Below are 288,358 nucleotides of genomic sequence, written 5' to 3'. Positions count from 1 at the left end.
CAAGGCATTCATGAAGCTGGTGATATAACAAAGAGAAAAAAAATATGAATATGTAGAAATAATATTTCAACAGCTTTACTGGACAGGTTCTACCCTGAAATATAGCATGAAGGAAGCATCACTGAACTTTATTAAAGGCAGACAATTTAAAGACGTGCCTGGGGCTCATGATAATTTTCACTATTGTCATTATAATCATAATTGATCCAATATCTTCATGCCCTGATATGTTTTTAGCTCTGCAACCTTTGCCTCCGTAGGCTGGAAATGTGAAAAGTCCCATACTTGCAACAAAAGACTGGAATAAATTTCACTACCTTTGCCCTTTACTGTGCTTTGCCATTTGATTATCTGTCATTCTTTGATTCCCCTGTACAGACCCAACAACTTTGGGGAAGGAGGAGCAATGCCTACTAGAATGCCTCATCAGTCACAATGCTAAGTCTGTAAAAGGTTAAAGAAGACTGGCATTCGGATGTCTTCATGGGCATGGGTAGCTATTCATACTTTCACGTTTTTCTCTTGTGACAGCATCTGCAAGGAGAATATCAACTGCTACAACATGATTCTGTTCTCATGACAGAAGCTGTAACAAAAAAGGAAATAATACAAGCGAGTCATTCTAGACTTGCCATTTTTAGACGGTAATCACTCCACCCTTCCTGGATTTTGTAGTCAAGAACTGCCTGGCCTGCTCTCTTAGAGAGAATTCATGCCCTATCTTTAAAACAAAATGAACAGTTAAATCTGTTCTCTCAGTATTCGAGGTTTCATCAAATCTGGTCTATAAAAGGTGACTGTTTTCTAAAAGAAAAAAGTACAATGCAAGGCTTTCAATATACATTTTTCTTGTCTTACCCTGAAGACAATGATAACAGTAGTTGTACAAAACAGAAAGGAACCAAATTTACAATTCACATTTTCAGTTACCATTACTGAGTAAGTATTGCTCTGGAGAAGACTAAGTAGACAATGTAGTAGAGTATACAGCATATAATAAAACAATACTTTTAATGACAAAGGAAAAAACTTAATAATTTTAAAGAATGCAGTGCTCTTTTAAGCTGTGAAGCTTCTGTGCTTTTGGATTCTTTTAAGATAGACCCTCAATCTGCATGGTAAAGTTTCAGACATCTTTAGGTCTGGACAGTGCATGTCTCTTATATTGATTTTCATTAATGGTATCCATATATTCCCAGTAGTGCCTTTTGCAATGTGACTAATGTGAAAGTGACAATGTGACATTTGTGAAAGTTACTTAATCTCTCTCTTGTATTATTCTCTAACAGCGTGTTTTACAGATGGATTTTAGAGACCGTGTTTTAGCAAGAGCAAGGGACTTTAATAGTCTGTTGTTAGTAAGATTCAAATTTTGACAAGTTTGTTTTAAGCAAACTTTGTTTGTTTGAAAGCAAAGCAGAGAATTTAACTTAAATTTGATATTCAGACAGTCCATCTTTGGAAATCCAATGCCTAAGGTCTAGTCAAAGGTATAAAACATTATTTATTTATATATAAAATCAGGATTATTGGGTATTATAAAGACAGTACTGTCTGCATGTACTTTGTGTAGCATAACTAATTGTACAAAGTACAAAGCAAGGGACAGCTACACCACGGGCAACCTAGTTATAGTGGTAATCTACCACGGGGAGCAGCACTGAGGACACAAGGAGAACTATGCTTCCAAGGCTTTTTGTATATCCATTATGGTGACATGATAAAGAAAGAACTAAAAAAAAACAAGAAACAAACAACAGAAGTGAAATGGAACTGAGTAATGTCTAGATCAGATAAGTTAGTGCAATATTTATCAGGTTTGATTGGATAATAGTAATAAGATGTAGCCCTGAGAAAGTTGCAGTAAACAAGAGCATAGTAAATGAAGGAATACATGGCCTGAAGTAATTTTATCAGTATTATTTTAAAGAAATTATTTGTCTTACTAGACCTAACTTTTTGTCTGCATACAAATTCAAGCAGGCAACATAAACAAATTTTTTATCATATTAGAAGAAAAAGAAGCATGGCAAAACAGTTGCAGATATAACAAATCAACAAGCATTTTTGAGAGGAAATCATTATGTCACAAATTGTTGGTGAATTTACAAAACAAGCAAAGATGTATTGTTAAATTATTCATGGATACACAGAGTTTAAGGCCAGACAGTCAATTGTACCAGTAGCTTGACCTCATACGTAACATGGGCAATCAAATTTCATACTTACACCAAAGTGAACTCAAAAGCTTGTGTTTGTGTGAAAACATTCCTCTCAGAAAGACACCTAGTTTTGATTTATAAAGGCTTCAGAATTGGAAGTACTTAAAATATTCCTTGATAGTTTCTTCCAATATTTAGCTATTTTTCCTATTAAAATAGAGTGAAATGGGTTTTTTTTTTTCCCTGAATTTGCATATATTTAAGAACTACCAACTGGCTTTTATTATGTTGGGTCTTTTCTGTCCCAGATTTAAGAGCCTTTAGTATCAGTTATTCTTCCTCATGTAGATACTTGCACATCATAATCAAATCACTTCTTGATCTTCTTTCTGATCGTCGAAGCAAGTTGAACATCATAAATATTATACTGCAACACATTTTCAACTTGCAATCATTTTAGAATACCCTCTCAGCAGTTATAGGAACCTTATGTATGACTGGGTAAAAAATTCTGAACTATTTTACTTCAAATAAGGGAAATAGGATTTGGGCAATTCAATCTGTTGACTTAGGACAATTTCAACTGTGCAATTTAAAATAGGATGAGAACATGTCATGCTGAATACATTGACACAGAATTACATCTCTATTCTAAAATATATTCTGCGCGTATATTATTATAATGTTAAATTTCACAAGTCACACATGTAACTCTGAAAATTACATTACAAGCAGACCTTTAAAAAGAATAAAATTCACAGTGTGACAAAGAAGGAGACAACAGCTGACTGTGCAAGGTAACAGCTAACCTGTAAGTGCTAGCTGTTTTGCGCTGTCTAATTCCAAGGGGAATTTTTAGACAAGGAAATAGATCCAAATGTTTCTAATTTGGGATCATTTCCATACAGTCTGTTCCAGGATAATTGAAGCAGGTGGTCTGTTGCACATTCTCATCAAACACAGGGGTTTTTTGTGAGCTGTTAGAAACAAATAGTTATCAGGCAGGTACAGTAGTTTCAAGTGGCTTTGCAAACTCCAAGACTAATGCCTGATTAATAAAAGCATTCTCCTCACTTGTTGGTGGCTACTGCGCTTCCATACTCACACAAGTCAGTCAGAAGAAAAGAGGCACCTGAAGGCAAGGGCCCTACAGCTGTAAAGTGGAGAAGCATAACAAAAGTGTCTCCTTTTGTTTTTTTCTCTAGTATTATTTTTCTCCTTAAAAGTGTCCTCTTCATTAATGATAGAGATTTGAAATTTTCCCATCAGTCATTGGGATGCCAGAAGAAAGTGCCTGTGTATTCAGCTAAAAGAATGCTAACTAAAAAAGTTTGCTGATGGTGTAATTCTGATTTGAGAAGAATCACAAAGGATCAAGAAAGAATCTATTTTTAAAGCTGGAGGAGCTGTGCCACTAAAATTGTCAATGCCCTAAATAATGTAATACTGAATTTATAAATACAATTCCACTACAGATGTGGAAGAATGTCTAAGGAAAATTTCCAGACAAAGTGGTGGGAAAAAATTGCAAATCAATTGTCCACCATCCATTCACTAGAAGTAAATTATTTCAATATGCAAACACAGCTTAGTCTTTTGGTGGTTACTCTACATTCTTGTTTTTTTCTCCTATTTTGTCTCACAGGATTATTGAACAAAAAGCTGTTCTTGAGAATCGTCTTATAAGAGTATAAGAATTGTATAATTTTAACAGTGTTTAGGAACAAAGGACTACAACAAAAAAAAAAAGATGAGGATCAGTCAGTCATATACTCAGAAATTAAATCCAGTCTGCTCATTTTTCCTTAAAATTTAGTTTATTGCCCCCAACAATGATTCCTCCAATAGACTTTCATTTTAAATGGCCATGCATATGTCAGAGCAGAACATAACCTAGTAGGATACCTTCCACTTAAATTTACTGTCATTTTCCAAATTTCTTAAAAATTAGTAATATCAATAAAAGACAGATTTAACAAAGGGATTTTGGAGATTATACCTACTTCAAGATACAAACAATAAACATTTTAACAACATTTGTTAACTTCCAAGAGGAAAATATCCTATGCTACATATCCTATCATAAAGGAAAGAAAAAAAAAAAAAAAAACCCTGAACAATAAAAAAAGACTTCTGTACTATGATAAATTAAGGCAGCTATTGTAAAAGCACTGTTAAGAGGTACTTCCTGCCTCTCTCACTAAGCACAATCAACTTCAGGGGTTTCTGGATAATATCTTGGTTTTAGGACAAGTAGATTCTTAGTCCATTATTTACTGTCACTATTATTGGCAGAAAATTATTTCAGTCCCCACTGGTGAAAAGGAGGCAGAGATTACCAAGAAAATATCCCACCATACAAGTTCTTTTTCTTTTTCTTAAACTAATGATATAAGTGATACTTATGACATTTGAAGTAAATAACTTGAGTGCCTCTTACCTGAAAGGTAACATTTCATAAGTGAAAAGATACTTTATGTTCTTTGGGGGTACATATTAGATGGTACTTTGATACCTGTTGGTATTTACAAGGGAGCCCCCCTTCTCATTGAAGTGAAATATTTGAGTGGGGTTGTTTAAGAAGCAGTTGCACTTGATTAAGAGTTATCAGGGTGATCAGATATGAAGTGGAAACATGAAGATATTAGGTGGAAACTCTCCTTTATAACAAAAACATGTGGAACCATGGTGGCTCTAGAGTTGCAAGGGTAATTATTGGAAAGATGACCTAACTGGACAGAAAAGTGCCCAAAACATATATTGAGTGTAATATTCTAGTTCCCCTGTAATCTGTTTCATAAATAATGAGTCACTGGAGCACACACAACGTAGACAACCCGGAGGAGACTGCAGAACTCAGCAGGGGTAAGTCAGGTTTCAGAAGATATCTTTTTAGGCCACATGGTAGAAGAAATACTAAATAGCTCAGAGAAGAGAAATACAAGCAGAATTGTTCATGCACAAGTAGACTCCCTGAAGACACTCAAAAGCTTGTCACCACCAGGTCTTTTTTTCTGGCTAACATTGTAAGATATAATAATTTCTTGCTGGCATAACTTGCAATGCATATTCTTCACAATAAATAATTTGCCCTGAGGCGGTACCCAAGACTCCAAAAAGCTAACTGAACACCAGAGTGGTGAAATCTGTTGATACAAAGAGTGTTTATTATTATATTTCATTTATTGTGTTTAATTATGTCAAAATATTTCATGGCACAGTAGTGCTTTCAAATGTTTTTAAGTTTATTAAAAGAAATTAATATATAGTAATTAAAATATAGTTCCTTATATTTGCATGAAGTATTTGAGGATTTGCTAAACATGTCCTCAGGATACCTACCTACATAAATACATAGGTATACATTCAGTATATAGTTTATTTCATATATTGAGAAATAAGCTACAGCTTAACACTTTTCTTAGATTCCTCTGAATCTCAGAAAGACAGTAATATTATTTTTCCTAGAAGGTTGTCATAGCCAAGAAAAAGAGAACTATCCTGTGGATTTGTTTCAACTTATTTTCTCAAAAGGGGAGTCCAAAGGATGGCAATGAGGATGGTGAAGGGCCTTGAGGGGAAGCCATATAAGGAAGACCTGGTCTGTTCAGCCTGGAAAAGAGACTGAGGGGAGTCCTCATCACAGTCTACAGCTTGTAAGGAGAAGAGGGGAGCAGACACTGATCTGTGGTGATCAGTGACATGACCTGAGGGAATGGCCTGAAGTTGTGTCAGAGGAGGTTTAGGTTGGATATTAGGGAAAGGTTCTTCTGCCAGAGGGTGGTTGGGCACTGGAACAGGCTCCCCAGGGAAGTGGTCGCAGCCCCAAGACTCACAGAATTCAAGGAGTATTTGGGCAATGCTCTCTTGGGGATGGTGATGTGCAGGGCCAGGAGTTGTCTTGATGACCCTTGTGGGTCCCTTCCAACAGATGCTTTGGTCTGAAATGAAACTTTCCTGGGTTTGCCTTTCCTGATTCTTTGCTATGTCATTCTTAAAAACATAATTGTAAGTAAAAGAATTATTACACTCCTAGTAGGCACAAGTAGACTTCTTAAAGCAATTATAGCAGTGGAAAACAATTTGGTTTTGCTCATAAGTTGCACTGAACTTCATCCTTATGAATAACTTGTCTTAAAAATGGGAATCATATTCCAAAACCTAATTGATACAAAGCATATTTGTGTTGGCTATGTTCAAAGTAACCTACCTCAGTAAGTTAACACTGGAATAACAAAACATTCAGCCAATGCAAAAAAGTCTCAAATTTCAGGAGAGGTCTCTTGTAGGGATATAATATTCACCCCCTCCCCCCACCTGATATTTTCTGAAAAATCAAAACAGACTAAAAGAGATTAAAAAAGCTAGAGTCCATTGCCAAAGCTGCAATTCTTTTTTCCTACAGGACTAAGATGGTGCTGCTATGAAAGGTGTTGATTACACAAAGGTATCAGCACTTGTGCATCAGTTTACCATACACAAAAACCAGGACAGTCCCTCAGAAAGTTATTTCAACTCCTTTATGTCACAACTATCAACAGATGTTCCTCAAAATGATTCAGGGAACAAACCTAGAAAATGTACTTGCATTTTTTCTGTACGCTTAGCCATGAAAACAAGGTATGCAAAACAAGAAGTAGCATTCTAAGTTTAACTTATTTTTTATTTGTACATGAGAATTATCCTGAGAGAAATAGACTGAGCATGTGGAGGTTTTTTCTCCCAAAAGGTCAAGCAGTCTATGAATGGAAACAGTGCAGAAACAATCTCATATGACTTTCAAGAAGGTTTGGTAAGTAGTTTTTTTCCACTGTTGATCTAAACCAGGTATGGCACTAGCATATGGTATGTTTTTCCCAAAAAGCTTTCAATAGATTTTCCTAGTAGGACTGTGCAGAACATGAAATAAAACACAAGCAGTGCAAAAAGCCCTGTTAAGTCTGTAAACTTTTCCACGATGCATTTATTCTTCTCACAGAAAATCATTCACCATTTTTTGTACTTAAGTTGTCTTTCCTATTGTAGATTCAACTGCTCTCATCTACCTCTTACATGAATATCTCTCATGATGTTTGTCACAGCTTGTTTTTTGTTTGAAATCAATGGTATCATTACTGCTACAGAAAAAAAAAAAGAAAAGAAAAAAGTAACATCACTTTCATGAAATGTCCCCTCTGGATACTTTTCACTTCTCTGACTAACATTTGTAAATTACACTTTGCTCACATCTGCTGAAGTAATTTTTTACCACTTTTTCAGCTTGGCTGCATTTTCCCACCTTCTCTCATTCAAATATCATTGGCTGGTTTGCCTTCCACAGATAAAGCTTCCAACAGCTAAATTCCTATGTCACCAGCTGAGAAGCCTGCTGATTTGATTTTTCATGAACACATGGCAGATACTCATTTGTATTGAGTGCAAATTAAATACATTCTTATGCACACTGGTAAGACTTCAGTTTCAATTCAAAAAGACTGTCACTGTCAGTGTAAGATTATAGCTTTAAATATAAATATGTCTCCTTAAAAAACAGAGGATTTGGCCTTACCTCTTCAACTAGTATATTAACAACTAACAATTATCCAAGTGTTGTCATGCCTTACCCAAATATGTCTTTTTTTTTAAGCACTCCCAATTTAGACTTTGAAATGCCAATTTCTTTTAGGGATACATTTTTTTTTTTTTTAAATTGCAAATCCAACAGAAAAAAAGCCAAGGGATATCAGCAATGTTACACTTAATGGTAGCTAATAATCTTGATTTCCTAATTTTACTGAGCTTCCTCCAGTTTCAGAACTGCTCTATGAGGTGGCTTTACAGCCCTTTTGCATATCTCACCTTGAAGTAGAAGTGACTAGCAGTCATTTAATCTCATTTTCTAAAGTACAGCAGCCCTGCATTCTTCCTTTACTACTTCAAACCATTCACTCACCTAATAAATTACCTTAGCAAGCTTAGGTCTCCCTGTGCTGGTTTTGTCTGTGATGGAGCTAATTTTGTTCATAGTGTCTGGTGTGGGGCTGTGTTTTGGATTTGATTTGAAAACAGTGTTGTTAATTCAGAGATGTTTTTGGTTTTGCTGAGCAGAGCTTACCCAGAGCCAAAATCTTTTCTACTTTTCGTGCTGCCACACTGGTGCGCAGACTGGCGGTGCACAAGGAGTTGGGAGAGGGCACAGCTGGGACAGCTGACCCCAACTGAACAAAGGGATATTCCACACCATATGGTATGTTTTCTCCCTTCATGAAGGCATTTAAAACAGCGGTCTTCAAACATTCCCTGATTCTTCCAAAAAGTTTTGTGGAAAAGCATCTTGATGCCCACCCTCTTCAGGATATCATCTACCGTAGTCTAGCTCAAAACATTTCTTTTTAAATATTTATTGGGATATCTGATGTGGAAACCTTAACATGAGGCAGACCATGTGTACATTACAACGTCAAACATATCAAAAGGGCTGAGAATTACTATCGCTCCTCTTTAAAAATGAAATAAGAATAAGAATTCAGTATGCACCTTCACAATTTCATACAGCTTTGCAGTCCTTAGTTTCACTTTCATTGGTTAAGAAGGTTGAGTTATTTTTATTTCTTGAGGCTTTCCAGCTTCTTACATAGATGAGAATTTACTGCTGTACATCAACCAAAATGTTTTTCATTAGACATGTTAGACTGCTTATTCTAAAATAGAAGCTTCCATAATTTTCTTTTAAAAAATGGGTCTAAGGCTTCTACATAGGTCATCATTTGTTTTAGTCATACTTGCTAAGATTCGGTATTGTAGAATCATTTTTTAATCTTTCTTCCTGAGATTTCTTTATTGGCAAGTCACAACAAACTGTAAAATTTGCTACATTTACCATGAACAGCTTGTGAAACATGTCAACTTTCTCTATAATTTTCACAGGGCTTTAATTATGAATCAATGTGATGTTATGAATAGGGGTATTCATAGTTAATGCTTTCAACATGCAGTAAGCAATATTTCTATTAGTTAAACATTGCTCATATCCACAGGCACTACATTCTGGATTGCTTCTTTTGTGAATACCCAGGCATATGCATTTTACTAAATCTGATGGTCAGGTTAAAAAGGAAATGATGCATTTTCCTTGGAATTTTACATTGCAAATAAGGATGAATTTTCTAACTGGAGAGTTGCAATTCCCTTGGGACAGTTTGTGACTGACATTATATTTTATCTGCACATTGAAACAACACACTTATCAAATGGAAAAGAAGAAGAAAAATTACAAGAGATTTGATCTTCTTTACAGCTTCTAATAGTAAAATACACTCTATGATTAATGAACCTGTCAACTGTAATGGGAAGAATATGTAACAAGTAACTGTGCATTACTTGTTTGTGATTTTTATCTTTTATAAATGCAGCCATGTGTAGGATGATAAGATTAACTCTTTGTGCTTTTAAGTGAACATTATATGCAAGAATAATACAACCTCTGCTGTTTCTTGTTTTTCCATCAGTTTTCAGTCTTTAGAACTGGAGCTTTCCCTAATTCCAAAACAACCATATTATTATTTCATTTGGCATGTCTACACATCTACTGCTGGATATATTATTCAGAGGGATGAAAGACAAAAAAGCCCACACAGCCTACCTGTCTCTTTCCATTTAGCTTCTTATGCTTTGTACCCTGCAGCTTTTCTTTGTCAAACAAAAATACTTTAATAATTACTTCAGGATTTCTAAAGGGCCTACAAGGGGAGAGTCCTGGATGCACATTGCAACCTGCCTGGCATTGAGACAGCATGACATAAGGGATATATGTCCTACAGGTCTACATTATTTTTGAGATGCCTACTATGTAATTTTGTATCCTTATGTCTTATACTCCAGGAATAACATGAAGAAAAAATATCTTTCACGTCCCACTAACTCAAAACTTGAGGAGTCCTCATATTGTTTAAGTGTATTGCAGAGGTACGGCCTTGAGATGGGAAAAAACATCAGGGATATCTGGCAATTTTCTCACCAGCTATCAGGAGGGAAAAGGAAGGGCAGGGCTTTTGCACCTAAGACTCAGAAACTTCATCAAATGATAGTAGTCAGATATCTTTAAGGAGGACATTAAAAAAAGAAGTTTATGAAATTTCCATGTTATCAGAACGTCATCATTAAATATCCAATGACATTAAAATAAGAGGAAGTTATTTATTGCCCTAACTTCATATTTATTTTTTGACTTTCAACTATCTCATTGTCTTTAATTGCCTTGGGTAACTTGTACCACTGAAAGTAATACTCATATGTTCCAGATGTATAGAAATTCTGAGCTAGGAATATGGGAAGTGTTTGCAATTTTAATCAAATCTCAGTCTGTCACTTTGTTGTTCACAAAAAAAAAAAAATTTGAGCTGAAAAAAAAAATACGTTTTAATGCACTTTAAAATGGGGACACAGTATAAGAATATAGTCCATTTACAATTTAAGAAAATAGTCCATTTCATTAAGAATTTGACAATTTGAAGTTTTATGTTTCAAAAGAAAGTTCAAAACTGAAGTACATTTTGAAATCAGCCCTGGGCATAGAGAAAAGTGTTTGGTGTATTGTGAAAATTGGGAAAATTACCCGTCATTTAGTTGAATGCTATTATGAAAATAATTTGTCACAATATACATCATTTATTGCAAGACATTATGTATTGTAATATCATTCCATCAAGTTAGCCTACTAACATTAACAGTGCAGTATGATCATATCAACTATATAAAAAATCTTTAATATCAGTTCTTATTTTTGTGCTGTCTTTACATTGGTATTGGGAAAACAAAAGTCCTATCAAATGAATTTCATGTTCAAGGTCCAGCAATAGATTGTAGAGAGGAAAGGTGAAAGTTGTCATCAGTATCACAATATGTCCATTATATATCCTAAGAAAACCTTCTGCAGTACAAACTAATTACACTAATTTTTATAGCTATCCCATCTCTCTAAATTCTGGCAAAATGTTAAACAGAAATGAATCATCAAATATGATTTCTCCTGGGTCTCCTTTCACACACTTTTGCATCTCCAATGAGATTTTAAAGTCAGCTAGAAGTCAAAGAAAGACAGAGGCAAATCAGGTCCATTTGTTAATAAAAAATTAACCCTACAAAGAAGTGCAGACTGTACTATCCAGTGCCATTTTGCCTAAACAAGAGGTTAAATATGAAAAGATACCCAACAAAACATCAACAAAAGAAAAGGTATCAGGACAGATAAGGAAAATAGTAGACTAAAACCAGAAAAGTTAAGGTTAAGTAAATGCACTGAAGTTCTATACTTAGAATACTAGAATTATCAAGAAAAACCAAAACAAGTATTAGAGATACAGAATGATTCCACATGGGAGAAAGTGTGCTCAGTAAAATAAAGTACTCAACTTGCAAAGGGAATGAAAGCAGTTTTAGGGTGTTGCATGTGAGATAAACTAATGTCTACAGCTGTTAGTACACCTACAACAACCATTGTTGCTGTCATTATTCTTACACAATCCACCCAAAAATAAAGTGTTGAAAGGATAAGTTGACAAGAAACACAGATTTTGAGGAAGTACCATGTCAAGCCTGTGTAATTTTCTTCTGTGAGAGAAAAATTGCTCTTTTTGTTGGTGGAAAGTAATAGATCTAAATTAGTTTGGTATTAGTAAAGCTTTTAAAACTGTATAAAAAATGCATTAATAAACACACAAGGAAAAATATAACCCAGATGAAAAGACTACAAGACTGAATGTAATAAAAATTGGACTCAACAAATTAAACTGGGAGGACAGACCAAGCATAATTTGGTAATCTCATCACCCATTAGAAAAGAAAATTAATAAAATATGAATCCAGCAACCAAGAATTATAAAAGAAGTAGAAAGTATAGCATAAAGAAAAGTTAAAAGAAAAATGATTGCTTAGCCTGAAAAGTGACATTTCTCTTAATAAATATAAAGAAGACAGTGATCAACTTTCTACAGATCCAGTCAGAGTAGTAGAAATAATAATCTTTGTAACATGAGACATCTATGGTGGCTCTTAGGAGATAAAAAAAATTGTACCATCTAGTATTAAAATAGTTGACCAGCCTTTAGCAGTGAAACACAGTGATTTTAAGAGACCCTCTGTTTCTTAAAAATAGTTTCAGTAAGCATCTGTCAGCAATGGTCTACATGTGCATCCCCAACCTAGCAGGAGGAGAAGGAAAAAGGTAACTCGCCTTCAGAGTTTTTTACATTCTCTCTAACTCCAGATTTATCAATACCAAAAGAGTGAGCATACACCCTCTCTTATGAATTAGGAGAGTCTTGGACAACCTTGAGTAATACCTACCCTGTGGTACCCGTACACCAAAGAAGGCAAAGGAGCTTAATTCTTTCCAGAACAAAGAACGGCAATGGGATATTGTAACTGACCTCTACCAGTCTACTTTTATGCTCACTTCTTAATTCAGAGCAAATTTTGAAGGGCTCATCCAGTTTTTAATGCAGGAGGTTTCATTTATATGCCATTCCAAGCCCGTGCAGTGACCTCTTATACAGTACCAACTGTATCAGCAGCAAAGGTATTATATGTGATAGAATCACTCAAAAGCAGTCCCCATTGCCTAACATAAGATGCAAATATCTGAATCTCTGCCCCACAGTCTGGGTCAACAGGCAGCAGCTCCACAGACTGCTCTCAGCTTCCTCTTCTTTCATCAGCACATACTGACACCGGTTGCCTTCACAGGATGTTAAACTTGACAAGATATCACTGACATGATTTGTCTGCTGCAAATGTCCTGTAGCCAAACTGTCCTCTTCTGTGTAAACGCTTACTGAAAGAAATGTCTTAAACTCTAGACTAAGTGCTGATGTAGCACTTCAGAGGCTGTAGGAATCAGACATTTACCAAGTTGTCTGAGTTGGTAAGTAGCAGTTTATTTTTAGTGCTTTCAGAAGTGGCGTGAAATGCCTTCCCTGGTTAATATCCCTGCTCTGACTATATGAGCAGTCAGTTAATATGTTAACATATTACACTTGCCAAAATAAAACTCCTAAACCGCACCCACTGACATTAATGATAGGCTGTGGAAAGGTTATTAATAATCTGAGTTCAAGTTTTGCTACCAACTGTCATATAAAGTGTTATGCTACTGAATTCATAATACAACACTGGAGTGAGGGAATTCTCTAAATTTAAAAGATTTATTATTGTAACTATATTAGTTTTCCTTTGTGTATTTTATGTCAAACAGCAAAAAGTCCTATTTTCATTTGTACTATTATTTACTGTTCTATCTATTATCCCTGGAAGAAAAAAAAAAAAAAAAGGACTATGAACAACATCTAGTTAATCTTTTGGCTTTAACACTTCATTATGTAAGGAAATTTTTTTTCCTAGTGTCCTCAATTGACATGACCATTTTTCAAGCAGTAGCATGTTTAGACATGTTTTCTTTTTTCTTGTGTGTCTTCATAACAAAGTTTGCCCCTTTACTCCCAAATAAAACTGGCTGCAATTTGGCTTGGTGTTTTTTTGTTTGTTTGTTTTGTTTCGTTCGTGGTGGTGGTGGTAGTGTTTTTTTAATGAATGGTATCTAGCTGGAAAATGTGCTTTTATGCAAAATGAAGCACAAGTGGTGAAATGCACCAGTTACCAAACATTTAGTTGGGAACTTCTGCAATGGAATGCTTGGCTTCTTAGCTTGGTCACTGATACATGAATTTGAATTTTCCATCTGCACCACCAGTCATCAGATATTAGCTTGTTTTTAAGCTGATACTTAATTCTTGTCCAGTACTCCTCCACTCTGGAGGCCACAGACCAAAGTGATTGTCATTGCAATTCAGGAGTCACTATGGCACTAAAAGTTGGACTTCATAGTTTGGTTTTCAACACACCAACTCTTTCATCTTTGGGTTTAAGCACACAACCACTATCCTGTTTGGAACTGTTTATCCTTTTGACTATCTGACAGGGTCAGTAAATGGTTTTATTTCTAGTTAGCAAAAGGGCTTAAGTATTCTTATGATTTTCTATACTCCTCTGGGAATAAAGCATGAGGTTTAGAGAAAGAACGAGCCATTTTTCAAGTTAGAGGAAGAGTACAGAAAGTATTTTAAGACTCTGTTGCATCAAAAACTTGCTTACTGTATTTTTTCTTGTTTTATAGAAGTTGCAGTTAATTAATTGACTAAAAGCATCTTCTTTGTTTTTCACTGCAATTTACAGCTTTTGACTCTGAGAAAATCCTTTGAGGAAATGACAGTAGACCCTTGTTGCAACTCTAGATACTGAGGTAATTCCAAAACATTTTTCTTATAAATACTAATGGAAAATCCACCGCTACCTGATTCCAACACTGTCTTGGGTTTATTTCTTACACAAAACAAAACCAAGCTCCCTACCCCATCTCCACAGCACCTGGGGGCCTGTCAGCTAAAAGAAGTCTGTGGAGATATTTGTAAATCAGAAAAAAAAAATAACAGAACATTAGCTAGAACACTGAGGATTCAAAGTACTTCAATTTTACAAAATTTGTCACTACTAAGTCACTTTCAGTAGTGCAGGAGAAATTTCTGCAGGGAAATGTCAAGGTTGGAATTGCAGAGGACGACCATCATTTAAAAATCTGCCACAGCATTCCTCACCTACTGCACTATAGACGTGGTTAGTACTTGTGGATATTGGCAATTGTTATATGCAATTACTCATATTACTTTATAAAGTGCTCTGTAACTGCACTGTAGTGATTCTGACAGTGTTTTTGTGTCCTTTGGCTGTTTCAGTGTCTTATTGTATAACCTCATGCTGTTGTTTTTGGACCAAGCTGTATAACTGCAAAATGCAGAAATGTTCATGTACTTAAGGTGACTCTGATGAGTTTGTTTAACTTTCAACACATCCCTTTGAATACAAAACTCAGGTCTCAGTGCTGAATACTCATCCACAGCTGTAATAAATTTATTTACTCTCCTGATGATGGTCAAGGCTGCAAATTAAAATATCAGAGAAACAAGTTATTCAATAATTTTTAAGCTGCATTTAACCCCTCATTGTCATTTTAGTTTGATCTTTATAAAAACATGGGATAGAACATATACAACTTTGTAACATTCGAGAGCAGAGCATTGGCATTAAAAGGCCAAAAATGATACCATTGGTAATAAATAAACATATTGTTAATATAGAACAAGTACTGCTTTCACACCTTTGAAAGGTTATAAACATAAAATGTGGATTTAAACAAATGGGCAATAAAACACTTCTGGAAAAATGCATATATAGGCTACATTTATTGCATATGATGAAGAGATGAGAGCACTCTGGCGGATGAAAATGTCCAGGTGTTTCCTAATTCTCCAAGTGGGCATTTTCTGAGCTTAAGAATTTCACACTTGACAGATGCAACTTCCTGAACCTTCTGGTAACACTGTAGATATACTAGGGAACCCCAAGAGGCAACGCTGGCTTTTTTTTTCTCTGCACTCCATGCAGGGTCCTTCAGGTCAGCTGCCTGCTAAGTGCCTCCTCCAGACAGCCTACCAGGTCCGATGTTGTGTACACACAAAATGCAAAAGCTATCTGGGGGTGGAAAACACTGTGTAAAATTGTAAAGGATTATTATAGTTTCATAGACACCAACTATGAGTGCCAGGCTTTTGGTACAAAATACTGATTAGCTTCATGTCAGCGGCTGCTGACAATTGCTACCTAATTAAAACAGCATTATCATAATTTTTTGCTGTGCTATGAACATGCACTTTTCTGGAGATTTGATGTTCCACGAATGGGTCTCTTTGTAAACCTTAGTAAGTGAAAATAAGGATCATCACTGATATACAGTCCACCTAGTAGAAGCTCTTGTAAGCTCTTCTTTACTCCACCAAGGCTGCTATTCTTTCCTCCTAATAGAAATAGATCATTTATAGAAAATAAATCTCTTAATTTTTTTGGACTTCAGTTGTACTGGTACAGCAACAAGACATACATCTTTATGCTTATATTAAGATTTATTTTGCTCGCAAATTTGCCCCTCAGGGGCACAGACATCAGGAAATCAACAGGAGAGTAATTTTTCTGTACTCTTAGGTTAGACAGTTTATGGTCCCTAATAAAACATAAGCAGAGCCCCTACTCTCCTACTCTCCTTGGCCTGTGAAGCCAAGATGAGCATGCATTCCAGATTTGTCACTTTGGAACATTATTTCACCTATTTTTTTCCAACTTTGTCATCTTCTCCTTTGCTTGTATGGATCCATGTCCTCTCCTCCAGTCAGTCATTTCCCTTGGTTGGTTTGCTTTTTTTCTGGGGGGTGGGTTGTTGGTCAGAATTAACTTAGTTTTTTCAGTCATAAAGACATAATGTTGCCAAATCTGTGCTTGGGGATATTGAATTTGCTCAGATTCTGTAGGAGCTATAGCAAGCAGAGGGCAGCATTTTTGTGATTGTCACCCTAATTTCATCCTAGCAATAGCTCAAACCCAGAAAACTGCTGCCTGAGTACACCAAAAATAAAACTCCCTTATACTACCGCACACTGTTAATAATTTAAATAGAAACAGTGGCAGAATAATAAAACTTGATGGCATACCCTCTTCATGTCCGAAAGTTTTACACATGGCAGCTGCATTAGAAAATCAGGGAGTATGCAGTAAGATATCTACCCCTTTTAATGTATATGTCTTTTTAAAGAAAGGTGTGATTACATTCTGAATAGGTCAGTCTCTGCATCTGGCATTTCTTCTCTTTTTCCTATGACCTTTTACTAAACAAGTGGGATATTTGCAATCTTTTTGGAACTGTCCATCCATTTGAGGCAGTGAATACAAGAGGCACAGTTTGACTATATCAGAATTATTGCAGTGGGTTATTACAAGGGCAGAAACCACCTACTGAGGGTGGAAATGTTTCTTCCATAACAGCATGTCTCCAATTCAGGTTTAACTTTACTTTGTCTTCTGTTTCTTCATCCACATTTCTAAAGATTTAAATAAATGTGCAGTCACATTTGTTCATGGAAAGTAGCAAATGAATAAAACTGCACTGGACAGATTTGAGTTTCACAATGTATGCTGAAACAGATGTCTTCTTTTCAATGGCTCTGGAAAGAATTATTAATATGGACCTTCCTTGGTTATGAAAGAGACAATTAGGAGCTTTAATCCAATCTCTAATAGTTCAAAAATGTTATTTTTTATTAGATTTCAGCAGCAAAGAATACCATTTAGATAGATCACCAGAGTAATAAGCAACATGATGCTGGGTTCCACCCCATCTGTGATATTTTAAAAATACAGTCTACTGGTGCCAAACTTCAGATTTCCCATGGGAACATCTATAAGAAAACAAAGCTCAATAGGCAGCACTGATGCTGTATTAAGGATTTGTGTCGTTTCCACTACAGAATAAACATGTGCTATAAAGGGGCATGTAGGATTTTATTAGTAGAGAACTGAAGTTTGACTTACATGAAGGATTTGATTCTGTTCAGTGCAGCACAGAGCTATCACATTTTCAGAATTTTTTCTGCTGTACCAAAACAAGGGCATGGCGAACATTTAAATCTTTTGTTAATGAACCCGATTTTAACCCATGGAGAAATAGTTTTAAATATGGTTTATAATCTGTTCAATTAATATGTTAGCTTTAGCTTGGTCCCTACTGGATACTTTTCCTTATTTCAAAACTCACTCTGCTTCCCAAATTTGGCACAGTAGCAATTTTTGGTGATACAAAGCCAAGAACTGAAATTCTAGGGTGTTGGAGATTGGGTTTACGGACTATTGGAGAAGCTGTGAAGAGGAGAATATACAAGGTCTGTCACAGCCATCTGTCCCCACCCAAACAATTTAAGGAGCAGAAATGCTAAGTGATTTGCTCAAAATGAGCAGGCCTATTCAGGCTGCCATAGGGGGATTCCAGAACTAATCCTGATCTGAGAATGTGCACTCATATAATCCAGGGTAGGACCACACTTAAAGCATCATTATTCCAGATACACAAGGTTTAATGCTCATTCTTTCATCAATAAGGCCAAATGCTTAAACAGTCAGTTCTTCATGGACATGTATCAAACAGCTACAGTTAAGCCAAGGTTAGGGAGAGTTGGGCTCTTCAAGAGTTAGATTGAAATTGTAATCCTCAAAGCCACAACTCTAACTGCCAGCAGAGTGAAACACTTAAATTCTGTGTCTCCTTTGGATCAACGAGTATTAAAAAATCCTACAGCTCGGTCTATGGTGAAGAGAGTGCCAAATACAATGTGGTGTGTGGACAAATCCTAAGAAATCTTCATTTCTAGAATAAGTGCTGCTCCTGATGGGAAATATCAGTACCTATCAATACCTTTGGCTTGCTCATGGGACTAGGATGCAATGACAAGGGTTTGACAGAGCAGAGATTACAGTCACTTGGTTGAATCACAGTGACAAAAATGGGCCTTAACTAAATTCTAGCTCTTAACAGCTGGCTCCAGCTCTCATCCTAGTTTCTTGTCTCCTGAATGCAAGGAAATAAATCTCTTGTTTTCTTGAAAGGTGAACCTAGCACAACTACAGACAATGATCCATACATAACTCTCATTTGGCCACAGGTCATGAGCAAGGGCCCCCTATCAGTCGGGTTTCATGTTCAGAATATCAGACATCAGTGACTTTGGGTGACTTGTGGATGGATGGTCTGAGACTGGGGCCATGGTTAGTTTTCCGAAGACAAGAGATGAAAGATCTGGATCTGCCATTAGGTTTTTAAAATACCAAAAGCTTGAATGCAGACAAGAATCACTTGACAAAAAGGTTTCTTGATGAGAGCTTTGAGAGATGTGGCTTTGCCCAGTTAAGTAGTTACATTAAGTGAGGGATTTTGGCAATTTGGATAGAAAAATTGACTTTATAGTTTGACTCTCTTAATAGAGCTACAAATATTTTTGATGAGGACTGAGGAAATTATATTCCTGCAATACCTGCAGCAGGGAGGATTGTTGAGATCAAAGTAGAATTTAATTAGGACACCCAAAAAATTGAAATCCTTTGTTTTTCTAGGTTTTTCTAGATCGCTTGTTGACTAGGAAGCAGGCTGAGCTTAGTAAGGCTGAATAGCATCTAAAACAGAGCAAGTGTCATGCAGTATAAGACTAGGAGTAGGCTGGGGGTCAGGCAGGTGCCAAATAGTTCTGAAATATGTCACTGGATCTTGAAAACAAGCTATATTTAAGGTGGTTATTCTTAACAGACAATAAAGATCATTAATTCTAAGAGGCATTTAGATCACAGGACTACACTTTTACTTAGGACAAGTTGATATCAGGATGTGTGTTTGGGACACCATGTGAGAAGAACTATATTTATTGATAGAAATGGATGTGAAATATGTAAAAATTCACTCAGAAGGAAATGCTTACAAAGAGGTATAAAATATAATTTTCCTAGATCACTGATAATGCACCTTTGTCTTAACTACCCAATTTGGTATCACAAGTGCTCTAAACTTGCCACAGTTGGTCAGAACTGCTCCTCTCCTTTGCTACTTGTATTGATTGGTCACTGCTACCTCCATATATGTAGACAAAGAAATTTGCCAGTATTGACAGTACCTTCCTGGAACAGAAACAATAGCATATTACACCATATAATCTAGAAAAATATCCCCATGGGTTAGATTGGGTCTGTCCTTCCCTCCTCAAATGACATAAGGTTATACCTTTCACCCTTAAAAGCTTCACCTCATTAAGGTTGCAACAAAATTATATAAGGTTAAGAAAAGTAATCTGCCACCATGCACCATTATGCAGATAAAAACTTCTCACATGTATCTGACCTGCTATATTAGACAAGTTTCCATTGCCAGAAATCCCATATTTGCAAGCTTTTTTTCTCAATGCACAGTAGAAAACTGGCTGTATGTGCTGGGCTCATAAAGCAATTTTCTGTGTATTTAGGACAACTGTATTTTAAGTCTGACTGCCTGTTGCTTCTCTTCTTGTTTCTATTTAGTCTACAGCCAGATTTACTGTTTTTCTTCACATGAAAATTACAGTGCTTTCTGTGCACTGCTGAATGTGTAATGTCCTACAGGTTGGCAGGCACAGTAAAAGCATTTCCCTGGAACAGGTCTGACAAAACAGCTGGGGATATTTGTAACAGGGAAGGGTTTAAAGGCCATGGTCAGAACCATGGTGGGTTTGGCTCTCTGCAACTGTACCGTATCCCACACTGAACACAAAGGGAGCCAAACTCTCTTTCCTAAAGCCCATTTAAGTATTTGTGGAAAATATTAGACACAGGAGAATTAGTAGAGTTGAAAAACCTCCAAAATGTGAATTTTTGTCAGGACTGATCTGTGGCAATGTTCATCAGTCCTCCTGACCCTACCAGTCACTTGCCAAAGCTCACAAATGTACTAGAGTCATGTGATGTATTTAAAATATCTCAAAAGTCAAGAGAAGAGCGGGAACTAGTACCAGCCTCAGGCTGCCCTGTGCAGGGGAAAATTTTGCTGCACAGACACCTCTACACAAGGAGGTCTGCATCATGTGCATAATACACAGTTTAAGTCTGGGAAATGCACTTGGACTGGGTCACATGCACTTCACAAAAAGTGACCACAGCTACTAGGGCAGAACAGTGTACAACAGTGCTTGCTAGGAAAAAGAAACTAGAGGTTAGAATGAAACTATTTCTCTTTTAAATCTCATTTTACCAAGGGTCTGGCTCCCCTGAGCATGGTGAACTATGTGTGACTGTGTGCATTGATGAACAAAAAACACATTGAGAAACACACAAGAATCACTTATAACTGCCAAGACGCACTTAAAATTAAACACATGCAGTGGATCAGTAACATTAGATTAAGGTTTTTCTCTGTCCTCCATTTCAAACCATATACACAGTATATGGTTTAGGAATACAGAGTATAAGCAGTTTCTTTTATGTATTTTGCAGGTACTAAATGGTTCCAAGAACAAAATTGATTTATATTGGAATACTAGATGCAGCTCCTGCTGAAGCTTATACATATAATCTGCTAGTGAAATATTAATTTTATATATATATACATATATAATTAATCTTTATATATGTGTATATATAAAACTTCTTGGATTTGTGTCTAAAAGTTTTGCAGAGGAGTACATTATACCCAAGACTTTACACCAAACCTTTAATGTGAAAGCAAATTCATTACTTTCAAAAGTAAAGTAAGCCTCATGAACATTTTTTTAACAGTTGAAAGTTGCTTCTTGAAAAATTCTGGACTATGTAACTAATTTTTCTCCTAATCATCATTTACCCTTCACTGATGCTTGACTCAGAAGGGATTTGTGAATGTTTGGTTTTCCAGGAAAGAGCAACTGACAGGCTCTTGACTTTCGTAGCAAGAAAACAAAATTGAATGAACTATTTTTGAAGTACCTGAATGCTTTTAAAGTGCCAATCTGTAGGAAAAAATCCCATATATATTACAGAATGAGTGTTGTGTTTATTTCAATGCTATGCATACATTTTGGATGACCTTAATCTACCAGCAATGTAAGTTCTTCGGAGTGACTCTCTTTTTCAGAGTCAGGCTACTCAAACTTTTCAAAGCAGGCCCAGTAAAGCAAACAAAGCAGAAGAGGTATTAAAGGATATCATTGAAACTTATGTTGAAGTGATTTCCTGAATAGAATTAACCTGAAGACATGCTCGAGGTCTTTCTTGAAAAAGGGCTTACATAACACTATGCAATCATGGAATCATAGTAAAAGGATAGAGATACGCAAAGAGAGACAGATAAATTTCTACATTATTTCTATTAATGTAATAGCCATATCAGTGCTTTAGAAGTATTGAACATCTCACCAAGTTTCATACTTTCAGTCCATGAGTTTCATTTCTAAGCATATAATTGCATTTCTTACTGAATGCCCATCACCTTATAAAAATTCAATGCCTTTATGAATTTAAAAAAGAAAGTAATGCACTGAAAGGAAGAAGAAATATGCTAAATTCCATACTGAACCTTATATATTTTCTACAATAAAACAAAAGCTTTATGGTAAACTGAAAGGAAAAGAAAGTGAATATAGTGGGGAACATATAGGCGTTCCCAATGTGAAGAGTGGAGCAAACCAGGGATGATAAGGAGATCACCAGACAGATCCACAGGGCTGAGGCAGGTCCACAGTGGAGCCAGGAAGTCATTGGCAGTAGATCCTGGGTTCAGAGATCTGTGGCCAGGCAGAGGCATGGCCACAGCACAGCTCAGGTGAGTACCATAGTCTGGGGCCCGAGCTAAAATGCAGTTGAAATGCAGTTCCTGAGCAAAGCAGGGGAGGGCCTGAGGAGGTTTTTGAAGGCTGCTTCACAGCAGGCTGATGCCAGTCACAAGTCCAGGAGTGGGAGCTGGTCCTCACACTGGCAAGCCAGAACTCCTGCCTGCAGAACAGGCTGCTGAGCTTGTGGTGAATTCAAGTTGCTTTCTGGATAGATAAGGATGGTTTGGTGCCAAGGGATGGGATTCACCTACTTACCCCAGATGCCTCATCTCATCAAAAGGAAATGCCAGTGACTAGATGAGTGAGTCTGAAATCTTGCAGAGTAGGCATCTCTCAGAAATTCTGAACTAAGCCTGGTGTATAAAATTGAAACTCATAGTGAGCCCCACACCTTATTTTCCTGGAAGGACTCACTTATGTAACTTCATAGCATGGTGGCAATGGTGCAGTCTCTCTCATATCAAATTCTGCAGCACATGCTGATATTTCTTACTTCATCTGCTTAAAATGTACACTATATCCCAATGATGCCTTTACTGCTGGTTTAGCAGCACATTCCCACTGCAGTCTAACTGGATTCTCAGATCTTGAAATTCCTCATGAAACTCCTCAATTTTGGTTGTAAAGTCTTCCATTTGGACTGAAGACGGATAGTAAACCATTTTTTCACCTCTACTGCCTTCTTGATGGCCCAGGAAATAGCGTAAGTTTTGAATTCCTGCAGGACAACTTTCTAAGGGAGGGGCAAGGATAAATAAACTCCATCATCTCCCTTTCTAAAGCAAGGACTGGAAGCACAAAGCAGCTGTGTAAAAGGTAGTCACCACTGACCCAGTGGCTTCCCTTCAAGCACAAATCTGTCACACAACTTTTAGACTTTATTTCTTTGTGAGAAGAGTGAAAAAGAAAACTCTTCATGTTACAAACAACTCCTAGGACAAAAAAAAAAAAAAAAAAAAAAAAAAAAAAAAAAAAAAAAAAAAACACCACCAAAAAGTGTTTGATAATAAATGATTCATGACAAAGTCAATCTAATAAATGTGTGAGTGCATGGAAAAGAAACTAGGACACTGACAGAAAGGCTTTGGTAGACCACGTAAAATGAAAGACAATACATTTCTGAATGCAGGAGTTCACTGGAGACCATCTGAGATGGGCAAAACTACTGCTTGTCAAAAAAGCAGAACAAAAGGAGTCAGGCACAGCTGGTGGAAATACACAGTAAAATTTCTTGAGGATAATTTTTAATTATATTATGACGGTCACAAGAGAGAGGCTGAACTCCTGTCCTGATGGAAATTGATTACCCTCCACAAGGTGTCCCTAAGAGAGCCTCCAAACAGAGCCAATGTTTCAAAAGACAGTCTGGCTTCTAGTCATAGCAGGTTAGCAATGTCCTGTCCTTCTAGCAGTGTAAAAGCCAATCTAATCAGGTGTGAAGTATTTGATGTATGGAAAAATTAACCAGCATCTAGAGAGAGAATCTGGCACAAGATGAAGAAACCTGGCAGCTGAGACAATAGACCTGGCAAAATCTACAGGAGTTTCATTCCAGTTTTGTTGAAGTTAATTCTTTTCTGCTTTCTATTCTATGTAGATTTTCTTTCATTTTCATTCTAGGCTGTAAATCCAAATAAGTAAGCAAGCTATTCTGCTGTGTGCCAAGCAGAAAAGCACAAAAAGAACTTTCCATTTATTTATCTCTAAATTCTTTGTTTCAAAACATGGCTCTAAAATGAATTTTACAAGCATCTTTTTATGGAGTGCAAATAATATGAGTTAGAATATCTGAAGATATATTAATAATAAAGTAAAAGCAAAGTAAAGTCTTACTAAATTCAGTAAATGTTCTCGCAAGCCAATGTAAAATAGTGTTAATTTTTAATAAGCACTTAGCTAAAATCAGTGTCTTGCATATTGGGGAATTGCTAAGGAAGTCAGGCAGCTCTTTCATATAATTATTTGTCTACCCAAAGAATATGTGCAATATTTTGTTTCAAACAAAACCAAAACCAAGTGCCCACACTTCAGATTATCTCGTGTTTTACCCAAAGATTCTCTCTTTAGCTCTTTTTGAAGATCACCTCTTTCTGTCTGTCCTTGGATTTCTTCCACCTTCTTCCTTGAAATGTCTGGGGTTTTTTGTTGTTGTGTTTTGTTGTTTTTTTTTTTTTTCCCCTCTATGCACAATACTCCTTCAGAAAAAAGAAAAGAAATTACACCCATATCTTTCATCCCAAACTCTCCTCATATATTTCACCTTCCTGAGCATAGCCAGAGTTTTGGGAAAGGGTTTCTATTGTATTGTCTACTTCCCACTCCCAAAAAAAATTAATTGCATTTTTCCTGACTGACTAGTCGCTCTACCATAGCTTGGCCTTACTGGGATATTCATATAAATAAGAAGATATATTTATATACTTATTTATATTTATTCATATAAATAAGAAGACATATTTAGAAAAAATAACACTTTCTTCATTGCAAAGCTTACCTCGACCAAAGTGCTCAGTGAAAAGTAGTTTAGTTTTAGTGTTTTCCTCCTAAAACAATGACCAACTTGCACTGGTAATTAACATCTTTAACAGGATGATTAGAGCATCATTTTTTCACACTCTGCTCTAGAAGAAGCTGATGTCCTTTCTACAAAAGCAATAATATAAACTCCAAACTTACTTTTCTCAGATACTGCTCTCACCAAAAGAGAACTGTGTTGTACTGTATTGATCCTACACTGGCAGTAATTACAGGAGCTGGCACATCTGGTCCTGCACATGGTAGACGTGCATCCACGTGTGCACCTCATCATCTTCTGTTACAGAGGAAGTGTGCTGCGGTATTTACTTACATCTATTGAGGATACAGAGTCAGGGCCTTCTCCCTGGGGGTGTTCCTGAGTATTCCACTATCATTGGACACCTGTATAAGAATGCCACAGCCTGGATCCATCTTGGAGCAAAAGTGCATGGGAGCAGACAAATAGGTGGAAAATGCTGAGAAATCTGAGTATATTGCAATCTTTGCTTTTTCTCTATTCATATGCTAAGAGAAGGTTGTGGCAGGACAATTAAAAGCATGATGATATCATAATATCATTTTGACTAATAAACAGTAATAGGAAATGCTTCCAAAACTGCTGTGAGACAATTTTAATGAAGTTGTGTGAACAGCTGCCTCTGACCCTCTGCCATACAGGCACATGAATACTCGAGAATATGTCCACCTACTCACAAGCTAGGGACTGCTGATACCTGAAAGCAAGCTCTTCCAAATCACTACAAGGCGGCAGCTGACAAATTCTATACTGACAATGAAACTGTCAATACTGAGATAACAGAAGCTAGAAGATAGAAGACAATTGTTGATGTGATTTAATTTTGAATGCTGACTTTAGCTTACTTTCTCCAAATTTAAAAAAAAAAAAAATAAAAAGAAAGCAACCATCCCATTTCTGCCTGAGGCCCTCCCACCATTGCTCACGGTAGGTTCAAGGCAGAAAATAAGAATTATGTACATTTCCTTTAATTATGTACATTTCCTTTAATGAATCCAGTCATGGGCATGGAGATGTGTGATGTTACAAAGGGGCAAAATGATGCTTTGCTGTTTTATCATTAGACTATGTGTCTGAAATTATTTGCAGAAGAAGCTCTTTTAAATGTACAGGTTTTCAATGACATCATGGAATTATAGACTGGTTTGGATAGATTATTTAGTTCCAACCCCCCTGTCGTGGACAAGGAGACTTTTCACTAGACCAGGTTGCTCAAAGCCCCTTCCAATCTGGCCTTGAAAACTTCAAAGCATTTCTTCTTAATATCTAATCTAAACCTGCCCTCTGTCACTTTAAAGCCATTGTCCCTTGTCCTGTCATTACATGTCCTTGTAAAAATTCCCTCTCCAGCTTTCCTGTAGCCCCTTTAGGTACTGGAAAATTCTCTAAGGTCTCCCTAGAGACTTCTCTTTTCCAGGCTAAATAACCCAAATCCTCTCATCCTGTCTTCATAGGAGAGGTACTCCATCCCTTTGTGTCCTCCTCTGGACTTTGTCCAACAGACTCATGTCCTCCTTATGCTGGGGAATCGTAGATGTGATTGCAGTACTCTGGCTGGAGACCCAAGAGGATTAGAGGGGGGACAATCCTTTTCTTCTGCTTTTTCTGCTGCTCACTCTGGTACATAGATCTATGATGGGAACTTCATTCAAGTCACAGAATATTTTTGTGACTCTTTCATTTCTTTCTGTGTGGATTGCTATTGCTTTACATTATAGGCTGGGACAGAATGTCCTACTAAAGGTACAGTCATTTCTTCCACAGAAGAAAAAATTCCCTCCCTGACATCTTGACAAAGGCTGACGTTGATACTTTTTTCATTTCGTGTGCCTCTATTTCATCCCTTACAACTTCTCAGATACTACTCTTACAAGCATGGTAGATGCAATTAATTTAAAAGAGGCTGGGACCTGCTGCATTTGGGGGCAATGGATATCAGGACAATGAGCCTCACTGTGTTCCACTGGTTATATTTAGTTATTTCAGGCTTGAGATGCTCCTTGAAATGTTACATAAGCTGGAGAACCTTGGGCAGGTCAGGCAGCAGTTTCCAAGGCCTTCAATTATACAGACACTCTGTGAATGAACAACTGGAAAAAAACAGCTCTAGGAACAGTGGTAGGGAGTCAGCAAGAATCTCTGAAATCTAGAATCTAACCTGTAGAAAAATCCTGAGATTTGACAGCCAGGAGAACAGATATTTTGTGGTGAAAAGAAATACGGTATCGAACCAGCACAGGGAAGTTGTGGATAATAATACCTTCTCTGTTGCTTGGGCTCCATATCCTGGACAATGTCATGAAATACAGTTATTGTGCTACCAACAGAAAGTGCCAAGAGGCCCTAGAGGGACCTTTTCACTTGATACTACCACTGGGATTTATAAGTCAGACCCTTATCCCACCTGCACAAGCAAACCCAAATTCCAAGCACAGATAACCCCAGTTTTAGGAGCTTGTAGCTGACCGGTACAATCTAAGGAAGATTCCAAAAGACGCATGAAAGTAAGTTATAACTGAACAAAACTTCCTTTCTTTCAAATTTCAACTTGGAATACACTTTTTAAACTTGTATTTTCCTTGCTTAACCATTTCTCTGCTTGTATTGTCCTTTCTGTTCCTTCTTCTCTTAAGACTAGCTGGGAAACCAGAGCACAGCTCAACAAAAGACGGTAAAATTAGATCATATTTAAGCTTGGTGTGAAAGTGTTTTAAAACTCTATGCACATCTATGGGAATACTTAATTAAAATAAATTATACTTTATTGCTTATTACAATATCTATAAAAATGTAGTAACAATAAGGTTGTGATATCTTCACAACTGCATTTATGTGAAGATTATTATTAGGTATACTACACACAGTGAAGCTTACCAACAAGGGAGAGAAGTGTCAGTCAATACCTTTCATGTAAGAAGTAAAAAGAAGCAAATGCAAAGATAAAGGATTATGTTTTGTTTTATTTTACTTAATTTTTCTGGGAAGTCAGTTTCAGGGTGAAAACTGGCATTCAAAGATTCACTTTCAGAACATTGGAAGTGTTATTGAGGTAAAATGAAATTTTACAGCTCCATGAAGGCCTAAATGTGTCTGTCTGTAAACTGAGCATTGCTATGTCCTTGATGGGGAGGACTGCTGAATAGCACATCCACTCCCCAGTGCTTTGGGTGCTGTGTACAGCTATGTGGGCAGGGTATGGAAAGAAGAATGTGCTGCTCCCTTTCTTGGTTTTTCACCCAGATTGTTTAGATTTGAAGATGTCCTTTGAGCATATGACATGCTCAATCTTTTTTCAGACAGACACAGTTCTTTCAGACACTTGCAGAGGCCCAGAATAAACCTGGATCAATTCAGAGCCCCTATATTTGCCACACTCCTGCAACAAGGGTACACCAGGGTGGGCCAAAGAGAAGCATGCAGCCCCACAGAGCTGAAGAATTATGTGTAAGGAAGCTTGGGCTTGCATTGGGTTTATGTTCTTCAGTCTCCTGCTGTGTGAGCTCCAGAGTGATTTTTAAGGGCTGCTTCATGGGAATTGTGTTGTCATGGCTGGAGTCAAGGTATGCAGCACTCATCCGTTTGAAGAAACAATGAGGGAGAAATCTCTAGTAGATGAAGCCCTTGAGAGAGTTTCTTTTGACACTTTCTAGGCTTTTTAGAACTGAGAAATCAACCTTAATTGGAATTTAAAGACATGATATGCTAGGAATGACCGATGACACTTGATAGTTGAACCAGAATCAAACTTATAAAACAAATATTTATAGGAAATATTTCAAAACAGGGTACTTCAATATGTTTAAATATTTTCTCTTAACCCCTCAGCTTTTTAGATCATTATTCATAGTTCATAAATAATAGTTTTATGCCACTAAAATACATATCACAAAATGTACTTTCCCATAGGGCTGCAAAACCTAATGTATTTTTACATCTAGGTATATTGCTAGAGTAAATCAAATGTTGTAAAATGCCATTTAGTTTAATTGCACGTATAAACATACAGATCAAAAGAGAAAACAACTGAGTTTACTCATTATCTTTATCATGACAGCTATGGGCAAAAAGATCATACTAGTCTAAGGGTAGTCTTTCTTGATCCTTACTAGTTTAATTTTACATGTCAAAACTAACTTTTAAACTACAAAAAAGTAACTTAGTAATAATAACTATACTCTTTTTAAAAAAATCTATTTTTGTTTTAAGCCAGCTAGTCAATTTCTGACAGGTGGTATAAACAGAGAAAACTGTTTTGTAAACTGAGAAATAGCCACCCTAATAGAGTACAGTCATCATCTACAACTTGTATCAGACTACATCTGGCAAAACTCACTTTCAAAAGACTTAAGCAATCATTATAACCTCGATGAGGTACTGACAACAAGGTAAATAAAAACACAAAAAAATATTTCCACTGCGGATTACTTTATAAATTCTGTCAGTCCACTATGTATTGTATGTTCTTCAGAGATTATGACTGATCCATGACATTTCTGAGACAGCCCATTGCAGTTGCAGTATTATGGCTTTAAATGTAATATCGGACATCACCATGAGAAAAGAATACCCCCAGGAGTCGAGGACAGAAGGTAATACAGTGGCTCTTTCAGTGGTGTGGGAGACATGGCAAACTGCTGCATAGCTGAACAGTTCCCCTTTGTTCTCTGTTCAGCTATGGATCCGATTTCTCTGAATTGGGCTTATTACAATAAATATAGATGCACAACATGATTATTTATGGGAAGAAAACAGACAAAAGAGGTTGAGTTGCTGGTACCTAAAACCTCATTTTCTGAGCTTCTCCCCTTGAGGCCCTTTTCATTTGTTGCACCATTGTATTCTCGTTGTTGCTCAATGATACAAGCCTAAGCTGTTCACCAATTTACCCACTCCCCCAGTCTCTTTTTCTCTCATGTATGCTTCCTCTCTCTTCCCATGTTAATAGTTCCCCTGAAATCCTATCACTTTGCTGGAGGATTGATGTAAGTCTCCAGCAATTAACATAATTACAAGCCTGATTATCTTCTAATTGCATTATGAGTATTTGGTTATTCACTACACAAATTAGAGAAAATTAAAGAGGAGCAAGATCCTGTGGTGTGGGCGGTATGCTTTCCAAACTGTTGTGATCATCTGAATGCTGTGAGATAACAAGAAGGTGAACACGTCTTATATTCCTATTGGCTCACAGTTCTTGTCATTGTGTAATTTCTTCTTCTTCTTTCAACTGTATTTCCTGGCACTGAAAGATGCAGTCCTACTTCATTTGTTCGGGAGAGTTTACTGACAACATACAGTAAACTACAGTAAATGCCATGTTTTTTTTCTATATATATTTGGCAGAATAAAATGATAGAAATTCAAATAAAAGGCACTCAGATGATATGGCTCTCTGCAACTGAGAAGAATCAATAATTCAGATACATAATTAAGGGATACTCTTTGTGGTGACAGGGGAATATAAAAATAAAAACCATCAAGAATTGCACATTCTTGTGTGTCTCTTCTTGAGTTTTTGAGGTTATGGACTTATTAGTTAAATAATCAGGGATAAATTCAAATCGTGAGTAATTGCTAGAGGGCAGTTTTAAGCCTGAATTAGAATTTGATGCAGCATAACCAATATAGGACAAAAGTCACTTTACTGTCAGCAAGGCCAGCAATGAAAAGTGTTCTTGAAATAAACAGAATGGAATTTCATGGAGGGAAGATTAAGTAACTGGATATATTTTAAAATTATATTTTAAAAAGAAAATAATTGGAGTTTGACCAAAACACAGAGAGAAAAACTTATGACAGGGAAAGGGAGGAGGCTTCCAGAAAACATTGTCACTTTTGCTGTTGTTTGGGTTGAAGTCTGTGAATGCTGCTGGAAAAACAGCCATTTCATGTCTCATGCAGGACTAACCACCCTGTTGCACACAAAAAACCCAGTGATGTAGGATCTAAACCAGCTGAACTCCCCTGAGCAGTGCTTTGAGCATCATGTGCTGACTTCCACCCTAAGTAACTGCCAACTCTTCTTGTGTTTTGGGATAACTCGGTACCTGTCTGGTTATGAGCCAAATCCTGCTAATGTTCTTCATTTACAGATGTGTTGTCAATATAAATTAACTTGGCAGTGATCAAAACTGATGTCCCTGAATGAATTTACAGGATAATTTATATATTAGTGATCTAATATCAGGGAATATAACTTTGTCTTCTGTATCAAGGTGACGTGGACCAAGGGACCTGTAGTTCACAGCATTCCCAGATGCAAATGGCAGCCAGACACAAGAGAATAAATTGATGGCATTTGCTTATTTCAAAAGGGTCATTTCAGTCTTTGGTCAGTAATTTTGCCTTCTTATCTGGGAACCACATAGCGTGGAATTCAAATGTATGACCTAAGGCTTTGTAGCTGTGAAGTGTTCACTATGAAAACATATTTCTATTCACATATTTTCCTTGAATGTACCTAGTGCATTCAACTGCATTCCCCTCTGGGTTTGGCTGGAGAGTTAGGACCTAATGAACATAACTTTCTCAGCCAAGCAAAATGTATACTGCAAAACTCACTCCTATTTGCATGCAAACGGGGAATTTTAGCTTTGATCTCTTCCCTGTATCTCCTTACATATCACCATGTGATTTGCTGTCCTGACTATTCACAAAGACCTTCCATCAAAAAAATTACTAATAACACTCCCTGTCTGCAAACATCTCCTATTGCTTAGACAGAAGTTGCAAAACTAGAAGTGTGGATCCGCACACTAAATAGGGCCGCAACCCTGCAAGCAGGTCTCACTGACTTATTTGATCTGTCTTATTCTAACTTCTCCATTCATACCTCCTTAGGATGGGCAGGAAAAGAATGCCATTTTTCCACATCCTTTAGGACATAAAAATATGTCTTTCTTTGTAGAGCTCTTAAAGTCCTTAACTTCTGGACATTTACTGATGAAAGAAGCTCGCCATTATTATAACATCAATCTAAGACAAATTTAAAGGAGAAAAGAGAACAATCTAAATTATCTATAACTCTATGATGGTCATTAAAAAAATCTCACAACAACAGAAGAATTTTTGTATAAACAGATGTATGCATATTGTCATGTGATGCTGCCAAGTGTATACAGACAACTCTGGGAACCAATCACCATGTGTTTCATCTGATCCATCCAGACAGAAAATAAAGAGAGAAGCCACACACCATATGAATCCTTAACAGGATAATTTAAAAGTATTTTTCAAGTTGGTTTAAAATAGATTCAACATTATACTGAATTTTTTCAAGTACATTAAATTTCATGTAACTTTTTAAATCTCTATAACTTTAATAGCTGTAGACAGTGGGCCAAATTCAGCTTTAATGTAAAACACGCTGAATTTAATGAAAAGCTTCATTGAATTTACTGGCAATTTGCCCAGTTGCCACAGAATTCAGTTTTGCACAGTCTTTCACATTCCTCCCACTGCTTCTCAAAGCTGTCATATGTATGTAGTCTAGAAGTTTTCAGAAGTCCAGGACTGGTAGTGAAAGTGGATTTAATAGTCTAATATCAAAGGGCCCATGGAGAAAAGCCACCCTGCAATTTTGCCAGGGAAAGTAAACAACAGATCACCATTTTCACTGCTGCCTTTATAAAAGGCCATTTTAAAAATTCTACAAATACTTTGCTCTGAATGGCATCCCTGAAATTTAAACTGAAGCCTGGACTTCCAAGTGAAACAATGAATTAGAAGGAAATAAATGAGGATTTTTTGTTCCTTTTGCACTTGACAGTCCCACTTTTACAAGAAATTCTGAGCATCTGATTATGGACAGAAGACACAAGCATTTCCTTGAAGAAATCCTGACTAGTACATATAAAAAATTTCCATAACAGAGTGAAACTGAGACCCTAATAAATTGTCCATATGTGTTTTTTACATATGATGCAAGCACTTTCTAGGAGGCAATACTCATGACAGGATAGTCTAGAGCCATTTCAGATTTTTTTAAAACAGAAAGCAAGACTTAGAAGGCAGACGGTAATACCACGCCACAGCTATCCTCAAATTTGAAGTGTTATCTTCCTTTTTGATGTAAAACTCCTCAACCACAGTGAAAAGAAAACAAAATATTGTTTCCTTGCTTCATTACTTTAGTAAGAAGGATTGACGACATGCTTAGCTGGCAGGAAAAAATAATTTATTTCACTATCACCTTATTTGTTCACCTGCTGAAAGGTAAATAAAAGCTAAGTCACTTTTTATTTATTTAGCTTTTGCAAGACACCCATACTGAAATAGCTGGCATTATCTATTATATACAACCATTCTATTATACTGATCACAGAAAATAAAAACAGTGTGAGACCATCTGTAACTCTTAACTTCACCCTTAATACTTGGTGAATGCCTTTTTTTTTTCACTCACCACTTTTCCAATTTATAATGTGTTTTAAAAATAACAGCAATTTCACTTTATTTCATGTTTAAAATGTTCCAGGAAAGTAAATGGTCCACATGTAGCACTTTCCAGTGTCTGGCTTTTATCTGTTATCACAGACCTATTGGTATTTAGTAAAATCTCTTTGTCATAACACTACAAAAAAAATTTACTAATAAATATATTTGAAAATGCATTAAGAGCCAATTCCCATGTTAATTTCTCAGAGAAATTTCCCACTAGGGCGTGGCTGAAAGCAGAGAAAGTGAGTTGGGATTGTACAGAGATTACTATGCATTAGCGTAAAGAGTATCTTTTCCTGTGAAGTGAAGAATGGTATAAGCTTCGCACTCAAAATGAGAGTATAAATTTGACTCAACAAAGCAGCCTGCTTGCTGGAACTTGCTTCACTCTCTCATTTCATAGCACAAATAAAATGCTTTTTTATCCTGCCTTTGCAAATAGAGTCAAACATTTTAAATAAAGTAAAATATTCTATCAAGGGGACAAGCAAAGAAATTGTTTCAGGAGATTGCCTGATACTGAAAAAAAAGGAGACGAAAAAGGTAATATGGCAAATTCATACAAGGCCACAGAAGTAAATACATTTTTTTCTCTTTCATATTGTCTTCAGACCATGCAGCCCTGAACTCTTCATTGTCACTTTGGTGGATTAGCAATTGGCTTTGACCTTGCAATTGGCATGGGTGGACCTGCCAGAGCTGGCATAGTGGGGTGTGCTTTTCCAGAAGTTTGTAGAAAGAATTGAATTCATACTCTTCTTAGCCATAACAATAAGTTATCACTGTCTCCAAAGATTACAAACATGGGCAACATTTCTCCCTCTGCCATGCAAATTCTGGTATGCACTGCTACTTCATTTACAGTAAATAACAAGGTTGCTTACTGTTGCAGTGTTTACCTATTGAAATACTGCTATTTCAAGAATGCATGAATGTCTTTCAAATTTCCTTTTTTTTTATTTTTTTTTTTACTTTCAAATCCTTGTTACTTTTGAATTTGTCAGAACTCAGATTTTGGAAATATGCAAAAGTTTTCTGAGAACATGAACATCATTTCCTCCCCTTGAGTTCCCCTGTTGCTATGCTAGAACAGGTCTGAGGCTCCACCTTTCAAATGGTCACATATTTAAAATTATGGGAGCACATTTGGTGGGGGAAACTGAAACTACCAGCAAGAGGGAGGGCATTCACCTAAGTGGAAAATCCAGGTTCAAGCCTCTTATGTAAAAAAGACAGAAGAACAAACTGACCTTTATTCCCTCTTGGTTCACAGACATCTATTGGCTGGTTGTCTGTGTTAGGTTTTATTCAAGCTTAACCAGAAAATCCTTTTTGAAACTGAAGTTTTGCTGAAATTGGTATATTTCTGGTAAAAGAAAAAAGCATTCTCATTTCAGCTAAGCAACATTTTCACTGAGAGAGTCTGACACAGTTCTCATGCTAAAAAGGTATTTTTAAATTTTTATTATGATTCAGTAGCGCTATATTTATGTACAGTACATTACATTCTGTGTTTACTTAATCTCAGAAGATATAACAGTAATATATGGAACAGTTATGCACAGTGGGAAGACTTTATGTATACATTTGATATATTAATCTGCTATTGTTGTGTGTTTATGGAACAGCAGTGTAAAAATATAAACTACTATAACACTTGATCTTTGATGGCATTATTATGCTTATAGATCACATTTTTTGTCTTCTGAAGAGATTTTTCCTTTCCGCTGTAAAAAATCACCACCTCCCATTATTTTTTCAATATTGTTTTATACGCATTTACCAATAGCAAATTCTTCATTTTCCATAAAATTCTGGGGCCAAAAAGGCAAGATATGTTCTGTGGCAGACTTGACATCATCCTAGACTAGTGTGCACTGTGAAAAAATATAAGCATCCTCAGCTTCTACCAGCCATTTTTGAATGCTGGTTTTGCTATATTTTGCAGCTCTGGACCAGCAGCCATGACTTTGGTCTATGCTCTCAAGCTAAACCAAAAACATAGAAAGCTGTCTCCAATGTTTCTATTGGATAATTATGTAAGCTTGTTTTCAATAGTTTTTGAGAAACACTGGATTTTATTATACCATAGTTCTGGACTTGCTGTGGTCTTTCGGGCTAACAGTAAAGGACAAAAATAGACAAATTAAAGAGCTAGTTGAAAATAATTTGGCAGGAGTTCCTTGCACAGGAGACCAGGGACTAAAAGCGAGAATTTGATGTTTTTCATACATTCATAATGTCTTTTTTTGTCAACAGCTGAAAATCTGGTTAGTTGTCTCCAGAGCAGCTCTCTTGGAGCACATTTACAGAAACCACCAATGAGCTAATAACAGCTGGGAAATAATATCCTGGCACCCACATTTTATCTCAGGACTGCAGCAGGTGGCAGTCACTGTTGTGCCATAATTTTCTTCTGTTTTCTAGAAAGGTTGTTTCTCCAGCAATCTGTAAAGAATTCAACTTTAGCATCAGTAGTTCTGAGTTGAAATTAATTTTTCTCTGTTCACTGCTATTACCAAGAAATTTCCTATAGACTCAAAAATGCGTCTTGTATTAATGTTTATTCTAACCACTTCAGGCTTCTTATTTGTCTGCATTTTCCTCATCTCCAGCATCTGGTTGAAGTGCAAGAGAAAGCCTGGGCAAAGAACTAAGAACACCTCTAAGTTTTTTTTTTCTTTAATTTTAGTTATTTTAACATAAAGGATGGCTGCAACTTTTTTTCATAAGTTTATTTTTTCTGCCTTTGTTTGTTTTCATGCTGCTTACAGTCTCTTTTTGGGTACTTTTGTTGATTTTTGTCACCTTAGTTGAGGATGTTTAGAGCTGGTGAAACCCTGCAGGAAAGGCTTATATAACCATGGTTGACTCTTTACAGCTTGGTGAAGGAAGCATAAATATTTCTCACTTGTGAGAATGTGTGTTTCCATTCCACCACTTCAGTGGACAAACTTTCTTGCTGTGACACACTTATACATGTTGCAAGAGATTAGATGAGGCTCATGGAGACTAGGTCTACGACAAGCAACTGCCAAGCGTATGTGGGCATATCAAATGAAAGACCATGCTGTACTCACACTGTTTGCTGGAATCTACTTCTACCCTCCATGGGTTATTTTCAGAGACAAGGGGAAGTGTGCTTCAGTACAGGAATTCTTAAAAACTAAATTTAAAATCCAGAAATTTCTTTTCTGTATTTTGAAATTAGCCATCAAACTTTCTGTCTTAGTAACTAGACCAGTATTTTTCTAAATGGCATCAATTTGCTTCACTTTCAAATTTACTTATGGAGAATTACCTAGTGCAACTGCTCCAGTACATTTAGGTCCCTGTTCACTATATTTTCTTTCAAGTTATTTTGATAAATGGACATACTGGCATTTCCCAATCACAGTAGATGATTTTACAGAACATCTTTGAGGTACAGACCAACAATTTTCACATATGCTAAAGTTCAAGTGAAAAACACTGCATATAATTAATTTATCCTTTGGAGAACACAATTTAGTGGAACTCTGGGCTATAAAAATACAATTTTATTTGGAAAAACAAGTCACTAGCCCAACTTTACTCCACTGTGGTAAAACAGATCCTTCTAACAAGAACAAAAACATCATGCATTTAGGATTACTGACAAAAGCCAGTGCTAATGACTTCCATGTATTTCTTTTTTTTTCCCCTCTAAATCTCAAGACAATTTTAAAACTGTATTACTGCTTTCTTCTAGATACTGAGTCCTAAGGGAAACTTTAATAATATAATTGAAAAAAAAAATAGAAAGGTGAAATGTACCCTCCACCATCATTTTTTATGTCTTTCCTCCTGCTTTAAGTCAATTTTCATCATACTGACGAAATTCACTTGAGTCCATATTTCACTCAGATATCTTTAGAGCATCTCTCTTTTCTCCTCTCCCCCAAAATTCAGTTTGTCACTATAATGTTTGTCACAGGTCTTTATTTTTAAACCCCATCATTTACCATAGTAATATGCCTGAAAAGAATCACACTAATATTTTAATAATTATTAATAAATTAATCATATTATTATACTATCACTGCTGATCATCCACTTTAACTTGTCTGAAAAAGAACTGCTGTAATGAAATAGTGACTAAGAACAAAGCTTTATGACATGGCATAGTCACTAATTTGTCCAGAAGAAGTGGCATTGGACAGCATCTTGTGTCTTTCCCATTTCATTTGAAATAACCATGATGATTTTGTTAACACAAGACCTTAGAGTCTTTAAATGGCTGCTGGTCCATTACATTTGGAAGCACTTCCCTAAATATTATATATTCTTTTTTTACAGAGACATTAATGGGGAGCAAACAATGACAGCTGAACTTAATGCTACATTTAAATTTAGCTGAGGAATTTCTGTCCTAAATTCAGAAAATATCTTCTTAAAGATAAACACTGAAATATATTGAAGATGCATATTATACATGAACTATTTTATTATTAACTTTGTCTGACATCTAGTAAATACTTCAGGAAAGCTCTTTTGGTCCCTACTTCATTGATTTTAATGGAAACCAGAGACCTATTCTATAAAGTACATATAGAAGGCCATATACCACAATGCAAGTAATTTGGCATACATCCATAAGTCTTGAAAGGAGAGGCACTTAGAAGTGTGAATGTGAATTGCTTTGCAATCTGCAGTGTGGTAATATAGCTGTCAACCATATTTCATGTTGTGCAGGACTATGGATAGAAAGCATCTCTGAAAGACATGATTTTTAACTAGCAGAGACTCAATGACTGACATCCAAATGCTTTTTTTTTTCCTACTGGTGTCTAAAAAGCTCTGTGAAGAAGTGCCATAAAGAAGACTACCTTTCACAGAATGTGAGGAACTTACCTAAAATTTGGTTGAAAAATGAAAAAATTCTTCTATGGAGTGTGCATACAATATTAAAGAAAAAGAAGATCAATGTACTTGCATACAGCCAGAAATGTGAAAGTTGGTGGTTTTGGAATGGGGGGTCTGTGACTCCCTAAAAGGTTTCAATTCCTTCTGAGTTTGCACACTTGATTTTTACTTTGGGTTATGCGGTGAAAAAAATTATACTCAAAACAATACCTATCAAGCTACTAAGATGCTCCTTTCTTCAAGATGAAATCATTAACAACCACCAAGTCTTGGCACCATTTCTACCTGAAATTATCTGTTCTATAAGATTCTCTTGCTATTTGGCTTCACTGAAAAGTCTACACATTTTGGCACATCTCATCTGAGTTCTACATTTTTACCAGATCATGAACACATGAAAATCTCTACTTGCTTCTGCTTTCATTATGAAAGTTTCCCCACTATTTATACATGACCATCTACATCAGACTGTAGTGCTGAATTAATGCATTACAGTAATCTGTAATGTGTTAATTCATTTGCAATGTACCTACATTCATCTAAAAAAGACAAATTTGACTTCTGTAGCAAAATAACATGATTTATGTTAAAACCTTTATTCTCTTGAACAACTGGTTATCTCACTTTCAACTACTCTTTGATGTGTTACATGTTTTGAGCAAGCCATCAGATTTCTCTACGGTGCAGTTTCTTCCTATTCTGGAATATCAGGATAGCATTTACTTACCTCTGTAAAGATGCACAGACAATTTAGGACAAATTACTTAAATACAATTATAACTTTGTTCTAACCACTGTATAAACCATATATAGGAAAAAGGGTACAGCATTCACAAACAGGCATTTTAAAATGAAACAGGTTTTAAGCATTCAAATTCTGAAATGAGGGGAGGTTTTGAGTTATATACACAGTAATATTGCACTGTATGCAATATTGCTGCATAGATGGAAGTAATCTTTCAAAGACCTCTTCACCTCTAGAAGCCTTAGAATTTCATAACCAGTTCAAATTAGACAAATTTAGGATGTAATCCAAATAATTTTCCTGAAGAAATTATAAAGAACATACTCCTGCAGGTTTGGTGTCCTGTAGCTTCTACCACACACTCAGTATATGTTTCATTTTATACCTCCCCGCTTTTCAGAACTCAATTATAATTTTAAAAAAAAAAAAAAAAAGTTTCAAATTGCTCAGAAGGAACCCAATGCATTTGATAGTGAATAAAGCCAGGGTCAATGTCTGATTCACTGGCGCTTTCCCAGGCACGAGACACGTTTTCCCCTGGGGTCATCAGGTCCAGGCAAGCTGCATTCTTTCTGCCAGGCACTTTGTAATGTGCAATGAACAGTGTCATTTATTTTCATTTCCTCATACTTAATTGCATGCTTCTTGCTTCCAATATTAAGTCAGAAGGCAGGTGGTTGAAGCAGTAAACTAAACTACTACTAGCTGTCAGAGTTACAGACCATGCTACTCTCCTTTTGAAACAACCTGATTGTTTACAATTCAGCAGAAACTGCTGAACTGGAAAAAAATTTGCTTTCATTGCACATTCAATAGAGATTTTTTCTTTTATTCTGAAAAAAAGAAACAAAAAAAATGCTCAGAAAACACACGCTACTTAAATTTATCAACACTTTATCACAGTAGTAGGAAAAATATATAAAATTAGTGTTTTTTGTAAATGTATCAAAAATATTTTTAACGTGTTGATGGATGCCTGCTTTAGCCAAGTAACATGTCAGTAATGACACTTCTGGAATTAATCAATTCAGTAGTAAGCTAGTAAAAAATTTAATGATCATGTCTGAATATAGAAAGAAGACATTAATTAGGTATGCAAAATTTACAGTTATTGTATTTGGAATTAAATTATTTAATTTATTGCAGAAGCTAGCATTTATTTAATTTTCACTTCTTAAAATTAACAAAATAAAGTTTTATCAAAGACCTCACTACAGTACTTAACTTCACCTTCATGATGCACCTGGACTTTATTTCTGATGTTTTTACAGATTTCACCTAAATTTAGGGTGATTTAGATCAAGTCAGATATACTGGCATATTTATGTCACTTATTGCATTCATAAGTAGCACTATATAAGGTACAAGAACTTTTTCAAGTAGTAACTTCTGCAACAGATTTGTGTTATTGTTGAAATATTCTGCTGAAACAGATACTGAAATCACTCCATATTGCTGTTAAAAATGACATAGGGGAAAAACTAGAGTAACAATAAATATATGTATGAGCCTTAAAAATTATATTATTATTTTTATTTGTTATTATTTATATTTATTTTATTTATTAATTATATTATTTATTATACTCAAAATCCTTTTAAAAATGTATCACTCCAGTGACTACACTAGTGTATTTATAAGAAAGGAGGTGCCAGCTACTCCTTCAGAAATTTTCTAATAATGCTAAATCATAAATACAGGATTTCCACAAATATTTGCTTATTTGCATAATGATCCAAATGGTAGTAACATAACCAGAAAAAATGCACTATATCAGAACATGCTCTCCATTTTAGTTTATAAGTTTTTTATTTACATGTCCTTCTACGTTAATTAATAACTCCAACAGTATACCATTTCCTGTTTATCATAAACATAATGCTGTTCACTTTCTGTAATACCCTACTAAGATATTACTGATGCTGTTATCACAGGATAGCATATTTCAGCTGCAACAAATACAAATACAGCCAAGTTCAGGCTCAACCCTGCTAAATTTTTCATGCAAGGTTCTACATGGAAGAGTTTACACCTTGGCATTATACCCTCTTGAAGTCAGCGGAGCTCTGAACTAATGAAGGATTGCCTTGCTTGGCCAATAAAATGGAATTGTGGAGCTTCATATCACGAGGAATGAGATATCCCATTTAGAAATAGCAGCAACATCACAGCAGGCACACTTTATTAAAGCAAAATCCATTCCTAATCTCTCGCGTCTGAAAAAAAAATATAAGCAGGTGAGCAAAAATTAAGTTACATTTTTAACTTTTCCCACTACCAACAAATCTTGACTGAATTTGTTTATTTTTATAAAAAATCTTTTTCTTCATAGAATCTTATGGTGCATCCAGACCATCCTAAACAAACTGAAGATCCAATTAACTAGGAAATGAGTGGGCAAAAGTTTAATATTTTGAAAGCTACTGAACTGTCTAAAACATCAAATTTTGATTTTCTTGTATGATGTAGCTTTTAATATATTTAATTTTATTTATTTTCAGTGAAACTCAGGTTTGCAGACATAGTTTCTCAAGGTACTCAGAAACCTCATTAGGTTCCAAAGTATCCATATAGTCCCATTTGAAATCAGTGGAAGTTAAATGTCTTCTGAAAATCCTAATCAGTCTTTTTTCTTTCCAGTCTTTAGCATTAAAACATCATAGGAAATATGATCTTTAAGGACCAAGTTTTAACCTTATTAAAATATCTATTTCCTAAGTGGCAAGTTAATTTGTTCTGCCTTATAATCAGTGGTGAAGGACAGAGAAAACTTGAGGTGGGGTGAGCAATTTGGAGTTGACCACCACTTTCCATATCCAATTGGAAATATTCAGGGTGACCCCCTTTTTGCCCCTTACCAGAGGCACCTGAAATTAGGTGAAATTAATCAGACCTTACAGACCAAAAAATAATTTCTTTTGGATGCACCTTCAAAAAATGGAAGATCTTTTCCCCATCACTCTGGCCAATGTTTTTTGCTCTACCTCCCAGCTCCTCTCTTGTGATCCACACTTTAAGACAAATTAAAGACAAAACCAGAAAAAAAAAAAAAAAAGGGGGAATCCCAACTGAATATAAGGAAAGCTTTTAAATTCTGAAGAAAAAGGGTTTAAGATGTTTCTCTGCCCTCAGGATTCTCTGTTGCCAAGTTCTTGATAACAGTAGTTTTGAATAATTTTGCATTACCAAAGTACACCCACATATTGAAGAATGAGCATAAGTAGCAATTTCAGTCTTTCCCTACTCCAGTAATGCACTATATAATAATAACTTTTAGAATATAAAACCATTCCTTTTTTTAGTGGGGGGTGGGGTGGGCAGGGAGTGAGGGAGAGGGGAGGAGAAGGGACAGGACAATTTACCGCTTAATAGAATTCCAGTCATCCAGCTTAGCTAGCAAAATTTCTTAACAAGTCCTGGGGAGACCTAGGAATGGCACACGACAGAAATGACCTAGGAAAGTCTGTGCACTCAGGAGAAACTGGAAATATCAAAGGGAAGGGACTATTAAAAGTCTTTAATCTACACAGTTATGTTGCATTTAGCATGCATAGGGGAACAGACCTCTGTCCACTAGAGGATCACAACATATGGTCTTATTATAAGCACTGTTTTCATAATCCAAAGGGGAATGAGTCTTTCCTCACACCTCACACTTCACACAGTCTTTCCTCCCAAAGACAGCCAGATGCAGAAGTATTTTCCAGCTCTTGTCCTGCCAAAAAATTTCATTAGGAGAGATGGAGAATGTAAGATGGTAGCAAGATGAGTAATGTGGATTACAACCTGCAGCAGGAGAGACCTGGGAGTGATTTTTTTAATCACTTGATTAAAAAAATAAAAAAAGTAAATTTTCAAAATTTGCATTATACCCAAAAGACAACTAAGCCTCCCTTTCTTTAAGAGAAGGCCATAGTTACTAAGCCCTTAGTAGTCCCTTATCCCTGCATACTCAGGAAACCATTAGTTTCTGAAGTGGGAATGTTGGAGGGCAAAATTTCCACACATATAATTGATAGACCACTAACAGCTACCAGTTAAGTTATATAGGTTAGTTGGGGAAAAGAATGCTTACTTTGAGAATTCCAGTAGGGCTTGAATGTAAAAGACTATGCTGCTCTGCATGGTTAATGCATGGTTAATGCATTTGCATTTCTCCTGGTACTATCCAAAAAAGACATGTCTCTGTACTGCAGACATTGATAACTCAGGATGAAAATGCTCCTGGCCTTATCCTGCAGCTGATCTAGGGTATTTTGAAATTAGGCAAGATAAGTACTCACAGTACTAAGCATAAAAGTCTGTCTGTAGAGTCCAACCTGACATGTTTTTGGAAATTAAGGGTCTTTCCCAAAAGACTACACTGTTTGTATTTTTAAAGTCAATCAAAAGCATTGATTTTTGCAGACTCAAGACCAAAGTCCTCACTGAAAAAATCATACCATTTAGAAAAATTATGATCCTCCAAAGATATACTTATTGGACTTTAGCCATGAAGACTGCTGAACATAACTACGACACTAGCAGTGACAAGTTGGCCTGCCTGCAACACAGATTACTTAGGGCTAATAGAACCAAACAATTAAAAAAAAAAATCAAAAGTGCAAAATCCACTTCCTATACATTTGTGGACTCACTCCACATTTTTTGACTGCCATTGCAGTACTGCATTTGGAAGCATCCAGAAGCGTTTGAGGGCTGGCTGTAACTAAAAGTATTTCAAACTTTAAAAGATACATTAATGCACAGAAATACCTTTCATGTTTCCATTTAAAGAACATTCAGTTTGTAATCTTGCAGATCACTCATTTACAGGTCATGTATATGTATCTACAAATTTCCAAACTGCAGTGTTTGTTTTTCGTCTATCCAGATGAATACCCCAAAAAATACCACTTACCCTTTGACATGATAAATGACTCTGTGGGGATTTTATTGCTGAGATGCAAAACTCTGGAGAGTCATGCAATCATGCAATCTAATTAGTCTTTTAAATGGTGAAACATCATTCAGGGGAGAGATACTTTACAAATAATATTATCAGGATTGTCTTTTCCCTACCTCTTCTCTAAATTGTCTCCACAGACCTAGATGTACACAAATACACTATCCAAATGACTGTCCTGGATAAGATCATTTCTGCTTAGACAGACCATTGTTTTTTGCTGAATTTCATTTAGAAAGGCTTTTTGAATTGCAGACAGAATCTTCACATAGTACATTGATGAGTACATGTTGAAAATGCAGTGAAAAATATTTTTAAGTTCTGTCATTCCCTATACTCCATTTCAATTTCATTTTTTATGAAGACATTTGAAAGCAGTGGAGAATCTAATTTGAACCTTTATTTTTATTTTAGTTTTCTCATGTCTAAATTAGAAAAGGCAGATCCCAATTCTTTGGGTACCGCAATTTAATTTACCTCCAAAGATGCATTTTTTTCTACTTTTTGCTGTATAGTTGCTCACAGCTGAAATTGTTAAGTCATAATGAAAACACACTTACTGCATCCCAAATGCTCACACAAGTATGCATTTGGGGAATAGTTTCCTTTTATTTAAAGTTATCTGCAAGGTAAAGTATTGGTAAAATATACCATTCTTGAGAGAGTTTTCAGAAAAAGTTAAGCAGAGTTTAAGAAAATATATGCCAGGTGACTATTCTATTGAACTCAAATTTGTGTAACTCCAGTGTAATGCTGATGTCTAATTTTTCTATCATTTCTGCTCAGGATGTCCCCCTCCTCTCTTATGGAAGGTTACAAGAGTACCATGAAGCTTCATAAGAGGGCTGGATATGTTAACTCATCCCTAAATTTCTTACCCTTGCCCCTAGCAAAAGGATTGCAAATTAGATAAAGTAACTACTTTTTTCAGACTGTGATACAGAATATGTTTCAAGCCATTCACTTATTAGAAAAGAGTACGACTTTCTTGAGCTGCATTATCAGAGCCAAATGTTTCATAAACTACAAAAGGACATGTTTATTCTGTTTGGGTACTTAATTCTTAAATTTGCTCATTCATTCATGCCTAACAGAAAAACTAGGTTATTGCCTGCTCAGAAGAAAAATAATTACACTATAGCAAAGGCACAAAATTCTTAAACCTTGATGCACCTTCCAAAAAGTTACCATGAATTTCTCAATTTTATTTTTTCTTTATCCCCTCTAAACCCTTTTCTCAGTATTGAAAGTTCATTTACTAGCAAAATATGTGTGCTGAATAGAAGCAACCACTTATTCTTTATCAACACCTTTGCAGCTAAATTATACTGAGGATAAGTATACTTATTAAAACACATCTACTGAATGTGGTAAGTACATTTCTGAACAAAATTTGGATTAAGTACTTTTCTGTAATCTTTAAAGTTATATAACTACAAAAGATAATGTTAGCAAATGAAACATATACTTGGCTAATTAATGCATGCAATTAAAAGTATATAATTGTCTTTTCATTCCTATTTAGGTTCCTATTCAAAAAAGCACTTAAGAATATACTGCTCTTTAATGTGCCTACCATACTCCTTTAGGCATATGACAAACCAAAAATTTAAGGATGCACTTAGGCATGTGTTTAAGAGGTCTGCTGCAACCAGATGTTAGTGCAGAAGAGCATGCAAAAGAGAGCACTCATCCCCCTTGGATTGAAGAAACTATTAAAAATGCTTCTGAATAAAAAAGAAGCACAGTAAAACACAGTAAATGTTCATCCCAACTGAAAGGAAAAGCAGGAAATGCTCTCAGAGGCTGACAAAACATGCTGTTTCTATCACCAAGTCCAAAGAAGTAAATCAAAGTAAGGAGCAAATACAGAAATTCACAGCATTTGCTCCACAACCCTCTTCAGAGTTTTTTGAAATCAGTGATTAAGATCTTCCTAAGTGAAGAGGACAGAAAAAGCTGTCATTACACTAGCTGGTATCACAACTAACCTCTACATAATTAAAGCCTTTTTTCATATTCACTTTGTTACTTATAAGACTGTCTGCTTAGTAAACTCATAATGTAGCATAGACTGTTTGTTCATAGTTTTGCTTTTATCACTACCACAACACCATAGCAACCCAAACACCAAATATTTATTTTCTTTCTCAAACACTGCAAGTTATTTTATGAAAAATTTTATGTAAATTGGGCAATACTTGACGCATTCTGTTTGTCTCTCTTGCATGTAGCTCTAAGGCATCTATCACCATGGTGCCTAAATGTTGTGGCACCATAGTATTTGCCAGCCTTCTTCTATCTTGTATCATAAGCGGCATCATCATTTTTGTCCACTTTCATATAGCCTTTTTATATAAACTCTAAGAAAGTATCATCTAGGACAGAACAGTCATGGATTAAATGCAAAGAGATGCTTTCTGTAGCAATAAACAGAAATCAGTAGTAAAATTAATCATCCTATTTCCTTCAGTCTTCATTTACCCTGAAAATACAGTCACTACTAGTAGGAGGTGGTCTTTTAATAAAAGCTTCTCTGATTTCAAAAATCCTGGACTCTACTTAAAATCACTTGCATTCCACCTCCAAACCAGCTCTTATAACCCACTGCTGCCCACACAACACTACACTGTCCTAACAATTTTTGTAGTATTTATTTCCCTCCTTAGAACTCATTCAGAGTGCATCATCCTCTAAAACATACTGTAATAATTTTAGCTCCAGACCAATGTCATCCTATAAACAAGTTATGCTATTGTGAGACCCAGGCTGTGTAGACAACCCTGCAGAGCTTCCATGCTACTGCAAAGCAGATGAGGGATGAGAAACAGTGACAGTTGTAAAGATACACCTTCTGCTGATGGCAAAAGTTAAGACTTTTCCCCTCCTCCTCCTTTAATAGCAATCAAATGGAGAGCACAGGAAACTGCAAATAAACTTTATATTTGAAAAAAAACTAACATGGACCAAAATATTGTGATGGTGTATTTGGCTCAACTTAAAATAGAATGATTTTTCTCCCAAAATATTAAATGGAAAAAGTATAACAAGGAATAAGTGAAATGGAAAATTGCTAAAGCTGAAGAACATTACGCAGAAAAAAAAAAGCAGCATTTTTTCTAACAGCTCTGAGATTATATGAGAAAGAGAGAAAGGATGCAGAGGAGGGGGAGAGGGATGGAGAGGTAAGACAAGGGAACATGAAGCAGACTGAAAACAGAATAGAAATAACTGTTATGGAAACTGTTATGGAACTGTTATTAAGAGAGAGCACAAAATCAACAGAGGCACATTCGAGACTTTAAATATTCTGTCGAGTAGGTTTTCCATAAAAAACTTAAATGTAATTGGACTGTTTATCATTTATAAAACTGGATTTTTTGTAGTTCATCTTGCCACGGGCAAGACTGCTTCCACTTCTCTTACCTACAGCATGTTTTACTCTGCTAAGTTTATCTTACTCTCTGCAATTCTACATCATAAGATATAATTTTTAGCCAATGTTTTAATTTAAAACCTTTTTTTTTAAACTATTGATAAGATAGGGTTATTACTGGAAGGCAAGCCTTCCAAACAGAAAAATGCCTCACTTTTTATTTGTTCTCAAGGATGGCAACAAAGTTTGACAGCTGACATTTGGGGAAGCAAAAAGAGCTTGAAATACTACACTAATAAAGCATATTTTGTCTTTCTTAATGGAATATATACAGGGACATTGTAAAAATAAAATACTCTCCTCTAACTTTAATATTCAGATTCTTCATTGATCGTGATGCTTTATCACCAATGAAATGTACTGCATTTTTAGCACATCCAAACTCATATGAAAGTGATGATTTATAGATATATACAGCACCTTACATCTTCAAAGAGTTTGTAAATAGCAACACCTTCATTCTCATCCTATTTTACTAATACAAAATGTAAGACTTGACATCAGAAATATGTAAAACAAGAAAATTTAGATTTTTTCAAAGTCCAACTGATATTAGAGAGATCTAAAATTTCCACTGATATATGAGAAACTCTGCCTAGATAAAAACTAGGTCTCTGTGAATTTCCACTCTGTGGAGGTGGGCTCAGGCATGAAACCTCTTCCTTTGCAGAAAACAAATGAACACCACCATTTCTTTTTAGTATTACAAAATTTTTTGTTGACTGAATGTTCACAACCTCTGCCTTCCAAGGTATCAAATAATATCACTGATGAGATATAAATGAATCAGTCAAACCTGTTCAGCTTATAACCGACCCTTTTCCTATGTTCTAGAAAAAGTGGTTTTATTTCTGTATAGCCCATGGCTGTACATATAGCCATATTGCTAAGGCATTGCTTAAAATCCTGCCACATCATATAGTTTTATATGACTGCATATGCTATATTTCAATACATTTTTGATATTACTTAACTTGATGTATCTTCTTGCAGTTGGCGTTCTGAATTTCAAGATTAGCTAGCACAGCCAGTTGCTATCAGAGTTCAACCTTTTTTTACAAATGACTGATAACTCTGTGACTGCTGTTAAATTCCTGGACAGATTAAATGAAGCTCACCTCCCCCTAGATCTGAAATCTCTTCAAGTTGCTTTTTTAAAGCCACATAACAAGTGTTTTGTCCTTACATTACCGTTCTACTTTTTCTTCCCTGTCTTAAAGGAATTTTCTTTCTTCTATTTCTCATGGGAAATTGTGTTAAAATTCAGAAACCTGACCTTAGGTTGCATTGAATATTCCCATTGACTTCAGACCATAAAAAAGGAAAACTGTGAAAAAGAGTTATATTCTGTCAGGAAGAATATGGCTTCAAATGTTGGAATCATCCTGACAGCTCTATTTCAGAAGTTAGCCAAGGAGAAAGAAGAGGCCAGATATCTTGAAAATTACATACACATACCTCACACACGTGTATACACATACAAAGCATAAAGAAGAATAGAAAAGAGAACCTGGGAAGAAACCCTGCCAATTTATCAAGTGGCAGATGAATTATCCCCAAGACTTTCATAGAAGCAGCAGCCACCCTGTTTTAAGGTGAAATTTTATTTCAATCTTAGCTGAAGGATAATCTCAGATCCATCCATCCATCCATGTTTCCCCCACTCCCCCTCCTTTCCCCTCACAGTCCTCCTGCTCCTTTCCCAACTCACATGTTGAGTAACTTTGAGGCATCATTTCCTCTCCAGTACCACAGTTTTCGTGGGCCTGTCTAGGTAGGAATTGCAGGAAGAAGAATTGGATTGATTAAAGAAAAAAACAAGTTAGTAACAAATTTACTTCAATAAGTAAGGTGCTTATGAATTGTGTGTACCTTTTTGATAATTTTTGGTGTGTTTCAGAGTATTTTCAACATTCTCCCCACAAAAGAACATTCCAGGGAAAACTAGTGGAGTTATATGGAAAAAAAATGGAAAACTGGATCTATGTGAAGTGTCTAGCTCTTACTATTGTTTCCACTCAATATCTATTATTTATTTTTCCTGCATGATGGCTCTGCTTCAAGCTCTCTGGAAATTACACTACACAGAAAGTTAAAAAAAAAAAAAAGCATTGGAATTTTCCAGTGTTTGGTCTTCCCTAATACCAGAAGCACATTTCACCTCTGAATTTAGCAAGTAGACTCTTAGGTGCTGTTTCATTATTGGCTTAAGCCACCCTAAGTATGGAGTGTACCAAGAGGCAGGCCCACTCACCACCCTCCTCCCCCTCCTCTCCTCAGACCTAGGTAAATACTCTTCTCCTTTCATCATCAGTTCTCATGCTGCCTCAGAGTCAGCCAGATCAAAAATACCAAAATTATCCACCTGAGATCTCAGCCACACACTAATTTTCAGATGGTTCCTGACACAGCTGACCTTGAAGCCAGAAGTATGCTCATTCTCCCTAGGGAGACAGCAGAATATGCATCTGGAGCAGGAAGGAAAAGAGAGCTGTACCACCATCTTCAGCAGCAGCATAGATTTAAACTTGCTGAAGCCTACTGCAAAACCACAGCTTTGTTATGTTAGGAACAACTCCCAGATGAACCAAACTGTACAAAAGAAAAAAGCAGACCTTGACCCTTGATTTTAGTGTTCAAGGAAGACAAAAAAATACAGATATTCTCCTGAATCAGAAATGCCAGATGGCAGAGAGGCACACGAGTATGTTTTCAAAGCAGAGCCTGTAATAACACCCTACACCTGGATGCTGTGCCTGCACTAACTCCTGACTTACAAGCAGTGCTAGTAACTGTGGGAGCACATCCCTTAAGCTGTGTGTGAAAACCTGTGTACCTCAACAAATTTCTTTCCAATAGGTTAAGGGAGAAATTGTCTGGCCTTTTCGGGTATGCATGGAGAGCACTTTGAGAAGCTGCTGGAAGACACATGGGCTGTAGTCCCAGTTTACAGCGGTAGTGATCCCATGAGACTGATTGTATTAACACTGCTGGTTTATACTTTTTGATGCCCAGTCAGCTTAAGTTTACTGCACTCCAATGTTTGAGTTGGAATGTTAGGAAACTGCCTCTATTAACAATTTGAATAACCACCACAGCACATTGAAATGTAAGAAATGCCTTTATACCAGCTAAGACAGGCAAAAGGCTAGGGAAGCAGGGCAAACACAAGTCTGGTCCAGCCTGATTTTGTTGCCTTAAATGGTGCCAGTGGGCTGTTTTGCTTCTGGGGCAGGACAAAAGCAGTTAACTGCCCTTGTGCAATTCAATGCCACAAGAATACCTTAGTTTGATGCACAACTATCCAGAGAACCTGAAATGCTGCAGAAATACTTCCATTTTTAACAGCTGACAGCAGCAACTCTAAGTATTCCATTTATATTTCTGCTATGATACTTCAGAAGATCTTATTCTGGAACACTTGTGTCGGGTGACTAATTACATAAAAATTGTTCATTTTTGTCCTTTCTACCACAGGAGTATGTTCACAAAGTTAGTCCTTTCTCTGTGACGCACTTCTGAAAGAGAAAAACAAAAAAAGACAGAGAGGTCTGGGGATTTGATTAGTTTCTTCCAAGATATTTAGTAGCTATTAGAGCCAGAAATATGTAATACACTATAATACAATTTTCTTTTTGAGAGTAAAACTTGGGTTAAATACTAGCACAAATTCCACATGATAGCAAAGTAATCTCAGGAGTTTTAAAAAACAGAACATGGCAAGCTAGACTTCCACTGGTTATTTGTGGTTCGCATTATAAATTTTGGGCACAGAATCAAACTTTAACATTCTACATAGAAAGCCAGAATCTTTCTAAAAAATCTTTTACAAATCAGCAAGACTGGAAACAATTTGATAGAAGACTTACTGTGCATGCTCTTTCAGCCATTTCACTAAAAACTTATTTTAGCTTTCTCTGAGGTAGAGATAAACCACAGCTAAGAGACAGTTATTAAATCTACTTTATACATTCTGTATGAAATGCATTAAACTACAAAAATACTATATTCAAATAAAGTTAAGGGTCTGACTTAAGCCCACAAAGACATGGAAATTCAGAAATATTGTGTCTTCCTACCCTTTACTCTCTTCAGTGTGGTTATACATTGTAGCAAAAATGACTTGCGCTCAGGTTCCTTAAACCTCTTCTTTATGGTACATTTCTCCTTAAAGGTACTTTCTATTTTAAGGTTATTTTAAGGTTCTATTTTAAGGTTATTTCAGTTTGCATACTCTTTGTGGGTTGAATTCTGCCCTGGACAGTCTGAGGGGTTTTATTGTTTGTTTGTTTTATTTTTTTAATATTTTCATTTTTTAAAATGATTATAGAAACATGGAAGTGAAAAATGAAGCAAAAGTATGTATGTATTAGTCTTGGCAACAAGATATTCTTACTTTTATTTTTCAACGCTCACAAGAGACAGGCAGGCAGATGTAGGACATGCATGACTCTCAGCAAGTGCAAGCACATGCTTCAGCTCTCTCCCTGCCCCCTGTGCAGCTCCACTTAAACATATGTAAATACCTATTACATATTTCTCCAGTGAACAAAATAGGAACCTTGCGTTGACACTGCAAGACTTTGTGCCACAAAATACCTTGGGGCCTTCTTCCATGATGGACTTTTTCTCCCTTTTCCTGAATACAACAACGACCAGTGGAGGTCACACTTTATTCAAAAGAAAGTAAGATGCTTGCAGATCCTCCTTCCAGGGGGCTGTCAGCCTTGAAACCACCTCCTACACTGTGGCACAGTAGTTTGGACCTGCTAACCTCTTGGGCAAATTGCAAATTGTGTCTTCTCAAGATAACTTCAAAGCAGGGAAATTCCACTGCGAGAAGGGGAAGGGTATGTTAGGAGGATGGTGGGGGGTTTTTTCCTAGATTCTACAACTGTAAATGAGTCTGAGTGTCTTTTCATTCTCTTTTATTTCAAATTATTCTTTGTTTTTACTTAATTATTATCAGTGTATTATGCAATCAGGCAACTGTGTCCACACAGATATTATAAACCTATATGCATTCAACAAATTGCTAGAAACTTCATAATTTCAAATGTGGCCTGGGAGTTCCCCTCCATGTGTTTCATAGCATCTGATAAAAATGTATATTTAATTCTGTTATACTTACACATGCTATTGAAGAGTCCATTTTTAAAGACGAACAGCTAACACAGACTATTCATTCCCTCCAACTGGTACTTCTGCCAACTGCTAAAAAAATAGGACAATGGCCATTCCAACAAGAAAACAGTGTTGATTACTCTGGGTGCCAGAGTAAAGGGAGATGATTTGGAGGACATCCACAAACATTAATCTTTGCAGCTTGACTGTGATAAAAGTAAACCATTCAAAATCCTCAAACAAATAATCCTCAACAAAATAGTGTAAGACTGTAAAATAATACCAGTGATGTAGATTTATCTTAAGATACTGTAGAACAAGACAGAGGGGATTGAGAGAAATTCCTTCAACAGATAATACTTGACAGTAGTAGACAATCTCTGTTAAAGAGTAAGAGAAACAGAAAGCAGTAGCCTTGACCCAGAAAAGGTATTTCTGCTTTATACAGCACAAAAGACAGACATTCAAGAAAAGCTCATCCATGAGAAATGGTGATCTCCTGTTGCTGCCAAGGTCAGTCAGACCTGTTGTGATATGTTCTGTAAATGCTGACTCTATCACTTACAGTTTTCCAAGGACTTCCTTAACACCCAGAGCTTTTTTATTTTTATTGTGGAACAAAGTTATGACATGAAACTGTCAAAGTAGAAAGCCCAGAAAAGGAAGACAGAGAGTTTTTTATTAGACTTGAAAGTGACAGCTCTATTGAGAAAAAAAAAAAAAAAAAACAAACCCATAACAGTTATAAGGAAGGGGATCTGAAGTTCCTAGAGATCCACCAGAATAATGCCAAAATCTCAGCAAGGAAGGAAATTTTGCTCTTAAGTCAGCAGTCCCAACAGTTTATCATGCCCCTTAAAAACTGTGTATCTATTTCAGCCTATCAGGTGTGAATGGGATGGGATTTATTTGCTACCACAGGAAGCTCTAATGGAAACTCCTAACATACTTTTACTATACCTCAGTCACAACCTTTTGCACTTGAAATGACAACTGTGCCCATTGTGTGGTGCTTTTCTGACAGCAATCATAAATCCCAAAGGGATTTTACTTTCATTTTACTTTCTCTAGTTAAAAAATAAAATGAGATAATAGATAAACTGTAATACCTTCTAGCCCTAAAAATATTTTTTTTACTCTGTGAACTTTACTACACTTATATGTATTCAGAGAGAATAGAGTTTGGACCTCTCTCTCTATTAACATTTATAATTCTGACCTTGAAGTACTCATTAAACTCATGTAAAAGAATGTACTTAGACTACATTTTTACCCCACTGCTTTGGGGTGGGAGCCTCCTGTTGAAACACCTACCTTGCTTGGAGATTTAAGGAACATCCCTCTCTTCACAGAGACCTTGTGAATATAAACGAAAATGAAAATTTTCTCTAACAAAAGACATCTGAAACAGAAAAGAAGAGGTTTTAAGTAAGCTTGTAATGATCCCCTCATGTCAGGGGAGCTCATGCAGGGGCAATTCAGCTCTGTTTGGGGGTTTATCAAATAGGACAATAATGACATCATTGTTCTGAATTGAAAACTGATTGATCACCTGCTTGGCATCTGTCTTGCAGATGAGAATTCCCTGTTGAATGCTATGCATAAACTGGTGATACAGACTATTCCTTCCTCTGCTTGTGACCAGTCCTCTGTTCAGTCTTTTCTTTCTCCTGACTATTCAGCTGACATATTCATATGTACATTTGCAAAATACCTGCAAATACAGATGGGTATTTTTAATGGTATCAACTATTAATACAGATTTGTTCTCAAGACATCTGTATATGATGCAGTCTCCAGATAACATTTATACAACTTATATGAATCCTCAATTGGAGAAGAAATCAAAATGCCTTTAGACAGCCTTTTAAACTGTAAAATAAATTGTTGAAAATATAAGTTTCCTTTAAAAAAATCTATGTTTCTGAAGTCCCAGTAGAGGCCTCCAGTACACTTCAGAAAAAAACAGCATGAAACCAAAAATTCCTGATTCCTTATACTTCTGGATGTTTCATGATTGATTTAACAAGATAAGTGGAAGAGTGGAAAATTGGCAACCTTAGCAGTTGAGTATATCTTGCAATTGAGAACTAGCATACATCACACTGTGATGTATTTTTGAGCCTTTCTTCATACCATGTGGACAGTGTAGCTCATATAAAAACCTTGATAGGATAGAAAATTCAGGAAGAGAATAAAAGGAACTTCATGTTTCCCTCTGTTTCTCTGACCATGAGAAATAATCTAAAGCCCAGTAAAATGTTTTCTTTTGAGACTGGCCTACCTTCCCCATGTCTGCAAGGCCATATTTAATTTGGTAACTTGAACTGAACCAGCTGGCAGTGTCTTTGAAACATATGGGAATGGATCAAAGCTGCAAATATGCAAGGTGAATTTTACATTTTTATATTTCTTTCATGGTAATTTAAGTTCTTGATTCTCTGAGATATTTTGTGCTTAATTCCTACTGTGGGCAATGGCAGATGAGTTGTAAGAATCTTTTCTGAGATGCAAAACACAGTTCAGCTTCAATCCATGTGTCAATTCCTCCGCTAGTGTTAAATTGGCTGTGTATCATTTTTTTTTGGTCTACGAAGATATGGCAATACTCAGGTTTTCTCTCTGCTTTGTAGCACAGGGAAGTCAGGGGCTTTCTTTAACTTTTAGAAGTGATTTGTACTTCCTTATAGAGAACAATTTATTTTCATACAAGCGTCATAATTTTAGGCCCATCATTTTCACCACAAACAAATTAAATAGGACAGGAGCAATAGTTAAAATAATAAAATAGCTTGCTCTTTCATTACACATTTGATAACACTTTGTTTGACATACTATCAGGTAGCCTTACAAACGGTTTAAATACTATGAAATATATATTACACCTATTAAGTTTTTATACTGTATTGAGGATCTCTTTTTTTCACATTGATTTATGCTCACTTATAAATGCACACACAGAATGTCGACACTTAAAATGAATCAATTTCTTAAAGGATTTGAAATCATTCTGATGAAACAACCAGATTAATTACATTGTTTAAAATATTCTGCAATCTTAATATCATTATCGTTTGCATCTTCCCAAATCCAAGTGTATATTCAGTTTAAGAACATGAAACAGGACATTCACACAAAAGCAACAGACCCTTCGTCCTATTATTATTTAATTAACTGCTATCTAGAAATGGATGAGCTCTGACCTTTGTTATGAAAGGCAAAGAGTCCTGTGAGTTAGTTAGTAAATCAAAAATTTCAACAGGAGAGATTTTCCTAGCAAAATCTCACTGGCTCCCTTTTAGCTTATCTCTTCCTCCTGGCTACCAAAGTACAGCACACAAAGCAAGAAGCAAAATGATTTTCCAACCAAACTCTTTTTAAAGATATGAAGGAGAAAACTTTTCTTTAAAGAAGAGCTAGCCTCATGAAGAGATTCTTGTGGTGCCTAGCCTATGTATAATAAATACTAAGCCATCATCACAGTCTCAAATTTCCTACTTTCTAGGAAAATCAGGAGGTCTGCTCTTTGTAATAGAGGATCAGATATCTAGTGCTCCCAAATAAAACTGTGTATATATGTGTGAGATTTAAACAAAAAGATGTTGGACTATTCTTTTGTAAACTAAAATAATTTATTTCTCTTTGACTGAGAACATGAGTTAAGTCTGCTGATGGTCCCCCGACATACTAGACAGACCAGCTCGGTCAGACAATAGGATACACAAGAAAATAACCTGTCATATCAGACACAGTTACTTGTTCCATTTAATTCTGTTCACCTGACCACTGCAGAGAGAATGAGAATGTGCCAATGGCCGGACTGGTTCAGAACCAGGGTGTGCCCTACCAGTACTCTGCCTCCAATGATGGCTCTCGATGTGACAGCCCGAACTGAGGGCAAACGTGTCCAATACTTACATGCTGCCATTCCCTACTCCCATGTCTCTACCTCCAGCTATTTTCAGCCCAGAGGAGCTACTGATCCATTTATGGTTTGTCTATCTAATGACCTTCTTAGGTCTCCAGTCTGCTGTGTAAACCTCTTGCATCCACAGTGCTGTTTGGCAAGGAATGCCATAAGAGTTCTCTGTTGCATGGAGAGTATTTACACAGTCTAACTCCAGCAGACAGCATTTAAAAGAATAACTTTTTTACTATTGGCAGATAAAGATCATGTTCCTCAAGGCATTTGTTCCTATTTATACGAGAAAGGCAATAACACTCTTCTCATATGCTAGTATAGCAACCTCTTTCAAGACTATTTTGGAGACATTCACTTGAATGTTGAATGGCTTTAAAAACTCAGTGCCCTTCTGAACAAATGTTCCTTCCTTTTGAGCTTCTAAAAATTGATTCATTCTTTTAAATCCGTTTCAACTTTTTTTTTTCTTTTTCTGGAAAATGCACTTCCATGAGCTAAAGTGGCCAAGTTTGATATGAATTATCCTGCAAAGGCCCTTGCTTTCTCAGTCCATAGAGGCAAAACCTACAATATTATTAACAATTTCAGTTCTGGTCTCCACAAACACATTATTCTGAAAACTCCAGAGACCATGTTCCCTATAAAACAAAAGAATGTTTAGCAGATTAATATATATAGCTCTTTAATTTTTACCAACTGTACAGATAACTGCCACAAATCTCAGGTGTTTTAACATCTTGGTGATTAAATCATCTCTGTAAGTAGCAGCAAAAATTTTATAACTCTCAGGGCCTGCATCATTAAGTACTGAAAATAACTTGAAGTGCTGTGCAAAGCAAACGGTACAGTTGTAAACTCTTACAGACTCTGAGGAACCCGAAGCCCTTCCTAAGGCAGTAGTCAGTAATATTTCACATAAATAAAAAGCCAATTCTCTGCTTTTTATTATTAGACATTCCAGTCATTCTGGTATTGACATCTCTAGCTCTGCATTAGCATTTCTGTACCTGCATACACTTGTATGCACCTGCACACACTGGTTGCCTAGAATGGCTCATCTCGAATTGCTGTATCTCTACCACCTCTCTCCACAACAGGCTGAAAACTAATCCACTGTCCATGAATAACAAGTTTCTCAACAGCAGCTTTTCAATACGGAGCTTGCAATCTGTCTCCCATTCACTTTGTCAAATTATGGTCCACATATCAGCCATTTGCAGCAGTGATATATCTGTCAGGCGTCAAGTACATCTTTTGCAAAGGAAAATCTTTTTTAGGATTTTTTAACTTTCAAAATGTCTAATCCCAAACATGTAAAATAATGAGTCAGATGCCAAAAGAATCATGAGGATTTGGGTTTTTTTGTGTTTTTTTTTTTTTTTTTTTTTTAATATGTTAATGTTTTTTCCTTTGCTTTCTGGAGCTTTTTCTAGGTCATGCTTTCAAGCTTTTCTCCAAGGCCAGAAGGGTTTTAAACATTATTAAAAAGAAAGCAACTGAGATCCTTTTGTAATTGCATGTTTAAGAAAAACATTTATTGCCATCAAACTTAAATTCTGTTGAACTGACAACCAAGTATCTTCAGAGATGATTTTGATCAAATAATCCTGAAATAGGAATATTGCTTCAAACCTGTTTTCTCTAGAGTTTCATTTGCATTACTTACGTATTTTTTTCAGATAATTAAGCTTTAATGAAAACAAGTTGTTAGACATAGAAGAAAGTCATAAAAACACTATCTTGAAGGACTCTACAATATCAAAATATCTGAGGTGCAGATTATATATCTGTGTGTATATATATATATATATATATATATATATATCCTCACACAAACTGATTTCTTCACCTGAAATTTGTGATTTGCTCCCCCTCAATACTGAGTCCCATTGAAATCTTTATAGTGGATTTTTTTTCTGTGATGAGAAAACAGTTTTGTGTGACAACATGCATTACAAATCTTCTTAGATTCTAACTGGTTTGTGATGGAAATGTTCATGAGTATTGATAAATGCAACCACTCCTGTTAACCATCATCATCTCAGCTTGTGTGTGTGGCACTCAGTAATTTGTTTTTATTTAAAGAGGGAAAAGCATTCATTTCTTTTCATAACACAATTCCTCTGTTGGGCATTATCTAAGCTCAGCATAGTGTCCTTCCTGTATTCTTTCTCTTCCATCCTTTCTGCCCTGATTAAGACTACTGGAGACTCAGCAGGAAACCCAGTGGGATTGCTCATGGTATCTTGAAGTCACCTTTTCTTTCATTGTTTTTGCCTGTTAAACCCTGTTATGCTCATCAATCCCTCTCCTGCATCCCGCTGGATTCCAAACTTTCCTTTGTCAGCACCCTTGCTTGCTCCTAATTGAGCTCCTCTTAATTTCCCCTACCCATTCGCTTGTCCTTCCTTCCTTCCTTCCTTCCTTCCTTCCTTCCTTCCTTCCTTCCTTCCTTCCTTCCTTCCTTCCTTCCTTCCTTCCTTCCTTCCTTCCTTCCCTCCTTCCCTCCTTCCCTCCTTCCCTCCTTCCCTCCTTCCCTCCTTCCTTCCTTCCTTCCTTCCTTCCTTCCTTCCTTCCTTCCTTCCTTCCTTCCTTCCTTCCTTCCTTCCTTCCTTCCTTCCTTCCTTCCTTCCTTCCTTCCTTCCTTCCTTCCTTCCTTCCTTCCTTCCTTCCTTCCTTCCTTCCTTCCTTCCTTCCTTCCTTCCTTCCTTCCTTCCTTCCTTCCTTCCTTCCTTCCTTCCTTCCTTCCTTCCTTCCTTCCTTCCTTCCCTCCCTCCCTCCCTCCCTCCCTCCCTCCCAGTTAGGCCATCTCCTCAAGTGTCCCTCCTGTGCCTGTGCGGCCAGGCCTGAGCATCACGGTTAATGGGGTAGACCGCAGATGACGAGGGATTTCAGGGGTGCGCTTTACTTTCAACTTGTTTCCTGTTTTCTGGGACATGCACATGGATCACAGCGTATGTGTGCCACCACCAAACGCTGGGCGATAGCTTCCACTCTGCCGGGACTGGAGACGACGGGCTCTGCTGACAGCTCGACCCACACCAGCCTCAGAGGGCTGCCAGGGCAGAGGGGTCGCCCGACCCCAACTTTGCCAAAGATCCACGGAAATGGGTCCGAGGGTCTCACAGAAGCATCTCAAGAGACCAGCCCGCGGCCACACCGGCAGCCGGAGCCCGACCCACCCCAGCCAGCGGACCGAGCCTCCCTCTCTGCCGCCCCTGCCACCTCTCCCTGCGGCCCGCCCCGGCCCCGCGGCGCGGAGGGGGTGCCATAGTAACGGGCGGGGGCCGGGCGGCGCCGGGGGCCGGGCGGAGGGCGCTGCGAGAGGGCGGAGACAGCGGCGGGATGGCGGGCGCGGGAGCGCCCCCTTTCCGCGGCTCCCGGCCCCGGCGGCCGCAAATGGCTCTTCCCTCGCCGGCCCCTTTGTGTGAGGCACACTCGGAGCCGCGGCTCCGCGGCGGAGCGTGGTGCGTCCCCTACCGCCGCCAGCCCAACCCAGCCCGGCCGGGCCGGGCCGAGCCGAGCCGAACAGAGCCGAGGCCAGAGAGCCGAGTGACTCGGGGCGGCCATTCCAGCGCCTGGGCGCCCCGCTCCCCCCGGGGGTGCGCGGGGGGCCCGGCTGCTGTCGCCACCTCCCCCTCAGCCCCCCCCAAGGCCCTCGCTGTGGTGGGCGACCAAAATACAACTCCACCAAACCAAAGCAAATAAGTAATAACAATATTAATAATAAAAAAAAAAGAGAGAGAAGAAAAAAAGAAAAGGAAAGAAAGAAAGAACGGGAAAAGAACAGAGAGAGCGAGCGAGAGGGAGGGAGGGAGAAGCGAACCAACTCTGAGACTCCCATAAAGAGCGGCACGCACGGAGCGAGCGCCCCGGTGCCGATGCGTGGGGGAAACAATAAGTACTCGAAGTTACCTGCCCTGCCGTAGAAGAAGGAGGGTTCGTGGGTTCTCTTGCAGACATCTGCAGACCGGTGCTTTTTTGGAAGAGATTTTTTTTTCCTCTCCTCTCTCTCTCTTTACAAACCACAAACGGATGTGAGGCAGGGAAGGTGTTTGACTACTGAAGTCAGGCACCTCTTTTTTTATTCTTCTCAGTCTTGTGTGTCCCCCCCCTTCCCTCTCTCTCACACACACACACGCACACACACACACACACACACTCTCACCCCCCTTTTTTGCACCTACATTAACGACCAAAAGAAAAGGAAAGGAGTTTGCTTGATGTTTTAGTGAAATGGACGTAAGATTTTATTCACCACCTCCTCAGCCTGCAGCCGCTCCTGATACGCCTTGTTTGGGACCTTCCCCCTGCCTGGACCCCTACTATTGCAACAAGGTGACTCGTGTTTTGTGTCGTCCGAGGTGTTTTATCTGTGCTGTCGGTGTGTGCTGTTGTCGCGGCGCGTTGCATGAGCGGGCGCTGCGCTCTGGCGAGCCGCGCACCAAGTTCCCCGGCGAGGCGGAGGGAGGGCAGCGGCACTTGCCGGGGTTTGGGGTTTGGGGAGCGCAGTGCCGCCCGCCGCGGAGCGGTGCCGCCGGGACACACACCGGCTCCCCCTCAGGCACCCCAAATTAAACCCCCGGAGTAGTCTGGGGGCGGGCGGCTGGAGCGGGGGGGGTGGGTGGGGGAGGCATTTTCCATAACATCTTTTCGGAGAAACGGCGTGGTCGGGGATGTTGGTGCGGGGGACTTGAATTTCCAGGGCTCTTGTTAATGAGAAAGATCGCGTCCGCCACAAACCGGCAGAAACTCTGCCCCGCAGTTCATGTGTCAAAGAGCTGAAAAGCACGTTTGTGTGTGTGTATGACATGTGTGTGTGTATATATACACACACACACAGACATACACACAGACACACGCATACACATCTCTCTGTGTGCATAATAAGTCTGCATAGTGTTTACAAGTCGGTTCAGAACATCGGCTCCACTTTGTCCCGGCTGTGCAGCTGCCTTACCAATTTCTCTGTAACTTGATTAAACCTCTGCAAATAGGGAGGTCAGCTAAGTTTTAGGTCCCCGAGCCTTAGGGAAGGAGGAACCGCAGAGGATACATGCGCTAGCCCAAATCCTGAGTCCGGTTCCGAGAGTTTGATGATGCGATCCCGGAGCACTTTGCGTGACTTTTGCTGCCGAGGAAGGGGGCTGGGGTTCCTGCATTGTTACTGCCGCTGTAGCCTGAGCCAGCTGGTGCTTTATGTATGAGCTGCACTTTCTCTGCTGTTACGGAATGGGCTTTGCACGTGAATAAAACGCTGGCCGTAGGAAATGATCGGGAAATGCCAGTTACCCAGAGCACAGCCCGGCCAAGGGGAGCAAGCCGGGAGAGAGCGATGTGTTCAAAGCTGCGCGCTCGGGCGCTTGTTTAGAAGCCCGCCGTGGCAGCCCGTGGCGGGCTGCAGCAGCAGATGGCTTTTCGCAGCGCAAACCCCGCCGTGCGCAGGCTCTGCAGGGCCGGCGGCGGGTGCGGAGGGCGGCGGCGGGGCGCGGTGGCCGGTGGGGCTCTGCCGCGGAGGAGCAGCCCCTGGCCCGGCCCGGCCCGGCCCGGCCCGGCCCGACGGCCCGGTCCCGCGCCCGGCTATTGTCGTGACGGTCTCACGTGTCAGAGAGACGTTCCGAGCCGTCCCTTTCATCCCGGGCAGCTGCCTCGATTCAGAGATAAACAGCAAAATAGAGTGTGCTTGTGCTGAGGTGCGGAGGCTGCGGCGCCCGGGTGAAGCCCTCTCAGTTTTCAGGAAAGGTTTCCCACATGGTCGCATCTACCAATCACAACAGAAAGGACCAAATTCATCCTGGCTGCATTTCACATATACTCAATGGAGTTATAGAATCCAGGGATAAATCGGGCCCTTTGTGGTGGATGCCCCAGGATATTTCAAGAGAGATCCCAGAGGTATGACTGTTAGCGTTGTTTTAAGTAACTTTTGCAGCATCTGGCAAACGTGCGCTATATCGTGGAAGTTTGTGCCAGGAGTGAACTTGGTTCAGCAGGAAGAGTTCAAATGCAAAGGAGCATTTATGTGTCCATTAATTTTCTCTTAGTGCTCTGAGTAATCATGAGGCTACTGCTACTTTTCATCTGTGGTTTGCTGTTATTTTCTCTATTGTCGGTTTTGTAAATTGTAACAGTGAAATGTTGCCACGTGAAAAGCTTGGGCTGATATTAATGCCATTAGAACCAAAGTGTTTGAAGACCTGTTTGGCAGTGAAACTGGACAAACGTTATTAAACCTATCAATGATTTAAAGCTTCAGAAAGAAGGTAATGACTTGAATACACATTTCACTCATCATTCTTGAGATAGTGGCCAGATTTAATTTAAAAGTTAAATGCTTTGGAAAATCAGGAATTACTTTAATATATTAAATCATTTTCCAATTAAGTTCCTTAAATAATTTTTGGTGTGTTGCACTCCAAATCGAATAAATTAATTTAGAAAGTCGTTTTCAGAATTTCTTTACTAGCTGGTTGAAGCTTCTTTCAAGTCATGCCATGTATGAGGGAGCAAACTGTTCTTTTCAAATGCAAATGAGACACTCATTCTGTAGACAAGTTGCAACTTTTCTATTTCACTTTGCCTGAACTGATAATGTGCTTAAAAGTGCACAGTCATAAGACATATGTTTTATGCTTGGAAAAGACTTACCAGGAATGTTTCAATATAAGATATTGAGTACGGAACAATTGTCTTTCTCAGATGTCTTTACCACTGACCATTGATAACATTAAATGGACAGAGTAGATTTGCCAGGCCCCTTGGAGGCATACATTTAGTGAACATTTCATTTTTCACCCCTTCACTCTCTCCCTTTGCCCAGCATGATTAACATTGCTGTGAAAACTTATCTGACTTGTTCTAAACATGTCATCATGTTACAGTATTGCTCTGTCACTCATTTTCAGGCTGTGTGTATTTAGGGAGTTTGAAGGGCAGGAGGCCTGCAGAATTTTCTGTTCAGTATGTTTGTTGAGTGTTTGCTTTTAAACTCTCCCAGGAAAGGAGATGATGGCTGGAGTGTGATGGATCCTTGTTCTGGGCCAGAATGATGGTCTTCATTAGGAGTTTACCTGCAAAACTCATTCAAGATCCTCTGGGTTCTTGTTTCTTGTAAAGTTAGTTAAAACTTGCTTTTGGCACTTACTAGTGGATTTGGCCCTATTTTTCATATCTAGGTTTTGGTGGTGGTTTTCCTTTTACAAATTTGCCAGACTTTGATTCTTTATATTTGAAGTCTGCTTGAGCTGCTGGTAATTTAGAATGTATTCCACAAATACTTAGGCTTTTAAGTTTTCTAATTGTTCTGTTAGTATTAGTTGTTTTCCCTGATCAGATGGTTGTTTGTAGCATGCAAGTTCCCAGGCACATGCATGGGAGGTATTGACTGTGCATTTTTCTGTAACCAGAGGAAAATAATGTAGATTCAATCACCTCTTATCTTACAATTTTCAGTTGGCAGGCTTTGTTTCAGAAGACTGCTTAGATCTTTATTTTATAAACCTAAAATAGCATTCTAAGCATCTTAGCCAAATATTTCTCTATCTGCTGTGAAAGCTCATTATGCTCTGCATATATTGTTATGCAGGCTTTTCCTTGTTTCTCTTGCATTACCCATAGAGAGAGAAAAGTGAAGGAACAATGCAAACAATGTTGGTTATGACAACTGTGAGAGGTATCTCTTATACAAACAGACAGAATGGATGGTATGCTTTGGTATATAGGTCAGCTTTTGAAATAACATAGTGGAGCTCTCATGCTGGACAGATTTAGGGTTGGAGTTGTACTGTTCGCCCCTTGTAACTTGAAGCATAATTGCAGTTCAGATAATGTTCAGGCTAATGTGAGTAGTCTGTTCAGTTGAAGTTTATTTTAGGAAATGTCATGTTCTGTAATTGAGTTGAATGATATAAAAGAAATAACTTTGATAATCCAAGTGTCTTAATTTGATAGGATATGGCCAGTGATTTCAAGCTGCCCGAAGAAGTCGGATGATAAGTTTAAATGTTTTAGTAGAGAGAAATAAATAACAGCTTTGTAGCTTTCCCTGTTGAAGTGTCACCTGCAAAGACTACTTTGATCAGTACTGTAAGAAGGATAGGTATATTTTAATTTTCATATTTGCAACTTTACAGTGTTTTCTGATATCTGCTCACATAAAGTGCAGTTATATAATTGTAGTTTGACACAGCTAATGACAGGGATGCTGACCTGTGCCATCAGTAGGCAGAAAATAATGGTCTTTACTGCTCCCAATGGTTAGCCTTGCAGAATTATACACTGCATTCTTCTATGGTTTGCTATCTTGTTCAAAAATACAGGAGCCTACAACTCATCTTTCTTGTATTCACTGGTAGTTGTCAGTGCAGTGGAAAAATACAGCCAGACAGCAGAGGTAAAATGATAGACTGTAGTTGTTTTTAAAAAGAGGAATAAGGAGGAGAAAGGAGGGAGAGGGAAGCAAAACCTTTCAAATGAAAAAAAGCAGAGTGACATTGGGTAGAAGTGGATAAGGTGATATAATACAATGCTTTGTAAGCAGGTAACAATCCCGCTTGTAATCAGAATTCCATGGAGCAAAAGTGCATTTATTTATACTCAGCGTTTAGAGTAATTTATTGTGTAAACTTAACCCTACCATAGAGACTATTCTAAATAAAACATTCCATGGCTGTTTACAAAGTGTACATTATTTCCAGGGGTTTGTTTCCATGCAGTCTCTATCTCAAACTCAGAACTGTGGCAAGCAGGCTCTCTGAAGGACAGCTCTAAAGCTGAAATACTATGTTACTGTTTTGACAGTGTTTTAGATTATGCTCATATTGTTTATCCTAAACATATTCCCCCCCCCGCCCCCTTAAAAGATACCTTGTCCTCTACTGCATTAGAATCATACTTGAAATTTGTTACTGTTTCATAAGGGAAAGATTAAACAGTTGCATTAGGATGACTATTGATTTTCAAGCGTTAAGTCTCTTCGTTTCAAAAATACTACATATGAAGAACGGAAATGGTCTTTTCTTTCATACCTTAGTATGTAGTCTCAGATTTGTGGGCAAGTCTCAAGTGTGCCTCCTTAAATTCCAGTGTTTCAGAAAAGAAGTGGTCCCAATTTTAGTGGAACATAGAAAATGATTTATGTATGTGCTTTTGAGAAATCTTTCTCAAAGATTTCTATAAACCAAAGCATTTGCAGTAATTTATTTTTTTCTTTCTGCCAAATATCAGTACCTTGAGAGGAATTATGTTTTATTCTCATACCAGAACGATGTGTTTCATCTCTAGAGCATTACCCTCAATCAGCCTATCATGAGGTCTTATGAAAGAGAAGTGAAACCAGTAAATTATTAAGAATGCTGAATTAACTAAACACTACAGCACATGCAGTACCTTTGGTGTTTACATTAAACCAAAGAGGAGCTGGAGCTGATTTTGAAGAGCTGATACTGTGAAAGACTGGGCAGTTCCAGCTTCTGTTGAGTTTGTGATGTGTTGGGCATGATCACACTTTACCGTGAAGAACTGAACACCCTTTGGCCCTCAGAGTCCACATTAGCAGGACTTTCTTGTCTTGCTAAAAATGTACAGTAGCATTCAAAAAATAGACTCTGTCTAAAACACAATTTATATATAAGCAGAGAATTGTCCTAATCATGGTAGGATTTAGATTAATGTGCTTGGATATTTAAATCCCATATTGATGGTAGATATAAAAAAGCTTAGATGTTGGAAGTAAAAAGCTTCCTTTGACTGCACTCTCAGCACTGCTCAAGAATGACCTGAAAGCACCACTTCGCGTGGTGAGAGGGTAGTCTCTGGATCAGTGCAGACCTTGGCTTCTGGTACTGACAGCAGAGGCAATTAGTGGCAGCTTTGTTTATCTTTTTGAAGAGGACACATGCTCTTTGAATGTCTAGCATGGACTGCATACAATAAAGTACTTATTTTAAATATAACCTAAATTTAAATGTTTTGTTGTTGCTGTTGGACTGTGTGATTGTTGTAGATCCCTTCCAACTAAAATAGTCTATTCTGCTGTTTTAGCTACGCAACTACATACCAATTTTCTGCCCAAAGAATGATTTCTCATTAAAAACGTTGAGTTATAAACTGCTTCAAAACATGGTTCATAGCAGATTCACCAAATGACTCTTAATTATAGCAATGCTTCCAAAATACTTTCAGGCATGGAATTCACATCAGCCCAAATGAGATTTTCTTGATCATAATGCTTTTTCCTACAGTGTTCAGTTGGAATATGGCAGCGTTACATTATTCTATGGTTAGGCACAGATCATGTAGCCGTAGCAGCAGCAACAAATTCTGCCCATCCAAAGTGGTGAGTGCACGTAAGGAGCTCTTGTCCCTGCTTCTAATGGAGTATCTGCCATTTATGTTCATTGGTAGCAATCAGTTTTCAGTTAGCAAGTCATCAAATAAAACATTTAGCTCTTAATCTAGACCTTCAAACTTAAAATTGTTTTTCAGCAGGCATCTTGGTGCAACCCACATTTGTAATGTCTGTGGTTTTGTTTTGCTTCTTATGTTTGCAGCAATTTATTTTTAGCATTTAAATTTCATATGGCTCTAATAATATTTATATCTTATCTTTCAATTGCACATATGCTAACACTGTTCTTGAACTGTTCATTTAGTATTTCTCACTGGGCTGCAATTTGATTTGCTACAGACCCTTGTTGAATGGTTTCCTCCCAAGGAACATGCTGCTTTCTAAGTTGCAAAACACACTTGAATTACATGAGCATCTGACAAATCCAGGTTAGTGGAAATGTCAGAATGTTTTAGCATTCACATTCTTGACTGTTAAACCACTCTCTACCAATCAAAAGTGGCACGAGTGGGTTTTTTCAAAGGTACTGCTGGCTAAGCATGGAAATTGAGCTGCTGTGGTAGTACTTTTGTCTCCTGCTATTGTTGTTGATGATTATATGGTCTTAAATGTTAAATAGAAGTTACTGTAGCTGGTATGTATTTTTGTTATTTTAAGAAAATCTGCAGTGAGTTCCAGTTCTTATTCTATATGCAAGAATTCAGAACTCTGAAATCAGACAGTGATAACCTGTACTTAGGGAAATGGGTCAGTAAAGGAAGTATGAAGCCTGCAGTGTGAAGTAAGAGATTTATCTAGACAGTTCCTGCTAGAAGAGAAGATTATGTGAACATATTAATTTCTGTTGTATCTATGCTCTTCTGTAGGTATATACACACACATGTAGATTTCTGCTTCATTATATATATTGCTGACTTTGAAAGAAGTGAACTTACTCTAAGAATGCATAATTTCTATCCTGTACTATAAGTAATTGGCTTTGAAGTCATATTCTGGTCACAGTTGCCAAAAGTGGGTAGATTTGTGTTCACAAATAAGAGAAAACATTTGTTTCTCATATGATCATCATGTTTGCATCAATCTGAAATAATAATAAATAGTAAAAGGAAAAATAGTGGTGAAAAGGGATGATAACCTTTCAAAAACATATAATTGATCATTTGGCAGACAAAGTTGTGAACATTAGTCATAGAAACCTGCAGATAGTAGAGGCTTAATATCAAAGCTAATGATTTATTTTATGTTAATGACTTTCTGCTAGGGCATAAAAGACTGCTCATAATGGACTCTCAGTGCTGTGTTCAGTTGTGAAGGCTAATGGGATAATCTTACCCAAAACTAAGCTTTTTGAAGTAAATCATGGTGTTATTTTTTCAAGTTAACTTTTAAAATTGTATTATCAACTGATTCTTTAAGAACTGCTTGTAGTCTTTATAGGAAAATATACGGCAAGTTCTTTTTTCTTCACCAGCAGTTTTCTTAATTGTGTTGGAAATGTCTGTGGTTTTTTTACAGTTCTGAAAAATAATATTCAAGATATGGAAGTCATTCAGTCACTTCAGTGTTTTTATCATAGGGCAATAGGTTTTTGTGAGGCACAGTTGCTTTTACAGGTTGAACAAAAGAAAAGAAGTATTATTTTTTAGGTGGCTTAGCCACTTATTAGCTAAATGGCAGTAAAACTCTTAGTTTTGCATTGAGAAGTTTTTTAAATCATGTTTACAATTAGTTATAACCAACATTATATTTCAATAAGAGATAATTTGCCTACTAAAGTTCACATAATGTGCTAATCATGTGTAGTGGTTAATAAAGGCCTCCTATCTCACTCCCCTGATGGCTATAAAAGGCTATTATGTTCATGGCAGCAGTTCAGGTACAGCTGCTGTGTGTTAATAATGCATCATTGTCCCACTAATAAACACAGCAAAGGTCAGCAACCCTGAGCACCTAAAACACCCATTCTCTTTCCAAAATATTTATTAACACCTTAATGGTGTATCTATTCATTTTGGTTAGGATTATATCAGTTAATGACCCTCACAGAATACTGTGTGCTCAGGTTTTGCAAACTACATGCTGTTGTGGGCTGCTGCACTCATCTTTCCTCCTAAACACTTTTCATCACAACTATGTGTTGCTTTTTGAAGACTAGCGTGAAGACTAACACTTCATGCTCACCTTATGGTTAACTTGCTTTGTTACTTAGTTTGGCAGTTTTCTTTTTTTTTCCTCAGCTAATTTAAGATTCTGTATAGAGGCAGAATTTTCACGACTTAAGACACTTTGTAGAAATTCTATGTGCTAAAAAACTATGTGACTTTGTAACAGACATTGACGCATGCACAGAGACATGCATGTATACATGTGTGTACATGAGCACTAGTTCCTCTAGGTTCCATGCATAATTTTATACTAGTTACTTATGTTTTCCTTTTTAGCATAGATTGCTGTATTCATAAAGGTTTTAAAAATGCATTTTCTACAGACAAAGAACATACTCACATGGGATTTCCATTTTGCCAGGGAAACATGCAAATCAATAGGCCAGCACTTATCTACATTAAAATTAGGTACACTGTAATTTATGGGTGTAGTGATATTGTATTTGTCTTGCATAGCCTCAGATATTCTTTAATGTAGCCTGATTCTGTGTCTGTAGAGAAAAGCAAAAGTGTTAATTGAACAAAATCTCATTTTCTCATCTTGTAGTATTGTCTTTTGTTATCTGTTACTCATTTTGAAAACCGAATTTTTTTTTTCTTGTGCTGTGTGATTTACAAACAAATGTTTACAGGGCAGAAAAATACTAATACATTTCCATCAAGAGCAATGAAAAAGCTTAACTAGCTGAAGGGTTTCTTTTTGGTGTAGCACATAGCTTCAATGACACATTTGTCATGCTTTAAATATATAATACATACAATAAAATATGTACAGGCACAGTTGTGATATATGTAGTGTCTGGCTCCATTGCTATTGTTTGTAGTCTCTACGGTTGTCATACATTGTTCTTTGCACATCATACCATTACAGCAGAATTTGACACAATTTCTAGCTTTCAGTCCTGCACCATTTTCATTGCACAATATACATGAGTTTGACAGGGTGTGTTGAGGACAACTCTGGCAAGCAATTGATATTTTGAAGTGGCAAGCGTTTCAGCAGCTGCCTGCTTGTGAAAAAGGAATGATAAGGTATACTGTATTGTTAGTTTCAGGCAAAGCATTAAGGTTTAAGCTCTGTAAAAATGTACACATTATTCGTCAGTGGTGAAGCAAGCCTTTTATGTTTTTTAGAGCTTAGCTCTCTGGCTGATGTGAACTAGAATGACATTGGTTTAATGGTCAGTAAATGAATAGGAGTACTTTGAATTTGAACCGCTGCCAATTTTGCACCAACAGAGAGACTGACAAAAGAAAGATTTTATGTGAAAGCAAAGCACAAGCAATGTTTGGGAAGGTGGGGAGAGGGGCAGAGGAGCCCAACAGAAATATTCTCTAACGCAGCCTTGTAATGATTCTAAAATTGTTAAAACACATCCATTTTGCATGGCTCATCGGCTACGAACCTAAGCTGTTTCATCTAATGTTCTTTAAAACCTGTTGTATACACATAGTCTTTTAGAATATATTCATATGGAATTTACAGTGTATTTTTCTAAATACCACACTGTGCCCTGAAGGCCTGCTGGCAGAACATCAGAGTTGTCCACTGCTGGAGTTCCCAAGTCTCTCTCTATCTGGTAGTGGGAAATTGTAGTTTAATCAGTTATGGCACTTTCAGTGTGTAACATTCATTAGTAAGGCAATTTGTCATGACTGTTAATAGTCAGGATGCATCTGCTCTCTCTTCAGTTATGGAGTGTGATAAGCAAGAGGGCAAATATTTCAGTATTTAATAATATTAGCATGTTTGAAAACTGTAATTCAAGGTTAGTACTCAAAACAGAAACATCAGATTATTGACAATCTACGTATTTTTACTGGTTTTACCTTTACAGATTGGATTTGAAAGTACCCTAATGCTCTTATGAGTTGTGCGTTACGTGACTGGGTATTAGAAAGTAAATGTTAGCATCTTCAATGTTTATCAACGACTTTTCCTTTGTTTTCCTCTGTAAATTGAAAGGTGGGATATTTTCACGGAGTTGCAAATACCTATAATTATTTTGCAGTGTATCAGTAGTAAATAGTTCACAGTATCATTTTTGGCAGTAGCAAACCTTTTCCAGTGTTAGTTTTGTGTCTGGACAGCTTATAATGTCATGTTATAACAGATATTAGAAGCCTACCAAATAGGCAACATGCAATTAGAATAATGTTCTCTTCCCACTAAAAAACAGCTTGTAATCATTGTTCATTGTTCTAAATATGAAAGGATAAATTGTTTCCTACAGCCAAGAAAGGCTAGAGAGGGTTTTTTTTTTTCACATATATCTGATAACCCTCATGTATTACATAATATGATAGCTTCACACACAATAGCTTTGTGACACATTTTAATTTTTAATGAAAAGCCCCCAAAATTTTAACATAATTATTTCTTTAGAAACCGAGCCCAATCTTGGTAAAATCCGTTCTTGCTAGTAACAAAAGCTGTTACTGTTTAAGTTCCTGTTCAGCAGTTAGTTGGTACGCTTCACTGGATGTTGTCAAAAAGGCTTTTCTCTTGATTGACAACCCTGTAGGAATGTGAATGGAGATTTTAATTGCATATCATGTGTGCATATCAGAGTGAGTGGATTCACTGACTCTGCTTAGCTCTGTATCTCTACAGGTCAGCCATGCCAAAACACTTCTTTTTTTAATAAGCAATTGATATATTTTCCAATGGGAGAGAAAAAGGGCATGCAAGTGAAGAAGGCACTGTCAAACAAAAGGTTCCTGTAAATTTTGGAAGACAGATGTATGCAATAAATTTTTAACACAATTAAGAGGTGTTTTGATGATGTAAATTCATTTCAAGTCTACACTGACCTAGGACTGCTGGAAGTATGTTTATCTTTTTCTCTCTTTTTTTTTTTTTTTTAATTTTCAAGAGTATTTTGAACAAAATCAGTTTAAAAAAAAAAAAAAAAAAAAAAAGTAAAGTGAGTGGAAAAATTTACTGAGGCAAGCTGCCCTTGAATCTTGCCCCCTTATAGAGACAAGGGGAAATGATGGAAGTTTTTCTGTATATTGAGAGCTAGTGGGGTTTCTTTTCCATACTATATTTGATGCACACTTTTTGGGGCAACACTGTTAATTTAGGGGGAGAGTTATCTCAATAAGGACCTCAGTTTTAAGTCTGATACTAAAATCAAGTTCTGATATCAACTGTAATGCAACTTTAATATTTTTTTCCTTAAGAACAGTAAATGATACATCACTACAAAATAACTCTGATTATTAAACAGACCCCATTATTTTCCATAACCAAGAACATAAAAATATCAAAGCCAAATATTTGTTATTAAGAATAATAATTATATGTCGATATCTTAAATTAGATTCCAAGTTTCATTTTGCATCAAAAAACACAGCATTGATTGTATTCTTTTTAAAGCTCATAAAGCATCAGCAACTGAAATCATAGCTACAAGAAAGTTGTGAGGAGCATTCAGCTGAGTTTGTGTTTTGTTCCAGTACAGGGACATTAAAATCTAAAGGAAGATGACAGTTGCATTTTTCTGTGAGGACCCCTGGGAAGGAATTGTTACTTAGTAGCAAAGTTTCTTTCCTCTTTTCTCCTGGTTTGTTTTGAATGAAAAGCAATTTTTGCTCTTTCACCCTTTGTGTTAGGCTAACTCTGACTTTCAGGTTATATTTGTGTAAAAAGTGTAGGAGGAAAGGATGCTCACCACTTGTTGAAGGCACATCAAATGGTCTGACAACACACTGGCACCTTTATGGAGCCTGTTTGCTCCTGTGCTGGATTAAAGTGTATCTCACCCAACTGCATCTTGAACATCAGTAAACCCTCAAGAGTGCTTAAAGAAGTGAATACCTTAAGAAGAAAACCAATGAGATTTACTTTTATGAAGCAGATCACTTCTGACTTAATATATGACATGGATGTATGGTTGATCTACTAGAATCTGACACTGCTATGGGTTGTCAAGATTTGTGAGTAAAAAATAGAGCACCAGGTCCACAAGACTCAAGGGACAATTCCAGATTTTGAAATTTTAAACATGTATGAAATGAAGAATTTTAATTTTTTTTATCAATGTTGAGGAAAAATCTACTTAGATTTTGCAACATTAAATACCAGAGCCATTTTTGTAAATCACCATAGTAGCTTTTGAAATAAAGTTGAAAATTTGCAACATTGATGTCATGAAGACTTCATTTTTCAGGACTTGGTTAGGTTACAAAGTCAGACACTTTAAGCTGGGAATGGCAGATTTAAGGATGTCTTGATTTTGCTTTTTAGTATGTTATTATCAGCAGGAATTCGAGTGAAACAGAGGATGTGGAATGAATGATCATGCCATTGCAACCTTATCATTAATGCTGTTGCAAATTGCACCAGAGTAACACTTTTGGGCAGCCTCAGATTTGCATTTTTTACATTTTTAACCTAAATAATATTATTTCAAAAATAATTTTTTGTGTGTGTTCTTCTGATTCATTTGATCGTATCCATGTCATTCATTGCTATTGTCTCTTAGGAGTGTCTGAGTTTTTCAGCATTGCCACACAGATTTTTATGTTGCGGAGTTAACTCCTTTTTAGTAGCAGGGAGAATTTTGTCATGGTGAGTCAAGTGAGAGCCAAGTCTTGGTGTAGCTAGGAAGATCTTGGGCTCCCACTTACCAATCTTTTCCTTCTTATGCTTTGGTGCAGGCTGTCTTGACTCATGCATTACATTCTATGGGTTTTGGACTGAACATGAGAATAATTGTTTTATTATTTTGTCAGGATGCCCCCATTTTGGGCTGAGGAACTCGAAGATAAGTTAAGGCCTTAGTATTTTCTAAACTTTATCTCTGAACAAAAGGCACTTCTCTATCTCCATATCTTTTCTTCTCCTGAATTCGAAAGATGTCCTGCAGATAATGGAGCTGGTTGAGTTTCTTTAAGGCTAAAAATTCTCCAACTCTAAATACAGATATTGTGACCAAAATTGCAGTCATGTACTGTCGTTAAACCTACAATTGTAAGTAAGACTAAGCCTATTGTGAATGTATTTATTATCATATATAGTTACTGTGCTTATAGAACTAATTAAAGAGGTATCTGTTAAATATATGCTTATACTAAACTTTCTAAATTTGTATAAATTATTTCAGTTCTAGTAAAACCAGGGGATTTAGCTTAAAAATCCTTAGGGCTCGTCCTATAACATTCTTCTTTGGAGCTAGAGAGGAGTTCATGTATGTAATAATAAAAGCTCAGAGAAAAAATATTTTTGAAAGGAAAAACATGTTACTCAGCAGAATCCATTGCCCTTTTAAGAATGCTTCCTCAGACAGAGGACTTTCTCAAGCAGAACACTACAGTAGAAATACTAAAGTAGCATTCTCAAACTTGGCTGTGGTTTTATTAACTCTTTTCAGAAATTCAAAATTTAAATGTTAATATTTACTGCAGAGTAAAATAGTTCTGAATTTAGGAGGAATTTGAAGGTCTTGGTTAGAGCAGAGGACTGCAGACTTTCTAGGAGCAAGTTTATTACAACTGAGCCCTTAACCTGCTGCTTCCTACATGGTTGCCTGGGATTCTAGCAATGCTGGAAGCTCTTTGTTAGAGGTGTAAGTATATACTGGAGCAATGGGGCACACTGATGTACCAGCCCTGGAAGTTAATTTTGTACCATTTTCCACTCATCAGAATCTTTCCTTATTACTACTACTGAGCTTTTAATGGACCTGTACAAAGCTTAGTAGTTAAAAAAAAAAAAACAAAACCACAGAATCACAGGATATTCTGAATTGCAGAGTGTCATAATCTTCAGATCCTACTATCCTGGGTAAGGATGAAATGTTTTGAGGAAATATGAGCTTTTCACACACACTGGTAGTGAGTGTTCAGTCATGTGTGGGAGAGAAAAGCAGGGAAGGGGAGCACTGAGTGTTTAAGGAACTCATGTAAGCAAAAGAGATGGGTCTGTGGTCCTTCATGCTGGTTCAAGAATGTGTTTGTATTTCGCCATCACTGAATACCAGTTTCTGTTCTGCCAGGACCCTCCTTTCTCCCTTTATGTTTCAAGTATTCACCCTACAGAGAGGCTGAACCTTGAAAAGACAGGCAAATTGCAACTTTAGCCTATCTGTCACTCAGAGATTTAGGAATTTATACTAAAACAGAAGAAAATATGGAGATATTCTGTAGAAAGAAGATTTTCTGACTGGTCTTGGATAAAGCTGGATACCATTTCCACCAGTATGGACACCTAAACTATCTCCAGGGCAAAGCTGACCAGCTGACTCTTAGATGAGTAGAGACATCACCAGAAGGTCCTGAAGTACCTATACTGGCAGTGGAGAAGGGGTGTGTGGAGTGTGCCCCACTCAGACTAATTTTCACTCTGAGTTCTTTGGGGTGAATCAAAAATCTCAGGTTCGCAGACCTAGTGTGACAACATGCCTGCTTTAAGGAAAACAGCCAAATTCAGATTTAAATGACAGCAGAGCTATTAGGATCAGGACAGATCAACTGAAGTAGTGCTGTATGATGTTAAAAGTCATGTGAATGTGGGTTTGCAGAAGCCTTTGTGGTACGGATATTGCTTTTTCTGTGAACTTGCATGACTCTAGGCAATGTTTGCTGGCTCATGGGATAAACTCCCCATGCTGCAGGAGTTTCTTTGTGAAGTGCTTTTTGTCTTAGTCCATGAAACATCATGTTAGCTATTCCATTCGTGCATTCATCTGCTACTTTCCTCACTCATGTTTTGTAGAAAGTCCTGAAGTCCTGCAATAGAGATTGATTTACCATTTCCTACCCGGAACTTTCTTTTAAGAAGATAAAATCCAAAAAATCAGGAAATCCTTTTTTTGGACCATTATATAGATGAGATCTCGTAAGAGAAATGGGGAAATGTAGTATAACCAAAAATAGATCATGGTGAGAGAAAGTGCAGAAAGAGCAGCCTCCAAAAATGGATGTAGAGATTCTTCAACAGAAATTAAATTGTGGAGTAGAGCTAGAGAAACACTGTGAGATGCTATGTCATCTCCTTTCCCAGTCCCCGCACCCCTTCCTCCTCCATTTCTGAAAAAAATCACTCTTCTCCACATCACAATTTGTTATCTCGTAACTTGGATGAGAACCTTGTTCTTCCTCCACAGCAGATCTTATTTCAGTCCTTATCTGGTGGTTCAATAACTTATGCCTCTAGCCCTTAAAAAAAAAAAAAAAATCTGATGAGTTTGAAGTACAAGGAGCAGACTACTCAGATATGTGAATTCTTTTTCCTTCAAGGCCACTCCAAAGAACTCCATAAAGATAATTATAATATTTGGGTTTTAGTTTTACCTCTTCTTGGGGTTGACTGTTTATCTGAGAAACTGGCAAAAAAATTCCGCTACACAGAAATAGTTAAAAAGAATTAGCCTAAAATTATTAACCACACAAGTGCTGAAGGGCTTGAAAGGACTTGCTTATACCCATAAAAGTAGGGGAGAGAAAGGTAAAAATTAGAGCTGGAATTCCATATTTAGTTTGAAATTTCTAGTGATGGCAAAATAATTTGTATATAGGATTATTACTTTTTGGCAAGCCCTGCTACATTTAAACACTTTTGGGTGGGCTAAGGATGAAGTTTCAGTTTTACTCTTAACGTAAAGAATTTCCTTGCTTTGTGGTTTTAGACTTAGATTATATTAACATTTCATGAGCATCAATTTTTATGGTACAGTTCCTTTGTAGAAGATACTGTTTTTACACAGAAGTAGTGCTAAGTCTGTTGCATTAGATTTTACAAGGTAAACTTCATTATATTTGTCCTGGCAAAGATTTGTATCATCTAGGATACAGAACTGTGACAAGATGTTTGTGAAAGAATTAAACAAATTGTATTTTCTTACCATTTTTTTCCCATTATCCTAGGAAGTGATGCCACCACGTGAAAAACTTTACCCTCTTGGTGCTTTATTATATGGGCTGAAATACACTCATGAATATCTCATTACATTCTGTGTGCACCACTTATATGGGACTGCCAGTGTCTGTCACCAGTCCTGCCTTAATACAGTTTCCCATTCTTAGTATCTTGTGTTTAGACTCAGTGCAGCACAAGTACAAAGCTGCTGTCTTTTTAGTGTTGAATTTTTAATATGTTTCAGACTTTTTAATGATTTTGTTACTGAACAGAATTGGACTTTATTTTTGCAGATATCGCTGTATTTGAAAAGTCCCTATTCTTTCCTCCCTTGAAGTGTTTATAGTACATTGTGTACTTCTCTATATATCCAAGTCTCCAAATTAGTTCTCTGTGTATCTGAGTCTCCAAATTAGTTTGCATCACCTCTGTTATAAAACTCCTTTTCTTCCACCACTACTCTGAAATTGCCTTTCATACTCAGTGTAACCTATGAATTGGTCCTGCAAGGGAGTCATTCCAAGGTTGTTATTCTTCCCTTATAACTATATTTAATAGAAAATACTGTGCTCTATGTTATGTCCATCTTGTTCAGATAGAACACTCTGCTGAGCTGGAAAAGGAGAACGCAATATCAGAATACATTTAAATGTAATAACATCTCTGGAAAATTTCTTTTTATGGTACAGAAATAACAGCTCTTCTGTCATTATCACTGTTTTGGCTTTTAGAGCCTTGTGGTACCAGAGTATTTCAGTGACTGGCTTGGCCTTGCAGCTTTTACCCTAGGAAAAATGCCAGTGATGTCCAGAGGAGTTATGCATTTTCCGAGGACTGTGATTTGGCCTCTGGTGGGCTATATAACCCTGTCTTAGGAACCCTTTTTCCCTGCATAAAACATTAAATAAAATTTAGTGGTTTATCTATCCTGCACATTTCTTCTATTAACAAAATAATACACCTGGGGTTAATTTTCAAGATTATTGCATTTTATACTTATTGACCCTAACGAAATCTTACTGAGAACATTAAATTCATTTTCTACTGAGTGTTGTTTTTACTATAGGTATGTTAACCCAGTATTAGCTATCACGCTTACAACATCACATTTTATCTGGCCCTCCTGCAGTTGCAAAATTGTGAATGAAGTTCATTTGAGTTACTCTTTCCTCAAAAAGTAATCAGTTGTTTTCCCTGTGTAGTGGGTCAATTCAAAGGGAATTTCATTAGTAAGACAGAGGCCCACACAAGCTGTGCATCTGGGGTAAGAAGCAAATGCACAAACCCACAAATCTGCTGCCTCTCTGCAATGGTCTCTAGGATTTCCTCCAGGTCCTTTTCCTGTTAAGTAGGATAAAGGGTGTTGGTAGTTTTAAGGGAACTTGCACTTAACTTCAGCTGCAGAAAACTCATGCCAGAAATCTTGTTTTTGTTGTAAAATAATTACACATCTTTCCATCCACATGTTCTCACCGGATCTTTTGGAAACATGTGACTCACACGAAGCTCTCACAGCGTGATTCAGGCTGCTGCCTGCCTGGGACATCTCGAAGACCAACTGTTACTACTTGTAAAAATTTCCTTTTAATGTTTCCTTTAAATCCCTATTTCAAAATACAAAATCCTTGCATAAGTAGATACATGTAATTAAAGAATCAGTGTATTTTCCTGATACTGGGAATTTGTTCACTGCTCCTTTGATCTCTTTCTTGACCTTGTTCTATGTTACAGTTTTGTTGGTGTGATCTACAACAGACTGTGGGTATGGTTGAGTGCTGGGTAATGTGAATTTATGCTACTCTGTTGTAGAGTAGCATTCCATGCAGATACTTCCATGCCCACACAGGATGCCTTTGTGGAATGATACTCTGCTTTGAAAACAAACGGACATTACAGCTTTCTAATCTTTCTTACTAAGTTCTTGTTGTAACTGGTGATCTGCTCTGGTTTGTCATGTGTCTGCAGGAAAAGTACCAAGCAAAGAGGGGACAGAATTCACATTTAGTTACAATTTTAAATGGATTTTAGCCAGTTCTGAAACTGCACCCTAAAGTTACATGGGGATTTTTCAAAATGGAGGATGTGCTTCAAATTCATATGGGTGCTAATATGTTTGTGTGTGCAAATCCCATGTATATGCGTACCTTAGGTATATTTTGAAAATAACCTATAAATGCACTATTAATGCAAATAATTAAAGAATGAAGCATCCTAAAATTCACCAGTGGATGTGATTCCAATGACAAGCAGTTCTACTTAAAAAGTGAGATTGAATATGGTTCAGCGTTGGCAGGCTTGGCTAACTGGCGTGTAAAGCAACCATTCTAGTTTGCAGTAGTTCTAAGTCTGGCTTTAAAAGTGTTTCAGGAATCATTTTGAAGTAGGTATCTGAGAATATGAGATACACAGAAGGAAATGTTTCTGTCTGTCATGAAAAATCTGTATCTAGCTAGAGGCTGCAATGATTGTGAAGAATGATAGTATCTAAGATATGCAGTATGCATTTTTGACTGTCAAAATTTGCATGTATTTAATGCATTGAACTGTTTTAAAAACACTATTCTTAGAATACTTGTCAAAATATTTTCTATAATGGATGAATTTAAATCTAATTAACATATTCATGTTTTAAACTTATTGGCATTTTTTGTCCAAAGAAATGCATAATTTATACTCATATATAAATAACTTATACATACTATATTCAGAGGTAGTATATAGCTCAGGTTTAAATTGAACTTGTATGATGTTCAGTCATAATACATCTTACTCATCGATACAACTTTCTATAGTTGTTCATCAATGTTCTCTGAAAGAAGAGGATAAATGTTTTATACCTACAACCTATCTCTTATAGTTGGGGTTTTTAATGGTGGAATAAAAAAATTGAGGTAAAGCTGCCTCAGATACTTGTTTTGTGCAAAACTTGTTTTGTGTGTGCAACACTTAAAGGTGCAAGAGCAAATAGTTTAGATGTCAGGTAAGATGACATCTGTATAAGTTCTCTGCTGAGTTCTGAGTAATCTTTTGTTAGTTTCCCCAATAACTCAATCTAATCTAATACAGGGATGTAAGCGATATCATGTAATAGGTTTTTGGAATCAATAAATATGCCAAGGTTTTGAATTACTAGCAGTGTAGATGTGGCTGATAAGCTCAATTGTTGGAAAAGTGATCCCATAAAAGTGAAAAGTGAGATCTTTAAAAGAAAAAAATCAGATGAAAGCCAAATCTTTATGAAAGAGAAATAAAATGTGGCCAAATTTTACTTTGCACAAATTTGGGCAAATAACTAATCATATGATATAAAGAAATAGGCAAGTTTATCAGTGATATTGTTCAGGATCCAGGTTGTTAACAATGGATAAGCAAGAATTCTGGGTTAAAGACATGAGATATCAGTTTTCTCAATCTTCGGAACATCTTCAAAAAACTGCCTTGGTGTTAATATTTGAATTAGAGACTTAGATGTGATTGTGCCAAAGGTCTGTTTTCTAAAGCTTAAATACAGGCAAAGCTTTGGGATAGGAATCCTCCATAAAACTGGCATGGATGGTTTAGCAGTAGAGATAAGTAACATATGTTTCCTCAAAGTATCCTTTTCTTTGTTCATCTGGCTTGCCAGTGTGCCTTTAGTTTGTGACTGCCAAACATCTAAAATTAATGCAATATCTTATTAAAAAGAGGTCAAGTTTATGCATGGTATGCTAAGCTTGTGCATAACCACTGGTACATAAATTCCATGTTGAAGGCACCTATGTGTAGCAAAGATTTTTCTAATGTTGAACGCCTGGGATTTCTGGTGTGTGCTACTGGTCTTCCTTGGCTGAGGTTCCTGGTTGTAACATCCCGTTCTTTACTGGATATGGATTGAACTGTGGGGCTTTTGCCCCACTGTTCACCAATGAATTCACCATCTGTTCCATGGGTGCTGGTATTTCTGTGTTGGTGATTTTATTTGTACCAGTGCATGATGTGGAGGCTGACTGAGAGGGGAGCTGTTGGGATTGAGTGTGTTGTCAGTCCATTTGTTGTGGAGAATGGATAACAGTTCCTCCATGGTATATATTTTACTGGAAATTCTGTGTATAGTGGCATTTGTAGCACTGAGACATATTTAATGAAGATAATATATTTTGTAACTTTGGCCATTTTGGTTCGGTACTCATAATTTATTTATATGCTGGTAGCGTCCATATTTAGTGTTGTATAAATTAATAACATTATATTTAGTAAATATGAACTATAATCATTGTGCTATTTAATTTGTGTCTAATAAGTACTTGCCAGACTAATGTGTAGTCATGTAGTTGGGCAGATGTACAAAAATGTCATTAACTTGTTTTGATTTGCGGACAGTGATGTATGTGGCAATGTCTGTGAATACTCCTGCTTTTCTTACACCACAGCTACCTCATTTGCCAAATATGGCTATGATCCTTTGTCCATGTTAATTGAGAATGGCATCCTTATTCATCATGTGCAGGGTTTTTTTCAGCCATTAAAATGCTGTCCAAAGACTACTCAACTGAGGAAAACTACAGAATAATACAGAGTGCTTGTTTATCTGTTGTTGTAAGCCTTCTGTTTTATCCCATTGTAATGAATGAGAAAAGGAACTCTCACATGTGAATTCAATGCTGTTGCTAAAGAGCACAAATTCCTTTTGGAACATCAGCATTAATAATTGGACTGGGACTTGCCTGAAATATTTTCATCAGCCATGTGTCTGTTCAGTGTTTCTTCTTCTTTTCTTTGACCTTCTGATAAATAAGTGAAAAATGGATTAAGAAAATTTACATTAGTTGTCAAAAACTGTGTTTATTTCTTTGATAACAAAGGTTTCCGTTCCTTGATTAAATTTATGTTTATATTTGACATTTTCCAGGGATGCATAAATTCATATGACAGTTGAAGTCTGCATACTCACAGTACCTAGTGCCAGGTTGAGTTGAATTTGGACACTTCACATAAATAAAAGTGGTTTTATGTTTCACCTTCATCTGGTAGGTGAGCACTCCACCTTTTCTTGTGAAACATAATCGGTTTTGACATGGCAAAATTAGATCCTGGCTATTTATTATCTGCTGAAATCAAAAACCATAACTGGGAAAGCATGTGGTAAGTCCATTGGAACAGCTTGCATGCAGAGAAGAAAAGAGGAGGCATTCCAATTTTATAAGCTCAAGGTGATTTTCTCTAACACCTAAACCGTTTTAATTAATTACCCTGAAAGATTGAGTAAATTATTATTTGAATACTTTATGGCATTACATGTTAACATTTCAAGGACAAAGTGCTGTACTTTGCTTTTCAACAATGCTTCATCTGTCAGAATATATCTTCTGAATTTATGTAGTATACTGCAGTGTAAAGGGTAGTCAGAATTTGAGTACTATGAAATATTACAAGGAAATGAAATGGGAACCCTAATATTTATGGAGACCTGATAGGGACCTACAAATTGAGAAAACCAAGACTTAAGATTTTAAAAAATATTTTCCCTACTTTTTTTTTTTAATGTGAAAGTAATAACGGAACACTATTAAAATGTTGATAGTATTGTGGGTGTAGGCTTTGCTGCTAAGGGCATGTCCATGAAGTACAGCTCTGCATATTTGCTGTACTTGTCCTGCTTACACAATATGCAGAGCATCTATGTTTTCTCTTCCTTTATGACTTCCACTTTTGACACTTTTGCTTTAGAAAGAAGGTTTATCATATGAAACCAGTACCTTTGTGGTGGATATACCTACATGTTTGATACAACCTTTTTGAATCAGTGGAGTGTGTGAAATGTGATAGGTTGTTTAAATGGTGTTTGTAACCAAAACATCAGCTGTACTCCACAAATATAATCCTTCTTCCACTGAAAGAGCATACAACCTTTTAGTAACTTCAGCCTAGCATCAGTAGATTAGATCAAATCCCCATTTACTGCATTATATTAATATTTTCAATGGCACACTAATCCAAGAAATAAATGTGTCAGTTTCTATGGCTACCCTGTAATGGCCATGGCCATAAGACTGTGCCTTAAGGCCACATAAAAGACTTAATGTACAGATTGAATAGAAGCACATTATTTATTACTAAGCTATCAAGCTGAGAAAATTTAGTGATCTCATTTTTTAGATTTGCTCATTTGACCTGGGCCAATTTGCTTGGATGATAATACTGAGTATTTAAAACCACAATGTTTTCTCAGTTTTAAGGATAAAGTGATTCATACTAATCTTTCAGAACAATTTTGTGGAATTAATGATTTTTATGTTCCTATGATACTTACTGATCAAATCCTTGCATTTTTTGTGGTTTGAAAATTAGGCAAGACTCTTTCAGACTTTGAATGAATGCATTGGAATTCAAGTGTACTGCTATACAAAGTAAGGCAGATGCTTCTCCTCTCACATCTTCCCCCCAGTGCCATGATATGTTGACACATTTGAGCTTTAAATAACTTGAAGTAAGATGGGGTGACCAGCAAGAGTCACAGGGCTTCCCCTGACCCTAGAGAGTCTTTGCTCCTTCAAAGATGGAGCACTGGAACTGCAATGTGCCAGTGTATTTCCCTGCTTGGGGACCCACACATGCAGTTTAACTCCCTGAGATGTGTGATGCAAATCTTATCCCCCTCTGCCTGGGATGACTTTAATACATTGCTCATACAGTAAAAAAACCCAGTCACCTTTGGTGTACATTAATTCCCACCACAACTTGGCTTCCAGAAGCAGTGATGGTGTGCACAAGTGAAGAGTGAAGGTGCAGTCCAGGGCATTTCTGTGCTCATTCATACTAGTAGGATCAGAGTCCTTAGAGATGGATTACAGGACTAAAACACTCAGGAGACTCTTTGGCTGCAAATGAATATAAAATGGCCGGAGGGACTGTTATTAGAGAAGGTCTGGGGTCAGAGCCCTCAAATACTTACCTAGCAGGTGGGAGATGGTGGGAGAAAGGAGGCAGAGTATTGTGATAACGGTTTCCTTCTCAGAGTGTTACTCCCCCTAGCAATACTTTGGGAAGTGGTGATTGTATCTGCTTGAATGCAGACTACTGAGTCACCAAATAATATAACTTTGCTAAAAAATTGTTTCTTAAATATGATTTGAGGAATCTACAGTTTATTTTCTTTCCTGTGCAGAATTTGTGGTTATCACATCATTTCCAAAAGGTTTGTTGAAAGACAAAATTGTTCTTATAAAATACTCTTTTACACTTCCTAAGAGAACTACTAATAACACTTTTAGACTGTGACACTTGCCAAGAGCTGACATTTTCAGAATTTCAAATGTCAATAAAACTGCTTAAGACCTTGTAAGGAGGCTGAGTGAAGACAAGAGAGACTTAGCAGATCATATTAGTGGTTTTAGCACGTGTCTGCTTAAGCCTTAAAATTTATGTTCTGAAAAGGCCCATTTCTAGCAAGTCACAATAACCTTCACGACAGGTTTCATCAATATAAATGCTAAAGATGAGTGACAGATATGTATAGCATATAGTTTACAAGGAATGTAAATAAAAGCTTTAACCCATTGCAAAAAAACCAATAATGTGTTCATGAAGTAATATAGACCTAGAAAAGCAGAAGGTAACATTTTTGCCACCTCATAATGACTAGCATTTACAAGGGCTTTTTGGTGCATGTTTGCCATTACAAACACTACATTTTCTCTTAGGTATGTTTGTCCATTCAGGCACACCTAGCATAACTAACAAATGGTTATTACAAAGTCTCACTTGAGGTTAGAATATCTGATAGGAAAATATGTGGATCTATTTACACTGTAAATGTTAGAGGAGAGAAGAGATTCTGGGCCTGTATGCGTTGAGCAAAAACCTAGTAATGTTGGTAGTTTGTGTTATAAAACAGCCCCTGCACTGTGTGAGATATAGTGCTTCCAAACACTAAATTTACTAGAGACAAATGTTTTGTCCCTTCCATGCAGCACCTTTATGCAGTGTCTTCTCCACATGGAAAGCACCTGGTGTGCTGAGTAGGTCATTATGTTAGGGACAAAGGCTTATGCAGCAATGCAGTTTAAACTGCTGTCGTTTCTCAAATTTTGTTTGTTGTCTCAAGAGAAAAAAATATTCAAGATTTCATCAGCTGCCTGTAAAGAACTAGCCTTTACATTCAGTCCCAGTAAAGTGCTATTATCAGGGCAGCCTTTCTAAAAGAGTTCAGGGTACAGTACCAATCTTTGGTCACAGCCATTTTGGCAGTGCTTTTCACAATTAGTTCAAATGCTGTCTTGTACTTTCTAGTTTAGCAATGTTGGTAGAGAAATGAATGGCAAAGAAAACAATCCCAGTTAAGGCCTTCTGTTTGAAATAAATGTAATGCTGCTAGGAACAAAATTATTTACCATGTGGACTAAGTCATGTATTCTGTAAAATACTGTGTATAGCATTATTGTAAGCAAACGAGTCTTTCCAAGTAACAAGTGCCCTCTGATTAAACAAACAATTTTCTATGCAAAGGTTAAACCCTGAGATATTTTTCTTGTTCGAGTCATGCTCATGACTTTGGAAAGTCACCAAGCAAGTATGCTTAAAAAAGAAAATGTGAATGGAAAATTCTGAAGCATTTTGCCCTTTTGGTTCCTAAGAGTGAGCTATCGTTTCTCTCCATGGTGGTCATTAATAATGACAGATGTATGTGGTGCAGAGTTCACCTACATTATTGTCAGTAACAGGGATAGAGTGGGAATATTTATTACAGCAGAAGGAGGGAGGGGAAAGACATGATGTTGAACCAGAAGACAAGAGCAGAGTTCAGTGTTTTTCGTTTGGGTGGGGAAGAGGGTTACCAGAGAGCATGCGCAAAGGTTTCTTACAGACTGACACAGCTCTTATTAAAATCAGCTGAAATACTGCTACAGGCTGCTGTGAGAGGTGGATTGATTGAATCTTTAACATGTTGTGCTTTACAGTACTTCAGTAATACAGATTTATTTCACCTCAGCAAAAGCTGAGGTGAAATAAAATTGCTTTGGGTTTACAAACAAGTATGGCAACAACATATTATTTATTTATTTATTTATTTCTGTTAAACTGGTCAAGCATTAAATTGTGATCATAAACTGATAAAAGGACACTCTCAGCTTGACATCTATTAATTTTGAAAATATAAGGAAGTATAGTTTTGGGTTGTGCACCTGTTTTGTAGCACAACTTGCAAATTTTTTTGATTGTTATTACATTACCCCTTAAAGGAGGAAAAAAAAAAAAAAGATAATTTCTCTCTTATTTTGCTATGTGAAAAACAAACATGGCATCACCCAGACTGGTGGGGAGACTCATGAGCTGACAATATGTGGGTATCATTATATGCCCACTGGCCTACGTATCATGCCACCTGTCTTTTGTCATTCTTGTGTCTTCAAGAATACTTGGAAGTCAAGGAAGAGAGGTTGCATCTCCAAAGTGATAATTTAAATATTAGGAGCTTGAGTTGGTAACTGAACTTGGCTTGCAGGTTGGCATACAGTTTAAAAATGCATTGAGGAGACGGGCAATAAGTCCAAAAGTTCATTTGGTAGCAAATGATGTCTGGATAGAAAGTTTGAGAATATGAAAGCATGGTGTAATTTATTTATCACCTGAAAAATTATGTTCTACTTTAATTATTCACAGATGAACTTAATGTAGCATGAAATACAAATAGATGAAACTGGAATGTCTGACTTCTTGTAGAAGATTGGACCATTGTATCTCACCCTTTAAGGGATTTATAAATTGCCACTTTAAATACAGCCTTCAACTAGTCACTGTATCACAGAGTTTTCTTATAGTAAGTAGTAATATTAAGTTACATCAGGTCTGGTATTGTTTTAATATGCAGAAATAGAGTTTTGGACCCATGAAGGGGAAAAAAATCCTTAGGACCCATTTTCCTGATGGTAAGCTGTTACTCAATGTGTGAAAGTTTGAAGAGACCCACAGGGATGATGGAAGGCCAACTCCTGGGCCTTCATGAGACTACTCCAAGAATCACACCATGTGCATGAGAGCGTTGTCCAAACACTTCCTGAGCTCTGGCAGGATGGTTCTGTGACCATTTCCCTGGGAGGCTTTCTAGATGAAAAATCTTTAACAAATGCTGAATCTAGATTACCCCGGCACAGCTTCATGCCATTCGCTCAGGTCCTGTCAATGGTCACCAGAGAGATGAGGTCAGTGCCTGCCCCTCCTTTTCCTCTTATGAGGAAGTTGTAGATTGCAGTGAGTTCTCCCCTCAGTGTCTTCTTCTCCAGGCTGAACAAGCCGAGGGATCTCAGTCACTTTTGATATGGCTTCCTGTCTGTGCCCTTCACCATCTTCAAATCCCTCCTTTGGATGTTTTCTAATACCTTTACATCCTTCTTGTATTGTAGCATCCAAAACTGCACACAGGACTCAAGGGGAAGTCTCACCAGTGCAGAGTAAAGCAGGACAATCACCTCCCTCAACCAGTGGGCAGTGAGGTGCTTCAAGCACCCCAAGACATGTCTGACCCTCTTCTTAAACAACTTGTATTCAGGACTGGAAGGGATACTAAGCAAGTTTGCAGAGGATACAAAACTGGAAGTAGCTGCTGATTCCCTCAGATCTTGAGAAACCCTACAGAATGACCTTGACAAATTAGAGGGCTGGACAATCACCAGCTGTATGAAATTTAATAAGGACAAGTGTCAGAGACTGCACTGGAAATGGGACAACTCTTGATGTATGCACAGACTGAGAATAAGAGGCTGGAAAGCAGCACTGGGGGATTGGACCTAAGGGTCCTGGTCGATGGCAAGTTGAATGAGTCAGCAGTGCCCTGGCAGCCAGGAGGCCAGGTATTTAAACTATAACTTCTCAATCTTGTAAACAGGAGTCTGAGATCTACTTCAGACTACTTTTTCACTTTCTCTAGGAAAATAACTTCTATCCTAATGGCACTTTCCAATGCGAGACTGATGGTTGAGGTGAATTCTATGAATCAGTTCTCATTAATACAAGTACTTCACTTTGAGTATTTTTCAGACTATAGTAATACATAATTCCTGACAAAATGAATGAGTTTTGAATTTTCTAGTGACTATTTAATAGAGAATAACACAAGAAAAGAAAATGAAATAATTATAGTGCTTCATCTTTTATTAATGACAGTGTAAACAACATTATAATTGAAAGCATTCAGAATAAATACTAGAAAGAGGCTGCATGAAAAAAAAAAAGTAGGTCTGTTATGTAAGAATTCTCTAAAAGAATTTTGAACAATCATGAAATATTTCGTATACTTCATGCATTTGAAAGAACTGTGAGTAGTTCTAGAAGTTGAAGAAGAGCAAGAATCGAGGCATGCACTTCAAAAATTGAATTGTACTCTGGTTTGTAAGGAAGCAGTAAGAGTAGATCTTGCCTATAATAGAGATGACAATAGTTGGAGAGCTTGCATTAACCAGGGTAGATAGTTGAACACATCCTAAAACCTGGCCCTGACACTGCTGTAGACCTTCTTGTGAATATTCTTACTAAAAACAAGACTGGTGAGTGTGTGGGCTGGCAGACGGATTTGTCTTTTCATATTCTAACAGGGCCCCCATCAGGTCTGAGTAGTAAATGTGGCTCTGCTTCTCTCTGTTTCTATTTGACCTATGGCTCAAGAATGGACTTCTGAATTCAGTTCTCAACTTGGTGCCATATCAGCTCTATCTTCAGGTACCAGGGCAGCAATGGATACCTGTCTCCTTTTATCCCTTTTAGTTTGTGTTCAATGTGTGGTTGAGTCCACTTACTTTCATTTGTCTCAGTCATGTTTTGCAGTTCAAAATGTTTGCTTTTCTCTGCTGATGCTTGACAATCAAAGATTATTTCTTAAGCTGACTGAATAATGAAATACTGAGTTGAGAGTTATGGTGATGATACAAAAAAAGTTAGCAGAAGATCTACAGTCATTACAGAATCAGCTTTGATATACTAAGCTTTTCATTTACATAGTTCTGATAAATCTGGAAACACATGAATCGTAATTTATTTTAATTTTGGAGAAAGATCTAATGTAAAGATGTTATCTTCTTTATATTAAAAAGGCAGTACAGAGGTCAAGTAATTCTTCATCTCCATTAAGTGCGTACACGTTCTCATATTTTTCTGAAGTAAAAAGGCATTGTTTTCTTTCACTGTTAAGTGAAAACCTTCTCTAAGTTGTCCTGCTATGCTGTACTAACTTTGCTGGTAGTTCTAAAAGCCTATCATCACAGGGTTTTGCCAAGAATGGGCATAGTATGCATAGGGCAGAGCCAAATGACTAAGCAGATCTTGTTTTCGGGAATCTAAAAGATCAGAATAGATACAGAAGAGAAGGGAAGAGTTATCTGACCTTTTTTATGTTTTCTTGGTTAAATTTGTGTACTGACATATATTTACACTGCATTCAATGGGAAGCAACTCCAAAGTAATTTAATATACAGAAACTCATATAAACTGTAACCAAACAGTGTGTTACATTATGTCTAGAAGGGAAAGGTAGTGAGTTCCAATTCTGGAGGAGTCACCTTCTATTAGGGTTTCTTTCTATCCTTATTCTGTATGTCAGATGGATCGCTACATTTAATTAAGCAGTAACAATTGAGGTGCAGATTATTTCCTGGGGATTAATGACCAGCTGGACAGAGTTGATAGCCCAAGGTATTGGATAGATTATGCTGCATAGACTCATGGATTAAGTATGAGCTCTGTACTGTAGATGTAGTCATTTTGAACAGTGTAGGAGAAAGCATCACATTGAAGATAAAGTCTATATTTTTTAACTTTTATTCTTTCAGCACCAAGTAGACATATCCAGTTCTTGATTGTGCTTTTTTTTCTGAAATAACCTGTGTTTAAAATGACTCTTTTTTTTCAGCAATATAAACTACTGTTTTAGTTTCACATTGTCCTGTTGTGGCTAGAAGTGACTAAGGAAGTGACATAGAGGCTTGAAGAGAGAGATTCCATCCTTTTTCAAAACATCCGACAAGCTTTTTGGTGCAGAAGTGATTTTCCAAGTTTATTCCAGTTTGCAGGTGGTTTAGGAATAATTTTATCCTTGTTTTGCACTACAGAATAAATTTAAATTAAGTTTTGTAGATGTTATTTCAGTAATTTTTCTGTACATTTTGACATGGCTGTTATTTTCATAAGAATGTTGCAACTTGACTGAAACTATACACATCTATATGCCCTTTAATGGCCACCAGTGTTTGAGGGTGAAAATTTACACTGCATCCTTCCATTTTTGTTTGTGTTTTTAGTTTGCCTGGAGTTTGTGAGAGGGGTCATTCCGATCATATAAGCTGGAGAGCCAGTGGTAAAATCACTACAAGCTGTTTTGTGCCTCCACATGCTAAAGAAAAGAGAGCACATCTAAAGATGGCCCACAAAGACCTGGTTCATACTTTAGGGACCTGATGGAAGATCCACTCCCCTCTTTTCTGTAGATTTCCCTATGGGTTCATTCCATGAGCTCAGAGTTGGAGACACTCATCTGACTTTCTATCTTGAAGTCAGGACACGTTTGAGAGCCTGCACTGAGATGCACACTGGAACACACTTTCTTTTGGATTTTGTTGTACCCAGCAAAAATTGGCCTTCTGCTATTTGCAGTCGTACCCCAGATTAAACTGATCAGATCTGGGAGTTTCTTCTGGACTGTTTGTTCTCCATGATGGGCTCATTCATCATCACTTCTCTTGAAGTCCATAGTTAGGTATTTATTGTTGCTGTAGAGAGGTAGTTGAGTTGACAGGGTCACACATACCATAGTGCATGTAATTTTGTGTCTGCTTCCTTGGTACAATTAACAGAAATGGGGGATATAATAAAATGTCAGAATGTTGATAAAAGCAATTTTTCCATGAATACTTCCCTCTCATTCCTTTCATATTGCCGTTGTACTGCCAGTATGATGTCTAGGCTCAAAATGCAATATGTAAGAGAACCACATCAGCTGCTGTCTGTAAATTAATGATTTTCTTCACTCATTCCTTGATAGAAAATGAAAAATTAATAATGTCCTAAATATGCCATAAAATATTCGCAGCACTTTTTCTGACTTGAAAAAAGGAATATGGTTATGTAGTAGTTCTTGTCGGCTGGTGTCTGTCCTGATATCATTTATGTTATAGTGGTAGCAACAGTGTAGAGGCCTTAGATGGTCCAAGGCAGGATCAGTGGCTCCAGATCTGCCTCTTGCAATATGCCTGGGACACTTCACATCCAGGGGGCTCTGGAGTCACTGCTGTGGCCTTCTGCCAGCACATTGCCATGGAACAGGGAGTGCCTCATGCCCCATGATTCTCAGTCTCTGAGCACCCAAGAGCAGTTGAGACTACCCATTCTCAGGGCATAAGGCCATTTATCTTTTATTGTGCTTTCTGTAAAAAAGCACACTTGAGCCTATGTTATATCTGAGTAATTGGCTGCAAAGTGCAGGCTTCTGAATTGGGCAAACAGGAGAGCCTCCATCTTGCCAGGGATTGAATTGCAGACTGCCAGACCTGAAAACAAAATACTGCTGGAGTGAATCAGTCAGGATCTGATACCAAATACAGGCCAATGTTCAGAAAAAAAAGTTCATTAAAGAAAATACTTAAAAAATGAAAGGAAAAGGTTTTATGTGCTTTAATGATTTTCCCCTGTGCTGTTTTTTTTTTTTTTCCACATACAGTATATGAGCCACTTATTTTTTTCTTTAATACATGGTAATTTAATGAGCCAAAGTCTTCATTTTAGTTTGCTAAGTGCACACCTGTTAGGGAAAAACCACATTTTAAAAATTATTTCTGGTTGCTATATTAAATAAACATTGGACATTGCATTATTTACTTTAATATAGTGATAATTCAAATAAATAAATTAAGTGATTGAGTGCATTATTTCTCTGGATAGAAATGGAAGACAACTTGCTGTACAGAGAATCTGAAGTATGCTCATTCAGGCATTAAGAGACCTTATGTAATCATATTTAATTCTCTATGTGAATACGTGTAATTTTATTTTCTTTGTAGTTTATATTGTACATTTTAATATCCAAAACACATCAGACAAATATCAGATGGATATATTGGCTAATTAAAACATTCCTCTGTCTGAACATTTGAATTTTCAGGCATGTTATAGTTTAGCAGTGAATAAATTAAACATAGCATTCTGAAAAGTAAGGTCCAAAGGAATGAAAACTCCTAATTGTAAAACCTGTGAAAGAAAAGAGATGAGGAATGAAAGTGCATGGCAGTTCAGATGAGGATGTGAAGGTGTGATGAAAAAGAAAAAGGGAGAGAGTTAAGTTGCATGAGCATCCCCAGGTCTGCACATGTCTAATGGGCAAAAGTATCTGGAGGGACCCGATTTTCTGTCTGCAAAGAATGACCCCCCTAGCAAAGCAGAGGAAGAAATCTAATAATGGGGAAGAAATAAAACTAAGATAGGGACTTGGTGTACTGGAAATAAAGAAGAGAAATGAACAGTCAAAAGATAGCTGCTCTGCAGCAATTTTTTGATATACTATCTCTAGAAAGCAAGACTGAGATAATAGAGGGGCTAGGAGCCAGAAACAGCTAGAAATTGCACAAGATAGGAAACTGTAAGCTACAGACTGCTAGATGATCTCCACCAGCATCTGAGAAAGGCATAACATGCAGTTGGATGTTCCTTCTTGAAAAGAATCAATGAATTTGGCACCAGAGGAGCTAAAAACAATCTACAGACTAGGGTTCATTTTGAGACAGGTAATGCTGTTGTCTGCCATAGATCCGTGCCATGGTCTACGGAAAAAACTCAGAGAAGACAACATTTCAGTGGAACAGCAGTACTGACTGGATGATCATGGAGAGTCAAATTTAATTGAGAGATCAGAGAAAGAACACTTTTTTTCTTAAAGAAACTTTGGAAAACCCAGTGAACTAATGAAATTTTGCTGCAGAATGAGATTAACTACAAAGAAATGGCCTATTTTTGTGTATAAATAGTCGTCTGTATGTACACATACATACACCTTATGTACACTTATTTTCAATTCTTATTGCTGGATTTACTTTTTCCAATTTGGAAATGGGAAGATTGATAAGAAAAGAAATCAAACCATGGTTAGAGAACAATTACAGCCAGGAGTAATAAGGAAAATCCAGAGAAGCAGAAAGCAAAGCTCTATGTTGAACAGTTATAAGCTGGTAAATTGGATTGCTTGGCTTTTTTTTTCCTAAAGAAATAAATACTGTGTTGTTACAAGGATGTATTTGAATAAGAGAAGTATGTGTAGACAGGAGTTCTCATTTCCCATTTTGATAGGAGAAAGATAATATTTTGTAGTGTCTTTAAAACACATCTCAAAATAAAGAGCTGTGAATTGAAAAATTAAATTAAACAGAAACTGGGACATTTTTGCGACCACTTCCCTGGGGAACCTGTTCTCGTGCCCAGCCACCCTCTGGATAAAGAACCTTTTCCTGATGTACAGCCTAAACCTTCCCTGACACAATTTCAGGCCCTGTCACTGGCCATCACAGAGGAGAGATCAGTGTCTGCCCCTCCTCTTCCCCTCACAAGGAAGCTGTAGACTGCTATGAGGTCTCGCCTCAGTCTTCTCCAGACTGAACAGGACAAGTGACCTCAGCCACTCCTTTTATGGCTTTCACTCTAGGCCCTTCCCAAATAATCCCAAAAATGCCACTAGGAGAAGTAATAAGGATTGAAGTGTTGTTAGGGAGGAGAAAATGGTTAAAAAATAAAACGTATTAGACTTTGCAAATGATATGTAGACCAAGAGTCAAGGCTTTTCAACTTTATAAATGAAAACAGAACAAAGAAAGAAGTATAGCAGCTGTGCAGTGCAGATAGGTAGAGAGTAGAAATTGTTTATAATCATCTCAACACTTGAATAGAACATATTATATTCAGTCGAGAAAAATAATGTTGACTAATTAGGTAGAGGAGTATGGAAATACAGTGCTGTGCATAATAATCTTAAAGAGAGGTTAGGGTATCACAGTCAAGTCAATAGGATTCTGAAAGGACTGGTGAAAGAAATCACAGCACCTGTTGGATTGATTTTGAGATCTTATTTATTATTTTCTTATTGAATTCTATGATGAGTCATACAAATAAGAGTGCCTTAATTTTGCTAATAACCAGAAATGGAGAGGCAGCATTGCTACAAAAGTCACAACATACCAAGAAGAGGTGTGCAGCCCTAAAGGTTGGAGTGTCGGGGGTGCTGTGAAGAGTGGGTCCACAGAGTCGCTTGCACTCAGCTGAACAGCAGAGCTGGCTGTAGGGAGCAGGGAGAAGAGCAGGCCACCTGCTGAACAACATGAGCCATGACAATAATTACAGCAAATGTACACAGGTTTGTCTGGGGGAAGATTTCTGGTGGAGATGGGTAAGGTGCTACCCTAGACACTGGTGTGATCACCTGTATCTCATCACCTGTATTCAAGTGAGACAAGGTTTGAATTAAACAAGTGTAGGGAAGGTCTGTTAGGATGATCACGAGAAGGAACAGGGAGCAAACAATGTCTTTTTTTATGCTGACAGCCGTGTCTAACAAGGGTGCTTGTTAGACTATGGACTTAGCTATCCAACTATGGACATAAATAATCCAGTCCCCAAGAGCAGGGGACATGTCGTGGTTCCTGAGCAAGGCAGGAACCTTGCATAGAAAGTGGCTGAGGTGCTACCACATCTAGCACCTCAGCCTGACACTTGAGCTCATAGGGCATGCAGGAAACATCTCTGTTTAGTCTGCTGAAAAAGAAGGATGAGGGAGGAGATTATTTCACTCATAACTATCTGAGGGAGAAAAATTCTAGAGAGGGAAAATAGCAATTTAAGTGAAAGAGCAATATTGGTGTAGGGGCAAATGCTTATCAACTGCTGGTGAATTAATTTCCAGTCATCAGAACAAGAATACCTGACCAGCTTGCCTCAGCAGCCAGAGTAATGGTGAGCAAATTATCTAGATCTTTACAGATGAAACTGAAGACACAGGCTTCTGTGCCTCTGTTTCCTGAAGTTTTGCCATGCCTTCTCTTCCTTTCTGCAAGCAGTGAACTAGTTAAATTGCTGAGTAACTCTAGAAACAGTGCAAACAAGCAGCAGCTGCACTATTGTTTTCAAATAAATGTATATTTGAATGACCTGGTGAAGGATGAGATTGAAATGATAAAGCAGTTGGATGGTGAACATGTAAAATAGAAAGTGTTACTGTAGACTGTGTAATTTTTTCCATTCCAAAGGTTTCTTAATAAGTATTAAAACTAATCAATGACACATGCCTAAAACTGATCTGATATATTTTATCCCCATGATGAGGACCTCAGGAATGTAGGCATAGGTTTTAAACGAAGGTCGCTTGCCAGCACATGGATTGAATGATCATGACCATTTAATGGAAGGATAATTAGCTTTTTGTTCTGTTCTGTTTTTAGCTGCTTCTCTTATTTTAAATGTATGTCGTCACCCTCATGTTGACATGAAACCACTTCCCTGTTTCTGACCTCATTGCTACACAAAGTGCTAAGAGAAAAACTTCATAGACAGTCTTTGATTTCTGTGATGTAGTGGCCAGTGACAGGGGTCTTACGAGAAAGTGTCTTTCCCTTCATTCTCTTTACACTTTGGAGAGCAGAATGAAGTAATTTAAATCTTCTTTTCTTAAGTATAGTCCAGCACTTTTGTTGTTAGGTGGACATAAAGAAAAAGCATGCGTGATAGGAGCAAGAAATTTTATTTAGAAGAAAAAGATGCATCCAATACAACAAGAGTTGTAAACTGTGTACGAGTTACAATGATTTCCAAACAGAAGTTAATTTCTTTGAGTTACTGTGGCTGCACTGCATAGGCTTGCCCAGCATAAAAAACAAACTATCATTTTTCCCTGACTCATGTCCCATGTTAGTCAGACAGATTTATTCACACAATTACATGTTTTCTCCATATATTTTAGCTTGCTGTGCTTTTCATAGGTCTTTAAAATGAATTGGTTATTTTTTCTTAATTATGAAAATGTTATTGCACTAAATACAATTTAATTAAAATAAGAATTTCTGCCAACATGTTTAAATAAATACAGTATTCTTTTACAAGTATGAAAGGAGTTACTATTTGCTGTTTCATTTCCTCACTAATATGCTGGCATGTTTGGTTTGAACCTGAGCTTGTGGAAGTTTATTCTTAACCAAAGCAGTTCCTTTTTCATGTAAGTAGGTTAAATGTGAGTTGTAGAGCCCTAGGGCTCTTTTTGTTCAGTTTTAAAGCCCCTTCAAGTGGGCCTCTTTTAGAAACCTGGAATCATATGTTTGTAAGGTTGATCCAAATTACCATTAGAATAGCTCTTTTCAACTTTTTATTTATACAAAGAATCGTAAAAAATGCACCAAACTGACAAGGTATTAAATCAAACTGAATGAAGACAGTTAATTTTCTTTTTGCTCAACAACTTTTTTTTTTTTTTTTTTGTCTTTTAATGGAAACTCTCAAGTTGAAAAAATTGTCTGTACAGTATGTTAAGGTGCCATGCAGTATAATAAATTGCTATTACTGTCAAAAAGGTACATGATAAAGTGCATTTGCACAAAAGGCACATATTAATGTCAATCATTTTGATGTGATTTATATACTAACTGCAGTGTTTTAAGAAGATCAATATTCTTTGTTTTGACAACATTTCAGAGCCTTGTACTTTCCTGACAGTATTAATATTTCTACCATAGTATAACAGAATAATTTCAGTAGTTAGTGAGTGGTCAGTTTCGTGAAAGGTACACAGTAAGAGTGCATTTGAATATAACCAGGTAAAAAGCATAATACATTTTTGAGTAAGATAAACATGGTAATAATTCTAATTTTTAGTGGAATGTAATGTCATGTAACCAGTAAAACTTCCTAAAGTGATATTTTCCCATTCCCTTAAATACATCTTCTGTTTATGTAGAATAATAACTCCCATTGCAATAGTATCAGTATTACGGTAGTTTGACATGTAATTTTCTGATATAGTTCTCAGGGCTCAGAAATACTTCTAATGTTTTTCTTTATTTTCTTTCTTTTCCTCCTTTTCAGCTTCTTTTTTTTCCTCTTTTTATGTTTGTTTAACCCTCTTGTTTGTCATCCACGTTTTCCTTAAAGTTTTGTTGTTTTTTTTTTTAAGTAGAGTGGCTAAGCAAAAAAATATGCTCTTTCTTATCTCCTCTTGTGAAAAATTATTATCTTTCCCTTATACTTTTAAAAACCCATCACTCATTCTTACTTGTTTAAGAAGGTCCACAGCTCCTGGAGTGCTCTCAGAAAGTTGCCTCCACAAAAGAAGAAATCCTGAAGGTATTTTTAAAGACTTCTGAAGAGGTACTGAAGAATTGTGCTTTTACTACAATCTGCTTTCACCATTACTTACCTGTAAGGGCCTGGTTCAGCTGTCTTTCATATCATATACTCCTAATTTATGCAGGATGCTCAGTATCTGTACCACTAAGGCACTAACTTCAAAAATTGATAGCAGTAATTTTCAAGACTTTTCAAGACTTTTAGTCCTACTCTATTTTAAAAATAACTTGAGACACCATTTGGTAAGCATCTCCTGTACTACAGTTATTTTCTTATCTAAATAACTGAGGTAGAAGTGTAGCAGATAACTGCTGTCCAATGATTTGGTCTTCATGATAACAGCTGTAACAGCTTTGGAAAAGCCAGGTCTATGTTCTGTATGGCATAACCTAACATTCAATCATAACATTCTGGATATTTTGTAAATTTTTAGTAATAATACTAAAAATATTTCTAGTAATAAAACTCATTGTAAATTATAACAAAGGCTATGGAGTTAATTACACTGAGCAATTATGTGTTTCTCCCTCGAACATTTCCTCCTATTACAAATAATTGCAAAGTAGGTGTTATAAATTACAAAATGTACATACACAGGCTTTCATCACAGCCTTGATGGCCAGGCTTGGGTTGCCTGCCCTATGTGTCCTGATTCCTGAAGGACAGACTAACTTTTTTGTAGTTTGCAGTTGTATGGCAGCACATTAACAGGGAGACTGACAGCTGCATTTTAGGGCTTATATTCAGCATGCAAGTTCCCCCTAGGCTGGGTCAGAGTGGGTCTCAGTGCCTGTGCTGCAGCCACTGGGCCACAGTGCAAAACAGGGGGAGAAGAACCAGAGAGAGCAAAGGGTGTCTGTGCATTTGGGGAAGAAATTATCCTCTGTGTGCACAACATAAGTTCATGCTCCGCAGCAATTTGTGTATTCATCAGTGATTTGTGAAAGCAGCTTCTGCCTGTGGTGGAATCTTCATAGGTGGAGAATTCATAGAGAAGAGTAACCACTCGTAACATTTTAAATGTGAGCAAGGTTGTCTTTTCAGCCCTGAGAACATAGCACAGCATTTGTGAAGTGTGATGAATACTGTAGATTCCTATGATGAGCCACTGTATTAGGATGAGGACAACAAAGGCAGCAGAGTTTGTCTGGAGCATGATGCTGCATAGGAATTCCCATTGGTTGTACAATGTGTACCTAAATTGTGGTTGTGCTTAACAGCCTGATCTCACTCTACCATGTTTTATTGTTTTCTAAGGTTTTATTTCTCATCTTGGAGTAAGGAAAGTTGTAGGATAATCTCTTCATTTTTCATAGTGAGTTGTATAGTGCTCTATGCAATATGATGAACTGGTGATGGTAATTCAGGCTTTTAGAATGACTGGAGAAAAAAGAGAAAACATGAATTCCTTCAATTGGCAGCTAATGCCCTTTCTCAAATAATTGGCTTTTATGTTACAAAACTGGAAAAATATCATGAACCATTAAACAACTACATGCCTTTATAATTTTCCTTAAAATTCTGCTCATCAGCTTTCATATGCCTGTGAACAAATGAAAGTTGATGAGGGTATAAAACTAAGTTTACTGGATAATATTCTTTTAAAGCATTTTATCTGATAAGCAAAAATTCACTACATGGTAAAAGTCAATCACTGTAAATATGTCTTGTTAAAGTTAAAATCTCTATCTTACATTTAGTTCATTTATTTAGTCAAAGAAGATTAAAGGTTAAGTTTTAGACATTTTTATGACTGCATTCATGGAAGTTTTTCTTCTTTCTGTTTGCATTCTGGCAAACAGAGCACTTCTTCAAAGGTACTTTTCACAACCATGCACGTGTTCATTTGTATGATTAGGAAAAAAAGCTTAAATTAGCATTGAACTCTTTGGGAAGGTGTTTTCTTCCTAATTTAAGATTGTTGTCCTACATGTAGCAGTCGTATCACTTAAATTTTCATATCAGTTATAGTTGGCAAATTATTTTTCAGGGTTATCTGCTACTGTCTAGTACTGCCTATACCAGCCTATTCAGTAATTCCAGAAAATACTGTGATTTTATTGGATTCTGTAAAAAAAGCTTCCTGATCTCATTAGGATTGCTGGGAGCTAGAGCACATCCCGACCTTTCTAGTTAAGCTTGTATCTTCTGTGCTTGAGAAGTTCTCTTTAAGTCCTTTGCTAGAAATTGACTTTGTTGTGGTTTTTTTCTTCTAATAGAGGTATAGCTACAGTATTATCTATCTATTAATCTATCTATCTATCTATCTATCTATCTATCTATCTATCTATCTATCTAATTTTTATTTGGGTTGCAAGTCTTGGCTCTTTTCCTGTAGGGCTGATCATGATTTTATTCTGCAGTAAAGCCAGTGCTGATTGCTTGGTTAGCTCGACTTGGCTGATAAGATCAGCTGAAGTGAAGACAAAACTCACATGTTCTAGGGTACAATAGGGTTCTAGTCTAAAACAACATTTTACGTTCAGGCTTATGTGGGGAGCAAAACAGTTCCAGAAATTACCTGTTGGAATCATTGCACTACCCTTGAAATGTAGTTGTATTTTGTATGAGGTTGGTATTGTATAATAATCTCACCTAAAGTCATAGATGCAGTCATGCACATTTAAAGCCAACAGTTTGCAGTACCAAAGCTGAAATTTGTCTGCAGTAGTATGGACTGATTGCTTCACTAATATTATTCACATGAAGGAATCTGATTTAGCTCCTGGATTATGAGCTTTGTTAAGTCATACTTTGACGATATCAGTTTAACAGTGATGTTTCAGTGGTTTTCTTTGTTGAGCAGAAAATCATATCACAATGTCCTGGTGAATTTAGAAAAATGTATTCTGTCTTTCTAAAATGAACAAATGTCTTCAAGTGCAGATGAAATTCTTTTTCATATTCATATTTATGAAATTCATAGTCATATAAAAATTCATATGCATTCACATAATTCAAGCTCGACAAAACATGTAGAAGTCCAAGGATCTGCCGTAAGACTTGAAAAGCAGCTTCCCCAGATAACATCAAGCCCCCAGCTCCGTTTTATCTGCAGTTTACTTCATTTGCAGAAGCACTAGTTAGAACGATATTTGAAACCTGCTTGCAGAAGAGGTTGCAAGATTGAGGCCCCAAACAAATCACCTTCAGCTGTTAAAACTTATCACCAACTCAAGCAGCAGGGTCTTCATAATCCGCTACCCTGCCACCAGGGCAACCATCAATAAAGGACAATGCCTTGAACACAAATGAAAACTCACAACTTGAATCATTATTTCATGGAGCTCTGGCATTTTCCAGATTTTGCAAATTACAAAGGCTTGATTAGTCTGTATAATTTGAAAGTTAATGCTGAAAACGGTAAATGCACTGATTGGTTTCAAATTACTTGTTCATACTAGACTTTTTTTTAGAGTAAACTTTATCACAAACTAGCTGCCTGAAGAGATATGCAGGCACAGAAAAAATAAGTCATCAAAGACAAATGCCAGTCTGAAGCTGACCAGACCCAAGTCTCCATTATCAGGTTTAAAAGAGGCAGCAGACAATTAGAGAAAAAGTCCTTTGAAATGGAGCCCAGGTTTAGCCCATCCAGGACCACATTTAGATTTCCTGCATTTTCTTAAGCGCTCTAATTTGACATACACTTGGAGATGACATGAGGGCATGATTATGTGTAATTCAGCTTCTGTTTTCTCCCTCTGCTTAAGTTTCTAAAAATTTCTCACACTAATTTAATTCTATGTATCCTAAAGAGATCCTCACATATTTAGGTAATTAGTGAGTAGTTCTTATGTTTAATTTAATTTGAGGTGTTCTGTTTACATTTGTTGTTTTTTTTCCTGCTTTTTTGTTTACGTGATACTTCACTTTGGGATAGTTTACAGAGTGAAGGAGGATGTTTTTTGCTTGGGAGCAAATTGGGTTTGCTGCCAAGAAGAAAGAAATGCAGAGAATTCCCTCCCCTTTCTTGGCATGAGTGTTTATCCATTGCACAAGGTTGTATGTGAAAGCCATTGAAGTATGTGAAAGCAAGCTTCCAGGAGCCATTGTTTTTCCCCATCCTGTTGGAAGAAACTGGGGCTGCCCCATTGTGGGGAAGGAGAGCATAAAAAGTTCCAAGTCTGCCTCTCACTGATTTCTGTCCCACTCCTAAACTGTGGGAGAGGCAGAAAGGAGCTGCAATTCTTGAGTAAGCATTTATTTCCTGGGCATCTCACAGCTATGCACTACGCTTCACACACAGAAAGGGGCTGAGTTAATTTCTAGCCTTAATTTGAATTCAGTAATCATAAATAGGAGCAAATGTTAAATTCATAAAACATACTCAGTGAACTTGAAGAAAAATAATGTCTCTAGTGTGTATTCACATTTTGTAATGAACAGGGGTGTGTAATGTCTGTAGGTCTATTAATTCCTCTTACTACAATAATTATAGATATTTTTAAAAGTATTTTCCTTCCACTAAATACATACTAATTCCTTAAGGTGCTAGATCTCTTATGTATGGAATCACTAAATCTGGAAGGCTGGAGAAGACAATTATATAGGTGAAGTGTCATCAGTGCTTTGAAGTCTATGTAAAGACTCCTGACAAGTTCAGAATCCTATGCTTGGATTTTATAAGAGCACCTCTCCAGCCTTCTGTGCCAGCAAGTTGCCTGCTGCCAGTGGATAGAGATGGGTTAGTTGTTTTTTTTTTAGATACCACAGCTGGTAACAGTAAAATTTTCATGCTCATACTTAATATATAATATTGTATGTAACTCTTGTCATAGAAAGCAATGTCATGGATGTTATTGGTTTTTGAAATTTAAAGCCATTTATAGTGTTCAATACTAACAGAAAACATGAATTCCATATGTTTTTAGAACAAAATACAGTGTGAGTGAACAGTTTTTATAATGCCTTTCATTTGCTGTGCACTGTCCAATATTGCTCTTTTTCTTGTGCTGCCATTTTTAAAAAACTATATTTGGTCTTGTGGTCATAATGTTTCTTCCACTTTTAACTTGCTTCTCATACCACTTTTTTTTTAACTTCTTTGTTTCTTAGAAATTATTCTCTTCCTTCCCTCCCCCTCCTGAAAATATTACTGAGGTCTTTTACTGAAACTATAAGTCTTGTGGTGTCCTCCACTTAGCATAAAAGAGTTAATTAACTTTAGTTTTAGGCAATAAAACTTCGTAATAAATATGTTGATCTTATACTTGCCTGAGTTGCACTATGTAAACCAGAGAAACTTTGAAGTCAACAGAAATATTATCTGAGAAAGTTGTAGCTGGGCTTTTGGAGATAATTTGAGACTGAAAATAGCTCATAGTATATCAAAGCAGGAATTATATGAGCTATAACGATAAGATTGCTAGTTGGGAAGACTAAGTAAAATAGAAGGAATATCCTGATATCATTGTATTGGCTTTCATGAATTCTGGATGATATTGTGCATTTTGGTTTCAGAAGTTAAAAGTCTTGTTTGAGTGTATTTATAGACCAAAATTTGTAGTGGTTTTTATATGCTAATGAATTTCAATCTTTTATATGTTCATAAGAAATGTTTATAATTGAGTTAATTACATCTGAGATAATTTATTGCTATTATAATACAGCTATTCAATTAATTATTATAATAAGCTTTTTTAATAGTCACTTTAAAATAATACTGGCATATCTGTAGAAGTATTTTTGTCTACTTGTTTTTACACTTTTTTCAATACTTTGATCTGTAATCATGATATTACAAATATTCTAATAACCCAATGACTCTGGAAGTAGAGTTATCATTTTGTATAGTCCCATTTCAGAGGTTAAAGAAATAACATCTAAAGTAGGAGATAGAAGAATTAAATATTGGACTTGTCCTTTCAGGGTCCTCTGTGTAACTCTCATTAACTCTTAGAAAATGCTCAAAAGCAGTGATTGTTGGCTTATATCTCAGCCCCAGAACATTTATTACTCCATCTTTGTAAACATCCAGAAGTTCAGACTTGCAGAATTGCTTGTAGTACACGTGAGAGAAGAAGGCTGTATGTTTGGAACCTACATCATGCTATTAAAGGCTTGAGTTAGAGACGTCTCAGAGCAAACTTGATTAGGTGACGTTGTACTGTTACAGATTTTATCCTTCATGTAAACCATCATGCTGGGATTTTCTTTCAGTTGGTGGTTGTTGAGTTCCATATCTGAAAACTCCAAAGGTTAATCCACAACTACAAGCAATCATGTTCTTCTCTTATTACTACCTACAGATTGATCCTTGTGCTTCATATCATACTGCAGAAATGCTTGTTCGAACACAGTAATTCATTCTGTAACGCTGTTTGAGATACATGACAGTTAAAGAAAAATGGTCAAAAAATGCCAGTACAAACCAAACTATGTTATAAAGGCCGCATTGCCAGATATAAGCAAACTGAGTTATTGGTCAGTATAAAAGGAATGAAAACAACAGCTAAAATTATGGTTTATATTTTTTTCTAGTCAGGACAGGCCAATATATTTCCTTAGACAAACCTGCTGAAATTCTCCAGCCAGTGCAGTAAGGCTGAGAGAATGATTATTTTAGAGTGCATGCAAACCTATACCAAGTTCATAATTTTTTTGTCCTTTTTGTTAGCCTAATGACGAGAACTTTCAGAAAAAAGATTCCTTGTTATCTTTATTAATCAAACATAGTAAGAAATGAGAAGGAACAGGCAATTGCCCCAGTTTACACAGACATTATGTGACTTAATATTATGGTGTCTATATTTCAGCAGAACTAAAGTTACTCAGTGTGAGAGCATTATGTGTTTTAATTTAAACACCGGATAAATCCTCTTCAGTCTACAAAGCATTTTTCTTCAAGGCTTTTCTGGGTTGTTATTTTTAGGTTTTGTTTTTTTTTTTTTCCTTACCATCAATAGCAGCTATGTGTATGCAGCAAGAGCAAAACTTGTAGTATTAAAGTCCTGTTTGGTCTTTATGCAGAAAAATACTGATATTTATATAGAAATTCTGTATTTGTGCATCCAAATAGATTTATACATGTTCCTTACACATACATTTGTGCAGAAATATCTTACATAATACTCAGAGGAGGAAGCACTAGTAAAATATTCAATACAGTTAATTGAAAAGAAAAATGTTGGTTTTCACGGTGTTGTGTTTTATATGTATTTATGGGATATAAAACATATAAAAGAGTTCAGATAATATAGCAAAGATAGTAAGAAACATTTTAAGTCCTAGAGTTTCTCTGAAACTTTTTCTAGAGCTGTCCTTTTCTATTTCAGTGTAATCATGTAAAACCAAAATTTTATTTTCTGTTATGAGGAAATAAAAAGCCAACCAAGATAGAATATCAGTTGTTATGAGCTATATAGCATTTCATTTTAGATTTAAAGAGCTGATATATATTTTATTTTGGAAGGTTGACATCATTCTTGGAACAGGCTATGGAATGCTCACATCATACCAAAAAAAATATATAACCTTCAGATTCACTGAGGACTCCCTTTTACGTATATAATATTTTTTGTTATGACTGTATGCAGCGGAACTTGGGAAAGTTACAGTAAGTATCACTGCAAGTATGGGAAATTCTGAATACTGCTTTGGATTTTGTAAATATTTTCACAATTTATTAGTGAAAGAGGGGTAATTATTGCAAAGCAAACCAATTCTAAAATATTTTTAAATAAGTGTAAGGTTTAGATTATGTAATATAAGTTTCTTGATTTAATGAGCTACATCTCATTTTATAGTCAATTTAGTACACTTTTATGTGTGTGGTCTTGTGTGTGCATGTATGTGTAAAATTGAGGCAGTACAACACATTAATGACATGTTCATGACTAGGCAGATCAGTTGAGAATTTATGACAGGACATGAGGGTAAATGGAAATCATATTAGAAATACTTTTGGAATTCTTTTTAAGACTTGTTGTACATTACAGAAATGTACATCAGAAATGCTTTAACGTGATCTCTACAGTACTGTATAGTTTAAAGACGCTGATAAGTGGGTATGTTCCATTGCCTTGTTTGTTTTTTTTGTTTGTTTTTTTTTTGTGTGTGCATGTTTGTGGGTTGGTTGTTTTTTTTTTTTTTTTGTTTGTTTTTTTTTTTTTTTTGTTTGTTTGTTTGTTTTTTTCCCCAGTTGGCACCAGAATTGCTTGAATACCAGTCTGCTTTGATCACTTTAGACAGATTTTATCTATGCTAGGGTATAATGCCTAATAGAGGGGTTTGGTTTTAAGTCTAAACTGTACACATTGTCAAAGTCATGGAGTCCTCTATGAGGACTATAAGAGAAAGGAAAAATATATTCTTGAGCAGTACACTGAAGAGAAAATAGTTTTCAGTGAAGAAAACTCACTTTCAAAGAAGAGTTTTCACTTGTTATGTTTAGTTTTCCAAATGGACTGGTATTTTGGAGCTTTGTACACATTGAAAAGGTGCTTACATTGATCAACTACTTAATTACCATTGATTCTCAGTGTGAGTACATAATCTCGTGGCACAGCCTGAGTAACAATTGTTAACATTTGACTAATCAATTAATTATTTCAGTATTCATGAAGGCAACAGTTAAGACTGATTTTCTGTTGAAAGCTAGCACTGCAGGAGAAATGCAAGTTTTCATAATTTAGTAGTAAGCATTTAATTTTCTTTAGCTGAAATACAAGACATTTGGATTTTCTGTGTTCTGTATATAACCATATCAAATACTCTAATCCTCACAGGGAGTCTATGGTTCAGAGGAAATGTTAAACAGCACCATGTGCTTAGTGTCATCTTTCCACACTTGTAATATCTTCATTATTACACCCCCTGTTCAAATATTGCAAATGTTCAGCATTTCTGATGAGGTGCATTTAAGGCCTGTAGAAAATACTTGGTTGACCAAAACAGAAATTTAATCTCACTGCTTGGCTGCTAAATGTGCGACCATGGGCAAACCTAGACAAGAACATCAACACACTTCTTCCAGTGGTGTGTGTAGCTTAGGTGCAGTAGTCTATAAGTAATTTCCTTGGCCAACTGCTCCTTGACATGCATTTACAGCAGATGACAGATGATGCTCAAGAGTGTTTTGGTCACTTTGGTGTCTGCCTCTGCACAGACCTTTTCTGGACATTTCACACATCTGTTTCTACCCAGTGGAATGGAAAAAAAAGCTGTTTGAGGTCTACCTTGAGATGCTACAGTGATCCTGCTGGGTGGTCTGGTTCCACATTAATGGTGTGAGCCCAAGTGCTGGCTTTGATATGAGAGCTCATGCTGGCCAGCGCTAATGGGGGCAAAAGCCTCTTACTCCCCTGTCAATTCACAGTACAACTTCCCTTTCATCTGTTAGCCTTTCAGTACTAGTGACCTGGAGATGGCCATGCCTGCCATTTCTTACCGGGTTCTTTGTTCATTTAGTTTTTCTTGTTAACAAGTTCTGTACTCATGCATTGTGAAAATACTGCAATAATATTGCCTGTGATGAAAGAGTTGCTGGGAAATAGGATTTCAGTGAATTACTGAAAAATATTTTTCTGTTTAACATAACAATACCTTCACTTTGTAGTAAAGTGGAGATGTGGGGGAATTATCAGTGCATACAATTTTATCAGCTTACATACAGCTTGTTTTCCTGGATATGTTTTAAGAAGCTTTGCATTTCTGAAGTTAAAACTTCAACTGTTGTTTAGATTGCCTTGTATCCCCCAGTTACCTTTCTTTTAAACAGTTAACTTAAAACAAATCCAAACTAACATGCAACCAACAACACTACTGGAGAGAATCAGAATTCAATTTTTTTTCCTGAGCCGAATAAAATGTATTTTGTTGTTTTCACTAGCTAACTGCTCATTAATTTTCTTGATAAATACTGCACATAATGAGTTCATCTTCAATTTAATATTTAATTTAGTATGTTAAAGTTTATGGTCACATAAACATTTTCATATCAAATAGTGCCTGTGTGACTGAAGTCACTAAAACAAGGGTCCAGAGCTCCTTCACCGTTTTGTAAATCAGGGGAATTTTGTTCAGGTCAGTGGAATTAAAGTTGCATGAGATCGCAGTGAAGTCCAAGGATACTACTAGTGATCATTATGCTGAATATAGGCTGCAGAACTGGATCCATCTGTGCACAAAAGAGCCATATGCTGAGACTAATACTTGGAAGTGATGGATGGATTTTGCAGACTTTAACATGTAATAACTAGTACGTACTTAGATGTCAGTGGATGTAGCAGAATATGAGCGGGAGTGGCAGGCATAGCCAGCTGTTCCATATCCATGCTATATTTGGCCAAGTAGAATTATGCTTTCTTGTTCACTGGCATGTCTTCATTTACCTTCATCAAGTATGAGACACCTTGTTCCTGCTTTTACTCACTGGCTTCCTCTTCCTCCAAAAATGAAAAATTCCCGCAGGTGCCAAAATCCTTTCAAAGGTGATCTCATAGCTTGTGATAGGTGATCTCAAAGAAATAGCTTGTGAGGGTTGACATCCAAGCAAATCTAAGCATTTGCAAAAATTTTGCCCATCACAGTTTCTAATCCTAAACCAAATGATTTTAATAGTATTGGAAGTTTTGAAATGTAACATCCACAATATATCGACTACTTTCCACCTTAAACAAGGTTCTTTTCTAAGTCATTAGGTAGTAATATAGTATAAATTGAAGCTTTTTTGTAAAATGAAAGCTATGTTGAAGAACCAGCAATGGAAAAAAATACCAGCTATGGAAAAACACTACCAACAAAATATAAGGTTTATTTTTTTTCCCAAGAATACTAAATCTGATCTTGAACCACATTTTATTGTAATTCAAAGATCAAGTTCCTGGAGATGTTGGAAAAAAATGTTCATTATTTTCTTTTTGTTCTTCCTGTAGTGGATTTATCATGAAAGCTTTTTTAACAAAATACTTTTAGGCCTCCATTTTACATTGTATTTTCTGAAACTTTATAGCTGAAAATACTTCTAATGCATGATCTTGTAAATTTATTATTTTTTAACTGCATAGCAAAAATTACTGGAATACTTGTATCAGGCAACATTTCTGAAAATTAGCTCAAACAAATTCCTACAGTAAGAATACACTTTACCATAATACATGATTTTGAATTTGCTTTAGAGCTTAACCTGTTGGCAGTTCCTGAACTGGGCAAAGAAAAGGTGTCATCAATTTGTGTTATTTATTCAAAGTATTGCTGCAAGCACTTATATTTATTTTCTCCATGCTGTCAAGCTGTGATTTCTTTTAGCAATGACACTTTTATCTGTTTATTTTGGAATGATGAGGCTTGAAGTTACTAGTTCTTCAAAATTCTCAGTTTCACATTTTAAAATAATTTCTGTATCAATGTAGCTGCAGATGCAAAGCAAGTGTTTTTCCCATTCAGATTGTAAATCTGGGTGTCCAGCAATTCTTTCTAGGCATTATTGTTGTCCAGCAATGCAATATTTGTAAATATGAAGTAGAAAAAGGTTGTTATTTTGGGTGATTCAGCTACTATAAATAGAAATGAGAGTATGGTGAAAAAATAGAGTGGTACCTTTCATTTCTTCTTGTGTAGTGCATTTGAATGAGGAGTGGGACGTGGATGCAAAATGCTGCAAATGGCTCCAGCCAGGAGTTGTTCTGGTCTCATTCCCAGGGATGTGATAATGGGTCTCTTGCTGGCAGCGCTGTGCAATGGACTGGCAAATCCAGAACTGAGAAGCATATCCCAGGGTTGAACAGGGCAGTGTCTTCAATCTCTATTTTTTCAGTGGAAGCTAAGCCTTTGTAGAACTCACCCCCATCCCTCTGGTAATGAAGCATACATTTTTTTCAGTCTGCTTTTATCCTTCTGCTTATGGAGACAAAATAATTTGGTTTCTGATTCAATGTCTCTCTTCTGTAATTCAGAAATGAAGCTACAGGCTCAAGATAATGGAATTTGGTAGTTACCTCCACTTCATGTTTTTATTTGAGCTTTTGAGGTGGCACATGTTTCTTTCAAATGTTTTCAAATTGAGACAATGCCTAAATGGAGACTTGGCTACCCTTTGCATGGGTAGATTGATGAAGTATTGGTTAGGCTCCATTCACTGAGAAGTAGTGAGGTTCCAAATATTTAGTTAAGGAAATTGTCTATATTTTTGTTTCCCAAAAGGGAAGGTTCTCACTTGTGGTGCATATCCCCTCCAATGTGGTGACAGCAGTATCAATGTAATTAAGGGAAGGAAGGGAGATGGTATAACAAGCTCTCCTGGTTTTGGCTGAGATAATTTTCTTCCTAGTAGCTGGTTTAGTGCTGTGTTTTGGATGTAGAGTGAGTATAATGTTAATAACATGCTGATGATTTTGTTGTTGCTGAGCAGTGCTTACCCTGAGTCAAAGACTTTTCAGCTTCTCCTACTGTTCCACCAGCAAGGAGGCCAGGGGGACACAGGAAGCTGCAAGGAAATGCAGCTGGGATAGCTGACCCCACTGAGTAGTGGCATTGTGCATAAATTTTTTTACATACACGATTCTATTCTCATTTTTTTTTCCCACATCTATTTCTGTCCTATTAAACTATCTTTATCTCAACCCATTTTATGTGTTTTTTTCCCCAATTCTCTCCCCATCTCTCTGGGGGAGAGGAGTGAGTGAGCAGCTCTGTTGTGTGTAGCTGCCTGCCAGTTAGTCTTACAAAACTTTTAACAGGAATGTACATTATCCTGCTGCTCATATGGATGCCCTGACCTGCCCTTCATCCATGATATTAGCAGAGTTTAAAACTGATTTTTCTGGCCAAAATGGAACACTGAGTGAGGATGTAGTAGCCAGGTAACACATGCAACTGCCAAATATGTGGCTGCCACCTTTGCCAAATGTGTGCGATTGGCATAAGCTACTTATATTTTCAAATCTGTTAATTATTGACACTTCTGGCAGTGTTGATGGCTGCAGTCCATGTTTTTGATGAGCCTTATGTAAAAAGAGTGGATGTTTGCTTTCTGTACTCTAAGACTGTGCCATGGTATTTTTAATATGTTCAACTCACTATTTTTCATATAATCCCTTTGAAATTTGCACCAAAATAGTTAGATCTGTTTTATTTTCCCAACATGCTACTTATATATTTCCTTATGGTATAATTTTTTTTTTTGCTAGTGCTGTGTTGTGAGCAATTGAGTCATAGAAAATAGAAAAAGAAAGAAAAACTCTTCCCTCTTGTAAGAGGCAGTTTTTACTTACAAGATTTATGTGGAGTCAGGAAACAAAGGAGGAAGAAGAAGTATAATACACTCCCAAAACAACGTTGTGTTGTGTATACTATGGCTTACTCCAGCAGGTGTTAGGTCCCATGTTTAGCACAGGAGAAAGGAGGTAGGAATACAGGACTAAGGGCTGGAAATAACACATTGCTCTTTAAAAATTCACACAATTTCCAGCATGGGCATTTTGGTAAATGTAAAATGAGCACTCTTGAATTTGAAGCTTGCTCTAATAATTAAAATAATTGCATTTATTCCTGTTTTAGATTTTGTTGTAATGTTACAGTGGGGTTTTTTTCCTGTTTTTTTTTTTTTAATAATATATTTATTTTTCCATTTTAAATGTATTAGCATACATGTAAACCACAGTTCATACTTGAAAATAGAAATATGTTTAAAATTAAGTCAAACATACTCCACTTTTGACTGGCCCTACTGTTTTGTTACAGGTGTTTTATTGAATCTAAAATAAATGCAGACCTCTTTCTGCACATCCAGTTTTACTATTCCTTGAGATGTCTCAGCTAATAAGTGAAAGTGGAGTCAGGTCAGTTGTAGGAATTGGGTGGTAAAAGCTCTGTCCTATTACTGAACAAGTTCCAGATGGAACTTCTGGAGCAGCCATTAAATCTGGAACTGGAGATGCTATAGCCACTGTAATAAAAGATTTTAAAATTATCTGGGTAATAATTCTGATAAGTGGGCATATATACTCACAGGATAGTAAGGTTTCCTCTTGAGTTATCTCAGTCAGTTCTTCAGTCTTTTAGTTGAATGCATTCACCTTAGCTATATCATTCAATGGTGCAATTCATTGATCTGCTTTTATGATTTCTTTACAAAGTGAGAATTTTCTCATTATTCCTTCTGAAATATAGATCTATGATGATGAAGTTTCATGGACCCAGCAAAATTCTTGAGTGTCCAGTGATAGCAATAAATCTCACCCAAGCACAGACTCACCCCATGGACTATCTGATTAAACACTACAGTCTTCATTCCTCACAGCAGTGGCTGCCTGTCACCTCCTTTTTCTGAATGCCTCTATAGACAGGGATGAGTTGTGCCAGATGAAGCATGAAGGCAGAAAACAGCCAACTGAATGACACAAGACACACTTGGATGTCAACTACTAGGAGCCCAAGAAACTCTTTTGAGTCTGTTACATCTTTGATGTAACCCAGAAATCCTTTACTCTTTACAAGAGAAGCCACAGAATAATCAGTGATAATGTATCTTAAAAAGTTTTATGCAGGATAATTCCAAAGTAGAGAACTGGAATTATCTTAGCTGTAGGCTGCATCCAGGATAATTTTTTGATAAAACTTGACATTTTAGAACTCTTTTTTGACTAGTTCTGGTTAGACTATGGGAAAGGCACTAGCTATACAAAGTGGGGACTTAGTCATGTTCATGTTAAAGAGTTGATAGTCATTCTACCTAAGGAGCTTTCAGCTCTGAGAGAAATATATTATTTACTGGCTGTCTACCACACATGGTTGCTGTAGATCACAAATTGGCTTTGCCATCTCCTTTCAGAGAGATCTAGAATTATGAGAATTCACAACTACAAGTTATAATTCTACTGCCAAGTATTTTCTGACTGCCAAGTATTTTCTGATTCTTTAACAGTGACGAAAACAAACTGCAATAGTCCAGCATATCCAGTAATGCCTAGATAATGTGATCTGCAAGAGTCTCTTACCCTTTTGGATCAGATGTCCTTCTTAAGAAGGTATTATTGATATTACTGAGTCCAACATCAGAATTTGTTGTTGTTTATTTTTTTAATTTATATTAAAAAAATAGAAACTGATTTGAGAAGAAGGTTGCCAAAGTTCAGCCAGATAAAGGCAGTGGTGAATGAAAAGATAACTTTCAAGAATCTGCATAATTCTAGATTACTGGGAAATGGTTCCCCAGCTGAGAAGCTTCCTTACATAGTCTATAAAGTTAAATGCCTTGAAGTACTCAGATCCACACATCTAATTCAAGCAAATTGTGACCTGGATTACTGAAAAGTTGCTAAAATTAACTCCAAAAGAGAGTATAGAATAGAAGTAAATGTCTCATGATTTTTGCAAATAAACATCCTTCCTATGCTTGGACATAGTGTTTATTTAGGTTTAGTCAACCTTCCCATTCAGACCAAGGTTATATTCTACATACTTCCATATTTCTACCTTTACTTATTCATGAGTTCATAAAGAATATCACGTCTATCAACAGCAGACCTCAGGTAGGCTTTAACACATCTGCGGCCTTAAAAAAAATATAGAAAGAAACAAATGTATCACAGAAAAATCAATTCTGTAGTGTGCTTTTCAGGTAGGGAAAGTTTGAGCATAGGCATATGAAAGTTGGTTAAAATACCTTTGTTTCTGTGTATCCACATTGGAGAGTTACCTGGCTTAAGGTCAGTCCCCAGGGATGGCTACAATTCAATTTACATACAATACAAGTTTGTTTTGGCTCAACAGGGGCTCTAGAGATGGCACTACTTAGAAAAAGATTGCTAGAAAGCTGACTATTCTTCCTTTGCTGCCTTTAGGTTATATTCATGTCCTCCCAGATGTCCCCTCTAGCCTTGGGTGGGTAGAAAACCACCAGCAACAACACTTTGTTCATGCTTCTTTTTTGGGCAGTTTTTAGCAATGCTACTATACTTTATGGAGGCCCAATGAGCAAAGCTGTGGTTTTGATCCATTCTGAATTATGCATGGCTTTTAATTTTTCAAGTTGTCTGTCAGCCTAACAGTCTTTCCCAATAAGACTTAGCCTGTTCCAAACATAATGAAATCTCAAAATCATTAACTTACTACAAAGTTTTGTGAAAGTATACAGTGCTTTTGTGAAGAGGTTTGTTGGTAAATCTGCAGCTACTAAAAAATGCACTGATGAGGGCACAAATATACTTTTAGGTGCCTGAGAATCCACACAGAGCTGAGCTGCCAGAAATCATGTTTCAGAAGTTCAGAATTGCCGTAACTAAATTTTTTGGGTTTGTACCATGTACTTTTATAGTAAATTGTTGACATTTACAGAGTGATGACATTTCCTTTTTCATAGTCACATATTCAGGAGAGTATATTTACACAAGAAAAGCAAAATACCGAATCTTTAACAGGTCGCGTGTACTAATATTTTTGACTTTAGAAAGAGCAAGTTTTACAGCTCAGTCAATAATTAATCATGAACTTTTAAAATTTACAGGGGAGCAAAAATTAAGTAAGGGGTCTCTGTTTCATTGTTGTTTTTTCATACTAAGGACTTTTCTTTCATGATGAAGTCAGGATCTGATATCTCAGTCACATGGGTTTTGACTACAGGTTACCTAGGAACAGTAGAGCAATTCTAAACATAAGAAAGATGAACTTCGACCTTCTTTGTAGCAGATGGAACATTTTGTGAGCAACTGGTCATGTGTAAATGTTAACTTGTTTGCCTTTCTTAGTAACCAACAAATGAACAACATATGCCTTTATTTTGCAAAGGCTACAGCTCTTTTTTTTTTCCTTTTTTCTTTTTTTTTTGGGGGGGGGGGTGGTTTGTTGTGTTTTGTGCAGAAAATATTATGTTCCTTAGAACAGAGTAAAGTCTGACTGCTTCTGTATCAAATGCACAGCATGTTTGGAAAATTAACATTAACAAACATTACTTATATCTGAGTTTGTCAACGTTTAATTAAGAGGGCTGTCTACATTTTAGGAAGATATTGTTTGCATATATATTATAAAAGGTTCACATTTAAATACTGTACAATTAGTTTCTATGAAAAAAAAAATGACTTTTGCAGACCCCTACAATGGACAGTTTAAAGAAATAACTATTCTGTGTTTAAATTGTGCTCCTTAGTATTTTAAACAGATGGCAATGGCTTTCCTCTTGATTATAACTTTGAGGCATGCTTTACTAAATGGAATCAGCGGGGTTCATTAAGGTCCCATTTGATGTATCAGTATTATAAAAATACCATGTTAATTATCCTCAAACGTTGCAAGTTACCTCCATTTTCCTGCAATCAGAAGATGAGAGAAACCCTGTGAAGCAAATTAGTCCTAATTGAAAGAGGACTGATTAATATTTAAATAAGGCATTGTGTGAGGGATTCTGCCATGAGAAAAATAGGCTGAACATCTGAATTAATTGCATAGCAGGTTAAATTAAATTTCATATAATGGGTTGGAAGATGAGTTGGCACAGTGCTTTAGCAGGGAGCACAATGGCTGAAATACCAGTCTTTTCTTTCACTCTTGGCTGGATTCCACTGAGGTCCTTGTAGCCCTTACCTCTTTGTTGTCTTTCTTTCAATACAAACAAAGGTACTAACAGAAAATTGCAACTACATTTTAAAAAATGTTAATCCTTTTTGGGAGACAGCACCTGTCTACATTCGCTCAATTTTTCTTCCACCTTGGCTGCAAAAATTGGGAAACATTAGTATCTTTTTCCTTGCCAGATTTAATGAGAATTGATGTCATAAAATGCTAATGGCTGGAATATAGTTAGAACTGTGCTATTAGTGGGTTATCACTGTCTGACATTTTCACTGCACAGGAGCATACATGTGGAGCCTGTTTAAAGTGATTGGGTTACTTAAGGGTCCCTGTTAGGGATATTTAATCCAACATAAATTACTTATGCACTTTGTTAGTGTTCAAAGGAAGAGTGTCACGTTGTACATGTTGGCAGTTTTCCAGTCAAGAGCTGTTAATTACTGTACAGCTAGTGAATACATTTTGTGGCAATGGAAGCCAAAGGGGGAAAAAAACTATATCTATATTCCATCTAAGTGAAAATGAATAGATGGGAGTGCAGGGAAAAAAGTAGACTGAAGTCATTTTCACCCTTAGGAATTACAGTGCCATTTGTTTTCATTTTGAAAATAAAAACAAATGACAGTATGATTCCCTGAGGGGGAAGTACTTTAGCTATAAAAAATCCCTGCCAAAACCAAGCTATTATCTATTTGTATGCTGATAAGAAAAAAGCATGTTCTTCAAAGCTCTAATTCATCTACATCTCTGCAGAGTTCAAGGTTCACTAAGATACTCTTTGCTTATCATATTGAATGCACGTGATAACTAGGAAAATGGCTGATAACTACAGTACTCATTTCTTTTTGACATGCAGTTTAGTATAGTCAAATTACTTTATATTCCCACTCTTATATTAACAACTGCTGTTCTTGCCAAGGCTGGTGGGGTTTTAGTGGTGGAGAGACACAGTAAATAACAAGTATCTTTTGATATTATCATGTGGTTCAACTTTGGGAACTAGCCATAAGAAATAACTTTGAAGAGCTAAACACATTTTTTATTTGGAAGCTCGTGGATCATGTAACTGTGCTAGAGGAAAAATGCATAGTTCAGTTAGTAAAGTTATGTATGGTCTACAAATAAAGAGCCTGTTATACCCTTGATCTCTACAAATGGAAATAAGGTTTGAATATGGCCTAAAGTGCTATCTTTATTTCATTTTATTATCTAACTGCAGTGCTACTTATGAAGTTGTCCATATGAAGTTCATAACGAAGATAACTCCATTTTCTGTCTATATTATTGAAATTCCTAAAGGCACAATATATGCATGATTGTAGTTATGTAAACATTCCATTTCTCAAATACATCATTTATGAAGCTACAGGGGGAAAACAGAATATCATGCTTTTGCATAATAATACATCCTACCAAACTTTTTTTTTTTTTAAAGCTAAACGCTAAACCCAAAAGTTTTGCTTTCATATGTTCTGCTAATATTTTCAATATAAGCATTATGCATTTGACTAAACTTCTCTCTCCTCCTTGGACATCAATAGATCTTGAGTTTGTGAGCCCTATGTAGGTACTTAAATACTCCAATAACCTTGACTCTCACATTTTCCAGGTGAGGGCTGATACTCAGTGGTAGATCTGGAGACTGAAGTGTGTTTTGGGTTTGAGAAAATGCTCAAATCTCAAATGTTGCTCAAAAGAAAAAATATTGCTTTTTGTATGTTGGCCCTAAATGGTTTGTACGTATTTGATGCAGGTTATTATCACAATAAATCCTAGTTATGTACAAATAAGAACACATCATTATATATGCAGATAGTTTATGTAACAAATGGTTGTCACTAGTGCCCTTTGCTCTCCATCAACTCTTTTGATATTTTGCAACACCCACACTTGGTAGTTGGTCTTCATTGACAGTGCAGATTCTCAGGCCCAAGACTTTCTTCATTGTTTGCACCAGACTTCTAACTGAACTGCTTTGGCTTACTGGTAGGGGTTACTCAAGTAAAAATGCTAGATTATATGTTTTGTACCATGCTTGTCCTACAGTCATGCAGAGACTTAACTACATTTTTCATGAGGAATCCCTGAATTGCCACCCAGACACTTTGCATCTTTAGCATCTGAAAATGCACAGAGAGATGCTCCATCTTGTCCTATTTGTAGCCATAAGAGCAACTATTTCTGTGAAGAAAATCACATTGTTCCTACTTAAGATTGCTCAGCATTTGCAACCAAGCCATATCTTACCCATTAATTCAATTTTAACGATTTTAACATATTCCTGGCTGAAGGGACAGAGTCCAAGACTCCCTCCTGGTTAACAGCTGTAACCATTAGGAAACAGAACAGAAACTTTTGCATTCAGAATTATAATTTTGGGTGTCATATCCTGTTTTGCTTTGTACATCATGACTTCTGTTTTGGAAAGCGTTACTGTAGGGTATGATATAAAAAGCTGGCATAGCCATTAGTTTAAAAATACTCAGAAGAAAAAAATGGATGCCTGGCCACAGGTGCAACTTCTAAACTGTAGACAGGACTTCAAAAATTTTAATTTCTGCTTAATCTATCAACATGTTGGTTTTTTTCTATATTTTATCCTTGCATTCCTGACTTTCATAATTTTGGGGGCTGAATAGGCCCAGTTGAAACTTCAAGTTATACTGTAGGACCTTGTCTTGGGTTTGGCTGGGATAGAGTTCATTTTCTTCCTGGTAGCTGGTACAGTGCTGTGTTTTGGATTCAGTGTGAACAAGTGTATTGAGCACCATTTATTTTTCTTGAGTTTTATCCATCTCTTTTTATTATCTCTCTTTTCATTAAAATTACTGTTATTATTAGTAGTAGTATTATATTTTACTTTGTTTCAATTATTGAACTGTTCTTATCTCAACCCACAGGTTCTACCATTTCCAACTCTCCTCCCCATTCTACTGCGGGGGGAAGGGGGAGTGAACAAGTATCTGGGTGACACTTAGGTGCTAGCTGGAGTTAAACTACAACAGACCTGTATACCCATCTTTTTCAATGCTCACATTTCCTAAGCATAAATTTGAGAAGATTAAAGCTTAAAATAGATGCATTTAAAAATTAATAATTAGATAATGCATTTTTATTAGAAGCAGATTTTTTTGTTATATAGTTCTAATTTCCTTATTAAATTCAATCTTTGTAAACAAAATAAAATAATCTAATTAAATAAACATGACAATGTTCAATATCTGTACTAGTTAAAAAAAAATCATATGAATCACTCTTCCAAATCATTGATACAGATTATTTTCCTGGCTGTGAAAATTGAATAATGTTTTATACTCATGCCATTATTTAATTTGATTATCAAAATATTTTCCCAAACAAAGAACTGGAACATTAGTCTTGCTTCTTTAAATACAAAATTAATAGTAATTGTTATTATCTCAAAATCAAATACTTATTTTACAGGATTTATTGATATCTTTCTCAAATCAATAGTTACATAGAAGCAAATTATGTACTTTGGTTTTATAGTTCTTTCAAGTGATCTTTTATTTCAGGTGAAGATTTTTGGTACAGTGAAATGCTTAAAGTGAATAGCAGTTTTTCCTTACAGCCTGTCTTGCTGACAAATGCAGTCCTGTGCCTAATAATTTTCAGTTTAAGGAATTGTGTTAAGGTGGGCTTCATAGTTCAGTTTTGCTTTTCCAGAGCCTCTGTCTTATGTACATTTTCACGTGGCTCTCAGGGCTGTCTCTGGCAAGGAGGAAGCATTATGCATGGTGGTAGCCAGGTTGCTTTTGGACCTTGGATGTGAATAAGCTGTTTGAAACTTTGGCAAGACCCAGCCAAACCTGAACGGATGAAGGGTTCTGCAGCTTTCTTTCTCTATTCTACTGTTCATGCAACAGGTACATATAGGTACATATAGACAGAACCTGTGATATCCAGTGAAGTGTTTTGCTATTTAGGCTACTTCTGTTCTTTCAGAATGTGAGAGCAAGAATGAACTTGAGTCCAAATGACATGACAGGATGTTTTTAATTCTTGGTTGTGTGTAACTGACTAGTGTAGTAAGCTCAGCTCTCTTGTCTAATAAAAATGGCCATTAATGACTGTGTGCTATTAAACAAATAAGGAATGGCAACTTAGCAGTGTTTTTTTCTCATACAAAAATAAAGTTTGGCTTAATCCAGAAAAAAGTGAAGTGATGCAACATACTAAGCAGAGGAACTTATTGATTGTTCACTTTTTAGAATAACACATGAATTATCAGATAAGCTGTTCTCTTTATGAAACTTAAGAACCTCTGTTTGTATTCAAAGATGGAGTACTACACAACTGGGTATTATCAGAAAATAAATAGATGCCTAAACTCTCATTGTTAGACATGAACTGAGTAGACATTTTCTCAATGGCATCTCTGTTTTAAAACTTATGTAAGTATCATTTTATATACTTGATTCATGATGTTCCAGCTCTCTGAACATTTTTTCTCAGATTTTTTAAGCAGCAAAGTGGAGAGCTAGTCAAGGAAAATCTGAGAGGAAAGACCATACAATATCAAGATGAGGGTGAGGGTCTACGTGTGTGTTTTAGTATGTGGAAATTAATAAATCATCATGTCTCAGAAGGAATCTTTAGAAAGAAGTGCAGCTTTGACTGGGAGCAGGTGGATTATGTTTCTTTATAATTAAACAATGCTTTTTAAATTACCCCCAAATTTCAAGGTTAAATAAAGCTAAGAGTCAAAGCAAATGTTTCCTGCTGGACTTACGTGAGCTGCATGATCCTTGACATGTTTTTCCTGCCAACAAAATAAACCCAAGGTGCATGTAGCACAGTCCTTAACTATGGTCAGGCTATTGATCCTCAAAATCTCATTTCTCACTATATTTTTTTTCCACAGTTGACAATTACATCATTAAAATAGTATCTGAAGTTGATTTAAGGATAACATGTCAGTTAGACAATGCAATGTTAATATCTCATATTTCAAGAATATATATAGGACTCTTTTTGCCAAGGATGCTTGGATCTCCTGATGGCATTCAATCTTTTTCATGGATGATAGCACATCAAATTATAAAAAGGTTTTATATCTGCATTTTTAATCCCTGAAAACATGAAATCAGCTAAATATGTATGTTACATGAATCCTAAAAGAGTATTTACATTGTTGTGATTAGTGCATTTTAGAAGTGTTACTATGCAGTTTAAAATAAATTAACAATCTGCTCCAAAAAATTTTGTTATGTAGATCAGATGCTTCAATCTGTCATTCATATTGTATCTATACCCATATATACACACATATATTTACATATAGGCTTACATACCTTCAGCAACTTTTTGCTTTTGGAATTTGGGCTATAATTTGTCAAATTGTTTCTACTTTTTTTTTTTTTTAATTTCATAGTATCTTTTTATAGTGCTTTAATACTAGCACTCTCTTTACAAACTTCAGTTTTGAAGGCTCTTCTGCCAAATGTGTGAATCTCTCTCTCTGCAGGTTGTCCATGTTTGTTTCTGAGAAGCTCCAAATTGAATCAACTTGAAAGTGTATAGTAGCTGTCAAATCCTCAGAACAGGGTGCACATGATCTTATAACTGATTTAGCTTGCGCTGGGAGCCAGAGTAATACAACATAATTGGTTGTTCCACCCATTCATGTTTGATGGCTGGGAATCTGATCCTCAAAGACAGCGTCTCAACTGGAAGAGTCTAAACACTTCTGACTGACTCCCAGAGCTGCTTGTGTGCAGGGACTGGTCCCACCTCCATCTCAGAGCAAGTCTGGGGAGCTCAACCTTTTGTCTGGCACACTGCAGTCACACAGGAAGGGTAAGTGCACAGTCCACCTAAGTGACTGGCCTGAAAATTTGGTAAGCAAGGCAACAGTCTGAGATGAAGTGAACATCTGGGTTTCAGTTGCTGATTCTTGGCCTTACCTAGCTTGCTCTAAATATGCATGAGGTGCATGAGCTCTCTAGGATTAAGATTCGTCCATACAACCACTGTCTTCTTCCCCATCCTGGTTCAGCAAGTGAGGGAGAGAAGGGCTACTCACAGAGATCATTGGGCTGCCCTGGAGAAGATCCCTGGAGAAGAGGTGGCTGCAGACATGTCACTGCATGCTGCCTTAGTGAAGGAAAATGGAATCTGTCTCTTAATGAGCTCCATCTAGGCTGTATGGCATGTGACAGTCCTCCAGCCTAATTCTAGGCTCTGCTAAAACCAGTGAAGTTACATGTGGAGGTTCAGGCTTCACCTACACTTTTCATGATGAGTAGCTGTGTCCTGATTGTATTTGCTCTTGCAAACATAATGTTAAATGGTAAAAGGAAGCTAGACAGTTCATAGACAAATCAGGAAAACCTTACTAATTCTTGTCTGCTGTTGTGGTTTAACCCCAGCTATCAACCAAACCCCACACAGCCACTTGCTCAGTTCCCCACCAGCAGGATTGGAGAAAGAATCAGAATGGTAAAAACTAGAAAACTTGTGGGTTGAGATGAAGACAGTTTAATAGGGAAAGCAAAGGCCATACATACAAGCAAAGCAAAAGAAGGAATTAACTCACTGCTTCCCATGGGCAGGCAGATGTTCAGCCATCTCCGGGGGAGCAGGGCCCCATCACACGTAACAGTTACTTAGGAAAAATGCCATCAACCCAAACATGCCCCTTCTTTCTTCTTCCCTCAGCTTTAAATCCTGAATATGATGCCTTATAGTGTGGAATATCCCTTTGGTCAGTTGGGGTCGCCTGTCCCAGCTGTGTCTCCTCCCACCCTCCCAGGCACCTCCTGCCCCCTCACCAGCATGGCAGCACAAAAAGCAGGAAAGGCCTTGGCTCTGTGTAAGCCCTGCTCAGCAACAGCAAAAGCATCTCTGTATTATCAACTCTGTGTTCAGCACAAGACACTGTGGAGAAACCCACACCAGACACTGTGGAGAAAATTAACTCTATTCCAGTCAGAACCAGTTGTCTCTTAGTTTTGGGTGATGAATTATGAGCTGTGATAATTTTCTGAGGCATCAAAAAAATCAAACATTATCCATAATGAGTCTCAGCCTCTACTAGAACAAAGTAATACTCTATAGCAATTTATTTTGGTTTCTGATGCATCTGAGGCTCTCCTATCTAAAGAGGCATGTGGTTTGGGTAAGCAGGAGATGGTCTAACTGAAACTTAGTAAACTGTGGATGATTCATTGTGTGACAATGACTGTAGGCACACTGAGGCTTGCATCCTGCAAAGTGCAGGAAAAGGAAAGCGTAGAGAGGGCCAAGGACCCAGCGCACTGTCCTTTGTGGTGTGTTGACAGGTGGATGGTGCAGCCTGCAGTAAGCAGCTGTGTCTGGAGAAGGAGTATGGTATGGGAACCAGGTGTGAGTTCATTCCATGCTTTTGTGGAGCATACACCACCACTTTAAAATCCTTTTCCCTGGCAGGTGTTTGGCCTCATCAGGTTTGAACACAACATCCCTGAGTAGAGTAAGCTAAGTCTTTATTAACATGTAAATATTTGCCTTGTTGTTAATACATATCTGAAGACTGGACTGTCTTCCAAATAAAAACAATGTAGGAGCAGAGCAGAAATTCTGCTACTCTTGTACACTACAGAGAAATGTCTAAAACATTCAGCAAAGCATTTTCTTTGTTAAATCAAAGTGCACAGTGTTGACCCTTTGTAAGAACACTGTTATGCATTTTTAATGGGAATATTGTGAGGAGTTGAGAAGCTGCATAATGAATTTCATGCATTTCACTATGTGTTTGTTCTAGTTTGTGCCCTCACAGTCAAAAGTGGAGAATCACATACCTTGAAAATAATGTTCATAAGTAGTAAGAAGCTCTAGTATGCATACTGTATTCTAATTATACCTTGTATATTACGATTTAATTTCTGCTAAAGGGCTCACTCAGAATGAACCATAGAATTTTATGCTGAAAACTTGTTCTGACCACTAACATAAATTTAAACATCTCTGCAGAGAACATTAAGATTTTCAATATCACAATAAATAAAGATAATTTTGAGTTGTCATGTAGCTAGGTTAAATATAATGTTCATTTCCCATTCAGCATTTTTCTATCCTCTCCAAATAAGTAACTTATGCTACTTTTTTTTTTTTTTTTTTTTTTTTTTTTTTTTTTTTTTTGGCATTTCACAATAAATAGCAAACCACTCTCCCTCTCTTTTTCCTGCCAAGATGCAATGTGATTTTGTTACCTCTGGTATTTTCCTACTGGGACGGGCAGTTTATACCATGGCAGAAGCAAAATATGAACAGGCAGACTGTTGGGTGCATACCTTCCTTGGAATGCTGCTGCACAGCCAGTGCAGGCTGAAAGAGCCACAGCAGAATTGACAACCTGACCAGAAATTGCATAAGGACAAGAGAAGTTGTTATGGCTCTGGTGGCTAACAAATACAGCATTTCCTGAAACAGCAGGATACGGGCTGCTAGAGCACTAACCTTGCTCATAATGATCTTAAAAACCACTTCTTTTTTGGTAGAAAATAGCAGATTTTAATCTCTAGAAAACAGTAAGTGTTATCATTGAAACCTGTAATATATAGAAGTAGTTGAAATTATTTTGAAAAGTACTTTCCATATTCAAAAAATTCACTGAAGTCTAAGTGCTAAAACATATTGAACCAAGCAGGCTGGACTTTGAAACTGGCATTTGGCATAGACATAAACCCCCATAAGGAACTGCAACTTTACTTACTGTGCAGAGAAACAATAAAAAAATATCTCTGGCATGTTTGTTATCTCAACCTAGTAGAATTAGGAGAGCCTAATGAAGCCATTCCCTTTGCAAACTTATGTCACAATAAAAATTTCTTAATTCCAGCTATGACAATAATGTGGCATACTTTTTCTCTCCAGGAAAAGTAAAGGGAATGGCAGCTGTCCTGAAAATATTTCTTTGTCTCCTTTTATATATGAGATTGTTAGTATTTCTTCTCAACTGGAGGGAAAAGAAGGGAATGGATACTGCTATGCATGAAATGTGGAAGTTGTAAATAAAAGCTTGTAGTGTTTCTGAAGTGTTTTTACAATTGCATTATGCTGTGAAGTGTACTGTCTAATTTAGCCTTTCCCTCACAACAGCATTTACTCTCCCTATCTGTTGGAAAGATATTTCTATTATAATGACATCTAGAAGTCTGAGTTCTCTATACTGGGAGTTGCTTTCAATAGCTTTCAGCAGCAACCCACAATGCACAGTGTGGTTTGAGGCATAATTTACCTTTATCTCATTCACTTTTGTAAAAGACATTTTACAGATTTCCTTGTGGGGGTGAAGAAGGCTCACCATAGGTTTATGTGAAAGCATTGTTGAGGTTGTTTGATTAAAAAAAAAGCCAAACTAATTTTAGCCCATATAAGGGAAGACAGGAAAGGGGAAATATCTAGTTTATTTTAGGGTTGCATACTATCTTGTTTTTCCTGGAAGAAAGGAAGCATGAGGAACGTGGCTTCCTGTTCTGTAGACCAAAATCTCATTGTGTATTTTGCAGCATGTGGCAAGTAATTTGTACAAATCCTCCACATCCCCTCCATATTCAAGTACCCACAACAAGCTGTCTGAAGCTGTAACCACTACAGCTTCATCTAAATCAGCTCTACAGGAATCATAGACTGCTTTGGGTTGGAAGAGGTCTTTAAAAATTCTCTCATTCCAACTTCCTTGTCATTGGCAGGGAGCCTTCCACTAAACCATGCTGCTTGGAGCTCCATCCAACCTGGCCTTGAACACTGCCAAGGATGAGGCATTAACAGCTTCTCTGGGCAACCTGTTCCAGTGCCTCACTGCCCCCATAGTGAAGAGTCACTTCCTTATAACCAGTCCAAAGCTACCCTTCCTCTGTTCAAAACTGTTGCCCCTTCTAGCACCAGAAGTCCTGATAAAAACTCTCTCCATCACTTTTATAAGCCCCCCCTTATCACAGAATCACATAGAATCAATTAGGTTAGAAAAGACCTCAAGGCCAACCTATGGCTTAACACTACCATGTTCAACTAGACCACGACACTGAGTGCCACACATCCAGTCTTCCATTAAACACCTCCAGGGATGGTAACTCCCCCACCTCAGTGGGTAACCCATTCCAAAGACTCATCACTCCTTCTGGGAAGAAATGCTTCCTAATGTCCAACCTAAATTTCCCCTTCCACAGCTGAAGACTATGTTCTCTTGTCCTGTTGCTGGTTGCGTGGGGAAAGAGGCTGAACCCCACCTGGCTGCAACTTCCTTTCAGGGAGTTATAGAGAGTGATAAGATTTCCCCTGAAACTCCTTTTCTCCAGGCTGAGCAACCCCAGCTGCCTCAGCCACTCCTCAAAAGACCTGTGCTCCAGACCCTTCAGCAGCATCATTGCCCTTCTCTGGATATGCACCATCACCTAAAAGTCCTTGAATTGATGCGCCCAGAACTGGACACAGACTCGAGGTGCAGCCTCACCAGTGCCAAGTACAGGAGGACAATCACTGCCCTGGTCTTGCTGGCTGATACTGTTTCTGATCTAAGCCAGGATGGCCTTCTTGGCCACTTGAGCACACATTGGCTTCTGTCCATCTGGATATTGATCAATACTCCCAGGTTCTTTTCCACTCAGCCCTTTTCCAGGCACTCTGCCCCTGGCCTGTAGTGCTGCAGGGGTTATTGTTGCCAAAGTGTAGGACCCAGCACTTGGTCTTGTCAAAGCTCATGTAACTGGCCTTGGCCCATCTATCTAGCCTGTCCAGATCCCTCTACAGAGTCTTCCTACCCTCTAGCAGATTTGCACTCCAACCCAATTTGGTGTCTTCTGCTAATTTGCTGATGGGAGCCTTAATCCCCTCAATCTAGGTCATCAATAAAGATATTAAAGTTTTAATTAAACAATATATTATTATATTGAAAGGCTGAAAAATGTCTCCTCAGAGCCTGCTTGTCTCCAGCCTGAATAACCTCAGATTTCTCAGTCCATCCCGGGGTAGAGAAGTCACATTCTGCCTTCCAATCTACAGCAGCATTGTCCTTATTGCTTTGGCTTGTGACAAAGTTCCTCATTAAGTTTTGTACTCAAAACCAAACAAATTGTAAAGGAAATTCAAAAGTTAAGCTTGCTACAGGTTTGCCAACTTGGTCCTATACTTCTGCATGCTGTAGTTAGCTGCATAGCTGGTATTTTGCTCTCAGTGTGATATTTGAATATAGCTATGTGTTTTCATCTGATAACATTTTGAAAACTTCATTAATGTGTGGTTTAAATCGCTACTGAATATACTGTGGGCAAGATACAAAGTAGTTAAATGGCAAGATTCTTCTGATTTTAAGTGGGTATTTTCAAATAGATTTATTATTGACTTTTCAATGTTACAGGTTTGTTTTTTTTTTTAAGTGACAATTAGGCAATAGAAATAAATGAAAAAAATATTTACTTCTCAGGAATGCGGATTTTCATGTTAGTTTTATCCCACAGATTCCTAAAGTTTAGTAATATAGAAGAGATTTTGACTGTTTTTTGGTCAGTAATCATTTTTGTGTTGTCTTCTACTTCTGACAGTCGTTTGTATTCACTAAGTAAAAGGTAGGATGAATGGCCTATTTCTGTCTGTTTTCATTACTGTGCTCTTTCTGTGTGCTCCATCTTATTCTCTGTATATGCCTACTGGGACATTAAAGATTCTGTAATTATTTCAATAAGATCAGGGGTATAGATTTTTTATTCCACTTAGTTTTGTTCCATTAGTTGTTTGCTAATAAACCTGCCTCTGTGCTGAAGGCTAACAAATTTCTTATTTAATACTGTACTTTTTTTTACATGATATATTAGAGAACATTTTAAAAGGTCAAGATTGTGCAATTTACTCTTTTCCCTTGCTGTTGTAACAGTCTCAAGGTAGCTCCTTAACTGAAAATTTCAAAGTCATCATCATTCTTTTGAAAACATAAATATTAAAGCTGTTTTGTTTCTTATTTCAGAATCTCAAGGAAATTGAAATAGTTTGAGATATCACAGTGCTTAAACCCTAGAATGATTTTTGCTCTAGCAGGAAGTTTGTTTGTAGTATCACAAATAAGAATTTGTTAAGGGAGCAACAGAAACTGGATGAATTGGAGCAGTGCAATAATACATCCTTCAGATAAGTGCACAGGGGCTTCCCTGTTATCAAGTTCTTCGACATCTGTGGTGTAAACCAACATCTTTTACCCTTTTCACCACATGGTTTCAGCCTGGAGTAGGATGGAGGTCTGCACAGGATGAGTGCTGCACATACTCTTCCCTAACACTGCAGACCTGTGCCTGAAGCTGGGACCCAGCTTGACACTGCTGCCATTTTCAAATTTTTCCACATACTCTGGAAAATTAGTTACCTGGTGCCTAAAGTGATACTTATTCTTATATTCAGAAGGGCTCAGTTTTTACTAGTGTGGAGTAAACCATCGTCTTTCTCAGGCCTAAGTACTGTGAAATCATTCTTGGAAGAGAGCACCTTTTCCTGGTGCCACTGGTATTTTGAAGAAGGATCTCAGATATTGAATTCAGCTCTAGATTGATCAGAGGTGTTGATTGTCATGATTTTTCTGCAGTTGTGCAGCACTTATGTTAGGAGGCAATTGAAAGCTACTCAGTCTGTGCAAGTCTGATTTATTATTTATTTATTGCCTGCACAAAGCAAAACAATTAACATTAAATCTGTCAGTTGTACAGGGCTAAACCCTTTGTTTCTCAGGCTCTCTAACTGGACATTTTCTCTGATATTTTCGCCTGCTCACAGTGACAGCATAGCAATTACCTTCTTAAAAGATTTTTATCCTGTGTACCTATGTAAAAACTGTTCCCAATACTGGCCTTATAATTTTCCTGTGTGTATTTTTTACTTAAAGTTTGAATGAACAGAGGACCTTGTGAACTGGCCTTGTCAAACCTTTGGGAGATTTGTGGTGAGTTTAGCATGTATCGTATGCTTTATAGTGTAAGCTGTTATTAGTTCTACTCAACAGCTGAAGCAATTTAGCCAACTGCTCTACAGATAAATTGCTTCTTTGCACTCTGGTCTTTTCTGAGACCAGACGGAATTCTGGGACTTGACCTCGAAAGGAATATTTTTGCTACTTCTTGAGACCAGACTTCACATACCCTCGATCTTCAAATTATTAAGTGTCCAGTGCCAAGAGACTTCAGTAAATGTTAAGTTTCTTTTGAGGATTCGAGACTCCACATTTCTGTAATTCTTTAGGTATTTCCCATCAAAAACTGTGCAACTGTAGTTAGCAACTGTAGTTAGTACTGGAGTATAGGGAAGGATGAAGACAAATTTGACACAGTCCAGGAAAAAAAAAGCAAGAAGAATGAAAGATCTAGGTTATTAACTCATGAAGATGAGAGTTAATAACCACTCTCATCTTGTAAAAAGGATGACGATAAAATGCTGGAATAGGATACTTAGAAATATTGTGATAACTCCATCATTATGGGGCATTTTCTTTCAGAATAGGTTTGATGGTAATTAGTGGAGAACCATGTACTTAGCTCTGCTTCAGTGAAAGAGGTTGGAGATCATTTGAGACATGGATTGCCGTTACTTCTAAGCGAACAATTAAAGTACTGAGGCATTGTCATTGGTCATATATTTATCTACCCTGTGATGACATAGGTGTTTAAATCAGGCACTTACCAGACTCACTGAATTCGCCCCTACACATGTCACAGGGAAAAGGCAGATGTTAGAACTTTTTATGATCCATTGCTAAATAATAGCAGGGCTTTTATGTGCAGTCTCAAAGGATGCAAATTGCAACTTTTAACACTTGGCTTTCTAACCTTGGCTAAGGTTCTGTCTACCTGACAAAACTCTTGTCATCTTGAATTCGTTACGCTCAGCAGTACAGATGAGCTGCTACATATCACGCTGGATAATAGATCAGCTTTTGTTGGTAACTCTAATCTGTGGTTTAGGCATAGACTTTTAGAATTATAAGGTGCTGTTCTCATACATGGGCTGACCTCAAGCTCACACTGAGGCCAAGAAAACAACCACAATGGGAAACTTCTGCATCAGAACTTCTGCTTTGTACGTATAGTCTGAATTTAGAGGTTCTATTTATGGAAAATATTTCACTTTCCTAGATAAGTTTCTTCTGTGAGGTGTTATTCTCAATCAAATATGTGTGTTTTCTCTTTGGCATGAATTACCTGTTCCAAACATTCAAGTGTTTATCTTCCTCTGTTGATCGATAAAGAAATCAGTAGCACAGATTTCTTGAGTTGATATTTGCAGTTTGTATTGAAAGCATCTCATAATCTTATTTTAAGGTAAATTATTGAAAATTAGATTCATATAGTCTGACACTGCATTATTCTTTCGGCTCCCAATTGTTTCTTAATGCTTTTGGATATTATTTGAAGCATAGACATGTCAGAATTGAACATGGGATTCCCGTACTGGTCTTACTGGTGACTTGTTGCTGAGCTGCTAGCATTCTTTACTCCCTTTCTTACAGTAGACTATTTACTTGCTCCTGACTGCTTGGCTCTTACCTAAATTACTCTGGCAGTTCATGTGAAGGTGACTTTACATGTTAATAATTTTCCAGTCTGCCGTTGTTCATTTATGAGTGCAACATGTACAAAACTGTGTTCAAATGCAGTTCAAATGAGTGCACTGCTCAGATGCTTTTCTGTGGCTCATCTTCCCCATTTGGTATCTGTGACTTCATCAGCTCTTTACATTTCCTCCAGATTTTACTGGGTGAGAGATAGAGATAGTTCAGAGCATCAGGTTGAGAACTTCATGCCTTGAAGCATTTCTCACAATGATATTTCCACAACTGCAGTTATTTTTAGTGGTCTGTCAGTTAGCAGGGTTTTGCTGTATATTGTGGGTTATACTGAGTTTGTACACTATTTAAAAAAATGTGGACTGAAATCCAAATGATACAAGAAATACAACTACATTATGTCAATTTGTTCCTTTCTAGTCAGGCTTGTCGTGTAATAAAAAATGGATTTTCTGGGAAGACCCTTTTTCTGTAAAATAAAATTCAATGCCATTTTTTCACTTGCCATTTTACTATTTATTGTTGTATTATTTAATAGGGTCTAATGATTCCAGATTCAGGCTAACATGCATGTTATCTTATTTATGCTTCTGAAATGTTGGTGTATTATGGTTTGTGTCCCGAGTCCACTGGAACTTCTCCAGTGTTTAAAAATCTAGTCAAAAAATAAGTCAAGGGTGGGCTCAAGATCTCCTGAGCTGATCCTTTCTAAACCCTTGGGTGTAAGGTCTCTGATCCACTGTCGTTATATATATTACTTCACTTTACTTTAGTGTTTAGTATCCTACATAGTTAGAAAGGAAATCACAATTGTTTGGTTGTCACTGCAAATGACAAATGTATCACTTTTTGAAACATGTGCTACATTCACTTATCTTCTGTACCACAACAGTTAATCTCATTATCAACTTTTGGGACCAGAGCTGTGCTATTGCCCAGATTTCATTGGTTAATGACACTTTTTGACCATACCAGAAATTACTTTTCTTCTTCAGACTTCTGGCTTCCATTATTCATATTCTGTGTTTGTAAACTGATGATTTTCATTTACTTCTGTAAGATTTTACATTTTCACTTTTGCCTGTATATGAAAGAAAAAAATTGCTCTAACTGCTTTCCCTCTCAGCTGACATGGGTATTCAGCAAAAAAATTCCTACTTTCACCATTCAGAATTGCAAAGTTTTTATATTTTGATTTTTAGATTTTTATACAGTATAATAACTACTTTGGTCAGTTTCATTTGTAAATTTCTTTTAAATTATTTGGGAATACTGAGAAAGAAACCTTTGTCATAATTCCTGTGTGTTGTAGTTGAAATTCATTTATGAATGTTCTAACACAGGCAATCGCCATTTATAGACAATGATCATGTTATTTTTATCTATCACTCTGAGATCTAGCACAAAATGATTTTAAGTTGTCTGTTTTGCTTTTTATGTTTGAAATAGATGTATAATTTTTAGATATTTCAAAAATGCTTTATCAGTAGCTTCAAAAATATATCTTCAGAAAACTGTGTGAATTTCTACATATTAAATGCACTCAGAAGTACTTTTTAGAGGCTTGCTCCTTCTAGCTTGTCATCTGTGTTGGCAGCTAGAAACAAGACGATATTTTTGTCAATCACATAGAGCTATCCTGAATTAGCCTGTAGTTTTTAAGCATGTAAATAACACTTTTAATGTGGAGTCCCACATTCCTGCTCCTCCTGGCTGTCTTTCCTATTAGGTTTTACTGATAAGTTTCTGTCATGTGAATTGTCATACCAGGTTTCAGTCCTACCAAATCATGTCAAATTTTATTTCACAAACATATAACTGTAGGTTCTAATTTCTCTTTGTTTCTCACAGAGCAATAGATCTCCTTACTTTAATTTGTTTACAGTGTTTTTCCATTAGGTCTCCATCTTATGGCTATGTATTAAGGGGCCCTTTAGCATGTATTTTAGATGGTAATTTTAAATCCTTAAGTCTCTTGTTCTGAGGTGGAATTAGTTAGAAAAATTACAACTGTAGGAGTTCAATCCTGAAAACAAAACAGTATTTTATGATGTTGTTTTTTTGTTTTGTTTTGTTTTGTTTTGTAGCTTGTGGTTGTTATGTAATAAAGAATATATACAGGCTCTTTTTGCTGAAAACAGATTAAGGTAAACAGTTGAAGCAGAAGGAAACTAACTGTTTTTCCATTCATCTTACTATTGAGCTGTGGTTGAAAGAACTTCCTTTTTGTTACTATCAAAAAGATCTCGACTATAGCTTCAGTTGAACATGGAGAAGAAATAGATGCTTTCAGGGATGGGAAAATACATAGAGACACTTGCCTTTACCTAATGAAGTCTGAAAATTAACATGTTAGTTGTGATTTGATAGTTTTTCTGAATTACATTTTGGCATGGCAGAAGATAGAAATGTTTCTTTTTGTTCCTTAGCTTGATTTAATGTTGAAACTTTGAGCATACAAAATATTTTACATCATTGGTTATCACAGTTTGCAATTTTAGCAATAGTAGTTTAAAATAGAAATACTAAAGGAACTGAAAACTGGGTATTTTAGAAACACGAAGTGTGAAGCCCTGCCCTGTTCTAGTTTGAGAACAAAACTTCTGCTTACTTTATGAAGGCCAAAATTTTGCACAAACTTTACAACAAAATAAGAAAGTACAGCCAGCTGAGTATTTTTGGGTGGCTGTAACATGTTTTGGGAAGAATTATAAGGCATGAAACTAAAGGAGGCAATAATTTAACCACCTGAGAAATGCAATAATCACCCAGGGGTGGGAGGAGGGCAAAGCTGAGTTCAAATAAAAACCTGATCTTTTCACCCTAAAACAAATATCCATTTACTGACAAATGTGAAGAGAAAAAAACATCACATAAATCCTAGATTTGGGCTGGTGCTTGGAGTTCCTGGGTTGTTCCAGAGTACAAGAGACACTGAATAAAGTGAATTAAGAGGCGGGAGGCTGGGACCTGGGCCCCAATGAGATGCAGAGTTACCCTTTGGCAATCCATCTACGGCCTCATTTATCTTGGGGACGTTTTCTTTTTTTTTTTTTTTTTTTACACAGCTTAAGCAGTGAGGGAGGACAGTCCCTTGTCCTTTCTTCCCTTTTCCTCCCTTCATCCCCAGGAGCTAAGTAACAATTTCAGATGTCAGCTGCAAATTATTTCTTGCTATCAATCATGCCTTTTTTCACACATTTATTCAGACAGTAAGGTTAGGAGCTGAGGTGTCCTGATCCCCTTTTTCTTGGTGGATAAAGACATACCGTTTGTAGAGGAGCTGGTGTGGAGCCAGTAGTGCAAGGGGGGCCAGGTATCTTATGTTCGTTATAACAAAAATAGGCTTAAAACACCCACTTTCAATCTGACTGCAAAAGTTCACTTGTATAGAGAGCTGCCAGTATCAACGGGCTTTGGGGTGTGTGGAGAGCACGCAGTTAATCTGAGTTGGAGCATCCAAATGTAGTCATGGTTGCGTAATTTTCTTGTCAGGTTCAAGTGTTACATTTGTAGAACTTCTTCAGCAACCACTCACTTCATCATAAGGTTTTAAGAACCATATTCTCCATTATACTTTAAAATGTGAATAATCCTTTCATTATTGAGAAAAAAAAATGCCACATTGGTTCAGAAATAGGGGAAATAAGATGCTTAATTTTTGAGATGTGCTTGATTTAACATTACTCAGGAAAGCCTTACATAATATATGTAATATGCAGTGGTTAATATCCATAAGTACTTTCTTAAATAGAGGTGCTTACTTATTTCTTAACAATAACCACCTGCTTACACCTTTAGAAGTGTTTCATACATATATACATATTTACTCTATTGTTGTTCTGTGAATACTCTTGAGGGGTACATAAAGCTGTTTATAGGTTTAAAATCAAGCACATGCCTATGGAATTTTAGGTTTAGGGTTTAATTTGAAATATATAAATTTAAGTCTAAATTAAATAAAAGAAATGTATTCACACCATCTTAAGTGATTGGTATGTCTTTGCTACTAAGAATGTATCTGAAGCTGTAATTATAGTATTTTACACAAGCTTTTATCAACAATGATGCTAGCATGTTCATTTGCCACTTGGTGACCGCTGGTCAAAAAATGGTGCAAAAAATATGACAAAAGTAAAATCCAATGCATATTTTTAAGATATTCTCTACAAAAGAGGTTTTTTTCATTAATATTATTTTATATTCATTTGGGTTTTAGCATAGAAAGAAAACAGCTTTCCTGTTTACCAAAGAGCAGCCCAACTCCTGCATGTTTGATTGTTATGGTTATATTGTGTAAACTAAAACTATTCATAGAACTGCCTCAGTATTTCCATACAGATACCCTCTAATTTCTACTTTCCCTGTCATAGATAGTCATCTTGAGAAATTACCACTAACAAATCCCAAAATATATTTGCCTGGAATATTTGAGAGCGATGGCTGGTAAGTCCCAAGATGAAATGACACAAATTTGTCAACAGCTTCCACAAAACCCAGCATGGTTACTATATTATGGATATGGATGTAATTAATTAGTAGGTCATCAAAATGAAATGGTTTGGAAAAGACTATTGTAATTTTTGAAAAAAGCTATCACCAAGCTGAGAAATTGCAATTCTCAGCTGCAATCAGCATTTTTGGTATTGTCCTTAGCAGTAGCATTGAGCGTGTGGGGGCTGGTTAGAAGTTAAATGACTAAGCCCTTTAACCTCACCCTAGTTTTGGTCATGTTTCTGGTTTCTGGTAGTTGTCTTAGATCATACATTTTCTGCTCAGGTTACATTTTCAGATTATTTCATTTTAGGTGCCTCCCCAGTTTTTATGTTTCTACACATTCTCTACAATGCATTTTTATAATGTCTGTTTTTATTTAAGAGTTAGTTGTCCGTTTTCTTCATTAGTAAAGGGCAAGTGAAAGCTGTGGGTATAAAGCTGCCTTTCTTAAATCTATGCCTTTTGTTATAATTTTTTTTCTTTAGAGTGGTACATTTACATTTCATAATCATAAACATGAAATTGAAGAGGAAATCAGTTCTCTAAAGATTAATTCAGTCCTACTCACAGCTGCGAAGACTGTGGAAATAAATATCATTTTGCAGTAACATATTCCTGACAAAGGGCATAACAAAAGACTGATTTCTATTCAGAGATAGTGGGTATATTTATTTTGCATGTTGGGGGGAGGGGCTGTGGTTGACTGCTTGCAACCCTGACCTAGTTTTGTAGCTGCTTATTATTCAGCTATATGTTTGAGAAATCTCTGTAATTTAATTTGGCAACCTCTTCTGCATGTCTGCACGTAGCAGTAGGTGCTGTTAATATTAGTCGTGCCCCATGCTGAATCATATTTATTTAGAAAAAGGAAAATCCTAATGCACTCATAACTCAGAAAGAAACTGTTAATTGTTAGCAGAGAACTGCCTGATTACAGACTGGATGTCTCGTCCAGGGCCCTGCCATAATTAGTAACCACTGTTGACATTTAGATTTAAATTGAATTTTCTTCTAATTAAACCCAGAGGGGGTTGATCCTCTCAGATGTACAGGTTAATAAAATTAGTCAGAAACTGTTAAACAGTAAACTGAATTCTCCAAGAGAGCTTTCCCAGTGTATTGTTAGGAATTCTGTAATTAATATTCAAAGGATTCATTAGATTTGGAGTTGTCCTTTTTTGTTTTGGGTTGCATCTGGTTTTGTTACAGTTATTTCTTTAATTAGGTCTGTTTGCGTTTGATATCTACAGTAATACTAATTTCCATCATGTTTGTGCATGTGTAATTTTAAGTGCTGTAGCACCATTCATCCATACAGTGCAACTGTTACGTGTAATAACAAGCTGCCTTTTTCTGGTCATATTCAGCGAATAGTAAGCCTAAAAACTAAAAGCAGCGTAAAATAAATTTTAGGAATATAGCCTAGATTAACTGGTGTCTATTTCTCATCGTCATACAAATGTTATATCTGACACAAGGTCATTTACTTTTTTATTCACTGCTGATTTTTGCTGATCCTTACCAAGCTTTTTGTTTAAATAGGATTATTTTTCTGATGAAATCAAGATGTTTGTATTTTTCCTATTGCTTTTTCAAGTACCATCAGTTGGATTGAGATCTCAGCCTACTTGAAATTAATCAGTGGTTTTGCTTTCTTGTCCTGCTCAAAGATTAAGTTAAGAGTAGGAAAACTATTAAATATGTGTGCCAAGAAATCTCAAGAGTATCAGTGATATAAGAAAAAGAAGAGTCAGAAGTAACACAAGGAGATTTTTAAACATTAAACTTTGAGAATATCACAAATTTTGCAGAAGTGCTCTGTGGGAGTAAAGTTTCTCTAACAAATATTTCATAGCTGAACTCACTTAGGTTTTTTTAATAGGTTATATACAGAGGAAATCCTATAAAATATTGGTGGGCTCTGAGAACAATTTAGTACCTGTACTAAAAACTTAGTATCAGTTTTACAAACAAGAGTGAAGAATGTATTTTACCATTTAATGACCCTCGTGAAAGTTATGGGTTTGGCTTAAATCAATTTCTGCCCCCATGTAACTTAAAAAAAAAGAAAGAGAGTTTAGAGAAACACAAAATGATAAATGAAAATGTGTAAAGAATGCTTTCCTGGAAGATACCTTGAAAGCATAGAAGTTGTTCAATACTATTGAATTGAATTTACTCCCAAAAGGAATATCATTTCTATTCCTTTCTCCTTAATCATGTAAGCCAAACAAACACAAAAAAATCTAGATGACTTCATTTTTCTTGCTTAGTCTGACTAAATAAATTGGATTAGGTGAAGAATGCTTCTTACTCAGAATTGGCTTCAGATGGTATAAAAACACTAAAAATGCATGGAACAATTCATTGCACTGGTGCACGGGTAAATTCCTTTCTCCTGCAGGTTTATTTTGTAGAAATCACAAGACAGATCAAACCAGAAGTGGCTGATACTGTCAGGTCAAGAGTAAGAAATTTTATCCCATTTAAAAGTGTTGTTGATCTAAATGAGTCTTTAATAGGAAAAGTTTGTATGGATAACAGCTTCCGGATTCCAGTACAGTTCTCGAACATCTGAAATAATCTGAGTAAGAACAGTGAAATAGAAAACAAACTTCCTTAGCCCGCAGTCCAGACCTTATACTGAAAAGCGACTTAATATTGCTATTGATTTTACACAAAAGATGTCTACTATGATGATGGGCAGCAGTTCTGCTGAAATCAATAGGTAATTAAACCCCCAATGAGAATGCAGTCTTAAACTGAATTAAACTAAACTTTTGCAGGGGCCAAATCACATTACCCTGAAAATATACTCCAAAGTCTCAAAAATTATCTGTAATCCCATTAAGAGCCAGAAACTCAATCCTAAATTTGGCAATATAATTACCTTATTGCATGGAATCCGAGCGTTCATGTACAGATGAGAATATGCTGACCATGATCCTTTTATGAGACTGGGAGTGTCATTGAGACCCCCTAGTAAGTGACCGTAGATTTTTCCTCAGAATCATGTACAAGGCTAATCACTGGCTATTAATGTAATATAGATAAGAAACTTAAATTTGTTTCTTGTATGATTTTTAGATAATGAATTACGAAGAGCAGGTTTCTGATGTCTTGACAGCTAGGCAGAGCTGTTACAGCAAGTGAAAGCAGATGTGTTATCACCGTGCTTTTATTAAACTACATGCACCTCATTGGTGCCAGCAGGATTCCAACAGAGAAAGGAGAGAAAACAGCAGTTGCCAAAGAAGCCAACAGTGTGCCCGTGTAATTTGGCGTGAAATACTTCAGGTCAACCATCAGTAGTCAGGAAATGTAAAAATGTCCATGTTCCTTACTTTACAGATGGATGGAGCAAAATGCAGACTTGGTAAAGAGCAGAAGGTTTGGACTGTGTTAAAGACTTCTGCCACTGAGCAGGGAAGCTCCTTGCCCAGAAGCCTGGAACAGGCATCTTGTTTGGGGCACTACGAGCTGGCCTAGCTCAGTGTCTGACAGCCCTTTCAGAAATAGCTACAAGAGGAGCCAAGGGAAGTTTAACTGGGCTGGATGGTAAAAAAGCCTAGGTCTTTGCGCATGCAGTCACAGAACATGGCAGATTTCAAGGAGAGAAATACTCTGTGTGCATGGCCATATGTGATTTCATGAGGAGATGTGGTGAGACAATGCCAAGGCTTTTTGGAGTAAAATGGGCTAGAAATTGCGCAGGACAAATAGCTGAGGTTCTTTCAGGAGAGTCTGTCGCTGGAAACCATCATCTCCTATTGCTGCCGGGACATGTAAATTTTTGAGCCTCTTGCAGGAATATAAAGAAAAAAGAAACACTTTTCTTACTGTTATTTGTTCTTAGTGTCTCACAATATAACTTTTTACTTCTTTCACTTTTCCACATGGTTTTGACAGTGGATTAAGTATTCAGTGCTTAAACCTGTTAGGTGTAGGATGTAAGATTTTCTTTTTTCTTCAAGATATTTAGGACACTTAATTTCTGAAGGAGGAAGTATATTTCTGGAAAGCACACAACTACTGTCACATAAACATAAACTCCAAACCTTCTTCAGTTTATCTGTTTCAGTCAAAACCCCACATTCCAAGTCCCCTTGCCAAGCATTTTTATTGTGAAAAAATAACCAGTACCGACAGTATTCTGTATTATCCAAAAAAAGGGGTGAAGTCACAGAAACCCATTTTTAAATTGAGAATTATACATTCATAATGTTTCTTTTTGTACATAGTGCCTATGTTAATGCCTGTGTTGTGAATAGAAAAAAGAATAGTCATTATTTTGCATACCAACTCTTGTATTTTAGATGTGAGTTGTCTGTTCCCCCAGTGCTCCCAGTCAGCTATTTCCTATGTTAGGTAAAATATTTCCTCAGCTGCAGATTTTTGCGTACAGAGAAATGCATTCTCTGCTTACTCTTTGTGTAAAGCTTTCATTTGTGTCAGTGGGAGTTCAGTGTATAGCATTAGGATTATATAACTCCACGCACTTGTAAAGAAATCTCTCCCTTTATACACTAATAGATTTGTCACTAATAATTTTTCCAGTTATATGCTAGTTCTACCAATTCAGCAACAAAATGAAAATAATAAAGATAACATGTAATGCTGGATAAATTACATTGATATACCTTTTGCTTTTTATTGTCAATTTCCCATCACCTGTATGTGATGGCTCGCTCTTCAGCCTTTATTTTGTCATCGAACAAATCACTTGTGCAGGTAAGCCCGTTGGCCACAGTGACACAGTTTTTGTGGATAGGAGAGGGCTGCCCCGTGGGCCTTTTGTCACAAGGCGCCAAGTTCTCCTAATGAAGGTGGCAGGGAGGTTTTCCTCGATAATTGAGCTCCAAGAGTTCATGCAGGAGAAAAATTAGTGAGTCTGCTCATTCAGTATTTCTCCGTCACAATTGTCCCCTATCCTGCAAGTAAGTTTTTGTTGAAACTAGCTGCAAATAGAACAGCATATGGAAGAATTTCTCTTCCACTTTATGGGCAGGAGGATTTGTCTTGGAAGTTTGCAAGTGATGAGGGACTTGATAATGAAAGTACCTTTGCCTTACACTGTGAATGCAGTAATTTTTAGAATAGAGATAATTTTTAGCATTGCATATTAGGAAGCAACTATGGAAGCCAGTAACATTACAGGATTTATTTTTGTAGCCTAAGTAGGTGAATTCTTTGATGCTTTTGCATGTTCACAGATCCACTGTTAGGTGAAGATTTCCAAAATCACTGAGACATCTCAAGGACTGGTGTTTCTAAATTCATGCAGCCCCTATCAAAGATATATACCAGCCTTTTACAGCTTGAAGCAGCTAAATTTTGGGAACTCCTGGATATTTTTGGCAATTGGTGAAGCAGACGTATAAACTTTTTCAAAACTCATCTATCTAGGAAAACTTATTGGAACTACAAAATTGAAAAAACATAGATGCTTTACTTTGAAATGCCATTGGGACTGTCCCTCATGAGAGAGGGTTATTAATATGCATCACTGCCATCCAGTCAAATATAGAAACAAACATTCAAATATACAGTAATTTTTTCCAATGAAAGCAAAAGAAGTTTTACAATACTCCTACTAGTTCTGATAATGTTAAAGTTAACATTTTAATGTTTTTGAATATCCAGTTACAAATTATAAGACATCTCTTTATTCTTAGCATAGAGGCATGGTGTGCATGGGGGGATAATTTATGGTTTTGGAATGGACTACATAATTAGATTAGCTTTCAAAAAACAGACTATTCATCAGGTTAATAAATATTTTCAGGTGCAGACCTATCCAGTTCCACAACCATAAATTATACTGCTCTTTATCTTCCATGCAGTTATACATGCATCTGCGCCTCAGATATTTTGAAACTGTTGAGTGTCCCCATAGCTTTACTGAGTTTCAGTGAGAACTGAGAACACTTTGCATGTCGTCAAGTAGCATTCAGCTGAGGAACAGTTGGAAAGAAAAGAGACATTTCAGTGGATAGAGATAAGGTCTGCTTATCTGCTTTAATGTGCGTGCGTGTGCGCACACATGCGCCTTCATTTCCTCTACGTGTATGTGCTCACGCACATGACAAATCAAGATTTTACGTGGAAATGTGTGAAAAAATGTTGCCGTTCTAATCTTGCTATGAGCTAGACCATATGACTATGTTAGAGAGTTGGAAAGAACCACTGGTGCAAATGTCTGAAATCTGATTTAGCTTTCTAGGCTTCTTGGCTGACAGCAGACTATATTTTGGGAATGTGCAAGCAAGTATTTAGTAAGAACAAAACAGTAAATGGGATAAGTTCTGGACACCACTGCAGCCAAATCTCTGGAATCTGGTTTTGGAAGCTGGAATTTACAAAACCAATGTGCAATGGCTGTAGAATTTATAGACAGGTTAGGGAGACAAAATCAGCAGATGGTGTGTATGTGCACGATAGCACATGCACGTAGTAGTGCATATACGTTTACTATCAGGTTTCGATCACTAATGCAGTACAATATACCTTATAGACACCAATGTACGGTTTGTAGGATAGATAGTACATTTAGCCAGAAAACACAATAAGTTTCCCTGGGGTTAATTGCAGGCTGATTGAACAAAAGGGGTTAGCCCTGACAACAGGTCGAGGCAGGCAGTGCTGCTCACACTGTACTGGCTTTTGGGTGTTTTTTCAGGAGCACTCCTGAAGGAAACTGTTGAGGGCTGTGGTTCTGCAAGTTCACAGATGTGTGTATCTGACTTGTAATTATTAAATTTGAAACTTGGGGATGGCTTCCCCACTTCATTCATGTATACCTGTGTGGTGAATTAAGTGAGAAGTTATGCTAACATCTAAAAAAGAGCTTATGGAATCAAAGTTCAAGAAACAGTGCATTACACAGGAAAGGAAGATGATAAAATTCTCATAGTTTTCATACTTAAATTCACAACACATTTAGACTGTTTAAGAAGTAGTTGTACTACCTGTCAATGGAAAACTGTTCACTTACTAGTAAAACTATTTTTTGCATTAATGCTGTTGTTTGGGTGAAATTCTGTGTGAGAAGGATTCTTTGATACTTTGGGTGAGTGCATGCTTGTAGAAATAGATTCTGGGGGGGTGGCTGCCTGGTAGTTTAAAGGTGAGATTCTGGACATTGGTCTTCCAAGAAGGCTCATGTCCTTCCCAGAAAAGGAGGTGTGCCCAGAAAGCTAAGTCTCTAAGTACAATAAAATTGAAAGGAATGTGATTTTGTCTTTGTGTATGTTAGGAAGATTTTACAACCTGGAAATGGAAAAAGCTATTTCTGGCTCATCCTGGACTTCGGCTCTTTAATGTGCTGCTCTGTTGCTTTCTGCTTGCTGGCAGTTACCCATGTGTGGTGTATTGCAAGATCACTGTGTCACTAGTTGTGGTGATGGGTCTATTCTTTACATTTTCATTAGCCATATAAATGTTTTATTTCTGCTGTAAACACTAAGACTAAATACTTGTGGTTAAAGTAATTCACCTCCTTGGGCTTTCTCTTGTTCAAGAAATATTTGAATCCTAAATGCGTGTTGTGATCTCTTAGGTGCTAATAATAACAAAATTTGCCACTTGCAATAGTCATGTTCTCACTTCATAATTAAATGAAGTAAATCACTGAAGGTTTGAAAAAACTGTTTTAGTACTTTATGCAAATTGCATATTGGTTTGAATAATAATTAGGTTGACAGAGCAGCTATAGGAAGCAATTTAGCATTTCTTTCAGGGAAGGATCAAGAAACTTGATACTGTTTTATTTGGTGAGGAATGGTGCATGTTGGAAGTAGCTTGTACTGTGATCCCCGCTATCGGTGTTGAAAAATGCATACATACATGCTTCATTAGTGTGAACACAGATTGATGTAACACAAAAAGGATTTTACAAGTATTTGGAAACCTTTAAGTATAAGTTATGCATTTTTCTTGCACTTTTACACTTTAAAATGATGATTTGAAGTCCTCAGAGGCTCCACAAAACACTGCATGCAAAAGGGTGGGTTTGGGAGATCACTTAAAGTCAGTGCAGTGAGGGGTAAAAAAGATAAACCTGGAGAAAATTGCTGTTGACTGGAATCAAACTACACTAGTTGCTTACAATTGATTGTGTGTTGTTCAACCAGAAAGATAAATCAGAACATAGAATACTGCAGTAGAAAAGTGGTTTAGATGTCATAGAGACAGTATGACTATTTTTATCTCAGTTGTAAACCATAGCTTACAGTGGCTGAAATGACATTGAACTGTTTTTCTCTTTGATGATTTACAGCCTGTGTAGTGAGTTTGTAGGAGCAGATGTCACGTTTTATGTATTTGAAAGTGTCAACACGATGACTTATGTCTGAAGATTCTGTGCATGAATCAATAGAATGTAGTGATTTCCATTTCTTAAAAGAGTTTTTTCCGACATAATAAAAAACACATAGTGAATTTTGGTCATAATACTACTCTTGAACTCTCATTGCTTTTCCCTGTATTTTACACTACCGGGAGATCATTATTTTGCAAAATCCACTTTCCTTCCCACCCCATAAGCACAAAAATCTCCAAGTAAACCATCTTCTTTTTTACTTAACCTGGAAGGTATACAATGCATTTCATTTTCTTTTCAAAAATGAATGATGAAAAACTTGGGTGAATTGATAAGAGAAAATACACCAACATTATCTTACTAAGAATTATACCAAGCAAATTTAGACAGATCTCATACTGCCAACTTTCTCCCATATTTCAGAATGCTACTGAAAAATTTTGGAAAGAGTACTTATTCCATTAAAACCAAAAGTCAAATTTACATTTAAATGGAAAATCTATCAATAATTTAGTATCTACAAACCTGTAATTTTTATTTTATTATTAAAAAAATCCACATAGATTTTAGCTTGCATATTTGCAATATGTGTATATGTGGAGGGGTTCCTTTATGAAGTCATGCAGTCATAAAAGCATGTTGGAAAATATTAGCCTCCTTTAACATTTTTAATTCTCTGTGTGGAATGTCTATCTGTATAAATAAGATTTGGTGTGTAAACAAAGGACAGAAAAATGCTTTTTAGAATTTTAATAATACTTCTGTATTAAAACAGTGACACAGATTTGAGATGTGCAGGTGCTGGACAATCAAAATTTTGATTGGAAAATATACTTTTAAAATGACCTTTTTATACATCTTCCTAATTCCATATAACCCATCTAGAAAAGCCTAAGTTGAAGAGCAACAAAGCCTGAGATCTTAAAAGATCCTTGACTTTCTGCAGTAGGATTCTCAGTTTGCACATCATGTACTTCCATCCAAGCAATGTCTTCACACTGAGTGTAAGTTTCTTACTTCATACATGTGAGAAGGGCTATTATGGGCTTCAAGCTTTGGCTTTGACTGCTTTTGCTCAGCCAGTCCACTCTGCTGCCACATATGGGTTTGGAGAGCTCTAATGGATGATTCTGGAAAAGGCAGTATGCTTCTCCTCGTATACACAGAATGAAAGTCTGAATATAAATGATGCATTTCATGCCTAGATCTCATCTGGGGACTCCTATCTATATTAGTCCATCAAAGAGTTGTCTTGCATGAGGAAGAAATGGAGCAGGGAATTGTGATTTCAGTTAGAAGTGAAGGTGGTTAAATTGCACAACAAAAGATCTTGTGCTTTTTATTTTGGGAGCAAATGTTTTTGCTTTTCAGTCATAATATGCATGGAAGCTAAAAGTTTTCCTGGTGGGTGATTCCGTATGATGTCACATGTTAATTGTGTGAACATATTTTTTCATTCTTGACAGCAGCGGGGCCATAGATTATTGGTGTCAGAAGTGCTGCCTAGCACTGCAGGAGATCAGAAAAACTGATAGAGCATTTCCTCGCATTCCCCAAACCTCTCTACTGAATTCAATATAACATTATTATACTGACAGCCTTACAGAAATAAGAGGGTAAGGCTACTGAAACAGCTATGCCACAGTGTATTTAATAGCAATGGTAATTATTAGCTCAGAGCTCCTGTGTTGTGCTAAGTGTTTAACAGGCTCCTGCCCTGAGGAACTTGCAGCCTTCATGGTGCTCATGACAGACGGGCAGAAATGTGATTCAGCTTTACACTGAAAAGTGTCAAACCCCTACAAGCACAACATATAAATTGTTTCCTCTGCTATGCTAGGCCTTCCCCAGTCTGCCTAAGGTGTCTGTCATTAGCTGGGGCTTGATGCTGGCCAAGCTGAGCTTACACAGCAGCAAGCCCTGAAATAAGACCTAGCTGAAAATTTTTCTTCTGATTCCAGGTTTCAGCTGGGATGGAGTTAATTTTCTTCCTAACAGCTGATACATTGCTTTGTTTTCGATTTAGTAAGAGAATGGTGTTGATAACACTGAGGTTTTAGTTGTTGCTCAGTAGTGCTTACTGTAAAGGAGTGAATTTTTGGTTTCCCATGCACTGCCAGTGCGCAGGTGCATAAGAAGCTTGGGAGGGTAGGGTAACATGGACAGGGCACGTGATCCAAACTAGGCAAAATCATATTCCAAACCATAGAACATCATGCCCAGTGTGTGAACTGAGGGGAGCTGGCCAGAAGGGGCTGATCACTGCTTGGGGATGGGCTGGGCACCAGTCTTTGGGTGGTGAGCAACTGTACTGGGCATCACTTATCTGTCTTGGGATTTGTTCCTCTCTTCTTTCCATTACAACAACAACAGCAACAACAACAGCAACAACAACAGAACCAATGATAGCTATTGTTAGAATATTTTATTTTGCTTCAATTGTTAAAGAGTTCTTATGTCAAACCACAGGGTTTAATTTTTCTTTTCCAGTTGTCCCTACCCAGGAGGATGGGGGATGAGTGAGAAGCTGTTTGGTATTTAGTTGCCAGGTGGGGTTAAACCGTGACAGTGCCATAACACAGGAGGTCTTTCATGGTTTTATATTAGCCTTTATAAACATAACTAACTATGTATTCACATAATTTTCTTCAGCAAAAGCTTGTCCTATCTTATCAAAAATGTGTGCAAAAGAATAATATGGTGCTCTAGTGATATTTGAAAGTTAAAATTAATGAACTTTGAATCCGTCTTTTAATTTTTGCATTTGTCTTAGAATTCTGGAATCCAGAGTTATCATCATACACTTTCTGTTGTGTACCAACCTTGGCTCATATTGGAAGATGTCTTTCAGCTAAGATTGTCAGTTCTGTACCAGAGTTGCGAAACAGTATCTCTGGCAATTACTGTAGTGATTTTTTCAGTTTGCAATTTTTTCCTTTTTTTTTTTTTTTTTTTTTGATAGTGGTTCAAGTTTTTTAAAGGGAGAGGTCATAGGTCGGTCTGCAAGACAGCAGCCTCTGGCAAAACCTGGGGTACACCTGTCTCAAATGGGGGAAAGAGTCTTTGTACAGGAATTAGCAGGGCTCATTGAGAGAGTTTCAAACTAGATCGGAAGGGTGAAAGGGCTTAAACCTGTCTCATTAAAGCTAAATCTGGGGGCAATATGCCAAAGTTTGACAGACAGAGGGCTAGTGAGATCCTTTGGTCTGCTGTCTGGAGGTAGGGAATGGAAATCCACATGGCAGCAAAGAGGCAAGGATTACCTTATCACTCTAGAGCTACCTGAAAGGACATTGTAGTTAGGTGAGGGTCGGTCTCTTCTCCCAAGAAACAAGCAACAGGCCAAGAGGAAATGGCATCAAGTGGCACCAGGGGAGGTTTAGATTGTATATTAGGGTAAATTTCATCACTGACAGTGTAGCCAAGCATTGGAACTGGCTGCCCAGGGAAATGGTGGATTCACCATCCCTGGAGGTACTCCAAAGATGTCTTAATGGAGCATTTGCAGACACAATTTAGTGATGGACTTGGCAGTGTTCAGTTAATGACTGGACTTGGTCTTGAAGGTCTTTTCCAACCTAAACAAGTCCATGAGTCTATGATTCTATTGCTATTAAAAAAAATAGGCATTTTGGACAATTAATTATTTTCCCTAAGTATGTCTATGAAAAAATCTCACATGGTTTCACACAACCCCCAATAAAACCACTCAAAATATGATTAAAATATTTGAAAATAATTGTTTAATGAAGGGAGTGTTTAAGACTGAGTGGGACATGATTTTCTCTGATCCTGAATATTTATTTTTTACTGATCAGGCTCCATCCTTAGGAATCTGTTCCATATGGCAATTAAGCTGAAAGGGTACCATTTAGTCACAGACCAGACTATGCCAGAACTATAGCTTCACATTCAAACTTTGCGTGCTCTCTTCTTTTCCAAGGAGAAGGGAGACCTTCCAATGACTCCTGCTAACAAAGCTGAGCATTTAATGAGGTTTATTATTGCTGTAGAAAACAGAAAACTGTAAACTCAGCAGATGAATGTATGATATAACTCAGTATTTGTGCAAACTGATTTTTAGCAGAGCTGTGACTGCAATTCATCCACTTAAGCACAAAATACTTGCAAAGCTTTGATTAATGTAATCAAACTAAATTTAAGACTCACCACTTCCCACAAATTCTTGTCTTCATCCTTTGGTGGATAGTTATATAAAGTATTAAAATATATATTTCACTTCCCTTTACAGGTTGATCAGCATATAAAATAAGAACTATTAATTTTTGCAAGATAAAAGTTCACTTGGCTTTACTGTGTATTTCAAATTTCTATTATGGTGAGAATGCTGGTTCTAGATTCAGACAAGGCTCTTTTACCATTAGAGCTTAAAGATGGCTATGAATAATTTCCTGTTCTTTGCCTTATTTTGTTCATTAATGTATCATAACTAAGTAACTGAATATTATTTTTCTGCCTTGCACAATGATGAGCTGTTCAATGAACACAACAAAAATGCTGAAGTTCATTAAATGATGGTAGTTCTATATCTTCTCTCAGGATCTGCTAGAACATGCCCAGTGTGTGTCCTAACAAGACCACAGAGTACAAAAGGGGATCATCATGGATATAATTTCCAGTAACATTTGTCTTCTCAGAGCTTGTCAATGACATTATTCTCATACAATTTAAACAAGTATTGTGATACCAGCTTTTAAATCAGCTGTAGCATGCTGATTAACATCACCATCATTTATTTATTTTCCTCCTTGGCAAAACTTTGGATTTTTTTCTTGGTTGTGAGTCTAAACCAATAAATTAATTGCTAGCAGTTGCAAAGGCTCTTTAGAAGTGAGGATCAGACATTTACAGGGGTCACATTCAGAGCAGCTGTAGCAGCAAGCTCCTGTATTAAATTGGGGGATTGCATAGGTCTTTCTACCTGATTCTAACTAGAATGCAAATGTGTGGCACTGGCAAAAGTACAAAGATACTGCTGTATGTGAGCTGATGATAGAATGAGCATGTTGAATTTAGCCAAACTGTAATTTAGTCCTGACAGTCCATTTTGTTTAGCATCCAGTTTCCACTTGCAGTGAAAAGTTTCTTCATGGTAAGAAAATACTATCTTTTCAACATTGTACTTGCATATTCTTTTCATTTCAAACATTATTTATTAAAAAAAAAAACCCAAACATTTGACATTCTGCCAGAAAAATAGAGCTGCAAAACTAGTATCTATATGTTTTGTAGTACATAACCAGTTAATTTCAATTTAAATTAAAAATGTATTAAAAGTGATGAAGTTAATTGCATACTTTTCAAATTGAATAAATAGATTTTTTCTGAACAAAAAAAAGGAACTGAAAATGTTGTAGTAGTCAATGCAAATTTAGAAATCCATACAATTTGCCAAGAGTATGTCCATAGGATGTTATTGCTATGGAATTCCTGTTTCATAAGAATAATTATTTGAAAAGTTTAAAACTTTTTTTAATTTGGGATTGAAGATATAGTGTCAAATCCAAGACTTATTTTATATTATTGAGTCCTAACATCTCAAATTCATGCAGTCTTTGGGATGTGTAGTGAGCTGATTTGTAGGGTTCTGTATTTTATTAAATTGTATGTGTATTATTGTGTATTTAGGAGTGACCAATTGTCATATTGCTATTTCTGAAACTTAACAGAAAAGCCTGTAGTTTCATTATGAAAACAAAAAAAAAAAAAAAAAAAAAGAGGTGATATTTTAAAACAAATTTTAATATTTTCATCCTTAGCAAGACTGCATTTCAGAACAACGAAAGTGTCCATTTTCATTGCCCAAAATGCAGTTTAACAAAGAATATTAAGTGAAAAGCAGGTTCAGGCTTTTTGACATCAGAAAATGTACTTCAAAAACTTCATTTTTAAAGTGAATAATTGCATGAGAGGCATATTTCCTGGGCATAATCTTGAACAGTGAGATGGTTTAAGGGAAAAATCCATATTTCTGTGGTACCCTATGACTTCAGAATCATCAGGAGTGGCAATAGAATGCCTTAACTTTACTGTTCTTAGTCTAGAGTGGTAGATTAAGCTATTAGAGCTTAAAAAAACCCTGCAGCAGCAGGTTAACAGGTCTGTGGAATTAAACAGATGGTGCTCAGGACCAGGCATGAGCTTGCTGCATTTTGTTGTTGCATTTGTTTTTTGGAGATGTGTGACTTTGTATCAGCTCAAATTTTGGCTGGTCCAAGGGATCTAACACTTTTTAACAGTTGCAGTACATCTGGCAGTTTTGTTTCTTCCAAGAGTAATCTGTTTGTGTACTTCTCAATACCTTTATGCTGAGAAATTGCTATGAAAATACACTTCTCATCAGAGTTAAACAACGAAGTAAACAAATCCAGTGCCAACTTGTGGAGAGGGCAATGAAGATGAAGTAGAAGCTAAGGAGAATGGCATAATTAATGTTCAGCTTCTTTCTTTGCACTGAAAAGGTTTGGGAGCTGTTCCTGATGCTTTTGGTGGAATTGCTGCAGACTGCCTTTGTAACCTGCTGCTTAACATCAAATCGTGCCTCTGTGTTCCCATGTACAACCATTGCATGGAGGGTGTATTGATCAACTATAAGACTTGCAGTGTTGCATTTGCAAGGGAGATTTGTTGGAGAACTTGCTCCTGTTGAAGAGTAATTCTTCCATCTGTCATTTATTTCAATTGTTGCAGTCTTTTTGTGTTTAAGGGTTTGAGTTTTATAAGAGAAAAACAGTAATACAAGTTTTGATTCAAGAGTTTTATGATAAGCCTCTTGGAACTATCTGAACTTTAGCCATTGAATTTCAAAATGAATATGTTATTGATTCTTAATGCCTCCTAGAATATCTCTGGCATTTGGTAGATACTTTTAGGAGCTTATACTGCAAATCTCAAGAGAGATGTTAGAAGTGAGGTGTTGAAAAAAATTTAGCGCACCTAAAGTGGCAGAGTGACAGTGAGAAGAGCTTCTGTCATTGTAAGAACAATTTAAAAAAAAACCAAGAAAAATATGGGGATGCTGCTGAATCCTGATTGTGAAAGTGGATAGTGAAAGTGGCACGAGAAAGTGGAAGATAAACCTGTGGTCAACACTTTACTTCAGTGTCCACTGACAAAATCTCATGGTCCTTTGAGGCTGGAGACGGAATTCAAGGAAAAGAGGATTTACCAGCAGTAGGAGAGGATCAAGTCAGGGATCTCTTGAGAAATGTTGACCCATACAAGTTCATAGGACTGGATGGGGAGCAGCTAGGACACAGAGAACTGGCTGAAAGGCCATTCTCCTTTGTTGTTGAGGGGCTGGAAGAGATTCCTAATGATTGGTGACAGGAAATGTTGCACCCATCTTCAAAAAGGACAAGAAAGATCACTTAAGGGACTACAGGCTGGTTAAAGCTGTCTTGATTCCTGAGAGAAACATTGAGTGTGCCCTCTCAGAAGCTGTTTCTGTAAACATGAAGGAGAATAAGGTGCTTAGGAATAGCAGCATGGATCTCCTGAGGACTAATCATGCCCAGTGACCTCTCTGCCATCTGTGGTGAAATGACTGAATTTGGAGGTGAAAGGAGAATAGTGGATCTTTGATATTGACTTCATGAAGGCTTTGACATGATCTCCCTCAGCATCCTTGTACTTGAGTTGGAACAGTACAGTTTAGATGGGTGGAATGATGGATGTGTGAGGAGCTGGATGGCTCATCAGATTCCACGTGTAGCAGTTAATGGTCCATATACTGCCTTGAGTTTCATTAAAAGCAGAGGTCTTTACGGAACTCTTCTGGGACCTAGTCTGTTCAACATCTTTTTCAAAGAGCTGGAGGGGTTCAATGACAAAATCTTGTCAGGTATGGAAATGACACAGAATTGAAAAGGCCAGTTGATATGCTTGGGGGCAGCATCACCACTCAGAGACACCTGCACAGGTTGGAGCAATCATCCAACAAGAACCTCAGGAATTCAACAAAAGCAAAAAGTCTTGCACTTGGGCTGAACCAGCCCCTGCATTGGTATAGGCCAGGGACTCATCAGCAAGGATCTGGTTGATTGGGATGCTGTTGAAAATGATCTGTGGGTCCTGATGGGGACAGTGGGCTGAACACTAGCCAGCAATGTGCTGTAGAAGTGGGAGAGGCTAACAGGTTACTGGCCTGCACCAACAAGTCTGTTGCCAGTAGATCAAAGTGTGTCACTATTCCTTTTTCTTCATAATCATTAGAGCACAGCATAATTTAATAACTTGTCCAGGTTTGGACTCATCAGTATAGAAACACTTTGTAAACTGGAACAATTTTAATGAAAAGCCACCAAGGTTGTCAGAGAGAGATCTAGATACAAAGATTTTTCTAACCCAAATAAGAGGTAGATTTGAGGTACCTAAGAGCAGTGCCACCCCAGAATCCACAAAGAATTTCTGAAAAGACACAAGCATGTTCTTAGTGAGGTGTACAGTGGGTTGACAGGGCGTTTATAAATTGAAACATGGGATGTTCCTATTGGATAGACAGAAAAGAAAATTCTCTGTGGAGATAATTAAGGCCATGCAACCAGTTACTTGGAGATACTGTGGAATCTTGATTGCTGTAGGTTTTCAAGACTAAGCTGATCAAAGTTCTGAGCAACTTCATCTGGGTAGTGTTGACCCTACCTTGGACAGGAGGCTGGACAAGTGCCATGCTGGGGTCCCTTCCAACCTGAATGTGTCTGTGATGTGAACAGACAAGTCTGTACAGGTTCTGGGAGCTTTCCACTCATATTTTATATTGCCAGCACTTCATGAATCTTATGTTTTCTTCAATGGTTTGTAATTAAATATAGTCATGAGAATTTCAAAGGACCAGTGTGGACATTCTTGGGACTAGTGACAACAAAATACAGTGGATTTGGGTGTCTTTACAGATATGTTGCTTCAGTCAAGTAGTTAGTCAGTAGATTTTCTACTGAGTGTCAGCTACAAATCCAAAGATCCCTTGCACACTTTTAAATGTGATCATTACTAAAAGAAGCTATTGCAGCGTTATTCAGTATATGACATGAGTAAATTGTTGACTAAACAATTGCTGTGAACAGTCTTCAAATAAAACTTATGCCTGGATGAATAATTTATTTAGTAACTTAATGCTGTTTAACTTGGGTTTTAAAGTATGGCTTTTTATTTAAAAAATGTTTAATTTTACTATTCTTTCTTCAAATAATTTCCTGTTCTTTATAACTGTTAGAGCTGATTAGTGTAGGTACCTTTGCTAAAGCATTATATGAAATGGACATGTTTCAGGTATGCAGTTGGAGTCAAAAATGTTATGTGAAAGAGAATCTGACATATCTGTCTTGGAGGTGGAGAATGGCCTGTTCAGGCAGCAAGCAAGGTCTCTGCTTCTAACTAGTCCTTCATATGCCTGCCATGCTTGTCACTGCTGTTGTGTGCATTGTAGAAGAAGGTGGTAGGATGGGAAGCAAAGTTCCTCTTAATCCAGGTGGAGTTGAAGAAGAACTGCAGTGAAGTTAATGTGAACACTGCAGTCTATTTGCACTGCTGCCAAATAGCGTTTATTACTTACTACCCATTGTTCTTGCAGGCGTAAGAAACCTAAGAAATGGCTTAGACTTTCAGCACTACACTTTCTTGTTTGTTTTGGTTCTCATTCTATTTTGAACATTGTTATTTCTCTTTTGAAAAAGAAAATTATATAGAATGATTGTCATTAACGGTGATGCAGGAAGACAAAAGACAGTTTTCTTTACACGGACTCTGTTAACCCTACAGGCTCGAAATTGTAGAGATGCTGTTTTGATTGGTAAATTGAGTAAATGTGACATGGGAGTGAGAACAGAAAACTGCATATAGCTTTTAGAGTGGCTATTTTTGTGTGTGTGTAGTTTTATATCTATATGTATGCACACATACAAGTTACAAATAATGTATGAATTAGCTCTTTGTGGACAATACTCTTAAAAGCCAAGCATTTTTTGGTTTATGCCAAGTTGACTGATCAACAGAATCTCTGTAAGATTTTGATTGAGTTAATTGCACTCTGTGGCTGAAGTGAGTGGTGGTAAAATCCTGTCTGAATTTGACAATGTTGAAATCTGTAATTTGAAGCCAAATGTTATAAGCAGAACTCACTGGAAGAGTAAATTTATATTGATTTCTTAGTTTTTATGAGTTAGAAGTTAGCAAAACATTTTCAATTTTTTGTATCCTTTTAATGATAATTTTCCAGTGAATTTACTTTCCCTGCTCTTCACAACTATAAATTCTCACTGTTTAGTTTCTTATGCCATCCTTTTCATCTGAACAAATTGTTGAGAGTCCATTCTTCATAAGTATTAGTTTAATTTTGTTTCCCTGCAATTCTGGTTAACCCCTTTAACATTCAAGACTTTATGTTAAGTCCATAGAAGTAAACGTGGGAGTCTTTCCAATCATTTAGCATATGCACAAGATGCAGAGATATTTTCTTCTCACTGCTGTAGCATTGAACAGATTCATGATCTAAGAGTACCCTGGTAGCATTTGGCAGCAGATTTGAACACTTCTTTCTAAAAAAAAGTTAAAATATTTTTGTAGATTGGGTGATCCAGATCTCAGAGGCCTCATCTGCAGTCATGCCAACAAAGTTAAGCTTGACAAAGTTGGAGATGACTATTCCTCGATATCATCAAATGTTACATCTTCAAACACAGGATGTAAAAGAGCACTTTCTAGCTATGATCTGTAGAATAAATTATTGGTAAGTGCAGACAAACAGAGAGGCTCAGGGGCCATTTTGGAATCTGTCAAAGGGCATGATGACAACTACTTTGCAGGAGCCATTGTTACTCCTTTTTTCAGGAAACAGTCCTTGACATTGTTAAGCCTCTCCAATCTTTATTCTGATCTTAATGTTACCTTTTGTAGAGAGTGTAGTCTATCTGGCTGTGTTTAACTTTGGAAACATTAGTCTTACAAACCCAAAGTGAAGCTAGCCTTAATCTCAGTGTTGTGTGAGTGCATATGTGGGGTGATGGAGGCCTCTTCTTCTTCTGTTATGAAAAATGCTCATGGAATTTTATATGTAATAGCCAACTACTGTCACAGCCCCTGGCTGTGCTACAGTCATGACTGGTCCTTGCTTGAGTGAATCCATTGCTTGTTTGCCTCCTCTGTACCATAGAGGGAAGACACCCATTTGAGGAAAGGCCCGAGTTTCACCTTTTGAGTCACTTCCCTCTGAGGGTGATACTTGCTTTTCTTTTTATGCTGTTGTAGTTTTACTGCTTTGTCTTTTAGAATATGTCTTTCACTCCCTCAATGAATGTTTTCTTCGCCATTTAAAATTGAATTTGTCCAGCTTTAATTAGCCAAGCTGGATCCTCAAACATCACCTCCAGTGCACTCACCTGTAATGCTTTACAGATGTTGCTAAATACTAGCAGAATATATAAATACACCCAGTTTAGACAGTGCTAACACCAAAGGAAAACTAGTAACAGGGCATTTTTTGGCATTTATTTGGCTTCTTTTCTGACAGCTTGGCACTTGAGATCAAAAAACTTTCAAAAGACATTTAAAAATACGTCTTCCACAAAGCACTCAAAATAGGGATTGATGTTGTATTTTTATATTATTTTGCTGACATTGGCATAAAGAAATATTTAACCTAAGTTCACACTGGGAAATCAAAAACAGGACCAAGAATGGAATTTCCAAATTTTCACTGGCTGTCCGGTGGCAATATTTATATCTTTAGAAAGAAGGAGCTGAGGTGCCTTTTAAAGCAACCAGAACCAGGTGTACAGCAGTGTAACTCAGCAGATCAACAGTGTTTCCACTGAGATATTTAGATTTCTGATATATGCCATAATTTTTCCATAAAACATTTGACAGCTTGTAATTTATTCTTAAATTTGAAGTGCATTTACATTTATAGCAGAATATCTAAACTGCATTAGAGGTATATTATGGCAGGGGTCCAAACCAAAATTGACCATATCAAACTATGGCTTTTATATAATCTCTCAGTGAACAACAAGGAAAAAAAATATTATTTTCTCATGATTTTATTCTGAAAGAAGTTTTTTATAGTTCTTGTTTTGTATCAGAACTTTGTTTCTTTTGATGTCTTTTTCCAATTCACACACTTAGTAGATCAGAAAATACTTATTCACTTCTGCTGTATTGTGAACAATAAAAGCTTATTAAATAGTAATAAATAGACATTATATATACATTGTGCAAATGAAGGTTGTAGGGTCCATTTTGTATTTTGAATCTGTTGTACGTATGCATATAGATCATGTGTTTCATACTTGGATACTTTTTGGCTGTTATTCTTCCAGAAGTGTTTTAAAGGAAATGCAAAGCTAATGATCTGTTATTGTGGGGAACTCTCCTACTACATTGGAAATCTGCTCTTACAAAATCAAGCATATGGTAGCATTGCACCATATGCTGACTTTTATATTTAGTAAACGCATAAATATGATATAACCTTTATAAATTTCATTTTATTTTGACTGATAGTGCTTCATTTTCAAATGGAATTGAATGCACTCCTTCCCAAATGTATCATATTGTTGTACTTGCCAAAAAAATCTATGAGTTATTAGTACAATGTGAAAAATATTTTGTGTAATTTGTGTGTATGTACATGCACCTCCTAAGCTTACACAGTGATGAAAAGAGGGACAAATGCATCAGATCTAACAGCCACTGAAATGTATACCCCTAGAAGGTGTCTTTTTCTAACTGTAGAATCTTAATGACTGTATGGCAGAGATTTACATGAGATGTGCGATATGTGAAAGATCAATTTGAATGTCTGGTCTCCTTTTTTGCTGTATTTTTCTTAGTGAACTTCTGAACCCATTACATTATATCATAAAAATAATTTGCCTTACTGTTACCCTTATTATTAACCTTCCACCCTACTCATAAACTTTATTTGGGTTTTTTCTCATGTCTCTGTAGAACTTATGGAGACACTTTGTTCATGTTTACTAGTTCATTTTCAGTGTTATGTTAAGACTTGAAGGCCTAAATATAACTCAGTGTATATTCAGTTTTAAGTCCTTATCTGAATGTGTTCTTGTGGAAATTAGTTTTCCCAGAAAATGCAAAGAGTTACATGCCTTCCACTGAGGAATGAAAAATCAAGATAAGTCAAGGAAAAATTTATTAAAAACAATGGCTTAGATGTGTCAAGCAAAATAATTCTCAGTTCCCACCATAAAACCACACCGTGATTCCTTACTCATTTACTTTACTTAGGGTGTGTAATGGTTCACACAAGGATGAACCCTGTAGCAGATAGCACAATTCCTATTGTGCAAATTCCAAACATAAGTACTCCCTGTGGCTTTCTTCAGAAAACGTTAACCAGATTAGAAGAGGAAGAATTTCACCTCCTCTCTAACAAGCCTTTATCCCATCTTTCAGAATGTGTTGCTTAAAATCATAAGATGCATATTATCTTTTTTAGTAACTGTCTTTGCAACCATTTCTAAGTTATCTTCTACTTTGGACTTTCTTCTACCTAAAGTGCTTGCACTGCGTGATTTCTGATTTATCTGAATATCGGAGCATGTATGGAACATAAAAACATGTTGCTGAAGAATGCAAAGGATCTAATGGGTAGTGAAATGACCAAAAGACACATAAAACCTTTACGGCAGCCTTTAGATTTGGTTAAAGAGTAACAGATATACTACAGAACAGTTAAATATTAATACAGTGCTTCCTTATAGTTAGACTAAAATTTTTTAATCACTTAGATTAGCATAATTCACTGACTTCAAGGACATTAATAGGAGTTTGCTATTTGTTCAATTCGAAATAATGTAATTTCCAAGTGAACCTTTCTTATGAACAGTATCTTTCAACATCTTGTTGCAACTTTTCACAGCAATATTATTTTCGTACATAAGTAATTCTGCATTTTCTGGAGCAACAGGGAAAAATAAGTTCTCCAGCCTCACGTGACTTTCTGGAGATATACCTTTTCTGTTTGCATGGTTTTTCATGTGTTTTATGGGCTCAGTATGTCAGCTGGCATAGACATGTAGCACTAGCTTCAGGTAAGCTAGTCAGGATGTGAATGTGCATCTGCTTCACCTATATTGCAATTTGGGGAAGCAGTGGTTTGTGATTGCAGAAGTTGTCCCGAAAATACAAACTGCCTGGACAGGTTTCATTTTTTTTCCTAGTAGCTATGGGAAATAGATGACCTCTGTGAAATACTTACATTTTTTTAGATGCCATTTTCAAATAAAGGAACTCCATCAGTCATTAGATACAGTAGATACAGCATGGTTACAGTAGTAGTCTTCATCTGTAGGTACTGAGTGATAGGAGGCAGCAACTTATCAATTGACTGTAATCTCTATTTAATTGTAATGATCTGAGAGACTGAATTTTTTATTCTTAGGTTTTGGTAGCATAATATGAGGTAATCCATAGTTGTCAAATTTTGTTTTAATTCCATTTTACTTCTGTGAAAAAAACTATTCCTACATGTCTTTGGTGAGCTATATCCACTAATTTGAGCATCAGAGATGGATAGCCTGAGGTTGTTCTGCAAGTTTTCATTTTATCATTGCACAGGCACAGCATGGTATGCCAGGCACAACCAAGTGTAAGGAGGATTCCAGCATCTCCATCATATGGTAAGCTCCTGTTAGCAAAAGGTCTTCTGAAGTGATACGCTGCTTAAATTTGACAAAGAACATAGATTGTGTAAATCACACTGTTTTCATTTATTAGAGTCTGAGAGTGCATTAACCTTCCTTGAGGCTCCAGAAATAACTTTCATAAATGTGAATAGTACAAGAAAATGTTTAGTGAAGCTTTTAATGGATTAGCTCTTTGTTAGAGGATAAAGCATCTTTACATATACAGATATGAAAGCAATAGTTCAACATGGAAACTTTTTTTTTGCCTCCACTGAGCATTTGTTTGCTATAACCCACTGAAGGTTAATTTTCATTTACATTTTACAGGGATATAGGAACAAGAAACTTTGAAAGATATCTTGTGTTATGCCAGCTATTAATTAAAGCAGTACTCTGACTGGGGTGAATTTTCTGTGTAGAAAAGAGAAGTCCAAGTTTAGAATTTAAAAGTGATTCCCACAATTACTTTAGGCTTATCACTGTTGGGGTCTAAAGAAAAATCTTTACAATTTAAGGGATTTTAGAACTGGTTTTGTTCACTTTTAATGTGTATCTTCTGATTAGTAGTTGGACCTCTGTGTTTTAACATTATTGTGAAAGTTTTTTCCCCATGAAAAATGAGACTCCCTTTCTGCTTGAGGAAATATGTGATTTAGTTTGGTTTTGAGCTTCAGGGCCAGTGCCTAATTTTCTTTTTATCGCATTCTTAGTTCCATAGTAAGCAATTTCCTTTGGCTTCACTGAACTGAAATTCTTTGGATATCGTAATTATAAACTATACGTTATGACTTCCTACATTAATTTTTAAAAGGAGAGATTATAGCATGTAATTTTAGACTGCTTTTATTTTATTGTCTGTGAGTTTATTAATGTTTGTGTATGTAGAGTCTTCAGCTGATAGACTATCAATTGAAAAAGAGCCAAACTTTATATATACTGGAATTCAAAGGCACAGCATAAAGTTGCCAAAATAAAATTGCTAGCACACCTTAATCACATTTTTATTGCCTCATACTTCACTCTAAGAAACATATTTTCAACCAAGTTTTATATGAAACAGATCAAAGCATCTCATAGCTGTGCAAAAACTCATAAATTGGGTGCAAATTATCCTATAGCAATTCAGAAGTCCATTTTACTTCTAAGCGTTGTGCTAAGTTGTTTCTTCTTTCACTAACAGTCTGAACTAATAAATAATGGGTTGTGTTTGCAGGCAGAGTTGCAATATTTTCATGCTGCAGTATCATTGACCTGTCCATAGATTGACTGCAACTATGAAAATTTTTCACTTCATGGCTTCTCTTTTGAGTTTGAGTCTGCTGGTAGTGCTGCAAAAAATGCCTGCATGCATATCCCACAATCTGACCCACTCTTTATTATTTCCTACTCTTGGGAAAAGTGACACATGCACAAAACTGTCACCCTCAGACAAGGGAATCCTTTAATACAGCAGGCAAAACGGTCCCATGGATTCTTCATAATCCCTAGCCCTAATCTCCAGAATAAGCAAAAAAACTGGATTCTGATGTGGTTTCACAATGCCATTTCACAGTGATGCCATTTCAGCTCCTTGGGGATGGAGGGCACAGAGGTCACCTGGTTCCAGAGACAGTTAATGCACACTTTACACCATCCCATTCACTTTGTCATGTGCACTCTTTGGGGTTTTGCTTACAACTTTTACACCTCTAAAGTTTGATACATTTGCCCTAGAGTCCTTTTATACGTAGCAGAAGAAAAATACGCAAATCATATAGACAGTTCAGCTGGTCTGTCATGGAAACCTGCTTCCAGAGATGGAAAATCAGCTCTATTGCCTCTTTTCATCTTTTGTTTCACTCCCCAGGAAAGATGTGGCCTTTCCTACCCAGGTGTTCATCCTTCTTTAGTCCAGCTTGCATGCCAGTCTTTCTGCAGGCGCTGTGATTGCATTAGCTGTCATCTGCCTACTTTGGGGAGGCCCAGCATGAACACAGGAGGGGGTTCAGGAACCCACAGGGGTGATGTTCTGGGTCTGAGAACTAGTTTACCGTGTAAGTAGGAGGGGAACATTATTCTTCAGGCTCTGCCCGTCTTTATACAAGATATAAAAGTGCATTTTCAAAGGTACTCAGATGCAAAATGGAAGGACTCTTCACTCAAATGAGTCTATAGTAAAATGACAGTGAGTATCATTAGAATTGTCCATGTTGTTTAACTCAGGCACAATAACCATGAAGTGGCAGATTTCTTCAGTTCATCCACATTACTTTTCCATCTGGCAAGGATATTTATAAATTCCTGAATTTATACTGCTCTGGAGGGTATTCTGGGTAATGTCCCCTTTTCGCTACAGAAGTGGTTGTGTTTCACTGATAATTTACATTTCCATTACCAAAGCACCTTAGGCCTTAACTCATCTTTTCCATATACCCCTCAAAATGGCTACTGGAGTCAAGGGGTGCTGAACACAGAAAAAAAGGCAGAATTTAGTCAATATTTGCAAAGCACTTTGGAGTACTTGAGCATGAAAAACATCATATTGGGTAAATATTTGTTTCATTCTGAGTTAAATCCTGAAGTCTGTACTTCAAATGTTCATGATTTCTGAGCCGAGGCAGATATGTGCATATGAAAAGATTTTATTTGGACTAAGTTTGCTTGCTTACTTGTTGATCCTAAATGAAAAGATGACTTTTTATTTGTTTATTTTGCTTGGCTGAGGGGAAAAAAAAGCAACAGTCTTTTCTATCTCTGGTTTTCATGTTTTCTGTCTGAAAAGTACAGGGCAGCACAGAAAAGAAAATCTAATTTGAGCTTGTTGATAGTGAAGAAGGACCAAATGTCCTATATTTTGATATTTAACACCATGGATTTGCCTTTTAAGACCTGTTGGTGTTGTTGTATAAACTGTGTAAGCCTGACTGCTTTCATCTACCCTTTTCTAGGAACTGATACATCTAAGTAGTAGGACTGTATCATAGCGATGCCCAGTGGTGACATCCCACTGGGGATGACTGTATTTATGTAATGTTTATTATGTAAAACTTGCAGATTAAGTTGAAGTTGAGGCATAGTAGCCATCACTGGAAAAGTGATATATATTTTTCCTTAGACCACTGATTAAAGAGCAAAGGAATATATTTGTGTTTAGCTATCAGAAAAAACCCCAAGTGATTCCTGGTAGTGAAGTGTTGCTGAACCACCTTTCTCTAGACATCATAGTTCTCAGCTCGAAATGGAGAGTTAGAGAGAATTATCAAGTCCAGAAACACACTGAGGAGTACAGTACCTTCCTGTTCCTTTTCAGGTCTTTCCTATCTTTGCATATCTCCCCTTTTTACGCTGTCTGCAGTGAGTATATCATTTATCGGTTAATAAGTTGTCTGACAAGATAGCTACTTTGTACCTAATTGTTCAGTTTATTTATGTATTATTGATGAGCCTAGACTTGAACTCTGCTTTCCTTAGAGACTGCTTGATAAATCTGTTGGCTAATCCTATCTAAGGAACTGAATTACCTGCTGTAGCATAATGCATGACATTGCTTTTGCTGTGTATTCTTAAAAAGGAGCTGGTTATACATTTCCAACATTTACTGTGTTTAACAGTAAGAAATAAAATCACATACATAATTCACATTGCTGTCTGTGTTAACAAAAGATCTTCAGGGATGCCCTGTAATGCTTAAAATACTTCCCCAGCTTTTAAATCAATGTTCTTACTATTTTAGCTTGTAAGGTTCTGGCTCATGTAGCTAAAAGAATTTCTGAACTGCAAAATCTTGATTATGAGTACAACTATTAGGCATGTCAAAACACTTGTGTATTGCTAATATGATCTGAAAATATTGGAAATTAATCACCTTATACTTTTCAAGGCAGTAGTTACTATTTCAAACAAATGAATAAAACACCAAATTAATTTTCTATCAAACCATTAATCTAATGACAGCACATATCTGTACTCTGTTATTATTTCTGAACTTTTGACTTGTAGGCACTGACATAAGGGAAATTGGGGAGTATTACATTACCTCTAAAGCACAGGAAGAAGCAGTGATACAGTACGGCTAGCAATTTATGAATACAGCTACTAAGACTCAGGAGTTTCTGCAAAACCCTGAAGTCTCTTAATACTTCTTCTAGAAGAATATCACAAAACAGATTGTTGCTGACACCAAAAAAGGCTGTGTGCTGAATGCATGAGCCCATGTAATGGCTTTCCTAAAAATGAGAAAAAAAGAAAACTGCACGTCAATAAGAGTTAAATTTTCTGAGACTGATCAGTTTCAGTCTTGAAAGCAATTGGATTATACCAATATAGACCCAGACCAGTGTCCTGGTACTGGCACCATCTGTGAAAAGGTGTTTAATTCTGAATTGCATTCAAATCAAGGACATTTTGCTCCATCAGGAAATGCATGATCATTTCAACTGGTGCTGTGTTTGCCTTTTAATGTGGGAAGGAAGGAGCCAAATATGGGTTTGGAAATATTTATGCAGCTGTTGTGTTTCTGCTGGAGTTGTATATCTGCAAATCTGAGTACAATTTGCCCATTTGATTTTCTTTGTTCTCTCTTTATGGGTTTGGCTTGGAGGATTTTTTACCTAATAAACACAGAATTAAGTTCTTCTAGATTGGGAAAGTTTAGTTTGGAAATGAGTTTGACTATGTCAAGAATGCTTATTCTGTGTATGTACAGCAGAGACATAATCATAGGCATGACCATTGAAGCTGTAATTTTTAGTAGGTTCCTCCATAAATTTAAAACTTTCAACGTGCATTTCAGTCTTCCAAATGAAAAGAACACATTTAAACAGAAATTATTGAAGCCATTTATTTCAAGTTTGATGTGCACTAATTTAATGGTCTTTAGGCATGAAACATTATGATAATTTTCATCACACATTTTATCAAATCCCAAGGACAGTATATTAATACTTCAGTAGCTTGTAGAGAAAGGTGAGAGACTATAATATGGAACACTAAAATGATAAGGCATGTTTTCCATGGCTTTACTGTTACAGAGTATTTTCATTGATTAATCAAACGGCTAGAGTCTGACTAGGCTATGAGTTTGCTGAATTTAAACAACAATTATTGTACAATTGGGTAAAACAGAAGCAGATATTGTGATGCTGTGGGGAAAATGAAACATCAAAAGCTAATAAGAAACCATTTTTATATCATAAAAGCATAAGAACAGCTCCATCAAGCTTTAATCACATTGTTACAATACACACTTTTAAAGAATATGTTAGCTCATTAGCAGGGGTTATACCATAGATTGTTATAATTAGAGTAGGATTAACAAATGCCAAATTCTCCTTCTATTTCAGTGCACTGAAGCACAGGCTGTGCTGTGTGAATCATAGGATTATCTGTATTTCAAGAGGTTTGTTTTTACATTGGTATCATGGTCCAGTTCAAAACTGCTGGCACGCACTTTGCAAGGGCTGGCTAGTTTAATTTCAACCAAAATGAGGGAAGCCTGTGTCCGCCTTGTCCATAACTCCTCTTCTAGCCATGGGGTTTGGAGTACCTGTGTCTCTCTGGGCAGCTGCAGGTGGAGAATCACTGCCAGTGAATCAGAGCCCTGGCTGGCCAGCAGCAAGCCCAGCCTGGTGCTCCCTTCACGGTAAGTGGTAAAAATGAAGCACTTCCCTCGTGTCTCTGCATGGCCAGTGTAACAGAACTCAGCTTGTTTCACTGCATTCAGGGACTTCTGAAATAAATCACACTGCAAATGTTGAAGTGACAGAGCCTCGCCGATATTAATTGGACAAGATGATAATTGCCAATTTTTTTCTGTTGTTAAGAGGAATTTCTAAGGGCTTGAAATTATTTCTGCTCAAAGCTAGAAAGACTGATACCAGTAAATATTGTCCTGTGACTGAGAACACTGCACTAGATGTGAGAGAGAAGAATTCAAGTCTTCATCAACAGATATTTTTAGGAAGTTGACAGCCACATAAGTGATATGGGAAGACCCAGCCTATGGCCTTGATGTGTAGGTGATGTGTGAGGGAGTGGCAGAGTAGGGCTGAAACAAGGTTTCTCACAGTGCTACTGTGTGCTTGAACTGCCACATTCTTCTGGTGAAAGTGGCTTTTTCATTTCTCATATAAATGTTTAAAAGTCACCTTCATTATAAGATTCGTCTTCAAAATGCTTTATTTGAAAAATCCATAGAGGTCTGACTTAGGCCAAGATCCATGGAGCTTAGGTCTTCACCATTTGTCATAGATCATGCTATGTACCCTAACTATCTGGCAACTTTCCATACTACTGTAGAAATCAGGATAAGCTTTCAAAGATTTCATTTATTAAGGGCTGGCAAAAAGCAAAGCATTTTCTAAATAATAATGCATTTTCTAAATAATACAGGAAGAAAGAGGTTGATGAATACCCAAGGTCTAGATGAAGCCTGGGAATAAAGAATCTGTTCAGGATTATCCATGTCTAACTGGAGCACTACATTCATTTTGGACAGCATATGAGATGGTGAAATGGGCATCAGTAAAGGGAAGCACTTAAGCGATTACAAATGAAGAAATGCTTGGAAAAAAGCATGTTGCCAGAGAAGGTTAAAGGAATTTAAATTGGCTTTCTGGAGAGGAGGAAAGAGTATCTATCTTTGTGTCCACAAAGGTTAGTAAAAGGTAGAAGCCTTCTCCAGAAGTCTCAGCAGACTGGAGGGATGGAAAAAGGCCTTAAGATAAAACAGTAAAATGGCTGAAAAGTTTGAACCAAAAGAGGAAAATGCATAAAAGTGCCATTGCTGGAGTTGTAAGGCAGGAATTAGCAATATGTTTCTGTGGGTGCTCTGTGAAACTTATTCTGCTTTTATTCAGGGCATGGCTTTGCCTGCTCAAGGAGCTTTGTCCCAGCACTGCTATGACTGTCTCATGCTGATAGGCATGGCCTCTTAGAAAGACAACAGCCATGGTGCTGGTAATGCCAGGTTTGAGTAACTTTTGCTATCTGATTTGCTGTGAGGAGTGTTCAACAGTAATAGATTCATAGTGTATTGATGGGAAAAGCAGCAGCCAGTGTTGAGAGTGGCACCTGTTCTTCAAGCAGGAGGGAGGAGGAGGTGGGACATTTTTTATCTTTAGATAAAGAAGAGGGCCATTCTCTTAAATGGAAGGTACAACTGTAGCTTTATATTTTAACTCTTTACCTTCAAAACTTAGAAAAAATTGAAATACATTTCCATGGACTTGTCTTTTTTTCTGTTAAAAAATACATCAATTGTATAAAGGAAACACTGCTGCAGACTCTTTAAAAAAGCTATTATGAGTGCAACTTGGCAAAATACAAAGAAAAGATTAAAACAGTCATGGAATAATTTAGTCATAAAGTGAACTTGAAGGTCAAGTTTTATCTTAAAAGGTGTAGAGAACACTTAGAAATTTTGAGAACAGATAAGTGATCTCACATCAAGGACATGTCTTCACTGAAGTTGGTAAGAAAAAAAGTAAAACAACTTTTCCTCTTCTGCTTTTGAGTAATATTTTGAACATTTCTAACCACATCTACTCCCAAATGACCTATTTTAGGATAGAATACTGCTAAGTTCTCTACATTGCTCTGCCAGAGTATCTCAGTTTGATCTGTAGACAATCTTAGCAAAGGAGATACAAGCCTTGTCAAGGTTCTGAATCTGTTGCAACTGTAAGTGTAAAAATCCATGTTGGTTCAGATTCTTCTTATGAACATTCATGGTGTTCCCTCTTCTTATTTGATGCAGACAGAGAAATAAACATGTGTGACATTCTTGATGAAAATAATCCTGTTGAAATTAAGGAAGTACCAGAGTAACTGTGGATGGAAGTAGGATTCTCCACATGGCTGCCACAGTATCTGTTTTGGTAAACTATGCTTGTATATCATCCCTACAACACTCTTGTCATTTAACAGATGTCCATGTTTTCCTAAGTCCTTGCAATTAGTCATTTCTGTTATCACTCTCTCCAGGTCTGAATTAGTTCTATCTAATGAGATCCTATCAGACTGTGCTAAATAATTTGGTTTATCAGAAATTTAAGCTGATTTTTTCCATCTGAGTTAGGTACATACCTAAATATTTACCTAAGTATTTTTGCATTGTCATTCCTTTCAACAGGATAATTTTAATACATGTTGTACATGTGATCCAAATGACCTGCTGCATTAATCTAGAGCACTTAAGGTCTTAGGCGATACTATTTAAAATTGGATTTTTAAATATGGCATAGGTAAAAAAAGTATTTTTACATATGCCATGTGTTTTTTCCCACGTACTCTTTCAAACCTAACTCATTCAGGCAAGGTTATTTATTTATCTGGCAGTTGTCACCTTTATTTGCTTCTCAAGATCCTCTTTCGTGGGATTTTCAGAATAGTAGTAGAATTTTGCTTGTGCTTTTTGGGTTGATGTTGTTCTGCCCCTTTTGTGAAACTCAAAGATCCCTATTTTCTTACCAGTCTCTGGTCCCTGATCCAACTGGCACAATTCCCTTCACCTTCTTATGATGCAGGATGAGACCTTGCAATGAAATTGACCAGGTGCGTTGGTGTTGGAAAATGTTACCAGCCTACGAGGTTAAACAAATTTCCTCAGCTGCTGTGGGCAGAAAAAGAAGGGTCTTATCTTAGTTGTTCAAACCTTTCCACCTTATCACCCAATTTTCCCAGTGGGTGTCTGCATCTATAATTTGGTGTGAATTGAGTAAAATAATAACAAAAGCACTTGCTACTTTGATCTTGGTATGTTTATTTAATGAGTGTTCAATATGCAAAAAATAGCTGAGCATAGGAGTCCGGACCACAGTGTGCTGGGTTTATTTTATTTTACCTTATTTTATTTCTTTTTAGTTTATTATTATTATTTTATTATATTATATTTCATTTTATTTACAGAGCCAAGGTTAAAAGGAGCAGGATCCCAGCTGAGAGAGTTCAGAGTTCATCTCTGCATGTTCACTGTCTTCCATTTAAATGTACACAAAGGACTAATACAGTACCCGCTCTCCCCTGGGCTGTCTTTGATACACTCTGCTGTGCCTGGACTTTGCCACTCCTCCTATCAGTCTGATCCTACTTCTTTTAGCCCGCTGTGCTCAGCACTGTAACCTCATTCAGCTAGTGCTCTGCATGCAGGCTAACAACTTCAAGGCTCTGTCAGGCATTGACACATGCAGGCTCCAAGCGGGAAGCTAAACACTCCCCTTCACCTTTCCTGCAGTTTCACATTAACCTCTATTAAGTGCAGGAAAAACACAAATGCTGTAGTGCCATTATTCAGGTTTTAACTACCAGTGTATATTTAGATATTCAGCCAGCTCTCCACCTATGAGAGCATACTCAGCAAACATTCTGTCTCCTCCCTTTTTCCCAGTGAGAGAGGTAGATAGTGAGTAGGCTTGAGGAATGAATGGTGGATTGGGCATTTATGATGCAGACATGAAAATCAGAGAGAAAACTTTGACAGCACTGTCTGTACTTTTTTGAGGCAATAGCAGGTGTTATAAATGAAAAACAATAAAAAAAATGGTCTAATTTGAGGAGAATCAAGCAATGTATTTACAAAACATTTTGTCTTTGAAAGCCAGGTGGTAGAAAAGGCAGTGCTAGTCTGCATGCCCTATCACACTTGGATACAAGTGCCAAATGGGTCCAAGTCTGTTGGGTGCTGTGGGCAAAGAGAGTTTCATGGCTGTTTCTGGCTTTTTCTAAGACAGGAAATGTCTGACAGCGTTTCCTTGCGAAGCAGCACCCTCGCTTCCTGCTCTGAGGCTGCTGCCAGTGCTCTCACACACCTTGTGCCTGCCCTTAAGACTGGGGCAGATTCCTTCCCAACTCCAATCTGGCCAGTCCACACGTCACTGTACTTGGATCTCATAAAGAGAACGTACCCCATATTCCAGATTCAGATTCTTCAGCAATATGAAGATGAAAGGACCGGAGACATAAAGGATTTTCCTGATACTTTGTTCCTGAAAACTAGTAGCAGAATTAAAATTAATAATAATAATAATAATAACAACAACAATAATAGTCTTCAGACATGCCATCTCCACTCTATTGCTTGACTCATCAAACTTTCAGTATCCTGGAGGGCTCCTAGTGTTCCAGATGGGACAGGACTCCTCCAGATCCTGCCAGTCTGCACTAATCATCTCCCTTTGGCCACAGAGGGACATCCAGCTCTGCAAAGAATTTGACTTCTTTTTGCCATTTAGGCATTTTCACCCAATCTCGTGGGTTTTCAGTACACTCCTCTGCTGATAAACAAGGGTTATGGAAGGAGGGAGGGAAGACGGCAGAATAATCAAAGTTGATAGTACTAGCTTGTTTTCTGACAATTTTCCTGTGATAGTCCTTCAGTGAGGTGTCAAGCTTCTTTCCTGGGAAGGAAGGGTGCCTGTCTGGAATGCATTACTGTAACCTGTCTTGGGCAGATTTAAACGTGTTCAAGTACAGCATGCAAAATGGAGTTTAGGAGACAAAATGGAGTTTCAATTTCATACAAATGTGCCGCTTTGCCAAACTGTGTCAAGAAAGGGATTTTCCACCGTGCATGATGTTTACAGAGCATCTCTGGTTTTATCTTTAATGGTTGACATAATAAGATCAACTGTTTCTTTAGCATAGCAATTTGATGATTTATGTTGTATCCCATTATTATTTTAGTGTCATTTCAGCTGCTCTGAGTAAAACAAAATATCACTCTTTGTCATCAAGCAACATGAGACAATATCCACTCTTGGCATTTGGTTTAAAATAAACAAAATTACCTGGCTTTAAAGATTTTTCAGGATTAGTGGCTTTTAGATCATGTAAGTTACAAATGATATATATAACCTGTAAGCAGTAAAATCACTATATCACTAGAAATAAATAATCGTTTTACACAATGCTATTGCAACTTCTTAAAATGAAACATAACAAATTGTGCTGGGGCGCCATCAGAGTAAGGTAAACTATAGTTTAATGATATAACTAAAGTTTATATTTAAACCTAAATCTATCTTCCAGTTCAAATCTAAGATGGGAGAAATTTGTATTTAGATTATGTGATTAATAACACATGCTTTGAAGATCTGTAAGATCCTTTGAAGAAATAAGAATGTCAAGTCCAGTGGCTTTACTCAGAAGATGGACTTATTAAACATAGCACCTTTCACCAGTATCATCTCTCCCCTTGCTTCTCCTCCTTTAATCTTTACATTTTAGGATATCACTTTTGGGATACATTTGTGCACAGAACATTGTCCAAAGCTGCTCCCCCTCCACACCCCTGTCCCAAGCGTGTTTTGGCATCAAAAGCCATTTGGGCTCATATTCCTTGTGCTTCCCTGCCCACACTGCAGCTGGATGACATGCAGTACTGGCACATTGTGCTGCTCTTTGGTATGAATGGGAAAAAACTCAAACATTCATGTGCTTGATTTTTTTTCTTTCACATAGCTCATATAACTGTGCCTGAAGAACTTAGGGCACACATATATATATGCATAGAAAGAGAGAGCAATTATGCAGTACCCTCAGAAATCAAAAACTGGATGAAAAAAGGAGCAAAAGAAACCCTCATTTCACAACAGCAGCAAAGAAATGTTACAAGGCAAGAAGAGAGATGTAGAGGGGAGAAATGTCATTCTCCCTATAATCCAGATAGCACAGGTGATCCTGGCAATGAAAACAGAGTGAGTTGGTATAGAGGAAGGTAGCTTAAGTAGAGGGGAGAACTCGAAGCTAAGCTGAAAACTTGTTTAATATGTGTCTCTATGTGGTAGCTGTCATCTGAACAAGCTACATGAAGCTAATGCAGATATTCGTCTGCATTTATAATAACTGTATGCACACATAGAGTTACCAGTATATAAATATATTTTACTTCCAGTTAACTTCTTTGGTTCTCAAGCCCTTCCATCTTTTTCTGCCACCTTGCACCCTCCTTTTTGTATTCCAAAGTTTTCTGTCTAGTTAGGTGATCAAATAAACATTCTCTACATTGGTGTCACCATGAGAAATGTTTTTGTCTGTTCAACCTGTTTATAGCATCTTCGTGACATAGTCCATTAAGGGTGTTTTTAATTTAAAGCACATTAAAAACAAATAAAAAATACTATTCTTGCAAGCTTTGCTAAATTATAATATACTGTTACAAATGATGCTAAAGTTTGCCGCAGTTTAAATGGGAAGATGAAAACAGGTTCCTGGCCATACATTGTGTGACTCTGGTATGATGCCACATTATTGGAAGGCAGAAGCCAACCATGGATCCCTTAAAACACCTTTACCACTCTTTGGTAAACTCTGTCATACCTCTTGTATCAGTTATAGTGTTTATGTAATTACATCCCTAACTTCTATGAGTAAATTGTATTTAATGACAGCAGTTGTGCATATTGGTTGCTGAACATTGCAACTTGTCTTACAAAGGGTCATTCTGAGGGGGCTTCTTACTGGCCATGCCATAGTGTTGCCTGTATGTTTTATTTATAATAATAATTTAAATAAAGAATATTATACAATCCTGAATTTATATTAGAACTAGCTCCCAGTTATATTTCTTTTCATATTACAATGCAGTCATATTCTTCATTTGCTCTCACCCAAACTTCTCATGCAGTTACACTTTAATGTGAAAAGAAATGTTGTCAAGAGTAGTTATTATCACACACCAGAATATTGTATTAGCATTCACATTTAATAGATTAAAATGAAAGATTTTGAAATCTGGTCTTAATGATACTGAGGGATCTTGCAGACACATTGGGAAAGCTTTATATGAAATGTCACGTGATATATATACATCATACATAGGTTCATAAAAGACAGTTCATTTAACTGCCTGCCTTTGTGTTTCTTCTGTTCTGTTGGGATGAATCATCCATGGGTTAAGTGATGCTTGTGCAGTTTCTTTGCTTGAAATCAAGCACAGTGAGTGGCAGGAAAGCTTAGGGAATACTGAGAAGCTTAGGGAAGCTGAGATTGCCAACGTGAGAATGATGACTACACTAAGACAATTTTGGAGGCATAGAGTATAACCTGGAAGAACACTCTGGTAGTTGAAAACATCTTTGAGCCATATGTGCTCATCTTTAGGCTCACTCTGCTCCAGATAGGTTGCTTGAACTGTTGTATACACTTTACTTGTAAAGCTGAATTACAGCTGGATATAGCATGAATTAAAGGGTCCAGAGAGAGACTTGTTGAAAGGTGCCATGCGGCAGAGCCTGCACATTACAAAGCAATCTATTAAAGGTGAAATGATTCAATATTCATTTCTGGGCTCTAGGAGCATATTTTGGAAGCTTCTAAACAGATGGGAAAAAATATGAATAGAACTTTCCAGTTGATCCAATTGTTGGCATTTTTTCCTCAGTTTATTGTTTTGATGTGGGATCATCATATTTGGGCAAGGTGAGCATTGTATCTGTGCTGCAACAGTTTTTCTGAACTTTTTGTTGTTGAAGGCTTGTGTACCCTTTTTTTTGGCTGGGGTGGGATGCTATTTCACAATGCTTTAGTAGTTGGGAAAGGGGATGATGAATAACAAACCAGCATTGCGGTAAATATTTTGTTTTGTTCTGGTATGGAAAGATCATATTTTCACTCTTTTATAAACATTTTAGTAAACATTGCGAACGTGAAGGAGGTATCTCCTGGCAATACCTGCTATACAAAATGCATGTGTATATGCCTCATCCATTGAGTTTATGGGTGTTTTTCAGGCTCATATCCAAAGTCTTAGGAACTGCCAAGTAGCCATGCACCACACTGCACTGGACTGAGGGCAGATAATAATTTAAAAAACAGTGAATGTAGTACAAACACTAACATGGCAAGAGTGTTATTGTCAGCTGATGCAGTCCACAATCTGAATATATAAACATTACAAAAAATACACATCCCATCAAATTTTGCTGACCTATATAACCTATTACACAACACCTTGCACATACTTCTGACAAGCAGATGCTAAATACTGCAGTGACTAAATTCCATGCTTGAATATTGAATAAGTAACAAATCAAAGAGCTGTTGGATATTTTTAGATGTTAAGAGGTCACTCAGATTTTACAAACATTATGCATATATATTTTTCTGAAAATTTATCCTAACAAATTAATCCAAAATGTTGCAGGAGGTAATTTCTCATATAAGCATCAATCCCCTTACATTTCTCATATAAGGTCAAAAGGCCACGAAGTTTAAATTTACACTTTTTTTTTTTTCTGTTTTTGTTTCTCTGAGACATGCTCACATAAAGCCCACAGACCATGGCAGAAATAAAAAAATATTTCAGAGCTAAATAGAGGGCCACAAGCAACAAACAGGAGAGGCTGAGATCCAATATCCTACCATGCCAGGGGAACCACTAATAGCAAGGCACTGATTAGGTAGGCAGATCATCGAAGAACAACACACAGAATTATAAAAATTTCAGTATTCATGGAAAAATACCTTGGGGAAATTATTCAAAGAATGCAGATTTGGTGATTGTAAGCTTGGGAGCAAGGACAGATGACCAAACATTCAAAAGAGGGAATTATATGAAAGACTAGTTTACTTCATAAAGATTCTTAAATCATAGTCTCATGCATTATGGGAGGCAAAATAAATTGAAATAATTCTTGACTGTATCTAGCCAGTAGGCAGAAAAGAAAATAAATTTCTTCATATTCACTGCAACTAAACACATGCAACATGGTATTTGAATTACAGCAAAGCTTGCAATGTATCACAACAAATGTATGAAGATAATGAGGGAAATTCAAAAGAGGAGACTCAAGGAATGATGGTTTCCAGGGCAGATAGGACTCCCATAACCAGCAAGTGTAACTATCCTGTCCATGGGATTTCTTATAAATATGGTATGGATTGCATCTGTTCCAAAAAAGATATCAAACCTCATTCTAAAATGTCTGGGAAATGATGAGTTTGCTGTTGACATAATGCTTAATTACCTCCTAAAGCAGGAACTTGTATCTTATTTCAGGGCTGAATTTCTGTAACTTCCATTTCTCAACACTAGATCTCATTATATCACTGTCAGGAAGGCTGACATCTTGCTATCAGACATCTTTCCAGGGTGTAAGTACCAATCACAGTGATCAAGGCACCTTTCAGCCTTTTGTCTGACAAGCTGAATAAGTTGAGCTCCTGTAGGCCTTGCACTGGAGTGCTTGCTTTCCAACTACTGGCTGTGAAATCTCTCTTCAGAATTTCACTTGTCCATCTGAGTAGAAGAAACAATGCATTTTTTTCCAATCCAGATACTAAAATTATTTCTCCAGAACTTAACTTTGAATGCTTATAAATAAGAACATTATTGGATGAGAAAGCTAAAAGAAGTGGTCCATGTCAACAAGAAACAAAAAAGGAATAAGCATCAACCTCTATATTATGATCTAATCTAACTATCTCTATTCTGTCAAAATTTGGAAATACTCTATTCCCTATGGCAGATCTATGTCTGTGGCATAATCCTTTCCCTCCAATGAAACTAAGACTTCTGACAGATAGTCTGTGACTATTAAATAGCTCTGGCCAGGAAGGGCAGACCATCAGCTGCTGTGCCAGGAGCTGGCACTTGTTCATGTTACTGCTGCTGTTACAAGCCTTGTAGCCTCTGGCAGAGAGGATGAACAGCTGGAAGCAGAAACCCTTTCAGCCACCTCAGCAAAAATTGGTAGAGCTATCTGCCAAAGACACAGTTTGACTTTGCCACCTCAGGCTAGTTGAATATGATGTACCTTGCAGGTAGAATATCCCCAGAAGCTCAACACTGATCAAGAAATGTCCATGGGATATTTCACAGGCACCTTCTGTGGGAGCAGAGCAGTCTCAGTAGTAGGGACTTCTTAAAAAAGCTGCTGTGTCATGCAAAACAATGGCTGATGTCCAAAATATGTCACTCTAAGCATTCACACAAGGGGTCAAGTGCAAGTTATTTCTAATAGACCTCGTAACAGCTGGAAATTTGTGGTTGATGACTGGAGATAGGAATTCCTGCTGTTGTTCATTTCTGCTTAAAAGGTTTGAAAAGATTTTCCCTAGCTCCTGAGCAGACATTGCGACTATCATTGCCCTGTTGGTACTGCCACTTGAGTAGGTGTGACGAGACTTCTGTGGGGACATTTTCCAGACTATGTAAGGAATCAGTAGTTTTACACTTCTTTGCGCTCTACAGGATGAGGCTTCAAATCTGACAGTTTTTCTCCATCTAGACTTTCAGATTTTAATCAACTCCTTTCTATGACATTTCTGTTACTTTTTAACTGCAGTGGAGAGGAGGAAAAAAAAAATAAAGGGAAAGGAGAAAAGGAAAGAAGCTTTTTCATATATTATGTATATTTCCAGGAATGGTATTTATCATTTACAGATGGTTATTTTTGCAGATCTGATTATGAATGTTTACTTTATTCACACATCAAGCAAACTATCCCCTTACACCATACGGACAGGAGGTATACTCTTTCATACATTCAGATGTCTGAAAGCTGTCTGGAAATGTATTTCCTACTTTCTGACATGGGGACATTTCAGTTGGAGGGGATTTAATTTGTTTTGAAATTTCAACTCTTGTTCTGCTCAGAAGCTAAAGTTGGAATCCATTAAGATGCATTTTAGTGCATATTCTCATCTTTCTTTTCTCAGTAAGTGTGCAATACACTTAGTACTTCATTGCAACCAACAGCAATATGTATACATGGTGCACAAAATGAGGCATTTTGTTTTAAAACAGATTGCAGATGAAAGGAAACCATTCATTTCTTCCTTGCTAGTTGTAATTACTAGAGCGCTAATTACTCCAAATCACTGACATCCAGGGTCAATAACAGGAACATCAAAGACAAGATGCACACATGTGATTACAAGTCTCTAAAACCAGGCTATAATATTATTTTATAGCAACTGTTTTTTTCAGTCAGTGCTAAAAAATTGAATTTGCTGAATGTTTACTATTATTTCCTTTGCAGTTTGACGGTGAGAACATGTATATGAGTATGACAGAACCAAGCCAGGACTACGTGCCAGCCAGCCAGGTGGGTTAATTAATCTTCTCTGCCTTGTTTCAAATTGTAATTAAAAAAATTCAAAGAGTTGCATTGCAAATGAGTGGCACTATCAGTAACTGCTGCAATCAGGAATAATCATAATTTATAAACAAAGCATTTAAGCCTTGTTTCCAGTTAATGAGATAGAGCTGATAAAACACCAGACTTGGCGTTTGTTGAAAGATACTACCTTGTTTCCTCTCCAGAATGCAAGCAGCTGTTTTGCCAGCATGATCTTTCCTAAACAGTTGTTTTACCTTCAGGAAATAAAGTCTTTACAGGTGCAGGTTATTTGTTCATCTGACTGCAGACAAGTTAATCATTATAAGCTATACATGTCACAAATATCTTTAATTATCACTCATAGAACAGTTGAAGAATTGCATTTTTAGCACTAATCCAGTGTCTGAGGAATGTTGCTATTATTACACAATTAGCAGTGGGGTTAAGGCAGTGACTTAGCCTTCTGTAGCCCACAGGCCAAAAGGCTTAATGTGATGTGCATTCTTTAAAGGTATTTTTGAGCCCTTTTCCTTTTGGGGAACCATACACACTAAATTTTGATAGTGGATGTATATTAAAAAATCTTCCACCTTTCCACTTGACCTCAAAGATCCTATAGATTTCTAAGAATTACAATTTTAATTACTCCTTAAAAAGCAAAAATAATTTTGAAAGTTTTGGGTTGTTTACCTGTTGCTACGTCTATATGCAGGGGGGAATTTTTCATTTACATCACGTTTCAGTTTAACTTTGCACCAGTAAGTGGTGGGAATAGTGCTGCTGATCAGTTAGATTGTGTCAGAAATTGCCATGAATAACCACACTTGGTCTGTGTCATGCAATATTTCAGGCCAGTGGTGTCTGGCCTGACAGAACCAGGAGGCTTATGTGTAAAACTCAAATTAGGTAGGAAATAAGTTTGAATTAATAGTAATTATATTCAGGTAAGCTGAACATAACTTAGGAATCAACAGCTTTGGAAAGTGTGCATTGAAAACTAAATGTCTTCACGAAGTAATGTTCTTCAGGTACACAGGTTCCTTGGGGGCAGAGAAGCAGGAGGCTGTGTGAGATGAGTACATGGTTCAATCAAAAAGACCATCTTTAAAGTGTTCCACCATGTTGCTTCCCAGCTTTCTGTTGAAGTCACTCTGAAATACCTTTAGAGACCAATAGTACTTTGCATTTAGGAGTTGTGCATGATTGAACTTATTCAGCTAAGAACCCTCCAAGATCCAAAGGTAGTTTAGAATAGAACTGTTTGATTAAAAAATGAAAAATTATATTATTAATTTTTCTCTAACCATTAATCCAAAAACTGTACTGACAAGTTTTAGTATTACTATTAGATTAAAGCAGCCTAGTATCATCTCGTTCTTGCCTTAAGGGTTTTGAAGTGCAAGGGCTAATTGAATTTGTTTGAAACAGTAGAAATACAAACTCTGTGAATGATTGCTGTTATCAGGCAGCTGCTACCTTTCAGAGAATCATTATGTCTGTCTTAAATAGTTTTGAATAAAGAATTGCAAATCCACATTATACATCAGGATTATTTTTCTTCTGTTGATATTTTTGTACTGTGTATGCATGTAGTTTAAATAATTTAAATGGCATATTGAAAAATTAAGAGTATAAGTTTTAATCTTTTATGTGGTTTCTACATGTGCTAACAAGGCCCAGATTCTCAGATATATTTATGCATCTAACACTCACTCGTTGAAGTGAAAGTAAGGTTCTTAAAGTACCCTTAAAGACCCAGGCCTAGGTATTTTAAATGCAAATTACTTTGTCTTCAAGGAAAAAAAAAATCTATCAAATGTGACATTTCCAAATTCAAAGATGTCAGAAAACCCTGAATTCTTACTAAGGGCTGGAATCAAGAAAAGGCTTACAGACTTAAAGTCTGACCATGGCAAAGCTGAACTCTGGCGTGTCTGGCTCCCAGGTAGAGTTCAAAACCCAAAGGCAACCTCTCTGTCTTTTGCTGGGGGACCCATGTGGCAAGAAGCAGCTCAGTTGCCACGCAGAGTGTTTTGAGTTGTTACCAACTGTGCACCAGTCAACCAGCCTTCTGTGCCTGGTTGAGAGTAGCTGTCAGCCTTGGGCTGCCACAACCTCCTTTCCCTTGCTGGGATTTTCTCCTGATGCTTACACTGTTGCAGTGGTTTTAAGTGAATACACAGAATCATAGAATGGACTGAGTTGGAATGGACCCTAAAGATCATCTAGTTCCTTTCCCCACGTCATGGGCAGGGAACCTTCCACTAGCCCTGGTTACTCAGAGTCCCACCCCGCCTGGCCTTTAAAACTTCCAGTTATGAGAGCACAACCTCTCTGGGCAACCTGTGCCAGTGCCTCACCACCCTTACAGCAAAGAACTTCTTCCCGATGTCAAATCTAAACCTATTCTCCTGCAGTTTAAGGCCATTCCTCCTTGACCTATCACTGCAGGCTGTGGTAAAAAGTCCCTCTCCAGCTTTCTTGTTGGCTCCCTTTAGGTACTGGAAAGATGCTCTAAGATCTCCTTGGAGCCTTCTCTTTTTCAAGCTAAACAACACCAGCATTTTTATTCCTGCCTTCTTGCCTTCGCAGAAGAGGTGTTCCAGCTCTGTGTGGGCTGGAGCATATGTGAAAGCCTGTACTGTAATAATAACAGTATTTAAAAAAAAAAAAAAAAAAAAAAAAAAGAGAGAGAGAGAGAGACAAAACAACTTCACTGAGAACACGAATATGTGGTGTGATGGAAACCTGTCTCTCATGTTTCATCAAGAACCTGTGACTGTGAGAGGAGCCTTCCCAAACCTGTTCCTAACATAGACAGCTGCGAGTCGTTCCTCAAAGGAACTAAACAACTCTTCATTGGTAGTATCTTTGAGGTCTTCACTGACTGTACTGAGGTGGTGTTCCTTTCTTGGGCATAAGCATTTGGTGGTCAGCCAAAACAGGTGAACTGGCTACCATTTCAAGATCCAGTTTTGTGGTTAAAACTGGGAAAAAAATACAGTATTTCCTGCTCTGAAAACAAAGCACGAAAGACTGGGTAACTTACAGGCTAGGGAGAGGAACAGTAAAGGATGCAATTATATTTTCTGACCGTGGTTTTAGGACTGTTTGTTCATTTACCTGTCATTGTTACTGGATGTAAAACACACAATGCCATAAAAAGAGAGGAGGAAATGTTCTCTCAGATGACAGCATAGTTGGTCTAATCATAATTTTGTCCTATGCCTATTTTGCACCTGTGCTCATGAGTCTTGCCATTGCATGACCTCAGTGAGAGGAATGCAGGCTCTTTCCCACCCTTAATAACTTGTCTGTTCCCTCACAAGATCAGAGATAGGAGTTGAATCCTGTCAGAATGAGAAGTAATTACTCTGCTTTTCTTGATGCATTCACATCTGGTACTAAAATATGAGTCTCACATGTAAGAAGATACATAGTCCTATCAGAAACTTTTATTGAAGCTCCGGTCATGCTGACTGAGTCAGACATGAGCATCATTTTCTAATTTCAGAGTCTGACATAGCTTATTTGGGAAGTGGGTTGGCAGACTGAGTCATGGTATGTAACACCAAGGACCAAGGGGTTTCCACTTGGCTGTCTTTAGAATTAGGTGATCACAGAGGCAGGATTCCTGGGGTCCTAATATATGCTGACAAGCACCTCAGTTCTTCTGTTTACTCTGTATAAAGTGTTCATATCCAGAAAAACATCACCTTATATTATTTTACAGTTTTTAATCATTTTATCCCCTTTAGGCTAACATAAATAAAAGCTCAGCCATTGGACAGGAAAAATATAGTTTTGTTCCTTTCGCTGTACAACATCAAACATCTGCATAGTTTGGTAATCCAAGACAAGTTGCCTCACAGCATCCCTCAACAATAATTATCATTTCTGTTCAATTTTCAAATCAGTACATGCTTTGGGACTTACAGACCAAGTTGCTAAGTAGCAACATATGGCTCACTACTGTTCCTGTGATGTTGCTGCAAGCAAATAGCACAATTCTATACTTGAAATTATTTTTACAGAAAGCCAGTGCTGGAACTGAGCCAGAAGAGTAAGTATACAGTAAAAATTAATGATATTCTTTTAAAGCGTCCCAAAAGGCTGTTTGGCAATGTTGTCTCTGTGTACATTTTATATATATGTGTAAGTACTGCACTTTTGGTTACAATATATGTAGTACAGGACTCTACACTGAAGGCATCTCCTAAATTAGTTATGCCAGCCATATTAACAAATATACACAGTAAAACTGTGACATTTTCTCTACTAATTGCACTTGGATCTGAAAGTATTTATCATTTTAAAATAAAACTGTGCCAACTGATCTGCATTTGAGAGTCCCACCAATTATTGTTTTTTCCCCATACCTATAATTGAAACCTTGGACATGAATTACTCTTTATGTTGTTCCTCCGCCTGTAATTTGTGGGCCACGCATAGAACAGTCAGTATAAAATTATATTGCTTATTTTGCATTTCTTCCTAGTCACAATATGGAATGTAATTCAGGACTCTCTTGCACAAAGCTTTAACACATTTGTAGCCTTCCTGAGGCCTGATAAATGTTAAGGTTAATGAGTGCAGCTGCCAAATTCCCTGCAAGGTCCAAAGGGAAGGGATGAGAACAGGCCTGGAGCTGATGATTTGGGGCAGTACCCCTATTGTCCCACTGGAAAGAAAAGATATGAGGCAGAGGAAGGAATACTGATTGCTCAGAGGTGGTATTTTCCTGCTTCCCAGAGCTATGCCAGGGACATCTATCTAAAATATATATCTGCATGCTCTTTGATGGAGGGGGCACCATGGGTATCAAAACTGCTTTGTCCTGTACAGCTACAGGGTGAAATAGGATGGATTGACATCCAAAAGATAGATTTTTCATATTAATGTTGCCTTATGCACATGGTCCTACATATAGCCCTCATGTATTTTTACATTTTTATACCATAATTTCTTGGATTATTAATGGCATAGCTATTGCTCATGTGAAGTAGGGATGGATAAATGCTACCTAATAGCTTCCCTCCCTTGCTCTGTATTGGTCCTTCTCTGTAGGTAGGCTAGAATTCCAGGGTACTGCCAGAAGACACAGCTCTTCAACATTGTTGCCTGCAGCAGTCTCCATCAGCAGAGCGGGGTAGGAGTTAGCTGCCTTGGAAAGGATTGAGAAAAAGCAGCATTCTCAGAAGGAGAATCATTACATGGTCCAATGTAGTCCCGTGGGTAGATACTACCCTGATCTGAAGTCTAGCACAATCCTGCCCAGAAGTTGGAAAGCTTTTGCTTTGGAAAACTCATTATTTGAGAGGCTGCTCCACAGTGAAAAGGCAATGCCTCCTGGGCAGTCTGTTGTCTGGCTACAGTCCAGGGCTGTTTTGAACCATGTACCAGCTCCCTTTGCCTGATCCACTATTTTTTAATTTCAAAAATAGGTTATCAACAGAAGGGAGTCTACTTCTTGGTCATCCATTTCTCTGAAGTAGTCTATAAATGCTACATTAAAAAAAAAAATAAAGAAAAAAAAAAAAGAAGAAAGGGACATAGGTTAAAATGGCCTCAGGGAAATAAAAATACTAGGCAGGCCTTTCAGATCCCGAATGAGCAGTTAAAGGTAGATGTAATTTTTTACCCTGCCTTTCACTTTTGAGTAAAACATAGCCTTTTAATATTATCTTAACATCAGACAGAGTCTGGAAAGAAGAGTCCCTGATAAAAATACATCAACAGTTGCATTAACAAGGTTATCTATATATATTTATAGAGATACATCTTTAGAATCATAGAATGGTTTGAATTGGAAGGCATCTTTGAAGATCATCTAGTCCAGTTCCCTGCCATGAGCAGTTGCATCTTTCACTAAATCAGATTGCTCCAAGCCTCATCCAACATGACCTTGAAAACTTCCAGTGATGGGGCACACACAAATTCTCTGCACAATCTCTTACAGTGTCTCAACACCCTCACAGTAAAGAATTTTTTCCTGTGTCCAGTCTAAATCTGTCCTCTCCATTTAAACCTGTTGCTGCTTGTCCTGACACTACAGGCCTTGGTAAAAGGTCTTTCTCCATCTTTCTTATAAGCCTCATTATATATTGAAAGGTGTTATAAGGTCTCCTCTAGACCCAAATCGACAAGTTCATGTTTTCCTGTGCTGAAGACCCCAAAGCTGGATGCAGCACTCTAGGTGGAGTCTCCCAAAAGCAGGATAGAGGGGCAGAATCCCCTCCCTCATTCTGCTGGCCATGCTGCTTTTGATGCAACCCAGAACATGGTTGGCTTTCTGGGCTGCAAGCGCGTTGCCAGCTTATATCCAATTTGTCATCCATCAGTGTCCCCAAGCCCTTCTCCATAGGGCTGTGTTATAGAAGTATGTATGAATGTCTTTAGCTTTAATGCAAAGTGTATGAACACGTACTGTGTATATATTCAAGGATATTTTATTTTTTTTTGTAATCAAATGCCTCAGATTTTATAAAAGTATAAGTCAGAATTAGGACTGGAATTGGGAGTCAGAATTAGGACTGGAAGTCAGAATTAGGACTGTTGGCTGGAATTAAAGAGCTTTTACAAATTTCACTTTAAAGATGTAACTCAGGTGAAATACCTTTACCCTTTTTTACTCAAATTCATTTTAGTCAGTTATGTTCAGTAGATGTGGAACTTGTACTCTGACCAGAAGAAGAAATCTATATGACCTACTTATCCCTGAAAAATGAGTTACTTAAATATGCCTTAACTTAATGCATCTTTCATTTAATGCCTATTCTATAGCACATGCTATAAAAACACCAGAGGTCAAAATCTAGTCCCTAAGGATACTAAGCAAACATCCCCATAATTACAGTTGTATAAACAAAAGTGTCCCTCTCCAACCTTCAAAAATCATTAGCGTGGATCTGTAAAATTGAGATCATATCAGAAACCTCAGCAAGTATAACAAAATTTTCAGCATTCTATTTGTCTTCTGGCTGTGAAATCTTGCACTTATATTTTCTTTGCAGCCATGTGGACAGAAAACTTTTTAATGAAACAGGTTTGGAGGGTAATTGCCTAGCTACAGAATTTTGGGCTTTAGAAGTAAATGTGAGATACTTCTAGAGTAATGCTAAAATTTTGAACTTGGCCCTGTTGAATACACAGTGATTCTGCTCATCAATTAAAAGTATTTTTCTTAAGAGTTGCAGATGAGAGGGATGTTAAGTAAACAATGCATCTTGTCGTAGCTGTGGCATCAGGATGACAGCAACTTCAGTGATAGGCCCACAATAAATCAATAAAGTAAAAACAACAAAAGCTATTATTTTACCATGAAAAAGGTAAACAGAAAATCAATCATCAAATGATGAATTCTCTGTCCAAAAGCCAGAGGTATTTTTTCACATATCACAAGAGAAAAGGCACTGCCTTTTGCTGTGCATGTCATCAGACAACTTTCTGTTTAATGAGCAGCCAGTATAAAATATCTTTCAAAATATTTCCCTCTGCTCCTTCATGTACAACTTTTTTAACATGTAAAAACATATTACAGACATCATATATTTTAGTTATGTAGTTTCCTTTCCAGGAAACTCTACAGGTCAGCAGTGTGAAAGAATTATGGGATGTAACTATGGGAAATGTTAAAGGCAGTATTTTTCATCTGAGCTTCACATAAAATGAACCTTTCTCGGTCCATAAAACGTCTGGAAGAATTACGTGAATTTGAACTACAAATTAGACCAATTACTATTATACTGTCCCTTTTGGCAAAGGCTGCCACAGTAGAGTCAGTTTGACCTGCTGACCCCTGACCAAATTAACCGATGAGATGCCAGTCTTTGATTAATCTAGTTAGTTTTACAAAATCTGGCATCTCAACAAGCCCAAACTAGTTACTCAAACCAGTCTTCAATGTAACATTCAAATGATCACTCCGTGGAGTCCCAGAGGTATTCATTACAGACAAAATTGCTCTTGTTGCCTCGCATACAAGCTGAGTTTTCAATGGGAAATGAAAGGCTGCCTGGAAAAATAGGCCACCTAATTAAGTTAAACTACTCTAGCATTTGGCTTGACATCTTCATTACTCAAAATTAAAAAGATGCTTCACTTGAGCACACAAGTTACTATTGTTTATGTTGTTTTCTCTTAAATTGGCTTCTTACACAGAAGTGTGTTTTTCAGAATTATATCTTGTAATAGCTTGCATATTTCTTGCAGTTTATAAAGATGTCTTAATAGGTACTACGCTGCTGATAGTTTGTACGACATCAGTACGATTGAACTTATTACTGGGGTCCCAGCAGTCCCAATGCTTACATGACACTTTATTAAGAGAGGGCCAGATCCTGCCACTTTTACTTGCTTAAATAATCTGTACTTGTTCATATACTGAGCACTTCCTTGGCCTTTTTACTGTAAAGTGCTGGATCCAAAATCTAGGTGTTAAAGCCAGGAGGACCACTGGTAGGAATTGGGAGCTTTGATCTGCCTCAGCTTTCAGTTTTTCCTGTAATTGGCACGGGACTAAACAAAAGTTCCACCATAATTGCAAACATGCCTCTGTTTTGATCTTCCTTTTCTCAAGTGGTGACATTTTACATTAAATCAGATTTTTTTCTGGCAATTTCATCAGTCATTCAGGAGAAGTGTAGCACAGGTAGGACCCAGTGTCCTTTTGAATAGTGAGAAGCAATCCATTGTTTCTGAGCTTTTCTAAGGAAAGAAAGGAGAAAGAAGGAGAAAAAAAATCCGAACAAAAAATAAAAGGATCCTTTGTCCTTCATCACTGTGTGCCCTGAGTACAATATTGTTTCATCTTTTGGTGTCTTTCTCAGAAGGGATATGGAAATTTAGACAGAATATTTGCCCCCTAAACATATATACTTAAATGTAAATCTATACTACTGCTATTTTAAGAGCATGTAAAAATGTAAACATGTGAAGAGCACACTGTCTTGATTGCTGGTTTAGAGTCTATGCTATGATGCTAATGAGGCTTCTGACAAGTTAAATGTGGTGTATCATCTATATTTTCAAGCAGCAGGATTTGTGAAGATGCGACTTCTATTTTTTTTTCAGTTCAATTCTGCTTATTAAATATGTATATTGCTAGTTTTATTACCCAGTGTTTTGTACTGAGCACAATTTAGGTATGTTTTGCAGAGAGGGTCTCTTGAAAAGTTTTTTTATTTCTAATATGCTTTTTATTTCTAGTTGAAAAAGAATATTTAGCATATGTAGTAAGTGGTTTATGGAAGTATGTCTTGTAGTGCTGAATTCAAGATTATACCATACATGATGCTGCCTGTGTTATAGTACAGACCAAAGCCTGTCGAATAGGACCCCAAGTTACCTTAAGAATTTTAGCTTTCATTAAAATGTAGTAGTAGTATAAGTAGCAGCAGGAGCAGTAGTAATAGTAGAAGTATAGTAGTAATAGTAGTATTAATAAGAACAAAAATAATAACAATCATAATAATGATAGTCGTAGCAATAGTAGTAGCAGTAGTAGTAGACATTGTGGGAGAGAAAATACCTTTATTTTCAGGAGAGAAGAGTGACAAGGGTGTTGGACAATGACCACAATTGGATCCCCACTGGGGACATACTAAGGAAGGTTGTCACAGGTTAGAGGGATAAGACTCCACCTCGGGGGCTAAGGAGGCTCCATTTGTGCCTAAAGCTCTTGTATATTCCTAAAGAACTGCTCTGGTCAGTTGGTCAGCAATTCATAAAAGACTTGCACTTCTCTTTTAATTTTATTCAAATGTTCTAAATAAGAAAAGTGCACAGCTGTATTTTTGTCTGAAGGGACGTTTAGCTGCTTCAATAACAGTATCAGTGTTTGCAGGCCCCAGATCCTTTAGCCTCTTATAATATTTGTGCTCCTACTTATTGTCATCTTTAAACTGTGTTTCAATTTAAAGCCTCCACTGAAAACACATTTCCCAGCAAACTGCTACACTATATGCATTAAATTAATGTAATTAATGAACAGACTCTCAAGAGTGAAATCTTAAAAAGTCTGTTGTTTTACATAGTTCTGTACACTTTGAAAATTATGATTGTTTAAAATTAATAATATAATTGTCAGCACATTCTCTTTCTTGAAAACAGAATTCATCTGGTACAGGAAAATTAATGTTTTGCTTGGGGCTTTGGCCTTTAACTAATGCAAATTAGAGAAATTGATTAACACAATACAAAAAAATTATACCTTCCCCTGTAATACATTTTTGATAGCTGTGGCTTGATAAATTAGTATATTGTGTGTTTTTAAATGAATATGATTTATTGCTGTTGTCTACCATATGAAGAAACACAAAAAAATTGTTTTCAGGATCATTGACTTGAACATATCAATGGCACTGTTGGACAATTCTTGCTGAGTGTTAAGATGATTTATGTAACAGACCGAAGGTTTCCACAGTAATGCATTATAGTCTCAAGCTATCAAGCCTTGTTCATGCAGAGACAAAAGCAGCTAAAAAAACTCTTGCTTCTGAAGCTCCTCCATTTAGAAATCAGAGATAAGGCCGATCCTGTTAAAACTCCTGGAAATATCCACTGTCAAATATATTATCCTAACTTTCAAATTTGTATAAGGTACGTGGATGTTTTTCCCCTTCTAATGAGCTCATTGTTTTTACGTTACTCTCAATTCATAAGTATTTCAGTTATGTAACAACGTGTTCAATAATAGAAGAGGAGACAGCCTGAAGCATCTATCTTTTAAAAACTGGCATCTTTCCATAGGTCAGATGCAGAAGCCTTGGTGCAAATGAAAAATTAAGACATGCTCTACATAGTTGGCAGAACCATTCATATCATTTAAATTACATATCTATAGGCAAATTCCCAATTTTTAAGGAACTGTTGCTAATACGAGATTCTGTTGAGTAAATGCATGATGACTGATGTAACCAGTGAGCACACGAATTGGACTTAGTTAGTGAATGTTGTCTTCTGTGCTGTCATATATGAACAATTCTGCTCTTTCCAGAGGGATTTACACTGGATGTTTGAAAGCTTGCTGCCTCCTGTGGTCAGTCTGTTTGAGCCTCCTCCTTTGATTTGCCTTCTCTGATCACTTTTTAAAATTCTATTAAAATTATTTTGAAATATAAGTACGTTTTGCTGGCCAGTATGCAGTTATCACTGTCAAGTACTTAAGGAAAGGGGCTGTATTTGTATTTCCTGCCAGCATTTCCCTTAATATTCTGATGAGTAACCTCAAAAGTAAATACTAGATTTTTGTGTGTGTGTGTTTGTGTTATCAGCACAGCTGGATGCAGAGCTGTAATTTGAGTTATTTGTTGCCAAAGTAAAGAACTGACTCCTGACATGCACTTCCTCTCAGTGCCCCAGTTTTGCCCCTCCTTCCGTAGCTTGTTGCTGGATTTGACCAGGCTAAGTGGCTTTAAAGGTAAATTGAAGAGGACCAATGGGATCTTGTTTAGAAAAAAAAGCTTGGGTTTGGGTTGGACAGTGAGTTAGGGTTCAGTTCAATAATGTTCATATCATTTTATTCTGGCAAGCTTTTTTTTTTTATATTTCTTTTATTTTATATTTTCTTTTTTTTCATTTTATATTTTCATATAAAATGATATGCCACGGTAGCATATAGATAATGAAGCCTCTTGATTTCAGAGTGGGCATCTCAATCATCTGTTTTATGAAGTTTACATAATTTCAAGCAGAAATGTCACTAATATTTAGCCAGAAACATAAAATATAGTCCTCTAAATTTGGGAAGACATTCTTAATTCAAAAATCTTCCATAACATTGTGTCTATAGATAGCTCAAATTTAAGGAAAATCAGTTCTGAGGTTCCCACTGTGTAGATACCATCTGAACTAGACTGAAATCTGTGTATAATAAACACAGCTGTAATGAAAATGCTCTTTAAAACAAAGAAAAATTTAAGCCTGTGTCTGTTCAGTGCTGTGCAGTTGGTTTAATGGTGTTAATTTGCAGAGGGCTTTCTCTCTGGAATGTAATAAAGGCCTAGGAAACTCCCCTAAACTGAAGACCTGATTAACACCTCTTTCACTCCTATAGTCATGAGTTGAAAGTGAAACCACTGGCAAAGTTTCTAGTATCTCTGTGGTAAAGAAAATAAATCATTTCTGCTGCTTTTGTTTGTTTGTTTTGGGGTTTTGGGGTTGGTTTTTTTCTGCTATTCAAAAGTGAAAAGGTGAGCTTGCTGAGGTTTCTGTGACCAGTAGAATAAAAAGGAGCTATTCCATGTCTTTCTGAATAGAGCAAGTCCTGCTGATAGGAAAACCAGCTATGAAGGAAAAACCCTTGGAGTGGAGGGGAAAGACCCTAACCTTCCCCATCCCCCCAAAAAACCTAACAGATCTGAAACTACAGGCCACCATTTATTATGAATACATATGAGCTGTATTTATGACTTGTAGTTGTATACAAGGAGTTCAGCCTTCCCTGATGCTCTGGATGCTAGATAACTTCTTTAATTAGAAATTCCAGATAAACAGCTTGTGTTGGAAGAAATGGTGCTCTAAAGAAGCCCAGAAACTGGGGATGATGACTGGACTGGGAGTGGAAATTCTTACTGCAGGGTTAAGCTCAAGACTGCCTTTTTGGTAAATTTCCCTAAAATTTTTCTTTACAGAAGAAGGTGACAATACAACTTTCCAGGAGAGCCCATTGCCAGCAGCGGATCACTTGCATCAAGGGGACCCCAGATGGTTACTAAAATAGGTTTTCCAACAGCAAGGAGAGAGGTGGCAGGAAAGCAGGAGTGGGTGTTTGAAGTTTGTAGCTGTTATTCACAGGACAAGCACATGTCCCATTCCTCGTGCCTTTCCTCCAGGCACAGTTGCAATAGCCTTGTTCCTGTGATATGTTGGCTTTGCTGCAGATGTATCTAGGAATTTTGGGTTTGATATGCCTGTGTGCTAAGTCATTACAAGCATCTGAACCAAGCTCTTGGACGAATAAATGAATACCAGCAAATCACTGTTGAAGTAACTTTCCTGAGGACGTTATGTCTATATGCCTTACATGCATACAATACTGAGTATATTGGCTGAAAATGTAAGGTAAATAGGGTGCTCTGCAGATGCTTTTGAATATCTGTCCATACCATTAGCATATAACTTGGATTCTGCCTAGCTTTACTGAAATAGTACAATAGTTTATGTCTTAAGAAAAAAATTAAAAATAGAGAAACATAGGAGATACTATAATTTGAATTGTGTTATTTGGTGAGTCATTACAGCTTTTGCTGTTCTAATCCTATGTTTAAGTGTAGTGAACAGTGATATTGTAGGTGATGTGGGATCAAATACACTCTTCAATGGTTCACAAGCAACAACCATTGTGTGATTATTTAGTATTTAATCAGACAACAACCATTTATTTAAAATTCTTAACCCATATAATATATATAACATTATTACATAACTACACATGACACACCTTGGATTGTGGAGCCTGCTAGTGCTTTATACTTCCTTCTTAATAAGTGAAGATAATGTCTTACTGGCAGTTAATTGATTCCACCATTTTTGAAGTATTGCTAGTTAATGACACATGAAAAACAAAGAATCAAAAATAAAGCCTGGTCCATCCATATGGGACATGCTAAAAGAGGTGTACAAATAAGCAGATATGCTAAGTGCCTGCCAATATTTGATTTAGGAATATTTGCTTTTACTAGCAAACTCTCTTAAACTCTCACAGGACAGTATGAAAAAGAGAAAATAGATGTTAATACTTTCTACCTGCAAAATCTGAGGAGAGAAAACTCTTTTGAGGCCATAAGTCTTTTGGGACATTAGAAAATACACTGTTGAACATAAATGTCATCTTTTCACAGCTAATGAATCCCTCCTGGAAGCTGTAGGCTACATGGATCCAAGTTCACCAGGATTACTGTTACTAGCAGGGTAGTGTACCAGCAGGGATAGTGCTGGTCCAGGAGAGCATTGTGGATGTTATCCCTTCCCTCATTTCTCTTCTTTGCTGTTTAGTTATTGTGGTATTAGATCTTAAACTCATTTTAGACACCTTTTTCTTCATAATGGATTTTATATAATAGTAATTAGCAACTAGCTAGTGTATGCATTGTCCCTAATACTTTTATTTGGTTTTGCAAAATTTATACATCGTTGTTTACGATATTCTCTTTGCCATGTTTAAACCTTCTCTCCATTTAGTGAGGGTCTATTTCACTGTATTTCCTCTTGGAGAAATGGCTGCATCATGGCTTGTAAAAGTAGGGGCAAATGCAACTTACAGAGGTCAGTAGACTTGCACCAGTTTGCCATTAAGAAGTAAGCGGGGGCAAAGGGAGAGCAAACTCCTGTGCTGGAAGTGAGAAACACAGCTGGAATGCATGGGTAGAATCAAAGTCCTCACACATAACAGTAATGATATCACTGTCAAACCCTGTTCTGTTTTCATATTTGGGGATTTTACTTTGGCCTTCCCAGTCTAGACTTCCTGTTCTATTTTATACTAAGATATTTGGTAAAGAGATTACAAATTTTTGGGGAAAAAACAAAGCAGCCAAAACCATGGCAATGTGCATTAGAGGAGGTTTTTCTGTGTTCACCAGCTCACTGAAAACATTTAATACTTTTTGGTTTTTACTGATTTAAGTTTATGTATACATGCTCGTACAGAGAGTAACCTCAGGCATCAGGAGGACATTATTACTATGATGATTAATGAAAAATCCTGTTGTTTATAATTGGCCATTGATTCTCCCCTTGTCCTTCTGCATGAATTCATACACCGTATTATCCTCCATTTGGAAACTCATATTGGGGAAAACATTTTCTTCCAATAGCTGGTCTTTGAAATTGTGCCCTCATATTCATCCTTTCTGGTGATACTTTTCAGAAGCAGAATGTATTTAAATCCTTGCATTTCCAGAATTAACAAAAGCATCACTCAGAGCAGGACTGCTGTGCTGAAGAGGGGCAGGAAGGGTGGGAGTAGTCTCTGTGCTATAAATCTCCTGACTGTGGGCATGGGATGTGCAAAGACTGATCACTTTGTGAAGGAGTTGGCTGTTCTCAGAAAAGCAGAGCAGGCTTTCAGGCTGAGCCATTGCAACTGATCTCTTTAACCCTTAATTAGGCTCACCTTTTCCTTTTTAGAAATACACACACACCCACCCTATCCCACAAATGAGCCTACCTGCTGTACAAAAAATAATAGCAATTATCCACCTTGGTGCATTATTCTGACTTTGCCTGTGGCTTTTTCTTGGATCAGATTGAGTTGGATGACTTAATGGCAGCAGACAACAAAAGACTAACAGTTGTTTGGTGGAGTTACTAATTCAGATAACTGACAAAATGTATGTATAATTCAGTTTATAAATTAAGAAAAAAAATTGATTAAAAAAAAAATTCAAATGCACTTTTATAAACACAAAGTATACTCATGCTGAGTACATACTGTTTCTTTTTCTTTCTAGCTGAGTAAATGCATGGCACTCCCCTAAGCATAAAAGTGGTATCTTTCTTCACTATGTAATTCTTGGTCTGAGTAGCAGGGAGTAAAATGAACCATTTTGTGCCAATATTAATTTTATAAATTGCATTCCCTTTCCACAATTCCCATGAAAAAGGTATTCAGCTAGATGAACACTCTTAGAAAATTTTAATAGGACCCTTGAAATCTGTTTGAGTTCACTTTCTCTTAAAAAAATATTTCTAAGGGAAAAGTATCATAGATTCTTATGCCTTAGAGGCATTTTTTTCCTCAATACATAATGGTGAGACTTCACTTGTATAATATATGGGTCTTGAATATACTCTCTATTAAATTGTAGGTTGTGCTTAGAAGTATGTGAGTTTGGCTATTCTTGTTTGTTTTGTATGATTTTTATTGTTATTACTGACCAGTGCTCATCTGATTTTCATAGCACTTTCCGTTTGTTGTTTTGTTTTGTTTTTTTTTTTCCAGTCTTTTCCTGGCCCAAGTCTTGAAAGTGAAGATTTTAACATACCTCCTATAACTCCTCCATCCCTGCCTGACCACTCCCTGGTGCACTTGAATGAGATAGAGTCTGGGTACCACTCTCTGTGTCATCCCATGAACCACAATGGCCTCCTTCCATTCCACCCTCAAAACATGGATCTACCTGAAATTACAGTTTCCAACATGCTTGGCCAAGACGGGACGCTGCTTTCCAATTCCCTCTCTGTGGTAAGCACTTTTAGTCTTTCCCTTCTGTTTTAAGTGCAAAATCATGGAAATACAGACCTGTTTGAAATCCTTCAAGGGGGCCAACAGCTGCCCCACTCAAATTTTGGAGTGCCCTGGTCTGACTCTGGGTATTACATTGTATTCCCTGTGTCAAATCCTCCCCCCTGGTGGAGGTGAGGGCAAATTTTCAGCTGAGTTCCTCAAAACCAGAGTGTTACCTTCCACCACCTTGGGTAGAAGGTTGTCCTTTACAGGGATGTAAATAATGTCAGAAAGAGGCTCAAGGCTCTGACTTCTGCTGGAGCAGGGTTTGGATCCAGATGGCCGTTGTTCTGTATTTGTCTGATGAGGCACTTTCCATTCTCATTTGCATGTGCTGAGAGATGTACAAAAATTTAATATCTCCTTTCTTGTTTACCGCACGTTTGGAAAACAGCAAATGTTATTTCTGATTCTAGGCCAAATCTTACAGCCTTTTTACAGTTCCCAGTCCTTAGCCAGCCAGAATCCAATTGAAATGACTGGACAACTTGCTTATAAAGTCTGTCAGATAGTCATTATGGTCATGATCTTGTGAAGCCTGATATTATAAATCACTTATTTGAATGTTAAATTGCTTGCAACAACTGCAGAGCTACTTTACATGTTACATTTTCAAGTGGGCTCTACAGTTAATTATTATACTTCTTGCATAGCAGCTCCAGACAAGATTATTTCACATTGATGTACAATTCTAGTCCAAAGAGTTAAAAATCCCATGAAAGAGGATGGAGCCTGACATTGTGTGTATCCCACGGCACTTAAAGCTCTAGGTGGGCGAAATGGGCTGCCCAGGAGCTGCAGATCCCAACAGTCAAAGATAATAATCTATTGTTCCTAGAGATAAAGAGTCTGGACTTCTCACCAAAAGTTCTGCACTTATGGACTGAGGCTGTTTAGGCTTCCCAGCTTGCTAGCTCCCCACCACATTATCTAAAAAACATAAATCAGTCCTGGGAACCTGAGAGCTGACACAATACATGGAGGTTTGGGTATTGAGGGATCTAGGTTCAGCTTCCATCAGCCCCTTGGACTAACAGTCCCAGAGCCAGGGGCCATGGTGACTGGAAAAGACTTAGTTTACGACAAAAATCTGCTTTGTCACATAGCTTCATTGCAACTTAATTAAAATAAAGCTACCTTGATTTTGAGGAGCTGTGCATTCCCTCCGACAATGTCCAAAAAGCGGATGGCATAAGTATTGGCTTCTTATATGTTGCACAGTTGTTATTGATTTACTAGGATGTTGCACACTTTGTGTTTGAGGTCAGAATCTGACCTCAGGGTTATGCTCAATAATGGGAGGAGTGGAGGAGAGGCAGATTTATATAGAGAAATAGAAATATGCGCTGTGGAAAGAGCCTATATTTTCCTTGCTTGTCTACAAAGCTGATGGCATGCATTAAAGAGCTTGAGTGAAATCTTGTGTGGGGTTCTGAGAATCAGAGCTATGAAAGGACTTGAAAAAGTAAGAGAAACGCTTGACACTCTAGTCAAGACAGGCAGTATTTCATTGAATTGACCTCTTTTGAGCCATGGTTATGTCTCAGAACTATGCATTCTTTTAAGTGTGATGTTTCACATTAACCTTTTGCAACAAGCTCTGAACAAAGGGCCTTGAGAGTGTGTAGATCATCACAGTGAATAATCACATTGAGGGAAAATACAAAAAGTTGAATAATATAACTAGGCAATTTTGCTGTTAGTGAAGATCAGAAGAGATGAAAATCAGATGTCAAGAAAATATGTGCTGTGTTTTGACAATAATTTCTGAGAATTTGTTCAATAAATAAAGCATGATCCTTGAAGTGTCATGTGCTAAGTCAGCTGTTATCCCTAACTTGCATGCCCTTTTTGCACAAGAGCACCTCTTACCTAGCAATAGTTGGAACTCAAGCTGGCTTGTCTGTGCAGGGGATGAAGCTACAGCTCATGTTAGTATGACTGGTACAATGCTAACACCTCGATTTCATACAGTTCAAACACTGTTTGGCAGTATAGCTCCTCTGATTTGAATTTGATAACTTGAGAGAAATTAATTTGAGGGAAATAATTTATTTAACTCTTCAGTTAATTCAGTGGCTTCTTCAGTTAATAGAATGACCCCATTGTTCTTTTGGCTTTGCACTGATGAAGAAAAACAGGGGATTTTGTAGAGTTAACATTCTTTACTTAGTTTTGAATCTTTATAATCCAGAACATCTAACTCTTTCTTTTCAGTATGACTCTTTTCTTGTGGTATTACTCATCTCCAAGTTTCCTTTTTACTATCTCATTAAACTCTGATCCATTTAACATGTTCTTGCCTAAATCACTCCTATATTGCCTCATATAGAACATAATTTATAAGTTTCTCCAATCTATCTAAACCCTTGGTTCCATATAATTTCTAGTATATCAAGTACCGTTTAGTGTACTTGGAAAACATGTGTCTCACTACATTTTTCAGGGCACTAATGGATATTTTTAGAAAAAATATTCTTAGAAACAAATCTGTTGGCTGTTCTTTAACCCTAATTAATTTCATATCTTCAGCAAATTTTACTTGCATTGGGACAAATTCAGCTGCATTGCAATGTGCTTTTGAATTTGGTAATTTTTTTCTTTACTTTAAACATCCTTCTTTTTTAGCTAGCTTTTAACCCATGTTGGTATTTTAGCAGTAATACCTTCTATTTTATCTGTGTTAGAACTAGTGAGTGTTTTTCAGTTTGTTTTTATAGACAAAACATTACTTAATGCTAGGCAAATGTGAGAAAGGAATATCAGTGAGCTCAGAAACAGTTGGAAAATAGTTCATACACTAAGTATAGTGGTTTTCTTCCATCTGAACTACCAGGTGTTTTCAGATGAGGATTTCTGTGATTTTGGACAGATTGAAAATTGAGGATGTACCCTTCCTAAAACCCCTTCAAATCTCCCCCCATCAGAAGTCCCTGTTTCATACTGTGCAGTACTCCCTCCAAGCTGCAGATAAAATCCCTTTCAGTAACGATGGCAGGATTTACCCCAATCTCTCTAAGAATTCTCCTCTGCAGAAGTGCTTAAATACACACAAGAGCCCACTACCAGCTCAGTGAATTCATACTAGGGATTGGCTTCTTACAGATTCTTACACTGTGGGAATTCTTTCTAAAAAAAATTTCCAGTGCTGGGAGATGAAAATTTCTCATTGCCATTGACAGTGTCTTAAATTTGGAATTAACCTTCTTTGAAGTTTTTTTGATTGATTGGACTTTCATACTGCATGCCGACTATTTAAAAAAAAAGAAATCCAACAACTAAACCACTAAAATTTTTCCCTCTCATTATTCTGCTGTCAGTTCACATATTTACCTCTATGTTTGTAAATTTCTGTATTCTTAGTTGACATACAGAATATACACAAGCACATTAATTTCTATAATGCTGTCACATACAGATTTCTTTAGGCGCTCATTATATCTGGGTAGAGCTTCAGAAATCTACAAAATTTGTGCATATGACTTCTATTTCTGCTTCTTAATTGGATGCAATTTAATATAGATAGAAGTGTTTGTTTAATGAAAATGTATTTATGCTCCTGTAAACACGTTTGCTTCTATATAGTGGAATAGGGATCCCTTCCTGGTTTCCTACCAGTTGAAGTCTCTGGGGGTTTGGTTAGATCCCAGGTGGGGCTTGACTTGCCAGCCTTTTTCTGCTGGTGTGAGTTTTCCTGAAATATCCCAAAGGATATTTTCAAGGACCACAAGAGTTACCCTTCTAACATTTGCAAAAAATGCATGTTGTATGAGAATATGTATTTATCTGTAAAAATGCTTTTGGATGTGCTCTTTGTATATATCTATCAGTTGTTCTGTGTATCAATAGACATTCTAGCTTCTTTAATGTATCCTATAGACAGTTGGTTTTTCTACAAGAAACCAGGGTTAAAAATCACAGTGCTGTTTTTACATAGTTGGAAAAAAAACCCAACCTATTTCTGGAATGCTTTAATTTGTAATCTTGTGCTGATCTTTTTGAAAAATGTGGCTCATGATGATATACCATAGAAAATTTGCAGGAAAGAGATAGAAGATTTCAATTTCTTGAAATGCTTCAAATTTCTGGGTTTTAAGTTTAAAGTGGAAAAGATGGTTAAGACAATAAAATCAGGGTTTGATTTCCCAAATGCTCCACTTGTGCTGGCAACAAAAGCCAGCATAATGTATATGCTTAGGTTTATTGTCATTTTTAGTATACAGTCAAGGAACACTTTGAATTCAAAGGCTACTGTACAACTGTTTTGACAACCACCACATCAGTAGGTAATGTGCAGGACATATGAAACTGAAGCAAAAATGTTTCTTTAGGTCTATAGGGAGTGCAGTACATCAAGAAATTCAGACATATTAGAGCAGCATGAATTTCTAATATGTTGCTCTTATGGAAAAGACCACTGGCATATTGAATAATGCTGCTTTCAAAGCAGAGCAGAAAATGTGATTACAGACAATTTCAATGCTGTTTTTAAAATAAATATTTTTGAAATCTTGAGGTGTTTTATTTCATGTAATGCATAAAATATGTAACAGTGTGCTAGAGCTAAAGATCTTCTAGGCCACGGAAGAGTAGATGATGTCAGCTATAATTATTCAAATGTGGAATAATAGAAGCATTAGTTTAAAATAAAATGCATGTCACAAAGGCCCATGTCCTTATATTAAAAAAAGCAATAAAAAGCTGCTTTTTTTTTTTTTGCACACTTAGACAGAAGAATAGAGGCAATGAATAATTTTTTAACATTATGCCCCAATTCATCAAAGCCTGAACAATTACATTATACTTTTTCATGAATTATATTTTTAGATATGCAACCTGTGAGAGATTAATATCTTAAACAAAATGTGGCATTGTATAACAGGGAAGAAAGCAGACAGCTACTTTTTTTTTTTTTCTTGCCATTTTTAATCTCAGGTAGAATGAGGTTAGTATTTCTTATTCACAGTACAGTTGCTAATGAATACAATAAAGAAGACTGTTGTATCTGAGATGCATTTAAGAGATTTTGTTTGACTGGTTTCATACATGTTAATCTAAATTAAGTATTCATGATTCATCTTGAGGCTGACCTATACAGCTGATTCTTTTTCTTTGCACCTTTAAGTGTTAGTGGAAACTACTGAGTCAAATAGATATTCATTATTTCTGATAAACAAGATGAATGACTTTCATAACAAAAAAAAAAAAAAAAAAATTCGTGTCTCTTAACCTAAGTGTTGAGATTTGAATCATGTTTGGATACTTTTTTCTAGCTTGTATTGCATGCCAGTGGTAGCAGATATGTTTTGTCTCTGGTGAATACTTCGCTTTTGTGCCTCATTACTAGTGTCTGGTCTTCAGTTTACATCAAAATTTACTGTTATGCTACACAGACCTGCTGCTACCCCAAATTTTATTGCAGTGAATTATTGCTATCAGAACCACCAAATCATAAAGCTAAGGTCATGGAACATCTTGTGTAAAAGTTGTTTATTTTTTTTTTTTTTTCTTATTAAGCAATTTTGTATTCTTCTTTTCCCTTAAAAAAAAAAAAAAAGACAAAAAAACAACACCATTTTTCCCAAGCAGGTTTCTTTTCTTCACTGAAATACGCCTTGCATGGAAAATGATTACAATAGGTAATGTATGTTTTGTCAAACACCCTGACCAGCTCATGTCCATCAGCATAACCTTATTGTCTCTACTAGAATTATGATTACTTATTCCATCAAGAGTTCTGAGACATAATTTTTATCTTTCTTGTCTTCTGATGTCTGCTCCACTCTTTTTTCATCAGAAAGATAACAGAAAGGATATGTAGAAGAGCTGATTAAGATGTTATTTGATCAACATTTTATAAATACCTGAATATTGCTACTGCCTAAAAAGCCTGCTACTAGAAGGCTCTTTACTGTGCTACAAAAAACTTATGATATCAGAAATTACAGCTGTACAAAATCAGAGTGGAAACAAAGCTGGCATTTTTAGCAGTGATAGAGATAAGCCATTTATCTGTAGTGTACTGTGGCAGGTCGTTGTTTCTCTGTGCCTCAGGATTAAATTCAAATGGGACATCTCTCAAAAAAGATATGCTCTATCAAGGACTGGACTTAGAGACCCCACACTACAGCAGCAGGACTAGAGCCTTCCCATGGGTCACCTTGTCCCTGGGGCCTTCTCAGCAGGAAACGTCGGTCCATGCGTTCATGGAAGGGGTAACATTGCTGGTACCACCTCAGCTGACAGCATTTCTACAGCTTTTCTCTGCCAAGAGAACATCAGCAGAGTAAAAGAGAGCCCTCTGTGGATGCAGGCCACTGATGGGCCCCACCTTCCTCAGGTCAACTAGGACAAGAATTCCTGTGAAGCTATTTGTGGAGCATTTTATTTTCTGGTCCTTAAGTAGTATCTGGTAAAGTTATACTCTCAGTCTCTAAGTACTAAGAGCTTGCCTTAAAGATAGATCAAGTAAATATTTGCACATAACTGTAGGAAAATATTTGTACACCAATGATGAGGACTCCTTTTAGAATAATTCCAGGTCTCATTTTTAAAATTGAAAATGAAGCTGTTGATTTACTGTCAGTTGGGAAATACAGCATCCTGCTTATTTGAGTGTGGTTTTTGAGAATCCATGTGGCTCACCTATTTCACAAACTCAGTCAGAAAACAACTTCAGTATAAATTAAAGAAGAAATGACAAGGTGGCATGTATCTTAGTTTTGAAAAATAGCCTTCTATAGAAAATACTTTGGTGACCCTTTTCATAGTGGTTTCCCATTGTCTGGTAGGAATTTATTTGCTACATATAAAAAGTAAGAAAAATAAATAACTTTAGTTGTAATAATTTTTTTCGTGGACTTTAACCAGATAGACACAGGCTAAGACAAGATGAATGTGGTGCAGAGAGAAAGACTTCAGTTGTGGGTGGTAGATTATACAACACCTCACATGTGAAGTACTCACAGGAGTGATTAATGCATAAGCAGCATCATAGCTGCAAGTGTCAAACAAAACACATAATAGACTATGCAAATAGAGGAAACATAACTCTCAGAAAATGTCAGAAATTCAGGGGCTTCAGCAGCAGAGATTGTTGACTTTAATCTGCTGCTTTTAACATTGCATGTAGTTGTCGAGAACAGCATGATAATGAAATGTTTCTGAAGACTCACACTTTGGCAAAAAAAACTTAGTGATCTTAAGTCCTGTATACGGAATAGAAGTGAAATGTCTTTCTTAAAAACTGTGAACATACTTCTATGAAGACAAACAGGAAGGAGAAGCCCACAGTGCAGATGAAAGGTAGGGCTTTGTGCATCAGGTGGAGTAGCCTCTATTTCCACCTGTTTCATCATTTAAATGCATGAATTTGCATTCTTTGAAACTCAAAAGCAGCTGAGAAGACTGCACATCCCTTCATTCACCATTACATCCCATTTTTTTCAGTACTAGAAAGGTGTGTGGACAAAAGCAGCTTCACTACAGAATGTTCTGTCTTAACTCTGCCATGTGCACGCTGGAAATTCAGCTGTCACCTGCTAGAGTGTGAATTCTCCTCCTTAAATCTTGCATATGTAGAGTCATAGATGTTTAGCAGAATTTTTTCTTTATTTTGAGCATATTAGTGCTTTCATTTGAAAGCACATTAGTGGTTTTCCAAGTTGAAGGAATTTAAATGGTTCAATTAATAATCCCACAGGGTTTTTGTCTGTTTTAGTGGTTTTTACACAGTTTTAAGTATCGTTGTTTGAGTTTACCAGTGACTTTTTGCATGAGGAATGGAAGAAAAATATTCTACATGTTTGTGTTTTGAGATTTGAAGAAATAATCAGAAGTAAAAAATAACTCATTTGGTTTTTTATGCCTTTTTCTTTCACAAGGCAATTAAGAAATGCTAAAAGTGTAAGGATGTCTACTCTTCCCTAATCTTTTTAATAACATAAAGATTCATTTTAGAGTGATGTTTGCCCCTCTGTTCCCCCTTCCACCTCCTCTTCATTTGTACAAAGCCTGTTCTATCTAAATGCCACGTTGGGATTGCCTGTGGGCAGCGTGTAAAATCTTTAACCTCCACTGCTCCTGTGATGCTGTACTTCAGCCACATGCGCGTGACCCAGGATCTCTGTAGCCTCACTCACACACCTTTGAACTGCACTTTTGGCACACTGTACATGCTGTTGCCTCTATATTTGTACACTAAAGATACAAAAATGAATTTCCTTAATTCATTTTTTGTGCATATCATGGATAGACGCAGTCAGAAAAAAGGACTTAAGGTATAGAGTGGCAGCAAGAAGCATTATGGAGTGAGGAACACCTCTAAGGCATGCTTGTACATATCTTTCAGCTACAAAATCCCCAGAATGAATGCTTTTCATCTAAAGTGAACAGAGGAATTTCACTTTATCTTACATATTATCAGGATGTATCCAAAATTCCTCTTTCAACCAACATGCAGGGACATAAAAGAGTTGAAGGAGATGTTATAGGTGGCGATGGGCACTCTGTGTGCCTGCCCTGACCCAGAGCTGAAATTAACTGCAGTTCTCAGAGTACATACACACATATACATGGATACACATATATACATATATATGAATACTTATATGTCTGTGTATGTATCTATAAGTATGTACCACGCTGTTAATCACTGAAGCCCTCTGCTGGAGTGTTACAGACAGGATGTAGCATCTGCAACATCCCCCTTCTCCCCACATTGTGGATCCATGCTGTTGCTAAACAGAGACTGAAACTAGAACCAAATTATTGAAGTAGATGCAATGGATTTAATTAATGTACTGCACATGGCTGCATTATGCAATATTTTTTACCAAGTCCATGAGTTATAAGTGAGGCTACAGTGTCTGACAGTAGCTTTGATAATGGGTACTTTTGCTAATTGAGTTAATGAACTAGCCTAGTTGCTGAAGTGAGACATGGGATACCTAATGGATAACAAGATCAAACAACTTCATTTCACACCTTCAAAATTCTGTTTCCTGACAGTAACAATATTGGGGTATAGGTACCTTCACTTCATCCTTACAAGAATCATGTAAACTGAAAAAAAACTTTTAAAACTAGATATTACAGTCCCTTAACCAAAAAAGGCCTGCTCATGGAGTATTTACAGGATCAGGCCCTGGATGAAAATGCAATGTTTTTTTATTTGGAGATGCGACTTCCTTCTAATTCATTTCAAGATTACCTTCATTCACACATAAAGAATTTCAGAGATTAACTCAGTAACTAAGCTTTAGTTTCCAAGACATGCCTTAATACTCATGTGGGGGATCTCAGTTTAATGAATTTTATGACACTCCCCTTTCTTATGTAGTAGCATAAAAACTGTTTAGTGCAACAGGCTTAGTCCTTATCTGGTTATTAAGTGCAGCTTAAGTTACCTGACAGAAAGTATACAGTCTAAAATAACCACTGGCAAAACTTTTAAAAGTTATTTTTTGTACACAAAACAACTGACAGCATTTGAAAAATAATGCCTTTGGCACTCTGTTCTTCTGAAGCACCTTCTTTGTGCCTTGAAGTGCTCTGCAGTCACTAATTAGCTGAGAAGGTAGTTTACTCGTAACAGTGCAAGTAGATGTTCACAATATCAGTCCCTCCTATCTGTCAGGTACTGTCCTCAGAGAAAAACATTTATTTTAGCAGAGAAGGAGAGAAAAACATTTGCTTTATTAAAAAGCTAGCAAAATTTAATTCACAATAAACAAAGACAAATGAATCTCAAGTTGAAAAAGAAATGTCTTACAGGAGGAGGATGAAAATGACTACGTAGGGGGACCCGTAATAATGAAAGTGTTATCAGGAGCTAATTTCATGTTTGATGCTCAGTAACACAAAAGTGGTTAGCAGTGTGGTGAGAGTCAGCTTTCAGTATTAGAACTAGCAGATGTCCTCACATGTAATACAAGCAGGACTCAACTGCCATGTGCAACACAATATAAAGTTTTTACAGTGACTGTATAATACGGTAGCTGAGACTTTTAAGCTCTCAAACAACCTGGAAGTGATACAACAACCTTATTTAAGAGACATTAAAAAGATGCAGGCATTGCTTTGCTTGTCCTTGAAATGCAGTCAGCTCTGGGGAGAAGTGAAGTATCTGTTTAACCACAGAGTGTGATGTTCCACTGCCCCAGATTTCCAGTCCAAGACCTTGCAGGCTGGTTCCATAGCACATGTTTTTCTTCTCACTTGTCATCAGCTTTGTGAATGCAGGGAGAGAAAAACTCACAACAGGGAAGTTCTCTGCCCAGGGCCTGGCCTATGTAATTTCAGTTGTGGCTAGCATTGTGGCACTGATTTCATCATTTGTGGCCTCTGCCTCTGAAGTGCATTTTAGGAGCTCTGTGACTTGACTCAAAACCTCAGTGGGATTTTCAGAAATATTCTGGCTTAATGTTGATCCTGTCCTACTCTAGCTATCCCAGAGTTTCAAAAGAAATAGAATTAGCTCTATAACAGATGCTTTCATTTGTTAATAAATTGTGAGAATTTAGATTTTACATTATATAAAATTAAAGGTGTGTCAACAAAATTGTTTGTCAATAATGATCTACACTCATAATGCCATCATAATTCTGAAATGTTTTTCTTTGTGACATTTGGAAAATCAGTGCAAGCTCTAACAAGACTGAAGAGAAAAAATATGATCTAATGTCCTGTTTGGAAACAATTTTTATTGTTTTGATTATTATATAATTAAAGACAATATAAGAAAGCTGTGCAAGAGAAAAAAGTCACATGAGTAACCTGACCTCTTAGATCCTGGCTCAGTGCAGCCATAATGTTGTGTTACTTACCAAATCACAGAAATTGGTCCAGAGGGAACTATAATGTCCCTCATTTAATGTAGTCAAAGATAGGATTTTAAAAGGTCATCTCACTGAAAGCAGGATACTCCATAAGTTTGTCATTTCTGACAGATCTAACTTATTTTTAAAATGAGAATTCATCTAGACTCCTTATGCAAGCTCTGGATAGAGGTTCTCACCCTTAAAAAATCACCATACATAACATCCAGCAGGCATTGGAGGTTAATGAAGATCATTTAATATTTTAAATATTCTGTTATTTATTTTTAAGGTGTGCTTTTATATATATATATATATATATATATAAAGTGTATATTGATCTAAGATTGTATGATAGGTAATAGATGTTGATGGAACAACTAGGAAATAAATAACCAAGAAGATGTGTATTAACTCAGACTGTTTTGGTTCATAGCTGACTCGACCATTTAAGAAACAGTAGGAAAATAATCAGCTTTCCCCAAATCTTATTAGCGTATAATCATGATCCAGACTGTATTAGCCCATAAACTATGCTGAGCAAAATAACTCTTCTTGAAGGTTCAGCTATAGTGTTATTTTATGAAATTGTTTATGTGCACATTTAAAATATTTTATTTATTTATCATCATCCATTACTTAGAAAGTTAGGCTGAAGGAATGGATGTTTATGATACCTAAGGAATGTCACTGCAAGTAATGGGATAAAAATAGGCAATGGTTGAAGGTTGGGAAAAAAACCCTTTTAATAATCTGCCAGGTAGTGTTAAAGCACTGGAACATGTACATATGGGAAAATCCTGCACTGGCTGAGAGATGGGTTGGATGATTTAATAGACCTTTCTTTGAGATGTAATTTCTGTAACTGGTTGATACATACACTAGTGTTCAGATATTTGGACTTGTTTCTTGTTTGTCTGGCAAATTGTTTCTTGTGAAAGGTTATAAATTACAATAAATAGACTTTGCAGAAGATGAGCTACATGATATTCTTGGAAAGAATTTTTCAGCTGATATCCAGACATTAATGCCAAAGCAGAAAAAACCCAATAGAGTCCTAATCCCATGGCTTTGCTTGAGCACAGTGCTAGGATGGTGCACTGCCATAAATAATATTTACATTGAATAGAGTTTTCTGTGTTCTAACAGCAATTTAGGATAGAAAGGACAAAACAGAGAAACAAGCGTTATTTGCTTAGAAGAATTTTTTCCTTCTGATTTTGCAACAAAGAATTCACTGCTAGGGATGGAGAGAAGGACAGGGAAAGAATGGAAAGCAAGCATTTATAAAAATGTTGATGTAGTTATAATTAGATCCATTTTAGAACCAAAAGTTTTATGCAGAAACTGACAGAAGGATACGCAATAATTATAGTTTGCTGACAAGCTGAATAGAGTTTCCTTTTTTTATCTTATGGTTTTAGGAAACCAAACTGTAAATAAATATGCAGTTTGACAGATTGTAATTGCAATCAGCAAGGCGTCTTTTCATTTAATCAGATAGTGTTATTAAAATGGGGTTACAATTAAACATTTTATAGTGTGACGTAGAACTCTATTAAAATTCTCCAGCAAACAGTAATTATCATTTGATGCTTCTGCAACCAATTTCCATTTGCAGAAACATTATTGGTTGTGACCTTCCAGTAGTTAGGTCTCAGTTTGCTGTTCTCTTCCTACTTTGATACATGATATTAAGTATTCTCTTTTTTTACCGCACTGTGAAGCCTAAAACATTAATTTTGTATTATTTTATTATATATATTACTTTTTACCACTGTTAAAACTGCATGATACTGGCCTAAGCAGGTTTGCACCAGAGGAAATGCGGAATTACCTAAGCATTAATATTCTTAACTTTAGGAACTGTAATTTTGCTCAACTCTAAATGTGTGGAAAACCAGTATTTGTTCCCATAGTTTTGATAAACTACATAGAAAAATATGAAGTCACAAGTGGTTCAGCCTCTTAAGAATTTTCAGGCTGTAACTTCTCTCTGATATCACCACTGGCTAAGAATTAGAAAGAGCAAGAAGAATCATTAGGAGATGCATTTTTTGGGACATTCTTCAGGTGCATGTAAACCCACTAATGAAACTCTACACAGAAAATATTTGGAATGAAGGGAAGGAGTGATTTGAATTAGCAAAGAGTGAAAGTCTTTGAAAATGAGTCAGCAAAGCTACTGCTCCTTTTACTCTGCGGGACATTTTTGGAGGAAACATCAGTGGTTTGAGGAAAGTCAACATTTTCTTTACTGAAAAATAATCAGGCAGTGGTATAAAACATATCGTGTTGGCTCTTTTCACTAGTAGTTGACAAAGATAAAATAAGAAGAAAAAAGAGTAAGAAAAAAGAGTAAGAAAAGACAAGTATTTTCTATAAATCCATTTCCCACAAAGTATGCTTTCTTTTGGTGAAAAGTGAAGTCTTATGAATACTTGAGTGAAGGAGAAAAAGAAAGAAATAATTTGTTCTAACATACTATGCATTTGTTTTAACTTTGCATTGTCTTTGACTTGGAACCTCTATCTTACTTTTCCTGTTATGACTGTGTGTTGGTTTCCTCTTGTGCTTTTCAACAAGTACAATCACTGCAGAGTAGGCTGATGCAGAGCCTCTGACTTCTTACTGCATGCCCAACAATTCTCCTCTCTTCATTTGTGTGCATATATCCTTTTTCCTCCAAATCATTTTCCTGATAAACAGCTTTCAAAAGGTTTGTCAGAGACAGAGGTCATCCACCTTCACGCCATGTGGCTAAAGAATTGTATTGCCAAAACACTCAGAAATTCAGTGGTCACATAAAAAGAGATGAGATTAACAAAGAAATTTTAAATTGCACTTCAACCACTTCTGATAGGTTAAGCAAAAGGGTTGACTTTTCTTTTTCCAACATCAATACAAACAGGGCTATAAGAGCTCCCTGACTCCCTGTCCTCTCTGGACAACACAGGATTACTGCCTGTGCAGCTACAACATGAGTTTGAGGTCACCATCCTCTGCTAGGTTATAAATGATCAAGGAAGAGAACTTAAATTACTGCTTGTCGCTGAGCTTTTGCAATGACAAACCCACACATGTAAATAGGGTTGTGACATTAAAAAGTGCATACAAAAAAAAAAAGTAACCAGATTCTCCCCAAGTCTGATTGTATTTTTTTCTAACATAAGGATAACATAAAGTATATCTGAATCTAATGTTCAAAACAAGGAAAAAATAATCCACATCTGACCTGTATATAGTGGCTTTTTTAAGAGCATGTCACATGGTGTATATAGGTGTGAAGGAGAAGATAATCAGTATAAGAAATGCAGGTTGAACTCAAAGAAACAGATCCGTCTTAGGGTTTTGTGGTGCTATACATCATTGGCACTATCTGAGCATTCTATCTTACCTTATAATGTCTTCACTATGTATTTGAAGAATACAGGTCTAATTGTGAAATGGTACAAGGGCCCCTTTGGCAGGTATAATGAAGTATTTCTCAAAAGGAGGAAAGGCCCGAAACAACAAGGTGGCAAATGTACATAATATTGGACATTTGCAGTTGGCAGAAACCTGAGGTTTGCTTTAATAATGCAGAGAGAGATGCCTGGTCTACCACACTTGTCTGTCTTTGAATGTCATGTGTCTTAAAAATATGGAAGTTGCACAGGATATATGATTTCTTCATTGTGTTTTTTGCATTTTCAGTTGTGTACTAAATATTCACATATCTCTCTCTGTTACAATCAAGCCTGTTTGATTACTTTCAATTTTTGCCATAAGATTTTGTCACTCTTGCTGAAAAATTTAAGACATTTTCCTCCAGACTCATTCTTTTTTTCCCCCCCTCAGATTTATTTACTACCTTTAGAAGTAGAAAAGTCCAATTTCAATCATGTTAGAAATAGCTCATTTTAGACAAGTACGTGCTGCTCTGCTTACAAAACATATATGAGTGGAATATGCAATTACCACAACTCAGTTTCCTGCCACAGAAACATTTCAGCATTATAGCATTACAGAAATAGAATGACATGCATAATGAAAGATTTCAAGATTCACCCAAGGCATTTATTCTCTTCACCTTAATGTTCTCAGCAGTAGCAGAGTATCCATTAAAAGGTACGATGAATTATGGTTGCTTAGCAACCACGGGGAGCTTGTAACAGCACCAAAGAATGAAATGGCTGGTTGATAAAATGAATTTTCTCTGAGCATTAGCCTGTTGAAACTGCCTTTTCTTGTGGAACATAAAGTGCATTTATTTGTCTCATGCATTTTTTATTAGAAAATTATTTGAGTTCCAGAGACTTGAATCGTTTTGCTACAGGAGATATTTGATTTTAATGTGTTGTACTAAAATAAGTAATAAAAGACATTTTCTTCAAAGTAAAGACACCAAGGAAACCTAGGTAGCTCCTTTTGAAGTTGGGAATAAAATCTTATATAAGGTATGTCATTACTCATTTCTAATTAAGAAAGATATTAGCTAGGACTTAAAACTTCAATTTTACCTTTAAGGGAAAGTTTGAGACAGTTAGCCAATATGCAGTGACAAAAAGGAGAGGTTTGGAATTGATCTCAAGGATTCATCATGAGTGAAGTAAGTTTTCTTCCCTCTTCCCAGACAGTATGGTAGTCATGTCTCAGAGAGGGTCAGAAGTGGTTGCACATTCATATCTAGCATTCACTACTTATTTCTGTGCTAAAAATGTGCTCATCACAGGCTTCCATCCAGCAGTGAAGAGATGCTTCCCTTTCCCCTGAGACTCTCTGGGGATTCAACGGCAGAGTTGGATGAGCATTTTTGGCAGAAAAGGGTTTTGTTGGAAAATGCCGGAACAGTGAAACCAGAGTTGAGGCAAGGGGAAAGTATCAGTTGCATTTAATCATTTACTGTTATTATTTTCTGAGAATCAGGTCTGCATGATCAGGACATGAGACAAGGGAGATCAAAAGACAGTGAGACCTGCCCATTCAAAAATACCCAGAACATCTGACTGGATATATGATACCAAATCTTGGGCTTCTACACAGCATTATTTAGATGAAGAGCTTAACCTTTTGGTTTAGTACTACGTAAGAATGCCCAAATGGTTAGTTATTATCAGTTAATAGTTTAGTCTTTCCTGTGAGACTTGAGACAATGCCATAATTGCTCTTACACAATCTAATAAGGGTCTTTCAAAAGGCTTCAGACTTATTTTACTGTTGAAAAGAGTTGTGTTGAACACCTGAGTGCAGAGAGATCATAACCCTGCTCCTGCATGGTGAATCAGTAGATTGTGTCCTGTTGAGAGTGTCCTGAGCTCTCTGTGAGTCCTTGGTGCAAGCTGGACCCACTGTTGACTTTTCTGGCAACTCAAACGAGGTTGTGTGGGTGGAGATTGCGTGGTGAGTCCAGGCGGCAGCTGAGAAGAATATCTGGGAAGCCGGGGCTGTGGAGAAGGCCTTCTTGTCTTAGAAGTGTATCTTTAATTCTGGACTGAGGCTAGAGTAAGAAAGCAAATCTAAGAATCAGGATGAGATGACTCATTTATGTCTTACCTACCTGTCAGGAAAGAATCAGTGTGAGACAGCATTGAAAAAATTGAAGAGTCTTGCAGCGAGCTGCCTTGTCATGGAAATTTTCGACCTGTATTTCTGTCTCCATATGGATTCTGGTGATGCTGCTGAGAGTACTGTTATCGACTGCTCTTGGGAAAGGATGGAACTGTTGCAGTTAACATGATAGCAAATGTTGGCAGCCTAACAAAAAACAGATTTTAGTTATGTTGACAACATGGCAACATTTTTTTACAGAGCATTTTTTACTGCAAATTAAATGTCCTGGGAGATACATAAATACAGACAGTGATAACCTTTTTGGACTAAAATATAATTCCACTCAAGTGAAAATGAAAGGAAACTGATATTAAGCAGTAAGATCTTGCCTCTTTAAAGTACATGCTAATAATCAAACATTAAAAGTGAAACTCCGGTCATCTACAAAGGTGAAAATTAAAATTCCAGAGAGAGCTTGACTGATTTGTTTAACAAAGAGTTTAATACAGCAGAATCCCACTTGAACATAAAACTATTACACTCACAATAATCCTGTCTAGCTGTTGGGAGATCCAAATTAAAACTCTCACTGATATTTGCTTAAATCTCATAAATTGCATAGAATTAGAGCATATTGAAGTTGTGTATTTACTGTGATCTTACTGTCTAATAGGTTTATAACAATTTAAAAAGATGACTGAAAATAAGTATTTTCTCCTCAGATGATTCAAGTAGTGTATATTTTATTCCTGTATTCTAATTTAATACCCACTTGTTTATTAACTTACTAGTGTCAACATGACAAGGCTGTATTGAATGCAGACTAAATGTTCCATTTAAACAGATAATTTATTTTCTTATTAGTATTAAGGTGTTATGAGGAGATTATTCAGTTGAGGTTGGTGGATTAATACTATTTCTCAAGGAGATATTTTCATGCTCATTTACTATGTTCCATTGTTTCCATTCATATGTATAGAAGAACAGATGTTTGTTTCTTTTCCACTTGTGATTCCAGTGATTTAGTAGCAATATTACTTACCATGTTCTGTTCCACTCCTCAGTACCCTCTGGAGGATTTAATTTATGGATTTTTTTTTTATGAAAGTCTCAAAATTGTATGAACACATGAAATTCAGAGCAGTTTGGGAAAGGAATTGCAGTCCTACTGAACATCTCAAATGACTGGCAAGTATTACAAAATTAGAATTGATGACCTCTTTTCTCCAGCCCAGCTGCACTGACATATTCAAGTCTTTTAAGTCAGATGGGCAAGTAGAGGTTTTAAATTTGTTCCTGTCAGTAAGATTCCCTACATTTTAGTTAGGACACATTGCAGATATTGACTTAGGAAAAAAAAAAGAGAATAAATCGTGAGTGATAAAGGTAAAATGTGATAAATTAGTAGCCTCAGATAGACACTGCTTTTTTCAGGTTTTGATAGTATGGTAAAAATAATCTTGGCATTCACAGTGCAGTCCTTCTTTTGTGAGACTGATCTAATAAAACAGGAATGTGCTTACACCCACCTAAGAAGTAATCATTATTCATGCTTTGTGGAAAAAGGTAGAGTTCCAGGTCTACAGTTCTTGCTCACAGCTACATTATATAAGGAATTTTATTAGTGTAATTTATGAAAATGTACAGTTGTGCCAGCTGGAGAACATAGAGTCAATCCTGTCTGATGTTGCACATCAGCAAGAATTATTGAACAAGGAACTAACCACTGTTGCAGTAAAGCAGTGAACAAAGTTAAAGGAGTGGAGAAGGCTTATTTTATGAAATGCCCAGACATAAACAATACCAAAATAGGACTCAAAGTATATATTTGTGTGTGAATATAGCTGTAACCACAAAACTGTTGTCGTGCTTTGGCTGTGGCCCTCTTCCAAAAGAACTTGTTATATCAGAGCAGCATGCCTAATGCATTTCTTGCATGAATATAATAAAATCAGGATGTGATTTGACCAAATGCACTGACATAACCACTGCGTACATTTTTGTGAATCCATCAAATATGAAGCATGTTGCATAAGAGCACTCTATTTCTTACAGCTCCCTGAATAAATAATGTACATAAGCCTCCTCAGAAACAAAGTCAAGAGCAAGCTGTCTGGTTACATGTACTTTAGTATGACTTCTGGTTAACTCAAAAGCCCCAAATATGAGATACAGAGAACTGGAATATGGTGTGAGTTTGAGATGCTCTCTGGGGAACCTTTATCTTCATATAGGGTCTTTTTTAATATGTGACAGTTTTATATCAAGGATAATGATCTTTATATAATAAGTAATCTAAATACAGTCAAGCACATCATGAGTGAACATGGTTTATTTGGTAGAACTGTTTCATAGATCAAATTTTAGATACCTTTTCAGTGGCTATATTAAAAGGGATATTTTTGCTGTTTTCTGGCATGTAATGTATCTGTCGCTTAAAGTGGAAGGCATGTCACTCTGGTTTTTCTGTTGACACATGCTGCAGTCTGTTGGGAGTGTCATAGCCAAGAAAACCACCTTGTCATATTCTTCTCACTTTGCACAGACATGCCAAGAAATGCTGCCTTGCTGCATTACCAACCAGAAAACATTGGCAAATTCTGGGCGGTGACCAGAGAGGCAGCTAATACATTCTTACTGTCCTCACTAGTAAACGATGAATCCTTCTATTCAGTGCAATTCTCGAAAACGTATATGCTGATTCAGGTCTTAATGCCTCCCGTTTTAATCAAAGACAGCTTTCTCCTATCATCTCTACAATTGCTATTTAGGTTTATGCCAAGTCCTTTAAAATATTGGCTAAAAAGACTAGCCTGTTTAGCCCTCAGAAGGAGATATACGATAAAATAAAATCTCAAGCTTGGTTCAGAGCATGTGTCAAAAACTGACATACTGGCCAGCAGCAGAGGGGTGGGGGGAAAGGCAAAGGAACAGCCCATGTCAGGTTTTGAAAAGAAGCTATTCCAAAGCACAGGAAGTAGTTGTGTATGGCATAATATCTCTTTACCTAGGGAGATATTTAATTTCCTTCTAAAATAGGACTGTGTTTTCATTTTTCATCTTAGGATCAGTCTGTATATGTTGTGTGCACACAACAATTTTTCTACATAAGTTTCTTAGTTGCCCTAATAGTTAAACATATCATTTCGGGTAGTTCAATGGACATCCAGCTACAAGGAAATGTATTAATCAGTATGTATATAATGTGTTAATCAGTACTTATTCATGTACATGCAGAGTAGGAGAGTATCACAGTCAAATATGAATTTACAAGTTTAATGATGGATGTAAATTTTGCCTTCATACTGACATTACAGTCAACGATAATGTGTGTACATATCTGAAAGGAGAGATGATTCCTTGGGTGTTAGTGTAGAAGATCAAGTAAAAATCTGTCAGTTCCAGTTAAAGATGGAAAAAATAATGAAGTGTTAATATGAAAGAAGGAATTAGGTCTTTCATGCCTGATTTCCCAGCCCTGAACCTTCGGGGTTCCAAGCATATGCAATTGGAAAGCTACCTTTAGCTGAAAAATCATGTTAAGGTCTGTTCAGAACAGGTGTTTATCTCCATCTTTAGCTTTACTGGCTACTGCACTAAGTACAGAATAGAGACATGATTTCTCTGGTGAACTGCTGAAAGATCCTTCACAGAAGTTCTCACGCTTCCATTGCATTTCTTGATGCCTTGTGGAGGCTGACCTAGAGCAGAGGATAGATGGAGCTAAAGAATAAAGTAGGTATTTATTAGAAGGCCTCAATGGATACACCTTGGCCAGAACAAGAGCCCAGCCAGGGCTACACCCAAGATGAACCCAAAATGGTCACAAAATAGAGGACAGGTCACGTGTTCTCACACTTTTATAAGTACTGGTCCATTAGTATATTGAAGTTAATTGTCCAATTTAGGTTATTAAACTTGAGATTATGAAATCCCATCCTTCTTGTTTGTCTCTCTTCATTCCACCTTTGTTTATGCCCTTGGGCCTGAGATTTGGATTGATTGCCCAGGGTCCCCAGCTAGAAAAAGAATTGTTTTGTCTACCTACTCTGTGAAGAGAGCCTACTATCCCTTAATATGAAGCTCAGAACTTACACACTAAAGCAGTACAAAATCCGAAAAATATAAAAGCTAAAACCTGAGGCATCGTTCTGTGCAATTCACATAGTTCCTCTGACAGGATCACAGTCCACACTACAGACAGGTAAAAGTGAGCAAAGGAAGAAGAGATCAGATTGAGGACTTAATGACTGACAGAAAAGGCTTCTCCTATGTCTTCTGGGTCATGCTTCAAATCCCATAAAAATATTTGGACAGGCTTGAAATGCTTCTGATGGACTTAGAGTTAAACCTTTGTTATGCATAGAAGTGCTCTTATCTTGGTTTTTACTTTTGCTGGAGAAATTTCTGTCTGTACCTCTGTTTCTCTGTCTGAAATGGGGGAAAAGATGTTATCTGCATTACCAGCACATAGTGTTTGGAGGGTGCAGTAAAATAGAGTGGTGGGATTCAAAATGTTGTATGTAAAAAGTCTTTTGTACTTAAAAATCCTGTATTATGGATCCCTTGTACAAATAAATTATCTGCTTTACATTTCTCATTGTGAAGTTAATGCATTTCCTTAATCTTAAACCTGTTTGTTTTGTTAGAGAAAGCAGAAGCTATTCTGCTTCTGTATTCTTCCTCAAAGCAGAATTTGAGTTGAAGGATTACATTTATTGTATCTGAGTATGGGAAAAAAACCACACCACCAAACAATACAGATATTATAAAAAAACTCATAAATTTGTGTCAGTCTCTGCTTCCCAGGTCTTAATCGAGTATTTCTCATCTTCATTCATTGTCAGTTTTTCCAGAACAGATTGAGATAAATGTCTTTTATCACCCAACAATTGCAGGTGCATATTCCACTTGGAGGAGACGGTGGTAATTGTTTGTATTAGATAGACAGAGTATAAAGGGCCAAAATTTTCCCCTATGGAGAGAATGGGCTATAAAAGCAAGCAAGAATTTATGCTGTGTCTTTGTGTATCCGTGCATAAGTTGTGTCCTGATGTATGCCTATGCACTTCTGCTCGTGGGCCATCCCTACTTTCCTTAGACTGAATGTGATATCCAGAGAATCCTCCTCAAGAGGTGTGTTAGGTTAGGACAGCATAAACAAAATCCTCCTGGTTACTGGCATGGTTCAAGAAATGGGGCTAGAGGTCTATGATGGCAGCAGTAAGGAGCACATGGTGGTTAAAAATGCCTGGGAAATGTGGAGATCCTTCAAACTGCTTCATGAAGGAGTAGTATAGTGGTGGCCTGCAGGGGAGCACTCTGAGCAGCTGGAGGGCTTTCCAGAATCTATCCTGTAATTCTCAGACTCATTCCTGATGCCAGGAGATTTGTCTCGTGGTGTCTTTTCACTTAGCTCTTCATACATATGTTAGCTGGAGGAAGTAAACAGTACTCAGATCTAGGGAAATCATTTTCATTTCATTAGTTCTGGAGTCCATAATTTTAGATTTTATCCTGATGGTATCATTTCCCTGGACCCCAGAAAACTGCAATAAGTAGCATGCATTGAATGTTGTCCTTCTTTGATTTAGCTTTATTAAAATGGTGATAGCACAAGTTTTACATGGATGAGAATGGAGAGGCATTTAATGTCTTTGTTTCCTTTTAGTTCAACTGAAGAGTTTTCAACCTCAGTCCATAGCAGAACTTTAACTTTGGCATGAGAATCATTTATTTATTGTCTTGGCTTTTGCAGGGCATTTGTGCAGTGAGCCAGACTGTTGTCTGTTTTGCCACTGGGATTTTTTCTGGCATGAATAAAGATGCTTTTGTGAAGATTTTATAACTCGCATGGTGAGACCTGTACCCGTTCTTCAGTCCCTGTATGTTTTTACAAGCTCCACTCCTGGCTGGAGGAGCAGTCTAATAGCAGGAATTAAGAACGGCCACAGACTCATTTGCAAAGACTGGACATAAGCAGAGTGCCAATAGGAAAGTTTGTTTTGGTAGAATTGTATCTGGATGTAGCAGCAGCACAGACTTAGGCAAATTTTGGCTAGTGTTCCTGCCAGATAGAGACTGGTGTGATTTGCACTACTTTAATCATTCTAAAGGAAACCTGACTAGCAAGTTATGTGTCATGTCTTGAATGGGTGAAAATTCTCATTATGTGCTATTGAGCTTGTGTTGGCCACTAGTAGTTGTTCTGTTCTATGCCAATTTATGCTTATCAAGTATTAAAGTACAGCCTTGACTTGGGATACTTCAAGGAGTCTTTGTGAGATGTAATTTCAGAACCATGTAAAAGACGTGGGGTTTATTCCAAAACATACACATCAACTGCATCCAACTATAACCAGCTAAACATTTTCTACTGGCATTTCTAAAGGAGACAGTCTCATTTTCAGAAGTTTTTAAGGATATTTTCATGACTTTTTGAAGACTTCTGTGCTGGTTACTTAGTTGGTGATTTCTTTGTAAGCATGTGCAAGTGTTCATTTATACTTTTGGCATCCTCATTTTACCATTTGCCTCTGTGGAGGAAAAGCTTTTTAAAATACACCAGTGAAATGTTAACTAAGAGTAAAATGATCATATTTTAAGGTTATATTTTCTGGTTCTCACTGAGTGCTTACTTGGGATGAAATTGTCAGTGGGATGTTTTAATTCTACCCATCCCTGTTGGCTGGTCTGAGAGCTCCATTTTGTGCTAAATGGCATTTTTAATTTGCAATTAAAAAACCCCCCAACCTTCTGTAAGTTTGACTACATGCCCACCCCTCTCTTTCTGCATTCAGAGGAACCTGCCATCCTCCTGTGGGGGATTTCTTACAAATTAAAGAAAGGAGAATTGGCCTTTAGAGATTCCACTGTAAATACAGGAAGAGAAATTATCTTATAACATTAGTGCTGTTAACTATACTATTCAAAGCTATTCAGATCACCTTGTTCTTTTCTTTGCAGGCATTCTTATTTCCAAAGTACTTCTATGCCTAATGATACCTTAAGAGCGCCAGATTAGTAAGATAGAAGCACAACTCCTCCCACTTCAGACTGCAAACACAAAATTGAGCTTGTAAACATACAGATTTGGCCTTTTGAATATCTGGTCCTAAATGTTTCATGGCCCTTATGCAATGCACCCTTATAATTGAATTACAGAGAGAGGATAACTTGTTATTGTGTTGTCTTCTGTAGGGTTTGTAATAATTCTTATCATGTATTTCCAGAAGACATTATTTTATTTTATTCTTGGCATTACAGACAAGCCTTTAATGTATTTATTCTGGAAGGGCTCCTTGTGTAAGAGCTACTTGCTCAAGCAAAGACTGTTCAAATGGGTAAAGACAAATCACTTGGGGCTTATTTCTGACACTTAGGCACAATACAGTGCAAGAAGGAAGTGGAAATAGCTCTTCATGGAAACTCAGAGCCATGGTGGCATTTGTGTCTGTCCAAGTGCTGTCTTTACTCACCAGCATGTGGGTCAAAGGAGCAGCATGACCACCTGTGTCTCTCCCAAGCTATCTTTGTCATCCTGGGCATGGTCCCAGAGGGAAATAGGGTGATGATGCCTTTGCCTCTCCAAATGGCGGGGCTGTGATCGTGCCTTGTCCTGTGTGGTAGTGGGTCTTCCCACACACCTCCCACGCTGTTTGGCCGTGCAATGCTCATGGCAGGCAGCAACAAAAAAGAACACGAGGTGCCAGGCCTGCACAGCCCCTTGTGAACAAGGCAGTGTGTGGTAGCCAAGGAGGGGACTGGTCACGTACCCTGTTTAACACAGGGAGCCTTTAGCATGGCTGCAGTAACGGTGCAGAGGAACCTGTGAGACTCTGTGTTGGACTTAACGTGGAGTTTGCTGAATACCATGAATAAATTGTTCAGTGTTCAATGGGTATTAATTAAAAGCACGTGTGAAAGTAAAAAAATTTGGAGTTGCATATTGATAGGTCTGAGCTGTAGTTAAGCTACTTAAATAGCAGCTAGAAGTAGTGTATGTGATATAGTAAAAGATTTGCATAACATAAACATTGTGAGTATCAAGTTGTGGCCCATATACTTCCTGTGATATTATCATTGCTAATCTTATGGCTTAGAGCTGCATGCCTGACAAGCTACTTATACATTATAATAAACTGTTATTACACAGACACCCGTGCAGAGTAACCATAGTTACACACACAGTACCTTTCTTTTGGTTAAAGTAAACACAAATAGAATCATTGGGGTAAGTACTGGAGCTTTGTAGGTTAAGAGCTTGCTGCCAGCAGTGAATAAAAGGAATGTATCCAGCAGTTCAAAGTAAAATTCACTCACCCTTTTATGAAGATTGAAACATGCTATTAAAGTAAATCATTACAGTGATTTGTTTTATTTTTGTCTTTGTGATATGATTACTTTGAGTCATCACCATTTTTGTTAGAGAACCTGAAAAAAAAATCTTTAGTACCAGCCTCATCATCTCAGTAGAGTAATTTGACAGTCCATTCTAATGCATTTTAACCAACTTATAAATCATTTTCTGGAGGCTAATGATTTATTACTGCTGTAATGAACTTCACAGGCATCAATACATTAGTATCCACTGTGAAAAAAAGCCATTGTCAAGTCCTATTGGAATGATGATCAGTTTACTATTGTTATTAATGACCCTGATCAACTCTTTGAATCTATGGATAACCCTGTTAGATGACAGAGGTCTTCTGTTTGGGCAAAAATCAATGCATATGTAAAATAAAATTATGTGGCTTTCTGGACCTTTTATCAGTGCCTATATTCCCATTGTCTGCAAAGATTCAGAACTACTTGTAATTTCACCAAAGCTGGGGTGGTTCAGGAATAGGAATCCCTCAGAATACTTTTAGTCAAAGTTAGGCAGTGTCACAGTTCTAGGAGAGACTGCTTGTTGCTTTTTTTTCCCTAAACACTTTCCAGGTGTGGATATGCACTGGCTACTTAATAGACATGTGATGTCTCAAATGGAATTCTCATTGCTGTATCCTGTATTTTACTCCTATAATGGAAGGAGTCTGTAATACAAGGAAGTTAAATGTTACAGACTGTATGTTCCAAGTGCTGGTTCTCAGGTTTCTGAAGTATAGTGCTTTTTCCCTTTCTTTTTGAAATAGAAAATAGACCTCAGTGGCTTGATCAAAATAGTAATTACCATGTTAGGGCTTTTTTTCAGTGTTCAGAGATGTCAGAAATTTGACCTCTGAGGCTTTTAAATCTGACCTTGTTGCTTCTTTCCATTCATTAAGCTACAACCTTTGCTCTCTTGTCATAAAAGATAAATGAAGATTCACACAATCTTTATTTAAGAGAAGATTTATTGTTTACATTAATGTAGATTAAGTAGGAGCAAACCAATTATTTATTGTGCCAATCATGTCTTCTTGAACTTTAAGTTAGTTATCACAGTTCTATAATTACCATTTCCAAATGTTCATTGCAAACTGAAAGCATTAATAGATTTTGTAAATGTCTTTGAAGATGTTATTTTGTATGAATAAGTGGAAAATTATATCTAACCTCTCATGTAATGATCTAGAGAAAGAAATTCAATTTCAAAATTCAGTAGCCTTCATACACATTACATTGTCTTAAAATTATTCTTTTGCTCAGTACCTCCTGCTCTGGAAGCAAAAAATATAATTTTCTGTTGCCAAAGTACATTTGTTGACAAATTAAAAGCTAGGGAAATTGTATCAACTTAGGAGTTATTCAAATTCATCTTTTTGCTTATATAACTCTTGATTAAGAAATGGATAGGCAAGACGATACTGGTGAGAATTTGTACACTGAGGTAGAAACCTGGGTTTTGTTACTGCGTTTGGTTTCATTTTCACTTTTGTGAATGTATCCATCTGAAAGGAATTTGTTTGAAATTGTACATTCAATGCTAAATTATAACTAACTTTATTCACAAAGCGACAGGAAGAAAAGAGGCAAGAATAACCTCCAGCATGTGTGCTAGCACATCCCCTGAGGTCTGGCTGAATCCAGTGTAAATGTTTTTTCAGACATCTCAAGGGAAGTATATATTGCACCCCCAGGAGTGATCACCTCCCTCCTTGCTTCAGGCATGATAGTGCCAGAGGCAGACATGGTACCTCTGGAAATGTGGGAAGAATCTTCCTTTTCCACCGTTCACGTGCACCATGACCTGTAGTTGCTCACTTTCACTGCAAAGCTTAGTGGTCACCAGATGATGATTTCACTTCTGGCATCTCATGTGTGCTGTAATGTGTGAAATGTATGTGAAACACAATCTTCGAAAGAGGCAGGAAAATCAGCTTGGGGGAAAAAAACAAAAAAAAAAATCCCCAAAAAACCCCATAATCTTTGTAAAAGATGGTGAGAATACTGCTACTTTTAAACAGAATTCTGGAGATGGGCACCAGTGGTAGCAGCTTGGAGTCCAAAACACAAGGGTTCATTTTGCAGAATATTTTAGAATAATATTAAAGCTAAGCAAAACCCTATACAACAGTGGCAATCAATGTGTACATTTAAATGTGAGTTTTTTGGGGGGATCATCCTGATATGTTGTAGCATAGCAGTTCATACATTTTTGATCCTGACTTTTTGAGGCCTTGGGAACCAAAGTATAGCTTAGGTCCTTGATTCATATGCAGTTCAGTGAGGCTTTTCTTCTTAAGCATGCTGGATGAGATCAAGCTTTGCAAATGCTCACAAGTCAACTAGCCAGACCCGCCGTCTCAGAGCTACACTGGAAAATAACCCAAAGCCGTGTGTCCTGTATCCACACCTCTGAGAAGGACACATGCATAGATTGTTCAGTGCAGTTTGGGAGGAACAAATTAGGTAACAGTGGGATAGCAATTAGGAATAGCTGCTTCATTCAGCAGTTTTTAGAAGACTAAGTAGAATGGCACTCATTTCAGTGAACATCTGCTACATAAATTAAATAGTTTCCAGGAGTTATCAAAGAAATTAAAAGCTGTGTTCTAATTCCACCTACTGTATTTTACTGTTATTCCTAGTTTAAGTGGGAGCTGAACTATACAAAATTCTTTCTTTAAAATGTAAGCCTATATCATACTTCCTGAATTCTTTGTTAAAGTCAAGGTTTAATTTAGTTATTAAGCATTTTATTAAACTATTTTTTCCTTACATTTAGAATGGGATATAGTTGAATCATCTCTCATCTTGCTATCAGTATATATTATTCTATTCATAACATTTTTAAATACTCTCTTGTATTGATGATCTCCCTAATTTAATTGCATTAAATACTGAAACATATTGATTTCTCTCATGAGAAAACACTGTAACTTTATTGTTACAAGAACTGGATTCAGAGAATGTAGATTTTCAGTTCTTGTTCTGCTTCTTTAAAAAAAATTCATTTATTTCTCTGTGTGGGAGAACGCTTTGCATTTCACCAATATCGTTAGGAAAACAAGATGTCCACAAGATAGTGTGCAAATAACTCATTAATATTGGTATTTCTAAATATATAAGAAACTATAGCCCTGGTTTATATCCCATCAGTGTCAAAAGAAAGAAAAAAATGCTGGGTTTTTTCTGTCCTTGGATCAGAATCTCCATGCTAAAAACCATCATAAACTACTCTAAAGAACCATTCTTAGATGCACAGCTACCTGATTTCATCTTTTTTTTGCAGATTCTGTAAGTTCCTTCCAGGAGAAGGAGAGGATTTCCTGTTGTACTTTCTACAGTATTAATTACAGCATCTGGATTTGCTAGAGGCAGTAACAGAAAGATGTGCCTTGTTAAATTGTTGACAGTAAAACTGAACATTTTCTTTAAAGTCAGTAAAGATTTTTGCAGTAGTTGCCAGCTACAATGGTCCAGTCAGAATTTAAAGATTATCACAACTGACAACCATTGAATAAGTGTAGAAAATGCAAATAACTCTGCAATAAAGGGATGCTCTGATGATTCAGAATTTTGATCTACATATTCTAAAATTTCAGTCTTAGAATGCTGCCATAATATCAGTGCTAGTAAATAGCATGGAATGAGGTGTAAATGAAAAAAGAATTAAAGCAAAATAATTAGAAAATGAGATAAAGCTGAAAAGCATGGCTTGTATGTGGGCACAACTATTAACCTATAGTTCAGCTGGGGAAATGAAAATTATCCAATGAATTTTAACACTTTGTAGAGTTCTTGTTTGCCCTTTGAACATGTTTATTTTTGCTAGTCCCGAAATTACAAAATTAATCTCAAGCTGAAAAATTTGAGCATCACATTGATACCATTCAAAAGTACGTCTAGTGTGTTTAGTCTACCAACATTGTTTGCAAACATATAAAGATTAATCGGTCACAAATCTGCTATCTTTTTCTAAAATTAAGGAAAGCATTTTGGATGCAAGGACAGCTTGTCAGACTCCAGACTGCAACAGATACAGAGGATGTTAGGCCTCAGTGTAGAAAGATGAAGACACTACTTCTTTGTTTCTTTTCATAATGTTGTTTTTTTTTTCTTTTTGTTGTGCTTCCTAACTAGCAGTGGCAGTTACTTACATGCAAAATATTTTTCATTCAAACATAAGATTTAGCATCTGTTATGTTAAACACTGCAATGTGTAGTTATTTTTCAGAATATTATAATACCACTGATACAGAATGATATAAAGCAATGCTTATCATTTTTCAGTACTTTAAAAACTAAGTTATTTTAGCAATACTTTGAAGAGATAGAAGTATTATTTGTTTATGAGCAAGGATTTGACGGTTTGTTTGTTTGTTTGCTTGTATATGTCAACCCTTATCTCTTTTTTGTGCTGGAATAGGATTGGTTTAGGTGGCAGAGAAATTATTTAAGAATTCAGTTTACCATTTCTTAGCAAAATAGAGCTCCGCTCACTATCCTGTGGTTTTGTTGACTCTACAGTGCTGGCAGGAGTAAAATTTAATAAGCTAAAAAGATTAATTGGAGTTATCATGGGGAGCAAGTATTCTACATATGATCATATCTGAACAATCTCTCTTAAAAACCCACACTTCTTATGGCAGATGTTGTTTGCTCAACTTTGAGAATAAAAGTGGTATTTTCAGGAGCCATAACTGCCAACCATAAAGCATTCATGTGCACTGGATAAAAGCTGTTTAGAATTTTCAAAATAAATCTCTAAATTCTCTATGTTTAAATATAATTTTTTAAAGTTTTCAATTTTTTTTCCTAAATATTGTAGACATAGGAATTTAAGTTCTTAAAAATTGGCTTTATGAAAGATTAGGAGTAATTAAATGCATGGGCTTGATTTTAAGGTTTCCATGATGGGATGTAGTTTTTACACAGTGTTACAGAAGACACTTTAGGCTCCATACTTTTCTCTAACATGCATATTTTATACTTATTTTGGTACAGCTCTCCTTGAAATCCTAGAATGTAAATGTAATGCCAATGCATTACATGCATAACTCTTTTATAATTAATGATCAAGGCTAACAGAAGCATCTAAGTATGATCTTCTTTTATTTGCTTGTCTTCTGAAAAAGCAAAACAAGATTTTCATTATTAATATGGTTCTAAGTGTAGCAACAGATATATAATTTGTTGAAATGCCTCTCAGTCAAATGCAGTATGTTTCCTTTATTCTTAAGAGAAGTAGGACACTTGTAAACTCATTCAATTGCTTTATCTGTAAACACCACTGGGACCCCATTTTGGCCTTACATTCATGAGGAGCACATCTGCCTTTCTCAGATGAAGAGTTAGACACTTAAAATGACAATTTCACTTACTGTAAATTACACTACATATGTAGCTTGTCTGTCTGAAAATCATTTGGCTTCTTGACTACCAGAAAGGGTATGTTGCATATTGAAAATAGGAGAAGGATAATTGAAGGAACTTGACCTCTCTAGTTGCATTACTCATATCCTCCTCTTTCAAAATAAAATGTACAAAAAGGCAAATGTATATACTTGAATTTTTTCCCTTTTTTTCCATATGCTTCTGATGTACTTATTTCACTAGTTGCTCATGCATCCTTCATCATTCCTGCGTTAGTTATTAGTTATTAGTATTCATTAGTCCCGAGATCTATGTACTAAACCTGAGAAAGTAATTATGAAAATTGCCCATGCAAATTGGGTAAAGGCACACATAAATTACCAGTTAGAGACTTAGCTAGTAGTCTGCTTGCATATTTACCCGAATTGCATTCATAATTGCAGCAATTATGTGAACAGACATGGATGCAGTTTTGCACACACGGCAATTACATTTTAAAATTTCTTCATGAAGTGACTAAAATCATTACTGTGCTGAGAAAAGTATGAGAAGATAAGGTAGTTACAAAACTCATGATTACTAGTAGAGGATGACCCTATTCTAGGTTATTAATGAAACTTAAAAGAGCTGGACTAACATCACTGGTTGAATGGTAGAGTGGCGTGAATAGCTCAGCTAATATGAAGGCAGCCAGTGGCATGAGAACAAGACAAAAGAGTGCAGGTATGCCTTTGTGTTACTTGGGATGTTCCTCTGTCATGTCATTTTAAGATTATGTGAATGCTAAGCTTTCAAATTGTTAACTATTCTCTTCCATAGCATGCGAGTACTTGCCTGGTCAGAGAGGTTTCCAGGGTTACCTTCTGTCACATAGAACCCATCTCAAATTTGAGTTAATTTTATCCAATTACACTAATCTGGATTGGACCTGTTAATTCTTTGACAATTAGAACCAAAGCCTCTGTCAACAAATCTGATTTATGGGCAGCAGAAGAATTTGGGGATTTCAGAACAAGCTTGGTGTGCTCACAGCCTGGGAAATCAGAGCTAAGAAGCTCTGTTTTGTGCTGTATGAATGTTATCAGGTATCATCATGTTTCATTCCAGATAACAGTAGGTTAGATGGTCCAAACAGAAGTATAATATGACTATAGACCATCATCCAAGAAGAAAAGGAAAGGTGAAATGCATCCTAGAGGTCTTCAGATTTTCTATAAAATGAAGCCACTAGTAATCCAGACTAAAGCATTTCAACACTGATGAGCTTGTGAGGCTACGCTGAGAAAACATCGGGGCCATTTCTTTGAAATGTTGTCATCTCTGTGGACAACACCACTCTGAACACACAGTGGTTACAGCCTTCTCTAGCTTGAGGAATTCTTTCTAAAGTCCAACTTTGTAGGATCTAGGTAATCTATCATGTTATCATTGTATCCATCACTTTCTTCACCATGAAGTCATCATTTCCAAAGCTTGAAAGTTCTTATATTTCAGTGTGGCTTTTTTTAATGTCCTGAGCTCATGTTCTATAAATTTCTTTATTCACTATTTTCTCCCTTGCAGACAGCAATTGATTCCTCCCTAATTTTCACTATGAAACCTTTCTGTATTGTAGAGGGTTTCATACAAAACAGGTGATTTTCTTTGATTTTTTTTCTATTGTCTGCATTAGGATATGCAGAACAAGTATTATATCACAACACATTCTTACCAAACACTCCACTGTGCTTCCTTGGCATTCAGGAATGGAGTTGCTGTATCACATATTGGTTTCCCAGGTGTTGGTGGCTGCTCAGCAACCAGTTGAAAGCACAAATTTGTAAGATGAAGGAAAAAGAGGGAGTTTTCTCAGCCAAACCAAGGTTGTTGCTTTATTCTAAAGATTAATGGGACAATAAGAGCTTCAAAATCAAAAAGAATAGACTGAATAATGAGTTTAAAAGGAAATAAGAAGTTGTGATTGCCCAAAGTATTCCTTTTCAAGAAGTTATGGGTTTTGCTTTTTTCTCTAAACTTGTTTTGGTAAGTTGATCAGGCTTTATTAAGTAAGATGTCCACATTTAGAAGTATCAAACCAGCAAAATAAAGATATATTCTTAATTAAAAATACGGTTCCCTGGATTATCTTCAGTCACATGCCAATATAATGGACATTAAGCAAAATAAATTTACTAATGTTCAGCTTTTGAGACTGTTGGATATCTGTTCATCTTCTACATCGTTGAAAATAAAATAATTGAGATTTTTCCTGTTTCAGAATTATAATATTGGACTTGGCAAGATGCAGATGGATAATTACACTGGAGATGTTAAATAGGTTCTAGAGACAAAATTGTAAATAATACAATACAGAAGAATGATGGACTTATTAGCATATCATTAAATTGCTTTTTCACTGAGAGCCAAGCATATTTTTCATAGCTTACAAAAAGTGTCTTGCCCAGCAGTAACACATGTGCTTAACATTTGCAAAACCCACAATATTTGACAATGGCATTAAGTTTATATTGCAGAGGAAATTATGACAATACAGCTACAAATATCAGTAAGTTTATCACTTGATAACAAGATCATATGTCTGAAAAGCAATCTTTTCTGAGTTAAACATTTTGCAGTCCTTTTGTTTCAACTTCCATTAGTTCTATCACTCATGCTGAGAATTTACAGGGCTGCAACATAGCAGCAGAACTATTTGTTAAAAGATTCTTTCACTAATGTAATTTAAACCATTCAACTCATTTTTATTAGTCTAAATTACTTTTTTTAAAGATTTTGTACTCAATGAAAAGTGGGATATGGTGTGCTTTTTCAGAGCTACTGGTATCAGCCAGAAAATATCTTTTTCAAGGAAAATTAATTTAGTCCAGAAACTCACAAAATGCACAAACAAAACCTGGATGACTGTGGATTTCAGGTGAATGATGAATAATGTGCACTCATAATTCTGTGCAGCTTAGTATCAGGGTGGCAGGGAGGTTCCTCAGTTTCATGCAACTGCTGCATATGGGTATGCAAGAACAAGCACAGCACCATGGACCCTACCCAGGACCGAAATGGCTGGCAAAACAGTTTGCTTAGACAAAGGTGGAATTTATCAATGGGCCTTCAGGGCACTGACCTGACTCTTCCTTTAGCTAGCCATGCCTAAAGTTACTCACGTTCAGACTTTGCTTAATGATTAATTCTGTAGGAGGCTTTGTTGCAGTCACAATGCCTTTTGTAAGTCACAGCCCCAGACAGGACCCTATGGCTCCAGGAAATAATTTCAAGATGTTCCACATCACAGTGCCCAAGAGGAAGAATATAGAACATGGCAGACTAGATCTGCCTGTGTGACTTTGGGTTCAAAAATCCAGCTTCATATCCCATTGAGTGGGAGTGGAAACAAGATCCATGAAAAGTTTGTGCAGAATGGCAGAAATTCTCATAAACTTAATGATGGGGGTAGTGAGAGGACTAGAGCACATAGAAGACTCTGGTTTTAGTCCTTTCTCTGCCTTCTGTGTGACAGAAATTTTCATTTGAGGTTCCTTCTGCCCTATATTTCTGTTCAGTGCCTAAACAGAAGGATGACTCTGAAAAGACAGCCATTCCTCCCTTGCAAAAACTTTTTCGGAGAAGTAGCAAACTTAGATTAAATCTCATCGACAGTATTTTAAAAATTCCTTGTTCTAGTAGATGTGCTGGTCCTTTGGGAAGGAATTGGCATTTTTTGTGACTGAGATGAGAGATCAGTTTAGATAATTTAGGGTTTTCCTGTAGAGATCGGAGACACAAGACACCCCAGTATTGTAGCAACCTTTCAGCTGTCACAGCTGGTTTAGTGTGATTTTCTAACCAGAAGGAATTTTTTTACTCTTCCCACGTGGACATCACTATACATTGCTATACATTACCTGGGATGCACCCAATACAAATTCCTTTAGTTGGTGATAGGGAGTTGGGTGGTGTGGTCAGGGTACCTTTGTATGTTAAAGCAGATGCAGCAAACAACATGTGACAGGTAATAGTCACACTGCCCAACTCACTGCAGGAAGAGAGTTTGTCACTGCTGTGCTGAACACCATAGAAAAAAACCCAGAACAGAAAAGAATAGAATGGGACACAACAGAACAGAAGCCAACGAAGGTTACAGCAGCCTCACGCTGGTGACTCTGTTGTTGTTGATCAGTCACAGGAGCAAAGCATTGCAAAGGCAACAGTAGCTGCCTGCATTCCCTTTTCTCTCCTGCCCTACACCAAGCACACTGTTAACAGTATTTCCAAAGATATAGTTTGTATTCCTAGACTTAATCATTTCATGGATGCCTCTATTTTTATTATATAAAAGAAGGGGAGACAATATTATGTCTCGCAGGCATCTTTCTGACTTCATTTCTTTTGATGAAAGGCTGTTGATTCAGGTGTGTTTGAGTGAATCTGTGAATATACTGCTTACTCAGGAGCTCTTTAGCATCACTAAAATAAATATGAAATGCATGATTGTTTTCCTTATGCAAATAACTGCTGAAATAGAAAATTGTTCTTTTGTCATTTGAAAAAAAAAAAAAAAAAAAAAAAAAAAAAACCACCAGAAAAACAAACAAGCCAACAAAACGAGTTTAGTGATAATACTGTTATCAGGAGTTGTGTGGTCGAATATTTGCCTTGTACCTCCTAGATTCCATTTGTCTGCTGCCAACCTATACCTGCTGTTAAGCATTAGACACTTAAAAAAAGAGAAAAAGATAACACAAATTATTCAGCATTAATTCTTTAAAATGAGTCACTATTAAAAGCTTAATTGTTTGCTGAGAGGGTCCAAATTAGTGGACTTTGCAAGATCAAACAAAATTGAAGATATTTGTCCAAATTAAAATGGAAACATGCATCCAGAATATACCAAATGAACATGGATGCTCCTGTAATAATAATTTTATTATCTTCAGCTTCCAGGCCAGACTTTTAATTATGACCCTTTATATCAGTGAAAACCATGTACTCAGGATTAAAAACCTATTTCTTTAACTAGTCTAGTTAAAGACTGTGGTTTGATATATTCTATGCTACAACTTTTATAAAAACCAGAGAACACTTCTAATAACACTTTTCTAATTTCATGGTTCAGTGCACAGTCAGTAAAGATTTAAATAATTCAGAAAGAAAGCCTATTCTGTTTCTTTATTAGAAGTTTGAGTCAGGCAAATTCTTTGACATTTAATAGGTTTTTAACCCTTTTAATAACTTCTTATAATGAAATTTATTGGAAGTTGTTTTAAATAAAGGGTTATTATATTAGAGTGAATAGCAGTCGGTAGTTTTTTTATGATTAGTTTTGAGACCTTGGCCCTGTGTGGCTCAAAGGATATTAAAACATAAAGTAGAAAAAGAATGTTAATAGTCACCAAATTAACTGTGTACCAAGAATTATAGAAGCTGTATATGACTGCATTTTTGTCATTATGTGATCATGCTATAAAGTTTTGCAGTCAAATTTTGAGTATATAATAGCTTAAAGGGGCTTAAGATCACTTACAGATTTAATACTATATAAAACAACCTGTTTAATTTTTCACAGAATGATTTTGAAAAGATTAGTGTAGTAGATTTAATAGGAGTGCGGGGTTTTATTATTTTTTGTTCAAGGTTCTCTTTACATGTGAGGTTTCTGCTGTTTAATTTTAAGACTGTTTTCCTAATCAACAGAAGTTTTGAATGATCCTTTCAACTTATTCTAAAAATGCAGTGGGTGTAGTATATAAAATACTCCTGTGTATAGCACTAGAATATTCCCCAAATACCCACTTACTTTAAAACTTAGTCTTTCATTATACAATTAGCTGATACAGAAGAGAATTATAAAAATGAGATGATGAAAACACACCTCCCCTCCCTCTGTTAGGCGGTGCTTTGAGTTATTCCTTTTAATGTGTTTTGAATGGTTCTCTGTGGTCATTTCACAGTAACCTTGGATCTCATAAAAAATCTTTCTTTAGCACTTAATCACTTATAGGTGTGCTAAAACAAGACTTGATTGGAAATATGATTTCTCCTTTAACTTAGTGGAAGCAAAGACCTGATAAATTGTGAATCTTTGGGTTTGATCACTCTTTGTTTCGTGACAGGACATGCATACCAAGTACCAGTTTTAGTCACTCTAACCAGTAAACTCAAACTTCTTGTTAGATATCAGACCTCCAAATATTTGAGTCACTTTTTTGTTGTTCTCTGGTGTATAAATGCAGATGTTCAAGTCATCTCAAGTTTTAAGTTCTCTCATGAAAGAGCATTGCCACAGTGGAAAACAACAAATAAAACTGCTTGATTTTCTTTTGATTCCCTTGCCATTAATCTGGGATCCTGACCATCAACGTGCATTGAACAGCCAAAGGTACCACTACTTGATCACCTGTACGATCACCAGTTGAATGAACGGTGTCTAAAATTGACATTTCTGTGGTTTTAGACACTCTTTTAAGTTTGAATGTATGGTTGTACAGAACTATAGAATATCCTGTGTTGAAAGGGACCCACAAAGATCATTTAGTCCAAGTCCTGTCCTGCACAAAACATCCCCAAGAGCCACACCATGTGCCTGAGAGCATTGTCCAAACACTTTTTGAACTCTGTCAGGCTTGGTGCTTTGACCACTTCCCTGGGGAGCCTGTTCATCATTTGTATGATGACTATTGCTTGCATTTTGTAGCACTAAATAAATAAATAAATAAATAAAAAATTATTAGGTCTTTTTGGTTTATCGATTGTCTTGATATGAAATTGTATCATTTCCCAAACACAATCCCTTCTCAGTATGCCTGTTCTCACAAACGTGGATGGCAACTTTAATGCTATCTTTTCTTCTCTTTTGAAACCTTCACTTACAGAATCAAGTGATTATGTAGGAATTACTTTTTTTCCTCTCTTTTTTAATGAGCATCTCTGCGTCCCTGGAAAACATCTTGCAGATGTGCATTGGCTTATGGTAGAATACAATTAAAATGCCTGAAATAAAAGCAGTAACATTTCTAAGCACATTTCACAGCTTTTCAGGGGGTTGGCACAACCAGGGCTAATATTTCATTTAATGTAGTGTTATTTGGGAACAGAGAAACATTCAGATTTAATACAGCACAGGTAGTAGCACAAGTTTCCTGTGAATATAAATGGGAATACTGCTATTAACAGAGACCCCCTCTGCCTACCAAAGAATATCCAAGACACCTGATGACTCAGGTGGGTCATGCCAGTGAAGAAAGAAGGACACTGTGGTTATCTTCATAGATAACACTTAAGATCCCCTGGGGTTTTCTCCATTTTTTTTTAATTAGTTGATTGAACCATAGCTTTGTATAGTCTGAAAAATTGTTACTCTCTGACTTACCTTGACCACTCAGACAAGAAGCAAAGAATTGTCAGCCCCTTCTGCAGTGTCCATCGAAAATATTCAAGAGAGCATTCAACTTGTAGAAAACTATGCCAAATAATTTCAAGAACTGATGGCGGTAACAGTAATAATGTCTGTCATTCCTTGATATGAATTTTCTCAGAGTAGTGAGATATATGAACTTTACTTGCTTCAGTGAGTAAGCCCTGTGTATTTCTCCTAATGTTTTAATGTTTTCATTTCCAGTGAATTATCCCTAGTGTTTCTTGCATGTACATAGACCTGTTGTATTTACTTTGATCTGTTAAAGCAACTTGTCTTTCTTCTTTCATTTAGTGATAACATCTATTATAAATGAATCTAAATAGGGAGGGACAATTGGGACTTCTGCAGCTTTTCAGAGAGATGTTGCCTCACAGTTATTAATTATAGCTAGAAAAATAATGTGAATTATTTTGCTAACAGCACATTCCTTTTGAAACTGCCTGTGTGATGCTTCTCAAAAAAAAATTATTTGCTTCCTAAAGCTACATTCTGGGACATTAGTTAAGAGTTCTGCAATTTGACTCTTTCTGCATCTTGCATGTGTTAACCAGCTTCTATCAAAAAGGTTGATAATTCATTTTGGAGTTTTTTATTGCTATGTGCTGCCTTCTGTGATAGATGAAGGATTCTATCTGAATGCTGTGTCAAGTGAAAATATCTGTGTTTTGTGGACTTCAGAGCACAGTCTTTCAAGAAATATGAAGGTTATTGGATATATTCCAGAGGATTGCAGAAAGAATGATAAGAGGTGTAGAAACCACAACATACGAGCAAAGTCTTTCAATCTTCAGGTTTAGTTGTTTAGTCTAAAGAAGAAAAAACTGAAAGAAAATTCATAATAGCCTTCTAATGTGTGCAACTTTCTGTAAAGAAGGAGAAAAACATTCCTCATGCCCATTGGGAGCAAAGCAAAAAGTAGTAGGTTTAAATTACAACAAAGGAGATTTAGGTGAGACATTATGGAAAAAAGCCCTTTCCACTGTAAGGATAGTTAAGCACAAGAATTGCCTAGGGAGGTTATGAAGAGGTTAGACAAACATATGTCAGAAATGATTTAGGTATAGCTAATCCTGCTGTGAGATAATGTTGGACTGAATAACCTTTTGAGGTCCCTTCTAGCACTATTTTCTGTGATTCTGTGATTAGGATACTGTACTCACATCATCCTGCCGTGAGATGTTTTCTTACAGGGATGATATCACTGTATTCTGCACTGTATGCTTTGCTTTGTTTTCACTGTAAGCTGATGGCATGAACAATAGTCTGATGTCTAAAGCTCTTTAACCTTATTCTTAGTACCTCAGGAGCTTTGAGCAGGGCATTAGGGGCTCATTTTGAACCAGACAGCCCTGTTCTGGTTTTGCACTACCCATGTGTCAACAAGGGGCTTTGGTAGACACCTTAGATTTAGGGACTTGTACTGTCTTTTAACTTGCAGTCAAACACCTGTATGGCTAAATGCTCAATTTATGCTTATAAGCAAAATGCAAACAGAAAAAAAAAATAGCCATGAAAAGAAATGTATCATAGCTTCCCCATTAGTAAAACCAAAATAAAACCAGGCATGTTCTAAAGCTGAATATAACTCAAGTTGTGAAACATCCTGGAACTGACAGATGGAGAATGATATTAAAGTGCCAGATATTATCATTATTACCTCATCACAGAGACCGTTGAAGACGTCAGTTTAAGACTGTCCTTATCCTCTGTAACACTCAAAACTCTTTAACTTTGTTCTTCCATTTGGCATTCTGCCATCCGTCAGGATTTCGGTTCAGCTTTGCATTCGGCAGGAATGTGTTTGCAATATTGCCTCTGCATACTGAATATGGCTCCAGCACAGCCACACAGCGGTGGGCTTTGTAAAACTCCATCTGGAGGAGCAAGGAATATGAGGTTTCAGATTTTGAAGTAGTTTGGAAGAAATTGGTCATACATTTTGACAGACTGTGTGTCTGATTAGTGTTACTCTTCTGCAGAGATGAGGTTGTCACAGCATCTGTGACAGGGACATACCATTATGCCACAGCACTGACCCCAGTGTGTAATTTTCATGGCTGAGTGTGTTCTTGAACCTACAGAGGAGGTGGAACAGTTCTTGATTTTGTTCATTCTTTAGGAACATGAAAGTTCATGTTTTCCACAGTGTGATCTCACAACTTTTTACATTTATGTTATTAGTTGCCCATTCTTACTTGAGGCATGAGCAGTTTCCATTTTCTTATACAATCCCAGTTTTTCACCAGGTAGAGGCAGGATGGGAGAAAGCAGGCTCTGCAGTGTATGGTAAAGAGGTGAGCCAGAAGCCTTATCAGCAGATGTGAATCACGTCTGTGGATCCTGAGTGCCACAGCTCTGTGAGATGGACTTAGACTGGCTTGTCCTCTGCAGGCAGGTCCCTTAGGTGGGGGTTTCTGGCTTAGCATCTGAAAGAGAAAATGTACTGTTAAACAAGCTTATTTTCTGCTTACACCTGGTTTTCTGAAGCTAGCCTGAAATTCATCTGATTTTAAAATTCAGGAGAGAAGCTGAATTCATGTGAAAAGAAAAATACTGGCATTTTTTTTACTCCACCACTTCATTTTCAGTCCTCAGAATTTCCCCAGTGAAGGGTTCTCTTGCAAATATATATACACATGTATTTTGTATGGGGATACATTCAGTACTGTTCAGTTGTTGTTATCTGAAAACACAGCCTATGTTCAGTACTGGAGCTAAAATTGTATCGCAGACTGTTTACAAGTATAGGTTGTTTAAAGAAGACAAACACAGAATATTCTGTATTATCTATCTGATATTTGAAGCTCTTAAAGGAGAGATCTTTTTGAATAATAGCAGAATCAGAGAATCACAGAATGGTTCATGTTGGAAGGGACCACAGTGGGTCATCTGGTTCAAGCTTCCTGCTAAGGCAGGGTCATCCCAGAGCACATGGCACAGGATTCCATCCAGTTGGTTCTTGAGTATGTGCAGTGAGGGCAACTCCACAACCTCTCTGGGCAATCTGCTCCAGTGCACAGTCACTCACTCCCTCACACAATAAAGAAGTTCTTCCACATATTCAGGTAGAGCTTCCTGTACATCAATTAAAGCAATTGTATCATATTTTATTTGAGGGAAAGTAATTTAAATGGTAGCCCCTGCTCTGCTTTTAGAGATAGATAATTTTTGAACTTCATTCAGAATAAGAGTTAGGAGTTTCATGTAGTGGTTGCTGCATTTCTAGAGTTCATTAAATCATTAGGATGCCTACTCTTCCTAAAAAGCAGTCAAGCCTTTCCAGACTTTCCTAGAAGGGTTTATTCTGCACCACGATATGCTGCCCCATGAAAACCCGAGGGCTCAGCCCCTGCAGGGTGAAGGGTGCCTGGGGGGAGGACACACCTGCACTGAGTGCTGCAGACAGGCTGAAGGGAGGGCTTTGGGGAGGGCTTTGCCTCCCTGTGTCCCACACATGAGGGACTGTGTGGGTTCCCATCCCCTTACTGTTTGCCCCATGCTGGCCAAGAGAACCTGGAGACCCTCCAGTGCTGCTCCACTTTCCCCAGCTGCTGCCCAGCTCAACAGCTGGATCCAGAGCAAAGTGTCTGAGCAGCAGTTACAGCTTCATGGGCACAACTGTCTTGATACCGGCTGTCTGCTGGAGGCAGAGATAATGATAGCTTTCAAGGCTAATATGCTTGGCAAGGAGGGAGATGATACTGGAGGGAAGGGACCAAGAAATCAGTAGTACTTTAAAAATATAAATGTCCACCAGGATTCAAATTTCAGCCTTCAATTGATTTCATCCACTGTGCTCTGTGTGCTCATCTCCTCCGGTGCTTTAGTAGTCATTAAATGAACTTGGAAAACAAGTTTGTATCGATAACTCTTTCTTACCAAAAGCTATTAATTTCTAAAATAACATAAATACAGGTATAATTGTGATGTCACATTGTCAGAAGCCAATTCAAATGCCTTTCAGAGACATAAGTACATGTAAAGTGGTAAGTATGCCATAACTAATGGTATTATTAACTTGATTTACTGTCAACCAGTCACCTTTATGAAAATCAATCCCCAAGCTCATAAAATAACTCCCAAAAATTGATACATTTTTACACTGTAAATAATAAGAGATAAGGTGAAGTTATGGAATTATCTTTACTTTTTCCTATGTGTTACTGGTTGAAAGGTTGAAAGGTATCTTCCAGATTGCTGTGATATGTGGGAGTGTGTATATGAGCAAGAGATAGGTTATAGAAGTCATGAGCTATAAAAAGATTTCAAAAAAATAAAATACAGTGATCTTTAGACAATTCAGATGACATGTCTAACAAAGACTGTCAGTAGAATAAATGTGGCTATGTTAATATATTGAACCACTAACACATGTCCTTGTCATAATGGAACTTACACAATGGTAGCTTCTGTCAGATTCTACTTTATACATACACACATGTTTGTCTGATGCACAGAAAGACAACTGTATCTATTTCATTTCAGCTATGAATTGATACTTCCATTTTAAATCCCCCACAGAAACATCTCAGCTTAAATCTGAGCTTCTCTCTGATACTCTTTGCTATTTGTCGTGTTTCTGTATGAGTATACTGAAAAGAGGTTACAGGCAATCTGCTGAGGTCTGTGTGCATGGTGCATTTGACCTCTGGACAAGAAAGGAGCTTCATCCTCCAGTGCTTTTAATTCTTATCCTTGCAGAGGCTGAATCTGTTGCTTGCATTCAAATAGATATGTCTCGTTAATGCTAAGAAGCAGTGACCCACATAGCACAATGGATTCATTTGTCAATCCTGCGATTTCTGATCTTTCCATTCATATATGTTGTAGCAGAAAATCGACTCAGAAATCATTTAATCAGTCTATCAATGCATCCTTCTTGTCAGTGGTCTGAGTCCTGAAAGGTCCAGTTTCTCATTGGGCAGTGCCAGGTAAAATAGATTTGGACCTAATACTAGATATTCAGACTCTGAAAATTCCCTGCAGCTCCAAAATCACAACTCAAAACCACCAAAATCCTAAGTTAAAAAAGCAGGATCTGGAAATTATCTTGAATTTTGAGGATGTTCATGTTCTGGTCTAGGTCTGAACTTCAGAGTGCAAAGCTGTCCCTGTTTATTAGCATTTCAGAAATACTCTACACGCAGTTACAGAAAGCAGTGCCCTTTTGTTCCCCCCATGAAAAAACCTGAGCTTTCATTGCTTTTTTTTTTTTTTTCCTTACTATTTCCAAGGGCTGAGGCTAGAGCCTGAATTCTTTATAACAGTCAGTGTTATGAAAATGTCAATCATATCCTTACTATGTTTATTTTCAGTATTTACATGTTTATTTAAGTACTTGCCATTTCCTTTAAGCCTTACATAGCCAATCAGGCCAACCAAGGTCTAAAGGAACAGAACACTTTATTAGTGATATGCTTAATACAGTTTTTTTCCTCTTGTAGATGCAAGATTTACGGAATACAGAAGGAGCCCAGTATAGTTCCCATCCTCAGATGGCAACCATGAGGCCAAGGGTTCAACCTGCAGATATTAGGCAGCCAGGAATGATGCAGCACGGGCAGCTGACTACTATTAACCAGTCCCAGCTCAGTGCACAGCTTGGTTTGAATATGGGTGGAAACAGTGTTCCTCACAACTCGCCCTCTCCACCTGGAAGCAAATCTGCAACTCCTTCACCATCCAGTTCAGTCCATGAAGATGAAGGAGAAGATAGCTCTAAGGTAGGCTTAGATGCTAGGATTACTATGTGAATGGTGGATATTTGTAGGACCTGCTAAATGAATGATATGGCCACAGTTATTAAGCTGATACTTTATACATGATTGGTGGTTCATTGAAGTGAATAAAGAGTTATGAATACAGAATTTACAATATCCAGATAATTCTTCAGGCAGCTTGAGTAAGTTGCATCATTCCTCTTCGTGAGAGCAAACTGGAATACTGTTGAACATTGAAAGGATAGTCATTCCCTTAGGACTTTAATATAAGGGTTGAGTTTTCTCGCTTGCATAGCAGGGATGTTTGTTCCCAGTTAAAGATCAAGTTACTGCTATAAAAAGTATGAACAGTCTGTGCAATATGCTAGTCTTTGCTACTTGGTCACAGGATGAGCAAACAGAACATCATAGCAACCAGAACAGAAAGATCCTATGAACTTTAAAAACCTTACCTTGAAAATCTGGAAGACCCTGTATGCATTCATACTTTTGAGAGGTGCTGACACTTCATCATGACATGTTTAAGCTTCATTTTCATGTCAGTGCAGGAATGAAGTGATGAGAGAAATTTACATAATAAATTTCTTTAAAGGATAAATGTCAATCTACCTAGTAGGTTTTGCAAGCAAAAATCTCCCAAATCTCCCAAAATCCTGAAAATGTCCCAGAAATACACAAATCTATTATCTTAATTTTGCAGCCAGAAAAGCTGAAACATGGGAAGATAGAGACTTTGTACTAAGTCATCCCTTAAACCAGGAGTATAGCATGTTGAAGCTGGGAACCTCCTTAGCTCTGTTTTGTGGTCACTAGAAAAAAGCAGTCCTGTTAGAGCACTCCTGCAGTGCCGTGTGTGCCACATGCAGTGCAGTGTGTGCCACAGACATGTCTGGTGGGGAAAAGCTGCAGACTTCCAGCGAATGTGAAGAAAACATATTGTGAGTCACTGAGGAGGTATAATCCAGTCAAGAAATGTGAGTCTGATTTGTTTTAACATTATATTGTTTTTCATGCCTCAAGCTATAAAATAATCATGTAATTGGAGACATATGTTTTACTACATTTTGAATAAATTCTGATTCAAAAGTTTTATTTCAGGACATTCTCCTGATTTCACAAACTTTAGGTTTTAAAAATTACTGAATAATTCATACATTTTAAATGAACACTTCCTTACTGAGGGAGACTTTAGAATACAGCTATGTAAAAATAATTCCAGGCAGCCTTTACCATTTCAGAATAATTCATTTGCTACTCCTGTTGCATTGCTAATATTTTTACATTTCTGGGAGTGTGCAAAATGCTCTAAACTTCTGGAGAAAATATCCAAATAATTTGGATTTCCTTTCTACTTCTGTCAAGTATTTTAGTTATTTAACCTATATTTTTCACATACTGTTTCACTGTAACACTTTGTGCTAACAAAAGTGTAGGGTTGTAGTTTAAAGCAAACAGTAGTTATCTGAAGCTAATGTTTTTAATAGAGAAATACAAAGCACTGCAGACTAAGTGAAATTGGTATTTTCTTTGTGAAAACCAGTTTATACAGCGTTCAACTTTTAATAAGGATGTTATTTTGGAAAACACTCTTTAAAATTCTCTCATGCTCAGTCTAAGCAGAAAATGACAAATGGCACAATGCATGACACAAAATTAAATCTAGTATGCTAAAGTAGATATATTATCTTAAAATTATATTTATAACTGCTAAGAGAAAAGTTTAAAAGGATGTTACATTTGGTTAATATTGACAGAGGGCTTAAGGTCTTCTCCATCAAGTATGGTTTAAGCAGCAAGCCTGATGGAGAGCAGATAATGCTATACATGTCTTCTCTGGGATTTCTTAGGGCTTTGTGAAAACACCTGAGGCTTGCCACCAATGGAAAACAGTCCATGGGCTGGCACACCTGATCCCATGCAATGGTTCTGTAGTTCCCTCTGTAAAAGATACGAGGGGTTGAATAGTCAGCCTGAGGAATTAAGTATCTTGTTGTACTTCAAGATTTAAAGCTCTCCACTGTGTATCTTTTTGTCACATTGCTCTTCCTGGAAGCTGCTGGTGAGTGGATAAGAATACTCAAAATAAACCAGTTGGCTGTGGAGATCTTTCTCCCCAGATACAACAGATATCCCCATTTCAATTTTATCCCCAGATAAAATTACATTCTATGAGAGTTGATTTGGAGGGGCCTGTGAAAGTTGTCACACCAGAAATCCTCTTCCAAGAGAAAGAAGGCAGTGGGTGGGGACAGGAACAGGTAGACCGACTGTTCTGTCTCCTGTGAGAACATCTATCTTTTAACTGAATGTAACTTGGCAAAATTTGAATTTTTATTTTTGATTTATAAAATATCATGCAGATGTGTGGTATTATCTAATAGATCAGGGCCAGAGCTCATTAGCCAGTCCTTTGGTAGCAATGCACATGCTGCAGTCATGGGGTGGCTGTTGGAGCTCATTTTGTGCACTTAGAGACGTTTCTAGCTACCATGAACACTGTGTAAAAACCAACTCCCCCTGAACTCACCATGTCATTAATAGAAATAGTGACATTCTCCCTATTTAAGCAGTGGGACAAGATGTTTGACTGTGTACCCACATTGATCAAAAAGACAAAGTACATTTCCAAATGGAAAATCACCTCACTATCAGATGACCTCTCTCAGTTTATGCCAACTGAAATGTGTGAAAGAGAAGCTACTGGTCTTTTCATAGCATATTTGGTAAAGATGTCCCTAAAAATGATACCTATTTCTATCTAGACAACAAACTTACAGAAATCTCAATATCCTTTTCATATTTATTTGAATTTATAGAAAGAGCGTGATGGAAGGCGTAAAAAAAATACTTTGTGTGTGCATTTGGACTAAAAGTATAATTGTTGCCCTATGAACCACTGATTTCCATGAATGAAGGAGGTGACCATTTCAGGTCAATATATATATTCCAAATTCCAGTATTAAGCTTTACAAACTGATGTAATTGTTCGTGTACTGCGTGTACTGAGCTTTGTGGATGTTCATTCCATGATAAATATTCAAATTGTTGTAAGCCTTATCCAACATACACAACTAATGGCAGCAGCTGCTAAATGTTATTTGGCAATACTCATTCTCATAAAGATTTTTTCATATAGGCTGTTCAGACTTCAACTGTCCTGTGTTCCCTTGCTCAAAGAAAGGGAAAGGAGCCGTGTTATAGAGGGCTCCGTTTCCCTTCATGCTATTACTCTAAAAGCAGGAGAGCTGAGGTTGCTTGACCATGAGATCAGTGATAACTGTAGCATGGTTGTAAGGATGGATATACATTCAGAGAGCTGCTGAGACCATGGAACTGTGAAATGTAGCCTCAGATTAAGGGTATTGTCTCTGCAAAGGGCGCACATCACTAAGACTCCTTAATTCTTATAAATCTCGTATGTGAGGCTATAGTGAGAAGCAGAAAAAAGGGAGAACTTAAAAATTAGTAGTTGTAAGTAACTATAAAAACATTCTAAACAAAGTGGGCACTTAGCATATGCTTTTTCTGACCACCTCAGCATTAGAATATTACATTTATGTAATTCTTGCCATAATTCACACTGGTGAATTGTTAAACTTGTACTTCATTACTGCCAAGCATAATTTTGAGCTGCTGGAAGCATTACTGGTTTGTAAATAAGTATTTTTTCATAGGTGGATAACAAGGTCTTCTTCCATGTTCATTTGCATATCACTTATGACAGAAATTCAAATAATGTATTTTAGAGGAAAGATAGCAAGAGGTCTGCAAGTAGCAAGAATTAAATAACAGAAACACAATTACTAAAGAACTGCTGCAGCATATTCTCCTTATGTGGCAGAGGTTTTACAATATTTACTTTATATGATAGGAGTTATAAGTGGAATTCTGTGTTGTCTGTTCAGCCTATTATGCAGATGGTGCTTGATTAAAATCTATTTTAAACTACAGCGATTACTGCAAGATAGTGTGCATAAAACAGCTCTCCTAGCTCCATTAAAGGCTTTGGTACTATTGCAGTTTATTTTAAATATGCTTATAGACATTTTCCAGGTTCTCAAGGGACATTTAGATATCAACGATGTGCCTTACTTGATAGTTTTAAAACCTACTCTAGATATTCTTGTGATCTATTACATGTGCAACATGGTTAATGTACACTTTTTTAAAGTGAAAGATTATTGCTTTCTTGTGATAAATAAGTTAAATACATCACCATAATTAAGCAATAAGCCATGACAGGAGGTGGATTACCATGAGCTAACTACACCTCCAGGGATTTTCAGGCACAAGTCTATGCCTAGCAGAATATATATGGTTTTTATTTTATTTTCCATCTGTCTCTGCTTTGGTGGTTAGAAGTGGAGTCTATGAAGCTGATAGACTGATGGGAGCATAAGGTAGGCCATCATCTCAGCCATTTGCAAGGTTATTAGTAGTGGAATTCTGGTATTCTTTTTATTTCGTTATTTTCATATAAGACAAACTGAATTTCCCCTGTGAGTACTCTGTTTTTAAACATGGGTTTTTGAAGTCTCTTGATCATTAAGGTTGGAGAATAAGTTTTTAGAGCTGTTCACAGAACAGCTTACCAGAAGGCATTTACACAAGTTTCTGTAGTATATCACCTAGTTTAAGGGTAGTTGAAGTAATGTGGTATCCTAACATACAGAGAACTTTTAAATCACATTGGTTCAAAAATAAACTGAAAGGAGAAAAATGTTAGTGAATCACACAGGTAAAATTTTAACTGTAGAACTAATTATTTCAAAGACTTTTTGCTCATGGAGTTCCAGTTGCACTGGACTTCTGAAAAGTTTAGACTGATGTTCTCAAATTAGAGCCTTAGTTAATTATACTTTAACTGCTGGTTTTGTGTATCCTGTAGAATTAAAAAATAGCAAGAGACAAAAAGCTGAATAACTTAATAAAGGGTAGCACCATTTTTTTTTCCATATTTTCCAAATGCTGACGATAGGCTGTATGTCTATTAACTTTGTATTAAAGTTGCAGCTATTGTAACATAATGCTCAGAAAACAAGCAACTTCATTTTCAAGTTGTGGTCATCACTTTGTTGCTGTTTTTAGTAAGCCACAGAGATTCAGATTGTTCACTATAGTCACTTGGGTTCTGTTGGACACCACATATCAAGGCATATAGGAAAATTAAAGAGTTATTTTTCTCAAAATGAGGATTTCCAGCTATTTTCCTCATGCAGTTCCAATGATTTGAACACCTGTATCCTCCTGTGCCACTTGATACGCATTATTAAAAAATAATAATAGAAAGAAGTGAAAGAAGTCATGCCTAGTAGATCCTTAGCCTAGAGCATACCATTTATGCTCTTGATCTTCTCTTCTCTTAAAAAAGCTTATGATGCACAGTGCTTTGGTCATGTCGACAAAAGAAAAAAGCCTTTGAACCCACCTGTAAGATCACACACCATTTCTACAGTTACAGTAAATTAAATGATCATATCAAGAAAAGCTACTTTGCCATGGAGCTCCAATGTGTTGAAGAATCAGGTTATTGTCCCTTTATGTGCTTGTAAGTCACAGAATCCTAGAATAATTTAAGTTGGTAAAGACCTTTAAGATCATGGAGTCCAATTGTTAACCTCACACTTCCAAGCTCGCCACTAAACCATGTGCCCTGGAGCCCACATCTAGATGTCTTTTAGATGTCTCCAGGGAGAGTGACTCCACCATTTCCCTGGGCAGACTGCTCCAGTGCTTGACAATCTTTTTGGTGAAGAATTTTTTCCTAATAGCCAATCTAAACTTCCCCAGGGAGGAAGGGGAATTTGAGACCATTTCTTCTCATTCTGTGGCTTGTAACTTGGGTCAAGAGACCAACACTCACCTTGCTATAACCTTCTTTCAAGCAGTTGTAGAGAGTGATAAGATCTCTCCTGAGCCTTCTTTTCTCCAGGCTCAACAACCTGTTTCCTCAGCTCTCCTCACAAGGCTTGAGCTCCAGACCCTTCACCAGCTTCACTAGGAAAATAGGGTGCTTTGGTGTTTGCACAAATGCTCATGTGCAGGGCTTTTTTCAGGTGGTGAATAAATAAGGCACATGAGCTTTCCTCCACACACCATTTCTCTTTCACTCCTTTCCTCAAAACATTTGCTTTTGCATGAGCAGATATAAAAACTACTCAGCCAAATCCAGATAGGTCAAAACTGATCCTTTAAAGGGCTCTAAACTGTCTATACTCATAAAGGTTTGTTTCTTCAGATTTTTATTAGAAAGTTTGCAGGGGAATGTCTGTAACTGGAATTGCTTGGTTCACAACCAGATTTTCTTCAAAGTCCCTGGAAGATGTGCCACCAGATGCAGAAGAAATTGATTTGAACAGTAGTCTGGGGTCATTCTGGGAAAGGATGAGAATAAGCAAAAGGTAGAAATCATAGTATTCCTGCTGTCTGCAGATGGTTCATGTTGTTGAACTGATACTCAGGCTATGGAGAAACTAATTTCATTTAAATTTTCTCATTATTTTCTTGTTATAGCCACTAGCAATAAAACTTAGAAAAGGTGAAAAGATGACCAGACAGAGATTATAGCAATTATATGAAAGAGAAATAGAAAGTATTTAAAGGAAAAAATAGCATTATCCAAAATACTTACAGAGATTTTTATACATGCGACTAATGCAGATAGTGTCAACATTTGGATTATCAAAGATAACAACAAAAATTCCATTTCTGCATGCAAAATCCAAAGTTTTTTCATCACAGAGGCTGTAACAGTGGTCAGAGTGAATTAAACTGGCTTATTTTAATAGTACTTTCTTAATTTTATGTTACAGGTCAACGGTGGTGAGAAGAGACCTGCTTCAGATATAGGAAAGAAACCCAAAACTCCCAAAAAGAAGAAGAAGAAGGACCCTAATGAGCCACAGAAGCCTGTGTCTGCCTATGCATTATTCTTTCGAGACACTCAAGCAGCCATCAAGGGCCAAAACCCCAATGCTACTTTTGGTGAAGTCTCTAAAATTGTAGCTTCAATGTGGGATGGCTTAGGAGAAGAACAAAAACAGGTACAATATGTGCTGTAGCTCAGGGGCTTTGTTTCAGGAAAGTATTATCAGGGTCATCTGAGCACTGTAGGCAGCTTCTTTTGCTTTTTGCAGGATGAAACTTGAATATGGGCCATCTCAGGAATATGATTTAAAGAGACTGAGATAAGGAGAGTATTGTTTTATTTTATCTGTATGAAACCACTAAAAGAGTTTACCTTGTTTTGGGATGTGGCACAAGTTTTAGGATTATATTTAGGAATGTTTTTTGCTGAAATCTGTGGGCCTAGGATTTTACAATGTCATTGCCTGTATGTGAAACTGCTGTGTAAGGGGACCTTGCTGCCAAAGCTTAGATCTGTGCAGTGGGAGCTCACATATATCTGAGCTCCCACTTGCAGATGTTTCCCTTCCCCATGATCCCATGACTCCAGGAGTGAAGCTGGGCTCACATTTGCTCCCAAACCTCCTGGCTTTTATGAAAGAAGTTAGTGATGTGTTGACCCAAAGAGTCCTAGAGTGGGTGCTGGCAAGGGGCATCCTATAGCATATATGTGGGCTGTGGAAATCACTTCCCAAGATTTCTTCCATCTTCCATGGAAGGCCTTGGTTCTGCAACGAGGCCAGCAGAGCTGGACCTGAAACTTTGCAGAAATCCTTCCAAGTCAGTCAAAACTGTGTAAAAGTGGGCAACACTGGAAACTCAAAACATTAAAGGGGTGACAGCTGGCAAATGCCATGGATCCTCACTGTAGCCTACCATTGCTCTTCTTGGTTGCATTTTTACTAACTGCCAACAAAATGGATTGGATTGATAAAGGAATGAGAACTTTAAGAAGGCAACAGATATGGAAGGAAAGGATGTGCTGGGTGAGAGTTATATGGGCTACAGGAGACCCAGACTGGAGTTGATGTTAGTGCAGAGAGTGAAAAAGTACTGGGAATGAACTGAATCTCCTTCATTCATACACTGTTATTACAAAATCACAGTTAAAAAACTAAGAATTAATGAAAACTTTTTAATGATTTATTGGTATGTAAAATTATTTGGGCTTGGGGAAGAAAAACAAAACAAAGAAGGGTTACTTTGCTAATAACTGGGTGGTGTAGATACATTTAGATCCTTGCTAAATATACCAGTGTAAAAAGATTCAAGATTTGGCACTCACTGAATAACTGAAAAAAAAAAAAAAAACAAACCAAAAAAAACCAAACTATTGTTGTCTAGTATCCACCAATGAATAAGGCCAGCATTTGGAGGGTTTAGCTGGAGGAAAGGTAACTTTCTGAACACAGGGATCAAAAAAGTCACTTTGACTGGCACATTAGCATTATTTTCTTGTGCTGTGTCTTTCTTTTCCCTTTTTTAATATGCCCAGCAAAGACCAACCTAAAAGACTGTAAAATACACATTTCCTTCAAGCTTGTCATGTGAGTACTACCACCAAAATATTAAAGCTCTTCTGTAGAAATGTGTAAGAAAAGTGCATGAAACCCTAAATTTCCAGCTTAACTTCAATTTCCTATTCATGGTTGAGAGCAAAATTTGAATAAGTCCTGTGCTGTAAGAGCAGAACAAAATTTATTTTCCTTGTCTCTGTTGTTGTTAAGTTGAAACACAGATGAATGATGCATTATGGAATCCGTATGACATATGCATGTAAAAATGGCTGCAACTATGTTTTTTAAGCCAGTTCTTTAAAGAGTTTGGGTTAGCATGTCTTCGTTGCTTTTTGACTCATTTTGCCTATTCATTATTATGCACATTTTTAAAATTCCAGGCCCAAGCCCTTTCTAATCTAGCACTGTACAAAAATAATAAAAGATACTCCCCATTTAAAAAAATAAAATTGGCAATCCCATTTTATACAATAAATTTAAACTAATTTTTTTTCCATTAGGGATCTAATAGTACAAAGTAATGATTACAAGACATCTTAACTGACTAGATAGTCTGTATTTTAAAGGCCTAATTTTTCAGATCAAGAGTGTTAGTAACTGCTATGACATCTATGTCTCTGGTAGGAAAATTGGTCTCTAAAAATACAAATGATTAATGTAGCATTTGGTATTTGGCATTGAAAAAGCTTCAGAAATTCAAAAATAGTTAAATAAAGAAACAGTAACATCATTAGAGGATAACTTTATTGATTAATTATACTTGCTGAAAAGGATTCAATTATCATAAAGCTTCTGGCTTATGTTTTGGAAGCTAATGCTTATTCTGGAATTTAAATAGAAATATATTTCCAAATTATGTTTCCTGAATTGGAACTCCTTTTCCTATTTAAATAGTAAATATAAATGAATCAGAAAGTAGAACATAATGCAGCTATTGAGAAAGAAGAATGGCCTCATGTTTTCATGCTAAAATGAAATCTTCTTTGTTCCTGTGATCTGAGCCATTTTTTTCTGAAATGCATAGAATTCTTCTTGTTTATTCCTGAAGATTGACCACAGAATAAATAAAAGTATAGAAACTCAGTACAATAATGACCTAAGGGCAATATATGTATGTCCAAGACTTTGCAACAAAATTTTGATAACCTGGCATATTGAAAAGCTTTGTGCTTTGTGTGTCTTATTTGAGAAAATAAGATTTGAATGACAAAAAAGGAAATGCTGTTACAAACTAGCTGATGGTGGGTGCCTTACTGAAGGTAGGAGAGGCTTATGCTTAAAATGGATTGTACTCTGATACTCTTGCCATGAGAATAATGCAATTTATTAGACTAAAGCAGATACCAGTGTACTTCCCTCTTATTTTATCATATGAAGATATTTGAATTTTTGAATCATATGTTCCCATTAATTTCTATGTGTAAAAAGCCCATTTGCAAACAATGCTAGTGTGTGCCTGCATTCTGTTTGTCCAAATCTATCTACACAGAGTCTAGAAGTTAAAGGGAGTTTAGTGGTCATGGTGGACTTTGTCATGGACTTCTCAAATTCTGGATAGAGTACAATAATTATACATGATCAGAAGCAGACACTGTGCATTTTCCTTCATTTTTCACTGCAAATGCTTTCTAAAATTGCTCAGATTAATAAATCTGTGAACAGTAGGCAGCTGTAGCAGTAGTTATGTTGAGGTACATTCTCCTCAGTTCTGTAGCCATAACACTGGGATATTTTTTCCAGTGACTTCCAGTTCCTCTCTTATGATCACAAACACTGTTTTCTCTTTAGTACTATATTTCTGTGCATCCCATTTCTATAGCTTATCTATGTACATCTTTGCCCTTTGCCACTTTTTTACTGCAAAGGGAAGATAAACAGCCCCTAGGAAAGAGGGATCAGCATGTTAAATGGTCGAGTCACTGGCTTTCAGACAGAACACTGGTTTAAACTGGGTAAAAAGGCTATTTAGGTCATTTTCTGTCCTCAGATGAAAAAGGAAAGTAATTTTAAATCAGTACCAGATGTGCATGTACTAAATGAACCTTAAGTTCCTAATTGGAGTCCTAGTAAAGCTCTAATAGATGTGGCAAATTACAAACAAAATGTTCTTGTTTACATTAGTGTAACTTTAAAACTTCAGCCAAAGACCTTAATAAATGTTCTGTTATTCTAAAAATGGAATTGAATGTCTATTCAACATTCAACAAAATTAATCTCTGGTGTTACTTCAGTGACTTAACTGGAATTCTAGTAGGAATTAATTTGGCCTCCTATGAACAGCTCAGTGTGCCTATTTGTGTGTGTATGTATGTGTTCCTGTGTGTTTTCTTCAATGTTGCACTGGTCCTACAGCTGGGATAAGGAGGGATTCACCTCCAGCACCCAAAACTTAGCAATCAGAAGAAGCAGGTGAAGTGACTGTTTGAGTGCTGTGACAGATGCTTTCTTTCAGGCTGCATAATTCATAGACAGTAATATTAGCTGCAACAGTTCAGCTCAGTAGCAACACCTCATTATTTTATCCCTCAGTATTTATTCCTATGGTTGACGCCTCATGAAATTACTGTTAATGTGTTTATATAAGGGCAGATCTGACACAAGTGGGAAGAATTTAATTTCCCACTCATTCTTTCCTGCTGATGTGTCCTCTTCCCCTGGTAGAAGTGGCAAGTGTAAATAGTTAATTTGCTTCAATTATGAGCCTGTCCTGCTAAATTAGAAGCAGCAGGAATATGAAGAGCCAGAATTATACATATGAGGCAGCTGACAAATCCTCCAAGCTCACAAAATCAAATCATTTACTCCTCATTGGCGCTCAAAGACCCACTAGATAAAAACTGCAGTTTATTCTTTAATATCAGATGGAACTTGGACTGTATGTTACCAATACTTGTGTAAAACTAAGTCCCTGTGCATTAGTGTCAATGGTTTTGATGCTGTTACCGTTTTCACTATAACCCCCAAGCTTTCAGGGGCTTTTATTTTGTCTCTAAAAGAACCCAGACTGATTTGGGCATGAAAAAATAACAAAGCGGGTTTTGTAAGTTTCTCTTTTGACCGCAGGGATGTTTTAGACATAGCAGCACATTATCCACTGCTGGGATGAGCAGGTAGATCAGGAGGGGATTTGCAAGTAATGTTGGCCAACACCTCATTTCTCCACAGCTTCTGTCATGATGAGAGACACCACAAGTCAGATCAAAGTGGATCCAAGATCAGTGTTTCAAGAAGTCTTGACTCTGCCTGTCCTTTGGGAGCATGCAACCTAGATCCTCCCTCCCAGGGTGTGATGGCATCCCATCCCTTGACATGACAAATGAGATCACCCCCCCCATGGCTGGGAGAGCCATCGTGTCCCCATTGCATTGCCATGCATGTGGGGTGCCCGGTGTCAGGATGTCAGACAGTTCAGGGGGCTGGCTGCTGAAAGAGCTTCAGAAGATGTGCAGACCATGAGGTCAAAGTAGTCAGTAGCATTTTTAAAACAAATGTTCAATTTCTTCCCTTATACATGCTGATGTACTCACACATACATTTGTTGATCTATCTCTTATTCTCCCTTTGAAAACCCTTACTTGTTCCGTGCTAATGAAGCAATCTCCAAGGAATAACTAACACAATTGTAAGAGGATGAGAATGTACTTCCAATTTAGTAGATAAACAACCACACAAGGTTTAGCTTTGTTTTATTTTTGTAAATGAGAATAGGAAGAGAAGACACATCTGTGTGTGCACACTGCCAAAGTGAATTGTAAGCAAAATGGATTCTAGAATAGGCACAACAGACAGCAACTTTACATCTCTCCTCCCAGCTACTTGCACCTATGTGCTTTCACCAGTGTTGCATCTTAGGAATGTTTTGGAGATGCACTGTTTTTCTGTACAAATTCCTATACTGAAACTGCATCTCTACCCTTTGAAGGTCTAGACTGGGGTGTCAAGATTTCAAAACAACGGATCCTCATCCTGGTGTATTCTCCTTCTCCCTTCCTCTGAAAGCATCTGGGCTTAATGAGCTGGAACACAATTGGGCCAATAATAGGCACATACTATGTGCAGATACAACTCATGTCTATTTACATATAAGTAAATTTGTATCTTCAGGTTTTTCTATAGCCCTGGCTTCTACATGGCCAGACCTTGAGCCCCTTAACTTCCATTGACTTCAGAGGGGAGAAGTATCAGGCCTTCTGTGAAGTCACAGGGAACATCAGCCACCCCCTGCCCTGGATAGATTTCTAACATCCATTTCCAGCACACAACAAACTTGGCTCCTAGAGAAATATTACACAAGGCCCCTGAGTTATGAAATGTTGACATTAACTCCACTTTCTTATTGTACTTGGAAGCAACTGGGCCAAAAGGACCCTGGGTTTCAAATACTGCTGTATCAATGTGCATAAACAATAGCCTTAATTTTCAGCTTATTCTTCTTTCCCAGCTTTTATCTTTTCTTTTTTGATTTCAGTAGGGACATTACTTTTATGTTGCTTACATGCAAAACTGGATTCAGGCCCAATTATTATACCGCCATTCAGGCTCACATCCTTTTTTTTTTTTTTTAAAGAATACCACCAGGTGGAAATAATCACCAGATAAATCATGTGTTTAATGTCACTTGTTTTGTACTCAACTTTCATCCAGCATGCTTCTGATAAAGTGTGCAGTCCTGCTCCTGTAAGCTGAAAGCATCAAGACTATAAGGTCAAATTTAGGCCTGGCACAAATGGCTGCAATTTCCAGTGTTCTCCAGGAGTCTCATTGTTTGTGCTAGAGCTGAATTTGGCCTGTGATCTTTCCCCCACATGGCAGAAAGACAGAATTTTTTCCCCCTAAGCCTCTAATATATCATCAGTGTCTTTTCCATGCTCTACAGTCAGACTACTGAGCCATATAGCTAGCCCTGGGTCTCTTTGTTACTGTATGTACTTAGACTGAAAATCAAATGGTAATATATTTCAATGTCCATTAAGCAGTTCTGAGGATTTTTCTTCTGACTGCTGTGGGAATATTTTTCTCCATATTTTAGATGAGTGTGTGCAACTCTAGGTGCCTTTGCTGCAAAATCAGGAGATTAAAACTAGAGATATGTCTCCCACATGGAAAAAAATACAAGCTTTCTCTATGAGCCGACATATTTAGGGCCAGGAATGACAATCTGAATGTGGAATTTAATTCTGGATGGGAGCCTACTGTATTTTATCAGATGACATTCCTGTAACTGTAGTCTGTGAAAATGACACTCCCATGGGATATAACACTGCAGAGACCAAGAATACAGAATCAGTCATGTTGCTTTTTGATTTACTATTTTTGCATATACTGTTTTGTGGGGTTCCTGGAACACTTCCACCAAAACAAATGTGGGCACTTTTATATCATTTTAAAAAGACAAATATAACTTGCTTGCAAGTCTCAGCTCTAAGGAGATATCCACAAGATAAACAGAAAATTTCCCTTTCTTTGTCATCCTCATACTGTCTATTTAGGCAAAGCCAGGGAAGTAGCATGGTTCTTTGTAATTTGCTTTGTCATCTAGGAGACACAGAGCTTTTGCAGACTTCCATAAAACACAAATTCTGAAAGTCTCTTTTTCTCCTAAAATGATGAGTCAGTTTAGTTTAGTTAGATTAGTCAGTTTAGACTGTCTCCAAGTCTAGTATCATCTCTTGTATCAAAGGGGACTGAAGTCACAAGCAATAATTTTCCATTATCATCTGATAGTCAAAACTGAGGATGTAGTTGCAGACATTTGAGTGCCTGTTTCAGCTCTTGTGATGACTGGGGGAAGGGAGACCTGTTCCCCTCAGGCAATAAGGGTGCAAGCCTTATTGCCTTAAGTGACAGGCTAGTAATCCCACTGCTTACTCTTGTTGTGACGTGTTGATAATCCTCCACAAGCAAGTTGTGAGGAAGTTCATTGTGAAAAAATGGCTAGCCAGAGCAAAATCCTGGCTTAAGACATTACAGGTATATTTCAACTATATATATACATATATCAGTAATAAACTTCATATTATAGAACACATAGAAAAGCACAGGAGACATAAAACCTGCCTCAAGGAATTTATGATCCAAAAAGACAAGAACTAAACAGCAGTTAATATATATAAAATAAAACATGACCAGAATCTGGCAGAATAAAGCAAAAATGCTTAAGTTCTACTGTGGTTTTAATTTGGTGAATGTAGTATCTGTGAGTGGTTGTCCTATAACTTGCCACCCCTCTATCTCCAAGTGGAATTTTGGTGCATTCAGTTTAGGAATTCATATCACTGTTAATAAGAAGAGTTCAGTCCTTGTCCTTGCTGTAGGCTGCAGTAGCTCTGGTGGCCCACATGCATGGTTAGCCCAGGAAACCTGAGCTGAAGTTTGCTGGTGCAATGGCCTGGGGGCTCATACCAACCTGTGAGAGCCCAGGGCATTCGTTTTCCCTGGTGACCTAATTCAAATTATCTATCATATATTATCTATTATTATATATTATATATTATATATTATATATTATGTGTTATATTTAATTTCTATTTTTATTTCTAATTGTATTTCTATTCCTACTTACATTTATATTTATATATAATGTATCTATATTTATGTGCACAAAGTAGGGTTTGTACTCACTCCTTTTTACGTGCTTTGCTATACAGTGTAAGGGAGTTTGAAGCTACCTTGGAAGTTCAATTAAATAAGGACCTGTGTATTATGCTGTCTGCATTTGCATGTGTGAAGCACAGTAGGAAAATAATGCAAGCAAGTTCCATTTATAGATAAATGTATGCAGTCTTGGTGTTTTGGGGTTTCTATAACATGCTGAAGAGAAAAAGATTAAATTAAACTGACCCACCCTGCATATACAAATTGACATCTTTTTCTGCCAACATTCATTTTTTTCCACAACTGGGACAATATAGAAAATAAAATACTGTGTAAGGACACAAATATGTTGCTGAATCAGTATGGGCCTTTGCTGCCTGAGTGACAATCAGTTGACATTCAATTATCATGTTAATTGAATTAAAGCAAAATGGAAATTACTTAAATCCATAACTATATGTTCCTGTCAAGTTACTTATTTAATAATTGTTGCTTGCTTGACAGAGGACAAGAAAATGACCTTATAGGAGATTTCTAAGATGCTATAAATAAAATTAAATATTCCCACTATACAGTATAGATAAGCAAGAGAACAGAACCCTACTTTATGATACAGGGAAAAAGTTAATTGTATTATTGGATATGATATGTTTGATAATTTGGCACTGTCTTAAGCATGAACCTCAAAAGACCTTCAGCTGTTTGCTAGAGCACACTTGAATGATGACACAAGTCTTTTTCCTCTCCAAAAGTGCTGCAAGGATACAAGTCTTATACTTACAACAACACAAAACTATTTAAGCCTGAGGGCTAAAAAATTCTCACAGCTGCTGAAAAAAATTAAAAATAGTTTGAGAGAAGCAGCTGATTTGTTCATACCTGTTTGAGGTACTGCTGCAAATGCTGAAGACACTCCCCACTTGCCTTGTCTTTATAAGTTCCCAGTGAAAGTCCATTCCAGCAGTGAATTGGTACCACTGCCAGGGCCACATTCATTTGCCTTCAGAGAAAAATATTGACAGCCAGACCAGACCTTGTTGCTATTTATGTTACCAAGTGTTTACTCCCCAGACAGGCAGAATTTACCCTGATTTTTAGTCTAGGCCATGACCAATCCATTTCCAAAAGCAGCATGAGGATCATCAGCCTACTTGTATGCTAACCTACGCAGTGGGCACCTTCAGAAGGACATAGTGAGAGCTCAACCACTTGTCCTCCGAGGACACACCAGTGCTTTTCCAGGGACAAAGTGGGGTGAGCTGATCACCTTCCAGACCAGCCAGCCTGCAGGGGCCATTCTTGCCAATGCAAAAATCAAAGCAGGCTGGGGTAATCTAAAACTTTTTCCCACCCAGTAAGGACTTTTTTACTATAATGACCTCCTGTTAAATCAGTAAATTTTATCATGCCAGGGAAGATGTGGTCTTCATGTGATTATTATTCATTCACCAATAGATTCAAGATAAGAGGGCAAGGCAGTGTGTACACTGAACATGGTAGATGCATAGGTAGGACATAATTAAATAACAACGGTCTGATGATGTTTCTTTGAAGTAGTGATGTTTTAGATGGAGATTTGCAGAATTGGTGTTAGCTTCATATTATTGAGTTAACCTTGTGCAATATGACTATTTGTGAGAAAAGTCAGGTCCCAGAGGACTCTTTCAATTATGCTGTGACTGTAGGAGCACAGCAGGAGTGTCTATTTTTTGTATTTGTATAATGCAAAATAAAACCCAATGTGGAAGCAGTAGATACATGGTCTTTTGAAGAACATTGTTCTGTGTAAAATTTGTTGTTCAGCTCTGTTTTTTAAGTTGGCTATCAGTGATGCAGAGGCATTGCTATATACAAAGGAGTATAACTTAGTCTTTGTTCTGTAGGTCAAGCTGAATTAATTTTAGCAGCTAGGAACAGACTGCTGACTAATTTATTTGTTTTCAAAACAAATAGTAATTCCCCTAATAATCACAAATGATTATAACTTAAGAAGCAAATTGCTACCTTTTTTTTTATTTGCAGAACAATAGGAGATCAACAATCACTACATATTTATCTTAATCTGGAGAAATTACAAGGGTGCAAAGATACAGTTGCACAGCTAAAACCAATCTTTTTCCCTCTCTGTCTTTATATTTACAATTTTAGAAGCCGAAGACTTCTCTGTTTCCATTATGATCTTTTGCTTCCCTGGGAAGCAAAATCTTTAATCCTTTTAGGCAGGCTCCAAGTTTTGCCAGCCCGTATCTGAGTTTTGTTCTGTGTCTGAAAGTAAAGCATTAGTGAAACAAAAAATTGTTTCACGAGTACATTCTTTATAAAAATGGTTTTATACTGGACCCTTCCAGCCTGACATTACCACTCTCCCTTTGTTGTCTGCAACTGTATTGTCCTCTGTGTGTACACTCTGTGCTGCCAGGTCCTCTCCATTACAGGACTGCTGGTTTTACTGAAGCATTGGAAGATCAAAAGAGAACACTTTAAAGTTCTATAAAGTTTATCTTTCTAGGGAGGAGATGTTCATGTGTGCTTTTAGCTGTGGAATTCAGAAGAACACCCCAAAATTGTATTTCTAAATAGCTTTGCCTCTCTTTTAGCTTTGAATCAATAGCCCAGTTAACCAGGCAGTGAGGAATGGGAGGGGGAAGGTGGACAGTCTTTACTTTCCTCGTAGGAAAAGTAGGTAGGCTTTCCACAGGTGCCCAGGTTGTGCATTTGGCTGGAGAAGTGGACAACAGATACACAAAGCTGCAGTTTGATTTTGTACCATATTATGAACCCCAAATGTCCGTCCACATGTGGATTAACCTTTGGCATGTGACTTAAAAATCATTAAATATAACATCAATAAAAAAGTAAATTTTCTTTCCCTTTTATTTTTCTCTCTCACTTTTAAACCTTTAGATGTTTTCTAAACTTCGCCTTTCAACAAGAAACATGAGGAGTCAGTCCTGCTTAGTTACATGAAGCCCAGAGGCATGCATGACTCCTAAATATACCCCTTCAGGAAAAAAACCCAAACCATGAAGTAATGAGAAACTCATGACAATATTTGCAAACAAAAATGTTGAGTTGTTCCTAAATCTGTCACTGACATGGCTAACAGCAAGTCATTAGCTAGGCTGCATGGGTCAGAACCTGGTTCTCCTCCTGAGAGCTTTCAACCCTAAATATCTACACATGCTTTTGTAACATCATGTTACTGTAGTGCTATGAAGTCCTGCTTAACCCTGCAGATAGTCGTTGGTCTTGAAATTTGGGCAAAATTGAAGTGATTCTCCAAGGTCTTTAATCTATTATGAGATTGTGCACATGCCACATTTAAAATAATTTGGTGAGTTGAGAGAAATGTACAGAAATAGATCCATGCTTCTGAGAAGTTAATTAGACCGATATGGGATCAAGACTGGAATAATGACTAACATTTATTATCCTTAGCAGCTCCATGGGCTTCTTTTACTGCCCCCAACAGTTCACCCAGGGAAGAGAGGAAATCTCTTAGCTAATCTGTGGTGCTGTGATCTTGTCCTTCATCAAATATCTTTCTGCAAATTCTCGTCTTCCCCAGAGGGTTTTAATTGGTCTCACAGGTGGAAGCCAGTGGGGAGGGTCACACCCACCTTCCCCCATCCCCAAAGGTCCCATTTGAAAGTACACCACACACTTCACTTTGAGCATTTAAACCTGAAGTGCCATGAGGGATATTGTTTTTGCAGTACTGCTGGTTAGTTAAATGGTGTTTCACAGTTGGAATAATATTTTCTTTAAAATATTTGATGTTTATTATTTCACTCTTTAAGCAATAGGAGGAGGAAAAGCTGTTTACTTAGAAAGACATAGAGACACACCAGTGATATATAAAAACAAAACCAGATTAATTTACCAATGTGCCACTCTTTGTTTTTAGGTATACAAAAAGAAAACCGAAGCTGCCAAGAAGGAGTATCTGAAGCAGTTAGCTGCCTACAGAGCAAGCCTTGTATCCAAGGTAACACATGATGTATATACATACACACATATATATAGTGACATATTGCAAACCATTTTCAGCTGAGCACCACAGTATTTAGTGCAAATAGCCTTGTTTATTATCACCTTAAACTTGTGTTTAAGTTGCAAATGCTCAATAAACACAGTCATCTGGCCACATAAAGACATCCTTTCCCTCCTGGTCATCAAGACAGCGCTTCAGTTTGGGAGTAACATGCCAGTTCAACAGGGGAGGGAGGTAGTGGTAAACAGACTTCCATGTAACAAACATGCCAGGCAGCCACTGTGCTAGCAATAAGAGAAAAAATATATATCACGCACAAATGCCTGGGTTTGGTTTTTGTGGGGTTTTCTTAGTACTGCTTTTTACCTTGCAATCACAAAACAGAAATAGTCAAGCTCAGATGATATTGCAGATTTTCATAAGAAATGTGAATTTCCATTTTATGTCCAGCAAGCCATTGTAAGCACAGCATAGGTCACCACTAAGGCAATGGTGGAACATTCTTTACTGGAACACACCAAATATATAGCCAGTAGCAATTTTCTCAATAGATTTATTCAAACATTCTCAGTGCCAATAATTTTGCAGTAGACTCTTTAGAATTAGTAACAGACTTTTAAATATACAGGAGAATGTGAAATTACTGCACTATGTCAATGTGAAAAACCCATTGAGCAACTTCAGAATCATACCAGTTAGAACTACTTGTTTTGGGTCTATCAAAACAAATTTAAATGTATTTTGTTCTTACTTAAATAAAATAATTTTTGGAGGTAAAGAGCACAGTATGAAGGACTGGCATATAGGACATGAAAAGAACTTCTTGGTTAGTTTCAAAATATTTTTGGGGCCCTGCACACAATACTACTCTGTATACTATATTATTTTTTCAGGGGGTTTGCTGTATGATTAGCCATGCTAGGACTTTTCATGCACGCTTCTGCATTATCTCTGTATTTGGTCAGTGTTTGTTCTGAATTTAAAAGTCTGAAATATGGCTGCCACCTAATTAATTTTTGAGGGTTGTGTCCTATAAATTTCCATCTTTAGCTGCCATTATAAATACTCCTACATTTAGTTAAAGTAATTTACAGTGTACCTTTCATTTCTGTATTAGGACTGTTTGGTTCCAGAAATAATCATTGCCTTCAGAAAGAGTACCATGTGAACACAAGCAGATCTTTTTAAAATAGCTTGCTTATTGACAAAAGATAGGTCTAGAAAGCTCAAAATATTCCAAGTTTTAAACCAGCTTTTCACTTGAGAAGATAACTTGGCTATCATTATTCAGCACATCATGGACTATTTATGTAGCACTCTATGTGGCTTAATTTTGAAATGTACAATATTAAAAAATGTGATTTTTTTAACAATAAAAGAGTATATTATGTCATTTTCTGAAATTTGTTTTTTAGAAAAAAATTTGGAAGACTCTTGATTAGTTCAGTGTATGAATCCATTAGTGCAAACATTCAAAATTGCTGTTAGTCAGAAAAGCACTGAAGCATATTCTTAACTTTTAAGCAATTATTTCAATTCTGCCCATAATGTAATGTTTTCCTCTAGTGTGGAAAGTATAAAAATGTAAACTTAATGAAGCTGAGTACTGATTGCTTATTCCCATGAACACACTCAATGAATCTAACAGAGCTGGCATGTAACTAAAGCAAGTCCATTTTGGAATAAGGATGTAAAATAAACATTTGTAATATAATATCAGTGTATTCTACATTATCATTATTAAATATTTGTATGGCACCAGAAGAGTTGCAGTTTTTTAGACAAGCCAGTAAGCATGAGAAAATATATATAATACATAATTAAGATTATTTGGAGTCAATGTGGTCTTTTATATCCATGTTGTTACATTACCATCCATAAAAACTACTTTTAGATGGTATTGAGGTTCCAAGACCTCATTTTCAAAAGTTTAGACATGCCAAAAGTAACACACTTTCCCCAAAAATTCTATATTACCATATTAATGATTTGCTCACAGATATATTTTATACTTTGTACCTCACTCTATGGTACCTCACACTTATAATCAGGTGTTCACCCTGGATCCTCCTGAGTTATATTTACTGCATGTTGTTTAACCTTGCCGTTTTATAGAATTTTCTGTGCTGCTTGTCCCAACAGTGCTTTGGTGTAAAGAAATTCTCACTAGTATTTGGGAGCAGGAAGTATATATTGTCCTTATTTTCAAGCACAATGGTGAAATGAGGTTCTCAGTAATTTTGTGTATTCTCCTTGGATCTTTTTTCAAAGTATTTGAACAATATTAAGCCCTTCATGTTCATAGCAGAGCTCCAATGACTTTGGGGTGGCAGCTCTGAGATACTCAATTATGCTTCATATCCCATCAGCATATGCTTTGGTTATCCAAATGTTATCCAATTATCAAACTTCCTTTCATATTCCCTCCTAGAGGTCTCTGTCTGCAGGAAGAGGCAGGCACAAGTAGGCACAAGGGTTCTGCTCAGGTCCCCTCTGTCCAGGGGGGGACAGGGCACCTCAGCAGGTGCCTTACATCTCCCAGAGCAGCTGCTTTTCCTGTTTGCTGTCTTTTTGACACTGATTCTGCTTCCTTTTTCATTAAGTATTACTGGTTTTTAAACTAGTGAGCATATGAGAGTCTGTGTGTGATTTTCTGCATTTATTTGCAGTCTTCTCTTTTGTGAAATGCAAGGACTGGACATATGCCATGTTCTACCTCAGTGGTCCAGACTTGGAACTGAATTCATGGCACCCATCTTGGCCATTTGAGATTCCAGAATAGTCAAAGATTACAGAGAAACAGGGTAGAACTCCTACTGCCAGGGCACTTCCTAGCCTCTGCCTGACAGCAGAATAATGAAATTCAGACACATTGGTGTTCATACCAAGATCTGGGATGGAAGTGGAGCCTCAGGTGGAGAGAGTAGTCTTCTCCATGACATTCAGCTCCTTGTCCCTCTACTCTGCTTATTTTCCTCCCCTCCCAGTATGCATTAATTCCCATTCATTTCTATTTCCTGTATTTTCTCCTTTTTTATACTGGTTGAAATAAATGGGTGTGTTGTTGAGTTTGTTCATGTGTGTAGGAATTGATAGGCAAAGTAAAAACACATAACAAAGCATTATATCTTCTGCTATGCAGATTGCCATATTGCTTATAGTACTGACTAAGCCTTTGCATTGTAAACAAGTGTCTTTATATTTGCCCTTAGTTGCAACTTTTAGTACTATTCAGGTCCAGAAATGCAGTCTCTGGTATCTGGTAATTTGTACAGCATTACATAAAATGCTGTGAATTGCAATTTTACTTTTTTTCATAAAACAAGCACTTTTTCTAGCTTAACCAGCCTTTTTTTCTGGCTGACATTAGAGTTTTTGCTGCATCTTTCAAAAATATATATTTAATACAGATATATATGGGTAAATGTTAAATGCTTTCATATATTACGTAGGTTCCTCTATGAATATTTATAAAAAAATATATACATGTTATGTATTCAACATGCATAATATATTTATGTGCACATAAGTGATACATATATGTTGTTAATTATAACAGTACAGCTGTATGTTTCAGTAGTACAAAAAAGATTTCTCGTACCTTTTTTTATTCTTTTTTACTAGATGAATCTTTAATTCTCTCTGTGTAGTGACACAATTTCAAGTTTCATGAAGTGTCTGTTAGAACATAGACACTTCATATTCGTGTCTATGACTGAAGCTAAAACCTCTCAGCAAGAGGATATTATTCCAATTCAAAATACTCAGGCATATTTCAAAACTCTGATGCTGTATCTAAGTCAAAGTGGTGTCCTCACTTGAGTTTGAAAGGAACACATTGGACATATTTCAGTTTTGTGGACAGTGCAAACCCTTTGGACATGTAAAATTGCTTCTTGAAACATATGGCAGACGTTGCTTTTCCTAGTCCATCATCTTGCAATTGTGGTTCATAAGAAAACTAAAGGTCATATCTGTAAGACTGACATTGCCTTAATGCCATTTGCCCAGCAATTTGTAACCAGAGAGTTCCAGGGACCCAAAGTATCTGTTACATTGCCCATGTTGTAATAAAAATGATCAGCCTAAGGAATTCAAGTCTCTTAAAAATGCAGTGGACATAAATGAAAACATTTGACCTACTTGTAAAAAGCAACATGGAGACCATGATTAGGAAAAAAAAAAAAGAAAAAAAAAACAAATACAAAAATCAGCAAAACAAGCAAACAAAACCAAAACAAAAACAAAATCAAAACCCAAATATAACCCAAAACTAAAATTATAAAATTGGTATTAGTTTCCAATTTCATATGTGAGAGCAGAAACATATAAAAAAAGCAATAAGATGTATTAGTTCTCCCTGATCATTCATTTCCCAACTCCTAAATAAATGTGTGTGTGCAGGTATGCTCTCTCCACAATTTGTTTGCTGTAAATGCATAGCTTCATAGCAGCCAAGCTTCAGATATAGGGGGGCACTGTATCCTGGCTCACTCCTTCCTGAAATAAGTACCTGGTGGGGCTTAGGACATTTCTTTTGGGAATAAAATTCTTAATGTCTCTTGACAAGAGTTAGTGACTGAACTGCCTTGTCTCCTGGTCAGTGCTTTAACAAGTTGGCTCTCACATGCAAAGAGAGCAGCATCCTTCTGCTGCTAGCAAAGAGGCACCTGCTTCTGAGAACAGCTTTTCCTACATTATATCTCACCCTAGACCATGCAGATGTTTTTGGAATTTCATAAACCAATTAGGCTGTTCTCAGTGAAGGCATAAGAGAAAGAATAAATAAAAAATACAGTTATGTTTGATGCATGACTTTTTGGTTTTGGTAGCTATTAAAGTGCTACAAGGCATACAGCAATATTTCGCTTAAAGCAAAACCAAAACAGTCCCAGAGTGATGACATACACATACAAGTTTTACCTTTTTCCATTAGAATTGCTAAATAGAAAACTGTAATTAAAAGCTTCCAAAGCAGGTACTTCATGCTTCTGTGATACCTCGATTATTTCTGGAATTGTTATCATGTAGTCAGAAATTTTCAAAGAATCGTGAATTAAATCCTTTATGTGCAAATATGTGATGTATCAGAGTATCTGCTAAGTAAATGTGTATTTATAAAACAATTGTCTAATCTCATCATAACACAAGTCCAAACATTTTTTTGTCTAGCAAGGAAACCAATGATCTACTGCAGCTGAAAATAAAGTGTAAACTATATTTAGGTTTGTGCCATGAATTTGATTTGAGGCTAAATCATGTGATGCTTTGCATTCAGCAGTGCAAAAACTGAGAGATGCTCTCACATAATTTCTGCCAAAAAGTGGCAGAAATGTCTTGATCTTGATAGAAGCCAGATTTTGATTTGAAGAGGAACTGTGTTTGTTTCTGAAGTGAGTTAATAAAACTAGATTTCACTATTAGCCTAGTGCTTCCATTTGGGGAATTAAAACACTTGTATCAAATTAAAGTTGCATATCCTTTATCACATGTACCCAGGTTACATTCATAAAACATCCATTTTTACTTACATATCCTAAATTAATCCATGGCAATCCCCTGTAGATGATGACAAAATGTATATTTAGATTTGAAGATGTTCTTCTGAGCCACCTTGACTAATTATAGATGACAACCCATGACTTACTCCTTTGTTTCTGAAACATCAAGAATGTGTCAAAAAGCTTTCTGAACTCTCTGGAGTCACAGATGTTGTTATTGCAATAGGTGACTGGAATTAACAAAATAGGAAATGTCATTTGATAAGATCCTCTTGTGACTTAGGTAGGAAGGCAGCTGCACTGCAAATATGCATATGAGTTATCTACTGGAGTGGATAGAGTTAAATCAAAGGGATCTCTGTAGGAGTTAGAGAGCTAAGCAGGAAGAGAAAGCAGTGCTGGCGAGAAGTCATTCTCTCATAAACATCTTCACAGGGGTATTAATAAAATGGCTGAGCCTATGCAGGCTAGAAAAAGGGATTCTTCTCAAGGACAAACTTGGGGTTGGAAGTCACCTAAAATGTCAAAAATGTTACAAACAGACAGGATTATGTGAATACAGAAAAGCTGAGAGAAGGAATAAACAATTCAAGATGCTCTTTCCACCAAAGAGACAGCAAAGGCAGCAGATGCAAACTTAAGCTTAGGTAAGCTTTGTAGGAGCTGCATAAATATGCAGCCAATTTCCTTCTATCTGCCTCTTTAATGTCACAGTACTGAAGATAACTCATTTTTAAGCTGAGTCAGGCCTGCCTAAGTTTGATCACAGCCTGCACAGCCTGGACCATCCTGGTACCAGCTGACATAATCACTCCTGTTTCCTGAATGTAACCTTCATTCTGGTCACAGAGTCCAAAGATTGTTGAATTCTTCAGCATGGCTGAAGGACAGACACCAGTCACCATGCTCACCAGGTGTGAGCATGGCACCATCCTGGAAAGGGACAATGTGGCAACCATGGAGGTTTATGATACATATTCATGTAAAACCTGAATTAGGTTTAGCTCTTTTCCAGGCTTTGAAATCCTCACATAGTGCATGTTCTGGTCTGCAGAGAGAGGATGCCAGACCTCCATTTCTTATTTAAAGAGAAACACCTGTTTCTCATTTAAAACAGAGCTATCTCACACCATTATGGCTTTGTAAAAAAAAAAAAAAAAAAAAATCTGAATTTGGAATATGTTGTGTTTGCCCACAGGTAAAGCTGCTTACACTGTTTGCTGTTTGCATACTGGCCATAAGGCTCACTTTGCCCTTGAGGAGGTCTCTCAGCATATATTTAAAGGACACATAAGCACCCAGTAGTACCAAGAACATTTACTGAACTTTCTGAATGTATTTACTGAGTATTTTACTACAAAGGAGAGCTTAATTGGTGTTATTAATAAAGAAGCATTTTGCTAATATCTCATCTGTAAACAACTGAAATTATATTGCTCCAGCTGAAAGGCTTTGATCATTAATTTTCTGAAATCAATCGAACAAGAAAAAAACCTTTTTTTCTCTGTAAATAGAACATCTCTGCTTTTTTTGGGACAACACTGACTTTTTAGTTTTACATTGCAAGAAGCCATATTAGTTAAGCACTGCATACTAGAGTGAAATTATTGTAAAAATCTATTTAATTCCCTCATATTATTCTATAGTAGATAAGAATTCTGAATATGAAGCATGTATAAATTACATAAGTTGAAGATGTCTATATACATCATGTGTGAATACATCTATGCACTCCTACTTGTTGGCAACATTTCTAACAAAAACTGCATTAACATGTTAACAATGGAAATAGGCACTTGTAGATTCTAGGCACGCTTCTTATGGATCAGAGGTCAAAAGTAGTGATCATCAACTGGGAATGATTCTCAGCCTCTATTAGTCAGATCCTACCTGGTTTTCATGAAAAATGAAATGGACATCCAGACATTAATACTTAAGTAACAGTAACAGTGTTGGGCTGTGATCCAAATTCTGTTTGAATTAATAATAGATTTTCCTTTAAATTTCCTTTAAATTTTCCTTTTAAATTCTAAGGACCAGGCCCTTAGAGTACTGCCTTGTTAAAGCATGTCCTTGCTTTACTTTCAACCACATGGATGTTTGTGTTCCAACAGTAGCCAGAAGGCAGACACAATTTAGAAAGTGAATCAATATCCATGTGTAGGTTTCAAGACCTGTTTGGTTACACGGATACATAGGTGAGAGTTTAAAATGTGAGTTTTCAAAGTGTTTCAAAGTTTTCAAATTATATCCCAAAGACATGGAGATGCCAAAATAGCATCATCTAGGCTTCTTTTTTTTTTTTTTTTTTTCTAGAACACAGCTAAATTGAGCAGGATGTGTTTACCAAAAATAATGTCTCAACCACAGGAGTGAGTCAAATGGGATGAGGGAAATCCCAATGTCACTTTCCTCTAAGGAACAGACACACTCCCTCTGCCTGAATGCAGTGTGATAAGAATGACCACTAGTCCCAGAGCAGTTCCCTTCAGAAAAGAATAGCACAACTAAGTGAGCAATGCTTAACCCCTTATTCCTAATTTAATTCTTTAATTTGGCAATAAAGCATAAGGAGTTTTGGCACACAGTAGGGGAATAGAGGTGAATGGAAAGCTCTCTTTGCACTAAAATTGGAAGGAGAGTCATGAGTTTGGTGAAAATCATGGGGAAGAACTTGATTCAGCACTTTCCAAACTTTGTGCAAAAATATCCACCCTGAATGCTTTCTGTTAAGAACAGCACTCATCTGCATCATCACTCACTTCCTTGAAAATATTGGACAAATAAAATAATTTTGTGGACCAAGGGTCATGCACCACCAGTAATTTTAGTTAATACAATTATGCTTGCTATCATCAGAATTACAGTAGTACTTATTTTATTCCTTTCTTTTTCCTATTTCTCTTCTACTTTCATTATCTTTCTGTTGGGATTTCAAACTGTTCTTCCCTGTTTTCTTCATGTTTCAGTAAAGCAACAGATTCTTTTGTGGGGAGGGGATGGGAAGGGGATTTGTGTTGTGCCTTAAGGGAAGACACACTTTCTCTGTACCATTCAATCGCCTTGGCCTACCTATCTTGTCTTCACCTTCTGATTTATTTTTTTATTTAATTTAGACAAGAGTATTAGGTGATGATGTTAGAAGGAGAGACAGCTCCAATCCTTCTCCTAGACCATGAAGAATGTTAAGATTTTTAGTAAGGCTTCAACTTGTTTTCCAGAACAAGTATAAGCCACTCAAAGAGCATAAAGGACTGTTGGGAAAAACTAATTTGTCACCATAGTGTATGTTCATGTAAAATACCACCACCTGCCATTAACTAAATGTAATATTCTGTCACCCTCTAGTGGTGCGTCTACACCACCATTCTCCAGCTAGTTGTGATGGAGGATGTTCTCACTACAGGTCTAGTAGAAGACTTTTTAGCATTTAGGATTTACTAGGCCCCAGTGTTTGGTGGCCTGTGTGTGTGGATTTGTAATTTTGGTCTCTACTGCATATATCTGAATTTTGTCCTAGAAATTCATCTTTTATCACAATATATATTAGTGATGTAAGTTGTCTGTGTTGGTTTGGGGCAGATTAATTAGAGGTTTGGGAGAGCTTTTTAAATTATTTGTGTGCTCTTCTCCTTGGATAAGTCAAGAGAAAATTGGCTGAAATCCAACCTGCAAAGTAGGGAATGTAACTGTGCATTTGAAGCCTTTATTGGACAGTCAAATCCATTCTTTCTTAATTCCAATTTTTACTCATAGTAAAAGTCCATGTCTAAGACTGTCTGATGCTGCATTGGACCAGTGCAATGCCTATTCTAGTCTCTGAAAGCAGCAATTGGGCCCAAAATCATAGTGTGACCTGTGTGTCATACATGCTTCTTGTTTTATTTCACAGCAAAGTGACGTCACAAAACTGAAATACTTGACATCACCTATTTTATTAGCTCCAGCAATACTTACAAAATCTGTGTTTCTGACCCAGCTGAAGTAAAAATGCTGAAAGTGCAGTATGCTGGAGAATGGCATTTAATAGCTTAATTTATCAAGATTCCAGTAACTGATAATATTGATGTGTTTTACACTGATTTTGGAGAATTTGGTTTCACATCACATATGACTTATAGCATCCTAAGTTACAGCAAAACACTTGGTCTTAAACTGAAGTTTTGTGCTTTTTACTGGATCAAGAGGTGGTGAAACATAGAAAGCTGATTCACAGCTTGAGACAACTGAAACTGTCCCTTTTGATCACTTTGCAGAGCTCTTCTCAGAGTTGTAATAAGTGTTACATTCACCTCTGACCAGGGACTCTGCAATTCCTCTTAACATAATTCAGCATTTAATGCATCAAATTATACAATCTATATGTCTGTAATTTTATCAGTGTGGGCCATGCATCCACCACTTATGTGTGAACTCAGAATTGTCCAGTAATTAGATTGCTTCCCTGTATCTTTGTTAAAGGGATGTATGGCAGCATCTTTGTAGTTACAAATGAAATAGAAGTGTATATCAGTATGTCACCAAAGGCTTTTTGCAGCACTCACCTCACCAGGAGGATTAGTTTAGCCAATCTGCCCTTAGACACTTCAGGAGCAATTATCCCTGCTTGGACCACAGAGAGCCTGCCAGCTACATCATGGACAGACAAGCTGTTTCCATGAGGGGACTATGCTCTCAGTAAAAGTTCCAAGTCTCTCAAGAAAGAACACAGCCTGTACCTCCTGTAATGTGTAATAAGCATGGGACACTGAAGAGGAGTCTCCTCACCATGCTGCTAATTAACAAACCTTCTGAATTGCTGAAATTTCAGCAAACCTGCCAGTCATTGCTTCTACACTATGGAGTGTTCTAAAAATACAACGGGGAAGAGGTGGGGAAAATTCCTCCCATGTTTTCATGAACATTAATTCAGTGTTTAAAAAATAATATCCAAATAATGACAGATTTTTCAGCTACTTTCAGGCTTTTATGTCTGCATCTGAATCTTGCAAACGTGAACATAATATATATTGCACACGTGTACACCCTCATGCAAGCAGAGCTAGGCAGATCCTCAGAGACAGAGATTTGCATTAATTTTTTCATATTCATTTAATTTTCCTTCATTTACTGGAGAAAACAAGGGGGTTTTTGCTAATGGAACTGCAGTTACACATAGGGAAAAGGAAGTTATCATTCTCATCTTCATCATCGCATATAATGAAGCAATTTCAGTAGTGCTCGTGTCAACAGATTGTTGGTGATGGTGCATCCTTCAGAAGGAATACAAATAGACTTCACTGACCCTGGAGTGCTGAGAATAACACGAAACTTACTCTGACTTGTAAACTGAGCAAACATGACACGGAGATCACAGAATAAGGGCGTGTATTCGTCTTTCCGCCTTGTTTTGACAAAGTGACTTTCTCCAGAGGGACATTTCTGCCATTTTTTTTCCAGCATGTTTCACCTTTCACTGACTATTAATCCCAGTATGTCTTAACTTCAAATTACAATTCCCACCTATAAGCATATGTGAGTTAATTATCAATTTTTTTTTCATCATTTATTTGAGCACACAGTTAGCACTCCGGATACCTAAGAAAATAAATGTATGAAAACTATTGAGCAAATTGAGTTTAACCAAATGTAGCAAATTAGAAATATTAGAGCAAAAAGTATTATTAAAATTCATATTCATTAATGGAGAAGTTTTATTATTAGTAACTTTAGGAGATCTGGCCAGACCATAATATTTCTGAAAACTGCAGAATTTTCATATTTTCTCATATTCTATGTTGTATTCTTTTAGCTTTAGACTAACAATAACTTCCCTATATCTTGTGCAGGCTAACATTTATATAGCTATAGGTTTTAAACAGAATTTTCAGAGCCTTATGAATTGGATTAATAAAGCATGTTTTGCTAAAAGAGAAATTATTCAGAGTATTCCTATTTTTCTTAATGCATGGCCTATGTAATATGTTTGATGGCATGGATAGCATTCCAACACAAAATATATCAAAATAAAAGCATTGGCACAGCAGCTAGTGTATTTGTTCCATGCAGCAGAACAGCTGAGGATGGGGTCTAACCTCTTCATCATGTTAAGTAACTGATAAATAATAATTAGCAATATAAATGTATATGGTAAAAGACATTGAAAATCTTATTCATGGTTTGCAGATGGGAAAACAAGACATGTCAAAAATCACTACAGAGTTTTGCTGTAACCCACCCTCCTAATTCTCCTTTCAACTAGGCCATGAAATCTGAGGACAATAATAGTGGCTGCTTATGTGAAAAAAATGTGTCAGGCTTGGTTGCCTTGGTTGTGTAAGATATTAGATCAGTGATGGCAGTTCCAAGTTTGGATAAAGAAAACGCCAGGCTAGACCAGGAAACAAAGGACCTAATTTTTTTTTTTTTTTTTTTTACAATGTTGAAGGCAAAAGTGTAAGGTGAAAGGGATTAATTATTTTTCTAGAGTAATAACCAAACTCCATTTCAAGGAAAATTTGAAGGTCCAGATAAATGTTTGCCTATGGTGTGGCTCTTAAATAGACTTCATGGGGTAGAAGAGCCATATTTGGTAGTTTCTAAGTATTTTCTGATTTTTCTTTTCTCCAACAGAGCTACAGCGAACCTGTTGATGTTAAAGCCTCCCCACAACCTCAGATGATGAATTCAAAGCAGTCAGTGTTTCATGGGCCTGCCCAGGCTCACTCTGCACTGTACCTCAGTTCCCACTACCACCAACAACCAGGAATGAATCCTCACATCACCGCCATGCATGCCAATATCCCCAGGAACATAGCGCCCAAGCCCAACAACCAAATGCCAGTGACTGTTTCCATAGCCAACATGGCTGTGTCCCCTCCTCCACCGCTTCAGATTAGCCCTCCTCTGCACCAGCATCTCAACATCCAGCAGCACCAGCCAATCCCAATGCAGCAGTCCATTGGAAACCAGCTACCAATGCAGGTCCAGTCTGCTTTACACTCACCTACAATGCAGCAAGTAAGTTGGAGCTTTTCAGTTCTCTGGGGAATTATTTTATTTTTGGGGAGGGCGTGGGGAGGGGAGTCATCCAGAAGTTGGCACAGTGAGAGAGATTTAGATTAGTTTTAATTTTGCAGGTTCCAAAATCATGGTAGTATAGGCTTAGTCTTTCAAGGCAAGAACAAATGAAGGAGTTTAACTAGATGATGGACAACTGCAGTAGAAGTGTTTGTGCTAGCGACAATGTCCATCACTGTCCATAGATCCATCTGCAAATCTGTGACTACCCTGAAATAGTGAAATGCAAAGCTTTCAGGAGCCACACTTCACAAACAAAAGGCAGGCATGTCGAGAAAATATATGATTGTAGCTTATGCTGTTATCCTTGTGCTGACTGTGGTGTGGAACTGTCAGAGGAAACATAAAGCAACCCAAGTTGTGCTGAACATGTTAAATTAAGTGAACACAAGTGTTCACAAGTTACATTACTCCACATTCATAACTTCATTTTGCTAAATAGATATACCTTCTTTTTACTGGAAATAAATGGGCTGTGACCATCATCCCAATATGGGGCTTTTCTGTTTGTTTTTTTTTTCCCTACTCTGAATGTTTTAGATAGCTGATTCTCAATATATTTCCTACGAGTTCTGAGTTAATGCAGACCATCCGTGGTATTATGCCTTCCAGTTTTACAGAGGAATATAAAGAGAGCAGATAAACCGCTGATTGTGTGAGAGAAAATTTCCATTTGTATTGTATGAGATTTGACTATCAATAGTAATATCTTGCTTTGCAAAGTGGCATTAAAATGAAAATTTTTTGAATGGAATTGAAAGAATCTACAAAATTTGTATACACAAAACTTGTCAGTACTGGCTGATAATACATAGTCATAAAGTTGCTCCATGTTTTATATTTCTCTAAAAATTCACCTTTGCTAACAAGGCATTGGCATTTGCTTTCCAAGCCAGAAACATTTCATCTCAAGATTGGTCTTTAGAATTGGGAATACTTGAACACAAACCATAGCTTCTTGCTGGGAGAAAAATTTAACGGGGGAAGAAATTTTCCAAAGCAGAAAAAAACCCCAAAAGTGTTGAAAGCAATTTGGACTGATAAACTTAGCTGTTCAGGAGATAAATCAAGATATGCTCAGGATGATTTGGATTTATTCTGAGACTTTGATCTTAGTCTCAGGAGTAATTTGGAGTAATCAGGAAGGAAAACTTGTAAAGTGTTCACAACTTTTTCCTAGTTCAGTCAATTTTTCCCTATCAAAGAAAACAGACTCAACAGACTTATGACCACACATATGTGGAGTCATGTATTTATGGAGGTTTTCCTGCAGTTACTGTGAGTGTTCCAGGAGAGCCATGCTCAAGTCTCAGAGAAACTCAGGAGCTGACCCCAAACCTGGGCAGCTGGAATTAGCTAGAGGAAGTCCTAGGCAGGTGAGCCAGGAGGGTCTGTCTGGAGATCCTAAGCCCAGAGGAATCCTGGCTGAACCTGAAGGCTCATAGCAATGAGAGACAAAGCAATACTCTGGTTCATTTACCAAACATGAGAAATTACAGCTGTGACAGCCACCTGTTGAGATCCTGTAGTTATATTTCAACGAGTTTTTATTGCACAGGGATTCAGTCTTCCAAGTTCAGATTGTTTGCCAGCTTCAGTGTCACTTGTATATTAGTTGTCCAATGCAGAATTCCTTATGTCTTTTCCAGAATTGTTAGGCATAATTTACTGAATAGGTTTGAAAATCTGTCTGTATTTAGTGAATTAATAGTAGAGTTGGGGCTAGCAAAAGATGTAATGCAGATATTAGATACTTACATATTTATACATAAACCATCATTTTTGTATGAATGAACACTTAGGCATTACTCTAAACTCTCTACCAAAGAAAATGTAATGTAGTATGAATCTGCTAATGTTTATTTTGACAAGTTGTAAGCTTGTAGCGTAAGGTGTGTGCATCCATGGTTTGAAAGTACTTTCAGTCATCTGTGCTATATATAGCACACAGTTGACTTGTTTCTAGCTTAAGAAAAAACTTAAGTTTTCTACAACTTGGCTGTAGAAAACTGGTCTCTAGAAGTCAGAATGTACACCTTTATCATGATGAGTCATTTTTTTAACTAATGACAATTATAGTTAAGTAAAAATGTTGTACCTCTGTGTTCCTGTTAAACTCACAAAATTTTAGGTCAAATGCTTTCTACCAACTCATATTACTTAGTCAGAAAGGCTGATGCTTTTAATGAGGATACTGTGGTGAGATATTTCTGTTTCACTCAAGGTGCTTGTTACTTGTTGAAATGCTTCACTGCTGTGCTTCACCTACATGTCTCTTCAATTACTGTGTAATATCTACAAGCCAATTTATATTTCTTACACTCCTGCTTTTGCTTTACAGTCATGCGGCTTTTAAGCTCTCGAAAATCTATGTCATTACACTTTGGAATATTTGTTTGGGTGTTTTTTTAACATACAACAGCTTATAGAGTTTGTGAATTGAATTTAAATATAGCAAAATGTGAATTACATTATAGGGCTAGAGGTGTACTAACAATACCATGATTTGCCATGACAGAATAGAACAGAACAGTGGTATCCTGCTCAGTTTCTTAGGTATTACCCTTTTTAGTCAAGAAATCATAGAAAACAAAACACCAGGATTTCATGTTGTGTTAGAACATAGAAGACTGGTTGGGCACCGGGAGGCAAATAGCAAAAAGTCAAGAGACTACAACCTAAAAGTAAGGGCCTTTCTGACTCAATTGTCAAAGGACAATTTGACAACTGCTCTCCCTTCTGCTGAAATAGAGCAAACACTCTGCTGGATCACAGAGTTTGTTAAAGAGGAAAAGATGTAGTGGGAGAAAAATGGAGCTCTCCCAGCAGCTCAGAGTCAACAGCAGGAACGAGAAAGAGGAGGCACCACACTGTCTGTCTGGTGTGTGGTGAGGAGGGAAGGGGAGGTCTGGATGTGATGTTCAGTCCCAAACAGCACTGTGTAGAACATTCTTCTGAATAAAAGGCCAAGAAGAATGGAAGAATATGAATTCTGAGAAAGCAGAGCAATAGTTGCTTTTAAACCAATTTTTTTTCACTTCCTCTTCCATCAGGTTGTTTTATTTCCTCCATGCTTAGGTATGGCCACCATAAACCTTTCCAAAGACTCCATGAAGGCAGCAAGAACAGAAGCTAGTTAACATACTGCTCCCTAGGGAGTGACTTGCAACAGGAGTCATTTTCCTCTTTGGAAGCCTCTGCACTATTCATACTAAATAGACTAATACGCTATAAGAAAAAAAAGAAGCAAATTTCGTCATGTCACACTGCAGCATGGAGCTTAATAGGCAAGAGAAGAGTAGGTCTGCCAACAGCTTCCCAGCAGAGCAGTTTTCTACTGCAGTTGTTGGCTCACCTGCCTGGGTGTCTTCATTGCAGACTGTGCTGGAGGCATGTTAGAAGCAGAAATCATCAATTGTGGGTTCACTTTTTTTCTTTTTTTTTCTTCTTCTTTTTTTTTTTTTTTCTTTTTTTTTGTCCTTTTTTTCCAAACATCCCTCTTTGAAATAGTTCATGGCTCACTAGTGTGACACTCAACAGTAGCAGGCTCTGTGAATCCCCTGCTTGAACTCTGGCTCTGTGACATTTGGTCAGTCATTTTCTCCAGGAAAAGGAGGATAGCTTCATATCAAAGACCATCTTGTAGAATGTCTGAAGAACTGCCAATTCCAAGAAAAACCACAAAGACATCCAGATTTCAGTCCTGGCAGGCAGGAACACAGTTCTCCAAAAAACATTGTGTGTAAATTCACAAACTCCTCTATGCAAAGTTTGAGGAGGGACTGATAAGAAGTGCTGACCTGGGGAGAGAATTCTGTTCCCACTGCTTCCAGGACAATGAGCTGATCTTTATCAGCTCTACAGGGAATAACATGTCTTTCTCCATATCCAGCACTCCTTGCCTGCACGTGTGCAGCTGCCATATCAAGGGTGACTGCCAGCTGGAGAAGGGCAATCTCCTTTGAGGAGCCACAGAAACTACAGAACATCAAAAAAATTAGAAGTGTTGGTAGCCAAAAGTCCTCAGTGACTGCACAATTTCTGTTATTTTTAAAATCAATTAACTATGTGGAGTATGCAGCTGATGCAATGCATCCAAATTGTTCTGAAATGCAATGTAAAATTTTGGTATTAGCATTCTGGTCATATGCCTAGCATTAGTAATTATTTTTAAATTTCTTTTAAACAAACTTCTCTGAATTAACTAAATTGTTACTTCTTGGAAGTAGATTATTTTGTCTTTTTCCTCTTCTGTTCCAACAGTTAATGAATAAATTTTAAAAGGGTCATTACTGTAGACCTTTGGGGTACTTGTTTACAGTGACAATCCTTTAAACTATTTAAAAAAAAAAATTAGTTCTATTCTCATACTTAAAATTAAATCTTGATTTTTATTTTCTTTAACTTCTAATTCTGAAATTAATTATAATTTTCTTAACTTCATTAACAGGAGCTGTGTTAAAGTTTTACTTTTCAAAGTCAAAATCGTAGTTTTTCTTTTATCCACCTTTGACATATAGGTAGACTCACAGTAGAGTGATTTTTCTTTCATTAAATGCTCATATGAGCATCTTATCACTGTATAATTTTTGACTGTTACAGAGTTGTTTCTCTCCAGTCTGTTTCTTAGGTTTGACATGATGTTTAATTTTTACTCAGTTGGCCTTAGATGATCTGATTATTAACCCTTGACATTCAGTTTCTCCAAAGTTCAGGCTGAAACAGCAGCTGAAGCTGCAGCCTGTTTTCACTTGCAAGGTCATTCTTTCCTTTCTCTACTCACACAGACATTTGTGCCTCTTTCTGAGCATGCACCTCTATCCAGCCTGTTCACTGTGCTCTTTGGTGTGAAGAGTGATGAGAATGAGGATTCACTCCCTCCTTAATACACCCAGATCTTGTTAAGGAGCCCTTTTAAGTAGCCCAACTGGAAGCATCACCTTCCCTGCTCAAAATCCATCCCCCACACATTGCATGGGATTGTGAGTCCCATGTCCAACTCTGTCCCATTTCAGTTCACAGGTAAAGGAAGCAAAACTAGATTCTTCATGTCTAGTAGCCATGGCTGCAAGTACCTATGCATAATGAAGCACCAGAAGATTAATGTATGTCTTTTTTTTTTTTTTAATAATAATTCATTTCAGTCTACTTTTAGGTATTTCTTTTCCTTTAGAAAATAAATGTATACAGAAAGATGATTGCATAGCCTGGCAAAAATAATAACCTCATTTTTTCTGGTATATATTTTATATACAGCAAACTCAGGAACTTGCTGTATTTGTCCAGATTTCTTCTTGTTTTTTGTTAAGCTTTGTCTTCGAATGAGGTCAAGAGAAAAAAAAATCATTAATATCTGTCAACTTCCTTTATAACCTTAAGGAAAAATCTTTGTATGATATCACACAGACAGATTTTCAATTTCCTTGTGTAATAAACAGATGCTTTAGGATTTGGATGTAATTTAAAGGTTTAAAATATCACATTGAGATTGATGAATAAATCAGTTGTGAAGACAAAAACATTGATGCCTGTTGAAAATACCTCTCCAGACAGGCAGGAAATGAAATTAGTTCCTAGTAAAGTGTGGAGATGAGGATCACTCTTTAGTTCTGCTGCAGGCTTTTTAGGACCTGCTACAGTGGCACAACACAACTGCTAGGGCTACAGAAATCTAATTAAAGAGCAAATGTCCCTCCTGACATCAAATTAATCTTTATCAAGTTCCCTATTTTTATTTCAATCTGGGACAAGAAAATGAAATTTAAAATTCTAGGCATGTTGCAAAACAGTTGATGATTTTCTCTTGAGCATTACAATGCAAAAACATTCAGCATTGTTTAATTAGACCTCAAAGCACTCATTTTCTGAGCACTTTTTATTTCATCATTGTTTGTTAAGGGCTTACATAAATAATACCCAAATATTTACCACAAGCCTGGTACAAGGCTGTTTCTCTCTGTTCTACAGATCTTTATTTTCAGAGCTTTTTCTGTTGATGAAAAAGCTGAAGTAATTTTTGTTTGTATCTTAAACAGTACCATACTTTATCAGTCCTTCATACTGAGTTGAGGTTGCTTAAATGACTTGGCTTTAATGAGCATGCTTTCCATCACCCACGGTGCAGGTATTCTGGTGGCCCTCAACCCCCAGAGGGACCACTGAGACCCTTCTGGGACTGGAGCCTGGCCCAGATGCCCCTGCACCATGTTAGCATTTATCACCTGAGTGTGCCCTAAGAAACAAACCCCAGTCCCAGGCAGCCGTAAACTAAATAGACTTGTCAGGTACAAGATGAAAGCATTGTTACGCCTTATTTTGCAGGTAGGAGAATTAAATTTGGCTCTGCAGCCCCAACCTTAACATGAGAGGTACCAATTCAGTTCAAACACACGTGCACACATGTTTTGCTGGAAGAGAGCCAAACCAATTTCGCTGCGGTCACACAGAAAACCTGAAAAAATATGAGAATGCATCCTCACCCAGTTCCTGAGTTAAAACCCAGGACCATTCTCTGACACCTAAGCTATTTATTTATCCTAAGTCCAGAAGAAATGGAATGGATATTGTACTGGTGGTCTCTTCCTCGAATTTGGAGGAACTGTCTCCTTGCTGCATAAGTGTTGTCCAGAGAGTTTGTTTCCTCTCCCTGGAAGTGTTCAAGGCCAGATTGGATGGAGCTATGAGCAACTGGTTTAGTGGAAGGCGTCCCTCCCCACCAGATGATCTTTAAGGTCCCTTCCAACCCAAACCGTTTTATGACTTTATGAGTACTTGAGTCTCTGTGCCTGCTCACTTGCACACTTTGCTACTGGCAATTGTCCCTATATAGTGTTTTTCCTGTATATATGATAGGTCAGGGGATTTGCTACCAAAGGTAAATCTGAGTGCCTGGGTGTAGGATGTGTTTCTGTGGTTGGTCTCCTCTTACAGCTAAATTAAAAAGACCTTATGTTTGATGCTTTGTATAAAAATTATGTCAGTGGTATACAAACCCAAATTTTCTGCCTTCTAATTACCCAAACTCCAATTAAAGTCATTAGGAAATCGGCTCAATTACTGTTTCCTTTGGATCTGTTGCAGGTATGGGGGTTGTCTCTGCAGCTTGCTGCACAGGTTTAGAGCCTGGTGAAAAAGCAGTGTTCAGAGCATGGGGGTTACCATCCCCATGGGTGTAAAACCCACCACGGGAAGGCTTTATTTAATCTCTTTATCGGGGCAGTATATAAATAGCATGGCAACTAGTTGCAGAATTCAGCTGTAAACTTGCTCACTACTAATAGTCTGTTTCTTGGAGTCAACAGGGATAAAGTGAGGTTTCCAAGAGTGTTTAAGGTACTGAAGTGTTACTCAGGGTAATCTCCGTATGGAAAAGATTAAGAAATAAAGTTGCAGTCATTTATGGCCTAGACTAAAACCCGTGATCAGGATGAGTGGAGTGAGGTGGCAGTGCACTTGAGAGGTGGAGCAAAACACCTGTAGGACCTCAGGGAACAGCCAAGGAAGAGGGATGAGAAGAAGGAAGTGACATTCCATTTGAAGAAAGGTAATTTCTGTGGATGAAGGGGGACAAGTGAAAGCTGAAAATATTCATTTATCTTGACAAAAGGTAGCATGGCTGCCTTCTTAAATCTGCAGGAAAAAAAAAAAAATCTGTCCACAAAATTCCTGTCCTAATGAAGGCTGTGTAAGAAAAGCAATCACACACAATGCACTAACACTGAATCAACAAAAAGCTATGAGAGTTACTTCTATCTATTCTGTATATGGGCTTCGACTGGAAAGAATGAGTTTCCAAACTAGGCATCTTGGTGCAAGTTCCATTTCTGATTTAGTAGCTATGCATCCAGATAACTGCAGTGGGAATTGTATGCCCTTGCCCCAGGAAGGAGTTTGGTCTGGATTTTTTCAGTAGACGTCGATTGCTTTCATACAACATTCCCATGATTTTACTCAGTATAGACAGCTCTTCCTACTTTACAGGAGCACGATGTACAGGGTGAACCAGATACAGTAGCCTTGAAATTTCAATTGTTCTCCTGGGTTTGAAACACAATATTTAAACATCAGAATATATCAAAAGAGCTAAAAATTATTATGGCTTTTCATATGACAGAAAATTCAGGGAGCTGGTTAGATGTCTCTTTGTAACTTCCACTTTCTTTGTTATCTCCTTGGTTTCAAAAGCAAGTTATTCTGTGCTACTTTCACTACATTAGTCCAACAACTGTTAAAAAGCTTTGGTTGAATTTCCGTTTAGTTGAGAGAGAAGTGCAAATAAAAGAAGCAGCAGATGGTCCCTTTGTGACTGAATGAAGAAAAAGGGTTTTGAGAACAATACGTGAATAGGTGTAGTCTAATAAAACAGTCAGCCACCTGCTGCCTACATCCTTCAAAAAGATTCTGTTGCATATTCTGGGAATTAGTGACTAGTGTGTATGCTTACGTTTAATCTAAATGGAAGCTCCAAGGAGCAAACAGACCTTTTTGTCCCAGTGCTGATTGAGTTGTTCTCTTGGTTTTGAATTGTTTCTGCTGTCTCCTTTAGTTCCATCCTGTGACTGTGTAACAGTGAACGCTTTGGCAGTGTTTCATTTCTCAAACCAAAGAAAGGTTTTAAAGCTTAGAAAGCAGCTACACATTTTTGTGTATTTTAGGTTTTATAATCAAAATCACACCTGGAAAAGAAGTATTCTCTACCATTGCACAGTACAGTCTGCATTTTTACTTTTTTTAATGCACCCAACCTGTTACTCTTTTTCCATACTTTGTAATGTACTTGTTTTTTCCTCTAGGGATTTACTCTTCAGCCTGATTATCAGAATATCATCAATCCAACATCAACAGCTGCACAAGTTGTTACCCAAGCAATGGAGTATGTTCGTTCAGGGTGCAGAAATCCTCCAGCACAGACTGTGGACTGGAATAATGACTACTGCAGTAATGGGTAAGCAGCCAGTGAATGCCACCTTGTGTTGAGCAACATTCATGACACAAGTATATGATAGAGAATTTGGGAACAGCATTGTTGCCCGTTTCCCTACAGTGTTTCTGAAGTGTATCTGTGAAGGCCCTGTACTTATTCAGCAGTTAGTCTGTTGTGGGAGAGCAATTGTTCAATACATACATTTATTAGACATTGTTGTCACCTTATCACAGCACATACATTTTCTAGGTCTCAGAGAACTTGCATTCCACAGAAGATCAGAACTGAAACCTTAGGGAGGAGTAAGAAAGAAGTTTCATAAACACTATGTCTCAATGAGAGGCAAATGACATGAACTGTTTTTTAGTCTGGGTCATGAAAATAACTAGCTTGGGTCATGAAAAACCACATCAGTGAGAAGCAGGGCTGATACATGGGATACAAGATACATGGAAGAGAATGGCATGAAGAACATATGATTGTAACCAGCAACAAAACACTATACCTGTAGGAGCCCTATGGCCATATAACCACTTCAAACCTTCAACTTTGGCAGCATGGTTTTTGTGGAGCCATGTTACTGTGCCAGGAACTGCCTGGAAACATTTAAGACTGAACAGAAGGTATCTTTTCAGTTTTAAATTATAGATGTTGTGTCTTGTGAACATGCCCACCAGCCTGACCTCCCCTTGACTTAGCCTGAATCCCCAAGGCAATGACAGATAAAAGCTGTTGTGCCACATCTAGCCCAGACAAATGGACAGAAAGCAGAACTAAAGACCAGTTTCATCCATTACATTTACTTAAACTGAGAATTTCACTTGCCTTACTGTTTTAAAGTGTTTCTGGAACTCAAACTAGAACTGAATAGAAATCTTTTTCTGGCTACTACTTCAGAATAACACCTTCGCTACACCATGCTGACACTGAGGCAGATTTTAACTAGCCTGAACAGCAGCATCACTCTTTCCCATACCTATCACTGTTGCCCCATGACTTGCCCTCTTTTCAGCAGAACAGTTTCACTTCTGTGCTCTACCACCGTGTCTTGACATGTGCTGCAAGCCCTCGTTGAAGTCTACCCAGCCTGCAGGCTTTTACAACCACTTACACTGAGCTCTGAATAGACTGTCCTCTGTCCACACGAGCCACAGCCACCTGTGGATTTGATTCCTGGTCTCTTCTGGAGCAAAGCAACGTGCCATTGTTCCCAGAAGTGCTCTCCAGATGTGCAGTGGGTGTAACTTTCCATGCCCAGCAGCTTTCTCTGAGCAGATATGCCTGTAGATAGCGCACTCTGTGTAGATAAGCCTTTGTAAATCCATGTGTGTGACCTTAAACTATCTTTGCTAAGCTCCTGCTGTACCTTTGCAAGTGCTTACCTGAACCTGCCAATCCAACACATTTTGGCTATATCTGTACTAGTAAATCAAATATGCCAGAGGCTCAGTAAGTGACTGACACCTACATTCATGCAACGAAGCTCTCCTGCCTCTAAGGAAAGTGGCTGCTTCTTATAGGGTACTTATGGAGCATCATTCTTATGGAGCATCATTCCAAGGCCTGTTCTAAATCCAGAGCTCCAAGCAGTTTTTGATAGTCAGTGCTACCAGCCCACTAGTGCAGGTTACCCCAAACCAGTGCTCAAACCCATGTCCCAGTCCTGTGCAGTTTTCACGACAGATGTGGTCTCCAGATTGCTATAAGTCACTATGACTTTTTCTTATTATTACCATGGCAATGCAGCTGTACTTCAGTGTTATGCTTGGAATTAATGACATGCAGTGGGGTTGTGGGCTGATCTTTTTTTTTTTTTTTTTCTTGAAGAATAGAACTAAAAATTTTTCAAATATTAAAAAAAAAGTCACATTTGTTCTTTTTCTCTTTGAACAGGGGCATGCAGAGGGACAAAGCACTCTACCTTACCTGAAAATCTGAAACACCTCTCCTTTCCTTTCACTGAGGAATGCAGGGAAGTCTTTTCATCATGGATTGCTTTATGCAGTCAAGGCAGTTCTGCATTTTATTAGAAAATACAAGTTGCTAAGCACTTAGGACTATTTGAGCTTGTGGGTCACCCACTCTGGAAAAAATAGTCTTGCTTCTTTCCTTTTCTTTGTTTTTTTTTCCCCATTTTTTCTCTTTCTTTCTCCTTTCCACCCCTTCCCTGAGATCCTATAACGGACATTGCTTTTCTTCTTCCCTGAAGGAAACTTGGACCATTCAGATTTTATGTTGGTTTTTGCTGTGAAGTGCTGCGGTAGTAACTGCCTTAGCAACTGTAGATGTCTCGGATAAAAGTCCTGGATTTTCCATTGGTTTTTCATAATGGGTGTTTATATGAAACTACTAAAGACTTTTTAAATGGCTTGATGTAGCAGTCATAGCAAGTTTGTAAATAGCATCTATGTTACACTCTCCTAGAGTATAAAATGTGAATGTTTTTGTAGCTAATTGTAATTGAAACTGGCTCATTCCAGTTTATTGATTTCACAATAAGGGTAAAATTGGCAAACATTCATATTTTTACTTCATTTTTAAACAACTGACTGATAGTCTATATTTTCAAAGTATTTGGAGAAAAAAAGTAAAGTAGTCCCAAATTATATTAATTAAAAATATTGGCTTTGTCTCATTAAATAAATACAAAAAACTTAGGAGAAAAATCTAATGTTGATAAAGAGCAAACACATTTATTTTGTACTGCCTAAAAAAATGCTTTTTTTTTAAAGAAAATCACTTTATGTGTACTGGTTAGTAATGTCATTTAAGTCCTTTTATGTATAAAACTGCCAAATGCTTACCTGATATTTTATTAGATGCAGAAACAGATTGGAGACAGCTAAATTATAACCTCTACATATGGCTATGTATTATTGTTTCTTCATACTGTGTCTGTATTTAATCTTTTTTATGGAACCTGTTGCGCCTATTTATGAAATAATAAATATAGGTGTTTGTAAGTAAATTTGTTAGCATTTTAAAGAGGTTTCTTTGACGCTTTAACTTTTGCTGGCACAAATTGTTCACAACTGATGATGTGAATACTTTATTTAGTTTTTACAGTGACAAATATAACAACAAACCTGCTTTAATGGCAGAAAATGAAGGTAACCAAGAACTATTTCTCTATTTCTTTGGTTGTTATGGAAAATAAAGAAAGGTATTTTAAGTATTCCCTTTTAAAGCATTGTAGCAGGAAGTTGCCCAAAACTAAGACTTGAACCAACAGAACTAACTGAATAAAACTGCATAACACTGCTTCTTGAAACTTCATCATGTTTTGTTAATTTGTCAAGTGGAATAAACATATTACCAAAAGAAATATTACCAAATATGCTTCAGCCATGTTATTGTATATGCAAAAGTCCTACAGAATTTTAGGGAGTATATCAGAAATAAACCCTAAAATGAAAGGTAAGTTCAACAGCCACAGGGAAAGGGATAAAAATATCCAAAAGAAGGTATTTTGTCAATATTTGGGATCAAGGCTAGCTCTGAAAATATATTTCTGGATTATTTTGTCCCAGATGCCTGTCCCATTAACGGACACGACCACTGACTTGTATTTTCTGTGTGAAATAAAGGAAGCAATTCAGATAGAATACACATTTGGCAATGCCATTGGTTTTTCTTTATAAAATAAAACAGAAACAAAGGCGTGCTTGCTTCTGAATGATTTCAGGCAATGTACAATCGGAATCACTTGGCATGTAATAACTAATAAATAATGCAGATCAGATGTGATTACTCAAATAATTGTAGCTGAGAGCTCTAATTTTCCTGTCTTGAAACTCTATGAGAACTTGTGATTAAATTCACAGTTTATTGTTTGTCTGTTTAGTACTTCAGAAATACACCAGCACTACTAATTACCCAATGTCTTCTATTTATTATATTACAGTAAACTACATTTTCCACTCATATTAATTCTAAAGAGAAAGATAATTGCTGGGAATGAGAAAAATCAACTTTGATTTTGACAGGCAGTTTTCTTTTTTCTTTTATGGAAAAGAACTGTGTTATCTTCATTTCTTTTAGAGCAGGTGCGCATTCACATAAAGTTGTTAATTTCAGTATCCAAGCAGAGTTCAAAATACAAGAAAACTTTAATGTAAATAAAAAAAAAATACATCATGAATAAAATACTTATTCTGTATGAACCTCTGGCTAGTTGGTGTCTCTCAGTCTGTCAGCACGGGAACCTGTGGTGTGTTTTCTGTGCAGCACTTTACCCATCCAGTGCTCTGAGTGTGGTTCTGTGTCCGGTTTCTGCTCTGTGCAGAAAGCACACAGTCTCTCCAACTGTGCAGGAAGAACCAGTTTTTGGCCATGGTTGTACTGAAGCCATTTTTTTCCCAAAAGAAAGATCCAGCTTCAATCCATAGATGTCAATTCTTCATGTCTGACCTCAGAAAAATAAACGGTTGCCAGCCATGGGCAGTCTGCTGTTTGTTTTCAGCTGTGTATTGACAGATATAATTTGCCAATAGATGGTTGGGATCCTTCTGTAAGCAGGTGAAACTCCACTGGAGTTGAAGGGAGGATGTGCCCCATCCCTCACTGCAGCACTGTGCCTTAGGCACCACGGTAACACAGACACCCAGTCACTGGTTGTAAGTCACCATCTGGCCTAACCACGATAATGAGAAAGCACACAGCAACTAAGCAACCTGCACATGGAAGCAACACAGTAACAGCAAGAAAATATAATAAAAACATCTGTCAGAGTGATAGAAACCAAAGGAAATTGTCTGCCATTCATTGAAAATAATACACTTTTAAATTATTTTTAAAACATGGTGGACAGAATGCAAAGTTGGCAACATACACACACTGCACATTGTAAATCCCATGTGCTTGCACAAGGTAAGCAGAGGTTTTAAAAAGGAAAAGCTCTTTGATTTTACTGCTGCTCTCAGTGTGCCATGTTCTGGTGACAGGAGATATCCTGGTCTCTCTATCCCCAGACTCACATGTGTTCCAAGCAGAAATCTCATCCAGCTGCTGCCTCTGACCAAAGAAGCCAAATTCTAATTCAAATGGGCCTGCCATAGGATTTTCCCCTCACACTCATCCACAGGCAGTAAGTAAGTAATGTATTCATAGAGGGCCCTAGCCATTCACAGGGAAATGCAATGTATTCATGCCCACTGCTCTCTCTCTCACCAAATACCAGCTCCTGATTCCAGTGGTGTCTGCCAAATATTCCCTGAGAGGCTCCTCTGTAAACAGGAAAACCAACAAAAAAAGAGCTCATTACTGGAAGGTAAAACACACTCTTACTACCTTCTTTAGCCTTTTGAGACATCATCCCACCCTGAACTACCATCTTTAAGTCTGCGTTTGCCTTTCTCCCCAGTCCTGTAAACATGGCAGATCCACAGAGACATCTTTCTGTGCTCTGGGAAAATGGAGTAGGTAAAAATCTGTATTTTGCACATACTGTGAGAAGTAGCTAAAGAGATGTTATGTAGCCCATACAGGAGTTACTCCTCTGGACTCCCATTGATAGGTAGGTATAGAGGCAGTTATAGTTACAGACAGAGGTATAGATATAGTCAAAAAGATAGATAGATAGATAGATAGGCAGGTAGACAGATAAACAGCCATTACCCTGTTAATTATTTTTTCTGGTGTTTTCAAGCCCTTTTGCATTGAAATAAAATATTATTTTGTGGGTATAGCAGTTTGCTGGCAGTGCTGCAGGAGGTGCTGAGCACCTTGGAGAACACAAGGTGCTTTGTGTCAGGTCTCACAGACACCATTTGCTTTCCTTTGCAAACCCATGTATTTTATTATTACCCAGCAGCACATTAAATCACATCTCAAATGTAGCTCTTACTTCACCAACAAGAGGACAAGTGAGAACAATGACTTGTAACATTTCAGAGTCTGTCACAGTTACTGCCTAATTAGAGAAACCCACTAGCAAATGTGCATCTGCATGGATCCTGTGACTGTCACCATTTCACATTCTATTAAGGACTTGCTGTGATAGACACTTTACAAAGAAATTTTGTTCAGGCTAATACCAAGCTGGCAATCATATAATATGCCTGAAAATAAAACGAGAGAGGGGAAAAAAAGAGAGAGGAAGAGGAAAAGAAAAGCAAGCCTACCTATCTGGAAAATAATCTGTGTGCAAAAATCCACAGTACACTGCAGAGAAGATCCTTACCCTCTGACAATTGTGTGTTTACAACGAGTCTGAGTATAATTGCTCTGATGGGCTGTCAAGGAAAAGATTAATTTGGCAAAGATTAGTATTGACTTGCTGTTTATTAAGGCTTTTAAACAGCTGTATCTGGCAACATTCCTGTAAGTGCTTGTCATGTCTGAAAATCAGGCTCACACCCGGGTGCTTGCCAGCTGTTGCTAAACAATCTTACCACTTAGAGTATCTTTCTCCAGGCCAAACAGCAAGAGCAAAGTATTGCCAAATCAGTCTCTTTCATCCTGTCACTTTTCAGGGGATCTGAGAGCTCAGCTATCAGTTGATGGCTGAACGGCTGAGCTGATAGCAGCTGCCAGGAGAAGCAGGGTAGTTAGAGAGGTGTTACACCATGCCTAGGGGAGGGCTGCTGCTCTTAGTCACCTCACCGACATGGAAAAGCACAGCTTGCAACTGGTGTTATGCGAAGGGGCTTTAAACCCCTTAACGTCTGGGATCCAAACTGGGTAGGAGGCAGAACTCCAGAGCACGCGGTTCATCCCCTCGGGCTCTGACAGATAAAGCCAACAGGATAGGAGGGTATAGTAGCCACCATTAATCCTTACAAAATGAACCAACATTTTCTTCTATGACTTTTTTTACCCAGACTGCTGATAAACAAAAGTCATAAAAGCCATGCACACAAAATACCCTGGGTCAGTGGAAACCTGTAAAAGGAAAGATGTCAGCTGTTATTTTTGTTACATTACTTAAAACATTTCAGCTGGCATTGTAGGCTTTAGTAGCAAGCTCAGAAACAAATAATACCAGTGGAAAGAAGGATAAACGGCTACAGCTAAATGCCAATACAAATAGCCATGTGTTACAATTAAAGTTGATTTGGCCTTTCAAATAGAAGTCTGATTTTCTGGGATTAATCTCGACCTTTTCAAGTTGCATCAGGCTGAAATAAGTTGTCAGAACAGATGTGAATTTAGTTTGCAGAGAACAATTGTAATCCAGTAACCCTTGGAACATCAGCATTTTCCAGACTGCCGGCCAGCTGAGCAGTGAGGATGTGAACGGCAGACACCGAGCACACACAGCAGGCAGAACCAGAGAACTCAGAGCCATGTCCAGAGGCTGGATGTTTAATTCAAACTCAAATCAAAATACTTTTCCTTTTAACTCTGCATTTACCAAACAGCAGGGTGTATACACAACTGCCTGGGGAAAAAAAGGATTAAATTACATCAAGGATGGATGTCTCTGTTATCTTTATAAACCATGTTCTTTAGCTAAATCAAACATACAAGTAGGTGATCTTCCATGCACCACTTTTTCACAGAAGGCTGGGCACACATTTTGCAATGCAGAAGTCTCTGAAGGCTCCAAGAATCACACATTTCAGATGCTGCTCTAAAGTGCTTTCTAGGAAGCTCTACCTTACAATCTGCCTGGTTCCAATACCTTCAAAAAATAAAATAGAAAGGAAGATGAAGAAAATTTCCACTGAACATTCAAGTTTCTCATACTTTGATACATGGAGTTGAAAATTTCCCAGCTTTATGCACAGCATATATGCTGACCTTGGTTCTCCCATAGTGCCAAGTTTCAGTGGAAAGTAAAAAAAGTGCAAAACCTTTGCAATATGGGCTGGGGGTGGGGGCACACAGCATGCTAGCACAATACCTGTGGTAGTATAGACCCTCTGCAGACACAAAGCCGTTTGTAATTCCAGCTTTCTTCAGTGAAACGCCTGGATCCATGTTTATGCCATCAGTACAGTCATATTGTTAAATATTGAAGATGCAGGAAAGATTTTTCCTGCTGTCTATGTAGCACTGCTTAGATAGCAACATGAAGATCCAAAGTTCATTCAAAAACATGTCACCGCTTGAATAAATAAGGCTGATACCCTAATTAGCAGAGGAAGCCTTCATGTTTTGCTCAGAGTTCAAAATAATGAGCAGAGCCTCTCCTCTCCTCTGGCATACAAGCATGTGCTACGTGGTTTTGTTAAAGAAATGAAAATGAAAGGAGGTAAGTGATGTGCCCAAGGACACAGAGTAATTTAGAGGAAAGGTAGTTGAGATCTGAGAGTTTTGAAAAACAGTCTTCTGCTTTAGTCATTGCTAAAGTTTGAAATCTGTGAAGTGGTGCTCAGATCCATGGGGGCAGCTTTAACTTAAGTGAGATTTTACAAATAATAAATAGGGGAAAGTTGCCAGGTTTTATTTGTCTTCAGCAGTTTTCCACTTTTAAGTCACATGTGGACAGCTGAGTCCTATTTTCAAACTTAACTCCTCTAAATTAATTTTTAAAAAGTAAAATAAAAAGAGAGAGACATCTGAGTAATCTCTGGTTCTAGGTTCCTGGAATCTTTGATTAAAATAGCAAAGCTCGTGAGACTGGAATTTTGACTATACCATTCATATCCCTGAAACTGATTTATTTCTCTGTCTTTTTATTTTTTTCTCAGAATTTCTGCCTAGAAGCCAATGAAGATTTTTACCTACCTTTCTACATCAGACCTAACAGAGCACCATACACAAACATATATAAACTGATTAGACTCACCAGGAGAGAGCCACAACAGCTGAATGGGACTGTCCTGCATCTGCCTCCACAGCAGAAGCTGCCTTCTGCCAGCAGGCTGGAAGCAGCCACAGTGTGAGCTCCTGGCAGGAAGATCGTGCCTTTGCAGTACATGGCTGATAGATTTTCAAAGCTGAGTATTTGTAAACTCTCAAGGGAGAATTTTTTGACGACAATTTGAAAAAAAAAAAAAAGCCATAAATAGGCTATCCTATCTTCTTGTATTGTTGTCACCTTCAGAGTAAGGAACATGACTCTAGAAGTGGGAACATTTCCAGAAGTGACCCCAGTACAAGGAAAACATTGACATACTGGAGTGAATCCAGAGGAAGCCACCATGATGGTCAGGAACTGGAAGACAGGGCTGAGGCAGAGGGCTGAGAATGCTGAATATGATTAGTCTCAAGGAGAGGAATTCCTTCTGCAGTCTGTAACTGCACAGTGGATCTTTATAGAGAAGACAAAACCCAAATCTTTCTGGAGGCATACATGAAGGGCAAGAGAAAATAGACACAAGCTGAAATAAGGGAAGTACTGATTGTATACTATGGTAAAAATAAGCAACAGAGGAAGTTTGAAAACACTGAAATAGGAGCCCAAAGAGACTGTGGGATTTCCATACTTCAAAATATTCAAAAGTCAACAGGATAGCCCTGAAGATCCCTTTCTTAGTTGTACCAGCTTTGCCTCTGGACATAGAATAGACCAGAAAACCTGCAGAGATCCCTTCCGGTCCAGTCTGTAATTCAGTTTCACACAAAATCCCCTATAAATGGGATAAAAAGAAAGCCCAGCAGAACCTGGTTGTTTGGCCTCAAATTGTGGAAGAGAGTGAGAGTTGGTTGTTTCCTGTTACACATCTCATGCTACAGTAAATTGTGCTATTTTTTAAACTGAAGTTTCGCAGTCTGGTTTTACATGTACAGAGAAAACAAAATGTCATTTGTATCTCAGTTTCCTGTAGAGGTTTGTTTAAGGGCCAAAAAAAAACCTCCCAAGCAAATCATAAATGCTAATCCACTAATCACTTTTCTGAAATGAATTTAGATTGCAATATTGGGAGCACAACTTTTCAGCAAAGACCAGAAGGAGTGCATTGGTTTTGCCAAAGCAAAACGAACTGGTTAAAGCTTGGACTCTGCAGAGCAAGGCCTCAGATAAATGAGGGAAAATATAGAGTTTTCCTTTTTTATATTTTTTGAACACATAGTATTCAGAATAAGTCTTTGTGGGCTTCAATATGTGGCTTTACATTTTAATGCTTTTCCTCCACCAGATGGTTTAGATAAAAACCTATTAGTTTCATTTGTGCAAATAGTTTCATACAAGAAATGTCTATTTTTAACATTTTTGTCTCAAGGCTTAGATGTAACTTTTTTTTTTTTTTTTTTTTTTACAAGTGGAGACATTTTCACTGGTGTTGTCTAACATTTTCATCATCACATTCTTGCCATTACATAAGATTCATATCAGAAAGTGGTTGATGAGTCCTCTAAAATAATTTATGTCCAAAAATGTGCATTAAAATTACTTCATAATTTGATTTATGCATCTGTTCATTCAACCTTTATGTGTTTGCAATTTTCCATGAGCTTAGTTATGATTATTTCAATCTCTGCAAAAGTAGTGTATATGTTCTGTCAAACATAATGATGCAAACCCTTAATCTTCTTTTTTTTTTCTTTTTTTTTTCTTTTTTTTTTTTTTTTTTTTTTTGTCTTGGTGTCATTACTTCGGAGAATACATTCAGTGTATGAAAACAGGAGGGGTTTCACTACTGGAAACTCTAATTGCCATTTCACACAAAATCCTTTCCAGTTTCTAGGGATAGGAAATTACCCTCAGCATTTAAATTAATATGGCTCTTCTTTACACTTGCTGGAGCGAGGGTTAGGAGAGCATGCCTGAGCAATTTTAAGTGTGTGAGGTCTTCCTATACCATTCAAATAAATCTTTTGGGACTGAATGGAGCAGAACATGGCAAACACCAGAATCTCTTCATGGTCATCATGGTTGGTCCAGACAAGACACTCTGTGCTGTTCTCTCTCATTTCAGCAGGGCTCTCCAGGTCCTTAGGATTATCCACCACCCAGCCCATTGGTCCTGCAGAACAACAGAACCTAAGAGTAACACCTGATGGAGGCACACTCTTAGGAACCTGATCATGCCGGCCTCCTTTTGCAGCCTGAGGAGGAGAATCAGTACCTCAATGGGCCATATTATGTAGAAAAAAATCCTTTCTCCTTTGCCTAATTCTCTAAAACACGTGGAGATCTTAAATACCTATGTCTACACTGGGAAATAATTCTGCTGAATAGGAGTTGATCAGCTGGTTGGAGATATGTAGGAGACCAAAGGGCTGACAGCTCCTCTGCATGAAGTCCAGGCATTTCACATAATACTAAATTTGCTGTCTTCCCCTGCACTGCACCTCATCACCTGTAACTCAGCAATCCACACACCAATCCATCCACCAGTTAGGTGGATGAACTCACATTTAGACCCTGACAGATATTTACCTGACAGGTATTTAGATATTTAGCAAGCTAAATGTTTTAACTGTTAACACAGACATTTAAAACAAACAAATAAACCTTCCATGTGTTTTTCTGGATTGGGCACTTCAGGTACTGTGCTAGAAAAAATGTTGACAAGTAGCTGTGGGAAGATGAAGGTAAGGGAGTCAAAAGCAATTAAGAAAGGGGGTAAAAGAAAGGAAATAAAATCCCCATCTGTCTTCAAGATGTGGGTTGGTGAAGTATCACGTTCTGTTGGACGTTCAGAGAACCTGAGCATATGTAAATAGAAACCACTCAGAGGAACAAAACTCTCCATGCAATAAAGGGATTTCCAGCCATGAGTATATTGCTTGCAGGGTTTACACCACAGGGGCAATACATTGACAGGCCATGACTTCATATATTCTTATGACTTCTCTGTATTATTATAGCTCTTCAGATGTTCAGGAGGTTGTAATTAGTGAGCATCAGGGTGTGTAAGCCCCCTGCATGGTGTTGCCAAGATTAATCCATGTCAGTGCCTACAGGCAATGGTAGAAAATAAAACATTTCAATGAACAGTACCAGGAAAATCTAAGCCAGGCCAAGACAGCCACAAGCCCCTGTGATATGAAACAAAAGCAAATGAAAAAATCCATGGATCAGAAATAGCTGCTGATCCAAGACTGATTTTATGGTGTGGCTCCTGAATCAAGATAAAAAACTAGATAGGAAAATGGCAAATGGGAATGTTGTGGTGTTTATTTCCTCACAAAATAATCCAAACAGATATAAACACATCTCTTATACTGAGGTCTGGATGAGACACCTCCACCCCACAGAGATTTTTTACACCAAGAATAGGTTACTGTCCCATCTGATGCTCCTCAATGCACTGTGAGATGTGGATCCATTTGCCAAGGTTAAAAGTTAGTGAATTCCTTTTGTCATTGATGACTCTCAGCTTTCCATTTGACAGCAGGTAAAGGTTTCAGGTTTTATTTTCTTTTGAGTCAGTCTCTCCCTTCCTTGGCATCCCTGCTCCACCATAACGCCTTGGCCCCACTGCCTGCCCTCCCAGACACCAGCCCCAGGAGTACAGCAGACAGACCATAGGAGACATCTCTCACAGGCTGGTAAGGAGTCCAATAAGTGCATTTTGGGGGACTTCCACACCTAAAATGCTGCATCAACACACCAATGCAGCAGCAGGTGGATGGGCAAAGCTACTGAGTTACATCTTAATTTATCATTCTCCTCTAGCATTTTTCTGATCTTATCTCTACTCCTCTGTGCTTTGAAGTCAAGTGGGTCATCAGCCTTTGAAATTGGGTCATCAGCATTGCCAACTCTTCAGTCACACCTGAAAAATTAACTATTGTGTGCCACTTAAAACTGAGGTGGGCTAAGTAAATAAATACCCCATGGCTGGTATTTTATGGAATTGTATTCCAATTATACAGAAAATTTTGAGCACATTCCTTTGGGTGAGCAGAACTTCCCTTCCTCCCTGTGCTCTAAGGGAACTCTCATCACAGCAGCAAATAATCATTACTGTGATTCTGTCATGATGAATGTTTATACCAGGGAAACAGATTCCAAAAGAATAATGTGTATCCAGTCAGAGAAAACGGATCTAAACCATGACCTGTGTGCCTTCAGAAGAGCTATGAGTTGAATTACAATGAATCATTCAGGAATGGGCTGCATATCCAGAAACAGCCAGTTCATCTCTTTAACACCAGGCTTATGGTACATATTTGCAAACAGAAAAATAATGTAACTCATCTTATGAACAATCTGTTGCAACTGATTTGCCTGCATTGGTTACCTTCCAAATGGCTCCTCTTTTCTTGTTTGGAAAAGAAATTGATCTTGAGATTTTCAAGCCCTTTCCAAAATAAATTGGAAGGTGTCCTCTTGAGAGACACATGCGAGTGAAGAAGCCTAAGAAGGTGTTCCTCAAGTAAGATCTCATTCTCTATCATTAAAATTAAAGGGACTTTTAGCATTGTTTTGAGTACAACTGAACAAAAAAGTAGAAAACCATTATAGGCTGCAGAAATATATGAGTGAAACCAAGCACTGAATGGTGTTGAATGAATACCTTAATTCCATGGTATGGTGCTTTTTAAAAGGGAAACAGATAAAATAGGTAAAGGCATAGAAACAAATGCTTAAAATGAATGAAACTGTGTTTCAAGAGAGAGACAAAATTCCCTATTGTCCTCAAAATAGAGTCTTCCTTCCTTGTCCTCAGATTTAATTTGCCTCACACAAAGGAAGAGCTCCCAAAGGAATAAGCATCCAATTTACAATATGACATATGAATGTTTCACCTGCTTTGGGCCATGCAGAGAACCTTCTTCCTTCGCGAGGACACTGCTGCAGCAAGGTCTCCATGGAGATTTAAAAATTTACAGCCTGTGATGGTTTCTGGATATGAGTAAGTTTGGCCTGCACAGTGATAAAAAACTCAAGTAAAAAAAAAAAAAAAAAAAAAAAAAAAAAAAAAAAAAAAAAAATCTGTATTACATTTCAGCACATCTTTGGGATTTAAAAGGTATAACAGCACTGCCAAATAACTTATTTTACCAGTTCAGTCTTGGACCCTGATATCTGTGTTTCTTAAGGGGTTAAGTCCCTCCTCTCACTTGAGGGTTCGTTCTTGGAATCATAGAATCTTTGTACAGATTGCATTTTAAATGTCATCTAGTCCAACTGCCCTGCAGTGGGCAGGGACAATTTTTTTAGATCAGGTTGCTCCAGGCCCCATCCTGACCTAGTCTTTCTCTGGGCCCCATCAAGCCTGACCTTGAATGTTTCCAGGAATGGTGTGTCCAACAAATTCCTCATCCATCTAACAGTCCATACATCAAATCCACATCTCTCCAATTTAGAGAGAAGGATGTTGTGGGGGACTCCAACAAAGGCCTTACAGAAGTCCAGGTAGATGACATCTGTAGGCCTTCTTTTGTCCACTGCTGTAGTCACTTATTATAGAAGGCCATTAGGTTGGTCAGATGGGACATGTCCTTAATGAAGTCCAGAAGTTTCTCTTTACTCCAGGCCTAAATATGGTTTTAAGCCCATTTCCCTACAGAAACCCCTTAGTTTTGTCATTGAGGATGAACAAGACTGCACCAACCCCAGCACTATCTGCACAATGACCATCACCCCTAAGGAGCCTGTTCCCATTCCCACACACAGCCTATCTTTCCCGCCGTGTATTCTAACAGGCTACAAAATCCTCATCTTTTCATACAAACAGATCTGTGTGTTGTGGTACTGGGACAGGATGGGTACACTGGTGCCCCTGGCACTAGGGCTGTGAGGAGCCAGACTGCCTGAGGGTGGTGGAAGGGGGCTGGACTGGGTGGGAAGGGGCTGGACCACACCAAACTTAGGTCCAGGGTGGCTCCTTGTGCTGTGTGCCTTCAGCC

General features: G+C 37.1%; 1 protein-coding gene across 1 annotated transcript; it reads left to right on the top strand.

The window, feature by feature from the left end:
- Window positions 1-60,582: 60,582 nt before the first annotated feature.
- On the top strand, window positions 60,583-277,908 carry TOX (thymocyte selection associated high mobility group box). The gene is made up of 9 exons (XM_053970238.1): window positions 60,583-60,780; window positions 173,645-173,710; window positions 189,669-189,911; window positions 232,895-233,173; window positions 239,983-240,213; window positions 252,095-252,175; window positions 264,295-264,681; window positions 273,534-273,685; window positions 275,558-277,908. Exons 1-9 carry the CDS (start codon window positions 60,679-60,681, stop codon window positions 275,592-275,594), a joined length of 1,578 nt encoding a protein of 525 aa, XP_053826213.1. The 5' UTR covers window positions 60,583-60,678; the 3' UTR covers window positions 275,595-277,908.
- The last annotated feature ends 10,450 nt before the right edge of the window (window positions 277,909-288,358 follow it).

This window comes from Vidua macroura, chromosome 1 (genome assembly GCF_024509145.1).
Source record: "Vidua macroura isolate BioBank_ID:100142 chromosome 1, ASM2450914v1, whole genome shotgun sequence".
NCBI classification, from domain to species: domain Eukaryota; kingdom Metazoa; phylum Chordata; class Aves; order Passeriformes; family Viduidae; genus Vidua; species Vidua macroura.
The sequence above is the reverse complement of the archived record's forward strand: the minus strand, read 5'-3'. Positions and strand labels throughout refer to the sequence as shown.

Bases quoted from the DNA above. Each gene is read 5' to 3' on its own strand.
- TOX (XM_053970238.1), top strand. From the start codon at position 60,679: ATGGACGTAAGATTTTATTCACCACCTCCTCAGCCTGCAGCCGCTCCT. The intron at 173,711-189,668 runs GTGGGTTAATTA...TTTTTTTTCCAG, and splicing joins ACTACGTGCCAGCCAGCCAG to TCTTTTCCTGGCCCAAGTCT. The intron at 273,686-275,557 runs GTAAGCAGCCAG...CTCTTTGAACAG, and splicing joins AATGACTACTGCAGTAATGG to GGGCATGCAGAGGGACAAAG.